The following is a 288,358-nucleotide window of genomic DNA, read 5'->3' as shown; positions in this document are numbered from 1 at the left end:
CTTTTGCCTTTTTTCCATATTTCCATTTGAAATCTTTTCCCTTGGAATGATATGCAATTCAGTAAGGAAATAATAATAAAGGAAATTGTAGATCTTGCTATGGAGAAGACTAACACTTTTGATAGAGATGAATGTGGCTGTAGGCTTAGTGAATGGGTGAAAGCATTGTTCCTGTGAAAATGAATGATTATAAAAGCAGGTCTGAGCTTGCACACATTATCAGATATATCTTTCATTAAAGTTGTTAGCCAAATGTGTATTCTGCACAAGCACTAGTAACCCTTGTTCAGTATAAGAGCAGAATTTACATACATTTTTGTGCAGCACTTTGGGACATAATTTGAAGAAAGCAGAGTTAGAGTTATGCCACCTTTTTTACCACATTTAATTTTATTTTTCAAAATTCTTCTGGAATGTTCTAAGAGATGACAAGGTACTACAGGGAAGTTTAACTTTTAACCTAAAAAAAAAATATATCCAGTTAGTCATCCTGATATATGCCACTTAAGAATATATAAGGTACACTGTCTGTCCTCCAAGTGCTTTTCCAGAAGGTTCTAAGTCTCCAATATATCTTCTCAGATGGTGCCTGTTATGTAGTCTGGGCTACTAAATCAAGAATTTGAAGGTGTAATTCATTTCAAGATTAAGACACTTTCTCTTGCTTAATACAATTAATGAAGTCAAGAGAATAAGTCATCTAATTCATAAGGGTGAGATTCACAAATGTGTCTACTGCCAGCTGAGTATGGAAGAATGTATCTTCCTTAGGTCACATGTCATTTCATCAGCCCATTCAGGATGTCTCAGATAACCCTAGTGCATCCCAGAAGAACTAAGTGTCTATGTTTGGACAAGCAAGTCCTATTCTAGGTCCTCACCTACCAGAATGATGGCATAGACACCTAGTTCAGACATCTACATGTACACTTAAAAGTATCTGTCTTAATTAGTCAGAATTCACACACGAATTTTCAACAGAAAATACTATAGTTCACGTAGGATGGAGAGGAAGGAATGAGTCATGTGAGGAGATTAAGTTACTGTTAATGGTAGACTAAGCAAGGCATGCAGAACCTGCATTCAGGCAGAAAAATATCAGAGGAACAAAATGTTTCTCCCTTAAACATGAAAAAACCTACCGTTCTCAGGTTTTTGGAACTCAGGTATGTATAACCATTCTTTCTTCTTCTCACACTCTGTACCTCAAAAAAACCTTAAAACATTAGTTTTTATTTGGCAAATTAAATAAATGTATTTTATTTTGTATAACTTCAAGAATAATGCAAAGAAAACACAGACTAGAGTTATGTCTTTAAAAGACTAGAAGTCTTTAAATTAAGCCAGATGTTGATCACTGAAAGGACCCAAATCTTTTTGAAGAATACTAGATCAAGACAGCCCAAGCAGTCAATGAAGTCTGACTGGAAGCACCCCAGTACTGAAGACAGAACATAGGAAAACCATTTCATCCATGTCTATCTCTCCTTAGCTAAACCTGGAAAACCTGTCATGTGGACTGAAGCTATCTTCCTGGTCTCATTGAGCAGTCTAGAGATTGACCTCAATGTTGTCCCAGCTGGAAAGCAAGAGGAATATTTTAGACACTTAAAGAGAAAGAGGTAAAAACCCTCCCCTTTTCTCCCATCCATCATTTCCCAATAGATGAAGGCAAACTGATCACCAGCACTTTTTTACAAATGGTAACCTCCCTCACCTCACAAGTCCTGCTTTTTGAGACACAAGTATTCCAATTTATGTAACAGTGTGCCTCAGAAAACACACGTGATACCCAAGAGACATATGAGACGAGGAGGATGCTACAAATTCTTTGCACTGTTTGAGCCTACTCAGCAGCTAAACGCCCCACAGCCTCTCACCCACCCTCCCCCCACTTGGGAATGGGGAGGGAATTGGAGGGACAAAGGGAGACTCGAGGGTTGAGATAAAAACAGTTTAATAACAGTAACAGAACAATACGCTGACAGCAGTATCAGCAGGTAATGTACAATACAGCTGCTCACCACCCACCCACTGACACCCACCTGCTCCCGGCCGGCGATCCCCAACACAAAGGCACCACAGCAACACTCCCAGAATGGAGAGCCCCTCCCAGCCCACTCCTGCCTTTATATAGTGAGCACAATGTCACGTGACATGGACTATCGGCCAATCCTGGCCCAGCCCTCCAGCTGTGCTCCCCCCGCCCCCGCACACAGGTGAGGGCACTGGGACCTGGGGAGCCCCTGGGGTCTCAGTGTGCTGCAGCACTCCTCCTGCTGCCAAACCAACAGGAACTCTAGTCCAGCCTGAACTAGGACAATCAGTTTGCATGGAAGAGCAGAAAGAGGGATCTATTTCTCAAGATAGACAGGCTCTGAAATCCCAAAACACAGGGGGTGATGAAGCTCACAGATGCCTTCCCCACCAGCATTTTATCTGCCTTGCTACTTAGTCTTCCAGTCACTTTCACAGAATCCCAGCTTGCCTTTTTCTAGTCTCATACTCTCAGCTCCAGTTCACCTGTACTTCTCTTTCTAAATCTTCTCGATAAAGAAAATTCTCATGTTCTGGTCAACCACTCTAAACATTTTAACTGTATATACTGCTGACTTACAGTATACATTAGTTAAATAATTGTTGTGCTATGTGAGCAGGTTGCACAACTATTGCAAAGCCAAGGACACTCATAAGAATAAATTTTTAGCTGGTCACAAATCAAGTGTTGTGTCTACAAAATTAAGTAAAGATAGAGCTATTTAGGACCGGAAGATCAGAAGCATTTCTTAGAAATTTTACAACAAGATGGTGTAATGGTGCATGAGTCCCACAGTCACCAGTACATAGAAGGACACACTTGTCATATGAGTGAGGACTGATCACTTTTACTTGTGGTCTTTCCTGTAATTCAATATAAGGACATATTAATGTGCATCTAAATGTTACAGGGAATTATCTATTACAAGGAAGTCTGTCTCTACTTCTAGCTAATAAAAAGAAATACTAGCAAAGACAATCTTCTGTTCCATTCACTCTGCAACAGGTGGGATCTGTTTTATTTATAGTGACATTTTCTCCCCACCAAACAAGACTTTATATGTATGAAAGTATTTTGAAACTATTTCATGTGTATCTCAAATTAGATTTCCACTCAATAAGACGTTGAAGTATAACATCACAAAACAGCATTCCTCACTCCATTCTTTCTTTCCTCCTGTTTCTATGAAAGGACAGATTCAAATTAACACAGGTGAAGGTCATGAGTCACCTATTTAATGTAGTAATATCTGTTAGGAGAGAAACCTTTCAGATTATTCAGTCTATGTGTGTGCAATACAATCTGTGTAGTTTGTGACCATTCAGGTTGCACTTATGTTGAGAGCTGATTTTTTTTTTTTCTTTTTCTATTTTTTAAAATATAGATGTTGATATAATTTCCTATTAATTCTGTTAAGTGATATGGTAAGGAATTGATAACTGAGATCCTCCAAACGTTTCCTTTAAATCTCTATGTGATCGGCACAAAAATGTTAGCAGACTATTTCAGCTTTGTATATTATAAATCTATTGTTCAAATGTCACATAACTGCAAGCGCTAAGGCCAAGTCTAAGTTTACCTATTGGAATATGCCAGTGTGTGATCTGGATGGTCTCTTTATTGTTCTCCATAAATCCAAACTGTCCATCCTCACAGTTCCAGCTGACCAAAACCTGCAGATACTTTTTTTTTTTTTTTTTTTTTTCCCAACAAATGACATCAAGTGTGACTTAATCTATAAAAATTTGTATTTGAAGGATATCAAAAGTCTGATCCTCCAGACTTTTGTTAGTTGCCACTTTATCTAAATAAAGAGAGGATACAAATGTTTGTAGAGAGGGAATAACAGCTTTATTCTGTGTTATTCCCACTGAAAACATCCCATTTGTTCCTGAGCCAACGGCTTTTTCTAATTACTATTAATAAAATAGAAGGAAGAAGGAAAGTTTTTATCTACATTCTTAAGCAGATTTTTTTGTCAGTAGGCAAACAAACACCAAAATCAAAATCAAATGTAAGTTTTGCACCCCACTGCAACAGTGGCTGGTTCACATTCTGTAATGAATCAGGTATAATGGAATTTTTCTGTATGTAATAGAATTTTTCCTAATGATTGAATTATCATTTGTATTTCATGGTTTAAGAAATAATTTTTGTTCTTTGTTGAGTGCTCAATGTCATCTTTCCTTTTGTCAGAAAGTAAATTAAATAGCTCAAAGGAGCTTTGTGCAGAAGTGTTTGCTCCTTTATTCTGTCCCAGAATGTTGGGAATACAGATAGCCTCCTTTCTTTGCAACAGCAAGTGTAATAGCTTTGACAAGAACATAAGAAGGATAGTTGTGAGCAAAGACAAAATGCAAATAATATGGCTAAGGGCCCGGTTGGGGAATAACTAGTACAAGTGTGAGCCATTATTACCATGTCAGGCTTTGTTGAAGTCATTTCAAGCTGCAAAATATTTATTTTGGGATTGATTTAGAAAAGTCTGAAAAATAAAATAAACCTGGGCTTTTTGCTACTACTTTGCTGATAATATGATACACAAACCAGCTCTTTCCTCCATTCATCAGAGATGGGTACAAGCTGCTTATCATTAGAAATTACAAGAAGAGTGCTTTTCCTATTTGGGCAAGACACTAATATTTCATAACATACAAATAGCGAAACTTTATGAAACTATTGTTGTTTCTATTTGTTCTCCTTTGAAATTATATGACAAGAGTTAAACACAAAAATCTATGGCAGTCAGGCACATAAGCTGACAGATCCACAAACTGTAGGACTTTAAGGACCTTAGTTTAGATTATTCATAATTTATTAATATTTTATCAGTAACCACCTAATTTTGGAGGTGCCAAAACTGTCTAGATAATATTTTGTCAGTATGAACTTCTATTGCCAGGCTTCTAATGTAATGAAAAACATTGATTGCTTAGACCACAGTGGAACTGACACAGTCCAGAGAAACTTGCTGAGCTGAGTGAGTGGATATGGTCTGAAAATTTATGTTGGACCAAGAACAGCACTAGTTCCACATCCAGCAACCCATCATTTAGAGATCCTTAGAACATTCCTCAACTGCATCATTTAAGGTTACGATTTCAACACAGCTTCCCTGAAACCCTCAGTCAGTGTGGGTATCAGGCTCTTAAGTAAATTTTATCTCTTTTTAGACAAATGAGAAATTTAATCATGGGGCACTTATATTACAAATGAATGCTCAACATCCCTCCTTCTTGAGAGCTTTTGTGTGAAGCCTAATAGGTCAAGCACTCTTTCTTTCAGTGTATCAACCATAGCAGGCTCTGTTGGAAGCAAAATAATTAGCATGAAACTGGCCTCAGAGCTGCAGTATGAACTTCAGCTCAGAATGACTCAATAATGTCAGGGCTTGGCTAGTTGATTCCTCGCAGCTTTAGCACAAACTTGAGTCTGCAGTGAGTGTTATCACTAGAAAACCAGGCAATAAAATATTTCAGCTTGCCTACAGTTGTAGGTGAACAGGAATTTTGTGGAAAGAGATTTGAAAGTATTCAAGTGACAGTGAAATAAAATGTTATATACGAGTTTTAGAAAGTTTTGTATTATTATTCTTTATGTTCTACTTAAAGAATTCTATTGATATGACACTACTGTAAAGATCTGCTATACCTATAGGGCCCCTCTCCATACTAAGCCTTGAGCCTTTGTCCAGCCAGGCAAGTTTAGAACTTCATCCTTAAGCATGTATGTGAAACATTATTAAGTTGCAGTGACAAATTTCCACTGACTGCACTGAGCAATGGAAAAGGGTTAAGTCATTAAGGTCCAGACCCTTACATTTTTTTGTGCATCTCAGTGTCATTGGTCTCAGTGACAGTCATGTATCAGATGTGCTGAAGGATCTGCAATGTGGCAGAAGCACCTTTGAACAATGACAATGATGCCTGAAACCTTCACCCAGGGGATCTGAGTACCAGGGTTACCTAAATGTGACTACCATCCTTATCTTTTCTTAAGCTGTTCAGAGGTCAGGCAGGAAGGTCAAAAGAAATCAAATTTCACACAGTGTTTCCATTTCAAGCATTGAGTCCTATTCAGGTAAAAAAAAAAAAAAAAAAAAAAAAACATAAAAAACCAAGATCTGTTTACCGTTCCTCTTGTATTATCTTGATGTAGAGGCCTGGAACATATCACAACAAATAAGAGCAATGGTCAAGACTATTTTTCACCTGAACCTAACTCACAGTTCAGTTGCCGGTCCCTCTAGCCAGTCCCAGAGCTTAATGGACCTGCAAAATTTGCATAGACAGCAGTTTCACTAAGGAAGAAAGCAAAAAAAAAAAAAAAAAAAAATATGCAGCGAAGTGTTTTGTTTAAAATAGGAGCACAGATTATATTCAAGCAGCACCAAAACCCCTATATTGCTGATAACATTGTCAGCACAGAAACAAGTAATCATTTTGGGAGATATGATTTAATTTTCCTTTCCTAACCAGCTCCAAAGTTATAAGCAGGAAGAATAGTTTAGGTGCCTTCTCCCTCCTTATCTTTTGTGATAGAAAGCTTTATGGGCATCTATGCTGTTCCTACTGTCCTCCAGACTCTGTCAGTTTTGGTGAGACAGCAGAGGTGGAAGGTACACAGCAGAATGTTGACAGCTCTGCTTGGCTATGCTATTTTTCCCCATGTGTAATATCTGAGATGTCGCATTGATAAAACTTTCTTTTCATGGCACTCCTCTATTTCCTGAGTTATACTGACTACCTTTCAAAATCATAGCCTGGAGGTAAATTATCAGTGTCTACTGGGCCTACTTTAAACAAAACTACCAGAAAGATGCTTCATGAAAGCATCCTGTATGGTATTGCACTGCCAAAATATAGTCCATCCTGCTCAAGATACAAGCTCAGTCAAGCCTGGCTACATTTCAGGACTATAGAATTATGATATTGCCCTCCTTCATGGTAAATCCTACTTATTGCAATCATTGCTTAGTGAGGTGTTCCACATTCTGTGATCCAAATGTTCACAACTAATGCTGTTGTATATTAAACTGTAATCTAAATTATAACTGCTTCAGGGATTGCTTCAGACTCTGATTACAGGTTGCACTACCAAAAATCAGTGATACAGGTGTTAAATTATCATGATAATGGTCTCCTGGTGCAGAGAAACAGCCCAGAATATATTTCAGTTACTGCTATAGTTTCATAACACTCCAGAAGATCCTTTAGCATTGAAGTGAGTGAATTCTTCCTGTTTTCAGAAGCATAGACAGCTGGTGAACTCCTCTCTCTCTGAATTATTATACAGCATTCTAGCTTTAGTGTAGATTGCAAATAATTATCATAATAATGATATTTATCACAGCAATGCAGATCTGTTTTGGAACTCATCAGGTAATGTGAGTCACATTTAAGTCAACAGAAAAAAAAAAAAAAAAAAAAAAAAGTGAAGTCCATCTAACCAAAGTTTAGATAACTGCATTATACATCTACTTCTGAACTAGTCACACTCGGGTCTTTTATATATATTAAGAGGGAAACAAGAGAATTTACAGAGCACTATTCTCCTGACCTATTTTAGACAATTACTTTACTGTGAGATGAATTGCATCCAGGAGTCTATATTTCCTTCTAGTGACTACAAATGAAGTTGGAGTGACTGCTCTGGATGCAGACGTATTCATCAGTCCAGACGAATTTCATCCACACTGTCAACTTATCAGTACTTTTAAATGGTAGACTCCACTGAAGGATCAATCCAGTCCAACTGTGGGGAGAGGAGTGCTGTCGTGAGACCATTAAAACACTACAAAATCATAAGTATTTATTCTACACTGGATGGCTTTAGTGGGAAGGGAAGGAGAGAGATAAAGGCCTTTAGCCTGATAAAACCATGTTAAGAGTTAGCTGGCTCCACAGTGTTTCAGCTGAACTGCTTTCAACAGCTGAATAAGCACCACTGCCTGTACAGAGCACTGCTATCACCAGTTCAGACTTGTCCTAACACATCTGTGCTTTATCTACACTGATAAATTAAATGTCTCTGAGTCTGTTCTCTGGCACTGACGCGACTGGCATGAGACAACTCTAGTTTTTACACTATTATCCATATAACTACAGTGTTGTTTTCTAAACACGCTGACCACATGCAACCAACCTGCAACTCTTGGCCCACTCTAATTCCCCAGATTGATGAAAATACAGGGGACAGTGTCAACTGACCAAAATAATTCCTGAGACTTTATGTCAATTTGGTAACAGAGAGAGTGTCAGGGCCTTGAGGTCACTCACAGGTATTACTGTTCATGCCCAGACCCCATCATGGTTTTGCCCCACCCTGCCCATGGTCCAGGACTCCCATTTCAACACCACCTGCCCCAGCAGAGCAGGAATCTTCTTACAGTTGCCACTAAAGCTGCTGCAGAACAAGAACCTGAAAACAGATTTTCTGCACCAAAAACCCTTATGAGAATGGAGGAAGACACAGTTCAACTGGAAGTTGGGATGTAGCTGATTAGAGGTTATGAGGATGTCAGATGTTCCTGTGAGTTGGATTTTGCCTTGTAAAAGAACAAATAAGCCCCTAAACCCTTTAGTTTAATTAACACTTTAATGTGAATATTTGCATCTACCAATTGGTGAAGAAATAATGGAACTTAATTCAGTGTCCTATTTTCTTTCAAGAATTCTTTCAAGAATTTTTAAATATGTTAACAGCACAAGGAGGATCAGAGATAAGTTGGTCTGTTACTTGATGAGTTTGGTCACCTCACAAATAAGGATGTAGACAAAGCGGAGATGTTTAATCCCTTCTTTGCCTGTCTTTAATACTGGTGATGGACCCTGGGACTCCTGGAGCCCTGTGTTGGAAGACTGATTGGGGAGATGATAAACTCCCAGCTGACTCTGAACTTGTTCAAGACTTGCTGCTCCAGCTGGATGAACATAAGTCTATAGGGCCTGATGGGATTAATCCCAGGGTACTGAAAGAGCTGGCTGATGTTATTGTGGGATGTCTCTCTGTTATTTTTCAAGTCTTCAGAGTCTGGAAAGGTCCCAATCAACTGGAAACTGGCAAATGTTCCAATTTTCAAGAAGGGTAAGAACAAAGGCCCTGATAATTACAGGTAATGTCAGTCCCTCTTCAGTGCTTAGTAAAATTATGGAGAAGATTTTTGTGGAAGTCAATGAAAAATGCTTGAGGGACAATGCAGTCATTGGATATAGACAACACTGTTCATGAGAGGAAAGTCCTGCTTAACCAACTTGTCCTGGGTTGAGTGAGTGGTGGAGTTTTTTGGTGGCAGGGGAGGGGGCTATCGGGGCGGCCCCCTGTGAGAAGCTTCTCGAAGTTCCCCCAGCTCCACGTCAGCTCCACTTCTGTTTGGGAAATTGAGCCAATCAGCTGCCCCTCTGCGATAACGTATTTAAGAAGGGACGTGGTGACGTGCAGTCGGACTTGTGAGGAGGAGTTGCTGCAGCTGTGTGAACACCAAGGTCAGTGGAGGAACGGAGGAAGAAAGGAGGGGGGAGGTGTGCCAGAGCAGAGACCCCCCTGTATCCTGTGGTGAGACGGCAGGGCGGCCCCCCCCGCCACCCATGGAGATCTACGGTGGAGCAGACATTGATTTACGGCCTGTTGTTCCTGCTCGGATGATCAAGGTTCTGTGCCCGAAGAAGGCCGGGGTCTCATGGGAAAAGGTAGCCTTGCTGCTGTAATTCAGTGCTGGGAGGATTGCAGCATGCGGGGGAGTCCCACGCCGGAGCAGCTCGGGAAGGGCTGCAGCCGTGGGAGAGAATCCAGTCGGAGGAAGTTAGTGACCCATGACGGAGCAGTGTGGGGAACGCTGCGGCCCATGGGAGGAATTCAAGTCAGAGAAAGTTTGTGGAGGATTGTCTCCTGTGAGAAGGGGACCACGATGGATCAAGGGGGAACAAGTTTTGGGCACTCCCCTCACCGAAGATGAAGGAAGTGGCAGCACTGACTGCACCCCCCATTCCCTACCCCTGCACCACTGGGGGAGGAGGTAGAGATATCGGGAGCAGAGCTGAGCCCGGGAAGAAGGGAGGGGTGGGGGGAAGGTGTTCTCAAGATGTGGCAATGCTTCTCACTGTCCTACTCTGTTATGTGTTGTTAGTGTCTGTAATAAATGTATGTCTTTTTTTTCCTTCCCCTAACAAGTCTGTCTTTTGCTCGTGATCATAAAAGGGGGATTTTTCCCCCATCCCAGTCCTATCTTGAACCCCAAGCCTGGCTCTCTGTCCCTTCCCATTGCCGGAGGGGAAGGGAGAGAGAGGTGCTGCATTGCGGTTCGCTGTCAATCAGGCCGAAACCACAACACAACTTAATTTCCTTTTATGACAAGGTCACCTGTCTAGTTGACCAAGGGAAACTAGTAGATGTGGGTTTTTTGGACTTTAGCAAAGCTTTTGATACTGTCTCTCACAGTATCTTTCTGGACAAAATGTCCAGCATACAACTAGACAAGTACATAATAAGTTGGGTGAGCAATTAGCTAATGGGTTGAACTCAAAGAGTTCCAGTAAATGGAGTTAGATCACACTGGTGGTCAGTCATTAGTGGGATTCCCTAGGGTTTGATTTTAGGGTGAGTGCTCTTTAGTGTTTTTATAAATTATCTGGACACAAGATTGAATGTAAATTAAATTTGCTGGTGATACTAAATTAGCCGGAGCTGTGGAGTCCTTCCAGGGAAGAGAGGCCTGACAGAGACATCTGGATAGACTAGAGAGCTATGCAATCATCTACCCTATGAAATTTAACAAAAACAAGTGCAGGATTCTGCACCTGAGATGAAGCAATCCTGCTTATACATACAAACTGGGGGACAAGAAGCTGGAGAGCAACCCCATGGAAAGAGATCTGGGGGTTTGGGTTGATGGCAAATTGAATATGAGTCAACAATGTGCACTGGCAGCCAAAAGGGCCAACCGTGTCCTGTGGTGCATCAAGCACAGCATAGCTAGCTGGTCAAGGGAGGTGATTGTCCCACTCTGCACTGGTGTGGCCCCATGTCCAGTACTGCATGCAGATTTGGTTGGACACCTCAATATAAGAAGGATATAAAATTATTAGAGTGTATCCAGAGGAGGGTGACCGAGATGGGGAAAGACCTTGAGGACAAGACTTATGAGGAGTGTCTGAGGTCCCTTTGTTTGTTCAGCTTAGAGAAGAGAAGGCTGAGGGTTGACCTCATCACAGTCAACAACTTCCTCAAGAGAGGAAGATGTTCCTCAAGACAGCAGAGGAGGTGCTGATCTCCCTCTGGTGACCAGCAACATGGACATGAGTAAATGGAATGAAGCTGTGCCAGAGGAAGTTCAGCTTGGACATCAGGAAAAGGTTCTTCACTGAGAGGGTGGTTGGTCACTGGAACAAGCTCCCGAGAGAAGTGGTCATGACCCCAAGCCTGTCAGAGTTTAAAGAATGTCTGGATGACATTCTTAGCCATATAATTTATTTTTAGGTAATCCTGAAAGTAGCAGGGGGTTGGACTTGATGATCCTTATGAATCCCTTCCAACTTGAGATATTCTATGATTCTATAATTCTATGAATTAGAAACCAATATGGAAACTACACTGGTGTACCAAGACTTAGGTGTTAATAAGCCCCAAGTGTAAAAACGGTTTTCATGCTAACCATGAATTATTATAAGACATCTACTCCTAGGTTTTTTTGCAAATATGAATTTCCAGCAATATAATACCTTTCTGTAATACTAATACATTTACATGCTGTGAAGATGTTCTCCTTGCTTATTTTTGACATTGTAATTTTAAGTTCCTGTATAATCCATGAACAAGGTGGTGTAACAATACCAATTTAATTCTTCAGAAGATGGACAAAAAATTGAGTGTGTTACTGTCTGTGGAAGTATTTATCCAGATTAAGCTTATTCTCACTGAGGTCATTTTAGTCTATGGAAATAGTTCATAATGTGCAAAGTAAAACAGACTCGACAAGGGAAAGAAAGAAGATTAAGCAGAAAGAGGAGAAAAGGATTACTTAAAGAATATGTTCTGTGGTGAGGAGGAAGCTTTGAGCATTTTAAACTGTGAGGTTTGACTTACAACACAGCACACATCACTCATATCATATGTGTTTGTGTACAGATATTGGTAGCACTGACCTAGTGGCCATCAATCCTTTCTGACTTCAAGGAGACTCAGTAGCAGAATTTCTAATTCAGTTATTTTCAGAATAATAACTAAAGAAATTGAAACTTTATTTAAAGAACATTAAAGTACATCCTTTCTTCTAATAGACAGCACCTGCAACACATGAAAATGATTTGTTAGGATTGCTAGATTTTTCTAATGTTACAGAGGCAACTGACTGCACCCATGTGCCCATTTAATGTGTCTCCCAACAAACAAATCCATAGGATTTGCAAGATGATTCATTGATGAAAAATAAGGGAAAATGAGTCATCCCTTGAAAAAGAAAACTGTTTATAATGTTCAATAGTGCATTATAAACATTAGTTAATGATCTTAGAAAAGATCTACACCAGTGCTGGACAAGATAATTAAGATTGCAGATTTAATGGCTTTGGCCTTCAGAATATTTAACATAAAACCATTTTGTAAAAATTACCTCAATGACATATCTAGATGATACTTTATCTTGATCTGAATACCATAAATTACATTCTTCCATTTCTATGAGTATATGGTTATGCCACAGAATGCTAAATTATTACAGCCAGTTTCTCACACCTGCAGAAATAAAATACAGTATTCACCATTCTTATTCTGTTATGAAGAAAACTTTTGGGTTTATTCCAAGTTTCTAGATCTAAATCTATCTAGTGACATAAAATATAGACTTTGGAAACAACTGTTACAGTATATTTCCTTTGACTGCATCCAATGTAAGGGCCTGGTTACTGTTAAGAATAATTCACATTTGTAAGACTTTGAAAGCAGAGAAACTCCCATGACAGAGAAGACAAATGGGAACAATAGTGTGTTGCAACTTACACAGCATCTACCATGCAGTGCACCTAAGGGTCATTAAAACTCATAATTAAACCTTCCAAAAAGTTCTTATGTAGTAAATAGTTTTATTATTCCTTTTTTACAAATGAGCAAACTGAGGCACAAAAATACCAATTAATTTGCTAAATACCACAGACAAATTAGTGCAGCAAATCAATACAGACCTATAGTTTGAGTGCATGAGTTTGAATCCTATTTCAATACTTTGAGCAATAAATCTCACATGCTTACTTTCATTAAATTACACTTTATATTATTATTGTTGTTGTTGTTATTAAAGGGAGAGGAAAGTTTTCTCAATTATAAATGAAAAATTCTCCAGAGAACCAGTAATGATAATACTGAAGTTTGGACACAGGACTGAAAACCCTGAAGCTATTTCCACAGAGAAATTCCAGCATACTGCCTGTTCCATCCTGTAATAAATTACCAGCATGACACACTGTGATAAGAGCCAGAGTTTATAACCTAATTTCCATTTTTCAAAATATTTTTGTAGGTCATCCAGCAAGTGGTTGAAAGCTAAGTTAACAATTCCTGTAGGTCAGTACAGTTTAGCAAGGAGAGAAAAAGATAGTAGTGGAACAAGAAAACCATTCACAGCCACTGATTTCTCACCTTCGGGGAAGGATGCTGGTGGCCAGAAGAACTGCTCAGAGAAGAGGTGATCTACACAGTTGTCCTGGTTTGGGCTGAAATAGAGTTAATATTTCTTTTTGGTGTTTTGGATTCAGCATGGGGTTTAGTATGAGAAGAATGCTGATAGCACACTGATGTTTTCAGCTGCTACTGAGATTTCAAGGACTCTCCAACTCCCCATGTCCTGTCCATGTGCAAGTGTACAAGAAGCAGGGAGGGAGCATGGCCAGAGCACCAGACACAAATTGGCAAATGAAATACTCCATATCATGTAACGTTATGCTCACTATATAGAGGAGGGGTGGTTGGGAAGGGGTTCTCTCTCTCTTCTGGGATTGCAATTGCAGGATCTTGGTATTTCAGGATCACTAGCCGGGAGCAGGCTGGGTTTTGGTCAGTGAGTGGTGAGCAATTGCACTGTGCATTGCCCGTTTCTATTTTCTATTGCTGTAATTGTTTTCATTTTATTACCATTATTAAACTTTTTTTATCTCAACCTGTGAGTCTCCCTTTACCCCTCCATTCCCAGGTGGGGTGGGAAGGTGGGTGAGCGACTGCCTGGTGTTTGACTACTAGCCAGGCTCAAACCACGACAACAATATTTTGTGAACCCTGTTTGACTCTTTGATCACAGTGAGTAGAAAAGATTAGAAACTGATCCTATAGATCAACAAGTGTGACTCAGAAGCTGAAATAACCCTGCGGTCTGCTGCTTTCTAGAATAATTTAGCTCACTCTGCCAAGGACAGATATTGGACTTTGGATGAAATGTCAGATGAAGTCCTGGTTTAGAATTCCATAGAAAGAACAACACAGGCTAAAGATTAATGCAAATAGGCGCTGTACAAGCTCCCAGTGCAAGCCTTCCAATATGGCTTATTCCTGTTTTGTAAAAGCCTTTGTATTCCATCTTAGTGTGGGAATTGCCAGACATCCTCTATTACACAAAAGAAAAATAACATTTAAAATCAGAATCTGTATCTGTTTTGTTTTGTTTTGTTTTGTTTTGTTTTGTTTTGTTTTGTTTTGCTTTGTTTTGTTTTTCTGGTGACCTTCAAATGATCCCTCAAAGTCTTAGTGCTGGTACTAATCAAATCCTCACGTGGAATCACATGGAATTCTATTGTTTATAACAAATGTTCTAAGTTGGGTTGTATTTGAAAGGCAAATAATGGTGCAACTTTTCTTTGGAAGGGCTTCTGCTATCTCTGAATGCAACAGCACATAGCAAAGAAAATGTTCTTCACTTAATAAATTAAAATAAATATTTGATTTTGCAATGTATTTGAGATTAAGAGAATACCAATCATCTAAAGTGTCTGAACAAGAACATTTAACTTTACAAGAAGGGAATATTCTGGCTTTCCTCTTTTCTTGGTGAAAAAATCTGCTGAGGTTATTGAGCCATTTCTGATATGACCTGTCATACAAATTCCAGATAAATTTAATAGGTTTATCTGTGTGTAAGTGAAAGCAAAGTTTATCAACCTGTAAGTATTTCAATCATTCAACACCAGTTAGTGTGACTTTTTTTTGTCTAATGAATTAGTCAGAGTTCTGTCTGCTCTTATAAAACAAAGTTACATCTTATGCATTTTTTTCACTGATTCATACTTGCTGAATGCTCTACTTTGAACCTTCTCTTTACAGATGTCTATGTGCAGTTACTAATCGTTTCTTATGACTTCACTAGTGTATTTCAGCTGAGAAGGCAATTAGGTATTTGTTGTGATTGACACATTTTCCTCTGATACTAATGTAGGTTTATTTACCCCATCTTTTCTGTTATTTTCCTAATAAATATTTTTAGAACAGCCACTGTTGACCTAAATGCTTATTGCTTTTGTTCTGCCCCATTTCTTTTATTAATGTGTCCCCTCCATCCATTTAAGATGCTTTATAAAGGTGGGGGTTTATAATTGTTTTTTATAATTTATTATATTTTTTTGAAACGTTCTTTTACATTTCCTTTATGAGGACGTACCAGGGGTAAGATTATGCTTTATAAAAACTATTGGTACTGCTAATGATTATTGACATTATCATCACTAGTATATATATAGCTTGTCACAGATGTTTATTCAAAAGGTACTGATACTTTCTGCCATATACAGGAAGATTTTTTTTTATATATATATACATATGTTAAAAAAGTTCCGGCTTATGTGCTTCTGTGTTTGGTATTTCTCAACCAGTTTGCATAGTTTTCTTGTATGTGAAAATATTAATATTGCATGATATCTGGATCACCATCTCCAAGAAAAATATGTTACACATCAAATAGTCTGCAACCATAATATAGTAGTCTACAATCCTTGTCAACAAATAGTGCCTAAATCCAGCACTAATGTATTCCTAGGGGCATGAATGTCAGAGCTAGAACACAGGCAGTCTTCTATTTTGTAAAGCAAATGCTTTTAAGCATAACTTGCATTCTTTTTTACATAATTAAGAGTAACAAAGCGACATGAAATCCTGAACATTCTGTAATGCTAATTAATAGACACAAGATAACAAATCAGCAATTCAAGACCATTGTTGTGCTTTTGACTAGTTGGTGTTGTCCCTCTAATTAATACCATGTCATGTTTTCATGCTTCATGTATTCAATTGCTGTGCCAAGTAGTCTTCAACCATTCAACTACTTCCCTCAGGGGTTAACGATTTTAGTTTCAGTGTGTTTTGAATGATAGTGTTCATATTCTGAATTCAAAGGACATTTTTTCTTGCTTTGAGTATTATATGAGTTTTTTTTTTTCTTTTTTTTTTTTTTTAAGTCAAAAGGATACCTGTGTTTACACTGAAATTATATCAATTTGGGAAAACTTTTTTTTGCTAAATCATTGGGCTAATTTTATTTGGATGCTAAGAAGTGTTATGTTTAGAGGCACAAATATTTGCAGCCATACATGGAGAATTGTTCTAAAAACAGTGTTTCATCAGCTAATAAAGTATTACCTTTCTTACACATAAAACATTCTAGTTTCACATAAAATAGTGGAATCTTTGTCCATGAAGCTGCATGAGAAGGTAAGCGTTTAAGGACATAAACACTCAATGTGATAAAAATGCAACAGTATATAGATATCTCAGAAGCATCACAAGATGGAAGAAATAGGAATTCAAGCAGAGAGGTTGCAGAGGGCAACATGGAAATAAGATCATATCATTATACTAACAAATTGAATGTAATTTCAATACGAAAGCTTCTGAATATAATTCCCAGCAGAAGAGAAAATTCTGACCCTCATACTTGCATAGAAGGAAGAGTACGTTCAGTATAATGCTTTCAGTGGGACAATGAAAAATACTACCCATTCTGAACTGAGAAACCTCTGGTTAACAATAATTTCAAACAGCATATACTATTTTAGTTGAACTTCTAAGACTGACTTCAACCTATGAATAGCACTATAAGCATATTTGTATATCTACTTACCACAGACTGCAGTATTAACCACAAGACATTCTCAGGCTATTACAGACCGACAGAAAAAAATATCATTTGTGTCAGTGCAACACATATGCAAGCACTCATACATACTCATTACACTGCTTTCTGCAGCATTGCCAAGTCTTGACATTTTTTGGAAATACTTCAGTGTTTTTGCTTCTGGAAGATTTCATGGTATGATGAGGCTGATTCATGAACTGTGGGAGCTGTTAACACCAGGCTGATACAGTTCCAGTCTATATCAGTAGAGCTGAGCAGCCCTCACTAAGTTACACAGCCTGGGAAAGCACTGTCCTGCCCAACTTGAGTTGGGTGAAGGATGGATTTTCATGGGGGAGGAAACATTTTTAGACATGTTAATTAGCTCTGCAAAAGGGTAATATGTTGACAGTTTCTCGTAACTTCAGGGCTCTAGTTCTATCACCCAAAAAGTTTTATACTGTGTTGTTGTTTAAACAGTGGAAAGGGAGTGCATGGTATAGTGAACAATATCCAACTGAGTAACAGCACAGTTTGCCTTGTGCTTTAGAAAGTTCAAGATAAAAGAAAAAGAAACTTGGAGGAAGGGGACAGGTAAATGTACAAGAGGAGGAAAGACAGCTGAAGGGAAAGAAACAGTAGAACAAGGACACCCAGAGGGAGAGTCTGGTCTGCACAATTCTAAGCATCACATCGATGTGAAATATCAAAGTAGACTTCCTTTTATGCACTACTGCAGCAAGTCTCCCAGTATTCCTGGCTTTTAAGGTGACAATATCAGATTGGAAACAATGTTAGGATGTATATGTCAGTTTATAGTCTACATTGTGAGTGCATGTGAACATGTATGTATAAAAATATTTCTCTCTCCATATCTGTCTAAAAATATACATGTATATATTTGTGCATGCATAATCCATTTTCTCACAGCTTCTTCAGTGAACAATATGAGAGGCATCTAAGATATTAGAAAGGCACCTCTCTTTTCATTGACTGTGTCAAGGCTAGATGACTAGTTTTAATTAAATACCTAATCATTTCATAGTCCATATTAGTTGTGAGCACATAAACTGAGATCAGACTCCTAACGAGACAAAGTTGTACATCTGAATATCTATTTAAACTGCTGTGAAAGAAAAGTTCTGACTTTCTGTTCAATAGCTAGGAATAATTGTTATAGATCAATGAATTTGCACTGCTTTAAAAAATAAACTAGAATTCAGAAGCAGAAGTTAGTTTTTCCATTCTTACACTGTTCACAAATAAATTTCTTTGTACTGCATTAAAGTTACTTTTGTATTAACAATGTAAAATACTGGTCATAGTGTTTTTTAGAATTAGTTACTGGAAATGAAATTAATTTCTGGTATAGCTATTTTTTCCACTTATATGTCTTTGTAATAAATTTTTTTCTTTTTTTCCTATTTCTGAATATAATACAGATGTCTAAGTGCATCACTTCTATAATACACATGAAGAAATTAACCTACAAAGAAATCATTGTGTCATAGGAAAAAGTACAGGTTATAGTTGAAACTGGACTGTGATAATATTGCTATCAATTCTTCCATATAATATATCTGATTTTGTGATGATGGTCATACTAGAAATCAATTGTCTACAATTATGGATTTTCTAATTTTCTAATATTTTCTAATTTTTCTAATATGTATAAATTATAGTCAAAAAGAAAAACTAAAAAATGGAAACTAAACAGAAAGAACAACGTAAAACTTCCTGCCTGAAAGAGCCATTGCTACTAGCATCTTAAAAAAAAAAAAAAAAAATTATGTCTAATAGCAGGGATTCTGCCTCCTGTTCTTTTTATCAACTCTTTTTTAGACACCTTTATATGGGAGCTTTACAGAGAGCTGTGCCCTCTTCTAACCACTGAGAGGGATGAAAGGAAATGATTGGGTTTTACTGACTCAACACAGAAAACCTCAAAGAACACAGAAGAAAAAAACAAAAACAAAACCAAAATCAAACAACAAAAAAAAATAATGCACATGCTGAACATAAAGACCCCTCCCAAAGGCATTGGAAAGATTGAAAATTCACAGAGGTTTTAACTTGATGCTTACAAGACAATGTTGTCCAAATGTTGACATCATAATGCAATAGGAAGACAGTGTATTTCTGTCTAAGATTCATGCATCTGCCTTAAAGGTAAAGTTTTGTAATACTTCAGTATCAAAATCTTTTATAAGATAACACAGCTTGGATACAAAATGCAATTGAGTGCAATGCAGATAATTCCAAACCAGCTTCCAGGGTGTCCAAAAGTCCACATAGTTCAGAGCTGCAGCAGACAGCAATGTCAAATCGGGTCCCCAAAGAAGAATAGTGCTATATCTGCAGTAACTAACCTGGCCTCTTACAGCTCAGATAGAATACCAGAAATATGCTAGATTGACTCTGGAGCTGAAAACTTTAAATTTTTATAATTAAAAGAGACAAATATTTTATTGGAAAAAAATAAATGCTTGGATGATTGAAGTATTTCATTCGAAGATGTTTTTACACTGAACCAGAGTTTTGAGTCACTGAAATAATTCAGATATCACAAAGCTGCATTTTTCCATCTTGGCTCTACTGCCCCATTGCATTCCCATGACTACTTTATTGTATAAAATTACAACAGCAAAAGGCAAAGATGAGATGAAGCAAAACTGAAGACGCAGTAAAAATAGGAGTGAAGAATGGCTTGAGACACTTGTACTTCAACTGGTAGTATCTGGTCAAAAAAGTGAATGCCAGACCCTCACAGAGACAATGTTTTATCGTTAGATTTTAGCGTTATGCTTTTCTGTTAGTTCATTTTTTTAATAGCTCAGCATAAAAACATAAGCTAAAATAAATGTGTTACGCAAAGCCACAGAGAGATCAAAACAAAATGGAAGTTGTTTATATAACAACTGCAGCAAAATTGAGAATGCATGTTGAGTCAAATGTACCAGAGCAGGAAACAATTCTTTTATGTGTGCAGAGAAGCTTGAAAAATTTTTTGAGGTAAATGTTCAAGCATTTACGAAACAACAAATTATTCTAGATTTTTAAAATGTCTGAAGCTATTATTCTCAGTTCTGCCCCTCAAATTACCCCAAATCTTCTCTGTTCCATATGTGCACATCAGTGCCCTGCACATTGATAGGGACAAAAATAGTTTCATTTCTTACTTTTTTTTTTTAGTCTTTCTTCTTTCCATCCTCATTGCAACCAGATGGAGGAAACTAAAACCCAAAGGAAACTGAGAAATGAATTTCTGCAGAAAATTTAATTGTGACCCTTCATGCTTATTAACTGGGTTTTCTCTCACCTGGTTAAAAACTCTTAGACAACTAGAAATCAATTTTGTGGATTTGGGTGTATCTTTACAGATTATCAGACTTATCACTAACTTCTGTGAAACATTTGTCAATATCTTAGCTTTTTACAGGTTGAGATACAGTCTGGAAGAAATGCTGCATTCAGAGTTACAGCTACTTAGGTAGAGGATCACTACTAGAACTTGCAAATAATTATTTCACAAATCAGGATTGACTATATAGTACAGAAATGTTTCCTGTAGCAAGTATATATACTTACCTGTATATACTTACCTTAAATAGGTAAATTGTTAGGAGAGCTTCCCAGAAAGCTATAAAGAAAGATATAGAACTGAAAATGCTTTTCTTAAAGATTAAAAAACCACTGCTCATTTAAAACTACTTTTTCATGGAATTTTATGTGTATACTACAGTTAAAAAATTCCTTGGAAGAGATTTTATCCCATCAGAGTTGCTTTTATATTAAAGATTTAAACATTATAGTAATCTGACTAGTAATAAAATCCATTGATCTTGCCACACCAGTAAACAACAGAAAAGTAAAGAATAAATGTGACAAAGAAAAATCATAGATCGACATGGAAATAAATAAAAAAAAAAAATACAGAAAATCAACATGTGGAATCAGATTGTCTTTGTCCTCTACTAGACTATTCCACAGTAAAATACAATTGGTTAGTTTTACCTTTGTTTTGATGGCAGACTTTTGAACAATTCATGTTTAAAGGTCCCAAAGGACTGCTGTTCTCTCTGGCCCTATCTATTTCCTGGCAAACCATGGACTTGATGTGAACTCTTTCTCAATGTTGTGCAGTTTAAAGAGATACAGGACCTGATGTGTGATATCAAAAGGACCACCCTACTCAAAAGGACTCCCCAGTTATCCCCCCAACTGATTCTGACAGTTTCTTTTTTCTTCATGTAACAAGAGCCACAGGGACCTAGAGAATCTGTATTTCTAATAAGAATTCAAGCATTGCAAAAACTACTATTTCCTTTAATCTTAATTTACCTTTTAAACAGTTTGGAAATTCTTATGTTCAGTCAATGTATTTTGGTTTAACACTTAAGTTTCAGAAGTTTTGCATATACACACTCTTCCTGATAATGTTTCTTCTCACCACTCCAAGAAAAGATTCTGGCAAAAGTACATCCTAACTGTCTAACTCCAACAATTTCTTTACCATTGAGATAAGGGCATTCACAATGAACCAGCTGAGTAAAAAATGTATATGACTGCTGACAGACATGCTAAAGCTGTATGTCTATTGATCAAAAGCTTGGTCATTTATTTCTGTGAAAGGATGGAGATATTGAGAAAATTGTGATAGAGAAAAAACACAACTTGCCCATCCTTGTGACAGACTGATTGAGAGAAAACCCTGTGAGGGAAATCTTGCAGAGATCCCCATCTCCAGCACCGACATCTGTGCTTCTTTTTATTTACAGCTATTTTTGTTTTGCTCACTGTTGCATAGTTTCTGAGCACATTATTTTATCAATAGCAAGGGTCTTCAAATTTTCCCAACATGTGGATCATATTTTCAGAAGGTGATTTTCTAATGGACACTTTCCTTAGCTGTGATCAATAACAACCCTAGGGCAACTGTAGAAATTGCTTACAGGCATAAAGAATGTTAACCATGATCATATGCAACTGAGATATAAGTGTTTTGTCCTTATGGAACAAGTTAGTCATACTGTCTGATTCTGTTCATTGTTTAATCTCTCACTCCCATCTGCTCAATTTCCTTCTCTTTCCTGGCTCCCCATATCCTGAATCTTCACCATCTAATGTCTATTTTCCCCTTCACGTTCTCAACATCTTTTGTTTTTTCTTTTCAGTTGCAACAGTGGAATAAAAATACCTTTTTTTTCTCCTATTAATTATTCTGTGTTATCTCACATATTCTGAGAAATAAACTATTTGAATACATGGAGATAAAAAAGACTTAAAGGTGGCCTTCTGACCATGCAGCTCTCTGGATAAATATGTTTAGAACACATTTTTTCTGAGTGTTTATTCAAAGATATTTTAGCATGTTATTAGGGAAACAAAGACATCAAACATGCAGTTTCATTACTCTCTCAGTGATTTTACAACTTCAGGGATTCAGTATGTTTAGATTACAGGTAAGTACTATGGAAACTCTAAGTATATAACTAAGGAACTCAGTAAATACAGTAATGATTCTCTTGCAGTAGAAAATTAGCTTCTCCTGGGGAAAAAACAGAGCAGTGTAGCTCAGTTGCTCTGGAGGAACTAATCTCTCTTCACTGGTCCTGTAGGGAGCCTTGTCAGATTAGCTCTCTAAACTAGACACTAGGTTCATGAAACTGGTTCTGCCCAAAGCATGAATGAGCTCATGGGATCAGGCCCTGAAGCCATAGGTTGTGCACTGTATGAAATCAGAAGTATGAAAGCAGGGGGACACATGACATGCCCTTCCATCCTAAGGAAGGGGTTACCATTTAAACTCACAGACTATTAAAATGAGGCAAGCACAAAGGGTTTCATGAAGCAGTTCAGAGGTGTTTCAGGAAAACTCCCTAATGATTTTGCTATGGATTTGTCAGAGGTTGATCATGGTAAGAGAAATTTAAACTAAGCAGAAAAGATGTCATGCAAGACCATTGCAGGGGATTACTAGGCAACAGACAGAGCACAGAAACAACTGCAGTGAGAATGATGAAGAATTTCTTGATGCACACTCAACCCAGCTGTGTGGTGAATGTAGAGCAGGCTTGATGTGTTTTCAACATTGCACCTTCTTCACGCTAGCTCTGCAAACTCTAGCCTCAGGGTCTGTCCCTGTGAGGCCAAGCCTTAAGCAGCACACCTTCTGTGAATGTGAAGATTTTAAAAAGGTAAAGAAAGTATCAAATTTATCCTATGGATGATTAAAGAAAGATATTAAAAATATGTTAAAACAGTTATTATATATAGATCAATACTTACAGAATCCTTATATTGAACAGTTAGAAAGGTTGCATATATGACTGTAGATGTGTTAAAAACAACAAACCTCTACTTGAATATTATATTTCAATTTAAAATATGGCTCTTTTCTGTCTAATTTAATTATGTGTTAGTAGCCAGGCAAAAATAAACTGTTCATCATTTTAATTCAAAGAAAAGTACTTTTCCACAGCCACTGTGTACAAGGTCATTTGTAACCATTCCTACTCATTTGTAACATAGTATGTTACCCTGTTCTGGGAATTATTTATACATGAATATATCATATGGCAGTATGTATTCTATAGAAGTTACTGGACAAAAAAATTGCCCTCAGTTACATCTATGCCACTTCATTCAAAGAATCTTTGCCTACGTAAACAAGAGAAGAATCTCATTTGGTGTATTTGTCATTGTGGTCAATGTCATTATTAAGCAAATCTAGAGCATCATATTTAATTTTACTTCTACACTAAAGGGTTTTCTGAGAGACTTTTTCCTTCCCTTTTTCCTTGGGGTAGTTCTGTGGTTGCTAGTCACAAAGTATTCCTAATTTTCTTACCATCTTGTCTTGAGGTCTGGTTGATTTGCTTTGCAAGAGACTATACCTATAGCAACATCAGTAAAAACAAGGATATGATTAGAGGATAGATACTTTGTGTGGAATCAGACATATGTACATATGTATGAGGTAGCTCTGAGAACTACTGTACACATTGCTATAGTGTCTAACAGAGGTGTGAATCCACAAACTTGTCCATCAAGCTTTTATCTAGGAAGGCATACTTATTTAAAACCCATTATAGATACAGCTCTTGATGTACAGGTACATGCAAAACATCATATCTGCAGTTTCCTGATGAAAAAATATTTTGTGTAACACTACAAACATTTTAAATTTCCCATAGAAAGAGAAAATAAAGTGTGGAAAATGTTATTTAGAACCATAGGATCACAGAAACATTTTATGTGGAAAAGATCCTTAAGATCTTTGAGTCCAACCATTAACCTAATATTACCAAGTCCTAAGCATCATGTCTACACATCTTTTAAAAATCTCCAGGGATAGTGACTCAACCACTTCCCTGGACAGCCTGTTCCAATATTTGACACCCCTTTCAGTGAAGAAATTTTTCCTAATATTCAATCCAAACCTCTCCTCATGCAACTTGAGGACATTTTGTCTTGTTTTATCACTTGTTACTTGGGAGAAAAGATTGACACCCACCTTGTTACAACCTCCTTTCAGGTAGTTGTAGACAGTGATAAGGTCTCCACTCAGCCTCCTTTTTTCCAGACTAATTTGTATATTTTTTCATAAATTAGGAGAATTTTGTCCAGAAAAACATTTAACCTCTCATACCTATGCAACACACAAAATTTAATATACTTACTCATGTACACATATCAAAAATTACTTTTGTTTACTCTGTCTTTTTCAGAAAGGAATGGGTTGGTTTGATCTAGGACTAAAAAAAGTTGGAGATTTCACCTTTGGAGTTTATTCTGATGTGAGTGCCTTCAAAAACTGTCACTTAAAAGTATTGGGAGAATTATCTACAGGGATGAGAGCAGCTCAGAGCTCTCTGTAAGCTTCTGGCAGACAGAGGTGTTCCAAGGAAAGGGGACAGTCTGTCAGCATCTTTTATCAAGTGAGGGAAGGTAAGATGTGCTAGGTCATATTTACATAAGTGTTGTATGACATTTTGTAGTTTGGGACATTTTGGTCTAAACATGAAATGTTGGAGGGGTGTTCCTTCTCAGAATGTGGCAACTCGTGTCACTTCAGCAATCCATGACATTGAGATGAGAAAAGGCAAAGAAAAGAACAAATATCTCCATTCAGGAATGGAGTGATAAGACCTCGGTGGTAAGGACTCATTTCTGGTCCCATATATCATGATTCCTCTCCCACATGCACTTCAGAAATTTCTTTCAGATAAATACAGGATTGGAAGCACTGTATCATGCAGTGCAGTAGTTACAAGAAATAGTGTTGAAAAACATGAATCGGTTATCTGAGCAAGAGTGAATGCAGCATTGAGGCAGTTATGACAATGAAAACTTGAGAGAAAACAACAAAACCTAGAAGCCTAGACCAGGCCCTACATCAACAGTATCCATATAGAACATCAATTCTCTTCATATGTCCATAGACATTTATTTTCCCAGGAGAGGGATCCAAGCCTCTGGGAGGTGCTCTCAAAGAGAACAGATGAGCCCACCCAGTAGATATGTCTTCATATCCTGAATACTCATCAGAGAGAGATCTCACTAGCAGTAAAGATCAGCATCTGAGCACCTTGGTCTCACCAGACATCTTGCTACCGAGATAAAGCACAGGTGATACCCTTGCCTACAGTCAATTTCTATTATTTTTCTCCTAATCTGCTTTTAATTTACTATATGCCTTTTCTAACCAGAAAAGTTGTGGGTTTTTTGAATGCACGACTGTCATTTCTTGTTGATAAATAAATAGTTTCTCTCTTGAAAAAAAAAAAAATACAAAAAATGCTACTCTATCTTCCTACTTTTCTTGGTGAGGACTGGGGCTGCTATTACTGAAGTTTTTCTAGTATAGATTCTGAGAAACAGGCTTTTTAGTATTGAACAACATCTGGCAGAATTGTTGAAATGCTTAAAGTTTATTTTTTTTCCATTAATTTGTCTAGTGTTATCTTCAGGCTTTGGTTCTTGTTAAGAATTTCTCCACTTTTTTAAAGAATCTCTTGACACTTTATATTGTCTGCTAGTGTAGGAATTTATAAAGAAGGATGCTATTGCTCTTCAACTGGTAATACATATATTTCACACTCAGGATGGTCTTCCAGATTGAAGGTGTGAGGGCATATTTCATGGTCATTCGCAATTTAAATTGCACGGAATGTTACAGAGAGTCAACCAACAATAATTAGGTGAGAGAGCTCGAGGTTGCCTTAGAGATCCAGGTTCTATTCCACGTACATTTGCTGCTGTGGTAAAAGTGGGTTTAAGATTTCCCCACTTCCATCAGCTTGTTCCTGCTTTCTCACTGCTATTTACCATGCTTGCAGTCATGTCAGTGACACTTTTTGTGGTAGTAAAGTATAATTGGAATAGATTTAATAATCTTAGTTAAAAAAAAAATATATTAACACAGATATAAAATGAGTAACTGGGAAGAGACAGATCTTTTAAACTAAGTTAAATTCCCAAAGCAATATTAAGTTGGATGACACCCCAAGATGTAGATTTGTGTTCCAGTGGCACTGAAGATTCCAGGGTCACATTATCACATGGACACTTCAGATATTCCTGTGAGACATATTTAACAATGAAGGTTCAAAAAGAACAAAGTATATTATTACAGATTATATAATATGCCATTGTGGTGGATTGACCTGGGCTGGCTGCCAGATGCCCAACAATCTGCTCTCTCACTTCCCGTCTTCAAGAGGAGAAAATAAGATTTAAAAGCTATTAGGTCGAGATGGTGACAGGGAAACCACTCACCAATTACCGTCACAGGCAAAACAGACTTGACTTGGGGAAAATGAACTTAATTTATTCCTAATTAAAAACAGAGTTTTATGGTGAGAAACAAAGAAATTAAAACACTACTCTGCCCCCTCTGCCCCCTTGTCCCAGACTGAGCCTTAGTCCTTCCCTCCTGACTCCTCTACCTTCTTCCCCTATGAGCAGTGTAGGAGGGTAAAAAATGAGTCAGTTCATAACAGTTCCTCTCTGCTGCTCCTCACACTTTTCCCCTGCTCTTACATGGGCTTTCCATGAGCTACAGTTCCTTCAGGGAATATCCATCTGCACTGATGTGGGGTCATCCACAGGCTTCAGTGTGGATATTTGCTCCAACATGGTCCTCTCCTTGGGCTTCAGGGGGACAACCTGGGTCCCAATGGTCTCTTCCAGGAGCTGCAGGGGAATCTCTGTTGCAGTGCTTGGAACACCTCTTCCCCCTCCTTCTTCCCTCACCTTAGTGTCTGCAGGGATGTTTCTCACACTTTTTTATTCACTTCTCACCATGCTGTGCAGCATTTTGCTCCTTCTTAAACATGCTTTCCCCCAGATACCACCATCTTTTCTGACAGGTTCAGCTGTGTCGTCTGTTGGAGCCAGCTGGAACTGGCTATGTCTCGCACAGGGCAGCCTTGACCTCTCCTCACAGAGGCCGTCCCAGCAGCCCATCCACTGCCAACACTTTGCCACCAACATACATTGCAGCTATCCATAAGCTAGTGGGGAAAAAAAAAAAAAAAAAAAAAAAGGAAAAATAGATGAAAATTTGTTTTGGGGGGATTTTTGTTGCTATTGCAAATTAATACTTAGCACTATACTGTCAAAAATACTTAAAATGGTAAACTGAGAGTAAAGAACTGACAAGTTCAGAGGTCTGGACTTGATTCACTTGTTTTTTCACTCTATCTTACGGTAATACCATCTATTTTGTCTCTTGTGCAGTGTTAATACACCATTGATTCCTCATAAAAAGTATTCTTTTCTTAAATACAAATTTTAATTGGCTTTATGTACGATTGTAGTCCCTGTCCTATGTAAGTCTGTCTTGTGTTAGCTGGTGGGTATGGGTCCCAGAGGCACACTATATGATCTGATCTCTAACAGTCATCAATAACTCATCAGGAAGATTAATAAATTTGAATTTTGCAAATAAATTCTAACTCTTGATTGCAATAGGAACTGCTATTTTCATGCAATCACAAAGCCAGAGGAATAAGGATTATAGTAGTTCCTCTGGACTTTGTAAGACAAGTTGTATATTAATTATTTACAGTCATATATGTTTAACCTCTTTCCATTTTCAAGTTCCAGACATTGAATGTCTTCAAATCACTTCTTTTAAGTTGAAGACTTTGTCTAAGGGACAGTAGAAAAGTGGCTGCCACCTATTACTTTGATTTTCATAATTTTCTAGACTTTAAATATCAGCCTTGGTTTTGCAAAAACTTATTCTTCCTTCTTCTGACTTTTAATGTGTTTTACATTTCCAGTTCCTTTTACCATAACAATATATTTTGCATTACACAGCTCTTATTTTCACCTTTATGAATCAATTAGGTTGTGTCTCTTCTGTATTTCCAGACAAGTGCCAGTGAAGTAATTTTCAAGTGAACACAAGTAGTTAAGAGTGCTTGGCATTTTCCCCAAGTGTAGCTAAAAAGAAAAAGGCACAGAGGACCTTAACAGAGATGAAGCTGGGTTAAATCTGATCTGCCCACAATGAAGAATTTTGAAGACAATGATGGGAGAAACCTGGTTTTAGAATTTTGGTATTGATTATTCCAGTGATGAATTAATCAAACAGTATAAAAATAGAAGACTTCCTGTACTGTAAAATAAATCAAATAATCAGGAGAATCCCAAGGCTGAAACAAAGATGATAACACATAAGAAATTGATTCCAATCTACTCCAGTATTCATCAGGTCCAACACGAAAGAGGCTCCAGAGAGGCCCATATTTACACTTGAGCTGTGAGAGTTGCCCAATTTAATTCACTGGGATTATTTATTAGACCTGGGTGGAATTTGTCAGTGAATTTTCAGAAAGCTCTGTAGTGGCAAAACTCTAGTTCCATTCCAATGATCATTTAATTATTCATACAGAAAGGAACAAGCTAGTATAAATGAACAGAGGATAGTGGCCCCAAAATAGCTAATAAGAATTTGACTAAGGTGTTCACTGGCCTGTGGAAAAAAATGGAGAAAAAAATGGCTTTAACTTGAATTTCTCACATTGTAGATAAATGCCCAGATACTCTTATTATTAGACATTTTAAGGTGAATCTTTATTTCACCATAAAATCCAACCTGCACTGGAAGAGTGTCATAAATTGACATTTCCTAATGAAAGCTTTTTTCACTATGAAACTCCTAGTGCATTTTTCTTCAGAGCATTAAGGAAGAACATGTGACTTTCAGCATCAAGGGCTATTCATAAAGAACACATCAGTTGTTTGTGAAATACCTCAGCATTTACAGCACTAGCTTAGGTTCAGATTCCTATTTTACTTCATATGTTATCAGCAGTGAGTTTCTCAGGAAAGCTCTTAAGATGTATTTACATGCCTGACTCCTAAATCCAACTTTTCTAGATCCATTTACCATGCTTTTCAGAGCTTCTCAGTGAAGATTCAAGATCAAAATAACCTTATGTTTCTACTGTCAGTGACAGAATACCCTCCAGGCTGGTTTGAGTTAATTCCCTGTGCAAGGTCCCACTTAGTTGCTACCCCTGAGAGTATGTCCCCTATAATCAAATCCCTCCATATCTAACAGGGATTGACAATATTTGCCAGACCTTCAGAAATTATGTAGTAATAAATGTTTTCAAATTGTTGACTCCTTAGTGGGTACTGGTGATCTATACCTTCCATACTCATCATATGGGTTTACCTCCAACATAGCAAAAAGAAGAACTGGTGTAACGGCCTTGTTTCACAGGAGCTTCTAAGGGTCAAGGGGGTACAAACAGCCTGAGAGGAATCAGGGGGAGGGCAGGGAAGCAGTCTGGGTTTGTCAAGAGTTCTAGCAGCTGTTGCAAGTCAGGGTCTTGGAAGGATTGTGGCAGGTGGATTGTCCTCAATTTGGGAGTATTGTAAGACTACTCTGGGGAAAGTGTGGCCTGGAACAATTATGCCTAATGCTAAGACAGAGAAATCCTCTCTTCACACCACTGCACTGGAGTGTCCTTAGGGGCTGCATTAAGAACTGACTGTGCCTGGGTAATTTATAGATGTAGTTTGGTGTGACCTTAATACCAACAGAGAACTAGAATATGCAATCTAATTTCATTTTGAATCTTGTACAGACTTCACTGTAGACAAAGAAATGTAGTATTTAGCTGGCAAATGAAGCTTAAACCTGTGGAAAATCAAGTCAGTGGATTTCTTAATGACATTTTCCACTTCCCCAGTGACCTTTATCTGATGGTCTAAAAGCACTTTACAAAAACATACATTTGTTACAACCAAAACTAGTTGGAAGATTATGTTATTTTCTTTCTCTGTGGAAAATATTGGCTTCTCTCTGAAAAATTACAAACTGAAAATGACTCCTCACTAAAAACTTTTGACTTGAAACAAAACCTCTGTGTTCAAAAATACTGCTTTAAATTTTGGTGGGAGTCATATCTGTAATCCCTCATTCTCCATTTCTCTTGTGTGAACACTGTTTGGTTTTGAATCTGTATCTTTTGTCATGCTCCAAGTTCCCCCCTTCCTCAGAATAAAGCTCAAAGAGGCTCTTGGTCATCTCTGACTATGCTGCATAAGGACAGTAGTGATAAACCAGGTGTGGAGCCACTATTTCATACTTAGAACCATTATTCACTTTCTCATAAGAATAGCTTCCTAATAGTTAAGTTATTAGAAAAATTCCTTATAGTTTTATAGTTGGAGACCAGTGGTGGTGGTCAACAGGATTACAGTGACTCACCCTAAATATCTCCAGAGCATGTGGGAAGCATCCTTCAGAAAAGTAAGACAATTTTATAAAGCATCCTATGTATGTTTCTCTGTTGAGGATTATAGCACTTCATCCCATGGTTCTGAGAGATGAGGTGAAATGACTGCCATGAACTACCGTTTTACATGACCAAGATCTGCCAACCCACTCTCTCACTTTTACCACTTTGCCACTCACAGATATATAGGCTGGTGTCCTGGGTTGAGTGAGTGGTGGAGTTTTTTGGTGGCAGGGGAGGGGGGCTATAGGGGAAGCCCCCTGTGAGAAGCTTCTCGAAGCTCCCCCAGCTTCAAGTCAGCTCCACTTCTGTTTGTAAACTGAGCCCATCAGCTGCAACTCTGCGATAACGTATTTAAGAAGGGATGTGGTGACGTGCAGTTAGACTTGTGAGGAGGAGTTGCTGCAGCTGTGTGAACACCAAGGTCAGTGGAGGAACAGAGGAAGAAAGGAGGGGGGAGGTGTGCCAGAGCAGAGACCCCCCTGTATCCTGTGGTGAGACGGCAGGGCAGCTTCTCCCTACCACCCATAAAGATCTACGGTGGAGCAGACATTGATTTATGGCCTGTGTTTTTCACCTGGATGATCAAGGTTCTGTGCCCAAAGAATGCTGGGGTCTTGTGGGAAAAGGTAGCCCCGCTGCTGTAATTCAGTGCTGGGAGGATTGCAGCATGCAGGGGAGTCCCACACCGGAGCAACTCGGGAAGGGCTGCAGCCATGGGAGAGAATCCAGTTGGAGGAAGTTAGTGACCCATGACGGAGCAGTGTGGGGAACGCTGCGGCCCATGGGAGGAACTCATGTTGGAGAAAGTTTGTGGAGGACTGTTTCCTGTGAGAGGGGGACCACGATGGAGCAGGAGGAACAAGTTCCAGAAAATCCCCCCACCGAAGACAAAGGAAGTGGCAGCACTGACTGCACCCCCTATTCCCTGTCCCTGTGCTGTTGGGGGGAGGAGGTAGAGATATCGGGAGCAGAGCTGAGCCCAGGAAGAAGGGAGGGGTGGGGGGAAGGTGTTCTCAAGATGTGACAATGTTTCTCACTGTCCTACTCTGTTATGTGTTGTTAGTGTCTGTAATAAGTGTATGTTCTTTTTTTCTTCCCCTAACGAGTCTGCCTTTTGCTCGTGATCATAAAAGGGGGATTTTTCTCCATCCCAGTCCTATCTCGAACCCCAAGCCTGGCTCTCTGTCCCTTCTTATTGCTGGAAGAGAAGGGAGAGAGAGCTGCTGCGTGGTGGTTGGCTGCCAACCAGGCCCAAACCATGACAGCTGGCTTGCGTCTTGCCCTCAGGAATTTTTTCTGAGAATCCAGCAACTCAGTGGTAAAGCTAGAAAAAACCTCCTGTATGTTTATATATCAGATACACACATCTTGCTATTTCCACCATGCACATTTTAAGATTACTAGTGTGTTTTGTGTAATCAAATGAAATAATAAAAAAACAATAAAAAACAATGCACAAGTGGAAAGCAATGATGAATAAATTTAGAATAGAATAGAATAGAATAGAATAGAATAGAATAGAATAGAATAGAATAGAATAGAATAGAATAGAATAGAATAGAATAGAATAGAATAGAATAGAATAGAATAGAATAGAATAGAATAGAATAGAATAGAATAGAATAGAATAGAATAGAATAGAATAGAATAGAATAGAATAGAATAATTTCAGTTGGAAGGGACAAACAACAATCATCTAGTCCAACTGACTGACAAATTCAGGGCTGACCAAGTTAAAGCATGTTATTAAAGGCATTGTCAAAATGTCTCTTGAATGCTGACAAGCTTGAGGGACATTGACCACCTCTCTAGGAACCCTGTTGCAGTGTTTGATCACTCTCTTGGTAAAGAAATGCTTCATAATATCCAATCTAAACCTTCCCTGACACAGCTGTGAACCATTCCTGGACATCATATCCTTGGATCCCAGGGAGAAGAGCTCAACACCTCCCTCTGCACATCGCCTCCTCAGGAAGCTGTAGAGAGCATCAAGTTTCCCCTTCAGCCTCCTTCTCCAAACTAGACAAACCCAAAGTCCTTAGCTGCTTCTCACAGGACATGCCTTCCAGCCCTTTCACCAGCTTCATTGCCTTCCTCTGAATGCATTCAAGGACCTTCCCATCCTTCTTAAATGGTGGGGCCTGGGACTGCACACAGTACTCAAACTGTGTGCTCTATCATTGCCAGAATTATCCAACCAATAAGTCAGCCTCTGAAAGGAAAACTTGAAGGACTTAGCACAAAAGTTATTCAAAGACCACAAAGAGGCCCATGCAAGGTATTAAAAGAATGAGGATAACTGAAGAGATGACATAATGCAGTAGAAAACACAGCAATCTTCTAGGAATAACAACGATGTGAAATGAAAGGAAAATTGCAGAAGAGGCTAAGATAAATAACAAAGTTTTGGTTTTTTTTTTAAGAACATATTGAACAAGAGGTCACTGGAAGAGACAGTGGAAATTCTAAGAGCTGACCTGGGTAATTTACTGACTGAAAAGATAGACATAACTAAAGCACAATGAAATGAATTCTTTGCCTCTGTGTTCACACAGAAGGTTTGAGGACAGATGTCAGAAACAGACATAAATTTCCCAGGAGAACAAGAAAAAATATTGAAGGAGGTAAGATTCAGCCAGAACAGGTGATCAAGGAATTAGAACATCTGAAGCTTAACAGAACTCCAAGACCTGGAAGTATCCCCTTGAGGTTTCTAAAAAGAGTTGCAAAAAGGGATGAGAGAAAAATTTCCAGATGGAGGTGAAACCTTTTTGAAAACAAGGACAACATGACTAGACTTTATGAACAAATACAGTTTGGCCTAAATAAGGACAAAACCTGCTTCATTCTGCTCCAGTGAGTGTGGAAAGTGAAATCACAGCTGAATCAGCATGGCAATCCCACAGCATAAAGTCTGTGAAACCACTGTGTAAGGGAATTTACCTACTCAGAATACAAAAAACACTTTTTTTTTTTTTTTTTTTTTTTTTAGGATTTATTTCCTCTTTGTTTTAAGGAGGAATCATACATTCTAAGTCAGTAAGTCTTGCTGAGTGTAGTACTTATCTGACCAAAGGTAGATTTCTCCACCTGCACTAGTTTCTTACTTCTCAGTAAGCCTTTTTTTCAAACATGAAGGCAGAGAGAGTTGATCAGACTGTGCTTTAGCTGTATCTGTCTCTTCAATCAGTAAATTGCACCTTATCTTGCTGCTCTGTCTGAAATAGTCTATCCTTACAGTCAGTGGAAAAAAAAGCAGACACTTTTAGGGCTTGAGTCCAGTCAGCCTGAAGCAGACAGCTAAAATTGGCCACTTAAAGCACACCTAAAGAGTGTGCCTATTTCTCTCTTTTATTGCTGAAGAAATTTGCAGATAGTATCTCACATGTACATATTCACATTGTAGCTATCTGAAGGTGGGTAAGGTGATTCCTACTGCAAATGATTTGAAGCCATAAAGTACTTCAAGACCAAAAGTTAATTCAGCCAAAGGCTATTTCTTTAATCTTAGATGTTGCTGGTATGGTGACTCTCCCTGTTTTATGTGGGCTGGGAAAAAGATCACAAATTTCATAGTTAGAAATAATACTAAGATGTAGGAAAAAATTTTTCTAGGGTAGTAATTTCTCATCACAGATCAGAACTGTTAGAAGGGGAACCAGTCACTACGTCTATCCCAGTCATTTTGTGTCTATCTGGTAATATGTCTGGGTGCTGGTCATTATCCTCTACAGTATTAAATTTTAGAACATTCTCTGGTATGAGTTTGGTCTTCTCTGTCTAGCACTTTTCCTGAACAGTTCACAACTGATTTGCCTGCAATGTTTACAAATGCATCTGGATTCAGTTTATGAGTATAGACAGCCAGAAAAATCAGAGATGAGGCTACATTATGGAAAATTACACTTAAACAAACAATGACAATATTATTTAATTTGGATGGAGGCATAGGTGTAAACTATGTTTAGTTCTCATTTTATCTGAATGAGAAAGAGCAGTCTCTTTGGAATGCGACAAGAATGCACCCTTCTATTATGCAGCACAAGCTGGCGTGTGCTGTGCTTGCAAACTCCAAAAGGATCACTGTGACTGGGTCACTCCAAAAGGCATATTCAATGACAAGAATAAAGACAAAATCCAGATTATAGTGGACGAAGTTGGGAGAGTAAAGAAAAAGCAATAGGAGTTGGCAGCCAGTGTCTCTTTCCACCCCACCCCCTGCAGTTTTCTTTTTTATATTCTCAGTGTTATGTATTCACCCTGCTGGCTCTTCACTTCAGCCACTCTATAAAAGCCACTCTATAGTGGCTTTGCATTGTCCATCTTCTGTATAAAAGTGAGTGGAAGAGGATTTCTATGTTCCATAGCTGACACTGCAGACTGGTGCACTCCAAACAAAGATCAGTGCACCACAGAATCTGCATAATGATGTCCTCTTTGATGGTAAGTTAGGGAAACAAGACAAGTTTTCCTTGTCTCAGAGGAGCAGCCTGGGTGCAGTGCGTCACAGGTATGGAAACAACTACAGGTTCTGTATGTATTTTCTATGTATACACACAATAAACTATGCAAATTAGATTTTACCCAATGTGTCACCATAGGACAAACAAAAAAAGTCACAATCATACTTTCTATAAAAACCATGCAGTCCCATTCTCAGTTGCTTCAAAATTTTAAGAAAACAAAACTATAGTTTTTACTTTTGTGAAATACGTTCCCTTTCTTTTCCGTATTTTAATCTTTTTCTCTGGTAGATGCACAATTAGAAGAGAAAGGAAATGGATATATAGAGAAAACTATTGTTCTTCTTCAATACCTTTTTTCAAAAATACAGATAAAGGAAAGATTTCACTCTATGTTGTCACAATAAAATACTATAAAAGCTTAGAAACAGGATCTTCATATTGATAGGAAGGGTACTAGGGTGAAGAAGTGCATCTCCATACAGTCTTGAAAGCACCATTTTCCTGTAGTTTCTAGCATTTACCTAAAAAAAAGTAGGTTTGTTGAATTGCCTTCAAATAGAAGCTGAAAGGTAAATACTTATTCTAAGTATAGTCAGACTTGTAAGGCAGAAAAATGATGCAATAAATGAGAGTTTGAAATACTCAGATTCCTTCCAGATCAATGTTCAAGTGCTTGAAGTGTCAATTCATTCATCATCCCTCTCAAATACAGCTGAGTTTCATGTAACATGGGGCTACAGGACTATTCCATGAAACCCTAAAACCTCCTGGCTTCTCTGCATGAACACTGGGGCCACAAATGGATTTTTCATAAGTGAAATTTTTTTATTTAGCTAAAATCTGCCACCCTACCCATCTTCTCTGATAGATTTGATGTCTTTTTCTGTTCAGTAAGGAACCAGCCTTGATCCTTTGCATGAGTAGGTAAGTTTTATAGATTCTACAACTGCAGAGAGTTCTAATAAAATATAATTTAAAGCCTTCCTCCTCATTCTTTTCCCTCCATCCCTCCTTATGAAACAAAAGTATTTTGAGTGAAATCCTGTATTTACCAAGGTCAATAATAAAAGTCCTTGTTGACATCAAAGGGGGATGTTTTTGTCCTTTGACAATACAAAACTGAAAATGACTCAACATTTCTACCATTCATCTCTCTTCTTTAGATAAAAATAGATACTAATCAACATTTCTTAACATTGACTTAGAGAATGATTTCATACCACCGATTGCAAGCTTTAACTGGTAGCACTAGAGTGTTGATCTTTTTCCAGCTGTTGTATCTATTCAGAATTTTGGGTACTGGACATCAAAGAGGAAACATTTCTGGTAAATGTAATAAATAAAGGTAATGGTGAAAAGCTGTGAGAGGCTCCTAACATTAGTCTTGAGGAATGTACACCAGCAAAAAACACTTGAAAAAAATCAATAGAAAGGTCTTGGCTTTCTTCAGACATCTAAGTGAGCAATATTTTGGAGAGAAAGTATATAATTTGGAAAAGTCACTGTGACAGTCCTGTGGCTCTTTCAAGTGGAGGAATAAAATAATACACCTTATTTTACAGCAGATTTTTCAAAATCCAAAGGCCTTTTCCTGTTTTATTCTGCTTGCAGGGTAATGTTTAAGCACTTACAGAAAATGTTTGATGGATTTTTTAGTCAGAATCAGCCATCAGTTCATATATTTTTACTAAAGTACACTGGTGATACAAAACTGTGCGTAAACTGTTATAAATGAGCTTGTTGCTCTCTGCTAGTAACTTTGCTTTCTTTTGCCTAACAGTATTAATTATGGGGTTTTGCTCTGTTTTTACTTTTTACAATAATGCAAGAAGTTTATACAGCAATTTTTTCATAAAAATTTTAGTATAAAAAAATTTATTTCATAAAAATATTTTTATCACTGTAGTTGTAATTGTTTTTTCTTTATCAAAAAACCCAACACATTTGTTAAAACGTTCATGTTTATAAAGATACTGGGACTGATGCTCAGAACCTCTCAATTTTGTATCTTTAGCCACATAAAGGAGAAAAAAGGTATTTTAAAAATTTAGGCATCTACTTTCCTAAGACATCAAGTGGAATGGAAAGATGATTAGTGCTGAACTACTTTTAAGTCTTTGTGCAGAAGCTTTTAAGAAAATCTGTGAACAAGAGGACTGTAAAAAGCTAGAAAAAAATATTTTCATGATGCCTTATCTACCAGTTCATTTATCTTGTTAGTTCCATCTTATTGTTTTGTTCCCTTTTCTTTCATAATAGATCTTAAAATCTTAAACATTATCTTATCTCAAACTTGAACTATATATCAGAGATCCTACCAGCTAGGTCCCTATAGGTGATAAGGGTATACAATCCTTAAGGCATTTTGTTTCACAGCCCTCTGTTATGGAAGAAATATATATTTTACATTTCACCCATGGAAAACTAAAGGATTGAGAAACTAATCAATAGAACAAAAATATAATTCAAGCATCTAACTTCGAATACACATGAAATTTATAAATCAAAATCCCCAAATTGATATCTGTAAGACTCCCATTCAGTGTATCTTAAAAAATCCCAAATTCCAATCATCTTTACTTTGTGACCTTAAAATAATCTCCCTAGGTAACTGCAGCTGAATTGCAACACATCTACTTTAGGTACTTAAATTCTAACAGGTTTGAGCAACACAGCACCTAGCCATTAAATAAAGCTATTTAGAGGCACTAGCCATTCCTTTGCTTAAATTCCCTGGGGCATTTGATCTTGCAGACACTCTCAGAGCATGCCAAATGTGCATGTTAAAATTTTAGCATAGAGGACAGAACTTGAAAACAAACATAGCTGAAAGACCAAAAGATTAATTTAAACACTGTGAATTTGGATGCCTTAAATTTTTGATGCTTAATTCACGAAGAGCTATCGAAACCCTACCAAAGCAACTGCAGTCAGATGGAGTGCAATCTTTCTAGCATCTTGTTTGTCTAATGATGCCACATGAAAATAGCCAACAGATAAACAAGAGGATTTGCCATCCCATCTGTTACAAGGACCTGATCACTTGAATGGCTCTGAGGAGGTGTCTGTCTGTACTGGGGATGTTCAATCCAGGTTGCTCTTCTGCAGACAGATACCTACAACTGCCTTTCAAAAAGGGTTCTGAATCTTTAATCCTAGTGACACACATCTCAGAACAAAAGAGAGGTAGTATTTCAGACATTCCCTTCTTCCAGTGCTTCTCAGGGTGTACCTCATTCACCCCGCTCCCTAGCATGCTGAGTGTTATGCCTTTCATTCCTACAAACAATTTAAATTCTACAGCAAATTTATGGGTGAAAATTCATTCATCCTATATTTAGCATTTGGAGCTCTGTAGATGAGCATCAAAGATATGGTTGGTTTTGGTGTGGGGTTTGGTTTTGGTTTTGTTTTTTTTTTTTTTTTTTTTCAGAGCTGGCTCTCATATCTTGTTTTCTGACTTAATTAGTTTATCTAGTTAGGGAGTCATTAAAAACAAATTATCGAGTGTTCAGTTAGGCTCATGAGGTTTAAGCACTTACATTTGCCAAACCTTTTGTTAGTAAGAGGAAGGTGCATCTCAGTATATTTCCAGTCAAATTTTTAAACTAGTTTTAATTAGCTCACAATAACTTTTATTACTTTAAGGAATATGCTGTAAGGTAGGAGTGTAGGAGGGGATACTTAATAGTGGAAAATCAGTGATATAAATGGGATTTCAGGGTGATTTTTCCTGAATGAGGTAGCAACTATGTGTTAGTTTCCTACCCTTTTTTTGTTTCATGTCTCTCTAACATGATCCTAAAATCTTATGTGTTATAATACAGTAATTCCCACTTTGGCAATTATCCCTTCAGAAAGTGAACATGTTGTTCTGAAAATTTCATTGTTTTTTCTAGTACTATTAATTTACAATTACAAAGGCAATAACAATGTTTCTTAATTTTTTCTTCCATACTTTGCGTATTTCAAAAGTCTTTCTGAGTTAATAAGGTTGCACAGTTATACCTCATAAAATCTGAACCAATGTTAGAGTATACACCCACTTTGCTGAATTTTGCAGTTTTGCTGATGATTTCCACAAGAAAACAGTTTGAGGACTAGCTGCAGATAAAAGATATCATTCTTTAGCCAGTACATTTCAACCAGTCCATAATAACCTGTTGGGGTTGGAAAAGTTCAAGCCAAAAGCTGTTGATTTCCCTAGAGCCAATCAAAATGATAGATGCAGTGGTGGAAGATCACAGCTGACTGGGTTTAGTCCTCTCATCACTAGCTGCAGATGGCATGCAATTTAGGGATGCCCATTTGCTAAAATTTACCAGTTTCTCTTGAGATCACACATATGGGTTTGCATTTAAAAAACAATTGTACCAGGAATAGCATTTTAAGCAACAGATGTAAGTATTGACAGTGAAAGGATGCCCAAAAAACAGAATATATCCACACCAGAGAATGGAAAGAACCTGTGTTATGCTTTACAGCACCCCATGTGACATTTTAACTTTAAAGAAAAGGACAGAAAATAACCATTAAAATCAATGAATACAACATTTGCCAAACCTTCTAAATTAGATATGAAATTCTGTCTTTACAATTTATGGCTTTCAAGCATTTAACATCTTTTTTTTTTTTTTTTTTTCTTTCTTTCCAGCTTCATATTTCAAAGCCACAATTTCAAATCCCCACATAGCAAAGAACTATCTTTAAAAAAATTATGAGTTGGGCTAATCTCTTTGCTTGCTTTGAAATCTACATTTAGCTAAAAGGAATCACACAACCAGGTTAGTTGCTGTAATCTGTCCTTAATTCAGAGCAGATATTTTTTGTAGTCTTTAGACTTTGACCAAATGATTGGCATAGATTTTCAGCCAGTTGCATGACTAATATAAAATAAAATAAAATAAATGAATAATTAATTCTGCAAAGTTATCATATCAGTAAAAGAGTTGTCAGGGTAAATCATAATACTGAACTAAGACAGTTGAAAGAACAATTATGTCCAGAGTAAAAATCCACAAAAAAAAATTCTCAATTTATATAGCACAGCACCAAAATTGTTCTCACAAGTCACATAAAGTGATTTCCATTTTTCTGTTTAAGTGTAGTTATGGACATTTCTTGATAGGAGGAAGCCATCTCTTCAACAATATAGGCTGTTAAGTCTCTCCACTCTAACATTACATATGAGAAGATGCTAACGTAGCTAAGAGGTTAGGTTTGAACATATACCTTTCACAGTGATCAGTTATTCAATGGATACAACTGTATGTTATCTGTTTCTTAGTCTCCTGATTCAAATAACCTAGGCTACAAGGCATGTAAATTATGACATTAGTAAGAAATATTCTGTGGTTTATGTTTAAAAATCGCATAGCTTAAAAAAATTGTTAGGATTTGGTCTGATTCAATTTGTGAGGTGGAAAGATGGGGAATGGGCGCTCTGCTACAGGTTCAGTGAATATGAAATTGGTTCTACAAAGAAGACAAATTGATCTCAGTGCTGAAATATTTATAGCACCATTATGAAAAGGAAAACCAAAAATGGGACATCCAGTATTCTATAATATGGAGGCAAATCAGTTGGTTTCATCCACTTCTGATATGTTCTTATATATATTTTTTTTTTACCTAGAGCATTTTTACCCTAAACTATTACATTGACAAACTATTAACAAACATATTTTGAGTGTGCTACTATAAAAATTCAGAAGAGTCCTATAAGTAGTCATCACAAACCCAGGCAGAGCAAGAAGGTCTTATATGGTAAAAAATAAGTGTGTATAAACCTAGGGACATAAAGAATTTTTATGACTTTTATTTTTTGTATTTTTGTTGGATCAAAGCAAAAAGAAGCGTTAGAAGAGGTTATGACTTAACTCTCAAAAACATATAGGCATCTTAATCTCATACAAAACTGATGCTGAGGACCATTACAAATACTACAATATAATCTGTACAATCAGTGTAAAAAACCCAAATGTTCTGAGAAAACAATAAAATTCATTTCATCTTTGTTTGTAGTTAGCTTCTTCTGTTGACGTTAATTCACTAAAAATATAAATAAGATTGTATCATGCTATGTTACTCATTTTCTATTAACTTTTTTTTTTTCTTTTTCTTTCCTAGACAAATTTGGCCAGATCTGCAACTGGCAAGAACTAGAGGAGACAACCCAACTAATCTTCAAGGCCTGAGACTGGGTCACTTAACATTAAGCAATTCTTAGACTGAAATAAACCCAAGTGTTTAAGTCTGTGCTTAAGTCAGGGATGAGAAAGACAAATAATGACACATATTACAGTCAGTCAAAACTGTTCATAAATATAGACTGCAGGTTTGAATTTAGACATATAATAACATATAATGAATTCTATAACTTTGTGATATTGATACCCTCATAACTGTTTATCTATACTATTAGTGGTTTTAATAAGATGCTTCAGAACCTTTGCAAAATATCAAAAGAATTGATGCTCCAATGAACTTCTGAACCTATGTTAATGAAGAATGATATAATCAAAGAAAACAAATTTATGGTATTGAAGGCACCAAGCAGTCTGGGAATCCCTTGTAAGTCACATCAAAAGGGGTGTACAACAGACAAGGAGGAAGGATGCCTAGGCTTTTGAATCATGCCTAAAAATGACTTTAAAACCCTGTTAAAAATTTATTCAATTATGTCTTGAAATTTAAAATTTCTGTGTCAGAAAGAGAGGTAGTTTGTAAAGTAATATTGGAGGGAGACCTTGCAGGATAATTGAAGAAGATGAAGGGAAAGGAAGCAGAACAGTGATAGGCTCTGTACACCTCCCTCACATCATTGAGGTCAACATGAAAACTAGATTTGCCTATCTATATTCAGGATTCCTTTGGTGCTCTGCTGCTTGTGAATGGAATAGACTGAGTTTTTAGTTTCTAGAAGAACTGGGACTACCTCCATTATATGGTACAGTTGTACCAGTTGAATTCTGCTTAGTTTTTCTCCTATACTCTCAACTGGACATATCCAAATGAGAATCTAAGTGCCTAAAGTGGAATGTTTATAAAAGTTTAGATACTAAAAATGAAATCACAGTTCAGCTTGCATCTGATTTCAGAGTTGACATGACATCCATAGATGCTCCACTGTTATAACTTAAACTCTCCTGTTTATCTAGGGACATGTTCATCCTGCCTACCTCAACACCAATGTTAGGCACCTGCTCACCTTAAATATCCTCTTTATAAGTTGAGGACATATAGATACCCACAGAAAACAAATCAGAATCCTAAGTTTTAGAGTCTCTGTGTTAAAACAGACCAGTTTTAATTTGTCTGAAAAAAATCATCACACCTTGGAGCTGGAATTCACATGTTAGATGTCTTTCCTATTATGTTCCAGAAAAGGTTCAATTCAGAAGCTTTCTACAGAGAACGGGTAACACATCCCATCAGGACCAGTTTCATCCCAAAAGGTACCATCAGACCTCTGTCTTTTTAATGGGCTAAATAGTACTACACCTCATTTCCCTAAGAAGCAAGACATGTGGGCTCAAATTCTTTCAAGTCTGACAGCTTTCTAACACAATTCTGTCATAATCCAACCCAAAGTCCTTAACTAATGGGATATAGACTATCTGAAATATTGGTACAGACATTCTTACTGTTGACACTGATCAGGAAGAAACTCAAGATTCATTGGCACAGACAGTATTTATTATATGTCACTTACACTTACACCACCTCTTTTCATACAATTTTCTCTAACATGAGGCATCAGTAATATGAGGCCGCTTAGCATCTTCTCATTGATTCGATCAATATCAGCATCTAGGCTATTGTAGCTGCTTCTGTTAAACTAGTTAAAAGAGGTTTTAAAAATAAAAAAAAAAAATCTTGGAAAATTATAAGTGATAGGTATAGCACAATTTATTTTTAATATTAAAGATAAGGGAGATAAAACTAACAGAATTGACTAAGAAAATGAAAACAGGGGGATTTAAAAAAAAAAACAAAAAACACCTGGACATTAACAGAGTTCTTAAAATTACCTAAAGTCCAATTTAGTGCATTATGCTAAGTTAAAAAAACAGACACAAATATTCATTGTGTTCAACATAAGACAGAATATGTCTGATTTTTATATAGATGTATGCAGTATAAAAGTACATATATATATTTATTTAAATAAAACCAGCTTCTCCGTCATGGTTTGAGCCTGGTCAACAGCCAACCACCCCTCAGCTGCTCACTCACCTTCCCACCCCAACATGGGAATGGGGCAGGAAATTGGAGGGGTAAAGGGAGACTCGCAGGTTGAGATAAAAACAGTTTAATAATGGTAATAAAATTAAAACAATAACAGCAATAGAAAATAGAAATGGGTAATGCACAATGCAACTGCTCACCACTCGCTGACCAATATCCAGCCCATTCCCAGCTAGCAATCCTAAAATACCAAGATCCTGGGATCGCGCTCCCAGAAGAGAGAGAGGACCCCCCCTTCTCAACCACCCCTCCTTTACATAGTGAGCATGATGTTCCATGATATGGAATATTTCATTGGCCAGTTTGGGTCTGGTGCTCTGTCTGTGCTCCCTCCCTGCTTCTTGTGCACTTGTGCACGGGCAGGACATGGGGAGTCAGAGAGTCCTTGAAGTCTCGGTAGCAGCTGAAAACATCAGTGTGCTATCAGCATTCTTCTCACACCAAACCCCATGCTGAATCTAAAACACAACACTATTCTAGTTACCAAAAAGGAACATTAACTCTATTCCAGCCCAAACCAGGACAATCTCACACAAAACATCACAAAATTTGAGGTAGTTTTACATGGACACAGTGTGAGAGTACATGGTTTATTAGATTATATTTCTTTACAGAAATTCAAGGGTTCAAAATAAATCTAGCTCAAGTGGGAGATGATTAAGTTCAGTACTGACTTCAGTCTATAAGGTGGTATTTATGAAAATGTTACAGGTCTCTGAAAAACATTAGAGTGTCCATAGCAGAAAGCAACAGAGGACTCATTTAGCCCAACATCCTGGAGTCTTCAACAAATGATTATGGGAAGATGACAAGTATGACAAGGATGAAGTAACACTTTCTCTGGTCTTGCTTTCCTGTTCCAGACATCAACACATCAACAGCCTGGGGCTTACTGGACTGGAAGTTCCATCCAGGTCACTGTCTTCAGTAACTACAGAAGAACCTTTGCTTTCTGAACACTTTTTTTTTTTTTTTTTTTTTTTTACTTTTTGAGATTTCTCAACTTCCTATGAAAATAAAATTAAAATTTTAATTACACACTGTATGAAAAAGTTACTTCTTTTTGATCATTATAAATCTACTGCCTGTTCATCTCCTGAGGTGCTCTTTAGATCTTGAGTTATGACAAATAATGAATAAAAATTCCCTATTAATTTACTCTATTTTTTTTATGGTTTTACTATAATCTTTCTTTTTTTCTTTTCTTTTTCTTTTATGGGGTGGTGGTGGTGATGGTGGTGTTAACTTGTCTTCATTTCCTAAATTGGCTTTTCTGGATATCCATCAGTTTACAATTACTCTGGATGATATTTTTCCCATAGTCTTTTAGAAGGGCATTTATAAAATCTAACTTTGAAAATCTGAAAAAAATATCCTATGACAGGTATCTCCAGAGGCTGAACTTTTTTCTGATCTGAACTACCTCTCTCAAGACAGCTGCTTTTTTATCTTGACATAGCATAACATAGCAATGCATAACAATCAGAGAAACTCAGAGGATCAGTTTCCCATCACTTTTCTGACCCTGAAGAGTTTGGGCACTAGGTCTCTTTTCAGATCCCCATACACACTCTCAGGGTTGCAATTCTCTTTTTAAGACTTTCTTCTGGGACTCAATAATGCAGCTGTGATGGAGCTTGCAGATCCCACAAATATTGCAGTTTCAGAGTTTTTCCCAGAGTCTTATGGGTATCCTGGAATATAGTTTACCTCTTACAGGACTTGTGGCTGTTAAAGAAAAGGATAATTGTTTCACAGAAATGAACTTTTTAAAAGAAAAATAGTCATCTACACTTCCTACATCATGAAAGGAAAGAAATGATGGTCAGGTTTCTTCTGAACCTGTGTCCATCATCACTAACGAGCACTTCTAGCAAACAGATCAAAGACTTCCATGAAGTAAGGATGGATAATGCCATTCCCTCCAATCTCCGGAATAGAATGCCTTTTATAAGTTTTATCATGGCTGGTCAAGGCAAGGAGAAACACATGCTGTCAATATTGCTTAAGAGTAACCTGACTGACAGCATGACTACTGCAGGTGGCACTAGGCATAAGACTAATTATTCACAAATAGAGCACAGTAACTTGAAAGAATATAATACAATCCTTAATAAAGATACTTTTCAAATATAAAAGCTGTTTGTTCTGCAAATCATGTGTCTTCTGGTTTCCGGGCAGCATCTTGTCCTCACAGTCCTCTGACTTCTTATCCACCTGGATTCAAAAATATTATGTTCTTGAACTTCCAGTGTAGAGTATCCTCTAATATGTTACTTCAAGCGTTTTGAATTAACATCCTTCCCCATTCACAGAGACACATTAATTAATTATGTTGTGGGCATCACACAGATTCTAGAGAACTGGGGGTTGAATGGTTTGTGTCCATGAAACCAGTCTGCTCTGGAAGGAGATAGTTAGCTCTGAAAAATGTGAATGTAAGCCAATCAGGGTGCAGGACTGGCTTCAAACTTATTTTAATTAGCAGTGTATATATAGTCTGCATGATCTGGGTTAGTGACATACACACAATTGCATTTAAAGAGGAATAAATTTTTCAATGCATTAGCTGGCAATGGCCTCAAATGGCATCTTTTAACCACTGTATGATGATATATCCTAACACATCATGAGAGAATATTACATTTTAAAGGCGATTTTTTAAAGTATTAGGATGAGGAAAAAAATATATAATAAAAAAAAAAAAAAAAAGCCACCACAAAATGCCTAAACATTCTCTTTGACATCTGTGTACAGCCTTAAACTATTGGTGATAACAGACAGTCAAAAACAAAATTTTACAAAGAGCATGGTATTATAAAACCCATAACAACTGCAAAAATGATCCCTAAGGATTAGTTTAAATAATGATGCATTTGTGTTGAATAAGCAAATATAGTTGCCAAATAGTTATGAACAGAGTAAATGAGCCCATCCAGAATCTTTGTTAAAACAAAACAGCATCAAGAAGCCTTCATGTAGCACTCTGATTATATGAATCTGTAAACCTACTGACATTCTGGATCAGAGCAGGAGTCTGTTCAACATGACATTCTTTTCTGACATGTCCAGAGCCAAATATTTCAGTGGAAGCTACAATAATTCCCTATAGTGAAAAGTTATGGAGTAAGCTGCTCATTAAAGAGGTTTCCTCTTGACATTATTTGGAAATCGTAGCATGTTCTGAGGTATAAAGTTTTCATGGATTCATTGATTCTGAGGCTGGAAAGCATTACTGTAAATCATCTGGTTTGACCTTCTGCATATTGCAAATAAAATTGCAAATTTTTCTCTCTAATTTCTCTATCAGGTCAATAAATAGCATAACCAAATTAGAAGGTTTTGTATTTTTGATCCTATTTAGTAAAAAGGGAATATTTTCTTTATCTACATAAATAAGGTGAACTGTTTTATTGGAGTTGACTACAGTTTAGGTTTTTTAATTTTAAAGAACAATGATTGGTAGAGTTGAATAATCTTGTCATCAATATTATTTGAAATTATAATTTTAATATTGTCTGCTTAATGTTCACAGAATGCTTTCACTAAATGCACATTATGAACACAGATTTTCAAAAATGATTGATTGTTTTGCAAGCCTATAAGGTATTTATTTAGGGAAATCTGTGTCGTTTGCATTTCTGTGCAGAAAAATTCCAGAAGCTAATCCATCTCCCAAAAATTATTTTTAAAATGTCATATTCCTGCAGTCTGCAGTACCATCTGTCAAAATGGAAGATTCCTTCCTGAAAGAAGGTAACAACATTCCGTATGGATCTAAGGCTTAGGTCAGAAGTCTGAAAGGAAGGGCCAAAAGGTAGTCTGTTTCTGATAAAGACTATTCTGATAAATTGTTTTCTGACAGGATATACTCCGAAAGCATTAGACAAAATGAAAACGCACATTGTGTTGTTGGATATTAAATTTGTTTTGTTCACAGTCTATTTCTATCTGCAGTAAAATGTTAAAGGACATAAGGATTCGGTTCATCCCACATGGCATATTAGGCTCCATATATTGCCATACAAAGGAGTGAACATGATTTTTTTGTGCGGATTTGCATCAGAACCAAATATAACCCTGTAGGAACCTATGAAGTACATATTTAGCCACTTTCTAGATCTAGTACTAGCCTGGAAACTACAGAAAGGAAGATGTGAACACTTCATTGTAGGTGTTTCCCTTTATGACCAAAGACCAAAACACAAAAGGAGGATGGAGGAAAAAGGGAAAAAAAAAAAAAAATAGATAAAAAGTTGCTGAAGGTTTTTCACAGCTTTTGCCTACAGAAGGAATAAATTTGATGCTAATGAGTAAGGCAGACACCAGTTGTCAAATTTCTAAACACTTGAACCCCTTCCTTGAGTGCTAGATGAGAATGTAATTGCACAACTAAGAGGACCTTCTGCATAATTAATACAAATAACACATTTGCAAAATATGCCACTTTTTCCTTCTCTTTTTTTTTTTTTAAAGAAATAACTTATTCCCTGGAAAAAAAGTCTGTCATTCTGGAGCATCTTTTTCACCATAATGTTAGCACATCTTTTTGACAGTTTATTAAAGTTTCAAGAAGTAGTCATGCAATTAGCCTAAATATCTTATTTTGCCTTACCACCAGATTTCTGTTAAAACAGAACAAATCATTACATTCATTCATCATCATTTGGCTGTGAGGTTCCAGGATGCCAAAAATAGTAAACACTTGTGGAATCTACAATAATTGAGAGCAACAGTAAATTACATTTTAAGTGCTCATCAAGGTGAGAACAAGGCACTTCATGACTCTTCGTACATCCTTGTTCGGAATTTTGCCAAGTTAGAAGAATACACAGGTTCATATAGAATTTGCTAGCTCTAAACTTCCCATGACTGTGTTCTGTACAAACCCAGTGAATTTTTTAGAGATACCTAACCTATTTTTTTTTTTTTTTTAAAAAAAAAAAAAAAAAAGAAAAGAACATTTGGATGGAGAATTGTGCTAAAACCTCTCATACATGCTGCTCTTGTACTGCAATTTGATAATTTAAAATGCAGTGTGGATACCTGTTTTGTTTCCTTTAGGGTTCAGGCAGGATGAGATGTTGCATTTAACTGTAGTTTGCTACAAGAAAAGTTCCTTTTATAAGGCATAGCATCAATGTCTTAACATTGAATATTGCCAATAAAGCAGCTGTTGCTTAGTTTGTCAACATATGCATATGCTATATAGCTGGTAGAAACAACATCATAGAACAACTGTCTGCTTTAGAAGTTCCACTTTCTTCCCAGTTCTGCCTTTATGCAGTGCAATTCAAGGAGCCGAAAAAGTTTGCTTTTGGCACCAGCAAGACACATTAGCAAGGTACAATTTTTGGATTATCCTTTAGCTGGAACACCATCCCTTGGTTTTGCAAAATTGAGTTATCATTCTAGTTATAAAACCTCCTTGATCTCTTCTTGCCATAGTAAAGATACCAACTTATCTACACAGTAAATGAATTGTGTGTTGCTCCTTTATGTATTCCACTGTAAGTTTTGAAACTATTCCACTATGCCCGGAACCAGATAATTTTAACCAGTGAAGTCCCAAGGGGTCAAAGGTGCATTTTACCTGTCCATTTATATAGTAACCAGGATGGGAAAAGATTGGTCACTCACGCCTACTCTCCTGTTCCTTCTAGTGTATATTGAATGTAAAGAATGAAAGGAAGATATCCTGTTTCTAAAAACTCTTGTTCTTATAGAAGGAAGTATTTTTTTTATTTTTATTTTTTTTATTTTTATTTTTATTTTTTGTCTCTGATTGCTTGTCTCTATGTATTCTGCTGCAGGTGGTTCTAAATCAGTACAGCTGAGTGGAGCTAAAAAGCAGATGGTAATAATTACTGAAAGACTTTATATAGAAGTCATCCAGGAAAAGCATATACATTAAAATACAAAGATTTGTGAAAATGTGTATGGAATTCTGTGTTACACTGAATGCAAATTTCATTTCTAAGTTGCATAGGTCCTTGTTGAGTGTGGTCATATATTATCAGGTGACTTAGATAAATCTTGGGAAAGCATAATAGACACAGAGATCCACTTTGAGATACTCTGAGTGGAAATTGCTTCCTCTTTCATTCTCTCAGCAAAGGAGACAAATGGCTTTAGAAAAAATTTTGAAAGGTTTTGTCCTATACAGATAAAAATCCAAGGCCTCCCACATATCTTGTTTCTTCTCTTTGCAGTTGGCATGGTTTGGTAAATTATTAAGTTGGCTGAGTTCCGAAGCTGTTGAAACTGGAAATATCAGACAGAAATGTTACCACAATATATTTTTGGGAAAAAAAATCCAGTATTCTCTCTCTCTGGAACCTCCCATCATTCTTCCTATTTTCTTAAAAAAACTGTTGGACATCATGTTAGGAGGAAAAACTGACAGAGAAAAAGGTAAATATAGGACAATGCTAAAGGACATCTGAGACATTGCTGGATACTTATGTATTTAATTAAATCCACAAGTTTCTAAACATCAGCTGTATTCAGTGAGATCTATTTGTAGAAACCAGAGTGCATGCTCATAGCTCTGACTTAGCAAAGGTACCTTTGGTGTCCTGGAAAACACAGCTAAGTGAGAAAAAATTAGATTCAGACATGTTAACCATCTAACCATCTGCTTGATCTAATGAATAAAGTGTTGAGAGTGATGACTGAATATAAACCAGAAATAAGCATGTTTAGTCATTTTGGGTTCAGAATAAATCTTTATGTCTAATTTTTGTCTGAGTTTTATTTTGGAGAGGAATTGGAAGGGACAGAAAGTTTCTGCTGTCAGTTGTTTTCTTTCTTTGAGAATGAGATTCTAATGCTGTTGTGCCCAGTTCACATGTATTGGTTTTTGAAAATTAAATCTGTGACAAAGAGAAAAGGTTGTTATAAAGATGCAGAAGAGCAGAAATAAACCCAGTAGTTGTTTACTTGTTGTGATGGTAGGCAAACTGTTATAAACTTGTACATTTCCCACAGAGGTATAGGAGAGGCAAGACAGATCCAAAGGCTGTAAACAGTCCTGTCAAACAGGATACTACCAGATAGTGATTTTGGTGATAAGTTAGCAGAAAGCATATTTCCCCTTCAAGCCTTTTGATGTGTCTGAGATGGATCCTAAGAGCACTGTGTACCATCAGGATCCACAGGGGCTGACAGGGCAGGACATCACCAAACATGGCCCAACTCAGTGCCCCCACAAAATGTAAAACTTAGGGTGATGCCTAGGCCATAACTATTACCTGCCCATATAATACATCTTTAGCCTCAAGTCCCAGGTCTAGCTCAGAAATTTTGCTGGACTCACTTTACCAACACTCACATTTCAGCAAGCTCCTCTTTGAATTGTGCAGAGAATTTCATAGAACCATGGAAATGTTAGTTGGAGGGGACCTCAGGGGGCCCTCTAGTCTAACCCACTCCTTGGTGCAGGGCTATCACCAATATTAGGTCACTCAGCCTTCATTTTGTTGAGCTAAGTCTTGGACACCTCCATGGACACAAATTCCACAACCTCCTTGGACAACCTGGCCAAGTGCATCACTACACTCCTTGAGAATTTTTTCTTCATGTACAATTTGCTTCTCCCAAGCTACAGCTTGTGGTCATTGCCCATTGTCATATCATCTGTCACTACCAAGGAGACATTGGCTGCATCACCCTTCAAATAGATTTAAGCAGAAGCCCATAGTTTCTTCACCGAGCTGTATAGCCTTAGATTCTTCAGGTGTCATTCATGGTAAATATTCTGTGGTCCTGATCATCCTTGTAGCCCTCCATTGGATCCTCTCCAATTTCTTTTTATCCCTCTTAAACTGTGAAGTCCCAAACTGGATGCAGTATTTTACATACAACCTCACTGGTGCTAAGAAGAAAGGAAGGATAATTTCCTTTGATCTTGTGGCCAGAGTCTCTTAACGTAACTCAGTGTATAGTTTGTCTTATTCAGGAATAGAGAGCACCGTTGGCTTGTCTCCAACCTGGTGTACATGGTTAACCTCATCCCTTTTCAACACGGCTTTAACTCATCTAGTCCCCTCCTAACCTTTTTGGTGCATGGAATATTTTCTCCCTAGGTCCAGCATTTTTCACTTTTTCTTATGGAACCTCATGAGATTTCCTTTTGTCTATTGTTAAAGTTTACTGCAGTTTCCTTAGGTAAGGTCATGACATTTGTCATTGCCACAGTTACCCCTTCCAGTTTGTTTCATCTGCAAATGTTCTAAGTGCAGTTTGTGCTACTATCCAGGTCGTTGAAGACGCTAAACATTATGAGCCCCAGCATGGAATTCTAAGTACTGAACTCACTGCTCTCCAGAGGGACATTTAAGCATTGATCATTGTTGTGGTTGAATCCAGTTAATTTTCAACCCATATAACTAACCCACCTAACTGTTTTCCCAGCACATACTTCCTCAGCTGTGGGACAATGCCAAAAAACCTCACTAAAGGCAAGGCAAGCTCCATACACCTCTTCTTCTTTTCATATACCCAGTCATTAAATTGCACAAAGATAACAGAATTTTTATGCACCCTTTACTGCTGGAAAGTCTACATTGAGTATTTCTAATTATTTTTCCTGTCTTTTGTTTGCCTGGAAGTGGATTCCAAGAGCATGTGCTTCTTGATCTTCCCAGTTACTAAGGAGATACTGAGAACCAACAGTTTCTTTGACGCTCCTTTTTGCCTCTCTTAAAGATTAATATTACCTTTTGTTTGATTTTATTTTGTTTTGTTTTGTTTCTTCCAGACAATATTATAGACAACAGTCTCACAAGCACAACAATCAACTTGTTCAGCATCTGTTAATAAAATTTATCAGCCCCACGATATTGGGTACACCTAACTTCTACAACTTTTGGTTTTAAAAATGAGAATCCCTCCTCCTTCCCAGACTTTATTGGTACAGAGGTTAGTCAAGTCCTTCAGCATTTTCAGCATTGTCCATGACTAGTCTGTCTTCCCCCTCCATCACTTTCCTTTCATTATCCTTGACATTTTATTTGCAACTGACATAACTATACAATCCCGACATGTTTACCTTTATGTCTTTCTACTACTTCTGCTTCCCTGATCTTGTCCCTAGATGCCTAAGAAATTCCTCTTCTTTGTTGCCTTGTTTTCTTGTTGCCCATTTTGTTTGTTCCAGTTCTTGTGTACTCCATTTAAGTTTATTAGAGTTACACGCTTAGCCAATTAATTTGAAAAAATTACCACTATTTCTGCACAGCAGACTGGGGACAGACTTTTTAGTAAGGCTTGTAGCAATAGGACAAACAGTCATAGTTATAAACTAGAGGAGGGTAAATTCAGAATAGATATAAGGAAGAAATTTTTTATGATGAGGGTGATGAAACACTGGAACAGGTTGCCCAGAGAGGTGGTAGATGTCCCATCCCTGGCAACATTCAAGGTCAGGTTGGACTGGACTCTGATCAACCTGATCAATTTGAAGATGTCACTGCTTATTGCAGCAGGGCTGGACTAGATGACCTTTAAAGGTCCCTTCCAAATCAAACCACTGTTTGATTCTATGATTAATTCCTGAGCAGTCTTTAAGCTCTTTAAAAAACAGCTAGCTCTCCTTGATTTCTTCTCCTTCATGGCAGCTTCCCAAAGAGTTCTCAGGCAACATCCTGACTAAGATGAAACATGCAGTTGTAAAGTCCAGAATCCCAAATTTGCTTGCCTTTCCATTTCACCTCCAGGTCCTTTGCTTAATTATCTCAGAGACACTGCAACCCAAGCCACCCTCTGAGACGGCCACCAGGTCTTCCCTGTTTATGAGTAGAGCACTATCCCTGGTCATTCCAAACAGTACTTGCATTAGGAGATTATTACCAGATTTTTTTTTTTATTATTATTATTTTTTTTTTTTTAACAATAGTAACAGTACAGTTACACCATTCCTGGAGAGCCTCAGCTTTTCCCTGAGGATATGAAATCTTTCCTTGGTTAATATAATAATCCAAACTAGATCTACTCCAAAAATCCCCATGAGTAAATATTGTTTATCTGCAAGAACTGTCATTAATGAATTAATAAACAATGCCATGATTTTTACCTCCAATTCAAAAAGAAGTTCAAGGCAAAACAAGCTCTCCATTCTTCCCAAAACCAGGATGGCTGTAGAAATGTGGCTTTGGGTGAGCCCACTTGGACCATCAGTTACAGTTTCTACTACGTTTGGCAGCCATGTAATAGATGTTCAGGGCCATTGAATACCACGGGTGACAGAACATTGGAAACTGTCCATATAAGCTTAGTACACAATTTTCAGTTTATTATTGGATAAGAAGGGGATGAATGAGAGAAGAGCTCCTGCCATAAGCTCTGAAAAAGCAGGGAACTTATCAGGTGAAATAATTTAGATTAATATTGATTAGTTTCATGCTGGTTTAGAAGAAAAGGACAGTATCACCTGGTAAACAGTCAAGTTTACTTAGTAGGTCTCACTGTGTTTTCCTTGGAGATGTCCCAGGAATTGACCAGGGTGAGCTCCAGTTAGTTGACTGGATCTGGCACAACTACATACGGTAGTAAAATAGTTTTTATGTACACTGAAAATTCAGGTTATAGCTAAGCTGTGAAGCTCTCATGGTCATATATAGTTTGCAAATTTTCAGTGTCTATCCAAAGAAATTAGAGTAAATAAAGTAATCTTGTATTTTATCTGCCTTGGGAATGGCAGGAAAACTATAATAATATAGTGTGTGAGAGTAATTTGCAAATTAAATTGAATCAGTAATGTGGAAAAAGACAGAAAGTGTTCTGTTATGTGGAAGTGCTGATTATAACCCAGACTTTCTATTTGGTTAAGATAAGGGCATTCTAAATACTTATATAGATTTTACAAATATTTCTTCAATCTGCAAATATAAGCAGAAAACAATCATAGGGAAATAAATAATGTCTAGATGCCACTTCAATATTTGTAATTTAATGGACTGTCCAAAATGAGATTACAGATGCACGTAAAAAAAAAAAAACAAACTTTAATTAGCTAACTATATAGTAATATAGAATTACTCCTTTGTTATAAGTGAATATGTCTAGGAAAAAGTTTGGCTCAGAATGTAGTTTAGCTGAATCTATGTGGCTCAGTTTTAAATCTTTTACTTTCCTGTAATTCTCCTTGTGTTTGTGTTGCTAGACTTTTAAATTTTAATTTCTGCATTCCATTAAAAGATAGGCACCTTTTTCATGATGCCATTATCCTTACTTGCTTAGAAACCCAGAAGAGAGCATATTCCCTATTATTATTTAAAACAACTTAAAATCCTTGGCTTCTGTAGGGACTTCACTGTCACATTCATTCATGTTCTACTGTGAATGTCAGGTGTTAGTTTTGGAATGCAGCATGAAATAGAAATCAAGCATAATCAAATGGTTTTTATACAGCTTTTTTTGGTGTAACACAATTATAAATGATCTTGAATATTATACACTGAAAGGTCAATTCATTATCTTAAATCAAAACTAGTAGTTACAATGATACACTACCTATTTATCTAAAATTCTATTTAAACAATATTCTCTTTGCAGAAAATTTGACTTTGAAAAATCCATAGTTTAAGAAATTATCTGAATCATATAAAAACACTCAATTACACCAGGTGGTATTGACTGATATATTTTGTAATGTAATAAAGATGCCAACCCTGACAAAATTTGTTAGTTTGAAAATAGGGCAAAATGCCATTTTATTGCAAAGCTAATGAAAAATATTGCTTACGGAATGATGAGACCCATCAAGTAGATTTATAGTATATGACATTTGTAAGATTTCAAATATTTCAAAAAGATTGGAAGGCTTATGCAATGGGTGATAGGACTATTGTCTCTGCAGTATAATGAACACAAGAAAAAGAAGAGGGGTGAGCTCTGACATTCAGACTGACATAGTAGAGGACTAGAAGCTTTCTGCGTAGTAAAACTCTTAAACAGAATATACTGCTTCTTGAGCTTATGAGACACTGTCATGGCTGGACCACCACCTGGATGTTTTGCAAGCTCCACAATTCAAAGAGATACTGCTTTGAGGGATTAAAGACTGTGAGTTGGATTCAGTGAATCCAAATCCCAGCAGAAGTTTGGCAGAGGACTGAGTCAGTTCCTGGGATGCCAGCATTAATGGCTGAGGGCCAGACACTAATCTCAGATGCATGGCACGTGTCGCCTCCTATCTTGATTAAGCCACGCCTGTGGTTTGCACACACAATGCATAACAGCAGATTTTCTAAGGCATATGCTGCTTCCAGTGCCATGTGTCTTAGTTTAAAATCTGGTCCGTAAGGTATGACTATTTCTTTTATTTTTTTTCTTCAGTTATCTGATGAAGAAATAAAAACAAAAGAAAAAGAAAGTAAAAATTTGTTAACATCACTCACCCCGTTTTACCCCTCTGGCTTCTTCTTCGTCTCCTATTCCCCTCCTTCCAAAGGATTCAATTTGTACCACACCAAAGACGCAAAGACATTAAAGCAATAATAGGAGCAGCACAGGAAGATTATTTTCCTTCATTCGTTCTTCAGTATATGTGAGACATGACAGGATTCTTTAAACTCACAAGTATTTACTCTTTAAGCTAATTCTGTAGTGTTGTAAAACAACATGCAAACTGCGGGCTAGAAAGAAATAAGAGAGTCAGCATAGCAAAACTCAATTAGAAAGTTTGATTTGATTATCTGTTCCTTATTTGCATCACACTGCTGTTTCACCCAGAGCTACCTGACTGGAATATTTTCACTGCAATCTGAGCATGGAAACTAAAGCTATCGGCAGAATACCAGGCTGCAGGAAGCAGTTATATGCTGGAACATTCCACAATACTAATTGCTGCTTTGAAAATCATACTCCAAACATTTTGTGCTTCATTTTGTCTCTTGGTTTCAATGGAAAATGTTCAGAAATTATGTGGTTGAGCTTGAAGATGAAAAATGGGAGGTTGAGGGGCTGAAAGGTAGCATACAAGTGGATTGATGCAGTGTCTTAATGTACTGGCCTTGAACTATACAAACTTGATGGTGAATTCAGCCAGATTAAGGAGAGTGAATATCAATCAGTTTCTGATGGCTCTAAAAGTTGCAATAAAAGGAAAGATGATTGTGTATTTATTGTCTAAGAGCTACACAGGAGACCCTCTTGTGAAATAATAATTAAAAAGGCTCAACTAGAGAGGTTAGCTTGAAAGACAAGGAACAAAAACACCTCACCCTTCTGTTCCTAGAAGAAAGCCTATTAGCTGAATGATTGATTTGGTGCTTTTTTTTTTTTTTTTCCTCAGCATGTATTTTTCCTCTTTGTCTCATTCTCTACATTATATGAAACACCCCAAAGTATTTTTAACCACTGGATACTTTGCCCAAATTGGGGAGGGGTAACTGTGAGGCTAATTAAAAAGTCCTGTCATATTGAATATCACTTTCAATAAGCTACTTTTAGCCTTTGTCATTCTAGCAGGACAGGTACTGGAAAATATAGTGGTTTTGATTATTTTTTAAATAAAAGGAAGAATCTGCATAGATTATCTATCAATTTTTACAACCGTATCCTTATTTCACTGATCTATAACCACCAAAAAGAAATAAAAAATTGCAAGAAAATCACACCTCTCTGCTTCTGAAGTATTGTGACAAAGAATGATCTTTGCTATCAGTGCCTTGATTTTGCATAAGCCTCTCTCTTGTACACTGGAATCATATATAATGTAGATGAGATTGGGATGCTCAGAAATCTTAATTTATTTATTGTGCAAGTGTAATGCCAGCCACCTCCTGTTTTCATTATACCAGTCTAATGCCAGCCATTTCCTGTTTTCATTAGACCATTGTAATGCTAGACTCCCACTGTTCTCATTGGTGCAGGACTGTGTAATGGCAACCACCTCATGTTTTCATTATAACAAAACTGTATGGTGCCAGATGCCACTTATTTTACTTTACAGAATAGCATTTGAATGTAGTCCATACTCTTTCTAAGAGAATATATACAGAAATGACAATGACTTTAAAAGTTTAAGGCCCCTAAGAAAATGCTGGGAAACACCCTTCCTGACTATTTTGTCACTGGAAGAATGACAGAGGAATTAGATAGAATATACAGAGAAAAGGTTAAAGGCTGGGTTTAAACTCTTGTGGAACATGGTTAAATTCTAGCAACTGCCTTTCTGATCCATGACCTATCTGGTCAGAAAAAGATAAAAAGGTTACTGCAGTAGTTCAGGGTCTGGATTAGACTTCTAGGGAAATCCAAGTTAAATTCATGGTTCCAGCACATGTTGCCTCTGCAGAGTGTAACCTATAAATTCTCATTCTTATTACTCCAGCTGTGACTGGTCTGGAGATAATATTTTATCTGTCCAAAACAATGGATTGTTTTGTTTTATTCTGTTTTGTTTTGCTTCCATAATGCTTTTGCAATATGAAATATTTCACTACTTATCAGCAGTGCTTAAAGAGAAATTGTGACTCCTTTAGGATCTTCAAAATCTATTGTAATGATATTAAATAGTACTAAGAACCACCTGATGACACAAAAATCTGGTGTTCAGAGATCTTAAAAATGTAGCTTCTTTGAGAGCTGGAAATGTTCTGTTAATAAGGTGCCATTAAGTTGTGGTTACATTGCAAACACTATGGCTGTTTTAATTTTTGTAGTAGGTACAGGAAGAAAAAAGCCCTCTAATTCTAAAAGAAATAAAAGTATAAGATGCTGTGAAAATATTTTTACTTTAAAGTTTTCTAGTTTTTGCTAGAAAGTTTTAATTTAGGTGTTCAAGTTTCTGCTGATATTGAGCATTACAAATCTCAAAAAAAAACCCATCCCAGTGTCGTTGTTCTGTAAAGACTATGTAACTGCTATGTTGATGTCTTGTAATACAATTGCAAAAAAGTACCTGGTTTACATAAGGGGACTGTGGCCTCAAGCCTATAATGAATGAATTAGCTGTGTTTTAGCCATGAGGCAGAGCCACCACACCTACTGGTACACATACATCTGCTATCTCTATTCTGAAGACTTGTGAGCTATCAGGACCAGTAAAAGCACTGTGGTGAAGGCCCTTACTCTGTTCCTGACCAAAATTATCAGTTCTTCACAGTGACTTTGTTTTTAATTATTCATGTGATTCCAGCTTGTCATGTTTTATCTGTTGTATATTTTAATGATTTATAGCTTCACTGTATCTCAGGAGGAAAAAAGCTGTGTGAACAGGTACCATGAAAATAAAATCTTACTGTTATTATAAATACTGGTTGTGGTGGGTTGACCTTGGTTGAATGCCGGGTGCCCACCAAGCTGCTCTATCACTTCCCTCCTCAGCAGAATGACAGGGAGTGGAGAAAATAAGATGGAAAAGAACCCTCGGGGGTCAAGATAAAGGCAGCTTAATAAAGCAAAATCAAAGGCAGTGTGCGGAAGCAAAGGAAAACAAAAGATTTATTATCTACTTCCCATCAGCAGGTGATGTCCATCCACTTCCTGGGAAGCAAGGCTCCTCTAGAAGACAAATACTGTAATAACTAATGCCCCAAACACACACACACTGCTCCTTTCTCTTAGTTTTTATTGCTGAGGAAATGTCACATGGCATGGAATATCCTTTTGGTCACTTTAAGTCAGCTGTTCTGGCTATGTCCGCTCCCAAGATCTCGCCCACCCCCAGGCTACTGATGAGGGGGAGAATGTTGGAGCAACAGCCTTGATGCTGTGCCAGTGCTGCTCAGCAGTAGCCAAAACACTTGTGTGTTACCAACACACCGTTCTAGCTACCAACACAAAGCACAGCACTATGAGGGCTGCTATGGGGAAAATTAACTCCATCTCAGCCAGACCAAATACACTGGTACTGATATTAATTTTTCTGGAAGAAAACAGCTCTTCAGAAGTATTTTTGTTCCACTCTTCCAGTCTTGATGGAAAAGTTGTGGTTTCAAGAAAAGGAAAGTGTTCTTTGTCATTCTCAGATTGCTGTATTATTAACAACACTGAATAGAGTAATTGACAGATGTGTATAAGTTTTGTTAAAATGATTAAAAGCTCTGCAAATCATAACCTGTCAGTGTTCCCTGGGAAACAAAGACCTTTCCATCTGTTAGGGGACTCTGTAAACGAATGTAATGAGTCACCTTTTAAATGACAGCTGTCACCCGTAGGATTTGAGCCTTGAAGGAAGTGCAAAAATATAATGAAATACATATAAACTGTCAATCAAAAAATATCCTTAGTTTGTTATTATTTTGATCATCTCGCTGTGGGCAGGGTGTAATATCTTGTAATTTGTCTGTGATCTCTAGTGTCTGGATTAGGTCCAAGTCAAAAGGAAGATAGTTATGTTTAGCGATGTTACAGTTTGATAAGGCACTATATGCCTACATATATCTTTGCACATTCTCTGTCAGTCTTCACAAGGAATAAAATTTTACGAGAATAGTGGCATGCGATAGCATCACATTTGAAAATTATTTCTTCTGTGATGTGGAAACCCGATAAAATGAGAACTGAAGGAAGTGGGGGCATTGATGCACTTTTGGATCACCTGAAAAGATGGTACACCTGTACTCCCTTCCCCTTCAATATTGAAGTTGTTTTAGTACAGGTAAGTGATTTGCCACTCCTTTGCTTGTACCATTGTTTCCCTTTTCTGATATATTATCTGAACTCAGGCAGGTGGAGTCATAACATTTTCTGTGAAATAAAATGCAAATTCTGCTATGCAGATGCACCATTAAGAACTGAATTAGATTAAGCAGTGATGGTAAATCAGCAATTACACTGCTTTTTTTTTTTTTTCTTTTCTTTTTAAATAGCAAGATTCCAGCACAAATAAAATCCAACAAGTCTGCAACATATGTAGGTAGTAATGATAGTCACCACTAGAAGAGAAATCATAGGCTGCTGATGTGCTTTACTGAATCTAGTACATATTTTAACACTGCTCTGACGCAGTCTTTAAAGCTAAAGATGCTTAGCAAAGTGCTTTGAGTCAGCTAGTAACACAGTATATTAATTACAGCTCATAATAACTTCCATTTTTACATAATTGTTGCATAGTTGTGCATGCTATGCCAAATAAAATTTACAGTCTGGACTGGTGATTGTGATTAATATTTATGCTGCTGTTGAAAATGACCATGCTTATAGCTTCATTGATATTGATGATTTTCTGGATTATTTATAAAATGAAACAAAAATAATAATTAAAGAAATTCCCAAACTCTGCAAACAAGTGGTTCTTCAAATACAGTTCTAACTGAATTTCTTCTAGCTGCAAAAATGCATTCTGTGCTAACCAACACATGCATTGAACAAGGATTGTTTTTTCTCCAGACCACCCTTCAAGGTTTGGGAATGTGGAATAGCATTTGCTAGTATGCCTTACAAACATTCAGGATGAAGGAAATAAAGTGAATGAGGAGAGCTGGCATCCACTTACAAGGAGGTATGGGATTCAAATTTGGCAGCAGTACCTGGTGGCTCCTTGCAGCTGAGTGTTGTCATTGCCCATAGAAGCTTGAATTTATTCCAGGCAGGTGATGTGAACAGTACCTTAGACTACAGGAGTTACTGGTTATCGGCAGAGTTGTCTCAGGTTTAGATTCTTGATCCCAGAGTAAGCTTGGCAAATCTCCGTGAAAGCTTTTTGAACAAGAGTGCTTGATTCAGATGTCCTCCAATTGTTCCTGCTTCTCCTATTGTTGGAGTAATATGATGGGTCCCTGATATTTCACCTCTGCTAAAGGGATAGATGTAATGAAATTCTGACCAAAGCATTATATTCCTTCTCCTCCTCTATCTTGATTTCTGACTCCTGACTCCAGCCACAATAACTTTTGCAGTTGCAGTGGTTTTGGGATTTATCTGTCCAGGGAAGATTATTAGTAAGTGCTGGAGAATGAATCTTTTTAAAAAGGTGATTTTTTGGAAATTAAAGCACTGAATGTACTTACTAGCATTATACTGGCTTTATCTGGATTTCTAGATTTTCCATTCCTCTCTCCTATTTTAGTCCACTGGAACAGGTGCATTTAGAAAAGAATGGTGGTGGGTTTATAGTCATCAACAGCTTTATTCAATTGAGTTGTAGAGGAAAAAGTGTCCATGGACAAGGATATATTTGCTATTTTTCCTGGGTTTTCTGTTGTTTTTTAGGGGGAGGGGCGGTTCTAGAGACTATTTTTCAAAGACTGTTACTTTTTCAAAAGGTAAGTGTTCTTTTCCTTTTAAAAGGATTGCTATGCCTTACTTTGACATGTACAAAAAGGTTGTCAGCTAAACAAATCCACTCTCTATCCATATTGCATCCCTAAGCAAGTCAACTAAAAAGACTCTGCCAAGGTAGCATTAGAGTGCTGAGTGGCAGTGACCTGATATATACACAGGAGCTTGGTTCACTTACACTGGTGCATGGAGGTGCAAAAGTTATTGTGGAAACATAATTACCGACCTCTGGAGTCTTTTCCAGAAGAAGACAGCACAAAAGAAGTCCAGAGTCTGGACAACACCCTTACTCTGGAGCTTTCCACTACTCTAGACTTTGAAGGGAGGCAAAACCTCAATGTTTTTAAGAAGTTTATATTGTGGACAAAGATAAAGGCTTATTAACAGTTGCTAATCTCTATTCTAAATCTCTTATAACACAGTGGTACCATGGTGTTATTACATAGTTTCACATGTATTCTTTTCTGCTGTATTTACTATATTCACCTGGTGATATACCAGTCCTTATTAAATGATATAGCAGTGGCTTATATTCATTTTGTTCTCAATTTAGAACAGGACACAAGTGAATAGAAAACCATTCCTATAGACAATACGACTTTAAGCATAGAAACTCAAAGTATATTCAGAGTAAATACAGTTTCTTATCTGGTCTAAACCAGTCTCTAAATATGTACTTATAATGAAATACACTGTTATGAACCATATTATAGTTAGAAGATATTAAATGTATTAGTTATTCAGAATATATACATCAGATGATATTTTCTCATAATTTAAGTAAAAAAATCTAAAAATAAATAATTGTCACTAAAGATGAAATAGCTGTATGTTTAGTTATGAAGGAAACATCCTGATTTAGAACTGATTAGTTTACTAAGTGTGATAATCCTCTTAACAGGATTTCCTACTGAACTCCCAATAGCGAAAGAATTGGTTCATAAAAAGATAGTGTTTTAATTGGAAAATAAAAAAATTGTTTTAATATATTTTAGCAACTTTAATATGATCAAATTTTAAACCAAAGAATTTTAATAAATAAATGGAGGCCTTATCTACAAATATTATGATTAGTATTTTTTTAATTATATGGTATGAAGCGTGAAACATCTTTGAAGACAGATGAGGAATCTGTTTTAATTTCTCTATATGAAATAGATTGGCAATGTAAAGCATTTCAAATGGATATCTGAAAAGGAGGGAATGGTGACTAATAAAAGGGGCACTTGAAGAATTCTTTATAGCACGTAGCATCATAGAAGCTACCTGCTGTAGAAGGGTTAAAAAAAAACCCACAAAAACAGATGTATGGAACATTTTCATAAATACAGTAACAACAGAAACAGATGTCATTTTCTGATGGTCAGAAAGATAGAGTGTTTCCATTTTAATGCTGATGCCAGCACAATGATCCATTTTTTATCACTCTCAAATCAAACCACTGAAAAAAGTTCTGTATGTAATTTTCCCTAAAATGATGGAAAATTTACATCTATTACAAAATGTAATTGCAAATTCATTAAGGAGTATTTCTTCTTGCAAACGTATAAATATGTTTCCTGTACTGCACTAACAATCAACTGATTTGCAGATACAACTTCAATGTTGGAAAAAGTTGAGGGCAACTGACTGATCCCATAGTTCTCTGGCAGGTGTTCAATACATGTACTTTAGTAATATTTCCACAGAATCAATGTTCAAGATACTAAATACAATGTTTTCAGAAACGGAATTTTACTTATTCCATTTCTCAGTAGGTCAAGATCTAAATTTGTTGTCCAATAATCTATGTTTCAAGACATGTCTATAATCTTGCTTCTTACCAAAATAAATCACAGAATGTTTATGGATATTTTGGAGTCTTGTCCAAATAAAAAATATTATCTCTAGCACAAAGACCCTAAAGGAGCCAGCCATGTCAGAATACTATTTTCATTTTGAAAACTAACAAAAGGCACACAGTTTGATCAGCATAAGTTTAGGAAAAAATAAAAACTTTTAAAAATATATTAAAAACAGATTGTTCTCTTAATCGGAGAAAAATATTTCCCCAAAACTTGTACTAAATGTTTCTGTGAGCCAGGCATTATCGGGAACCATCAGCAATAAATAAGGCAAGATAGTGTGCTCTCTTCCCTGAATCATAACATATGCATTATGGAATATACATCTCAGAAAATTCTTAGATGGCTCATTAATTCCCTGATCCATTTCTGCATGCACTACTGATACTAAGGTGACCTTTTACAAATCAAGCTACACATACATCAGAGAGCCATCCCTTCTTTCTACTGGAGAAATTTCATTTTTAGGGAAACATTACCAGCTGAAGAAATAAGCTTTCAGCTGCTTTCATGTCTTAGACTCAATAAAGGATAAGGATAGGGTATTTATCCCATGAGTGAACACCCTGAAGCAGTTATCTGTGGTTGGCTTAAAGGAGATCTAAGAATCTGTTTGACAGACTGGACACTTTCCAAATGAGAAATCAATGTCTATATATTCTGGGTAAAGAAAATCCAGCATGGTTTATGACTTGTTCTACATATACTGTGGATCCAGCCAAGCTCTGAATTACAAGCAGTTGAAGACGGTAAGAACAACATCCCATGGCCAGTGAGGCCTTCAGCAGCATAAGGTACATTCTGGCAGGACTGCACAGACAGTGGCTTGCTAGAGTTTGGAAGTCAGCCTGTAGAAAGACAAATATATGTACCAGGAAGAAGGGAAGAAAACAATGGGGGTCTTCTGTGCCTAAGATAGCCATATAACTAGATGTAGGCTGGTTTTGTTTCTGGCAAAGGCACTTGCAGAAAGCATGCAATGGGTAAAAGGTAATTCTGCCTGCAGGACTAGCACATATCTTCTTAATACCTGCAGTATTCTCAACAAACTAAAATTCTATTTGGCTGTCAAAAAGAAAGCCTATTTGATTAGTTATTAAGACAAACAAGCAAACAAACAAAACCCCCCCACAAAACAACAACCTCCAGTCTAACCCCCCCCAAACCCATGAAAAATCCGGTGTGGAGGCTTTACACTATTTGGTATGTCATTCCTACAGTCACACAGGAGCAGACAGAAATGGCCACATATTCTGAGGAATTGATCATGATGTTCAAACAGAACAAAAAACAAACAAAAAAAAAGATTAACCAAGGTGATAAATTATAGCAACAAACTCAAACAACCAGACATAGAACTTGGTCATATTTTTCCCAGCATTTTGTCATGTTATTTACAGCAACATGAATAAAATTATTTACTTCTATTACTTAGGCTCTTAAGAAAGATATAAAAAAACTAAAAACAAAAATAAAAAAACACCAAGCCATTTACATGCTTCAGATTTCTTTCTCCACTTTTATACTCAAGTAGTGTTTTGATCTTTCATGTTGGGCTGACTGTCTCTGAGAACTTATATCCTCATTTATAATGCTTTTGGTGAACTCACACCTGTGTACTAAACCAAACTATCCTTTAATCCAGCTCCATGTTTCCATGAGAAAATAACAGCCTGTAGGGATTCAGCACATCAGCTTCTTAAAAGATAAACCTACGCAGCTTGATGAAAACTCCTCAACACCTTCCTGTTGAGAGAAAACGGTTACACATTTCTAATAAATGAAGCAGGAACTGTCATTTTTTTGGCAAACTGATAACTAGCTGTAACAGCCACATTGCCCCAAGTTGCTTTTCCAAAGTAATTACCATCAGGCTCCCTGTGGTATGCAGTGTTTAACACATTTCTTCTGTGTTAATGAATGCAAAAGCAGGCAACACCACTATTAGTAATTGCTTTTTATTCGTAGTCCTCATTTTCCAGATAGGTCACATTAAACACAGCCATTAAACAATAGCGGTTGAGATAATCCATACAATGTATGCTGCTTTTGTTCGGTTTTTGTGTCATTCACCAGTCATTGGTGCAACTTAGAGCCATATGGGGAGACAGGGGCTGATAAATGTGTATGCCAACCTGTATCACAATTGAGCCAGAGAAGTCAAAACCTTAATCAGGTTTCATTCAATTACACTTCAAATCAACAAATCTTGATAGTCAAAACTCCCATTTGAATTAATGCAATAATAATCACTGCCTGATGGCAAAAGAAAGTGATAAAACAATAATGAGTGGGCGTATATTATGCTAGGCTTTAGACTCCTCCTTGACCTCAGCAATTTCCCTTCCATTGGACAGAAAGTGTCTTGAAAGTTTGTTTGAATGATGTATCTTGCTCCACTATGAGCAATGTTTGACTTCTAGGCGTAACTTGGACTGGGAAACCTATAGTCTCAAGTAGCAAGTCACAGTTCAGGAGAATCTCTTGAGAAATATACCAAGAAAAAAAGACAGACAAAAAGATCTGATTTTGAGTCTTGATTTGATTGGCCAATTGTTTAAAGAACTCCCAGTTACTGGCTTTCATAAAAAAAAAAAAAAAAAAATATATAGAATGCCTTATTTGTTATTCACAGTGCACAGTACAATTTTATTAGTTAACTTGCCTACCTTGACTCCATCATTTCTTTATAATTATCGTGGCAGATACTTTCTTTCAGTGTTATAAAACACATATATAAGGAATGAGAGAAATAATAACTCATAAACTTTATCTTTCATTGTTTCCTCTTTCTCCAGTGGTGATAGTAGAGATACCATGGAGAAAAAAATACTTTTAAAATTCATTTGAGTGTAATAATTCCTTCACACACAGTCATGTTAATTTTGACTGAACCAACAAAACTCACTTTGTATAAGCTCTGCTGGTTTATTGGTTCATTAGGTATCCATTCTAAATTGTGAAACAGATTTTTAACCTGGGATATCCTTATTGGAAGCAGTATGCCGGAGATCTACAACACAAGTTGTCAGCCAAATTAAATAAAAGCAAGATTTCCTAAGTTCTTCTATAAAGCTGTGAGTCATGAATTCTGAATTACCTCAGAGTGGTAAATAAATAATCACTACTAAATACAGATAATGTGTTAAACAGCTAAAGCTAGTAAATCACTAGTGACAGAGAGCCTTAAGGTAAATTCCTCTTACATTGGCACAGCCCTTTCTCAGAATGTTGTGGTTTCATGTCTTCAGAAACATACAATGAATTGTACAATTGGTTACTCAGTGTTAAAATCATTTATAAAATACACAAATCTCCATCACTTGACTGCATTTACATACTGGCTTAGATTTTGCTGAATAATGGATCTCACTGGCAGAGCTAAAGACTTGGTGCGCAGACACTTTGGTGATGGGCACCACAGAAATACATATAAGAGACTGATCAAACAATAAGAAATCCTCTCCACTATGGAATTTCAAGCTATCAAGCTATCAAGCAAAACCAATCTCGGGTCTCCTGGCCAAAAAAAAATAAAATCATATAACACAGACAACATCACATTTTAGATACATAAATTGTCCAAAACATGGAGAGTAGCTTGATAAACATGTACAAGATCCTTTTTTACATGTAATTGTAGACTTTTTAAACAGAAGGAGCTGAAAGCAAACTGTCAGAATGGTTGTCTCCCAAAGACAATTCATTGTAGGACTGACTAGCTAAAATCACCATTTAAATGTAACCTCAACATCAAAACAGGATGTTAGGTCAACTTTCTTTCTTGAACTGTTGAAAACTATGGCTTTTTGGGATTTGAGATTGCCAACCTCTTTTACATATGTTTGTATAGTGCAGATTAAATTTAATAAACCCAATACAACATTTTAAACAATGCTCCCTAGTGGTCTTTCCCACAGAGTGACTGAAGTATATATGGGACAAATCCTGAGCTATACATTTTATTCTTCCACTTCTTCTTGTTCTGTGCAAGTTCATTTTGAATTCGGGTTGATTTTAACTTTCATCTGAAGGCAATTTTTAATAATTCAAATGCAATAAAAACACCCTTAGAAAAAATAATAAAAAGTAGAAACTATATTCCAAGTTATTCTGCAAATTCTTTTCAGAACAAATGAAAACCAAACCAAAACCACCCCCCAAAAAAAGCAGTGTGTATTTAGAACTGTAATAAACAATTACACATTCTAAAGAATCAGATAAAATACTGTCCGTGCCACATTGGCACTGATGTTTTTCCAGTCTATTAACTTAATAGCAAAACCTTGAAGATGGTGGCATCTCTTAAGAAGTCAATCAAATATCCTACATTAAACAAGCTGGCTGCATGTGTTTGGAAAAGAAAAAAAAAAACAAACAAAAAAAAAAAAAACCAAAAAAAAACAACCAACCAACCAAACAAAAAAAAAAAAAAAAAAAAACAAGGAGGTTCCAGTTGTTGGTTCAAGTGTAATTTTTGTTATTAAACATGGGTTTGCAATAGAAGCTTCTACAAGGACTTGCACATAACCATGACTGATGGATGTATTTGTAGGCCGTTCAGTTAGCTCCATCAGCTCACTCAAACACATTTTGAACAGATTATGTACTGCAGTACTTCGTAGACCATACATTAAACAAGAGACTTTGCTCTGAGGCGCTGCTTCCCACAATCCATGGGGAAAAGGAAGCAGGAAAAAACAAAACTCATAGAGTTCGACAGCTACCGAGGCAACACTTGCCATTTACAATATAAGCCCAAATATTTTTGCAACACAACTATATATTAATTTAATAAAATACACAATATAGCTCTTATACACTCAACAATTTGGCTCATATGCACTGAATCTGCAATAAATCAATAAAAATATGTCATTTGATGTAAACACACTGAATCTTCTTACATTTGCACATTTAAATGATCATGTGATTTTTGTGGATGTCTAAGACATTTTCACTTTCCTGAGCTATTTTAGTGTCCACAAATGAATAAAAAAGTGTTAATAATGTTAATTTCTTTTGTGTATTACCCTTAAAGGTAACTATTTTATTCAAACTTTATTTTACCTTAGTTTTTTTAAAACTTACCACTAACTATTTATAGTTTTGTTGGACACTAAAATGCTAAATAGATATTAAAATGTTTTTTTTTTTTCTTGTTTATCAAGTGAATTAGCTTATGTGTGTGCAGGACAAGATGGACTATATCATTTTACATTTAACCTTAATATGATATGAAGTGTTTTACTAATGATCAGGATATGTTTTCTTGAATAATGGTCTGGAATGGGTTTTTTTTGTTTTCTTGTTCTTTTTTTTTTTTTTTTCATATTTGTGGCAGATAACTTTGTACATAAATGTTTACCACAAATGAATGTTAATGTTTGGTGTCACTTGGACTACTACAAGAACTCTTTTTAGGACTTTCAGTAGAAGCCTATGGTGATTGCTGGAAATCCACCACAGATCAGAAATATTCAACCCTGTTTTTCTTGGGGTTTATACGTAAACAGTAAAGTCAGCATCAGCTATTGAGGACAGTCTTAAAGTATCAGATGTATTTCCATTCCACCTTTCTCACACCTTCCTATCAGATTGTCAAAATGGCACCATCTTTCCTTCTTTCATTTTGTTCCTAGTGTACTTGACTCTGTCCTAATGAAAGTTTGGTCAAAATGAAACCAGTGTTATCTGTCAAAAAGAAAGAGCAGTGAAAAGAACATACTTGTGGGCACTTCAGATGTTCACTAAAAGCCTTTAAGCAGCATTGGTCTTCCTTCATTCCTGTAAATCTGTTACAACCAGGGGATTGATTTATTTATTTACTTTTAATCAGCAGAAGAGGAACATAACTGCCAGCCTGTCCTTATTTTCCCCCTCACTTTCTTACGGCCACAGGGTCACTTCCCCGACAGTCTTGCAAGAGTTTGTCTATTTCTCTCACAACTTCCTCTGCATCCACCGACTCCCTGCCTAGATCCCGGGCTGAACGGTCTAACTGCTCCAGAACAGAGTCCATCTCACTCGAGTCTCGGCTCACTCGGGAATGCACATCTGCAAAGGCCCTAGCCATCTGATCTGATGCAATGAAGGGAGCGTCTTTTGACTGTTTACTAGGCGATAGATACTGACTGTCAGTTGACAAGTACTGGCTGCTTGGTTCAGCCAAGGCTCCTGATTTCACTTCACAACCATCCAGTGGTCCTTTTGTTGAGGTGCAAGGCTCAATGCATGTCTTGGTTGGGCTGCTCGATGCTGAGGGAACCTCCTGAAGCAGAGGACTCAGGGCACGTTTGGCTTTTAAGTAAGGTTTAACATTGGCAATGAGAATAGTGTGCTCTCTCTTGTCTTTCCCAAATGTACAAAAAGTCTTTTTCCCAGTGGGATTCACAGTTTCATATGTCTCAGTCTCAACATTAGCTTCAACTGTGGGTACAAAGAGATTTGTGCGATAATCTGCATTCTCAGCCTGACTGGCTGCAGGGAACTGTGGCATCCAACACCTGTCAGAATGACCAAGCACTCTGCATTCATCTGTGCAGTTAACACATTCTTCTTGCTCTGTAAAACAAAGGAGAAAGAGAAAAAACTCTAATTATAAGTGGATTTCTTTAAACTAATGGATAGGCTATGATCAACACATGATGGGATTACTTGACATCTGGTTTCTTAATTATAGAGAAAAAGAAGCAGCTATAATTAAAATATTTCAGAAGGATTGCATAAACCTGTTAGTTGAGACAATAGATTTATTTAACTCTGTTCTCTACATATTAAAGCATTCACACAGCCCAATGGAAGTATAAAGGGGTCATTAGAGAATCATTCTCAGTGGAATTGAGCTCCATCTGTAAACTAATCTGCTGTAGAAATCTGTTAGGCTTTGTTCTGTAAAACTCATCCTAGAAAAGAGTGAACAGTACTTAAGGAACTCAAAAGGCATTATCAGGATTAATTTTTCAAATCAAATAACTGAGCAGTGACTGCCTTTCTGGAAATACAAACACTTCATAAAAATCAGCAAGCTGGCTTTTCATTTTTGTCACCTCCATTTCATTTATAATTGTTATGTTGTGTGACAGTCACAAAATAAAAAGGTTTTCTTAAAAAGCCTACTTTTCCTGCTGAGAACAGAGAACTAGAATTTTCCATCAGTATGCATTAAATATAAGCCTGTCAAAAAGTGCATATTGCAATTTTATTAGACATGAGTATGGATCATGTAATCAGTTTTCCTCTTTTTTGTTTTGGTGCAAGTAAGTGAAAATGGATTTGCTCAATACATAACATTTGGAAGAATGACAAACTGTGACACACTATTTGAACTGATAGTGTTTTCAGATAGGATTTCTATATTTTTATTTCTTTCAAGTAATATAGTTAAATAAGATTTTTTTATTCACTACATTTTTGGAACATAAATTTTGATACTTCCTGTTCTACAATTCAAATAAAAATTTCCACTTTAAAAACCTTACCTTGTCTGTCATTTTACAGTATTAGAATATATTTGGGCCACCATTTACCATTTTCTAATTGTACACATGACTCTAACCCAATGTCATGGATAAGGAAATACCCCTTAAATCTCTTTTTTAGAAAAAAAAAAAAAAAAAAAAAAACAACTCTGATCCAAGTTGCTCTCTTTTATTTCTTTCTTCTCATAGGTACTCTCTAGTCAATACTGATAGAATAAATCCTTTTATTGTCTCTAGGTTTCAATCAGCTATACACAGGTTTTTAGCTATTAAGCATTTTCTTCCACAAAATATGCAGATAGGTTCAAATATTCATTTTATTTAAGGAATTTAGTATTTACAAAATGCCTGCAATTCCAGTTAGACAAAAAACTATGAGTATACCTTTAAATGTAAGAATGAAACACACACACACACAGACATAGACAGCAGGTATTCAGAAAAGCAGAACAAACTTGTTGACCCAAAGATAAGGAAAATATAAGTGATCATCATATTTCGAAATTAGAAAATAAATGCCTAGTAATCTTATATCACCACCAGATTCATGGACTGTTGCACTGCAGAAGCCTGAGTCAGAAGAAACACCAAAGGTGATCTATGGGAATCCAATAGTTTAAAGAGCTTTGACTGTCCACCTTTCTAAAAAGACATGAATAAATGTGACTTAAATTTAAATAAAGCTGTATTATGTCACAATGATCAGTTAAATCAGAGTGAGATAATTTACTCAGAACTGATACTTGTTAATGATAGAATTCTGTGAAAAAGTGTCATGCTGTATAGATACTCCCTTCCTTAAAGAATTTAAGATCTAAGACTGGTGTGTGAGGGTCTGATGAAATCACAGTTAATGACTCAAACATCTGATAGAAAACTTTGGTAAAGGAAACAGTCCCTATGGAAACAGCAGGTCTCTGATGGGAAGATGTGGTAAGAAGAGAGGGTCTCACGGGTGTGGGACCAAACTCTTCTGAGGCTGGACTTCCCTGTCTTGATTTACTCTATAAAGAGCCAACAGAGAAGCCGTTTCCACAACAAATACACAAAGAAGAAAGATCAGACACCGGTCATACCTGCAGGGAGCAGCGAGCAGCTCCCCAGTGACCCCCAAGCCCACCGACCCGTTTCCAGAAGACTCTGAAGATACAAACCACGCATGCACCAAAGCCAAGAGAACTCTAGAATTATAGACTGCACATGACACTTGATTAGCCTAATGAGTCCAAGTACCTACTCAGAAGAGGGGCAAGGGATTATAAAAGGACATGAATTGAAGCCCTGAGCTGTGATGCCCCTCTGGAACTGGATATCTAGGCTGGCTGGAACAATGTTGGAACCAGGACTGGCAAAATCTTTCCTTTCTGTGTCTCTCCTTTCTTCTGTCTCCTTCTTTCTCCTTTTCTCTCCCATTCTTTATCCCTATATCCCTGCATATAGGGCACGGCTTGTCAGGGCATGTTTAAGGCTTGCTGGGGCACATTTACTTTGTGGCTTGTTGTTTTGTGTTGTAAGATCTGCTGTATGTCGGTGTAAGTTGTGGGGTTTTACCTCTTGTTGCAGAGGTAGTAAGGCTTACTGACAAAGTTTCATGCCAATATCTGTTGTGAACAAATAAAAGCTAGGTTTTTGAGTTGAAGAGTACCTAGTGTTGTTTCACCTTAATTCTGACCTGAGAATCAGTGAATCTGGGTTGCTGTCCTGAGAAACTGGGACATGACACTGGTGTAAGCCCTAAAAAAAATATCAAAAGCAAAAGAGAATGAGATACAGGGAGAGAAAAACACAGTGATTTTTGAGGAAAAAGAATGTAACAGAAAAGCTTTAAATATAAAATTCATAGAGATGAGTCAGCCTCTCCTTTGTGCCTGGTAAGATTATGGAACAGATCTTCCTGGAAGATATACCAAAACATATGGAAGACAGGGAAGTGATTAGAGACATCTGCTATGGCCTCACCAAGGGCAGATTGTCTGACTAATCTAGTGGCCTTCCACAATGGAGTGACTGCATCAGTGGACAAGGGAAGAGCTATAGATGTCATCTACCTGGACTTTTATAAGGCCTTTGATACAGTCCGCCACAATATTCTTGTTGCTAAATTGGAGAGATATGGTTTTGATGGATGCACTGTTAGACAGATAAGGAATTGACTGGATAGCTGCATGCAGAGAGTTGCAGTCAACGGCTCAACGTCCAAGTGGAAACCAATAATGAGTAGTGTCCCTCAAGGGACACAGGGACAAACATTATTTAATATCTGCATCAATGACATAGACAGAAATTGAGTGTATCCTCATCAAGTTTACAGATCAAATCCAGCTGAGTGGTGCAGTTGATTTGCTGGAGGAAAGGGATGATAACTGAAGTTGCAAGGGGAGATGAACCTCAATCCTTCCCACTCCTACCAGTTCAACGCCAGCACCAGGAATAGATGCCCACAGCCTGGAGAGGGATCATGGGACAGCAGGAGAGCATCTGAAGAGCAGCACAAAAGAATTCCAGCCAGTAAGTCAGCTTCATCGGAGCCCAACTTAAATGCATCAATGCAAATGCACGTAGCATGGGGAATATACAAGAGGAGCTGGAGACATATGCACACCTGAAGGGCTACTATCTTATTGTCATCACAGAGACACAGGTGAGATGGCTCATATGACTGGAGTGCTGGCATGGAAGGATACAGGCTCTTCAGGAAGGACTGACAGGGGACATGAAGAGGGTGTGTCACCCTCCATGACAGTGACCAGCTGGAATGCATGGAGCTCTGCCTGGGGATGGATGAGAAGCCACCCAAGAGTTTATGAGTCAGGATTAAAGGAAGGGCAGCAACAGGGGGCATTATAGTGGGCGTCTGCTACAAGCCACCCGACCAGGAACACCAAGCAGATGAGGCCCTCTATAGAGAGATAGTAGGAACCTCACATTCACAAACCCTGGTCCTCATGGGGGACTTCAGTCACCCCAATATCTGTTGGAAGGACAACACAGAAGGGCATAATAAATCCAGGAGGTTCCTGGAATGTATTGATAACTTCCTTCTCCAAGTGATAGAGGAGCCAAAAAGTAGAAGTGTTATGCTGGACTTTTCTCTCACCAGGAAGGACGGGCTGGTGGGGAGTGTGAAGCTCAAGGGCAGACATTGGTTGCAATGACCATGAAATGGTGGAGTTCAAGATCCTTAAAGCAGCGAGGAGGGTGCACAGCAAGCTCACTGCCCTGGGATTCAGAAGAGCAGATTTTGGCTGCTTCAAGGATCTGCTTGGTCGCATGCAATAAAGCCCTGGAGGCAAGAGGGGCCCAAGAAATTTATTTAATATACAAGGATCACCTGCTCCAAGCTCAGGAGCAATGTATCCCAGCAAGGAGGAAGTCAGGAAAGAATGACAGGAAGCCTGAACAGATGAACAATGAGCTCCTGGACAAACTCAAACACAAAAAGGAAGCCTACAGAGGGTGGAAGGAAGGAGAAGTAGCCTGGGAGGAATATAGAGAAACTGTCCAAGCAGACAGGGATCAGGTTAGGAAGGTCAAAGACCTGATAGAAATAAATATGTCCAGGGACATCAAGGGCAACAAAAAATGCTTCTACAGGTACCCTGGTGATAAGAAGAAGACAGGGGAAAATGCGGGCCCTCTTCAGAAGGAAATGGGAGATCTGATTACCCAGGACATGGAGAGGGCTGAGGTACTCGACAACTTTTTTTCCTCAGTTTTTACTGGCATGTGCTCCAGCCACACCACCCAAGTCACAGAAGGCAAAGGTGGGGACTGGGGTAAGGGACAACTGCCAAATGTAAGACATCAGGTTCAAGAAACCTCGATCAGGTTCTAAGGAACCCGAAGGTACACAAGCCCCTGCGAGCTGCTAACATGCATTGTGGGTCCTGAAGGAACAGGTGGATGAAGTGGCTAAGCCTCTAACCATCATCTTTGAGAAGTCATGGGAGTCCAGTGAAATTCCTGATGACTGTAAAAGGGGAAACATAACCCCCATTTTTAAAAAGAGATAAAAGGAAGACCTGGACAACTACAGGTGAATCAGTCTCACCTCTGTGCCTAGCAAGATCATGGAGAGGATTCTCCTGGCAACTATGCTAGAGCACATGGAAAATAAGGAGGCAATTGGTGATAGCCAACATTGCTTCACTACGGACAAATCATGCCTCACAAATTTGGTGGCCTTCTATGATGGGGTTACAGCAGTGGTGGATAAAAGAAGAGCAACTGACATCATCTATCTGGACTTGTGAATAACATTTGACACCGTCCTGAACAACAACCTTTTCTCTAAATTGGTGAGATATGGATTTGATGGATGGACCACTTATTGGGTAAGGAATTGGCTGGATGGTCACACTCGAAGAGCTGTCATTAATGGCTCGATGTTCAAGTGGAGAGCAGTGATGAGTGGTGTTCCTCATGGATTAGTACTGGGACCAGTGTTGTTTAACATCTCTGTTGGAAACATGGACAGTGGGATTGAGTGCATCCTCAGCAAGTTTGCTAATGACACCAAGATGTGTGGTGTGGTCAACACACTGGAGGAAAGGGATGACATCCAGAGGGACCTTGGCAGGCTTGAGAGGTGGGCCTGTGTGAACCTCATTAAGTTCAACATGGCCAAGTGCAAGGTCCTGCACATGAGTCAAGGGAATCACATATACAAATACAGGCTAGGCAATGAGTGGATTGAAAGCAGCTTTAAGGAGAAGGACTTGGAAGTATTAGTGAATGTGAATATGAATGTGAATGTGAATATGTATACAAATATGAATATGAATGTGAATATGAATGTGAATATGAGCCAGCAGGGTGCACTCGCAGACCTTAAAGCCAGCTGTATCCCAGGTTGCATCAGGAGAGATGTGGCCAGCAGGTTCAGGGAGGTGACCTCCTCTACACTGTTCTCGTGAGACCCCATCGGGAGTATTGTGTTCAGCTCTGGGTCCCCCAACATAAGAAGGACATAGACCTGTTGCAGCAAGTCCATAAGAGGGTCAAGAAAATGATCAGAGTACTGGAGCACCTCCCCTATGAGGACAGGCTGAGAGTGTTGGGGTTGTTCAGCCTGGAGAAGAGAAGGCTCTGGAGAGATCTTATAATAGCCTTCAAGTACTTACAAGAAGTTAACAGGAAAGCTGGGGGGGAAATCTTTATCAGTGAGTGTAGTAATAGGATGAAGGATAATGGTCTTAAACTGAAAGAGGGTAGATTTAGATAGCCCATGAGGGAGAAACTTTAATATGAGGCTGGTGAGACACTGGAACAAGTTTCCCAAAGAAATTGTGCATGCCCCATGTTTGGAAGATTGCAGTCAGGTTGGAAGTGACATTGAGCAGCCTGATCTAGTGAAAGATGTCCTGGACATGGCATGGGGTTGGACTAGATGATCTTTTAAGTCCCTTGCAACCCAAATCATTCTACAATTCTATGACCTCCAATGAAATGTAAGCTGCATGCTTAGTGTACAATAAAAATTAGCATTATCATAATGAAAAGCAAGAGTGAAAGACCATCCCAACACTGGGACTGTAACATAGTGACAGAACTGAGAAGACTTTAAGGAAGCGATTTAGGTTTGTGGTGTTTGATTTTACTTCACTTGAATGAGATGGCATTGGTATACAAAACCATAGAGACAACATATGTGGTAACAATTGCTTAATGAAAAGTGAGCTATACAAGTGAAGGACATTTCTATACACATCACTCCACTCATTAGATCACTACCACTAAAGATATCTATATCTAGTTTTTCAGAACTTCTACAGCATCAAGCAGCTGCTGCTTAATACATTGAAGCAAAACTGTTAACCTCTATCTCTCTCCAAGAAAGGAACACATAAAACTCCACAAAACAAATCAAATCAACATATTTTAAAAGGCACATGGAGTAACAGCACCAGAGAGGAAAGTTCCAAGTGTTAGCATGGGATCGGCAATAGTTAATACTAGCCAGGTTTGATTATGTTTTGTCACAGAAATCCAACAGAAATAAATAAACAAAAAAATTCCCCAAGTCCAACCTTTTCAATGTTAATTCTAGAACTTTAGATTTTGAAAATGCTTGCTATTAATTAATTTTCTTCTTTTTCTCTTTCTCCTAATCCTACAGAGCAGATTTGTGACATGCTCAGCCTCTAGCTTCAGAAGTTGACCTATACAGTAAGGAGAAATAACATGTTTTTTTTTAAGATATTCTCTAACCATATTTAAACCTATTTCTCTCTTATATAGAACTCATGACAATGCCAAGTAAAAGTTTTATGGCACTTTTAAAGGTTTCCCTAAGGAATTAATCAGCTTTCCAACTAACTGTTTTATTTTGTAAACTTAACTATCCTTTGTATGATGTTTTGTAAATAATTTAACAAAAGATGAAAATAAAAACATGCTGCATGTTAACTACCAGAAAATGCTCAGAGCTGTACAGTCAATAGGCCAATACTTCTCACTGCTGCTGTCTCTTTTTTCAATTATTCCATTAAAACAGGATTCCTCTTTACTATTTCCTTTTCGCAGAAAAAAAAAAAAAAAAAAAAAAAAAAAAAGTAGTGGCATTTTCTGTAAAACTTTCTAACCATATTTAATGTGGCAAGAGCTCATAGTGTACTGGGAGACCATCTGTGAACACAACTGGGAAGATTTCAATACATGACAGCCTATTAAAGAACAAAATGACCATGTGTAGAAGGGAAACTTTTCCTGACTTTCAGGTAGTTGTCCTGTGTCATATTATCTTAAAATATGCTAAATAAATGTTCATATATTTATATACAATTCTCTGATATTTGCATTGACAACGTATATATATATGCATATGAAATACACAAATGAGAAATTCTATTTCAACACTGTTTCTTATTTTAAAACTTAACTGAACTGTATTTGTTTTAAAAATAATAATAAAATTATTCCCTGAACTGAGATTAAAATGAACAAACATTAGATGAAAGGTAAGGATCAGAGAAGTTCTCAGCCACTGGAAATAAGTTAACTACACTAAGTATTCAATACTATGCCATAAACTATGATACGATATTTTCAAGACTGATTAGGTTAATTTTGTTATAGCCAAGTTATGTTCCAAGCTTTTAAATTATCTTTTATGCATGTGTGTACACATACACTGGGTATGAGGATAACTCTTGTACAGAATTTACATTATTCATTACTGGCAATAAAAATACAAAGTCCGATAGCATTTATAAGTAAAAGAGATTTATATCATATAGCATATGTATGTTATATATAGTGCATGTCTTATCTTCCTTTCCCTTCTCATTTCCTGCATTTGCTAAAGAAGTTTTTATACTTGCATTCATACTCACAGTATTGACTAACTTTCCATTTCTGCTCCCTGGGCATCCTAGCAGTGACTGAATTAAATATGAAGCCAAAAAAGAAGAAGAAACAAATACTGAGTGACCTTGAAGTGAAAACCACTTGCATTGCATGAGCTTTGGTGCTCTAGTCTTGAAAATCTGTGTCTTTTCACTTCATTCTTTTATGTCACATCATAGGAAATGGATTTTGAGTATTGATTATCATACATTATAAGCTGCTCATCTCACCATTAGCCTGTAATTTTGACTGCTACAGCTAGAAGACAGTGAAGAAATCGAACAGGCTCTTTTGTACCAGCAGCAGAAATTATAAACACAAAGTGAACTATCACCACCAAGGGCCAAATTAGTATATATGAGAAAATAGAATCAATTTAAGGGTAAATATATAAATATATGTATGTAAAATAGGTCATACTCTTGCTGTACAGCAAGATGTGCTGGTAGATGTGCTGGTAGAGTGATATGCACCATTGGTCTTTATCTCTATACTTGTCTCCCTCCTGTTGAAAATAAACCCTTAATGGTGCAAGTATGTACAATAAACAGAAGCAGCCTAGAGGTTTTCCTAATTCTCTGGAGCTTTAAGGGTAAACAGTCAGAAGTGCTTTATGCACTTAGGGGAAAGCATACACTAAAAAAAATCTGCTAAATTATCAGTCATAGAAAGAAAAGGAAACAAGCTATCTGGAAACAAGTCACCTAGGTAGAAATGTCTGACAAATAGAAATGTAAGATGGTGTAGGATGAAATTTGTGTTGGCAACATATAAAATGCAATGTAAGGTATGTATTTTGGTAAAACAGAAGATATATCTTACATATTTTATTCTAAATTACCAAAGGATCAATATTTAACATCTGCCTTCTATAGCAGGCTTAAAGCAAAAGATACTTCTATTGCGCTAACTTTAATTTCTTATGCTTTCCTCATAAATATTGTGAACAGAATTAAATATGGGTACTAATTTCACCTTAAATATATTGCACTGTGAAGTTAATTAATTAATGCTTTAGATATCTGGTTCTTTCCATGGCTAAAACTGAGATATCTTAGTTTGACTCACTAATTATATTAAATTTGCATAATAATAACAAATAAGAAACTCAAGAATTTTTTTTTTTAAACAGTGACTCAGTGTAGCCAAATCCAGTTAATAGATGAAAGTTTTTCTAATTTAATTAGACCCTAATTATTTAAATTACACATACACACACAAAGCAGATAAGCAAGTGAAAAGTAAAAAATCCATGTATATGGAAAATCAGCATACAAATATTTTCAAGAAATATATCATAAACTATGTTTCTAAGATGAATAACACTATACTCTGTATCAAAGTACTCGATATAATTTAATAGTAAATGTCCAGGCTTCTGTGTAGGGGAAATCAGACTTTAAATATATGTATATATACATATATTTACATATATATATAAAAAAGCATATATATGTATATGTGCATAAACATATGTTTAAAGTCTGATTTCCCTTGTACACAAGCCTGGACATGTATCTAGACCAAGGCCTATATAATCGTGTTCCTCTCAAAACCTGTAAATGATGTTCTCAAATTGTGTTTTAAGTTAAATGATGCAGACAGAGTTTGGATAATTATAATTTACAAAATTTGACCTGGTAAATGGTAATTCAATTGCATTCTTTTCCAATAACTTTTTATTTATGAAATATAAAAAAATGTAGCTTTGTGCTACCATATATTCATCAGTGAAAGCTAAACAAGAATATTGCCAGAGATGTACATGAATAACATTGAATATTTAAAATGTCAGTATCTTTTGTTTTTATTATGTTAGGAAATGCTAGCCTATCTATCATAATTATTTACTCTTTTTTTCTCTTTCAACAGATGATGCCTAGTCTTTACTATGGCATAAACACTTCATTCTAATTGACTTTTTTCCCCCTACTTTTCTATAAATATTGAAAATAAAAATTAATGATTAATTGTCACTGGCTGATTCAGTTGACTGGAATGACTATCAACTAACAGCTCCAAATGAAAAATACACTGGAGGACCCATTCCAAAATGTATGTCGTCTTCTTTTTGAAGCATGAAGTTTCACACTGCTGATACAATCTACCTTCACTCTTGAAATGTTCTACTCTTTATTGCATTACAGGACGAACAATAATGCACGTCTTCTGACCCTTGTTTCACATTACAAAGAAAAAGATCTGCCTTCAATGCATTCATGGAGTTGACACTGACTTCCCTGAGAGATAGATTCATTCAACCCTTGTTTTTGTGAATTTGTGTTCATTATTGAAAATATTTCCATCTAGAATTCACTCAATAAAGAAACAAGGTGTAAAATCCTCTGTAGCTTATATTTCTCTGGTCCAACCACAAACACACTACGTAACAAACCCCACTAGTACTTGCTCTGTATTAATAAAATAAGGTATGTTTTATATATTTTAATAATTTGAATAGATGTGAAAGATCTATGTTTTCTGTACATATGTGTAAACAAATGAATAATAAGTAGCATCTAATGACTAGTAGAGAACATAAATAACTGCCTTTCATAACTTCAGTAATTCCTGTAATATGACCAGAAAACTTCCCAGAATTTATATGAAATGTTGTCTCACTTTTTTATTTGAGAGAGGCAATTGCCTTTACTAAGGAACTGAAAAGACTATAAGTAGGTATTTATTACAGGAGAAAAATAATGGCCTGCTTTGACATGTCCTAAACACTGGGGCTATATGACACTTCTGATGAGAACAATCAGCTAAAGTACTACTTCTGTGGTTGGATTTCTGTTTAATTACAATTGATTTTGACATAAATGAGCAGAGGTAAACAAATACTTCTATACACATGCTTGCCGTTATTAAACAGAGCTGTCTCCAATCTGAATATTTATATTGGCTTGTCTGTTTAAAGGCTCCTTTCAGTTAGGCAAAGCAATTATGTAGCTCAGATTAGCAAAATGACTGGCAGTAAAATGAGAATGGACTGCCACTTTTTTAAACCTCTTGGATCTTGTGGTCTTTTCCTAATATTATAACTACAAGCTTCTGAGGTCTATAATCTTTAGACAGTTGCCCTGTTGTTCCTTATTGGGTTTTTGTTTGGGTTTTTTTGTTTGTTTGCTTGATTTCTGGACACAGGATAAAAAGAATATAATTTTTATATTGACATAGCATAAAACACCTCAAAAACAATAAAAAGATGGTGGGCCTATGGATTTAATTGTAGCTCACATTTGTTCCAAACCATAAATATTGGAGGAATATTTCAGGATTCCATGGAGTACTACAGAACATTTAACATTTTTCTTACAGAAGCATGCTTTAAATTCATGCTTATGATTTAATGGCAATCACATATATTTATTTAAAGATGGTGTAAGAGCAAGAAAACATTTCTGTTACCTGAAAATTTTCCATCCTCACAGCGGGCTGGTCCACAGATCCCAACAATGGGTCTTTGGCCTCTGCCTTGCTGTTCTGGAGGCAAATCAGACCTGTGAGTCACAGACAGGGATAGGCTCTGCTTCCAAAATTCACAACAGTGTCAAAACTTCCACAGCAGAAAAACAATTTCTATCTGTGGCCCAGGCACAGCTCATGGCCCTTGAAATTTTTCACTATGACTCAAAGATACAAACACAGAAGTTTATAACTGGTAGTGAACTGAAAATATCTGACTAATTAGAAGGGTGTCTTATTTCTTCCTATTAGAGGAGAAAAAGATAAGGCTGAGAATGGACACCCAGTTTTTTGGTTTCCAACATTTGCCTGTAAATCAGACTGGCACCTACTCTAATTTGCAGTAAAAAGACAATATGACAGACATGAAAATATATTTTGTCCTGTTCCCCAATCCCACCATAAAAATCTCTTCCTAGTCCAGGGCTGCAGGGAGGAAACATGCAAGGGCTAGGTATGCCAGCCCTATGCTTAGATGAGAAACTACAGGGAAACTTTAGTAATCTGGACAAATTCATAGTTTTAAACAGTAAATCTTTGTTGTAGAGCCCTAAAGCTGTTTCCTAGAAAAGAGAAACAAAACTGCAGTAATTAACAGAAGAGAACAGGCTTGTGGATCTGTTAGAAAGAACATTTTTAATAGAACACATTTTCCTACTCTTGATCAAGACAGTGCCACAGATTTTACAGTGGGATTGTTTCAGTACTGGCACCTAAAAATGCAATGACTCTTAAATCTGAAACCTAACTGAATCTGTATAATCATTTGCAGAATTTGTATGATATTCACATTCTTTTTTACTAACTGTATTGTGAGATAGTCATAATTATAATATCAATAATTTCCATATATAATTTGTAATATTTTGTAAATACTAACAATGTATGTTGTACTGTGGCAATGTTTAGTAATCCAGTCATTAACCAGGTCTATTGTGTGGCATCCTATACAAATATTAATAGATTGTACAGTTAGAGACAAGAGGTAACAAGTGATTAGTACTAACAAAAGTAACAAATGGGAAGGAAAGACAACATTAATGAAAATATAATCATGCTGTTGACATTTCCTGAAAATACCAATATAAAAGCTCCATAATTTAAAGAAGCTATCCCCATCTGTCACACCGTCAAGCCACCAACAATTAGCTATATATTATACCACTGAGCCTTCCTCACCGGTTGCCAATTATCTCAGTATTCAAATCTTTAATTAGAAGGCACCAAGCTTTTTGTTTTGTAAGCTTGTCTCAAATTTGGATATGAAAACTTGTTTAGAGACATTGACTGATGAGGGTGCCACTTAGGAGAAAGACATTACAGGCTTTTGAAGAAATCTGTTTCTATGTCCTTTTGATGGCTCTGCTTACATACTGTCTACAGGTAGACGCTCTTGAATGGAAGTCTGTCAGATTCTATGTAGGTGCATGATTTTGTCCAAACCATAATCAATTCAGTAAAGCTTTTCAAATGCTATCTGTTTTCCTTTACAAAGTCTCACAAAAAATTACTGCAGGCTATATGGATGCTAAACCATTCAAAATTTGGCCACTTTGGTGAAAGAGAGTAGTTTCCTCCACATTCCTGCCAGTATGCCTAGATTTACATTCAAAATCTCCTTTACCAGACATAATGAGACCATGTCTGTTTTATGCTGATAGATGGAAAAGGTCACTGGGTATCATTCTCTGCTTCAAAAGGTTGATGTTGTATATGGGTCATATACTTTGGACTTCATGGGACATATAATGCATCTGCTGGAACAAGAGGAAGAACATTTTTCACAATGCTGCTCTCAGAAAAACCCTGAAGTTGTCCAGGCATCTTAAGGAACTCTCACTTGGACATACAGATACAGAAATATCTTCTTAGGAAAAGAGAAAATATTTAAGAGCTTCATATAGAGTCTACCCTATGTTATGATAAGTAACATATTCATTACTATTCAATTAGATGATGCCCTAGACTATTGTTTAGCAGATTGCTGGTGTTGTGTTTTATTACCACCTTCAAAAGAGATTTACAGAATGGCATTACCCTTATGCCAATTTATGAAGCACCCTCATTCTCTTAGGAATTTGAGTTTTATAATGCTATCCTACTTAACTTTCTGACTGCATAGTGCTCCAATTAGATCAAGCAGAAAGAATAATTAAGGATTATTTTTTCAAATCTGACTCTATAAATATAACTAGTTTGGCAAAATGAATTGTACATGTAAACAGATTCAATACCGTATTTTCAGGTTCTCCATAAACTTTAAGTTAATTTCTGAAAGACACTTACTGAAGATGATTTCAGAATATTTACATCTTCCTTTCCCCAGATTCTTCATCAAGAACCTTAAGTTCTGGATCATTTCCTTGTATTTCAAGGATCAAGCAGATTATAGATATTAACAACACCAATTCACAAAACCTCTCCTGCTAGTTACTTTTATCTGAAGCAGATGAGCTGCTCAACTGGGAGTCACCTTTTTGCTTGTTATCTTTGCATTTGTTATAGCTTCAACTTTTGTACTGATGTTGGAGTACTGTGATGTGACAGAGCATTATATTTAAGAAAAAAATGTAATTTGGGAACTATTTCCAAGGATGATGTCATTTGCTCATTGTTTTCACTAATATCTTCACTTTTAAGCCTGCTAACTGTTAGAATCTATTTTTCTGGTCTCTAGCAACTCTTCATCTCAGCCACGTTCTTATAAAAAGTGTATTTCAGTACTAGAGTGTCCTGGGTTGAGTGAGTGGTGGAGTTTTTTGGTGGCAGGGGAGGGGGCTATCAGGGCGGCCCCCTGTGAGAAGCTTCTCGAAGCTCCCCCAGCTCCAAGTCAGCTCCACTTCTGTTTGGGAAATTGAGCCAATCGGCTGCGCCTCTGCGATAATGTATTTAAGAAGGGACGTGGTGACGGGCAGTCGGACTTGTGAGGAGTCGCTGCAGCTGCATGAACACCAAGGTCAGTGGAGGAACGGAGGAAGAAAGGAGGGGGGAGGTGTGCCAGAGCAGAGACCCCCCTGTATCCTGTGGTGAGACGGCAGGGCGGCCCCCCCCGCCACCCATGAAGATCTACGGTGGAGCAGACATTGATTTATGGCCTGTTGCTCCTTCTCAGATGATCAAGGTTCTGTGCCCAAAGAATGCTGGGGTTTTGTGGGAAAAGGTAGCCCCGCTGCTCTAATTCAGTGCTGGGAGGATTGCAGCATGCGGGGGAGTCCCACGCCGGAGCAGCTCGGGAAGGGCTGCAGCCCTGGGAGAGAATCCAGTCAGAGGAAGTTAGTGACCCATGACGGAGCAGTGTGGGGAACGCTGCGGCCCATGGGAGGAATTCAAGTCAGAGAAAGTTTGTGGAGGACTGTCTCCTGTGAGAGGGGGACCACGATGGAGCAGGGGGGAATAAGTTTTGGACACTCCCCTCAATGAACATGAAGGAAGTGGCAGCACTGACTGCACCCCCCATTCCCTGCCCCTGCGCCACTGGGGGAGGAGGTAGAGATATTGGGAGCAGAGCTGTGCCCGGGAAGAAGGGAGGGGTGGGGGAAAGGTGTTCTCAAGATGTGGCAATGCTTCTCATTGTCCTACTCTGTTATGTGTTGTTAGTGTCTGTAATAAATGTATGTTCTTTTTTTCTTCCCCTAACGAGTCTGCCTTTTGCTCGTGATCATAAGAGGGGGATTTTCCCCCATCCCAGTCCTATCTTGAACCCCAAGCCTGGCTCTCTGTCCCTTCTCATTGCCGGAGGGGAAGAGAGAGAGCTGCTGCATTGTGGTTGGCTGCCAATCAGGCCTAAACCACAACATAGAGATAGACTTAAACGGTGGTTACAAGCATCACCACCAAGTAAGATGCAGTCAGGGTAATTTCTCTTAGCTGTGCCCTCATCTTATTTAGCTGAGCATCCTACAAAGGAAATCCAACAGTGAGACATTAGATGAGTTAAACACTCTTCTGGCAAAGCAAGTAAAGGATGCAGCTGCTACCTTTAAAGATGCCAAAGGATTTAGAATATGTCTGTCGGTGTCAATCTGCTGACTTTCTTTAACAAAGTCTTTACTCTGTAATGAAGAAACTACATCCCTAGAAGTGGGGCAGACATACTATAAAATGTAGTAAAACCTATTCTAGACATGGATCATAAATAACTTTCTAAGGGTATTTAAAGAGAACTTTTCATTTACTGGAACTTATCGCTACAGTATTTACCTGATTTAGAGTTTCATGTATGCTTTTCACCATGACCTGATTTTAATGTGTCCCCCTCCTCCCAGCCTTTTTATTATATTGGAATGAAAAGGCAGGAAATCTGTATGAACATTAATGACTTGAGTTCTTAGTATCACAGATAATGTAAAGCAGAGAAAACTGAGCCCCAATATCTACACTGTGGTTTTTAAAAAACAGTCTCCGGGTTTCCTAATAAAAATGTAGCTTTGTTTTGTTTTTCTTTAAGAAAAAAGAATTGTTTTAGCATCCAATTAAATAAAAATTGTGTGTGATGCACCATATCTGAAAGCAAGGTTTAGTTTGACCTTGAACAAATTCTGTATGCAATTAAGGTAAGAAAAAGATGTCTTACAGAAAAAAAAAAATCAAACTTTTTTTTTAAAGTCCACCTGTTTCAGCACATGCCTGGTATGCATCCCACTTCTCAGGTATCTAAGAAACAGTTTAGCAGAGCTCTAAACTTATTTGTAAGCTCTCAAGTGACTCTCTGCAGTTCCAGTTGAAGATGGATACAAGGCAGCTAATTTGCTACCACCAAGGGAAAATGTTATAACAGAAAAACATTCACTCCCTTAGCTTCAAAACTGTCGAGTGCCTAGGGAGCCTCACTATTTGTAGAGTTGATACTATGCATATGCTTCCTCTGTAACTGTTACATGCATACATCTGGCATCTGTCTCTGTGTTAAACAGACTTAATTGTCCCTAGTACTACTATGTAAAAACCCTCTAACCTAGATGGTTGAAACAAGTTAAATAAATTAAAGGATATATGTGATTTCTGTAGAATTATTTTTGCATTATTGGCAAGATATGCAAAGAACTCTGCACTATGATTATCAGAAAAATATTTAAGATCTGCCTTCCAAATACCTTTAAAGAGAGATCATGCTCTTTCATAGCATGACATTTTGCACTTTGTACAGCTTCTTAATCAAATGGGGTTCTTTTAGCTGGATTTCCCTTTTTTCATTTATTTTCCTTTTTTGTTTCTTTCTTGATTGTTGATCCTCCTTCTTTTATCCACATCAGACTTCACAGCATTTAATCATTTGACTGACATAGATGGACCAACTGTGAAGATAGGCAATTTCTTTTTCTTAGGTGGTATTAGGGGGACTCTACATGTTAGTACATTATTCAGCTTAGTGTTGCCAGCAAAGTCAAGATTGAGGCAAAGCAGTTGATTTCAGATTTCAATACATTTTTAAAAGATCAAAGAGCATGGCAAATCTTGTTCTTTGGTTAGGCCAACCATGCAAAACAGTAATACTCTAAAAGATGGAGGTAGCTGCATAGAATTAATACTAAATTGAAGGCCTTTTGAAGTTCTTTTAACCTTTGTGTCAATATTCATCTCAACCTCCCCCCCCTCCAAGCAAAGTAAAAAAAAAAATAAAGGCTTCTAATTGGGAAATCACACAGAAATTAGTTCTTCCTGTAAAGTAAGATAAAAAAAATGCTGGTGATGTGACATCTAACATCATTCATGAGAGCAAAGATGAAATATGCTTAAGGTGCTTCTTTTACTAAGATTTATTTCTTTGAGAAGGACCATAAAGCATAGTCTTTCCTAAGGCAACTGTGTCTGCCTATGTCTGTCTAGAATTCAGGGGGAAAGGTATTCCTACAGCTGAGGTCTTCTGAGGAGCTTGATTTCCTCCTACCATGTGTACTAAATCCTAGTGAGCAGGAAAACAGGCCACAGTTTTTTCACTCCTCCTGTTCGAGTTTTATTATCATGCAACAAGGAAGCAAACGAGAGGAAGCTTCTATCTAATCTACTATTTAAGGGAGAGTTCTTGTCAATCAAGGGATTGGAAGAAAACCCACAAGAAGTAGACTCAGATGATGAATATTAGCTTCATCGGAGGCCTAACAGCAGCTATAAGATAGAGAATAATTTCATTCAAGAAACAGAGATAGCCACATAATCCGATTTCTGACAATTGATATTAGGCTAGAATTCTTACGCTCTCTCTAGAGGCAATGGAGAAGGATAGATTCAAAGAGCCATTCAGAATGTCAGTGATAGGCTCCAGATCTAAATGACTCCCCAGATAGGCCTACCTATCTTCACTGAATGTGCATAGAGTTGGTGTCTTAAAATTATCTAACTCTGTGTTACAAATACATAGCCATCACTCTTGCTTTCCCCCTTAGCTGTCTTAAGCTTTTCAGCACTCAGAAAACTGTCTGTTTTGAGCCTAAGAGCCCAATATTCCCTAAATAAATGTAGATGGGATTTAGGTGTGTAGCAGCATCATGAATCCCCTTTTCCAAGATGTGCTCCTAATGCATGTTGTCCTCCCACTGGTGGGAAAATTGTCTCCTTGCAAACTAATAACATAGTGATTACATGCACATATAACTTTGGGATTTCCACAGAATATTAATTCAGTATCTAGGCAGACTGGGATTCCTGGTATTTTTCCACTGAGATATTTTATTGAAAAAGTAAGATAACTTTCATTCTCCCCTAATACTGTGCTACCATGCTTATATCATGCTACTACTACCATTTTACACAATTAAAAATTGTGTCAAAGTGTATGCTGCATTTGGAATGACTGATGGAACACATTGAGATCTGCTGCTCCTCACTGAGGTAAATTGTAACTGGTCCACTCATTTCTTGAAGCTGCAGCTCTGTCTCTAACCAAATTGTTGTCAGAAGAGAAGCAGGTAGTGGCTTTGATGACCTATAGGTGTTTTCACATTTACATGAGCAAAATGTTTGACATGTTGAAAATGTTTGACATGATGTGAAGTGGCTTTTTAAAAAAAAAAAAAAAAAAATTTATTTTATTTTATTTTATTTTATTTTATTTTATTTTATTTTATTTTATTTTATTTTATTTTATTTTATTTTATTTTATTATTTCCAGAAATTCAACAAGAGAAATCCAGATCAGCTGATCGACTATACTTTGTCTACAGAGCAATCTGGTACCTTAGGTATGATTGGAACATCATCACAGCTCCTGATGGAATTTAGAGTAAAAGTCAGATGAGAGCCAATATTCTTCTTGTCAACTCTTCTGTCCAGCCATACCTTGCTTTTGCAGCCCAGGCACTGTTGGCTTACAGATCTATCTGAATCCTAAACACAGAAGATTACTGGATACCATACAAAGATGCTAAATTCCAATTTTCCCTTTCATCTACAGTTCAAATCTACAGATATTTTGCAAATATTACCAAAGCATACATTTAGTTTTGCTTAACTAGGAAAATAAAAGGAAGGGACCTTCATGAATCATAATGCATATTTATGTACCAGATTTTTCATGCTTATCTGCCTGTCCTGAGTACAGAATTGCTAGCCTTGGATTTTGGAGTTGGAATTTAAGTTACCTGAGATGCCCAAAAGTAAATTATAGCATGTTACTTCTCTCTTTTTCAAGGACAAATTAAAATTTATTGATATAGAGCAGCACACCTGGAATTCCCACCACTCTCTGATTTTATTCTCAGAAATAATTCTGATCTCAAAATTCTTATTTTAAAGGTTGAATAGGACTGAGTTCTTCCATTCATTAAGTCTGTGGCTTTCCAAATACACCTTCTTTAAATAAATTCTCAGTTTAAATTTCTCATGTGCTTTTTGATTTATTAATGTTGAATTGGTATTTCTCAGAGAGTCAGACTGGAATGATAAACAACTGTCAACAACTTTGTTCATAAAACATCAGTCACAGTCCTCTGAAAAGCTGACACACTTATTTAGCATTTAATTTTTCTTTAAACATAGCCAAGTGGAAAACCAATGATGGTAATCCTGTAGAGTGCATCTGCATTATCAAATGCTCTTGTGATATATTACTTCAGCCACATTTAACCACTAAAGCCTACTGGTTTACATAATATAGGAATAAATTCAATTTCAGCTTGATGTTACAAACTGCCTTCAACATTTTCATCCACAGTTCACTGCACCTATATAACTTCAAGAAGTATTTCAGAGTCATACTGGACAGAGCAATAAGCCTAATATCCACAACATATATTGGGGTAGATATTTTCAGGTTTAGAGCATGCTTTTTTTTTGGTTGAAAAAAGCTAAGGGCTATTAAAAATAAAATAATCATTAAAAAGTTTATATGAAAAATATAAAACTAGCACAGGGAAAAAAAGTCAATTCTTTAATAGGTTAACCACTCTGAATAAAAAGTAGTTATTATGAAAGTCTGACTTTCAAGTCAAAAAACAAAAGAGAAGAAATCATATATTAAATCAAAATGTTTATGTAAAATGTCTTCCTTAAAGTTTCCTAGGATTAATTAATTAAAAATTAATTTGTTTGCAATCTTTCTTTGAAAAATACATATCTAAAGTAATATATCTGTGAGATTCTGTTTTATAAAACAATCAGTAAATATTATCCTTTAATATAATCGCCTATTTAATTTCAAAAAGGAAATCAAAGTGAAGTAAAAATACAGAATAAAGCATTTCACATAGAGATGGATATATGTATTTCTGTCACATTTATTTTCTACCTTTGGAGAGGAAAATACATCATTTTCTATAAGCTTTCAATGTCACAGTTAGTCTGCTCTAACTATGATGACAACATGCATCTTTGATGACATGGATGAATATATCTAAAATTCAAGTCTTCCTTCTAGCAAAACTGTAATCCTATACAGAAGGTCAATGACAATCTGCCTATTAAGGCCAACTGTTTGTAAGAACCATTTTCTTGTTAGGATTTTTCTCTCCGTTTTGCTATATGATTTCTGCAGGGACATGCATCTATTTACCACACTAAATCCTGTTCATCTTTTACGTCTAACATATCCTTTGTTCATTTCCTAGAGGTAGACAAGCAGAACTGGTGTTATTGTTAGCATTCTCCAAAGACACAGTCAATGCAGATTTAGCTAATCCCCTCCTACTTATTATTCAGCAATCAGTGTCTGCCAATAGGATTTGGGAATCCCAAAAGACAATGTTTAAAGGGAAGGGTTAAAATCAGCTTGTTTAATGACATTCTCTGTTCCTGGAACCATTCATCATATTCATGAAATCTGTTCCATGGAGGGACCTAAGGCTGCCAATTAAAATAAATTAAACTAGATGGACAGCCATCCGAGTAAATGAGATCACTGTCAGGATCTTAAGTAACTTTATTAATGGTGAGAAGCTATGTTGGTACAGACAGTTCTTTTAATCTGCTCCAAAGGCCCACATATTTCTTACAGAAAGTTGTGTTTGGGAGGTATCACCTCTAGAGCTAAGCTCCCTGAGAAGCGATCATATTAAGAGAAACCTGCTGGGGTACTTGATTTAACATTAAAGTGAATTTAACAGCTACTCCCAACTTTTTGAGAGACTAATTGAATTATCAAAGGCTGCAAAGGGGAACGTAAAGCCTTCTGAGAATAGATCTGTAATATAGATAAAATCCTTAACTCATGCCATGTGATTATCTTAAAATGTAGTAATAGCCCGGGTGCTAAAACACACCCAAATTTAATAATCCTTTTGCCTGTCTAAAGCCGCTCTCTACCCACCAAAATTATGGGAAATGTCAAGTGTTTGGAACAGGAAAAAGACAACATTAATTTAAATCATGTCCTCTTTCAGTGTCTTCAGATGTGCTGCATGTTCACTAGGGTAAGTTCTATCAAATTTATTTTTCAACTGTTTACGGTATATATTTTAATTTTCACCTTTTATAGGCTTTCAGAAAGAATATACAATTTCCCTAATTTTCAGTGGGATCACACATGATTAAGGGCATATAGTAGTGACAGAAAAGCTGTTATTAGTGCAGACATTAATTTCATCTATGAAAATTCAACCTTGCTCTAAATATTACAAGATAAATATCTGACAATTTATTTTTGTTTTTTAATTGTGTCTGATGTACATATAGGTTTGGAATTGTAGAACAGATCCTGGCAAAAGAGACTGGTGGATCAGGGGCAGGTGAGTATGGCAGTTACAGGACAAAGGCTATTTATTGTATCCCACTGACACTTTGTCAGAGATCACCTTCATATGCATACATAAACATAAGTGTTCACAAGGATATTGTTGAATCTATAGTATAGAGACAAAGCTGTGTCTACAATACATACATTTGCATACATTTATCGCACAAGTGTATGAAAAGTACTTAATTACCCTATTAACAATTATGAAAATAATTATAAAAGTACAAAAAATCCATGTTAAAATTGAAAGTATGAGAGTAAAGCTCAGAAGACTTGCATGACAGAACAAAAGATACAAGACTAACTTTGACCCTGCAAACCTCCTATGCTGCAATCAAGTGTAGTGACAACAAGCTGGAAGTGTTCACTGCATGAAGAGGTGAAAAGAGGTGATTGTAAGAGGTGTGAAGACAATTCTATATCCATAATGCTTTCATCCTAGAGCACCAGGACATCTGTTAAAATGCTTTCTCTTAAAAGGCAGCTTTAGAGACCCTTGGGTAAAAGCAAGAAAAGAATCACCAAAAGAGGATAATTTAACAAGATTCTATAAGGCATTAGAAAGGACATATATATTAATTTTATTCTATCATGTAAGCATATCCTGTCCCATGAACACAACTGGTGAAAATTGTGAGTAATTAATAATTATATCAAGAACCACCTGCTTATCTTTCATGGATAGAGAAAAGTCTGTAGCATTCTCAAAACATGCTGGTGGTGTCTGCATTTTCCCTTTCTGCTATGGAGACCTCCCAGAGGCATGCAGAACCCATCACTCAACATAGTGGACCTGGGAGCAGATCAGGAGAAGCTGAGGAGCTACTTGTTGTCTTTAATTTATGATTCTAAATAGAAATTGTCTGCTTAAAAAATATGAGAAGGGAAAGAAAAAGACAGCTCCCCCCTGCCTTAAATGCATGTATATTCTTTCAGTATTTGCAAGTCTTGCCAGCCTTTCAAGATCCTCAAAAGTCAGATTGATTGTTTCTGATTTTTGGAGTGTCATTTCACTGAGAATCCCATCTGCTGCCTTTCCACCTGCCACCAAAGGAAATTGAAACTTTTTCAAAACTGCATAGGTTTGCACATCCACTGGCCTTCTGTCATCTTTGTTCCACTAATATTTCTGATCATGATATCTTTGTCCTCCTTGAATTTCTCCACAGGGCTGTTAGTCTCCCTGTGCTTAATTCTGTTCACTAGACCTGTTTCTGTTGCACCATCTACAAAGATAACATGTTAACAATAACACATAGTTCCATGAGGAATGGAACTAATTAAAGCTTATTTTCTGCAAATCTTTGTATTATTATTGATTAATGTGTCTTGGAAAGCATGGTCTGCTTGAAGTTTTCTTGGTAACTGAGGCATTATTAATTACTTTCTTCAGTCAAGAGTCTTCAGTGTCTAATAATCTCTGACATCAGTTTTTCACTTATATTGGGCACTTACATAGTCTATTACAGCTGTCTATATCCACAAAATGTGTGAAAACTTATTTTTGAGACCACTGTCCCTGGATAAATACTGGTTCAGAAGTTATGGGTAATCAGGGAAACAGGCAGACACAGATTGCAATTTCATGGAGTTATACCTAAAAAAACCCTGAAAAAGTATCTAAAAATCAAATTATTTTCTCTGTAACTGTTGTTGAAAGTTGTACTAATGTACTTACATAGGGTGTTTGTTGTTTTTTTTTTTTTTTTTTTTTTTTTGTTTGTTTGTTTGTTTTTTGTTTTTTTTTTTTTTTTTTTAAATTGAGTATCTGGAAGACACCTAGGAGATCATGAATGCTACCATAAACTACTTATTGGCTAGGTTTTTCAAATATCACTTTCTGGCCAAATCAATGTAAAATATGATTAAGTAAATTCTCCTTGAGAGGCAGATTAGCCTGATTAAAAAGATTCACTAATGTGTCCAGATTGATTCTGACACTGAACTAACTTGGACACTTCCACTCAATATTCAGTACTACTTTGCACTCTTCACACACTCAGGTACATACATTTACACATAACTAAGGAATGTATGTAGGATATAGTCCCAGGTTCTGGGGACTTGCGTGCCTCCAAGGAAAGAGTCCATGTACCAGATAGGTGTCTAATTTCCCATTACAGTACATGGAGACCTACTCAAGAGAGTCAATACAATGTGTACCCTAATGTAGATATTTACAATTAATCTGAATCCCACTGATAATTAACCATATGAACTTGGACCAAAATTGAACTCCAAATGTCTAAATATAGATGTAGGTTATCATCTTTAAGCCAAAATACTTGAAAATACTTGGTTCCCTATTCTAAATAGAGCAATATTAGTCTTCTATAATGAGACACTTTGCACAGAATCTTGGCAGTGATTATGAGGAGAGATGCAGAACTGACATCTAATTGGATTCTTTTGTTTCTGTGTTAAGAAAGGCCTATTTTGATTAATCGGTCTTGCTACAAAAATGTGCTATTTCTTTCACAGCAGTTTTCAAGAAAGCTGTTCCAAAACTTCTTTGAAGACATGCTCCAGCTGGTTGTGCCCAGCTGTGTTACATCACACAACAACACACACACACATGATTAATGAAAACCATACCATCTTACACCAGTACAGAAAGAACTAATTTAAATTAACTTGCTTGTATTCCTACCTATTCCACAAGGATAAAGATCTCCTAGTGCTACTTTAAAAAAATTGAGCAGATTAGCTTCTTACACCTTGAGCAAAGGACAAGAAAGAAGAAGTTTCAAGAGATTACAGGACAAAATTAATCATAGGACACCAACATATTTCTATCTGATCAAAATATAAAGATTAGGAGGAAAAAAAGCAAGAACCTGAGTCAAATAGAGAACTGTTTCTCTATATCAGAATTGCAAGTTTAGCCTTACCATTCTCCAGCACGCACTATATTATAAACCTTCAGCCCACAATAAATATCACTTATTTGGATACAGTTTTAAGTAGCATCCAAGAACAGTTCCCACAAGGAAGGGAAAAGTATGAGTATAAACTTTCAGGTCAACAAACTTTAAACCTAGAAAGCTTAAGCATGTCATTTTCCACGAGTAGAAAAAAAAATCTTTTTAAATGGAACATTTATCAATAAGTCATTCTGAAGAATTTTAAGCAGAAACAAAAATTTACAAGTCTGCACATAATACGTGTTGGCAAACATGCAGGGAATGTCTGGTATATACCAGTTTTGCTTAAATGCAAAACCCTATTAAAACCAAAATAAAATAAAATCAAATCAGTGATAAAGAACTTCCAGTCCACCTTTTAAAACAGTTTATTTTTCTCACTAAGTCACAATTCTCTTCAAGCTTAATTTAAAGATTATTTCAATGGTTGTGCTTAAGCTCATCTGTATTAGGTGTGGCTTTGTTTATCTGCTTTTTTTTTTTTTTTTTTTCCTTTTAACTGGTATTAAGCTAAATTGGAAAAAAAAAGGTGATGTAACACAAAAGAAGTTTTATCTCCAGTAAGCTCTAAGCCAAAATGCGTTTCAGCACATTTTTATTTGAAGGTTGTTTTACCAGCATTGATTATGTTATAAATATGTAGCAAAAACATATAAATGCAACCAGTTCCATAATTTAAAATTAAGAATTAATTTTGTTTATGGGAAAAATAAATGTGATTAATTTTAAAATATTTACAAAACTAGACCCTAGCTAAGCCCTAACTTAATTTCTTCCGCAACTCCAGGGTTTTACCCAAAAGGAGGTGAGTTGAAAAGAAGACAATAGGACTTTTTATCCTACACATATCCAGAGGATCTCCTTTTAGAGATGTATATGCATTTCTGTAGAGATCAACAGGAGAAATATCTTCTGAAAAGCATGTTTGCTTTAATGAAATATAAACTATTGCCAAATATGTCAAAACCAACATATTACTTAATTATTTTTATTTTATTTTTTTTAATTATTTTTTAGTCTTTTTTTTCTCATGTTGTTTTTTTTTTTTTGTCTGTTCATGTTTCTCTTTGGCTGTTCCTCCTTCATAATATGTAATAGAATGCTCTTTTGATAGTGACATATAGTTTTCTGAAGTGTCCACAAGTCTACTTTTTCTTTGAATAAAAAGAACTAGAAATAAAATAAGCCATAGAATTAATGTCTGAAGCTGAACAAAACCTAAATGGTTATCAACTTTTTCTATTTTACTTTACGTATTATAATCAGTTCTGGGTTTTGCCTCATGAAGTACAGATTTAATAAACTCAAAATTGTATACTGACTGCAGTTACATGACACCAAGTGAGACATTGAGTCAGTCACATGTATTCTCACAGGCAAAAAACAAAAATAATCTTTCCAGCTTTTTTACTTTTGGTCAGGTATAGAAATTCTCACAATATGGACAGGTAAACTGTAGATGAAAACCTTTTTAATTCTCAGCTGAAATCTGTGTCTTGCAGTAAAGCAGGTAGTAATAAGACAAAGTATTTAATGTTTTAGCAAAATCTGCCTTTTCAATAAATTTACACTTGCCAGTAATAAGCTATATTGTGTGGTGTTTAATCTGCTCTAAAAAAAAGTGGGAAAAAATTCTTTGCCCAGCTCTCAGGTATTAAGTCCGTACATCTTTTATGTTGACAGTTCAGCTTCAGGCTATAAAATAGAAGAACCTGTTCTACATCTACTGTTTAAAACAAGAGCAGAAAAACTAAACCTCCATCAATCTGCTGTCTTCATTTTATGGCTTATCTGTGGCAAAAATGAATCATAAGAAAGATTTGTTCTGATTCCACAGACAGATCCATCAACCTGCTGGTACCCATGAACCATACTTTCCTATAGAGATTGGTGGTAATGGCACAGTTGCAGTATTAAACATACTATAACACTGAGCTACTGCTCTTCACTTACAATTACAGTAAGGATCTGTAATAAGAATGTGTCTAGAAAATGTGCATGCACACATCATACACCCAAAGTAATACAAGTTCACATGGTTGTTTTTTTCACATCTGTAACTCCTCCAACTGGCATACTATCTTTTAGAAGCTCTATGAGAACAAAAGCAAATAGAATAAGAGAGTAATATAATTTTAAATATTTTTTTTTTTCAGAGAAAATTTCAGTCCAAACCCCCTAAATACAAAATACATATAAATGTGTGGTTTCTTCATCAAATTACTTGTAAGCTCTTCAGGAAATAACAGAGTTTATCCAGTTCTGAGATGTGACTTTTTTAGCTATGACTTTTCAAAAAACAAACCCTACACAGCTTTATAATCTCACATGTAAATTTTGTATCACATGAGAGGACAGCTAACAGATGAATTATTTGCTCACCTGAAAGAAGCAGTTCAACAGACTGAAGTCTAGTTGTGATGGTATGTAGGGTGAGGATAGCAAAGGAAAGCAAAGTCGGGAATGCTTGAAAAATAAAATATTTTCAGTTAACAAGAAGAAAATTAAAATGCTGGGGAAAGGATTCATTTCACATCTGAATCCCTTTCCCGAAATGGTCCCTGATTTTATATTAACCTTGTGAATAGCCATCTCTGAAAAAGTGCAGTAACAGTTTCATTAAAGCTCATGACTCTTCCAGTTAAGGACCACTGCAGATCATATTCATGAATAACTCCCATTGAGGTAAATATTCTACTCAGGGTAAAAGGGAGTATGCAGTAGAGTGGTGATGCACATGGTTTAGTAACTCTGCATGTAGTTTCAGCCCCTTTTTTTCAGATAGTTCTATTCTGACAGCAATTTCGTAATGCTTTCCTGATCAGTGCCAGAAAATATCAACTAAGTGGAGAAAAAATTTGAGACATTCTTAAAAAATGATAGTTCTGTTTGCTTTAAAGCATGATGCAAGTGTGAGAAAAGGGGACAGAAAAACATGTAATTATACTTCAGTGGCATTTATTCCATAAAGATTGTGAAAAATATATCTTCTATGGATTTTGGGGATATTTGCAAAGCATGAAGAAAAGAGCTAATTACATAAGCTATCAACAACTTCCCATGGAAAGAGCTTATAGGGTTTCTGACCTGATATCATATTCATTTAATCTAATTTATGAAACTGCTTGAGGAAACATTCAGCTGCTTTCTGAAAGACTGACTTGGGGATTACTGGAGCTGTATAATTGTTCAACTGATCAGACTTAAAAAGAAACATTTTGTTTTACATTAATCTTGCAGAAATGGGCAATGAATTTGAGAAATAGATTGCTGTCTAAAAGTCTTGCCAAAAAACATCTAGCTGAGAGCAACCACAACTACTTTTTTTTTTTTTTAAGAGTCTCATTTTCTTATTTTCAATCTTTATTCAACATCTGTTCTTTCCCCCCTCCACTGTAACATAATTATTCAGAAATCCAGCATAAAACAGGTTGAGCAGTTAATAACAGGCAGCTTAAACATTTTTTCACACTGATGCCCTGCAGGTGTTTCTTTCTTTTTCTTTTTTTTTCTTTTGTTTTCTCATATAATTTGTATACGTTTCTTTCCTCATCTTGAAGTATGTTCTCACAACATATGGAAGCACCTGAAAATAAGTCTGGGAAATGCACATGTTCATAAGACCTTTATTGTGATAGGTAGTGCATTTAAAGGGAAAGAGTGAAATTCACAGTTTGTCCAGTTAAAACAGAAGGAATTTGACTGAGATGATAGTGTCGCACCACACTCACCCCAGAAAGACTTCCAGACCTTTGAAAGACATTTTGTATAAAGGTTGACAGTCTTTCAGTATACGTCTATGTATATGTTTTCTTTTCTCCAAAATAAGTTCACTTTCATTTTCTGTATTTGACATAAACTCAATACACATCTCAAAAGTGATCATGACTCCATGATAAATAGTCCACATTTTGCAATACTTCATTTCAGTAATTATCACTTGACATTTAGCCTAAAAGAGATGGAAAAATGTTGTACTGACAGATGTTCAAAAAGTCCACTAAAATGTAAGAGTTCTTCCATGCGGAAACAGATACAAGATGCTGTTTTCCCCCGAATTTCCAAAGAATTCACTGATTGAGATAAATAAAGGATCTTAATTCAACTGGAAAAAAATGTTTAAAGAAATTGGGGTTAGCTGAGAGAAAAGTACCAAAAGTCTAGCAAATCTTCACTTTACACCAGAAAAAAGGGGAGATGTAAATCGCAAAAAACAAAAGAATGTGTTTCTTTTCATGTGATACATGTAAACAAAGCACAGTAAGTGTAATTGAATGTACAACCTATTGTAATTAGACAATTCTATCTTCAGGTTTGCATAAATACCTTAACTGGAATTATTCCATGAATGTTGAATTGGTTTATAAAAGATGAATCCAAATAAGCCTGATAAGGGTCAACATTTTCCCCAGAGGTTTAGCAATGTCTAACTCCTCACTCTTGCATTCTGAAGACTGAATAACCTTTTTTTTTTTTTTTTTTTTTTTTTTTTTTTTCACATTGTCACTTGTTTATTTTTATGTTCTTGGTATTTGAGGCAATTATTGTATATTTTCCATATTTTCTGTCAGACTTGTGTAAAAAATGTTGATTATAATATTTTTCCAGCCTGCCTGCTGCATTAACTTTTTATTTTTATGTGGAGTTTCACTCACATACTTATTATATTATAATTGGACAGGATATTACCCTTTATTAACGAGACACCACGTAACCTGATGGCTCCTGCTGGAGGAAAAATATTATCTCCTTTCATTTGTCTCACAAGAGGTGATAAATAGTTAAAAATTAGAGCAGAAGACACATGTAAATTCCTAGTTTATATATGAAAGATTTGTTCTTTAAGAGGGCCACAAAACTGCAGCTTCTAACCTGCAGGGTTTAAAGTAAAAAAGAAATTATGCCATTGCAGTAGTAAAGTAGGTTTGATACAGATGAATAACAGAATTTTCCTTAACTAAATGTATTTTTTAAAAAAACTTTGAAAGATTAATATATTTTCTTATGGCAAAATTACATGTAGGATAGTTACAGATTATGAGACTATTTCATTTTCCTTTGTTCTTCTGAAAGATGTCTGGTTTCCCTCCCAATCAAAATCAAACTCAAATTTCAAATCCTGTTCTGTGATAAGGTGAGAATAAACATTTGATTTTTTTAAACAGTATCTAATACTAGAAGCTGCTTTAATAACGAAAGATTACATGGATATTTTTTGTAATGTGCCCAGTCAGGTTAGCCAAAAACATGTGCATATGTAAAAGAAAAATCCTTTTGTAATACAAAATTTTACTCTGCAAAAAAATATTTCCATGAAGGAGTTCTTCAGCATATGTTTGAAATGACTGTCTTTATAGTTTCACTTTTAAATTGTTGAAGTTGTAGAAAACTTTTTGTTCCACACTGTACTCACTGGCACCCATCAAAGGAATCAAAGCAGAAGAGGCAGTTTGGAAGCAGGTAGGAAATGCTAAAGAATGTGAGAAAAAAATGAAATACATCCTACATCTGGTATATCCTGAAATTACCTTGGAAGTATTTTTAGAACTACCTGCCATGTAGTGTGTTGCTACTTACTGTGCACTCATGTGTGCCTAGAAAATTGGGATTCTTGGAACTGATCCAGGCAGACTGCAATTTGAAGTGAAGTTTATTAGATTATCAGTGTGGGAGGAAAAAAAAAAAAAAAGAAAAAAGTAAAAAAAAAAAAGGAAAATATAAAAGACAAAGAAAAAAGAAAAAAACAAGAAAAAAACCCAACAGAATACAACAGCATCTTCAATGCATGAACAAAAAACTCTTTTATATGAGATTGATATAACTGTGCTATGGTTTATGGTAGAGTTTTTCTGCACATCATCATAGTCTGTATGAACAAAAAAGTAATCCAATACTGTAGTGTTGCATTGCAAATTACACCCTCCTCAGTTAGCTTCATGTAACCCCTTCCAAGCATCATACAAATTTCTTCTAGTTTCAGCATTTACTTATAGACATTCTACTCAATAGAGCACTATAGTAAGTTACTACAGTAGTTTAATTTACAGTTTTATGATATTGGACTCACTGCTTGCTATGCTGATCTGAAAAAGATGTACAATTATATCTTCTTAAAATTACTAGTATCACCAGAATCATGACTTCAAGACATCACAAGGACATGACTTCATGACATCGGGAGGAGAGATGCACAATACTGCTACTGACATTGAATGTTTACTTGTTAAACTTTGCATACTCTTTACATGTAAGATAGGGTAATTCTGATGAACAAATTTTATGTAAAACCAATTCTTCTTAGATTTAAAGTACAAGAGTAGATAACAGTTATATCTTGTTAGAAGAAAAAAATATTCTCTATACTTGAAATTCAAGTTATTTCATACATAATTTCTACACATGAAATTCAGGTTTTTTCATGTTCACCAACAACAAATTTTGTAATTGCCTTTAAGTAATGTTTCACGTACAGTAATAAAGATGTGATTACTGTATATACACAACAACACTTCAAGTTCTACCAAGACATGATAGTTCTCAGAAGAAAACAATGTCCTCATATCTTTGAAGAGAAAATTTTTCCTGACTTTGAAATATGTTATTTACAGAGTTGACAAGCCTCAATTAGCACATCAATTTTTTTTAGTTTCTTCTTCCACCTGTCAGTCTGCTCTATACTGAGCTTGCAGTTCACTAGAGGCTCTAAAAGAAAGATTTCCATCTTGTACTCTTGGATACCCGTATGATGTGCACTGGCAGACTAATATTTCACACAGTGAAATTGCTCCCGAATGATCTTCAACTCTTTTTATTTATTATTTATTTTCTGATATTTCATTCAATTATTTTTTGTTGTCAATATATGTGCTGTTTTACATATTGTGATAATTGTCTTTCTCACCAGGAGGTCTGATTTGTATTGTTATCTACAGATTTTATCGTCAAAGTTCTCAGGAAATATCTGAGAACTTTTTATCTGGTATCTGCTGCTTGAATCTGTAGTCTTGTAAATGTCCAGTTTTGTGCAACTCTGCATCTATGTTGTTAATGTTCTAAAATATATATTTATACACAGAGCAAACTCTTCAGGTATGATAATTTAAAATAATAGTACCTAAAGGAGTTCACTGATAACTTGATACAAACTGATACCTTGTTTATAATGGAATGGAAAAATCATGTGTTTGGGACATTTTGACATAAACAGAGTCCAGAATTGCCCTTGGCTTCTTGCATGAGACATTTCATTACAGATTATCTTGCCTGGACCTTTGTCCTTCTGTGTCAAGGTAGAGGATACTAAACATGAAAATGCCTTGGATTGACCCTACTTAGTATAGAAGTGATCAAATGCTTCTTAACTCCTAGAAAGAAAGAAATAAATAATGACCTTCATTAAAAACCTTTTACTTTTCATCAGCTATAGAGATTTCCTTGTTTGTTTGTTTGTTTGTTTGTTTTTTTTATTTTGTTTTGTTTTGGGTTTTTTTGCTGACTAAGAAATCCTTTTGATTTACTTCAGTCATCAAGTCACCAATCAAAGTGATGAACTCCATAATCAATCTAATGCCTACCATGCATAGCTGAATTATAGTCAGTGATCTAAATAACCATAAAGAACTTGTGTTAAAAACATAGCTCATATTCAGACGGCTTCCTAGACTGCTGGATATACTTCAGCAATTAGTGCAAGTTATGTGTCTACCAAAAGTCACCAAATTCAATATAGCTATTCACCAAAGAAGAGGATCACACCTTAAGAAAACAGTGATCCAAAAAATCTGAATTATGCCCCTTGCAGTTTAGTAAGACAGTGACAAATGAAATGTGTCTGGTACTGATACTAACGGGAACAGACAGTCAAACAAGTCATCTTTTCTTTCTTTGCAAAAATAGTATTCTAAGAAATGCTAAGAGATTCACCAACTATAACAAACTGACGTTCACTATCCAATCATCTAAACCCTGAGTAAGCTCAGGAAGATATTAAAAAAAAAAAAAAAATCTAAGCAAGTTTAATATTCTTAAAAATTTAGTCTGGACTTGGGTCACAGCACAGACTTGACAGTACACTGGTGATTGATCTAAAGAGAAAGATAAGACATTAATTATTCTTATATTCCTGTATCTCTGCATTATTTAATACTGTCAACCATGAGATCTGTCTAGCTTATTTGATCTAGGGAGAATGTGCTATAACTTTTTTTCAGAATTGAGCAATAATGGAACCTATCCTACACAGCTAAGACCTGCACTTGTGATGAACAGCATAATTATCAGTGTACTTTCAGGTCCTATCCATGTATCATGATTAGATGACATATCATATATATTAGGTGATGTAAGTCACATGATATGGACTGAAAAGCCAAAAACTTGCATGTAGCAGACGGCTTTACCTCTCTATCTCAGGAAAACAATGTTACCTTCACCAGGAAGATACTTGGACTAAAACAGCTCATGAAGGAATATTTACTAGTTCAGCAGGATAAATGGTTCTAAAAGACTCATGCAAGCTTTGTGAAGCTCTCACAACTATACTGTAGTCTTTGGAGGATGAAATTGTACTACCAGAAAAAATAAAATAATCTGTGTTCTTGGAAGGCTACATTGCTTAGATATGTAAATTAAGAAGTTAGTCTTTTTATGCTCCCTATCTACTCAATGGATGAAGAGAAGATATTTCAGAGTGAAATTCATGTTAAATTCTTAATACAGAGACTAAAATATTTTTAGAGTAAGCTCTCTCTCTTGTTTGGCTACCAAAAATGAGGAAGAGTTATTAACCTCATGAAGTTCAATAAGTCCAAGTGCAAGGTCCTGCAGCTGGGTTGGGAAACCCCCAATATCAATACAGACTGGGAAATTAATGTATTAAGAGCAACCTTGAAGAAAAGGACTTGGAGATACTGGTGGATGAAAAATCAGTCGTGAGATGACAGTGTGCACTTGTAAAGCCAACTGTATCCTGGGCTGCATCAAAAGAAACCAGCAGGCTGAGGTTGGTGATTCTCACCCTCTGCTCTACTCTGGTAAGACCCCACCTGGAGTACTGCATCCAGCTCTAGAATCCTCAGCACAAGCAAGGCATGGACCTGTTAGACAGGGTCTATAGGAGGGCTATAAAAATAGTCAGAGGACTGGAACACATCTCCTATGAAGAAAGGCTGAGAGAATTGGGGTCGTTCAACCTGGAGAAGAGAAAGACCTGGGGAAACCATATTGCAGCCTATCAATATGTAAAAGGGGCTTATAAGAAAGATGGAGAGAGACTTTTTACCAGAGCCTGTAGTGAAAGAACAAGGGGTAATGGTTTTAAACTGAAAGATGGTATGTTCAGACTAGATATAAGGAAGAGGTTTTTTGTGATGAGGGTTGTGAGTCCCTGCCTGTGGTACTGGGGTTGGAAGTAGATGATCTTTAAAGGTCTTTTCCAACCCAAACAACTCTATGATTCTATGATTGTATAAATCAGGTATCTTAACTTTTGCATTCTTTGTTAATATGAAGTTGTCACAAAAGACAGCCTATAAATAATATGTTCCCTTTTTGCTGGTTGGCTACAAAATTGTCTCAGCCAAGCAGAAAGTGATCCGCCCTTGATCATACCTTCACTTCTCATATGAAATGTCATATATCTTGATATGTTATTTCATAGTTCAACCAGAATTACAGATTTTAAATAGAGTTGGAGTCCTTTGGGACATAGGCTACAAAAAATGTATTATTTTAAAGTTGAGGCACTCAGCTGTTTTCTCCTTTTGGAGAGAAAATGAGAGATCTTAAGTCAAGAGCTTAATACACCACTGGGAGGTACTCAGATACTGCTGTGATGAGTATCAACAGAATGAATAAGAATATCTAATACATAATAAAAACAAAGGGTTGATTTTCAGAGAACTACTTGCTCTTTTCATGATAACTTGGCAGCATATGCGCAAGGCGTGCATATATATTTATAATCCTTTTTTTTCCCCTACTATACAGAGACGATAGCAATCTCCTCTTTTGCACTATGCCCGTTTGACGAGCCTGATTTCTTCGGAGATACGTGTCTTTTACTTCCAAATTTAAAATATGGCTGAAAGGCCTGGGTGCTTTTAAGTTACGACATTTTGCTTGAACAAACAAGAATACTAATAAGCATGAAATAACTAACATGAACAAAACTAGTAACAAACCATCCTGCTTGATGGTAGCACACTGGAATGAATGCAGCATAAAGATTAATATATAAAGGATAAACAGTGTGGGTATCAGAGTGCAGTTACTATTGCACATTTTTTACTGTTGGACTCTTGTTTCAAAGAACAAATTTAAAAAAAAAAAAAAAAAACAACATTAAAAGATGTTTAGGGTAGGAAGGATTTGGGGCCATTAACCTTGACAGAGCTCTCTTTGCTCTAAGCAATCTTTGTGCTTTCATAACATGAGGCACTAATGTTCTTTTGGAGACTGAGATGAAAATACAACTGTATTTCACTCATGGACTAGTATTCATGTTTTGTTAAATGTACCCACTTAGTCACTGACATAGACTCTCTTTCCCGATGCACTTTAAGAGAAAGTGCAATTATTCAAAAGTGAAAACTCCATATAATTTTTTTTTTTCTTGCCCATGTGTTCCAGTAATTTAGTCTGGATGTCCAGAATGATCATGTAATCACCTTCAAATGTATTGCTCTAATCTACAGAGAGCGGCCAAGAAGTTGTAAACAGACTTCTAAAGAAGGAAAGTTACATAGCTGTAAACAAGGACAAAACAGTATACAAAATTCTTACTAAAAAATAAAAAATAAGATTAGAAGCAATGTTTCTGATCAGAGGGAGTCAAACTAATAGAATAAGGTTAGCCAGAAAGAAAGAGTAAGAAAAGGAAATCTGTGTAGAGAAAAGTGGTGAAAAGATTAAAAAGACATGCCTTACGCAGAATAAGAAAAAATGTGATCAAAAGGTAAAAAGCTAATTATAAGATCAGAGATAGAAGCAAAATACCATAATTAAGAGGGAATAAGAGGAAAAATCAAATAACAAGGTGAAAACCAGTATGTGACGATCAGGAATGATCTAAAATACTGAATAAGGAAGATAGAAAATGTGATGGTCAAGAAAAAATATGCAGGAACACCAAAATACATGAAACAGAGGGAATGTTAAAAGTAAAATGCTGGGGGAGAAATGTAATGTAATGATTGGATCAAAGAAGTGTGGTAGAAGTCACACAAGTGTTACTATGAATGATTAAGATTAATAATAACGACAAAGAAAACAACTGAACTGATTTGTTTTTAAAAGAAAAGTCAGGAACTAAGAATTGCTGTGATGGAAATGAAATAAAAATCACAAAAAGAACAATCTGAGCCACTTGAAAAATGCCACTAATATCTGTGGAATCTGACTAAATGTATACTTCCTAATGCATATTTTAGTGCCCATCAACAGTACATAAAGTATTACACAGAAATGCATGCATAATAATAATACAAGCCTAAACCACTCAGCTGTATCACAAATAATAATTATCTGGGACACTAAAAGATCATGGCAAAAGCTAATCTAATAAGTCTTCCATTATCCTTTAATACTTTAAAACTGTGCCGTAAGCTAAACAGTTGTCAAAATTGAGTTCTGTTTACACCGAGCTGAATATCACTGAAATAAACAGAGATCACTGCTGAGCTCTAATTACAAAACCAAATTGTTCTCTTTGTAATCGAGACGAAAAGGTTAGTCTCCTTCTCCTCCTAACCCCACCCCCTGAGAGACTTGATGGTTATTGGAGGCACAAAGGAGGATGAAAGATCATATGTCATTTGTTGAGCAGATAGGAATTGTAAGAGAGGGGACATAATAGAAAGACCCCACCAGATAACACTGATTAGCTGCTGCCTTGCAGCGATGAGGTCACAGAGAGCACAGTGACTACTTTATACCAGATATTCTATTACATTTTAACTCAGTTAATGGCATACTCCCTTCTCTCCAAAGTGCAGTGGCTAAAGTGTGGTCTACCAGATAAGTGCAATCCATTGATATTCTCCTTCTGAAGGGAGATACAGATTGCAGAGGTTATGTGGACAAGCACAGCGGATGTGTTCTCTGCTCAAGACTGAAGCTTATATAGACTACCATTTCCCATATCACATATGTATAATTTCCAGTTGTATACACTTCACTTTATGAAAATATGATCTAGCATAAATATTTGCAGAAAGGTGATTGCATATGGATTCAGGGACTATACTATTAAAAAGCCTGCATGAGAAGACTGAGTTCAGATTTCATATGGTGAAGTACTGACCATACAAATGTCCAACGTGATTGGAAGCAGAATAGCTTACTACTTATGATGTCTTCTAAGCATTTTTTTTTTTTTTCATTTCTACCAGGGAAAGATCATGTGCTATTCATTTTGAAGCAATAAAGTCTTAAGCTGATAGTCACTTTGATGTCCAGCTTCCCACTTCCCAGTCCTCTTGCCAATATTTTTCTTCTATCACAATCACAGATTAGCTAGTGTCTGGCACCAATACAGATGTTCATGTCTGAATATAAAATGTCGACTTCACACTAACAGTCATAGTTACCTATACCATCACTTCTCTACAGATATGAAATTCATTTCTTGAAAGAAATACTATTACAGTGCAACCAAATGTAACACAGATTCTCAGCAGGCATCACTGTGGTGAGAATAGCCCATCACAGTGAGACTGTAAAAATTTGTTTTACACAATCCAGTCTCTGCTTGCTCACTGTCAGAGACAATACATTTTGCATCATCACTTGTGTTGTTTTCCTTATCTGGCATGATAGTTACAATCTCTATTTCTCAGCTCTGTGCCCCAGAGAATAGAACTATCAAAGTACAAGGAAGGCAAATAAACTAATAAAAATGCAGTACCAACCCATCTCATGAACAGAACCAGAGTCACCTTTGATTTCCAACATGTTCACAGCCCTATCCAAGACAGCTGCTAAATTACTACTTTAAAATACTGAAAGCCAGCATGAGAAAAGCTCTTATTTTATGAATAACTGGTATCTAAAACACACAGCCTAGCTTGAGTAAGAATACCAATTCTTTATAAGTAGTACACAGTTTTGCATCTAGAACTCAAATCAAAGACTACCAAGAAACTTTATTACAATGGCAAAGCATACCGTTCCTTTGAATGATGAAACACAAAACCAAAAACAATAACTGAAAAAAGGCAATTAAATCTACTTAATTCCCACTTCCTACAAAACTACACCAGATCTAAAAATTTAAGGCTCATTTAAAGCAAATGGAGTGGATCATTAACAGCTTATTGAAGATGTCAATCAACCAGAGATGTGGGAAGAATTTAAACACATGTAAGTACTGGCAGTCCTCATGCTTGATTTTTTCTTCTTGTTCTACTAAGGGGAAAATTTCAGTCTTGCACCCCTCTTGGAACTAGAAATTCTTTCCAATGTAGATTTCCATTTATAATTCTTTCACAAAATATCTCCTCTCATACTAGAGATCTTAAGAAACCTCATGCTCTAAAAGTCTACTGTCTAGCTTCTTTATCTAGATTAAATAAAAATAATTTTAAAGTTTGCTATTAGAACCTAGGGATTTTTAACACATTTAACTAAGTGCATTGTATCTGCACTTGTATTGCTTTAGCAAAATCTGACTGTTATAAATATTGGAATCTTTAAAATTCTGTTAAACTTGTTTATCTGTAGTATAAGTAAATTTTCTGTTGGGAAAATAATTATTTCACAGTAGCCATTCATGATTTGCAAGAAAAAGACATTATTCTTTGATACCCTTCTTATAATTCTCCAATTTAAGTTGGGAGAGCACGAAGTCCTTACTCTAAACAGAAGTAAAAACTGAACAGAAATCTGCACCATTTGCTCAGTCCAGAATGATGAAAGTACACATATGCTTGGGTAGTTACTAGCAAAATGGGACTAGTAATCTGATTAGGCCTGTAATAGAAATATAAAACAATAAAAAATGAATAATAGTGAAACTTTTAAGCTCTTACCTGTAAATGATTCAGAATTAAAATGTCTCTTTTAAAATACAGTACAATATGAACGCATTCAGTTTAAGAGTTTTATGTCTCATACTTTACACAGTGATAGTTTCCATTTTACTGTAATTCTGGTTTGGTGAGTTGAAGATCTAACCTACTGTTTAAACTTTAAGACATATATTTTTTGCATATTCAGAATGGGCATTCATCCATGTCACATGAAAAACAAGTAGCTTACATTAAAAAGATAAAATAAAATAGGACAAAATTGCAGGAACAGATATTGTAAATAGTTTGAGACTATCATGCAACATCTTGCCTACATCTATCAGGAACACTTATTCAAAGGATGTGATTTTTTTAGAAGACAAATAAAGACCTTTCTTATTTTTTTTTTCTTTTTTTTTTTTTTCCCTGTTGCAGCATCTGTGAAAAAGTACATTAAAAATTCCGTGCTAGGATGTGTCTATTTCCAGAAAACTGTGTAAAACACAACAGGTTAAAATAACTGTCCACTTCTTCATTTGGTCAAAAATAACATTTTTACCCAGAGGTGTAAAAAACCCACAGCAGTTACCATATTTTTGTTTTTCTTTAAGCAACTTTGCAGTGTGAATTCCTGACCTTTTGGGCTAGCAAACATCATTAAACAAGACCCAGTTCTGACAGAAGTAAAATTCTCCTTTCTTTAGACTGTGGTCCCACAACATGTAAAGCTAAATCAGATTATTTCTGCCTGGCACCCACTCTGAATGTCTTTCTAGCCTGTTTTAATGTTATGGTGAATAGGTTCAGGTGGCTAAAAGAACAGAACAAAAAAAAAAAAAGCAAATAGTTTTCTGCCAGTTCACCCTCATGAACTGGTTTGCTGCAGGACCACATGAGCCCTTGGTTCTTGAAAATCCCCAGTTGGAGAAAAGGGAGCATACCATGTTGAAGTAACCAGGACTACTTAACTTATTTAGACCAGTTAAAACTGTGAAACTCTGCCTTCACAAAAAGTAGCTTTCTAACATTGGAGAAATCATGATGGACCATGTACTTATCAGGAGCTAACACTTGTCGTGGACAGTCACTTATATTTTTATCCCTCCCTTTAATGTTAAAGGTCTCCTTCTCATTTTAAACACATTAATGAATTCCTAGGAATTGTCTTTCCTAGGTACCAGTTGCTTCTACTGCCAAAGAAAGCTGGTCAAAGAAGGCATTTCTAGGATGTGAATTCTTCACAGAGGGGACACGAGTCTCCCCCTGAAACCTGGCACCTCAAGTTACATGCCTGCCACATGCATTACAAAGACAGTAGCAGTATAGCTGTTATGAGTCACAAACTGATAGACCCTAGCTTTACATCTGCTTCTGAAGTAATGTCATCACAAGGGTGCCACAAAATCTAAAGGGTAAAAAATAGCTGATTCAAGGTCAGCCAGCTGAAGAAGGATGTGATGATGTAAGAAAATAGAACATTCTGAATATTTATATACTAGGAATATCTCTGTTTCCTTAAATTATATACTGTATGCTTACTCAGGTAGTACAAATTCTCAAGATCTCATTAGACATACACAGAAAATAACTGGAATTCCTTGTTTCTACCTTAGTAAATATTGCCTTTTTCTTATTTTAAGTTGGATTTGATAGCAACAATTAATGTGATACGCTCTTCCTGTTCATTCTGTTCTAATTAGCATTATGTAGAAATCAGAGTTGAGGACACATGCATAATATGCACATAACAAGAAAATTAGTTGTTTAAAAGGACAAACTATCACAACATCATATCAACTATTTATATTTTCTACTGGTTCTCAACTCACTTCCAATGACAGTTCAAGAACCTGGCCATAATATTTAAGGCTTTGCTGTGCAGGATGCATCTGAGAATAATTCTCTGTTCACTGCATGATGAGAGAGTTGTGTCCCTCTAGGCCACTCTTGCGAGTGTGAAGCTCTTGAGAGTAGAAATAAAATGTTTTCAGTTGATGGCTGTCATTTGATGAAAAAGACACATCACAAAAACTAAACAGGGGCTCCAGTCAGATTCTCCTACACCAAGAAAGTAATCAAAGCCAATAATAATATTGAAAGTAAGCAAAACCAGAAGCTAAACAGCAGTAAATAAATACTGCCACATGACAGGTTGCAAAGCCAAGCCTGTCATTAACACCTCCATGGCTACATCAAACTTGTGTGTTGTGGATCAACTGGGATGTACATATTGCCTCCGGCTCCCCATCCATGTACCTAATTCCCATTCTTCTAATGAAAAACATTAATAAAAATTAATTCAAGAGAGGTGTTGGGGTCTCATCCTGTATATTGTCCCAGTGAGCAGCTGACCACAAACAGGACTCACAGTTTGGTCACGTCATTTTCTAAATAATTGAGGTTGTTGGTTCTCACTAGCTGTGATAAGAGGCACCTGGAAGTGCACTTAAGGGGTAGGTAAGATCTGAATCCTATGGATTTTAGCATACTGTACTTAACAAAATGAATGTGCTGTATCTTTCTTTGTCTTCACTAGAAACATGACTTGTAACATTTTTTACATCCTCCCATGTTTTACAAGGAAACAGGAGTCATTTTGTTTCCCTTCATATAACATTACTGTCAATTTTTATTTATTATTTGCTCAAACTCACTCTCCTTGCACACTCTTCCTACAAAATATCTGGAAGAGCTACTTTAGAATCAAAACCATTTCTGCTGGATAGAACAAATGGTAGGATATGCCTGAAGAGTTACACGGCTGGCAGTCACCACTGAGAATAAAGCATATAATGATAATTCTCAGCATGCATCAGGGTGGAATTCAAGCTCAGCTGAACAGAATTGCAGGTATCCTTGTCTACCTTTGAGCTGTTCAACCTGACAGTGCAGTGTACCATACCTTTACATTCAGACCTGTTTTGTTCTTTTCAGTAAGGAAATCCTGAATACAGGATTAATGGCATTGCTCATTTGAATCAGCAAGCAAGCTATTAACAGGACATGACTGGGTCAAATATTCCTCAAGTTTCAGGTTTTATTGTAACATCTTTTTAAAACAAAATGGGAAGAAGTTTGTTTTTCCTGAGGTTCTAGATGAAGGAATTTAAAATAAATATATATTGTAACTGAATCAGTATCTAATGAAAAAATGTAAAAAAAGTCAGATAAACAGAGAGACTCCTATACTTGACTAAGAAGATGTGAGCAACATTCTGTGGAGCTCAAAATGTTGATTCCTTCTCTATGGATTCTTTGGCTGTGTCTGGGTTAGTAATGTGAAAGTGCCACAGCAGGAAACTGTCTATACCGTGTAACTACTCCAACTATTACGTCCATGTAGCTGGAACGCTACAGGGCACACCTTTGGCCTGGACCAGCTATCATTCTGCCATGCTATTTCAGACATGATTCAGAAGTCAGCATAGTCAGGAATCGTGGCTGTGTGATCCTTCTGCTTAGCGTAATACTCCTCCTGGATTTTACCTTGGACCTTCACAAAAATTCTGTGTGAAAAAGAGCCTTGGTAATTACAAAAGCAGGTGACTTTTCTGTGCTGCAGGGTAAAAGAGATTAGAAGTACATCGGTAGCCAAGCCACAGAGCTCAGTTTCAGGGTCAGAAGACCCTTTCAGTCAGAGTCCCTATGGTTTATTTGCACAAGTAAAAATATGAGGGTGTTACCTGACAGGATCTCAACAACGGTGAATAAAGATGGATTATTAGTGTGCTTCTTTCATGTCTTATGACTCTCCCTTTAACAGACCTAGCCATGAAGCTGCAGCAAACACCATGAAGTTATGGTATCCCAGTTAGGAGCCACAACAGCCCAAACAGATCCCACAACAGTCCATAAAGCTGGAGTGGGCACTGGGTGGACAAGCAGCCTAAGGTATTGCTTTGAGGAAGGACCTATACAGCACACTGGTGAATACCAGAGCATATAAGATCACATGTAATTCTGTCTGAGGCTACACTGAAACAGTCTGGAAAATTAATCCTTATCAGCTAAACAGGCAAAGTTAAAGAAGATTTGTTCAATCGCATTAAACCACTATGTGGATATTCTTATATTCATATTGTTATATATTTATTCTTTGCCTTATTTTTATTCTTATTCAGAGTATTTATTTTATTCAGAACTAAAATGCTCCTGACTCACTTCACTCTCATTTACTTTGGAACTGATTTAAGCTCAGCCAAAGTAACTGTATTTTAATCCCAAATAAAGATATCTATACAGAAATTTAAAGTAATTAGACTAATCCACCTGTAATGGTATTTTGGACAAATTTTCACAGCTGCTTCAGAGTAGGAAAAGATAAAAATATTAAGACTTGTGCTAGAATGAGAAAAATACTACTAATAATGGATATTTGAATTCCTGAGTGGAATTCTGTAAGAGTAACTTGTGAAAGTTCTCTACAAGTATTTTTCCAAGGGTAAGGAAAGTCAAAATGGCAACAGGGTAAGGAATGAGGCTAACATACGCATTTGGCACATTATGTAACAAAGGAATAATAAATAAATCATTAAAATATTATCTTTTATATGCATTATTACTAATATGCCACACAAAAATTGACATTGCCACTACAAGTACTAAAAAAATATTATATCTATTTGACAAAACTCCCAGAAAGTGTGAGAATAAAAATCAGAAGGTGAAAATAGGAAATTGGTGACAGTCATTGGAGACTACTAATATAATGTGAGTTTTTTTCCAGACAAATGAAGCAAAATATTGCATTTTTATTTGAACGTTAGTAACAGGTTTAACCATCAGGTTTCTCTTTCATAAAAATTCATTATGAAGAGGCAGACTTGAGTCAATTGAATCACAAGTGAAAGATAAAATTCAAGATGAAAATGAGACACCTATGGATCTCTCTATAATTGATTTGGGAAAAAAAAAGTGTCTTTTTTTTTTTTTTTTTTTTTCCCCCTGTCCTTCTGTTATGGCCTAAAAAAGAATTGAAAATGACATCACATTTATGCAACATTTCCACATTTCTGAAGAGATTCTGTTTCCACTTTCTGATTTTAGATGCTAAAGTTCATATACTTTTCTGGGGTTGAAAATTGACTTAGATAAAAGAAGGGTATATTTTAATTAGTAACCAAGGAAATGTTTGTAATGACTGGAACAAATTCAAGAAGGTTAGGCATCATGCAAGCCAGCACTGAAAAAAGACTGGTGACATTTGAATTGGTTGCATAGAAAAGCACATAGTCTCGAATAACTTGTCAGCTAGAGTGAAGTCACAAACTGTACACTCAAAAAGGAAAAAAAAAAAAAAAGGTTAGAGTAAAAGCTAATCATATTTGAAGAGGCAATAGTAAAGAAAAATTTCAGCAAATAAAATCCCAGTTGAACAGGGCACATAAAAATTGGTAACTAGACCAAAATCAAATATTTACTTGGTTCTATACATTTTTAAATGTAAAAAATAAGAACGGCAGCAGCTGCTTCTAAGTGAGGAATGTGATGTAACAGATACTTCAAAGAGGCAGTAGAAAGAAAATACCCAGTGGAACTCAGTGTAATTATAATGCCAAGATACAAATTATATAGGAATGATGAAGTATATTGCACTTAAAACTAGTCGAAGAGTTCACAAGAGGATAAACATTGCTTACTTGATTTACTTTTTAGCATTCAACTGGCCACATTGAAAATGTAATTATCTATATGCTACACTGTAATGCTGGCCATAAAAACACTCAAATTCAATGTCTCTGTAGAAAAGAAAAAGGAAAAAAAAAAAAAAAAAAGACTACAGTAACATTCAACTTAAAAAATGGGAACTACCTGAACATGACAAAACTTTTTAAAAGGAAATTGAAAAGGACAACTAAAAGACTAAATGCTTGCATATAGCATGACAGACTGCTTAAAGATAATATATTAGGAGTTCCGAGTAACTGTATACCACTTACAAAAACACTTTCAAAGGACAGAAAAATAGTCAACATGCTGAAACAGCAGAGTAAAGGAGGCCATTAGAAGTAAATAGATATTCTTAAAAATGTAGGAACTGTGTGAAAATTAGGAACAGAAAAATACATAAAGTCAATCAAATAAAATGTTATAATATTGTAGGTAAAGATGTAAAAGATTTTTAAGAAAATTTGTTCATGACCTAGAAAGTATTGAGGAGATTTTTTACCAAAAAATCAGAAAAAATAAAAGCCTGACAGAGGATGACTGGATTACTGAGGATGACAGAGAGTTAGCATATAATACAACACTAAAGGAAGGTAAGGTCAGAATTACCCACCCCTCAAAAAAAGAAAAAAAGCTTTGAAAAGGAGGAGTTTAGGGAGATTCCCACAATGCAGGTGTTTCAGGGTTAGAAATGAGCCATAAAAACTGCCTGCAACCAAAAGATTAATGGACTAAATTTTAGAGAAAATGTGTAAAATGACTCCTAACAAATCAACAGACCATATGGAACCCAAATTTGAAATTGGACTGTTGTAACACTATGACTTAAATTATCTTTGGTACCAAACAAATGTGAGTAGTAAAATCTGAGAGTGATTGTGAAGAGCTGCAGATAGATGTCATGCTATTGAATGACTACATAAAATGACACATGAGATTCAATGTCAACAAATGCAGGTAAAGTATGTGATGAAAAACAATGACAATCTCAATACACGAACTATAGACGCTAAAACAGATCTTCATATTACTCTGGATGTTTAAATGGAGATGTTGGCTCATAGCTCATCAAGAGATCAGTTAGGATAAGAAGAAATCTTGGAAAAGGAATAGAGATTAAAACAGAAAACATTACTCTGTTTAAAACCACAGCTGCTATGTCTAGACTTCTGTGTGTAGTTCTGTTCATACCATGTTCAAAAGAATATAATAGAACTGAAAAGATAAAAAAGAGCAGCAAAGATGATCAAAGTTATGAAAAGGCTTTCATAAGAGAAGAGATTAAATAGACTAAGGTTTTTTTAGCTTGGAGAAAGCACAACAAAGAGAAAATATGAAAAGTTTTGAATTGTAATTGTCACAGAGAAGACTAATAGGAAATAATTATTTACTGTTTCTCCCAAAGTAAGAACTAGACAGTGCCAAGAAAACTATCAGGTAGCAGGTTTTAATCCACAGCAGTATGTTTGTACCCACACCTAAGTAAGTGGTGGAGATCATTGCGCAAGACATTGTGGATGCCAAGGGTCCATAACACAATTAGACAAATCCATGAAACAAAAAGCCACCCATATTTGATGTCTTATTTATTTTCTTGCATTCTCTTTTTTAGATCTGTAATTGCACAGGGCTTTGACTGTCCTAAATTCTTTGCCCAATTGCTGGAGTGACAGGAAATTCCACAAGGTGACTCCGATGTTACATCTAGGTGAGTGATTGAATTACCTTCAGCTGGTATAAATTAAGGGCATGCATATAGTAGAGTTGCCCTAGACTGAATGATGAGTTGTAGTTTGTTATAACTTCTGTGTGTCAACCCTTACTAGACAGGGTTGTTTTCATATGGTTTTTAATTCCTACAGATTAATATTTTACATACTAAAGAAAAAGTTTAAATCAGTGTGGTGGTTGCTGAATCAGTGCTTGCACTGCACCTTCCCAAGCAATTTTTATTACTCTTGCTTTCATATCCATTATTCTGAATGTCAGGCAGCTATTTTTAAGTACTAGCTTAGTTCAGTTTAATAAAAAAATATTAAAATATCTGCACCAGAAAAATTAAAAGAATGCCTTAGTAAGAATTTAGTTTCATAAAAGCAAATGCATATGTAGCTAACTGCATGACTGCTCTAGACAAGATACACTTTGAAGGAGTAACATTTTATAGTTTACACTAGAATAGTGATATAGAAAAAGACAGATGGGACAAAAATTATGAAAAGTCACAGAAAAAAAATAAGTTGTCCAATAGAAAATTTGGCTACCCTTTCATTAGTTTTTTAATATGATCACTATTACTATCAAATTATTGGTTTAGGCTGAAGTTTCTTCCTTTTCAAAATCTGATCTGTTTTACTGTTTCCAGCAATAATCATAATATTTAATTTTTAAATTTATTAGGATGAAATTTTCTCCTTATTTTCTATGAAAGGTAATAAAATACTCAGTCAATTTTCAAAAAAACTTGAGGGTTCTAAAGCCCAAATCAGAAAGAGTTTTAAGGGACTAAATTGGTCTTTATTGACTCTATTGATGAATAATGGTACAAGACAACATATAGAGATATGAAAAGCTGTGTAAAGTTGTTCATTAAAGAAAGTTTGATACTACTTCCAGTAATGCACACTTTTGCCTTCCCCTTATGTAAAGTAGGTAAACTTGCAATATTTTGTGAACTGCAATTTAATTGTGACTAGTAAAACATAAATTATTATATTAAGAATCTATATGTGAATTACATTTGCCATCATTTCTGAAATATAAATTTATAGTCATTAAAAACTAACTACTTAAGGGCTTCACAAAAATCTTGGGGTTTTCAGTTATAAAATGGGTGGGTTGTATTTGTTCATTTGTTTGTTTTATAAATGTTTTTTCCATCTTCTCTTCCTCTGTAAAAGTAGGTTGTGGTTTTTTTTTTTTTTAAAGGAAATGTGTTTTATATAAGAAAAAATTAAATTAAACCAATTAAACCATCAGAATAAAGTAGTTAAATTTCCCAAAGTAAACTGACTAACTGGGGCAGGGTGGGGAATCCAGATGAGATGTTTACTCCACAACTTGTTTATCAGTTAAGAAGTTGAAAGAACAAATAGAAAAGCAAAAAACACTCAGAGGTATTTGACTGATGTACAACACATAAGATTTACTTTTTGAGATAGTTATGAGGGACACTTACAGAGTTAAATAGTTGTTATTAGGGTTACTCTGAACATGATAAGGTATATAACACATTCTTGACAATCCCATTCAATTTGCCAAAAATGTGGTTCAATCTTTATCTGTGCGAGCCTTGTAAGAAAGCAGATTATGTTCACTGTTAATAATACTGATACTGAACAGCAACTCATGAGACCAGATCTATATTGTAAAGTATTGCTGGCAAAAGTATATCATCTAGAAGCCTGAAAAAAATTGACAATTCCAGTTCACACAGCTATTTAGCAGAAAACTCTGACATTCACGTAGTTATATGAATATATATTTAGTTTAGTTTATCTCTTTCAGGGACACAGTGCAGGAAGTTTAGGAGACCTCTTTGTGCCACCATGTGCAATGTCTCCAGCAGCTGGCTCTGGTGATGCGTTTGAGATGAGAGTGGCAGGTGTGTTTCTGCAGATAAACCTCACCATACCACCAATAATGGCACATAATACAGTGGGTGTGATACAACTGGATAGACCTGGAGTATCTAAAATAAATATTTACTTAGATTTAACAGGATTGTTACTGTATGTTTATGAAATGCCAGTTGATTCTTAAATCTATTTGCCAGGGATTAACAGCTATTCCATAATCCATTGTTATTTAATGAACATACAAGAACTGGCTTAGATGTAATAAGGTTAGGTTTAATAAGATCATGAATTACTTCAACTCACTAAATGATAAAAATTTACTGAAGATTAACACTATGTAAGGTACAGATACCTTGTACAGAGGTTAATCCTTAAATTAATATGTTTTTATTCATCCCTTAGTATTTAATTAAATTATAATAGTTCCAGCAGTCAGATAAATATGTTAATTTATTTTGATTTTAAGTAGAGGTCCATGTAATCTAAGACAATTCCTTTCCTTTTCTGTGAGTCATTTCAGTAAAACATTTCAGCGCATAGGACTTTTTAGAAGCCAAAGTACAGGTTGATCTCAGATTCTAATTTTAAACTTCCAACACACTATACTTTATAGCTTCTGGCACCAGCAATTTGTCCATAAGAATTCAAAAGAAAAGCCAAATAGATTAATGTTTAATCAAAGCATCAAAAATTATGAACCTTATGCAGGCACCCAATTTTGTGAGGGAAGTAGCAGTTCCCAACTGCAAATACATGGAAGAGGAAACAATGGCTGTGCAATCAGAAATCATATTTCTCACATGGAAAAGAGATTCACCACCTCCACATCATGAATATGATGAAATGGGAAACATTTGCTGAATAAAATAATGATAATGCCTCTGGAATAAACTTGGGCTGGAACCATTAACACCTATAATATGAATAAGAGGACCAGAAGCCAAAATGTTGGAATAAACAATGGCCAGTGTGCAAAAAGCTGCAAAAACACTGCACTGCAATTAATCTTTCATAACTTCAGATATCTACAATTATTGAACTACATCTGAGTTAGTCATCTTTTACTGGCAGTAGAGAGGAATGAGCTTTTGAGGGCGTGATTCATCTAAAATAGGTCAAATGAATCATGCTCCAGGAGTACCTATTGCTTTCCTCATTAATTCTAAAGTACTTGTCAACTAATTAACTATAAAGAATCAGGTAACTGGTTCAAACGTAGGTAAGATGATAGGGACAAAGTTCCTTGTGACTGTTCTTTCCTTCAACAGGGATGAAAATGTAGAGGTGTGGGATGTTAGGAGAAAATCTGAGCGTTAGTTTTGAATCTATTTTGGAAAGGTAAAATTCACTCTCAATGAACATGTCATAAACTCATATTTCCTGGATTTCTATCTTGAACTTAACAAATCTTTTATTATATTTTCCAGAGTACTGTGTTCACACATCTTGCCAGTAAACTGAACAAAGGCACTAAATACCTAAGTAAAATTATCATCATCTATATTTTGAGTATTTTGAGGAAATATTTTATTTTTGTTCTTCTACAAGAACTTATGTAAAAGAATGATGTTACTTAACATTGGATTAAAAATGTTAAATTTTGTTGATTTATAATAATAAATCAATATTATACTATGTTGGTTCAAAAAGGTCGAGGTGGTACAACTCTGCTGATTCTGATAAACCTCCACTGCAAAACCACAAGCACCTGTCTGATATGGAATATATTACATTTTAGAATTATTGAATTGCAGCTAGTTTCTAGGAAAAATGCAAATTTTGATCACTTTTGGCAGAGAATTAAATTCAGCGAAAACACACTATCTTTAACAGTTTCTTGTTTCTTAAGAAATCTGGGTGTGTATTAGTTACTTGTTGTTTTGTATTTTTTTTTTTCTCTCTTCTGTGTTAGACCTTAAACTTCTAAGCTTTTATTTTTTTTCTCTTTCTTCCTCCTATAATTCTTTCTCTTCCTGCCTTTCCATGCTTCTCCACAGAAGAAAAAAAATCAAGTTTACAATAATGAAAGCATTTGTATGGTAGTTAGCTTTCAAACGTACTTGTAACATTTTAAATATGAGGCCTATTTTTAATAAACAATGCACCAGCTACTGTTGTCATGTATACCTGTGAAAAGCTGCAAAAATGTAATAAATCTACAATGATTCAGATGGCATCTGAATCTATGTCTTTAAAAATCTTTAAAATGTTTTTAAAAATCTTTAGGTTTTAAATAGTAAAGACATTTTCAGGCTTTAAATAGTAGCTTATTTTGTCTTACTTAAAAACGTTACACATCTCCTGAGATCACTGTAAAATAACAGTGAATTAGAAATGGGGAAAGATTTCTTAAAAACAAGAGTAAGGTGAGTTCCCGATTTTTACTGATCATCTAACCAGTCTTTGAGAAACATTTTTCTTGTGTCAAAATTCTAGCAACATAAATATTTCTGATATTCTCCATATACCGGGAAAAAATGTGAATGTACACAAAATAAAACATATAAAATTAAAAATAAAGGAATCAAATTAAACTTTAATTATAAAGAATGAATAAGCAGCCTCTGAATGTAACAAAAATATGAAAATTATGAATAGTTCCATATAAAGAAAAGGTATCCATAGGTAAAATTAACAACTTTTATAACCATGTATCAATAATTAGGCTTAAAAATCTCATGGGGTTTATTTTTCAGAATAGGTATCTGAAGCCAGAAAATCATTTAATTTGGAAGTCCGAACTATTTAAATTCTGTTATCTTGAAATAACCGTAAAATGATAACTATGATAGCTTTTACTACATACTTCAAAGTTCTGATACTTCTGTTCAAAATTTACATTTTTATTACTGTTTTTTGTTTTTTGAAAATTGTAATAAATGTTAAATATAAGTGTCCTGAGTTAATGTAATAGTGCTTGCTCTGGGGACAGTTGCAAGCTGTAATATATTTTACCCTATGTTACTATATGAACTTTCTGGTGTAATATCCTTCCAAATACATGTTTTGAGAATGTCCTTGTTTATTATAAGCCTGAATGCCAAAGAAAAAAATATTTTATGCTATTATATGGCATTTCCAGTGATTTAAGGATATGAAATATCAACTTTACATGATGTTTTCTATTTTCATTTTTATCGTCCAATTCAGAAGTGTGCTCTGGCTACTCTACAGTACTCTCAAGAAGTTGCACACTGGCAAGTTAAGCTGGGTTTAAAGCTTTTCTCATACCAGTGGCTGTAGTGTTCACTGTAGTTTTGTTTTTCCATCCCTCTCTACTCCATGCACTCCCGCACAAAAATGCCTGCCTTTCCTATGCACCCAGGTAATTCCTACATGGGTATCAACCACATATTGTTGGTCATAAAACTTCTAATTCAGAAAAGAGAAAAAAAAAAGTGGTACCTGACAGGATTCAGGGTCACACTCAACTTTCTGTGTTTTATAACATAGACAGAAATCTTACAAATATTTTAGTGTTTTAATTTGCTTTTTTTGAAATTATTTGCTTGTGGGAAAATACTAAGTTTATAAAATAAATCAGGCTGTGAATTTGACAGAAATTGATTTCATAGACTATTTTGCAGATTTTCACAGAGAAAAATATTGGTCCCTTTAAGGAGTAGCCACACATAAACAACACATTGTTAGGGCCACATGTGCAAAATTTCTAATGTGAGTAAAGTATTCCTATGAGAGATATGAAGCTGGTACTTTCTGAAATTATTAAAAGGTGCAGTATGAATTTTATATATCTCAGGAAAAAAAGAAAAAATAAAGAAAAAATATTTATTTTTTAAATTAGAAGTAATTTTGTATAAACATATAAACTTACATCGTCTTTATGTGAACTTTGCTTACAACAAAATACCATAAGGATAAGCAACAAAATTATCACTTTAAATCAAACTAGTAAAGTAGAAAGGAAACACCACATGCTAAAACTAATCACACACATGAAGTGTAGGACTATTTGTATTCAGCAGTGCACACAGATCCAATATATGTTTCCCTGGGCCATGCAGATTACAGATGTGCTGCAAATGTCTCTTCACTGGGTCAAAACAGAGACAGTTCCACTTCTGTGTTTCTGTTGTTCTTACCCTGTATGTTTGACTCAGAGCTTGGAAGGTTGGTTGGGTTGTGTAACTGCCTAGAGATCTTGTCAATGTGCAACGTAAATTGAAGTTTTTATGTAGGAACTGCATTCATATGTTTATGCAAAAATTGGGTCAGATATATAGTAGAATTTTGTATGAAGAATTTAATTCAAAACTTTGAGAAACAGTTAAATTTATAGGCTACCCTCTAAAAATCTGAGGTGCACACCCCCATAATATTTAATCAGACAGTGCAATTATATTTTTATAAATATCATGTTAAATATATATGTATATGTATATTTACATTATATGTACAGTACTATAAATTATTAACTATATATTAAAAATTTAATTTTTTAAAAAACTGGGTTTTAACTGTATGCTATATTTGACTGATAGCTTTTGCCTCAGAATTATACTTTCCTAGAACAAGATTTATGCTGAAAATACAGTGGTTCATGTAAACAGATTTGTGAATTCCTCTCATATTTGCAGTTTTAAAACAAGCATAAAATATTTTAAAGCTTTACATTTTCCATACTGTTACAGACACAGATTTGTATAGATTACAAAATCGAATTTTCAGGGACATCAGTTAATAATGTCTAATTTCCATGTTTATGCATATTCACATGTACATATATAACCACACACATACTACCCATACAGTGTTAATAAGATTAAAAGAAATAATGAAATATGAAGGATTTTTGACGTGTAGTCACCTGAACATCCCCACTGATTTATATGAGACAGTTTATGTACAAAAAGATGGAATAATATGGTCCTTAATTTGAAAAATACATTTACTTGTCTTAAATAAAAGGGTTTTTTTTCTGTGCCACAGTATGACTTGGTTATACTGGGCATATGTTCCTCTCCATTTCATGCTGCAGAAGGGAGCAGATGGAATTCAATATAGCTTGGCATGCAGCACAGGGGCAGCCATGGAGCAGTATATTTTAGTACCACACAGGCATTACCAGCTCCATATACATTAGAGATGAAACACAAAAAAGGGCATGTCACCTTCAGGAAAGGGTAGTAGTCAGGGAACATCTGTTATACACGCAGTGTTCCCTGTAGAAAGAACTGAAACATGATGAAATATGCATCAAAAGTTCCCTATGCACTGAGGTACATTAAGTCCCTTTCAAACCATATGAAGTCCACTTGGGGAAGGGAGGTTATCTGAGTGCAGCAGCTGGAATAGGAGAAAACAGCAGCAGGGAATGGAAACCAGCTGTTCTGACATTCTGGAAATTGGGGTGGGCAGTAGGTGCACAGAGGCTGATACACCACATGCGTATATCACTGATGTACAGAGAGTAAAGTTTCAGCGAGCAGTAATTAGTTAATCATGCTGCAGCTCTGCCTCTGAGCAAAGTCCCTGTTAAATGCTAAGGATTACTATATTGTATCAGGGATTTTTGTGGTGAAGCACTACATAATCTGTGTTCCCTCTGACTCTCTAACATGGTGAGCTCTTCCCATAAAAGATGTTCAGAGAGAAAAGGCTGCAGAACACGCCAGTGCAAATTTTCCCTTTCAGTACGTTTTACTCAGGACTAGATAGCACATCACATCTTCACATTTAATTATGGCATCATAAAAAGCAGGGCTAGAGTGGATCCACTGGCCCTGGGTAGGTTAAAATAAATCTAGATTATCACTGACAAATGTGTTTTAACCTGTTTTAAAAACCACCAAGAAGGGGTTTTCAACTCACTTGGGTAGCGTGCTTCAGTGCCTAGCTATCTTTATAGCAAAGCTCTCCCTCATATGTAACCTAAATAGCTCTCCCAGCAAATTAAACAGAAAGAAAATAAAAAGCCATCACCATCCTATTTATAACAACTTTATATACACAAAGACTTTTATTATATTTCACCCAAGCCTTTGTTCATTTAAACAAACAAAAAATCTAAACAAACACTTCTTTCAAACTTTACCCACAGGCCATGTTTCATAAACCTCTATTTTTGGTGTTATTCTACCTCTTTGTTGATTTTGAATTTGTCCAGATCTTCCTTAAAAACGTCTACAAACTGGGTACGGTGGCTGTGTCACTAATGAGAGTGTGCTGCAACTCTGGCCCAAATTAAATTACACCACTTTTTTCCCTCTGGAAAACAGAACATAGGAGAAAAGTAGTATGTACACAGAAAAAGGGCCAGGAAAAGGGCAGACTGGGTTACTGTATATGGAAATTAGGAGACAGTCTTTGTTTCAGAAAAATAAAATACAATTAGTATTATTCCAACTGAAGCACTGCTAGATGTATCCCATCTCTTATTTAAGACAATACTGTTTCATCTTTCCCAGCTGGACATAAAACTATTGATAAAGACAGTCCAAGTTCCAGTTCCCAACTAATATGCATCAGATTTACAGTTACTCTGCACAACATTCCTTCTATTTTTGTACAAGAATGTGGCTGGAATATAGAATGGGGTTGTGTTAAACTTGACTACTACTGCTGTTTATCAAATCTGTATTTTCTGCTGACTCAGGAAGAGAAGATACAATCATACAATGATGATTTAAAATGAGAAAGAGAGAAGATGCATTTATTTTGTCTCCTTTATATAACTAGACAAATGCACACATTCATAGATATATGGTTTTTAAACTATAATTCTGTGCAAGATTAATTACAAAAAAACTGTAAGTACATCATACAAGGATGCTTTCAGACACAGACTAAGAGGCAGGAATAGACTCTCTAGTCCCGTTACAATAGTTTACATGATATTAAGTATCCATCCAATATATGAATATATGCCCTAAAATTTTCATTAACAAAAGTAAGCACAGGCAAAGAACATCCATTTACCACCCAGGAAAATGTACAAAGTCTGAAACAATGAAAACTATCTATTTTCTGATTTCCTTGTTTCAAAAGTTGTTGATCTTTCTATGCCCTCACTTTTCTTTCAATTTATAAAAAGAATGTGAAAAAAAAGAAATGTTAGCTGAAGATAATGATTTTGACATAGAAGGGCCTCATCTTACTGAGAACTGCAAATCCTTCTCTTGGTCTTTTAGTGGGAATAAAACGAAAAGATAACTTATGGATTCTAAGACTTCCAAGAACAAGCTGCAGTACAGTAACTGTGCTCAGCCCCAGGAAAGGCAGCGTCAAAACAGAGAGTACAGAGAAGTAATGAGATTTACAGTAGTGACAGGGGAGGAATACTCTGCTTTGTTATCTCTAAAGTAAAGCACAAAGAAATGAGCACCAACAGCTACAGCACCCAAATATTAGAATTTGCAGTCACATCTGATACAAGACTTATAGTAACAGACTTGTGATCCTGAAGTGCATGTTATGCATTAATTTGAAAATAACCTCATCAAAGAAAGATCCTTGGAAATGTATTAGTACTCTTACTGGTACAGTCTCAAACTTTTAAGGTGTTAGTAATGATATATCTAAATTAATTCACTGGTGAAGCTTCTGATGAAAACAAAATACAGGGAAAAATATAGATAATCTTCAACCACTGAATTAATTTGTAATTATAAAATAAGTAGAAATAATGGGGGGGGGGAGAAATTAAATTACCTAAAAAATGTAGCATAACACACCAAATGGTGCACAGATGAAGCTGTGCTGAATGGCTTTAATCTCTTCTTTGTGTCCCAGTGGCACGTTTTGTGTGTGTACAGATGCAGAAAGTTCTTTCTGCATGTTTTGAGAGTTACAGAAATTCCCCCCCTAATTTATAGCTAAATACATTAATTAAATGTGGGATATGCTATTCAAAAAACTTCACTGCTACCAGATACGTGATGATAATAATCTGCCAGATGCTGAAACATGCACCTGATTAAAAACCTGGTTTGGCAGAACTCAACTCCAGTTGAAAAGCAGGATAATAGGCAATAACAGGCAGCAATAATAGGCTAAGATACTCTGATGCAAAGTGTATTCACTGTCACTTCAGCTGCCAGAATGTTTGCACTGCTTTTCTATTCTGTATCAATGAAAGCAGATAAGTAAGCAGTCGAGGCATTAAGCTAATCCATCCCTTCTCCATTAGGATGCCACTACGCTTCCTTTTCTGACTTCTTCTAGGACAAACACCTGCTTCCTCAAACTTCTCCTTCCTCACCTAAATAGCCTGGCTTGAAATCCAAAGCTGCTCATGTACTTATGAGAAGAGCACACTACAGAGGGAAACTGTGCCTAGGAACACTCCCATCTCTAATGAGGAAGCACCGAACAAACTGCTCAGAAGCACACCTGATTATTGTTCAACCTGATGTCACACAGTGTCACTCACAAATATAGACTCAGTATTGAAATAACTGATATGTAAAGAGTGAATCTAAATTAACTGGTAGACTAGTAGATGGTCTGAAAATAAAACTTAAAACGATAAAGATATTCAACATAACTACAACAGAGGGAAAAAGAAATCTTTAATACTCAGAGTAAATACAAGTTGGTAAATTTGTCTTTATTTTGCCCAAATCCACCATATAATTTGTTCAATACATAATACAGCAACAGATATGTCACAGATTATTGGGTATTAACGTGAGAAAGGTTATGATAATCATCTGTACAGCAAAGGTAACTGACCTGCATTCCTCTCTCTAGTTCATTAGTTTAGGTTCAAAGGAAAAATATTATTCTGATCTCTCAAAAGAAGGGCATTACAGAACATCTGCATAGCCTAGCTTGGCCTCAGTAAGGAAGCCTTGAAAAAGTGTTACCCAGATCATCTTTAAATTAGTGTTTGAGATCAATACACATAGAACATTTGAAACTTTTATGAGTACCTCACTGACTAAAAGTGAAATATGCTAATTTAAAAGCTTAATTCCAATAGAAGTTTCAATATTACCATTCAACAAGGACTTTATAAAAAAAGATGAGAATAATAATAATGCTGCTAATTCTCTTAAATTTAAAAGTAGTGATTTACTGAACAAGGTACTCACAGTAGAAAAGTAGGAAGGCAGTACTGGCAGTCAATATGTTAAATATGCTGGAGTGGACATCAAACAAATATAAATTGGCCTTATTCTTCATGAAAGTCTTTAATTCTACATACATTTTTATTCTTAAATTAAAAATCCTACTATTAGAATGAGGCCAAAATCAACATGTCCAGGGTGTTGATAATGAATTTGGTAAATCAGAAACAGCTACAGAATACATAAGTTAGTCTTTGACCTATGCTAGTCATTATCTAGGATCATACATGTGCTTGCAAAAAGCACAGAAAACAAAACAAAACAAAACAAAAAAAAAAAAAAGAGAGAGAAAAATATGTGGATAAGAAAAAATGAAAGGGGGAAAAAAAGTAATTTTGTGGGGACTTCGCCTAACCATTTCCAGAATTTAGGGTTCTAGAAACAAGTAGAATAGAACCATAGAATTGTTTAGGTTGGAAAAGACCTTTAAGATAGTAAAGTCCAACCATTAACCTAACACTGCCAAGTCCACAACTAAACCATGTCCCTTAGCACCATATCTACACATTTTTTAAATACCTCCAGGGATGTTGACTCTACCACTTCCCTGGGCAGTCAGTTCCAGTGCTTGATAACCCTTTCAGTGAAGAAATTTTTCCTAGTATCCAATCTAAACCTCCCCTGGTGCAACCTGAGACCATTTCATCTTGTTCTATCACTTGTTACTTGGGGGAAGAGACTGACACCCACCTTGTTACAACCTCTTTTCAATTAGTTTTAGAGTTTACTACTAAGTCATACTAAGAAAATAAAAGAGACTCTTAATACAATTAAGTCGCTCTTGTAGCTTGCCTGATTAACAGTCAAATGAAAGTGAAGAATGGGTATTGTGTGCAACTCCTGACATAAAACAGCACAGTAGCATCTTACCTGACCATGTTAGAAGTAAGCCAGTTGGAAGGGACAATGGTCCTGGACATAAATACTCTTAGGTGACATCAGAACAAGTAGTGCAATCTGACAGATATTTACATTCTGGACATAGAATGTGATAGTAGAGGTCCTGTCCAGGGGAAAAAAACTATGGGAGGAAGCAATGTTGAACAAATATTCCATAGGTTGCATCAGTTCTGGGGATGGACTCCCAGCCTTCATCAGTTTCCCAGTGAAGGCCATCACCAGCTCTGAGAACTTTGAAAAGAATTATTTTCCCACAATCTTCTTTTTCCATTATCTCATTAAGCTGATGTACCCATAAAAGAAGCCATCATCCCCAATGGCATGGAAAGCATTGGTGATGATGTCAGACAGCAGATATTTGCTTGATGAACTTTCTGCATTTATCAGTCTAGACTGATTCTCACTCAGTGAAACAGAATGGATTTTAATTATCCTACAGACTCAAGCAAGATTATGGCAAGAAAATCAATGGATAGTTCAGAAAAAATCTTGGTAAAAAATTCTGATAATTTCTGCTCTGCTGAAGATGGATAATGCAGTATACTTGATTTCAGGCATCATTCTTGTTTAGAAATTGAGAATATAAATGTACAAATAACTACAGACTTGTTCTGTGAATGTGTTCAGGGGACAAACTCAAGGATTAACAGTATTCACAGAGATTCTATAGCACTGATACAGTTTTTATTCCTAAAACTGTTGCATGCAGAACTGCATCAGTTGTGATGCAAATGTATTTTTGATGTGAAGTTGTAGAAGGAAGTATTATATTTTTAAGTAATATTTAATATCTCTTTTTTTATTCCTGGTGATACATTACAGTCATTTTATACAAGTCACCTATATCCTAGATTAAAATGGTGCTGTTCTACAGAGAAGACTAGTGAGCAATACATGTCCTACAGGAGTCTCTGACACCAACACTAAAGAGTTTCCTTTTATCTTTCCTCCAAGGAGGTGCCTCCATTTTTCATTTATTCTTAGGATCCATGCTACTGTTAACGAGGCAACAGCAGACGCAGAAACGCCCCCTCTATGGCATGCAGATGTGAATGGCAAGTAAACGTGTTAAAAGAATAATGTAATGCACAGTGATAAAACAAAAACTCAATAAAGCTACCAAATCTGGAGATAATTAGTCCCTTGGATTTTCTTGACAATAACATAAAAATGTAGATTTATGTTAAAGCAAGAAAACACAGAGCAAAACACAAAAAAAAAAGGAAGGAAAAATTCCTGGGAAAATCTATCAAAGACAGTGATTTATAAGTAACTACAAAAAAGTCTGTAACTCTATATTGTTTTACTGATTATAAGGTAAATGTATCCAAGATTCACTAAGAAAAGTATAAAATGTACATGTTGATATTGTACTTCATCCTTGTAGATATAATTTATGGTTTACAATATAATTTTCACCTTTGGATATCTTTTCAAGAAATATAGATTACTGTTATGCTTAAACCATACAAAAACAAATCAATTGTTCTGTTATTTAAATATAAAATATGAATAATATATGGTACTTCAGGTAGAACAAACAGATAAATTCAAAAGTATTAATTCTTGTAAAATTTCAAAGTAGAATGATCTCAAACTGTCCAAACTAGTGATGGGGTTTAAAGTCTCAGCAACAGAACTGATAAAAGAGTTAAACAAAACAAATTTATCTAAAACCATTCTATTGAAAGAGTAGCAGGCATATGGAGCAAGCTGTTTAGTGAGACAGCTGATTCAGATCGCGTAAGTAAGCTTAAGAGACAGCTAGACATTTTTATGCAGAAAGTGGCTTGGAACTCACAACAAGAGGATATATGGTTGAGATAACTAAAAAGGGACATGCTTATTGTAACATAAGACTTACTGTTCTGGTAACTTTAAATTTATTGGGTTTTTTCCCCCTTTCTTTCCATTAAGGCCAAGTGATGAACTTTCCTACGTGTTTCATAATGATATCTAATTTGCATTATCTTTCTCACTTGAGTGAATGTTTTCAATCACGACCAGACAAAACCTGCTATCTGGAGGTATATTCCTTGAAATCAAATATATTAATAGTAATCTTACTGAAGCTATAACATCCACTGTTTTCACTATTTTAATGTAAATCATAAAATAAACTTGATTGACTCCCATCCCATGCTGAAATCAGATGATGTCTTGTCTACAAAAAAATTTTTTAATAAACTTTCCTACTTCTCTCTTACTGATAGAAGCACAATTGCTGTAGTGCTACTGACATTATTTTGTTCCAATACGACCATTTAATTTTCAAGATGTCTAGGCTAGAGTTGTTCAAAACTGTAGTTAAACTACTGGTACTGGTAGCATTCTTATTACTCACATGGGTAGAATTGGACCCATGACAATAGTGTTTGGAATTACATACAGAAGATGTCAAACTCAAACTTAACTAATTTTTAAATTAGGAATCTCAAGCCAAGATCTTGAATTCACAGTTATTCCTGATCATTTTTCAAAAATGACAGAAGATCAGTAATTAACACTGTTGTAAAAGCAGAAGTTAAACTATTTTCAATATCTTTAAACAACAATAAGCAAGCCTGAAACTTTGCTACAGAATAGTGAATTCCCATCCCTGTGCACAATCCAAAATGATGACAGAACCACAATTTCTGATACTGCTTCAGGCTCTGCCGTAGACAACTGTTTCTAGTAAGCTGTCCATTTCCTTTTCCTGGAAAACAATTTTTCTCTTAAGAAAATTCAATCCTTTTTCTATCCTGATCACATATACCGTATTTCTCACCCTCCTTCAACTTGGCTTGTGACTAGAGATAGCAATTTTGTTTATCTTCTTTCAAAAGAGAAAAGTTACTTTGGGCTAAGAGCCCTAATCGTACTAAGCTCAGTGACAAGCAATCGTTGATTTCATTGGGAACACCACATTTGTTACTGCAATGATCTGTAACCCCATAAGGTGCTTGCTGCAGGTTCAGTTTTCATAATATGCCAATGATTTCACTACAACACACTTGAGACAGAAAAGTTTGTACAAGTAAACAAGTGGATATTATTACCATTTGAAATTATATTTTTGGGGGGAAAAAAAGGAAAAAAAAAAAAAAAAAAGAAAACATGTAGTTTATCTCTCTAGCCTTATTTTTTTTTTTTCTCAGTAGGAAAATTCACATAAACATCTGCTGCTGCACTTTAGTTCCTGACAGTACTTAATATTCACAGTTCAATATGTTTAATAAGAATGTGAAGAATTCATATGAGCCACTGGAATAGGTTGTTTCTTGATGAATACACCCCTCATTTAGACATAATGACAAGTGCAAACTTCTATATAACTCTTTGTATTACAATGAAAATAAGCAACAGGAATGGTTGGCTTAATCTATTTACTGGAATTTTTCTATTTTGACTAGTATTGGGCTTGATGATGCTGGACAAACTGTAATATTATAAATTCTGGCCATACTGTCCTTTTCTAAGAAACCACATATTTTTAATGTGAATAGTAAATAGTTTTCCTAATTAAACTTTTAAAATTTTAGAACTCTTCTATGGTTATACTTGGCAGATAGAATTCCAGAGATTTTTGTCTTTTTCTTACACACAATTGAGAAAATTAGACACACACTCAAGAAGCTTTTTTAAAAAAAAAAAAAATGTCCAGTACTGCATCTTTATACAGATCAATGTCCAATTATAAGCACAGAGTTGCTGTGGCAAAAGGTCAGGAAAAAATAATCTTTCTGGCATTTATTACTTGGAAAATAAGGTCATATATGAGGTCTACCTTCAAATATATACAGAATAAATTATACTGCAGCATTCTAAATATTCTACACAGCAAAAATTGTATTGCAATCTCAACTTAATCAGAAAAATGAAGTTGAAGATGTATTTCCTGATGACTGTACTACAGATCAGTCTAGGCTGAGAGGCAAAAAACCTAGGTCCAATTAATCATCATTATTAAAATCCTTATAATATATTTCTGCTTAATATTAAAAATAGCTTATTAATAAGGATGATTTATTTAATAATCTTTTAATAGTCTTTAACACTGAATCATATTCCCCACAACAAACTAAAATAATAGTAAACATGCAAAACATTGAAAAAAAAAATCAGTGATACATTTCCTTATTTCTTACAACTTCGAAGCAAAACACAAACACACACAATGCTGGACTGGAGTACTCTGATGCTTTTAAAGAAAGAAAGTGTCTTTTTTGAAAGAAAAGATGTAATAATTAGATAAAACATAACTGGAAAAAAATTAATTGGACACAGAACTTAAGGAAATAAACATACTTGTTTGTCAGAATGAATGCTTGCAGAAAACACTGTCATTGTCCTGATATAAGTCATTTTAGCCATTTCACAGACACTCATCTTTGGTACCTTCACAGGATGTGAATGAAATTATACTGAAAATCAGATTATATTATTATTTGACACTTTGCACACTACTATTAATTGTGAAATCAATATTACAAATAGGAAAACATATCTATGAAATGAAACATCTTCTGATCCATTTTTATTCTTGCTTGATAGCCTGAACCTCTTTATTTTCTTTTCCTTTTCTCCAAACTACATGAGGAATGTGAATGACTAACATTCTTTTATCTGCTGCCGTCATGTCTAGTTTGAATTTCCAGATCATGCTTTGGTGAAAGGACTGTATATGATATATCACAGGCAATGCCAGTGGAGATAGAGTATATTCTAATCATTATAGAAAAGTACTAATTTTTTTTTTTTTAAATCTACTTTGGATACTTGTGGTTTCATTTCATGTTCACTCTGAAAGATACTAAACGTTCTTTGCTCTGGGCTAGCTACAAGATTTACTGTTTTCTCTGATAGTATTATCAGTGGGCTATTCTACCCTGATAAACCGTAACTGCAATACTAATAGGTTTATAATAACGACTTAAACTCTGCGCTTTTGTAAGCATAGGAGGCTTCACTCACCTTGTTCAAGTGGCTGGCTTTTAGTTGAAGTAGTTTTCATCTTGAGTGCCTCCCTAACAGACATGTCACAGCAGGAGCCTTTGTTAGTGTCTTGGTCACTGTCAGCCTGATCACTGTCCCCATGCCCGCTGTCCCTCAAGCTGGCTCTTTCTGGATCCTTGAACGTGGAGCTACTGAAATACATATTTAAAAAAAAAAAAAAAAAAAAAAAAAAAGAGAGAGAGAGAGAGTTGTATTTACTTGTTCTAAGTTGAATTGTACTCTCTGGCAAAGCAATTTTGACAAGAATACAAATGGGGAAGCTGAGAAAGTTATTTAATAGGCCTTACCTTTGAACAAACTGCTGCCTGCTGCCCATGTAATTGGGCTCTGCGGGAAAATTGTCTGTCTGTGAAAGAGAAGGAAAAAAATACGTATAGTTGTACACTGGACAAATCTCCTGCAGAGCAACAAGATTTCCTAGAGGAGAAATGATTAATAATTCAAAAATTCCCTTAATCTTCAGATTTGTACATTTTAATTAAATTGGAAAATGCGGGCATGTAATTATGTGCTCAGAACAATTAAATGATTCCGGTCCACAAATTACCTGCTAAAGTAAACAATGAGACTCCAATAAGTGACATTCTCTGTTAGTAACCTCCCAGATGACACTGTTTATGTTTTTTCATTAGTTAGATATTAAGACTGATGGTTATTGAAAATGAGAGAAAAAATTACTTTTGCATATTACAAAAGTGACTTATTCAATAATACTAATTTTTAATCATAATTACACCATCTACTGGGATTCTGAAGCTCTTACTACTGTAATAAAATTTCATATATTCCTATATTACTGTTGAATTGAAAAAAATAAACAAAAAAATCAAGAAAATAAATGGCTGATTAACTCTGGTGTTTCTTAAATGCTACTAGAAAAGTGAAAGTATGAAAATATTTGGGTTTTCTCTCTTTAATTTTCATCAGTATTAATAGCTATGTCAGAATAATGAGAACCACACATACAAACAAGAACATTAAATGATTGTTGAAGACAAGTAGTTTTTAAAAGAAGATACTTTCATTAAGTCTGTCATGAGTGTATTTTTAGCAGCATGAGCTAAGTAACTGTAGAAGCAGAAGTATTTACAGCATCCAGACCAACATGGAGTCCTGCCAAAGGGAACTGAATTCCCCTTGTATCATCAGTTGAAGTTCTTTGGGAGAAAGAGAGACTGCATCTTTCACAAAACTCCATATACTGTACATTCACACACGTCACCTCTTCTTGCAGCTGACCTACTGACAGAGCTTCTACTGTTTTCTGCATCACTTCATATCACACCATTATGCTTCGCAGCAGCTATGAGTTTTGCAACAACATCTAGAGTATCGGTATTAGTAACACAGGCAGTGCTCAATTAAGGAAGTAGAAGGCCCAAGGTAAGGTTTGATGTTGCACAACAAGTGTTTACACAAGTGACTGGCCTCTTAGATATTTGGTTTTCCCTGTCAGTCCCCACTCCATTTTTTTAGCTTTGCTTTGGTTTTATAGGTAGGTGATAATTAGAAATATTTGCTACTGCTTCTATAGTTGGACTATTGGAGCTTGGAAATTATGCATGAAGTCACACCTGAAATTTAAGTCGCTGCTGATTACAACACAAAATAGGTAGCCACATGCCACTCTCAAGGTACCTATGAAGTAGATGTTCTTATACAACATTGATATCTTGTGCAATTTATGGAAGGGATAGAAGATAAAGAATTATCTTCTGTTTGGCATGTATGAAGTCAATTTACACTGTACTTTCTTCTTGTTTCTAGTTAAATCCTTTGGTTCAAAAATTATGATTATGACACACATTGTGTTCACATTTGAAGCTATTTTGAATTTAAGCTGTGGAGTACATAGCATTGTACATGTAATTACAAAAATAATCTGACATTTTATCAGTGAATTTGATAAACTGCATGACAGAATCAGTTTTTATTCATCTGTTTTCAAAATATAGCATAAAGCACCTATACTTATAATTCTAAATTATTTGTTATCATATCAAAGTTGAAGATAATTCGGAAATCTGGGTGTTTATATCCTACTAGAGACCTGTTCTTCAGCAGTATTATTAAAAGATGGGCTTATGAAAGTTCCTAAATGCTGCCTAAGAAATGCAAATGATACGCTTTATTATAGAAGGAGAATTATGAATATCTGGGACATCAAACTCCGTGTTGTGTCACTGCTTTTGCAAGTCAGAATTTCAGAAGCTGATGATTTCAGCTACATGTATCCAAACTTTTTAAAATCTGGCCATTTCAATTAGGGTGCAGTTTAATGCTTTGAGCTTAAATCCAGACAAGATCTTATTTTTAATGTATTCAATTAGAATAAAAGATTGTCTTAACTTTTAACGTGTTTCAAGTTATAAAAAAAAAACAATGAAAAGTGAAAAAAAAAAGGAAGAAAAGGAGGTGTAAAGATAAATATTTCAGCATTCTTATATGTAATCTCTTAAATGTAGCACATCATATTTTGGAAGCAGCCTTAATTCTGAGGTTTATTCTTTTCTCGTCTCAAATTGTAAGCCAGTATCTCTCTTGCATGCAGCAAATCTACCTCATATATATACACATATAATCACTGTGACACTCACAGAGCCCAATACTTCTCAACCCAAATAAATCTTTACAATTGCAGAACTCATGTGGATTTTCTAGTTCTAGTATCTCAACTATAGATGTCCAGGACAACTGACCATATGCTTTTACTTACGTAAGACATCTGCTTCCTCCTAAACACAGCTGCTACTAGAATCAACATTTCCATTTTTCATGTCACTGTCAGGCAAAATGCCTTCTATAAACTGCCTTTTCATAAATTCTCTGCCATTAGAAAAGTCAGACTTTTGCCCTGAAATTAATTATAGCACCTCCTTAAAGATGCTGATAAGAATTTATCTATAGGCTGGACCACAGTAAGAACCGGTCATACTTTTTGCTTTTGCTTTTGCATAGCAAAAAGCCCCCCAAAACATATTGCATATCCTGAGCTAGCCAAGATATAAATTCTAATATAGAAGTTATGACCACACTTTAGCTGCCATCTTAAAAATGAGAGCTGCTTCTGAGAAATTCTGTATTTATGGTAATCATTAATGACCTTTAACTCAATAATAATTTGACCAATTTTCTTCATATTGTATTTTGCAGCAATACAAACAGTTGGGTGCCATGTTACAGTGAGTTCATTGCTGAAAAAGAACAAATGTAAATACTTGATAATCATTTACAGCCACAGAGCTCAGACTTAAAATCTTTTCCTTCTGCTCTAAAAGAATTCGACCTTCTATCAACTATGGAAGTCTGATGCTTGTGTTGAGATGTAACAGAGCACTCCAAGATACAGGCAGCAAAGAGAGAATTGTTTCATGTATGATAATATCTATGGAAAAATTGTGATAATAAACAAGCATTTAATTTTAAGGTTGGGTGGTTTAGAGGAATCTTAGAAAGGTAGGCATCCACTTCACAACAGATTAAAGAGAGGTATAAATGTCTAACTCCCTTAAACACTTTTTTTTTTTTTCCTTTTTTAATCTCAGTTGAAGTGAGAGGTCATATACTTAAAATTTTTACACTTTAACATCTATGGAATTGATATTACATATTTGAGCTCATGTATTAATCAAACCTCTTTACACCACATAGCTGCAGCTCTAAGAAACAAGTCCTATTTTAAAAATCTATCAACAGCAAATAAACTCTTTGTTTTTCTCTGGGTACACAGTCCTTCCTAGGAATCAGAATCACTGTGTCTCTCTGCCTCCAGTTTTAAGGCAGGTTTCAGTTCACCTGCAGATAACCATCTAAAAGCTAGGCAACTGCTCTGAGTTAATCATCTAAGATTGCTCTATAAGCATATAGAGACATACAAGATAATTCATCCCATTTTGGGCATCTAGCTTTAGGTACGTACTGCTCCTAGAAATTACTTTCACCAATAACTATAGGGAAATCTAGATGACCAGCAAGATATTCAGTGTAATAGCTAAAGCTAAGTAAGATGCATTGTATCAGAAGTGTATTGCATGGAATCAATAACCAAAAATTACTCAAATATTAGTCCTGTTAACCTCCTGAAGAAGAACAAAATAAAACAAGTTCCACCTTCACCATCTCCAAGAAAACTCCCAGAAACAATCCATCTGTGAAAGTCACCGGATTTAAGTAACTTGAAGAATTATTTACTGGCCAGTGTTTTCATTAACAACATGTAAACCATCCTTCAAGTGCTATCATCAACTGTCTATAAAACCATTCATTCTATTAGGTGTATTAGGGCTTGTGTATTAAGACCATGCAGGCACCAAGATAAACCAAAATTGGTGCTAAGTAGTGCTCTCATATGGTGAAGTTGGAATAATTAATTTTATAACATCAAAATAAAACCATTCAGAAGTTTGAAAGTCAACTGCTAAGGTTCTACTGATTAATTCTAGAATGGTTAAGATTTCCAAAAACTTAATTTAGACAAAGGAAAATTAAAAATTATGGCCAAGAACAGAATATCAGAAACAAATTCCTCAGAGGATCTATTAACCTTATATAGTCTCATAAGGAAAAAAAAAAAAAAAAAAAAAAGTGAAATCTTCATCACTGGAAACAGTTTGAATCAATCTGGACAAAGCATTACACAATGAATTATGGGGAATATTTTTAGCAATGGGCTACATTAATCTCTTTTAATTTTTTTTTTTTTAAGAAGTTCATGCTCACAAGGTATTTGTGTTTACTTCTATTAAAATGTTTTGATAGTTTTATAAATAAAAAAGAAGTTTCACTGTGGCTCTGCACACATATATGTTTTTTCAGAAAAAGTCAGGACTAAAATTACAGTCCCATATTAATCAATCAGATTTCATGTATGCCACTATTGCTCAGCAAGACAATGGTAGAGGACTTCAGACAGCTTCTGCTTTCAAGAATTCCTATAAAAAACAGGCTATTAAAAATCAGAGGTTCTAGCTATTTTCTTTTTTTTTTTTTTTAATCAAAATCTTTTTTACACCACAATTCTTAAGATTTCTATAAATCTTTAGTGTATTCTATACTGTTTGAATAAAATTAGAGAAAAGGGAAAGAAAAGGTTTTCAATTTGACAGGTGTCTCTTGTAAAAAAATATATATGTTAAAATCAACACAACTACAAAGAAAAAGACAGAGAAAGTAAGAGAGAGAAGGGGGAGGATGAGAGAGAGAAATGTAATATTTAAGTATTCTTGACAAATTGTGCCCAGAAATAATTGTCATATTAGGGAAAGATGTATTCTAAAATGTGAAAAAAAAAAAAAAAAAAAAAAAAAAGGACTTAGGCATTAATCAGATTTATTAATATTAGTCTACTAGAATATTCATACTTTTTTTTCTCAGAATTACAAGTATCACATTTTCAGAAATGATTCAATGCAACTTTATTTTATGTAGGTGTTCACACCTGAAACTATAATAAAGCAAAATGTCTTTGCTGACTCTAACTTCTTTTTAATTAAATATTAAATGCAAAAATGAAATTAAACATCTTTCCCCTTTATCAGATTGCCACTTAATATCTAACTCAAGCATCTTCTGTGTCTTTTCTTTAAAAGCTTAATTCCAAGTATTCACCCTTCCCCCATGAAACAAAGATCTTATATAATGGCAATCACTTTTGAAGACAAAAGAATTGTATTCTGCCAAATCTAGTTTTGAAAGAGCAGACAATTGTCTTCATTTTGTTAGGAACAGTTTGAGTTCAACATAGTACAATTTCTCACAAAGGCTCCTCAGTGTAAGACTGCCAGTGAGTGTACATACTTAGCCTGAAGTAGTAGCTTTAATAGCTTCTGTTTTCACATAACTTACTTCATTAAGAAAATATATTAGCCCAATAGAAAACAACAGCAACATCAACAACAACAAACTGATATAAACTTCTAATAAATTATTCCACCATTTTGAAGGACAAAATTATACAGGCTGTTTAAACAAACCTTGTCCTAATATGTGCTCTACACTCTTATTCTTTTGAAAATGTTTTTGAGACATAATTTATATGACATGTACATATTTGAATAGTTTTACACTTGCTGTAAAATGTGTACTTTTGTGTTAAAAGACCTACAGTGTGTTTATGTGAATTTCTGACATCTGTAACATTCTCCAAAAACACATTAAAAACCCAGGGCAAGAAAAACAGTCAGGTGCACAAGGCAATGTCATTCACCAGACTGCTGTACTTTTTATTGAAGAGTGTTAGTGGCTCATGTTTTCTCTTTTTCTTGATTGAGAAAAGCAAAACTGTGAGGAAAAGAAGTCCTGAGCTATTATGTCAAATACACAGAATGACTTCTGAAAAATGAAACTCAGGGGACAGAGACTATTATCCTTTCCTGTAAGTGAAGGAATGCAGAGTCTTCACATATAAATGCCTAGTCTACATACTATTTTCTCTAAGTACCATATTTGCTACCAAAAAAAGTTATTGTTGATTTATTGATTAAGCCTTTATATTAAGGTATTTCAGATATTTCTGTTGTGTTTGTACTACTGACTTAATGAAAACAATTTTTTCTCAAATTTTTACAAGAGTTTACTCTGTAATGCACAAGACACACAAAAAAAGACAGAAGCCTAGGCAGTACGGTCTTAACACAGTGCAAGGATTAGAAGTCACAAGACCAAGTCAAGCTTCCCCTCACCTCATTGATGGTTGTATCAATCCTGAAGACTGGAGAAGCTAAAAAGGTCACGATAGCGAGACATATTTTTTAGTGACCCTGGTGATAAAGCAGACTTGAAAGACACTCTGAAGGTGGAGTGAGACCAGGCCCTGATCAGATATTTTATATGAAATAAAAGATTGAAGCCTTTCAGGAACAAGTTTGCCTCTTCATCAGTGGGAAAGTCATCTTAACAAATGCCTTCATCTCCTCAGCCAGAGCAGATGCAGGATATGTGTTTAAGAGAAGACTTCTCTCTGAGGAATATAGGACTAGAAAAAAAAACTGAACCCAAAAATTCCTTCCACTGAAAAGTGAATCAAGAAGATTTTCTGGATCAAATTCAAATTGCTGTTTGTTTCACAATGGTTTCAGGTTTCTGAGTCTCATTTTATTTTGCACTGGAGAAACATGAAATGTAAGCATCTAAAAAAAAATAGCATGGTCTGGGAAGAGAATGTTGAAAGTTGTCAAATGGGACTAGGAAAATGGAATTATAATAAGAGCTCTTAAGATGAACTACTTTTGGGAGAAGGTGCAAGATCAGAATGTAGGAAGAGGTGCCAAACATCACACTACATAAAGAGCTTGAGCTGAAAGTACAATAGCTCTGCTTCTGCTATCACGGTGTCAATAAATAAACATAATGAAATTCATGACACATTATTGCATTGCTCTGTATTGCCTCTATTCATTTAAAAATGATGAACACATTTAAAATAATTCACAACTTGTCAAATGCCTGTGAGCAGTGCAGTTAGACTGGTGCTTTAAGAGGCATTTGTGAAGATCCTCTGAGAGAGCTTGATACAACTTATATAAAAGTAAAGATGGAAGTATGGGAAAACAGAACAATAACTACTTCACCTGAATCTGCTAGTACAGTTGTATCCAATATATTTACACTGTACACCAATGATATGTACTTACTGAAGCTACTCTGTCAATAAAAACCACATTAAGAGCCTTTTGAAAGAGCTTCCCTGTCAATTAGGCTGCAGATACATTCTATCGCTCCAGTTTTCCTGTCAGTTTAATATACTGGATCATATTAACAGTACTGGCTTGTCAATAAGGCAAATCCGAATCCTATTAATGGAGTTATACTGCCAATATAATCGGCTTCCTATTTATCGAGCTCCTCAGTATTTGGGAAAGCTGTGAAATGGGATTATAAGGTTAGGTTACATACATCTGTCTCTATATTACATAAGCATTTCAGGAATTCTATCCTGTTGTGTAAAGAAACACATGTAATCACTTTTTTCCATTACAGATGACAGAATAGTATAATTGTTTACCATTGCCGAGGAAACATTAAATCATCCTCACTTATCACCTTATGTTTCTTGCTTGTTCTAAGTAATGATGTTATTTTATAAGACAGTCTACTTGTGTGCTACACATATAGAACTGCTAAGACATGTATGTACTCCACCCTACCTGAACAAGATAATATCTGCTCCAGAAAATAAAAGGAAAGAGATAAAACATGTCTTAGGAACAAAATATGAAACACTCCACAATTTCAGTGCTTATTTAGCCCTTGTACTGTGCTGTATAATCTTGGTTGAACTCAAACTTGTACATATAATTTTAGTGTAACAGAAACCCCTGGAAATAATTAATAAGAGGTAGTAATTTGTGCATAAAAAAAAAAAAAAAAAAACAAAAAAAAACAAAAAAACAAACAAAAAAAAAACAGTAGAAGTTCAGCAAGCCTTCTATTTAATAGAAGCCTTAATGAAGTTGAACATTAGTTGCTTTTAACTACATTCAATATTAAATAACTACTTTGACTGGATTAGCAGAATATACAACAGACCATTAAACCCGATTATATTCAAAAAATCTTTTGCTTAAAAAGAAAGAAAAAATAAAAAAGTAATTGCATTAAAATGTACTGGACATTCTCTTATCAAATTAACCCTCCAAGTCTAACTTGAAAATATGGATTTAAAAAATGGTCCAAAAAGACAGTTAAAGGTCAATGAATCAAGTTGCCAATTATATTTTCTGGTAGCAGATGGGTGCAATGAAACCTAATGATTGAATTTGAAACGCTTTAATGCACCTTTTATCTAGGGCTTTCACCATGTTGAGTCTACCTTAGTATTCCTAAAATATTATGTTTACTGCATAACAGACTCAACTACAATTAGCTGACTAGAATGTAAGTTGCACATATCACAATATCCAGCTTATTCTAAGAATATCATACCATGAACTCAACAATACATTTGGGAGTGTGTCTTTAATAATATTTGTGGGATTTTTATTTTTCATTCCAATCTACATGTTAAATGTGAAGTCTAGAAATTAAGATATTGGAGCGAAACTTAAAAACAAAGTGCCTTGAAATTTAAGAAGATGCTCAAAGTATTTGCTACAATTTCAAAAATGTTTTTCTCTCCTTGTGTTTAGAACCCTTTTTTTCTGTATGACAACAAACTTATATTTTCTTTCTTTCTTTCTTTCACAGAGATTCTGCAGTGCAATTGTGAGCTCCTGGAATTTTATTTTGAATTTTAAAACATATCTGAAAGCTCTTACTCAGCAGGAATTCCCAGTGAAGCCAGTAAGTGGTGTAGAATTTTTCCGATTCTTACCACTGCTGTTCTCCTATTTCTACGAGCAACATATCACAAATGTTTTCTGAACAGATAAAAGCTTATAAACACTGCAGTACTATTTGGTAGAGAAGGATATAAAATTATGACCATTTAACACTGACAAACTGTTTCATACTCATAGTATTTAATAACGGGAAACAGATACACTAGATATTTTAAATCTGTTAAGTTTGTGTTAACATCTATCCACTATGTTTACCTTCTTCTGTCCAGCCCATACTCTCACTAAAGGCAACAATAAAACTCCCACTAGCCATGACCTGAGGTCCACTGAAATCAATGGATGTTTTCAAATTGGTTTCAATAGCCCTTGGATCAGTCTCCTTACTTCAATTACGGGATAAGTGAGTCTTTACATAGCGTGCTACATTCCCACAGATACATATGTTGTATGCTGAAGAAAGATTCAAAGGAGCAGGAAGAAGATTATAATAGCAATAGCAAATGAGAAGAAACTCTTAAACATAATATTCCTTTATCCCAGCATATGGTCTTCTCTATGGATGGCATTTAAACAGATTTGTAATGGCAGTGACAGGGAAAGGTGATTAGCTAGGCAGCAAACACTGTTCATGGCACAGGACTCCAATTCTATGTTTCTTCCCTACAGAGTCAAAAGAATTATCAATAAAGATAAAGCAGGACTTGGTTCTGAAGCCACACTGCCTTCACAGAAAACATACATTAAGACGAACACTTAAGCTTTCTTCCTATGTGACAGTCAGAAGAACAGAGGTAAATCTAGATCACCTTCTTTACTTTAAAGCTACAAACTTGTCCCCTTTCTGTTCTTAAAATCCTTCCCCAGAAAAGCAATGATTCCCTTAAACTCCTTAGGATTTAGGAAGAAAATCACAGATGTTAAAACTTAGAGTATTACCTTCTGTCTAATTTCTTATTTGGGTCATGAAACTCTTTATTTCAACATTTTGTTAAAAATCCCCAACCAGGTATTTTATAAACATTTTGTGACAGGATACAAAGCACTACTTTCACAAAAATATCTTGGCATAATTATTTCCTCTTAGCACTAGAAAAAGACTTACCACTAAATATTCTGCCAAAATAACGGCTGAATTTATGACAGAATAGTAGATCATCAAACTTTACAGACTCGCATGCCTGTGCAAGGAGATTTTCAACTGTAAAATGGTGATGAGTTGACTTATTATTTGTGATATAAGATAAAATATTTAGGCTTGAACAAATTTAGCAAGAGGTTCTGTCCCTAAATATATTTTAGAGCCGTAACAGTCATATGCTTATGATGAGGTACCTTATAAAATGGAAAGTTTGACTGAATGCACTATGAATATAGTAGCAGTGGTCAAGTAGGCTTGGACAGAAAAAAAAAAGGTCTTTCAGCTGTAGAGCTCTGTATAACCATCCACAGCTTTTTCACTTCAGTGTTAACCTACTGCAATGTCTTCATACAGGACTCTATATTAATCTGATTCAGAACAAGCAAAAAAAAAATAGTTATCTTTCTCAATAGGATCACCTCACCTATACCACAACACTCATTTATGCAGGTATCACCAGAGGCAAACTATAAAGTCACAGGTATTTAAGGGCTGACTTTGACCTGTAAATTCTTAATAACTTTGGGAAAAAAAGTTCTGGACTACCTCCCTCATTACAGCTTTCTGTATTGAGACTCTGAAATCAGATTTTGCTGTTAAAATAAAGAAGGTCCATGTAAGAAATGTTCTCTGCAAAAATTCCAGGATTAAGAAAAGTCTTCTTTCTGTTCCAAATCTGTGTTTGTCAGCATCTAGGACATTGCTGCAAGTTTCACCAGGGATAGAGAGACTGAACATGAACGTTAATATTTGACTGAGGGTCTAGTTAGAACACAGTGATTAAATTATGGATTTGCCTCTGTATCTAATTAGCAGGATGGTCACCCAGCATGTGAACACTTTTTTCAAAAGAGAATGCATGCAACAGCAACTGAGGGTTGCGTATATATTTTTTTTATATTTATTTTTTTTAGTCATGAACTTTCAAAGAAAATAGTTAATGCAACCTTCTCTAAACGTCCACATCACAGAAGTATCCAAACCAACATTCAAATGAAATGTGTGTATGTGGGGAAGTCTCTTTCAAAATGGGAAAAGAAATGAAAATGTGACAGTTACAGCACAAGATATTCAAAACAGAAACTCATACAAAGGGAAAAGAAATAACTTGTTAAGACTGTTCATACTACTCTTCCTGAATATTCAAACTGGATAATGTGTAACACAGACTAATGCTGCTCCCTGCAGGTGGATCATGAGCCCACATGAAGCCACACCAACTTCCAACTTCACTGGAATTCAACATGGAGTTAGGTACTTAGCTGAAGAGAGTCATCTCTAGGAACAAAGCATGTGTAAGTAATTCTTCTACACATGTGCCTTCAAAACTTCTTTTCAGGAAGAAAAGCTCATTAGGAGATGAATTAGATGTCACCCACGGAAAGTTATTAATTTACATAATTTCAGTGCCATCTTAATTTACTGGTGCTTCTTTCTAAATAAATATGACAGTGTGCCATTGGGAATAAAACAAAAGCCATACAATACTAAGAGACTACTATGTGGTCTTCGGTTCACATACAACTTTATTAACTTCATTGTAGATTCTTAAGAATGAGTAAACTCGGGTTTGTTGGTTGGTTTAGTTTAAATCTTCTCAGGCATAAAGTAATAAAATACAAAATTCCCTTCTAAAATATGCTAAAATGAAGAGCAAATGCATTCACTTTCCATGAAAATAGAATTAGGATCTTAATCCCAGGACCTTGTGTATCAAACTTCAGCACAGAGATTTTCCAAGGGAATGGTATAGAGCCCTATTCCTAAAGATTTATAATAGGATTGATGCTTTAACCTTAACCACAGCATAACAAACAGCACCAATATAATGATAATCCAAGCTACCAGCAACCTTAAGAATGTGCAAGGGATAGACAGATACTGGCAGGAATTAATCTGCTATTTTCACACATCTGCCCAAGGGAGGTATTGTAATTGCAAAAATTTACTCTTAGACTGCTGAGACTCATAGTAATTATGTTTCTTTTTTAATAGAAATAGCCACAGGTAGTAACAAATTGGGTTTTGAGATGGGGAACTGGGCATGCATTCTAACCCAAATTACTATGTAATTGTCTTTATTATAAAATACTATGGAAAAATCTATCACTCAAAATTTAAATCAGAACAAAACTTTTCCTTTAAATAAATTCTGCTCCTCCCACAGCTATTCAACATGTATGCCTATTTCTTCATTTACTGGTATCAGCAAGATCAGTATGACTGCAAGTAATCTATCTTTATCCAAAGATCTTTCCCAATACTAACCAAAATTCCTGAAGCTTACACTTGCTTAATAGAAACTGCTTTGTCTAGCTTTACTTTCATGCAAGTAAAGTAGACTAACAAGTAGGTCAAAATCTGGAAATCTAGCAACTCATTCCTAAGGTTCATTTGCCAGCATCAAGGGATGAAGAAAAGAATGTGTGTTGTCTACACACATTTTAAATTAACTGAAAATAAAGTTTTCTTCAAAATTATGGAAGCCTGTTTGAAATAAATAAGCACAGGAAAGTACTTAAAGTGAGTTATTTCATGCTTGAAGGAATTATTATTTCATTATCATCACATTATTGCGATAATGAGACGTATATTGTTAGGAAAGATCATGTATATGGTGGCCAGTGAATGAATAATAAAATAAATTAATCAGTTACTTTTGCTCTTTGCAATACTGTATCTTCTTAGGCCTGAAAAGAAGCTACAGGTGGTTTAAACAGACAAAACAGTTCTACAGATTTAGACAAAATGAAGACTATGCACTGTTGGAAATAACATAAAATGTTTTGTTTTCCCCTCTTTTTCATACAATGGCTACAAAGCTGACTGGTATGTTCTTTGCCTCGGAGCTACAAGGTGCAAATTATCCTGTGCATTTTAACACAGTTGATAGAAACAATTTTTTATTATTCTCATATGTCACATGACTTATATCTCCTTTTAATGATTATTCTCAATCCTGAAATCCTGAAATCTGATAGTGGGATACACAGTTTTAAGCAAGATGTATAACTTCTACCATGAAGTGGAAAATGAGGTCCTTCCTTACCTATACTCTTGCCTCAGGAAAAAAATGACAATAGCATTTGTCTCTAAACTTGATGCTTTCTAGGTTACAGCAAAAGGTGTGGATTTACATCTTTCAAAACACTGTTACACAGCTATGTACAGATCATACACAATGTATTAAAAAAAAAAATGCACATTGGTTGTAAATGGTGTCTTTTATCCAGCTAAATAGTTCTTTTGAGTCTATGTTGCTCTCATATCTAAGTATCTCCACATATGTATTCATACACACAGTTATATTATCTGACATACAGTCTAGAAATTTAAATACTTCCTAAGGTTTCATGGTTGCCATTTTTAAAAGGTTTTTAAATTCATTATTTCCCAAGCACTCTAAATTCTGCTATATTTTTATTGTCATTTGATCCACTGAAATGGTGAAGAGATCAGAAAAGAACACACTTGGCACTGTACAGCTGTGGCTGGATAATCTTGCTCATGATCATCAAAGCAAGATTGTTTTCATGATCTTCAAATCTGCATATCAAATTATGCAAGTCTATGTGAAAAATCAAAAATATCAAATATTCAGACATCAGGACTATCTCAGTAGAGTACTAGAGAATGCAGTTGGAGGCTAAGTTAAACGAACAGCTTTTGCAGCTTTGCAGTGTTTTTAAAGAAAAGGAGAGAAGCAACAGGGAGCAGTTCAGCTAACACAAACAGATTCTGGGTTGAATTCTGCACATGCTTATGCGCATCAGCAACTCCACTCCTGTAAGCGATCTATTTCATTCATTGGTTCTATTGACCTAAATCAAAATATTCACTAAATAAGTGTCTTAATGATGATGCCTTGAAAGATATAATACTAATGTAATTATGCATATATAAGTTAGTTTCTGTAGGCCTCGAAATTACTTATGCACTAATTAAGGACATGATCCTATTCTTTCTAAATTTCTGGAAAAACAGCCTTTTCCTTGATACCGGTAGAAACAAAGCCCATGTGTTGAATCTGATGTGTGTTATTAAAACAATATTATTTTTTTCTTTTGTCATCTCTAAAATTTTATAGAATTTAAATATTTTCATTAAGATTAATGAAAATTTGCTTAGCCCACTTCAGCTCACCTTTTTTTTAAACTGAATTGTAGCTAAACAGTCTTAACGATAAGTGGTTGCTTAGCAATCAGCAAAGAACGAGACAGAAATATAGTAGTAAAGCAACTGACTGACATGTTCTGTGTTTGAATGATGGCATTCATTAAAAACAACAGACTAACACCAACAGAAGTTTAAAACAAAATTCTATTAATAATAGAATACATATAACTGTCTTTAGGAACAAATTATGTATTTAAAAGCTACAAATTGTGATTTACATGTCTACTCTCTCTAAAAAATCCTTTAGCTATTCTTAAAAATACATTAAAATCCTTCAAATTTTGATGAATCCATTATTTACCTTTTGTTTTTAATTCAATTGTCAAGTGTGCTTCCAATGATTTTAAAAACAGTATATATCCACAAAGCAAGCAAGAGTTTATAGCTTTGAAGACTTGAAATTGATTTTTAATGCACCAGCTTTCAAACACTACAAAGGCTGCTCTCTGCTGATAAAGACAGTAAACAAGAAATTGTCCTTTAAATGTTCCCTTTAATGTTTTTCTTTAATTAAAAATCAATCAAAAAACATTGCAACATTAAAAATTTTAAAATTAAGACATTAAAAATGTTTAAGGTTTTTGACACACGATGCATTCAAACTAGAATGAAAACTTATGATGTTACTTTTGTTTACTTGTGTAAGTTTAGACTTTCTTTGCACTGTAAACATTGTTAATCAAGAAATAAAACCACATAAAAGCAGTTTATCATTAAACACAGCTATTTTTATCGAGTAGAAATGTTAAAAATACTATTAAATAAAATGAGATGTTATAAAAGTACTGAAGTAAAATGCTTTTTTAAAACCTTTAGATTATTTTAATATATTCCTTTTCTCTAATCAGACCACAGCCTATTTATGTAGATTAGTTACATCTAGAGTCTCATTTATCCAACCTGTATTTATCCTTTGATCACAAAGCTTGTTAACTTAAATGGTCTTTTATTGTTATGATTCGTTTTCCCATAATTATGCAGTTTAACGGCCTGATTTTTTTTGAATAAATATATGCAAACGCGCCAATCATATTCAGCAGTGTTATGCTGGATGCTCAATGAACTGTAAGAGCCATTTCAATACAATAAAACTGCCTGGAAGTGTTCCAGGGCAAGGACTGCAAATACCAGTAATCATAGTGTCACTAGAACTAGTACAGGCAAATACAAACGTGTCACACACATATCAATAGATGGCCTGAAACACTGCCTGAAACTAATTTCACATGTCTATCACTGCAAGAACTTACAATGCATCGCTCAGAGGTCCCACCCACACAGCTGAAATTATGCATTTGTATCTGGTAACAAGACTTTTCCTTTCTCCTTCAGAGTCCTCCTTTGGCGTGCCATGGAGACTGCAGCACACAACCACCCAGCAGGAGCGGGATGTGATTCGAAACTTTTCTATTATGGGTAAAAGTATTTTATGAACCAGAGGAACTCTGATCTGATACATACATCACAAAGCCAGTAGAAGGGTCCATGGTTTAAAATAAAATACTCTCCGTTTGGAGGATTTTACTTGCCTAGATCACTTATAGCATACCAAACTGAAAGTAGATCATGATGATACTGATTGTCTTGAGGGCTGAGAGAAAGGATATCCCCTCACTGCACACAAGTGAGATGCAATTTGATCATTATGCAGTCCGTCTGTACAAGTAACACTAATAATTGGCTGAAGCTATGCAGTTATATTTTATTAAGTAGAGGGACTTGTCAATTTTGAGAACACATCACCAGATGAAAAAATGAGCTATCTTCTCCTCTCAAACAAGTGAGATGAATTGATCTTCTGCTATACTTTCTGTACAGGTAACATGACTAACTAGTGGAAGCAATTCAGTAGAAGAAAGAGGTGGCTCTCACGTGACCTTAATAAGCAGGAATTGTACCAGCAGCCTTTGGGATTTAGCTAGAAAATATATGACTGCTCAAGGAGGTTATTTAAAGCACTGCTTAATATCCTAATTAACAGGGACATTCATATGAATTTGCTTGTTCTCGGATCTAGTACTTAATACTGAGTATTTTATCTAAAAACCTTAATAATTTATCTATTTTTTTTTCTTTCTCGTAGGAGTTACTGTAATTAATTCAGAATCTACTTCTGTTAAAAAAATGTAAAATGTCTACAGCGGACTAAAAAACTGCAGCTAAGGTGGCACTAAAAATACCATGACAAATATATTACTAGGACTTAGAACACACCCTGGCTAAGATTTATGGCAGGCTGTATGCTACTCTATTTCATCTCATTACACCAGGAAAAGCAGCAAGTAGTTAATCTCCCTTTTGCCCCTTAAAAACGTAACAAATGAAACTCTTAAACTCAAAAAAACTTTTCCCAAAATCATTTTGCCACTCTTTTCCTAGAACACTTTTTTTTTTTTTTTTTTTCCTATTTAGGTAAGAGCCTGCAGACCCCTGAGAGTTTCATTTGTTTCCAGTATTTTTGAATACTTTAGCATTAATTTCACCACTTCTCTTCTTACAGCTAAAATAGAGATACAATTGAAAATATAAATCTCTCAGGCTATCTGCTGCAAAAATTTGTCCCAACTGCTCTACTCTGACCTTTCAACATCAAAGGATTGCTTCTATACTTTTAAAGATAAAAACAGACCTGTGTTTCTGCTCCAGTCAACAAATCATTGTTTAAGTTCTTTTCACAGAAGAATCTTACCTGTTGGAAAATACTAATACTAGTACTACTGTAAAATCTCTTTTCTTTATACATGCAGGCTTTCCTCAGTCTTGAAGTATCTCAAGACATCTGCCTATACGTTCTCTTCAGAAAGAAAACAACAACACATATACATACACTTTTTATATGTAGAATGAGCATCTTGTATAGTAAAGCCTAAAACCAATTTGACAAGGCATTTTATTTTTTGTGGAAACAATGAAAGAAAGAGAAATCAAGCAGGATCTTTTGAAACGTATAAAGATTATCTAGTATATTAATGTTTCCTGGGGAAGAAGGTAGTGAAAAGGAAGAAAAAAATATTGGCAAAAAAAAGAAAAAAAAAAATGTTTTGAAAACCAAATCCCAACTGTTTTACAGCCAAATGTTGTGACTTGGGAAGAAATTCTTTTTTTAATGACATTTTTGTCTCATTAGAGAAGCCAGGTTGTATCTATGCTTTCTTAATATCAAGGGATATTTGCAAATATTTTACACATACCTAATGATAATTTTCCATGTAACGATATTTGCTGAATTTCAAGAATAATGCTAGATTAGGCACACTTTCAAAAATACACAAAAACATGTGAAAATATATGTTTAGCAGTATGTTCAGTGGAATCTTTGATTTCTTCTTTCAGCTGCTTGGACTTGATGATTTTAAGGGTCTTTTCCAACCTAAACAATTCTATGAGTCTATGTTACAGTTCATATCATAGTTACAACATCTTCTAAATTCCAGTCTCCTTAGTTGTTTATAAAGAAGCTGTAAGGAAATATCATAAAAAGCTGAAATCTAAAAATAAAGGGCTCAATCATACTATTCTTAGCTGCACCCTGTAAGGCTCTTAGTCACAATTTACTCTTGAACCATTGAAATCATTGATGAAGTCAAAATTATGCTATTGACTGAAATCTGAGTATGATCAGGCCTTTTCATCAATGTGGGTAAGGATAACAGAAACCTGACCAAATCTACTGTTAAAAAATAATTCTTCAAAGGATCAGTCACTGAAATTGCCCTAGTAATCACAAATCTGTGTGGATTTTCCCCTTTAAGATTAAGTAGTGACAGTGAGCACCAACATGAGGAAAGCTCAGACAGCTTTAAGAGCCACTGAGATCTGGGATCCAGTAAATCCTGCTTCATGTCTTATTTTAACTGCAATAACTTCTTTCAGCTCTTTTACTTTATAAAACAGCAAGTTCTTTGGAGACATTATTATTCTTAATTTATTGGTTAATGAGAATTTCTGTTCTGGCAATATAATTATGTTTCTCATAATACCAATATTCCACTTCAGACTCTTCAACTGTCTTTTTCTCTATTGTGTTTATTGTTCTATATTACATCATTTAATCTGGGAAAGTTCTTTAGATCTCATATGGACCTATATATCAAGAATGATCCTTTTGAAATAATATTGGTATAAACAATACCAGCAAGGAGCTCAAGATCAAGACCAGAGCAGATGTAACACAAAACAGAAGCCCATTTCTGCTTCCTCTGCCTATTTCAGTAGTCAGGGTGAATGCCACAGTGTATGTTGCTAGATCTGGTCCTAAAATATATGTACTTTGTGTGACAGCACTATGCAGTGTATCTTGATAAAAAAAATAAATAATGCTTAATGAAAATACAGAAAAGAACCTTTCCCGAAATTCTTACACAGCCGACCCTGCTATTGACTTCAATGAATAAGTAAAACTAAAGCTACAGAATGACATAACACAAAACCTACTAACTGCAGACTGTATTTACACAATGCAAACATTCACGGGAGTTATTTTGCAAACCATCTAACCCTGTAAAACACTGTAAAAACTACTATAATGCATCTTAGTCAGGTAGTTCTGAAGTTTCATCTGATGATGACCTCGTGACCTTAGATACAGCCCTAGAGTATGCAGCTGCAAAATTTTTGAAATTATGGAGTACAAACCTTCAAACTTGCAAATGTGTAGAACTGCCCCAGTATCCTATTGGTGCAAAATGTTAACTTCTACTAGCTCTAGTGAGAGAGAGTAATATTCTTCATTTGCAGCAGAAGATATAAACATAAAAAATGAATACCTCTGTTTTCAGATAGGAATTTAAATTACTGAGAATGAATGCAGCTTCTGTGAGGAAAGATGCTTCTCCTTATACTGCGGCAGCTGCAGACTTCTTTTTACAATCTTGAAATTTTGGAGCTGAAGTTTCTCAAAGCAAAGCATGGAATAGTATAGCTAAAGACACAGCAGCGCTAATATAGCTTATGTTTTTTATTTCCCCTGAAGACTCTATCTTCTTAGGTACTACTAGACACCTGGCGATGAAGCTGCACTGGGACTTGACAGTAATCTGTTGACACATCATAAACATCAGGTGCCTGAAGTATTAATAATGAACTGTACTTTATCTTAAAATGCTACAGGACTGCCTAGTACAGCAGCTATGGTGATTCCCAGTGTGAGAGCTTCTTGCAACACAGTCATTCTTTTTTAGCTGTTGTTTAACAAAAGCTGTGACCACTGTTTTCTTTATTCACACCAGTCTCATTCCTGATTTATTTACAAACCTCTCCAAGCTGCACCAGAAGTATAATAATAAATAATCTCTAGGATGATCAACACTACTTGCATATGTATATAGCTTTCTACAGTACTGTCATGTCACTTTGAGGAACCTATTTCCAGAACCTATTTGTTTAAAGAAAATATCTATTTCCCTTTTTCCGTCCACTCTTTTATGTATTGGAAACCTGCAAGAAGAAACTGCAATTTGTTCAACCAGGGAATGGTGAACTGATTAAGTCAGAACTTTTTGGTAGAAGAGTTATGAACATCGATGTGTATGTTTGTACAAGATAATTCTATAATTCTTTTTCTAATGTCTGCTCTGCAAAATAAAGAAAAATTTTGTTTCTCTTAGTCAGATGAGTAGGTCAGCCTGATTTACTCACCAGGATGAGTCGAACAGAATTCGCTCAGTAGTTTTTAAGTCTAGAGTGAACGGAAATCTTCTTTCAGACATGTAGGCTTTCCATTTTCTCCTACTTTCCTCTTTTTTCTCCCCAGTAAAAATTAATAGTTTGGACATTAAGTGACTAATGCAAAGCTCACATGAAATTTTGAATCTGGCAATGACAATTGTATAGTACTGACCTATATTTAAATATTTTTAACTGACTTGCATTTGAAAGCATGTTTCTAAAGTATGTTTAGAATACGGGTGCTGAAGTTAAAAGCAATGAAATATGCTGAAGTGTAGCTGTTCTAACTTTCCAGTATGCTACTAAACACTCTTCTTCATACATGTCAACCTCATGTGCCCATCAAATCAGAAATTGTCTATTTTCAGAGGCCCTAGGCATTTGCAAGTCTCTTGCACAAATAAAAACTGAAGGTACATAGCATTCTTGTCTGTCCATCCAAAATTTTATATATACATTTATGTATGCATGTTTAAATTATTTAATTTTTATGGTACTGAACAAGTTAATTGATTCATGTAAGTAACACATGCAAACATGGCACATAGCTGGATGCTACAAAGTAGTGGATAAACACACAAGATGTTAAACCCTGTGACTAATGTATAACAAAAGTCACTTAAAGGGGCAAGATTAGACCACTTTTACATATATCAGGCATTATTTTATTCAACTGCTGATGATTTGGGGTCAGTATGAAACCCATAGTCACTAAGTAACACTTTACTCCACATGCATTCATTGATATAAATTGGGCTATCTGTAGAATAAAATATTATTCATGAGAAATAAGGGAATCATAAAGCCTATTAACTTTACTAGCTCTTACTAGTAAGCAAAGCAAATAAATTGTTATGCACTCCTAATAAGAATGAGAAAACTTGAATCTTACTGAGAAATAAATTATTTATTTGATTTTAAATATCTATAGACTCAATTGGATGTACTAGGTAATAATATAATATTTAGTATGTGTATATATCTCCATAGATATATAAGTATGTACACATATATAATATATATATAAAGTTTTAACAACCGGCTCCTGCTAGAGAATTCTGCCATTAAACACTTGCTGAGAAAATTAGAGTAAAGAAAAGCAGTTCCATTTTATGCATTATATAGTGTGAGATTATAGTGGTTCAGGAATACGTCTTGAAAAACTAAAGTGAATATTCACTAGAGAACACTTATACAATCATTTACCTTTCCCTAACTGAGGTAAAGAAGAAAACTGCTTTACTGAGTTGACTAATGAAAGGAGATGATAAAGAAGCTGTTTGGATTCTGTATTTTTTTTCCACTGGCTATACCTTTGATTCCTAATTGTGCAATTTACTTTTTTAGACACAGGTTTCCTGGAGTGATTAAGGATCTAGCAGATCCAGAGAGAGGGCTGATCCTTTACTATTTCTCCATAAGTCTGCAGTTTGAATTTTACATGAGGCAGAACTACAGGACCAGATACAAAGTAGCGTCTACATTCCAAATGCAAATTTTATATAAAACTTACTCCTGGGATGTGGAGAAGGAGAATACAAAATGTATTTTAGTAATGCAAAATTATAGTGAAAAGGATCAGATTTTCCCATCTAGGTATTTTAAGTATGGGACTTTCCTAAATAGAAATAAACTACTCTCTTTCATACTGTGTATTTGTTTTGTCAATACAACTACAAAATATAGTATCAATAAGTATGTTTGAATAGGTTGTTCACTAGGAAAAACTGAATGTTTCCTAATCTACTGGCTGGACCATCTAAACATCCAAGACACTCTGTGTAGATATTCAAAGAAAGTAAACCCAATATTAGGTATACCAGTATGTGCTATGAGGAGTTACGCTTAGCATTTCCCACAGCTGTCATAATGAAAACTCTTACAGAAACCACAACACACCTTTTTAAGGGAGGAAATTCCTCTTTCAGCTTTATATAGATCTCAGAAAAAAAAAAAAAAAAAAGTCATGATTGATATTATACAGTGAACACTGTAATAAAAATGAATCATATTTTCCATAGGGATTTTACACTACAGTTGAATCTTTACTACTCAGTAGCATCAATACATGAATTAATTGCTTTATAAAGACATTACATGGTTGTAGGAAAGTATAATTTTCTGTCTTTTAGTAACTATTACACTTGTTAGTAGGAAAAAGAGTCTGGGTTTTTCTTAGCATTCTGACAACTCCATTTTACAGTAAAAAAGTTGACATTACTTAAACAAGTGTCATTTAAAGTTGTTTGCTTTTTAAAGCATGAATTATAAATCAAATTATCTCCAGTTGTGCCCTAACCTAAACTCTTTCCTGAAGTGTCACTTTTTGTTAAAATCAATTTCAGGTTTTAAGTATTGCTCCACTCACCTAATTGATAGCAACACAAATTCATGATAGGCATACAATGAAATTGTTTCTGTGACAGAACTCGGTAGTAGGTTGAGGATTAGTTCACAGTGACCTTGTACAGACAGGCTTTTTCCTTTTTTTTTCCTTTTTTTTTTTTTTTTTTATTTTTTTCCCCCAGTTAAAAAAAACCTCAAATTACAGGCCATCAGTTACTGGAATTTTGGATACTTAACTGACCAATTTCCAGTGGCCACTTCTATTCATTTTAAAACATTATATGCAGCTGGCAACTAGAACATTCGGTGTTCACAGACCGCAGGGTATGATAACTCCAAGGTATTGTGAATTTTCTTTTGGTACATCAAGTGTCTACAGTGCAACTTCTTTCCCACTTGCTGCATACACAAAATGAGTCTCTGTCACTTCTGATACACTCAGCTTATTCCCCTATGACTCAGAACAGCATATTAGGAGAACGACAGGATAAAACAGATATGACATTTCAAATATATTTAATAGTCATTATCCAGAGCCTGCTTTCAATCCAAATGTTAAAAATCACTTTGGAACAGACCTGTAGTATCTGAACATTAAGATGCATTAATCATGAAGTAATACTTTAAATTAAATCGACTGGAGCCAAATTCTGCCCTCACCTTCACTCTGTGAGTTCACTACTCTGAAATACATCTTCTGCATTTGGACTTTATACTACCTGCTAAAAATTAAGCCATTCTTTGATTAGCACCCTATTTCCAATGGTCCAAATTCTGCCATTTCTCACATTCACAAAAGTCAGTAGAGGACAGTGTGGATATAACTGGCAGCAGAATGCAGCCCAGCTGTAATTTCTAAATAAGCTTTGGTAGAAGACAGAGTATGTAAGTCTTTCGCTATAAAGCAATCATCAATATTGACTCAGGCTGCTGGAAATCTGACTAGTTATTTTGCTGTTTCATGACAGGATGTGAGTTTTGTTAACATTTGGGGGTAGGAGGGAATCACCACATACATTTTCTTTCTATTTGACTAAGCAGAATTTTCAATGCTTCAGGTTTGGTTGTTTATGGGGAGAGGAGGAGGCAATGGGGCCCCAGTGATGCTGTCCACGTCAAAAAAAAATAAATATTTATGTGTGTCTATTCTAAAGAAGGAAATTAAAAAAAATAAAAACATACATCTTGGAAAGAGAGCTCATATTTACATACAGGATTGGAGGGCTATAATACACTGTTGCAATAGATGTCCTCAGTGTGTAGAGTTTCTCCCACGTCCTGTTAGTTACTGCAGATGATATGACTGCTTCAGAAATGCCCTCCCCCTCCTCCACCCCAAACCAAACAGAAGTGAAACCTGTGGAAGCACCCACCTCTGCCTGACAATTTGTGAAAATATCCCAGCATGCCCCAAACATACTAAATGCCTGCCTGCACCCTCACATGAACCTCTTTTGCACTGCCGTAACTGTTTTTGTCAGTGAGCGTTTACTTTTGAATCTCCTGGGAAACACCAGTGTGACAGCAGAACCAGACCCACCAGATGTGGTCTGGTTCCACTTTCATTAAGTCCACCTCTCTTTAGTGGCTTGTGTTGGTCCCTTCAGTGGTGCCTTACAGCAGATTTCTCTGCAGACAAAAGGTAAAGTTAAACCAGCGTCTAAAGTGAGGTCCAGGGTATTCTAAAAGTCTCCTACCTGAATTATGGACATCCGGCTCGGGGGAGCCTCGCTGGCGTTAGTCCCTTGCCCTGTGAAGCTGGTGTGGCAGCCCACATGTCCCTGGGGTACAGTCAGGTTGTTGGAGGCGGGCTTCAGGTACATCACCTCAGACCTGGGAGAGCTGAGGGGCAGGCGGGTCTGGTAGTCAAAGTACATGGGTGAGGTGGCCAGGGATGGGCTGCTCACCACGTTCATGACATTGAGGGGGCCCCGGCTGTCCTCGCCCTCACTGGGCACCAGCATAATGTCATTCTTGCTGATCTTCTTCTTCTTGCCCTTGCCCCCTCCACTGCCACTGCCTCCTCCTCCCCCGCCACTGCCTCCCCCTCCTCCCAGCTGAGGGTGGCTATACTCGGCAATGCGACAATTATAGGTGCGGATCTCCTTGTTCTCCCGCTTGCACTTCACAGCAATAGTGATCATGGCAGCCAGCAAGATGATGGAGACAGTGCTCAGCGTCACGATCAGGGGAAGCGACAAGTCCCAGTGTGGTCGCCGATGCTGCTCGCCATTCACCTGTGGCTCGCCAGCCTCGGGCAGCGGCCCTGCCAAGGCCCTGACAATGAGCTTGGCCACTGCGGAGAGGCTGGGCTTGCCATGGTCACTGACTTTTACCACCAGTTCAGCCACAGGGCTGAGCTCCTCCCAGTAGGGGTGCAAGGTACGTATCTCACCACTAGTGGGGTCCATCTCAAAGAGGTGCTCCTCATTGCCTTCCACAATCTCGTAAGTGAGGCGCCCGCTCTCCCCAAAGTCACTGTCCAGGGCGCGGACGGTGCCCACAGGGTAGCCCACCCCAGCATTGCGTGGCACCTGCAGCTCTGCGGTGTCATTGATGAGGGCAGGCAGGACGATGAGGGGCGCGTTGTCGTTGACATCGAGCACGGTGACGCGCACTGTGGCGTTGCTTTCGCGGTGGGGCGAGCCTGAGTCTTTGGCCAGCACGCGAAACTCGAAGTGCTTTGTCTGCTCGTAGTTGAAGCTCCTCAGGGCATAGATAGCACCATTGGTAGGGTTGACAGAGACATAGGTGTAGATGGAGACATCGCCCACGTGCCCGGGCAGAATGGAATAAGAGACTGTCCCATTTTGGCCCAGGTCGGGGTCCTGGGCCAAGACAGAGCCCAGGTACTCTCCAGGGATGTTGTTCTCAGGCACCTGTAACACATAAAGGTTCTTGCTGAAGCGGGGTGGGTTGTCATTCTCGTCGAGGATCCGGACGGAAAATGACTTGGTGGAGTTGAGAGGGGGGTTGCCCCCATCACGTGCCACGATGGTCACATTATACTCATCCTGTGCCTCACGGTCCAAGGGCCGGTCAGTGACCACAGTATAGAAGTTGTCATAGTTCTCCTCCAGGGTGAAAGGGACGGCTCCAGGCCCGCTGCCGCTGCCCAGCACCCGGCACTGGAGCTGCCCGTTCTTGCCTGAGTCACGGTCGGTGACCCGCACCAAGGCAATGACAGTGCCCGGTGGGGCAGCTTCACTCAGTGCTCCCTGGCGAACGGAGACAAAGCCAATGGTGGGCGCATTGTCATTGCGGTCGATGAGGCGGACAGTGACCTTGCAGTGAGCAGGGATGGGATTGGGGCCCAGGTCCCTAGCCTGGACATCGATCTCAATGAGGCCGCTCTCCTCATAGTCCAGGTTGCCCTTGACACGGATGAGGCCACTCTGCGGGTCGATGCTGAACAAGTCGCGGACACGCTCGGGTGCGTAGCCACTGAAGGAGTAGAGCACCTCTCCGTTGGTACCCTCGTCAGCATCGGTGGCATTCAGGTCGATGACGGCAGTGCCCAGTGGTGCGTTCTCTGGCAGCTCTACCACGTAGGAGGCTGCCTCAAAGATGGGGCTGTTGTCATTGGAGTCAATGAGGCGCACGTTGATCTGCACTGTGCCCGAGCGTGGTGGGTCACCGCCATCCAGTGCTGTCAGTACCAGGGTGTGGTGACTCTGCTCCTCACGGTCTAACGGCTTCTGGATGACCAGCTCCGGAAACTTTGTGCCATCACCGCGGGACTTCACATCAAGGGAGAAGAGGCCGTAGTCATCACGGGTGAGCAGGTAGGTACGCAGCCCATTGTCCCCAGCGTCTGGGTCGTGGGCGCTGGTGAGCGGGAAACGGGTGCCCGGCGCAGCATTTTCCGAGATGTCCATGTCCACTTGGTCAGAGGGGAAGGCCGGCGCGTTGTCGTTCAGGTCCTGGATCTCCACCTTGATCATGCATATCTCCTGGTCGTTGGCGAACACCTCGAGGGACAGCTGGCACTTGGCGCTGCGCCTGCACAGCGCCTCACGGTCGATGCGCTGCTTGGTGTAGAGCAGCCCGCTCTCCCCGTCCACGTCCAGGAGGTGCGGGGCTGAGTTCTCCAGTACTCGGAAGGTGGATTTGGGGCTGCGGCCCCCGCCGCCGGCAGCTCCGCGCTCCGCGGGCAGCACCCCGCCTCCCGCCGCACCCGCTGCCAGCCGCGCATCGCGGCCGATGTTCCCGATGACCGTGCCCGCTCCCTGCTCCTCCGGCACCGAGTAATTCAGGTTCTTCAGCGACAGGGCGGGAGCCCAGCAGAGGAAGAAGCAACAAATGGAAAGGTACATCCCCGAGGAGGGGTGTGGGGGGGCAGCAGCTGCAGCGGCGACCAGGGTTATCCCCGTCTTCTCTGCCTCCTGCGTTGGGTTTGTTTTTCCTCCTCCTCCGTCGGCTCTGTTTTCTTTTTTTTTTTTTTTTTTTTTTTTTTTTTTTTTTTTTTTTCCTTCTCTCTCCCCACCCCTAGATTTTAAGTTCCTGAACCTGTTGCTCTAAAACATCTGCAGAGACACAGGATGAGAGGCAGCAAATAGACCATGTAGCTCAGAGGGAGGGAGCAATCGGGGGGGCCGGAGGGAGGAAGGGGGCGGGGGGGAGAGCAGCTTCGGCAGCGTTTCAGCAAGTGCTTGCCGTGCTTGCAGTCCCCTCGCAGTTACTTCGGCTGTCCAACTTCGGCAGTGGGAGGCTTTCAAAAATCAGAAAATTTGCAAAAGATCTTCTCCTCCGGGCAGGTGAAGCGTTCCCGATCCTTCAATCCCCGCAGATGTACAAAGGATAATAAAAATAATAACAATAATAAAAAATCGGCGGCAGTGGTTGTTTTTCTAAAAACGATCAAAAAGCTTTTTTTTTTTTTTTTTTTAAATATGTGTATTTATATATACATAGGAAAGGCGGGTGGCCACAGGTCTGTAAGCATGGGTAGAAAAGCTTATTTGCTACTCATCGCTTGTGATGCGATTGATGGAGTGAAGGGGTAGGAGAGAGACAGAAGGGGAAAAAAAAGTCTCAGCCTGTTGTTGAAGCCCTCTTCGTGTGCAGTGAGAGTCAGTGAAATGTCTGATTGCACCGCGGGGTTGTTGGTTTTCAGGGAGTGTTTTGCTGCATTTAGAGATCTAATCTTGCATTGCTTGTGGCGGAGAGCTACATCTCGCTGCCATCGGTATTTCCCCCCTCTCTGTCTCGTACACCCTCACTATTTCCTTCCCGAATGAGAAGGCGAGGGACTGAGGACTGCAGGGCAAGAGGGGAAAACAAAACACGGGAAGAAAAAAAAAAAAAAAAAAAAAAAAAAAAAGGCAAAAACTAGTGTCCGGATTTGTAGTTCCCTTTCTCTCCCTCTACTACTAGCCTCCCACTCGTCCTTTTGTAGGGAAAAAAATTAAGAAACCCACCGGCTGACGGTCATCATTAGCAATAAATAAACGTTTTGAGGGAAATCACAGGCTGTGCTCAATCAGATGCGCACTTGGGTTTCTTTAAGACAGGCCAGTAGCCGCCGCCACCACCACATCCTTTCCTTCCCTGTGTCTATGCGTGTGTGCGTATGCGTGTCTGAGGAGCTGCACTTTTCTCGATGCAGTTTAATTCCAGTTTGCTTTTCTCTCCAGCCGAGAGGAAATCAACAGGCAACCCATGGCTGGACGCATAGATTAAAAAAAGAGAGAGCAAGAGAGAGAGAGAAGGGGGAGGGGGGGGTGCAGGGGAGAAAAGGAAAGAAAGAAAGAAAAGCCACCACACACTCTCTCTCTCTCTCAGTCTCTCGCTAAAAGGGAAACAGTCTCTGTATTCACAGGGCTGCGCTATCAAGTGCCTCTCTTTTCTTTCTATTCAGCATCTCCTTCCAATGACACTGCCGCCTAGTCCTCTTCATTTAGGGGAGGGGAGAAGAGGAGGAAAAACAATCCTGGCGATGAATAAAGTGGGAGATCTTCTAGTCGACTAATTCGCTTATATTAAACCCTATGCAGTTCCGCGATTGGTGTGTTGCATTCTTTTGCAGCCCTTTCAAGCTTTAACCGTCTCTCTGAGCATCTTAGTACAGGGGAGTGGAGCGGCGGCAGCGTCAGATGCGTTCCGTCTCTGATGTACCTTTCCCAGCGATACGGTGTATAAGCAAATATTGGGGAAGGGTAGCTAAATTTTATTTCAGGTTCTTTTAATAACCAGAAATAAATGAACGGCACATCCAGAAATGCAAGTGTTTCAATCTGCTGGATGAGTCAGATCCAGCAGAAAAAAATCACATTCACTATCGACTCATGTTCCTCCCTTCACAGACATTAGTTGCAGCTTCTTCCTAACGCTTCTGACTCACTCTACAGACAGGAGAGAGAAAAAAAAAAAAAAAAAAATTGGAAGGGGGGAGGCAGGGAAAGAAAAGAAAAAAAAGAGAAGGGGGGGGGGTGGTGGGGTGTCGGATCCAGCTACACTTTTACTATACCTCTTTCTCCGGGAGACTGAGGATCAGGAAAACAAGGCTGTTATCCACTCACTGGCATAGAGGCGCGTCTGTCTCCTGCTTTGCTGAGTGTTTTTAACCACCTTTCCTCAGTGTTATGTGTGAAATAAGTCAGAGATCTTTCATATTAAAAGAAAAAACACCAACAAAAACATAGATTCCCAGTACATAGCTCACAGATCTAGTTCCGAGTCTCAGTTCTGCACTGTTTTTTTCTCCTTTATTTGAGTCCGGACCCAAAGTACACAGTTAATTCTGCAACCTGTGGTGGAGAGGCTTTCGAAAGGGGAAAAAAAAATAAAAAAAAATTAAAAAAAAAGGAAAAAACAAATATTCTTCTCTGCCTCATTGATGGGTGGCCCCTTTCAAACAGACGGTCGCCAGTCTTAGCCAGGCAGCACGCGAAACGAACGCCGATCCCCGGTAAACCAGATCCATTTCGCCAGCCGCCCGCAGGTAAGTGGAGAATTCAGCGAAAAATTCAACAGTTGGAGCTGCTCTCTGCCTCCCTCTCCTCCCTCTCTACCCCCCCTCCTCCTCCTTCTCCTCCTCCTCCTCCTCCTCCTCCTTTTTCCTCCTCCTCCTCCTCGCCTCCCTCACTGCAGCACTGGCGGGGCCAGCCGCGCCGCGCCGCGCTCGCCCAGCGCCGCTCGCCGTCTGCCTCTATTCACCTCACGCCGCGGCTTAAACATTGATACGGATTCCCCGCCAGCCAATCGGCGGCGGCGGCGGCGCCCGGCCCCGGCGCCTACCGGCCAATGGGAAGATGGAGGGGCGGGGCGGGGGCGGGGCGGGGGCGGGGCCGCGGCGGGCGCTGGGTGTCATTGATGAGATCGGTTCGGTGGGAGAGGCGCGCGACGTGCGAAGGGCTTGAGCGGGCGCGATGCGGTGTCTCGTCGCCGCGCGCCGCAGCGCCGCGCCCGCCCCCCCCCCCCCCCCCCCCCCCCCCCTTCCCGGCATCCTGTTATTTATTTATTTCTCTATTTTCCCCCCTCCCCTTATTTATTTATTTTTAAGCCGTAACAAGTCTTCCGTGATGACGGGTGGGGAAGGGGGGGGGGGGGGACGGGGACACGCGGCACTCGCCTCCCCCCGCGCTGCTCCGAAGCACTGCGAGGGCGAGGACTTGGCTCCGACTCCCCCCAGGGGTCCGCCGCACCCCCTTCTCCCACCCACCCTGGGGATGCACAGCGGGGGGGGGGGGGGGGGGGGGGCGTGTGGCCGCCACTCCCCCCCCCCAACTCCCCCGCCAAGTCCTGCGGGAGCCCCCTCGAATGCGTCTCACCCTCCCCGAGGGGCAAAATCCGAAGGGCGGGGCGGGACCACCCCCCCCCGCAACCCGCGTTGCGGGGGGAGCTGGCGCGGCGGCAGCCCGGCGGTGGAGGGCTGGGGGCCACAGCAGCAGCTCCCTGCCCCCCCCCCCCCCCCCCCCCCCCTTCCCGTCCCTCCCCTCCCCGCCCTTCCCCGCCCGGCGCGGTGCCCGCCCCCGCCGCGGCGGGAGGCTGGCGGCCGGAGGCGGCGGGAGCGGGGCGGGGGGGGTTATGGAAGGGGGGGGGGGGAAAACCGAGGCTGGCAAGGTGAGTGTGCTCGGATTGCCGGAGCGTCCGTCTCGACCCGGGCGTACCGAAGTGAAGCTGCCATTTGTGAGCTGTGAGTGACGAGCGTGTAAGTAGCATGGATCATTTAGGGGAAAAAAAAAAAAAAAAGAAAAAAAAAAAAAGGGTTAAACAACAAAAAAAGAAAATCAACCGGAGCAATTATAAGACGCGCCTGACAATTATTTTAGGAGTGGCTCTTAAAAGATTCAGTTAAGGAAGCGGCTCTTTCGCCTTGCTTGGTAGGATTACCTTCAGCCCTTTCCGAGTTACTACGTCCATAAATACCATTTGACTTGGAGAAAGTCTTACAAATTTACAGATTCAAATAGGTGTTCTTTCTAAACCTATCTTCGTGTCCTGCAGACGTTTTTGTAGCTTTGAAACGGATAGTTTGCCATGCAGAACGAGTCTGCTAGTAATCATTATAAAAGTAACGCTGTGTTAAAATACTGTGTATAAATAAACTATACATACATTAGTGGCAGCGTAAAATCACTACTCTCAGACGTGCCAACTTTCTGTGTGAGAGCGACAGACGAAATCAAAAATATGTTTACAAAATGGGCTTTGCTTTCTGAAAGAGCGCTTCAGATTGGCTGATGAAAATTGGCGTATTCGGCTATGTCACTTATTTGGAGAAGTTAGGAGCAGCACAATTTTAAAAATGGAACAAACACCAGAGAAAGCCTCTGAGCTATATCAGGAGACCTCGTTTCAATGTAACTTGAGTCCTGCGCTTTCCTCTCCTCATTCTGTAGCCCATGCCAAACCTTCAGGATGTCTCAGGACGTCCAGAGATTTTTGTGTGCAAATTCTGCTAATTGGGGGAGAAAAAGGGTCGTTGCAATTATGTAATGGCTCCCTCTAGCGCGCTAGCGATACTGCTGCATCTGGGGCATATACCGGGTGTGCGCCTGCACTTACGGTAACTCTGGTTTCCTTTCTGAGGCAGCAGGAGAGCACCAGCAGGATAAAACAATAATTTCACTATTACAGTGGCATGTGCTATGTAATGTATTTCTGACGATGTTTCTCATGGTGTACTTTTGTTTAAAAAAAAGCCACAACACCCAAGATGAATTAGACCTTTTTGTTTGAGGAGGCTAGTGTCCCCACCACTTTTTTCTCCAGCCTAGCGAATGCTTTTATTTTTTTTTTTTTATATGACTCAGCGTTACACAATAAATACTCTGAGTCCACAATGAAGTCAATACATTTGAGGGCACTCTGCAGTTTGTAAAACAAGTACTCGGGACTCAGAATTAAGGGGAAAACTATATAACCCTTTATCCAAGTAACTGGAGTCTTTGCTTGTTAAATCTACCTTTTTTTTATCAAACATCTTGCAGCTTACGACATCCCATTGATACCAACGGCATGCATGGCATACTTAGAGGAAAAATAAAATCTGAATCACTATCACTAGATCCTCAAACCTGTGACTGACTACCAGGTAATGACCGTAAATGAAACGCTTACCCTACAAGTCACTGTGGTTTTTAGTGCTAACTTCGACAGAGCTACTTTTTAATGCTCGTTTTCAGGTATGGCTGATTATTATCAGTTTCTAATGATTTATTGGAAATCATATATTGACATCTTTAAAAACTGTGGCTCTTAAACCCGGTAGAGACTCAGGTGCCTAACTGGAAAAAGCCAGATAAAAAATTATGCCTGCATATGAGTATATACCTCTGCCAGACTGATGTTTGTTACATCAGACAGTTTATAACAACAAAATGGCATTTATTGATTTTAATCCACCTGTGCAAGTAATGAATATTTTATTTGTTTGATGATTTTACAGTATATCTAAAATGCTTTTTCTGTCAAATTTGTAGCACACACTACATATTTGATAGCTTAGACTGGCTTCATAATTTTCTATGCATTCATTGGGAAATTGCTGTATTTTTCACATAGAAAAGTCAGGAATAAATTGTATGAAGGTAATGCGAATGAGTGCCAATAATACCTATATGCTGTTCCACATCACTGTGTATTTAATACGTAGTGTGTATTTATTGGAAAAAAACTGAAACAAAAACAAAATTAAAAAAATGCTTATTACCAGGTTGGTGAGAAAGCAGTACTGCAGAGAGGCTAATACATAGACAAAATATAAATCCTTGATGATAGGAATACACATATATAAGGCTTACACTACCTGACAGATCAAGAAAACACATTAAATACAATGTATAGGAGAAGCTTAGCAAAGGACCAAAGTCCAATATAACAGACCTAACAATAACCCGTATACAGAGGGGTTAAATTTTGCTTCGGAAAACTACTTTTTGTTTCTTGAAATGTTTGTTCATTGGAAACTGTGGACTGACATCAGTCAGAATAACAGATAGTAACAGGACACATCTCAAAACCAACTTCTTAAAAAATGCTGATTAATCATGAACATAATACAACAGTATTCAGACTTTTTCAGGGAACTGTTCAGAACAAAATCTAATAGTTTATTTTTCTATCCCCAGCAAAGACAGGTAAACCACTCCACTTTCAAAAAAAAAAAAAAGGAAATAAATAAGAAATATCCCCAATCAGAAGTGTTGAAATGAAGATCTTTAGTCTCAGCATGGAGGGTACTTAAGCATAGCACAAAAGTCTCAGAACAAATATCCCTAAACAAATAAAAGAAAACAGGAAGGCAAGGGAAAGATCAATATAGTTAAATGTCAAGGTTCAGTATTTAAGTTATCTGAGCCTAAAATGTGTCATTGGGAAAGCCCAAATCCAATCATCTTGAAAACAACAGAAAGAAGTAAAATTAGAAAAGCCAAGGAAGGAATTGGAAGAACAAAGAATCCGTATATAAAAGAATTAATTACCTGTTAAAAACTAAACATATACTTTACCAATATGAGGAAGCCATGACAGAACTGGCAGGCCTATTAGTTTTGTCCAGCTATAAAAGAAAAACTATTGCAGAGAAATTAAATTTCTGTACTCTAGTACTCATAGCAAATGAAGACATTTCCTCCGGTCACCTTTTTTTCAGTAGCAAGGATGAGATGTGGGTGTGTACTGAGTTGTCAACAGAGAGATTCTTAAAGCATGTAACTAAATGGTAGTCATCAAGAGTTTTTACAGAATCTGAAAATGAAGTAAATGGACTGTTAAAAACATGCAGTCATTAAGATCAGTTACTATGTGTGAAGATTAAGAGGTACAAAATCTGTTTGTCTTTTAAAAGGACTGAAAGGGTGATCAAAGAATTATGGCGTGGCAAGCTCTACTTTTAGTGCTAGGAAAATTAGTTAAAATTACTATTAAAAATAGAAATTATATGGCACCTGGAGAAATGCAAGAGAAGTATACTGTCCAGCAGCACAGTTAAATCAACAGAAAACTTTCCACTGATTTGATTCATCCCATAATAGCGAGGTAGCACAAGTTATTCAGATTCAAAGGACATTTCTTCTGTTTATTAGTATTGTTTCAAAGTAGCAAGAGAACAATAGATAAGATTACTTTTGGCACTGTAGTTAAGCAGTTTTATGTCAATTTAAATGTGAGTGCACACCAGCAAGACACGCAGAAGAGAGGATAGCTGCTGAGAAAGGGAACAAGAAGTAGCAGTGCAGCAGGTAAAGGCAAGAAAAGGTAAGTGCCTGCCAATGATGTTAGTGGACTAATGGCAGGACAGGAGCCAAAGAGAGAGAGAAATAGGAAAAGTGTGCTGACGTGTGGCATAGGGCTATTTAAAAAGACTTCAGGCAAAGGGAGTTAGTAGAAGATAAGCCTGAGATTGTTACTGAAACAGTTGAGACCTACTTCTTCTGTCTAGCTGGGAAGTATTACATTTACAGTTGTACCTGTGTCATTTTGGAAACAAACAAACACAAAGATTCATTAGGCTTACGGAAAGGGTGACTTGTTAGGCCACAGATAAGTGGCTTAGGACTTGAATTCTCATGCCTCTTTTCGGGCATGTTATCTAATGACTGTTTAGTACAGAATACAGAAACATTTTTTTTTTTTTTTTTTTTTATCACAGTGAAAGCAGGACACACTGAGATCAAGCCCAGCGTGTTTCAAACAGATTATGATTTCTTAATGATTTAAAAAAATAAAGCAATTTATTTAAGAGCAGTCGAGCTAATGAAAACTGGTTTCCTACAGGTGTGTCTTTAATTTTCTCACTGCCACTACTACCAGCTTCCTCTTGTTTCTTCAGCGATGGTTACCCTGCAGATGTGAGTGGCTGGCTGAGAGGGACGTGCTGCTGGGACAGGCAGCAACTGCCTGGGAAGGTACAATGGCTACTTTTCCTTCTTTCAGTTAGGGTATCAGTTTGTCTCCCATACATATTCACCAACTGGAATGCAATTTAAACTATGATCACCTTCGAAAGATCTACCCCACTTGCAAATTTGATTGAAATTGTCCGGTAGGTCACAAAATTACTGGGCAGAATGACGGAGAGACAGAGAGATGCTCGGGTAAGGGTCAAGTGGGCTGTTTGTTTACTTGCATAGTCTCCTTTAAAGAAACCTAGAACATGAAAAATTAAAACATCTGAGCCATTTTATTATAACATGACCCTAATCCTGGGGGTATGATATGGCACAGTAACATGATCATATGATATGACTTGGCATGTTGTCATAATGCATGCACCAATATTAACAGTAAGATAGGAATATACTGTGTACATATAGACATCAGATTTCATAACATAGAATAGAAAATATTTACATTTTCAAATAAATAAAGAAAAGAATGTTCTGAAGGATTTAGAAACTTCTCTGAAGCAAATATTTTATGGATTTTTCTTAAACCCAGAATTTTTTTTTATGGTAAATTTCATTAAACCCTATAGAGATGAGCAGTATGTTTTGTTTCACTGAATAATGAAGTACTTTGCTGATGAAAATCTGTTTTGTGAATTGTGACAAATTTATTAGAGATTAGAGCACATGAACGCTTTATTATTATAATGATTTAAATATTTGTTTAGAAATTTATAAACATCATTGAAATTTATTAAATACTTGGTTTAGTAGATGGTGTTTAGTTTGTCTGTAGTTACTGTAGGTTAATGTCTCCTATGTCCTTTAAAGGTTATGTGGCAGGACAGGACTGGTGCTTGTCTTCTTGTTCCCCTCAGGGTTTAGGCTGCGCTCTGGAAATGGGCAAGATTCTGCCTTCCCTGAGAATGCGCAAGTGAAGAAATTTACAGAGGTGCAGGATAAAGAGGGAGAAGGAGGAAGGGGAAAAAATAATAATACTAAAAAAGGACAAGAGTGAGCAGAAACTCTGGAAAGTGCTGAGAAAAGCAGGGAGAAGAACTGCTATTCAAGTCACAGAGGGGAAGGAAGGAAAATGTTCTCTTGGGCCGGTGGAGGGGACCGTACATAATCCTCTGCAACCCTGCAGAGCTGCCGGACTGGGGCCGTGCATGGAGAGGCAGAGCCGCCGTCTCACAGCAGCATGAGCCAGGGGATGTTCATCTACCCTTTTCTATTCTGTCCCACTTCGTATGTTTTATGAAACTTTGTTTTGGAGTTAAATCTGATTTCTGGGGTTTAAAACATTTCTGGGGGCGCTGGTAGTGCTTGCTTTAAGGAAAAGGTAGAAGCAGATCCAACTCAGAGATCTGGCTAAGTGACATACATTGTGCAGATAGATGTACTGGTAGAGTACTGATAGAGGACAAAACTGGAGAAGCCAAAATGAAAGTAACATTTCAAGAAGAACATATCTGATGATATGAAAAGTCAAGAAAGTCAAAGAAAATGAGAGCCCTGACAAAAGTCTTGACAAATGCATTTCATGAGTGTAGTCTAGGGGCAAAAGCATGTGCTGCATGGAGCTGTAAGAAAGATGCTCTACCAAGTAGACTTTAAGATTATGCTCAGAGGGGTTATGTATAGAATGAATCTTTTTCCTCCTCTTCATTAAAAACATCAAACAAAAAGACTAAATAAATAAGAGCTGACAGAGTCTGAGGAAGCAACTGAGTATTTCTCATGGTTTTTATGTAGGGATGTCCCTAAAAAATTAAGATATTATATTAAGTAATAATACTATTAATAATTAAATGGGAAATAATGAATCATTAACAGTATATTATGAATCAATAATAAAAATGAAATTAAAAGTAAAAATTTTAAGTTAAAATAAAAAATTATAAATTATTTAGTTTTCACTTTAAAATGTATAAAATTATCAATTTCTAAAAAAGAAATGAAAATAAAAATAATAATTTAATATTATTAATTAAAATTAATTATTTGCAGTTCACTGAATTCTCAGTATGATGTGTCAATGCCCCTCCTTTAAGAAGAAACTAACTTCACCTTCTAAGTTTCAATATTATTGAGAGTAGGCAGGTATTCTTGTTGAATCAAGTTGAATCTCTAGCTAACACAGCAGAGTCAATAATTTTTTTAACTGGAACATCGCAGGCTTCCCACATTTCACACCTTCAAGCTGCAGGAGGTTTGAGTCACTTGTTCAAAACATTTTCCTAAATTTTAAGCATCATGGTATTGCTTCTTATGAAATGGTAGGTTTTTGTTGTTCGCTCTCTTCTAGTATTTCAGTGTTACAGTTGCTTCAGAGCTAATGTTTACTGGCAATAGCCAAGGAATTGTGGTAGAGTTCAACACATCCCTTTTTCCTCTCAAAGCACTACTTACTTAGAGGTTGAAGGCTGCAACATCTATCAGACGGGTCAGCAATTTGCTTGAGAAGGCAAGACCAATGGCTGTGGAAATTCAGAGCTGGTGCTGCCACCTCCAAGTAGTGGCAGGAAGCAGAGGATTGAGGAAGACTCCAAAATATTTTTTTATGTAAAATACTGCATATTCCTGAGCCACAGAAATTCACCTCTGCCAGTATTCTTACAGTTAACACCCCAGGTGTGATGAAGATATCATGATCTTTGAAACTTTTTTTTTCCAAGTGCATTGGTTAGTTTCCTGGAGAAAATAAGCCTGAAATGCAAAGTAATCTGTATGTATAAATTTGCAGGAGATAAATTCCTACTGGAAACAAAACCAAAAATAACAACAACAAAAAGAAAGGAATTAAGCCAGCTTTCTGATTGTCAGTTATTTCCATATTTTCATCATTTTAGTTTTTCTAAGTTAGCATTTTGCACCCACTGACAAAATTGAAGACTCTCCCTAGGGTTTATGAAATTTCTTATACATTGCATACTAAAGATTCTACAAGCTAAATTTGCCTGTTACGCAACCCTTTTGTTTCCAAAGTATTCCCTTATTCAGTTATGCAGTTAGTAGCTCTACTTTAAACATGAATGATTGCAACACTGTAAACAATTCTGTTGCTAAATCTGGCAGAGAAATGGAAACCCATTTACTCTCTCCTCACTGCAATTTCATAAGATTAGAAAGAAAGAAAAAAAAAAAAAAAAAGCAAACAAAAAAACAGGTAATGAAACTGTCTCTATTCTCCACCCCAAAAGACCAGGGACACAACTAGGAATAAATAATGGTGATAAAAAAATCTGTTGAGTCAAAGTGTCAGATTTGTATGGTTACCTTTTAAAAGGGAGCAACATCTTTAGACTTTCTGTAGGTGAAACCTTTCTTCGCTAGCTTACACATCTATTTGAAACCAACCATTCAGTTTTGTTCCTGCTAACCCTTTTCATTTGTATACTCCTGTGTGAGCTCCAACATAAACAAGACTCGTAAACAGCAGAGTATAGATAAGCTTTCAAAATGTTATGTGGCATTTTACCCACATATCTGTCAAGTAAAAGGTTAGAATCTTCACTTTTTAAAGAAAAACATACCAATTAGCAGCAAGGCAAGGCTGTCTAAAGCATGAGGTTTTCAAAGTTTGACACATCTGTAGATGCAACACAAACCCTTTATTCATATGAAGGTCCCTCGTATTTTCTGGTGGCGAGTGAGGATCCAGGGAGGGCCCTACCTCTGATGAATTTGCAAGCGCTCACAGGAATTACAAAATCAGGCTCTTTGCCTGATGTGTCTAGTGTAGCTACAGCCGGATAAAGGGGTAGCAGATGGTTGCTTTGCCTTGTTTGCCTACCAAATTGAGGCCTCAATACTGGTTGCAGTGGCATAATCACCAAATAGGGTTGTCAGACGCTCTTATCCCCAGCATGCGGGAAAACGAGGGAGACTTGAGGGCTTGCTTGCTGGCATGGGCTGGTGGGACTGCAGGTCACAGCAGAAGCTGGAGAGCGATGACAGCAGCCTGTGTAGGGCCACCGGCCCCTGTCCTGATGGGGCATCGGCAGCCAGTGCTCAGGGACATGCGGGGCTTTGGCTCCATCCCCTCAACACATTGGCTGTCTGAGATAAGCTGACCCGACAGTTGCCTGCCAGCACAGGGCAGTAGGAGTTTGTACCCCCCTTAGAGCCAGGGGCGAGCAAGAGAGGAAATTATGTTTCTAAAAGTCCTAATTCCCTTCTCCATGTGCTCCTGGGATGGTGCTGCTCTGCATCCCCTCTATCTGTAGGCAAACTGCTGTCTTACAGTCTTGTCATAAGTGATTAGTCAGAATCCAGTGCTATAAAAAACCCAGCACCAAATGTAAAGTGCAAAATTAATGTTTGGAAAATCCTATAACCTGCTACAAAAACAAAAACAGATCCTAAAATTAAAATATGAGATACTGTATCCTTGAGACCACTAAAAAAGCTTAGTGAATGTATCTGTCTTTATGAAAGACATTTTAAGGAGGCTTGATTTTTTAAAATTGAGAAGTGTCCATGTCCTGGAAATTAGGCCCTTTAAGTCATCTTATCAATGAGTACATAAAATCACTTGTTACTATGAAAATCTTTACAAAAAAGAGTACATATTGTTGGATTACCTATGTAAAAAATAGAGAAAGAAAGAGAAACAGAAAAAAATCTCACGCAAATATAAATCCCAGTTAACATTTCTATTGTTAAGTTTTATCTGTTAGGCACCAAAATAGTTTTTTTTTATTTTTATACAGGAAAGTGTATTAATGGCTGCTGCCCTGAGGAATTTATAGTGTCAATAAATTAGCATAAATGAATTGCTACAATTTTCTGTTTTATTGTAATATCTTAAATTGTTAGCAGACTTAACAGCTTTACATACAGCTAGAGATAACATCTGAATTGCAAATAAATCACTACAAAATATATGTTGCAGACAGTTTTTCTTTAATGTGCGCAGTCATTAAGTATTTAAATGGCTAACTTCTGCCATTTGCCTCTTCCACTAAATGTGTCCACTGTAGTGTGTAAAGGGGAGTGTACTATATTAAGATAGGTAATATCTTAAATTAAGATTTGGTTTATAGTACAGGTGTTTAATTTTTATCTAATGAGTAAGTTACATTACTAAAATAGGATAGTTATTTTAAATAGATGTATTCAGATGTAAGGAATATTTAATTGATTTTTATCCTTTTTTTTGTTACTTCTGTATCTCTTAATAACTAGTTCCTGTCTAACGTGTAGTAACTCCTATTAAACCTAAATTAAATGCTTTTTGGAGGACTGCTATTTAAAGTTTTACCGAAGAAGTAAAATTTACTTTTTAATTAACTACTTCATTTACAAGCCAAATTAAGGGTATGTAAACATCTCTGGGGCACAAGAACATGCCATTTCATTAGGGTGAGTGATGACTTGGCATCAGGTATATCCTAATTTCTATAATGGCGAGGCCATACACCCTCCTTGCATGGGAAGCTCCGGCTGACAGGCTGCTGCAGTGCAACTGCTCTGTAACCCTGGCTGCCACCTGACGCGTGAGAGCATGAAGCCTGTTTTAGGGTGTATCAGTCAAGTTCAGTATCTCACTGTTATCTGAAGGTGCTTAATGATTCAGCATCTCAAAAAGACTGAGTCCTTTGTGAAGACTGTCGTTGTCAATTTTGCTTTTTTGTCCCAGTAGAACAGTCTGCCATAAATAAAGTTTACCTGAGAGAAGGACAGACGCGGTACAGTGGAATGGAATCCTACGAGAAGCAGTGGTCATTTTACACCTCCGAGAGTTTCTGCTTTAGGTGCGAGGCTCTTCTCTTTACTTAAATTGCTTTAATGGAGATACATAGCAAAATTTATATGTAGGTAACTTTAATAGACAAATCAGCTCGTACTTTTCTCTTTGAATCAGGGATGGCAGAACAAAATTAAAATAGATTAATATGTACTACTTGGTACACTAATATTAGATGTTCTCATGCTACAGTTATGAATGTCTGTCAAAAACCTGTATATTGGAGAAGACCACATAAGACCAAAAGAAAGATAAAATCACTGCTAATATGTAGTATCAGGGACCGAAGCTGTGTGAAATATATTAGGTCACCAAAACGTCTGAATTCAGTCATTATTGAGCTCTTATTACAAGACATAATCATACAGAAAACTGCTGAAGAAGTGCATTTTAAATTGCTTTGCTATTTTCTTCTCTAAGAGAAAGTGGCGTTCCTGATCATTGTCTCTGATCTTTAAAGTCTGTAGTCAGGTTAGTATAGCATTCACTTCCTCAGCAGACCTAAACTGTCTCTACCATATTAGGGCTATAATTCTGATTCTGCTGTCTTGCAGAACATTACCGGGTAGCTGTCTGTTGAGTTTTCCTACTAAAGGCTCATCAAGGCACAGCCAAATTTTAGCCTTCACCTACATGATCTGGTTGTCATTTGCCCTATGTGATGCAAAAGTCCCCAAGCAACTGAAGTTACAGAGAAACACGTTTAATTATTTAATGAACTTTGAATCACAACTTCAGGCTTTTTTTTTTTTTGGTTGGGGTTTTTTAACCAATTAATGAGGAAAATTCAAAATTTTAGCTTGTGACTATTCTTAAGCATTTCATATAGGCAGCTCTTTCATTTACAGACTTTATGGAAAAGCGTTCACAACCAAAGGCCATTGTTTATTGTCTTGTAGTAAACAGCAACTGCCTCAAACAACTGGCTACAGTACCCTGGGAATGGGGCCCAAACCTCTGAAAAGCTACTTATCATACAGTAAGTGCATAAAAGAAAAATTGTAAAAAATACAGAGTAGATTCACAGGAGGATTTTGAAAGACCTCAAAGAGACCAAATTGTCGTCTATGCAGTCTATCTTAAAGAGTTTAAAATAAGAAATAATACAGAGTTACAGCTGGGAGACCTAAGCAATAAAATGTCCACATACACAAAGGGTATAGCCTCTACTAAGAAACTTAAGTTCATTTGGAGATTAATATCTAATCTCTTTATTCTGTTTGCTGAAAGTATTCTTTTTCAGTATGCACATTTAGAGTTGAAGCTGTGGATGCTTTCTGGCAGATTCTAATACAAACGTTCTCCTTCCAGGACCAAAAAGAAAAATTACAATAGTGTTAGCACCTGATCACATAAAGGGAACAAAGATGGTTAATAAGCAGGGAAAGATTAATACTTCAGGGTTCTTTCTGTTCTGTATGACTGGCATGAATTTAAAATTACTAAATCACTTTATAGTCAGCTATAGTATAACCAAGGCCTAACTCTTACCCTACTGAACAGAACAAATTCTGATTGGGTTTATGAGGCCTTTTCTGGTTTTAAGCATATCTATGTAATTAAATAGGAAGAAAAAGATGATAAAAACATATGCTTTTTACTTTTTGTGGGGTGAATAGCAGGTGTCAAGACTAACAGTATTGCAGCTAACATGCAACAGGGCAATTATTTGGAATACTGACCTGCAGAATAAACAGTATTGAGGTTTTGTCACCCTTTCTAAATGCCACAGAGCTGAAAATCACACAGGGACAATTTTGGAATGTTAAATGGAAAGATGTTTCCACAACAACAAGGAAACTGAGACCCATGAGCTAGAAAACAGTGATGACTATTGGCAGATCCTAAACAAAGGCATATAACTTTTTATTTGCTTGTTTGTTTTTTGTTTTTTTTTTGTTTGTTTGTTTGTTTGTTTGTTTGTTTTGTTTTTGGTTTTTTTTTAAGTAAAAATATCAGCATCACTTTACATTATTGCTTCTGTCCATACAACACTTTTTGCAAAAGCATAAATGAGAATTCACTTCCAATTATACATTGTTTATTTGCAGTCAAATAAACAACTCTAAGTAATTTGCATTGAATAGATGTGTTCTATTCATTAGAAAGGAAAGTCTAGGAGACAGATAGCCAGATTTAAACATGGGGAATTATCTTCATCCTTCTGAAATCAGATAGAATTTTGCCGTTGATTACCATGGCAGCAAAAGTACACACTGTGATACTGCAGATAGGGTTTTTTATCTTAATATAGGTGAGCACAATAATTATTTAGTTTGTAGTAAATATTTTATAACTTTTCTACTGTACCATCCAGAGTAAAACTATCACAGTAAAAGGTAATGTAAATTATTTAAAATTAAATATGTAAATATACTTGGCTGCCACACTGAAATATTGCTCTAATTTGTTTCAGAGATATGCTGAAAAAAAAAAAAGTAGTCTGTTCCAGTGGATTTTGATTTTATATTTATTTTCAAATAAGATACTTTAAATCAAAATATTTAGACATTGATTATCAACACTGACTCACTAGCACCACAAAGTGGAGAGTAGAGAGTCCCTGTTTCATTTTTACTAGGACCAGTGCAATCACACCTGACATTAACAGGTGTGATTGAATTTAACAAGATGTGTTTTAATTGTAGATGTAAATGTTTCTAGCATTGTTGCTGTATTTCAAAGACAGAATTATAAGCAAATTTCTATCACCATTCTTAGAGTGGATAGATGAAGAATTGGCATGCATAATAGTCTACATCTCCAGATGTGTGGAGTATATGTCACAAATAATGTGAAAGCATGTTTGAATTTAGGCAGCTAGTGAACAGTGTAACATGTTAAGCTCTCAAGCAGATTAATTTCTATATCACTTTGTGATGACACATTTTTATCTCTTTTGCTGTTTCAATTACTTTGATAAATTGGGGAGGGGGATTGTTTTCCCACAGTAGCATCAGATACAAAAAATTTTAGTGGATTTTTTTTTTTCTCACCTAACTCATCTACATGTTGCAGTTTAAGAAGCATACTGCTAATCAATCAAGTTAATTACATATCAAGATGCAAACCTTGTGTGGCCGGGCTTTGTTTTTGTTATTATTTGTTTTAGATCTTCTGTTATTTATTTTCGTAGATAAACTAAAAGAAATGTATCTCATACACCCCATTTTCTTTAGAAAGAGTTACTAATTTGCTGCTGCAAGTTTTTTGCTTCCATTTCCCACTGCTTCTGTTCATAAAACTGAAATCAGCTACCCTCAGATGCTTCTGATATTATATCATCAGTGGTAAAGATTTACAGACATTAATTTAACTGACAATATATTACAGAATCTTGTTGCCTAATAGCTGAATTACGGGAAAGATTTGTATAATCAACAAGCTGAAGTTCCCCTTGACTGAGGGAACTCCTGGGAATAAAAGGTTCTGTTGTGTCTATGGCTTTTTTTCCTTTCTCAAATTTTCTTTTTTTCTGAGAGAAGAGAGATCAAACTGCTACCATAAATTTTTTCCCAACATTTTTAATTGATGTAAGCCTTGCCTATGATTTCTTCCCATGATCTACTTTCCTCTGTTGTTTTACAGGTGTACCAACCTTTCTGCAGTAGGAGCTGATTGGTTGAAAGGCAACATATTTCAGAATTAACTGTGGCTCAAGACTCTTGAGAAAGTCACAGAGCTCATAGCATGCTGTCAGGGGTCTTGTCTTAATGAGAATCAAAAGTATGCTTTAGTCCATGATAAAGTCCAAGCTGTGGTTTAAATATGTATCAGCTGGTTGAGGTCAGCCTTCAAAGAAAAGGCAATCTGGTGAGGGAATCAAATTTGTCAAGTGTATCTGACTCACACATAGTAACTACTATTCCTTTTCATTTGCTGTAGTATAAATCTGGAGGAAAAGAGAATTGGAGACATTTCTGTTGTTTAGTTAGTCCAAATATATTGAAATGCTACTTTGTGTGTTTATTTATGGTGTGTTGCAAAATAACAGAGAAAATTTCATAATTATTATTTCTTCAACATTGTTATTCCTGCAACTTCATAAATGCCTTCTGTTTTCAAAAACAAGACTCTTGCCCCAAAGCACTCATAACCAAGTTTGCACAGAATGTGTAAAGAGACCTAAAAGAGGAAAGTGAGGTTCGTTGGCACGATAGATCTGAGAGGATATTTTAGGCACTGAAAATAGCTTTGGGAATAGAAATAGGAAGTCATGCATGAGATATGGATACACACAGTAGGCAGGACTGTATCTGAGCCAGGAAAGAGTAAGGACTCAGTCCAGTGGTAGGCTAAGGCAGACTCTTGCAAAACCTTAAAATTGCAGAGGAGAAATTTGACCTTGTAGTGTAATGAGACAAAAAACCACCTGAGGGACTGAGACATGACTTGACATGGTCAGAGTGGTGAACAAGAAAGATAACCTTGGCTGCAGTGTTTGTAGTGCACTGAAGGAGGGAGATTAGAGGGAGAAGGTCTAAGAGGTCACAGCAGGTGAGAGATAATGAAAGCATGGAGCAGGGAGAAAAAAAAAAAAAGTGAATAAGTGAAGATACTGTAGATGGAGAAGAGATATGATTTGGCCAAGCAGCCAAAATTTGGACATTTAAAAGTTGATGATTATGTTAAAAAAATGTATTCAAGGCTTCTGCTGTGTTTATTTACTGTTATAGTGGCATGCTGCAGCCAACTTGCTGTGGTAAAAGTCACAAAGCTATCTAGATCATCTATATCTTTATCTGTCTCTACACATTCACAAAATAGATAGCTATATGAATATTTTGACCATAGAGAATCGGTATGGAAATCAGGTGACACGGGTTTATTTTGCTGACTCTACCACTGATTGTCCTTTTGATCTTGGACAGTTTATTACAGTTTGCTGTGCTACAGTTTCTCCATCTGTAAAACAATGAAAGCAGTTATTTCCTTTCTTTGTATATCTATAGTCAAAAAATGTGTAATTACTGTTCAGTGGACTTAGAATTCTTTGTAGAGCTCAGTTAGAAGATCCCCCTGGTCCATCAGGCCATCCCACATGGACACCTTCACAACCACCACTGGGATGCCATCGTCCCTTTGTAGTGGCAGCATGCCAGTTCCAGGTACTGGTGTGGGTCCAGATGTGTTTGCAGTTGCAAGAAAGTTGAAAATGTGCCCAAGTAGGTAGTTTTGACTGGAGGTGTGAGAGCTCAGTTGCGTCTGAAGCCATCATAACCAAAATATATTTAAAGACACAGTTCACTTTGGGGTTTATGCATGTCTTTGAAACATGTGCTATCGAAAGACAGTGGTTGTATTCTTCCCTGAGAATGCTTCATTCAACTTGCCAAAGGGCTTTTTAAAATATTGGTAAAATAAGACATAAAGCAGACAAAATACTTGTTTGGAATTTCAGCTAGGAGTACCAGTATATTAGCAGTGTCCCAATTCTAGTTCAGAAAACCACAAACAACAAAATATCATGCCATAGAAGACAGAAAAAAAATTGTAGCTGATAGATTAGCCATAGGCCTCAGAAGAAAGAGCACCTCAGCAGTAAACACAGACATAATAATGACTATAATTTTTGCTAAATCACTGAGTTAGACTTTTCACTGATAAGAAAACAAAACAAAAGAAGGATGGAAGCTGGTAAAGGATATTCTTTCCTCCGAGACACTCTTGCCTAAACAGTCATCTTTGTACTGCTGGTGCTGAAACTAAGATCCCACGATCATGAGGAAGAGGGAGGAGGTCCTTCACGGTAGTGCTGAAGGTGGTTATAGCTGCCAGTTTTTCCCCAGCTGAAATTCTGAATTAGTCAGAATTACTGTGGAGGTAATTTCTGTGGCTCATTCCTCCTGGGTTTCTTCCTGTAAGCTACGGGTATAGAAACCTGTTTGCAGTGGCTGCTGTGCAGATTAGTCAATATTTAGAAAAAAAAAAAATATATAATTAGAGATTAATAGCATTTAAAATATTAACTGCACATTAAAAGAATGGACCAGTATATTATATGTTTTGTGTTTACTGTAGGAAAGCATGTTGTTGAAAAACAATGGAATAATTTTCTTAGAGAGCAGAAAATCCTTAGAGGGATAAATTCAGGAACACATCTTCCCAGTGTAGTAAAGGAATACGTAATACAGAAAAAAAAAAAAAATCTGTTGAATATTTAGGATACACTTTTTAACTTTCTAAATTAAATTGTTGCCATTTGCTGCTGAGACAATTAGCAGGTGTCAGTTAGAAGACACAATAGATTATGTACCCAATTACTTTCTCTTTTCAGACAACAGTTTGCAGTCACAAGAACGTGTGGGGAGATTTAATCAAAGATTAGAACTTTTTAATTAAATAGGGCCGTATGTGACTAGTCATTTGACATTAATTACTATTTTAGTTGGATTCCTTTTGATTTGTAAAAGGCCCTGAGCACTACAAAAATTATGTCACATCATAGAAACTGCTGATTATTAAAACAAAAAGTTTTCTTCATCAGCCCACCACTCTCCTGAAAAAGAAACATAATTTCAAAAGTGAAACGGCTGCCTTAGAGAAGGAGACCAGTGAGTTTTAAAAGCAAAATAGCAGATGGTACTGCAACTGACTCCCCTTAGAAGGGACAGTCTGAAAGCACTTAATTGTAATGATTGATAATGTCTTCTGTCAATGCTCAGCAAAACTTTCAAGGGGCTAAACAGCTGGCATGAGGTTCATTTGGAGTTTTAACTAGTTGACTACCCTTTGGGGTGTCTTAAAGCTAACTAGCATCACTGATATTAATAGAGGACATCAATCAAAATGAAACGCTGTAGCAGAAACTGATCCGAGACTTCAAGTAATATTTTAATTTGTTGGCCTACCGAGAGGAGGATAAATGTTAACCGTGTCCTTGTGTGATAGCTTTAAATTCAAGTCCAATGGTGGCATCAGTGTTTGCGAGTGATTCTTTTTTGAGTTTTGCTTTTTCATACACTTCACTTATTCAGAGTAAAGTGGAAGCAGTGACAATGAAAATCCTTATCTGAATAGCCTGCAGAAAGAAAAGGGAAAAAAAGAGAAGGATATAAAGGGAGCAGGAATAATTCTTAGCTCATGTAAAGATTAGAGGTGAACTTCACACAAACACACACTTGGAGTCATTGTGCTTTTTGTGGTGAACTTTTAGAGACATTTGAGCGGCAGGGGGATATGTCTGTCTGAAGGTGAATTAAGAAAGCAAAATCCTCCCCTAACCTGCAGTGCTACAGTGCAGTTTCTGCATGTGGGTCTTAGGTACATGTACGTGCAGCTCCTTTCTTAGCCTACTGAAATGGTGCTCCATACCACGCTACTGGATCTGTCTGCCAGCTCCTGGGGATCACAGGATGCCTGGCGCTCGGGGTGGGCAATGAATGGGGAAAGTTTGGAAATGTTTGAACTAGTGGTGGTTGGATTGCCAGCAATGCTAATTACAAATCTGGATCCTGTACGCCCCTGTTTTACTACAGCCTAATCATACTAGTAAGTTTTAGATCAGTCAGTAAAGCAATTAAAAACCTATTTCGCACCCCAGATTAACAAAGCACATTGTACAGAGAGTCTTTTGTGGGCAAAAGTATTGATAAGGTAGGAAGAACTAATATTACTTGGAATTAGCTAATCTCCACAAATTGATACCTGATTTACATCTGGGCCATCAGCACAGGAGGTTAATCTGTGGTTTGAATAATAGTTAAACAGAGTAAAGTTACTTGATGGAAAACTGAAGTCCAGTTTATAACCTGGACTGATACTCAACAGACTTGAGTTCATTTCTGTAACAGTCTTCCTATATGACTGTGAAAAAAATGTCATTCAGTTTTAATGTAATTCAATTTCATGACTGTAGAAAGATGGCAGTACCTTTTTACCTAGTAGACAGTAAGACATTTAAAAGAAAGGATATCTGTTACTGGCTTTGGTGCAGTGCCTGGGACAAATAGGTGTTCCTAAATGCTGCTGTTATTTCTAGCATAAATTGTATTTATGCCTATTTTTCTAGTTTAGCCTCCAGCCTGCTACAGTCTGAAAATCACTATGGAAACTGTGGTAGTAAATGTAGTACTTAGCAACCAGTCTTCATACCATGTCTAGGATAAATCTTTTCCTAAAAAGATCTAAGTCGCAGTGTATTTCCTGTAGGATTGCAGCCTCTCCTGAAATGGACAGAAGTGTTCACTCCATTCAGGTAAAAAGTTTCCATTTAAAGTGAAAAAACCTATCAATTGTGTATGAAGACAAGCATTGTAGGAAACTTTAGTTCTAGAATGAATGGAAAAAGGTATGATTTATTATTGAAGAGATACTGTTTTTCAAGGAAAAAAAAAAAAAAAAACTGAGGAGAAACACAAAATTATCATAGCATTTTGTATTCACTGCATCAGTTATTTCCCAAAGAAAGCCTATCAGTTAAAATGATGTATTTTAACCTTTACCGATTCTTCTAGAGAACATTCAATTTATATTCTTCAGGCACTTCGCTACTTGTTCACCATACTGATGCAAAATTATTGTTTTTGTAATATTTATAAAGATCTAGTTACAAGTTTTCAAGGACATATTGCACATTTTTTTTTTTTTCAAATATAAACCCTCTAGTATAAGATAGAAATGGAACAAAAAAGTAACATATGGTACAGTTATATGCTTTAATACATAAATATTTAAATACAGAATTATATTGAATGCAAGTCTGGTGGTCAATAGAAAATACAAAGGTCATGTTATCACAGAGTACAGAAAGCCTTAAGAGATGAATACCAATGGATAAACGTTTCTGCACAGAATCTTTTCTTTTTTTTTCATTGCTCCTATGAGGTCTAATAATGACCATATGAAATCAATGGCTTCAAACTCCCTTTATGAACCCAAGCCTGTAAATGTTGTTGGCAGTACTAAAGTTGAAAAAGCAAACAAACAAGTAAACAAAACCAGTTTGAATATAGGTTCAAATTTGAGCTTTGTTTAATGTGTCTCAAACAGTTTCTGTAGCCATGATGACAATTTTTCTTTGGGCACTGTAGGCTTCTGGGCATCATTCTTAAGAGAGCAGCAGTGCTACAAATTAATATATTGCAGCCTTTGACCACTGCTGCAGTGTTTCAGAGTTAGATGCCGTCCTTATTCTGCAGTGTAAGGGTGTGTTGGACTGATAGGCCTCGGATACAAAACTGCCAGCACGCTGAACACGAAAATGGTGAATAAGAGTGCTGTGAAGAAATGGGATAACCTAGATGTTTATTTGCCTGTTGTAAAGATCACTTTCTTATGGTAAGGTTCACAACAGCAAATCATTCAGAGAATTTTCTTTTTTTTTTTTTTTTTTTTTCTAATTTCTTTTAATTCATTGCTCAAAATTATGTTTATATTCCTTCAAAATGAATGGGCCATGTGGATTCCCTCTATAGGGAATTTTGGACCTTTTCTGTAGAGTGAGCAAGCACAGAGATAAGTTCTGGGGATTACAAAGGGTGAGAGAAGAGGAGTAGGAGGCAGTGACAAGCACAGCAGTGAATTGGGATCCTGCAGGTCCTGGGCAAATTGGAAGCCTCATTAGAGTCTTAAGGGATGACAGAAGCAAGGTCCTTACTAACTACAGAGGACTCTGCCATTTGTTCCAGCTGGGAAGCTTCCACGTTGACTGAAATGAAGTGTAGAAGCAAGGACCTACCTTTAAGATCATGGAGGAACTGGGGTAGGGGAAATCGGTTTATAAATTAATTTATTAGCCACTTTGAGTTTTTCTGTATTAAAAAAAAAAAAAAAATCAGCTATCCTAGTTGAAATACTGTTAAAGCCTTGATTTTCTGTGTTTTCAGTCTCCTTTAGAGAGGTCAATCTACAGAAAAGATCTGGACTGGATCACCTCAAAGATTTGGCTGATTTGGGGTCTTGCCAAAACTCTTGTAGATACTCCAGTATAGCTGAAATACTCAGAATGTGTTTCAGGCTTTACAGTGGAGTACACTGAGTAGTGTCTATTTTATGAATTTTTAATCTAATGATCTAGACACCTACCAATTTAATGCTGTCAGAAGTTCGGTGTTAATATGCATGGCCTCTGGCAATAGCTTAGCTATAATGGGGATATTACCAGTGGAAATGTTAGTCACCTCTTAAGTGATATCAGAGATTTGCAAATGTCAGTGGTACAAAGCCTTCAGATGTAGATAACTAAAGCAGTAGTTGTAGCCTTAAGGATGAGCTGCAAAAAAAGAGCTTGTGTGCTAGTGTAGGTTATTTGCTGTATCCCAGGAACTGATTTTTGCTGAATTAGGCACCTAAGAACAGAATATATAAGTTCTGGAGTACTGAGCAGGGAGATTTCAAGATTAGTCAACTAGAACTGACAAAAATAGGTGTCTAAACACCCTTTCCCTTCCAATTTGAGAACTTAACTCTGAGACACAATTAGCTGCCTGGATGAGACCGGATCTCATTTAGGAGTCTGCCTTTCACACAGTAGCTTGGTGGTTAGTGAAATTGCCACAGAAGCTGGAGATTTGGAATAAAACCTATTTCTCCTATTTCATAAGGTACTGCACTGAGTAGAGAGCCAAGTTTACATTCTGGTCCATACTCTTGCCATCACCATAAATTTTTTATTAAATGACAGTTTAATATAAACTGGGTAGGGAAGCTAGGGCCCAGTTCCCCCTGCTATTGACTACTTGAAGCACTGTGCTGTACTGTTCCGCAGCTGTTGTATGTGAATGTAGAATTCCTGCTTGGCACCCACCTTCTGAATTCACTCCAAGCTTTTCTGAAGCAGAAGTTTGATTTAAGTATGTGCTCAGTTCTTTCCTAAAGTTAGTCTGTGTTAAGTTTGAGAATTTGACTTAAACAGCAGTTGGTTTGACTATCAATTGGGTTTTTTTTTTGTTTTTGTTTTTGTTTTTTTTTTTTAAAGTTAATGTGTATTTTTCTACTATTCATTACTGTATAGTGGGGAAAAAACCCTACCTGTGACAATGACAAAAGTGTGCAGATCCATTTTAAGCTTGTCTAACTGACACAGGAAATATTCTGTATCTGTAAGTAGATAGCCAGCAACTTATTCATACACATTAGGAATTAACAAGCAAATTAAATAAAAATTCCCCTGCAGAATTAAAAAAAGTTCTCAGTTTGACAGAAGGGTTGAAACTGTAAGACAGTAACATTGAACATAGTGATTTTCTACTGCATTTACCTCAGGCAATAGCACAGTGGTATTTAAACAAGATAGTAATTACATGAAAGATGTCAAATAAAAAACATTCAAAATTCAAATTTATATAAGACTCTGTGAAAAGAAAGAGATACGTTAGTTCTCCTAACTTACATAAGTAGCTAACACAAATCCAAAGATAATTATTTTTCAGGATGTCTTAAGAGTTGTGGGTGTAACTGGTGTATCTTTGGTAAAAATGGAGGGTTCTTAGGTGTAGATTTACTTTGATTTCTCCACTTACATGTCAAAGTCAGTACACAGTAAATCACTTTATATCTAGGGAGATTTTTCACCCTATGTTTTTGCCAGTCTTTGCAGTTATTGCAGGGATGGCTGAAGAATAACTTTTAATTCCTTACATCGTTTACCTAGAAGACAGGCATAGAACTGTGCCATAGGAGCACACCTCCTGCACTTCAGCATAAGACAAGACTGCAGCTGATCTAAAGCACCCCATCTAAAATGCTTATACTGCAGAGGGTAGATCGCTGGAATTGTTTCACTCCACAGATTCATCCATATTGCACTATACTTCTTCCTAATGTAGACATACCTTGTAATCTCTAAGTCTTCCATGAAACTGTTCTGAAGTCATTAGATTTTCAAGTATTGTTCATGGGCTGCTACTGCTTTTGGGTCTCTTTTTTTAAAAAAAAAAAAAAAAAAAGTTATATTTTCTTCCTTAAGCTGCTAAACTGATGTCAGGTACAATTGAATAAACATGTTATCTCAGTGACATCCAGGCAGTGACATATCAAGGCTTCCACCTGTTTGCATGTCTGAAGAGTTTTTTTTTCCTCAGGACAATCTCTCCTGCAATTTGGATCATTGTATGATAACATCTGAAAATACTTCCATGAATAAAAACAAGGGTTCATTCCTTAGAGAAGAGGTTTTGTCCTAGAAGGAAAAATATTAAGATCCAGGAACATCATTGATGAGAATTTATTGATAATCCATTGGGTACCTTGGGATAAATGCCATGAACTACAGAGAATTGGGAGGGATCACCAGTTCAGTGGAAGATCATGATATGAGAAAAAATGGATGACATAGATGACTGTGCTCTAGAAGGAGAATGAAACATACTTATGTCAAGTGCAGTATCATTATCTTAGAGAGTAATAAGCTGGGAGCTAAAGCAGATGGGAGTGAAAAAAAGAAGTAAGAACTAGTTGTAATAGTCTATCAGGGAACAATACTCCCTCATGAAGCGTCTCCCTCAGAAGGCAATTACAACTCTAGTATGTATCAGGTAAAATTACTTCAGTAGAAACAATGAAATAATAACGTCCTCAAACAAGGGACTGTTTGAAATTTTAGTCTGCACTGAAATCTTCCAAACTGCTGAAAATATTCCTCTATTCTAACACATGCACATTTTGTAGTGTTCTTGGGAGACTTTTCTGACAAAACTTTTTGGGTCTGGGTCATTTCTATCCCTTTACTTCTAAGGTTTTTACCAGTATTAGATAGCATCTCCTCCAAATCTCCTGCGGATATGAAAAGGCAGGAATTCTTGCTGAGTACGTGAGACTAGATATGAAGGAGGTAATGCCTTACAATAGATTAAGTCATAAACAGTAAAATTAAAGGGACACATGTAAACCTTCTACAGTGTTGAAATAGAAATATCAACATTCAAATTTAACTTAGTGTAAAGACAGCAGCACAGAGTTTAATTTGGTGACATTATTCCTTTATACCATCTGAGAGAAAAGGCATTTGGAGAGATTGTAGGGGAGAAGGTGTTAACAAATAAGAGGATTGTGCATCCCTTTGTTGGGATAGTGAAAACTTCTGTCTTCTATTCCTTTTGAAGAAGTAGAATTTCCCATGGAAATACCAAAGGAATTCCTCCATATGGGTAAGAGAACTAAGAGGATAAATATTTGAACAATAGATTGTTGACAAATAAAAAACTGGAGTCAAAGGGGTGACAAAACAACCACTGATAGAAATTATAACTATCCTCCTTGGTTTTCCAGCTGCTGTCCCAAATGATTTAAAACTGTAATAAAAAAGAAACATATAAATATGGTGGTTACATGTAGGAGACAGCCACCAAAAATGAATAGTGTGGTTAGGTGTTGTGTCATTGTTTGCTTATCTCTTGTCTTTTGACCCCTAGACCAGAAACCCCTCATATGACAACCATGAGTAAAAAAAAGACAGAGTAAAAAATACCTGGTGTGAGAATTAATTACCAAATCAGAGATCCCATTTTTCATTTAAAAACAAAAGACTTGGAGTCAAAAAGAGCTAATGTAGGAATTTCAGTAATGAAGATTCATATAGTAGGAGTGACATCTTCCACCCACACAGCCTTGTCAGGCTTTGTGCATTTAGAATATGGTGTAATTCAGAGCTCTGTAATAACATTTTTCTCCAGTAGGTCTCTAGTCTGCCTAGCTAGCCGGTATCAAGAGGTTAGGAGGTACTGTGATGTATGAGGTGAGACATTTGCTGATGAGATCTTGGAAGTAAGACTAGTCATTAACACATGTATCGTTACCTATCTAGACTGTTACTGTATCACAACCCAGAACTCTAGAACGTGGGAACTCTCACCTTGACTAGCAGAAACTTCACTGCTCCCTGAATATTCACCATGGCATTCCACACAAGAGAGAATAAATTGTGCTTGCTTGGCAGAGCAAAGCCTTCAGGTCAGCACAAATTTTCAGTGTCTCAAAGAAACCTTTGGAGTCATCTTGCCAAGAACATTTTTTTTTTTTTTTTTTTTCAGAGGTAGGGGACTTTTACTCTTGTGAGCAGATCTTATTGTTCCTTGATTTTGGCCAACAAGGTTCATGAAGGGAACGTGTTGCAAAAAGCTGCAGCCTGTAGGCAAGTGGACAAGCAATAAAACTCTGCTTATTCCCACCCCAACAACTGTTAACACTAGTAGAGGTTAGGCAGACACCTGCCTTAAGTGGTTTTTTAGACTGAGCTTTGTATTTTATGCAAATGATAGACCATTGCTGCAAAAGTTGAAAATAATTTTCACTGCTAACGCTATGAATAGATGATGTATTGCTCCTATTCTATTTCTAAAAACATTTGTCCTTTTATGTCTCTTTCTGGTTGCATTTCTTTCATCTCTTTATAACAATTTTTTGTGGATCTTGTTTTGTCCTTCTTCCCAGAATTAAAACTTCACAAAGTAGTACTGAGGAGGCCAGGTTAAGTGAGCATTAGAAGTACTGTAGATATATTTTTCAGTCCAAAGAAGCGAACATTTTCCAGACTTGATATGATATGAACATACATATACTAACAATATGGTCAAACATGGAATGGAGTAAAAAAAATGAATAAAAGAAGCATTTTGTTTGGTCTCAAATGGTGTGATCTTTAAGACATTCCTCAATTTATTTTATTTTGTTCTAAAATTATCTAATAAAGTATTTCACAAGCATTAACATAAAATTGTTATTGGAAGTTACTAATTATTCTGATAACCACATGAAGCCTTAATTAAAAATTCTAATCCATTGCAAAATGTACATATGTATAATGAAAACACAATTCAAATATGTTGTCAGATAACTGGATTTTATTAAGCTAAAGGAAATAGATACACTTTCTAAAAACATGCTCAGAAAGCATGATATTTCTCAATGTTGCAGTTGTTCACTGCTATCCAGCAGTGAAAACAATAATTATTATCAGATCTTCATGTTCTTAGGGTTGGCATAGATACTTGTTTGCATGAAGAATGCAACCATGCAAAAGCACAGTAGCACTTTAGAGGAAGAGAGGCTGCCAAAGTCTTTGGTGAGGCTTGCCAAAAAAACACTCACAGTAGGGTGTCTCTACGAGCTCTCTATCAGAGTGCATACAGGTCCTGCTCTTAAGGATAATCACCTTCTACTGAATAGAACTATTCATTGAGGCTGAGGGAGTGACTAAAACACAGTCTCAAGCCTTTCAAAATTGCAAAGTTGCCAATGCTCTAATTTTCTCAGGAGACTCCTGATGCTTGGTTAACTTGGGCTTAGTGCCGTGTTAACACTACCACTCAGCCTAGGAAGCAGAGTCAGCTTATAGCTGGCCAGCTGAAATTTGGGATGGGTTGCCATATGAATCTTTACATCTCTCTATGGAGCATTGTCCTCAGTCCTTAAAAAAAAAAAAAAAAAAAGAAAAAAATACAGAAGGAAATTTAGTCCTGCTCATGCTGTAATCCTTCTTTTTCATTTTACATGAGACAAGGTTAATTAGGCCCAAGAATGAAAATGGCATGGTGAACTCAAATATATGTCACTCAACTGAGAGTAAGTAGCTAGTTCCCATGAATAAATTCTTGCTCTGATGTGAAAGAATTCAGATTAAAAGAGTGAGATGCTGATTTTGAGAGCCTACACACCTTGGGGGAATAAGCACCAAAGGGAATGAGTTTGAAAAGTGGTGATAAATTGCACTCCCTGTCTTTTGAACTGAAGGCTGGCAGTTAAACCATTTGTCCAGTAAGCAGATTTTCAAATCTTGTAGTAATTGATGCCTCTTGTTCTCCCATACAGCAGTGGCCTTAATCACCAAGCTCTGTGACCTCCTAAGCAGCAAGTCGGTGAGGAGAGCTGCTGATAAATGTTTGTTTTTACTCTTGCAATTAAGCCATTGTATCCAGAAAAGTCAAGTGATTGTAGAAGGGGTTCTCTGACTGTCCTTCAAGTGGGACAGAAATTATATTCTTGCTCTACCTCAGAATAGATACGTACTTCCTATGCCATTTGGTTACAAGGACAATAGTCCTGAGAGCAAAGACCTGAAAAGTATATCAGATTTACCTCTTTCCTACTGAATGCCATAACAACTAGGAGACAGTCACTCATGAACTTGCTATCTCTTCTAATAACATGACTCCTGCTTCACAGAGGTCCCACCTAAGCAGGTGGGTAGAACATACCCTTTCCTCTGGGTGCTGTTAAGGTTATGGCCAATGCTGGCTCAGGGCTGGTAACAGGCCTCCAGCTTCCATGAAGAAGAGTTCTGAGCATTAAGTAGATGTGAAAAAAGACATAGCAATATTTTCAGACTTCTCTGGAGAATTAGATAGCTCACTGACTTACTATCCTCTGATTAAGCCTGAAACTTATCTGGGAAGTGGACATCTTCACTAGCCAGGTCTGAACAAGTGTGGCCACTTTCAGCAGTAGCAAACTTTAAGCCACACAGGAAGGCATTTATAGATTTAGGTATTGTAAGGATTAGGCAGTGCTGGAAAGAGATGACCTAGATAATGGTCTGGGTTGTAGACAAGTTTGGGCTTCTAAATCCCAATTTAGACTGACCTTAAGTGATCCCTAAATTATCTTAGTTTCATTTTAGGCCTAAATCTTATATTGGATCTGGCCTATAACGTCTTTCTTGGATTTGGTTTGTGATGTCAGGCCCTCAAAAAGACTTTTTTCCATTGAGTTTTGAACAGATTTTTTTTTTTTTTTTTTTTTTTTATTTCAAAGGAAGTGTTTCTGCATGGAAAACATCTGTGATGATTTATATATTTTTGTAGTAATCCCTTAATTCATTATAAGCAGTATTTCCATTCAGAGGATTACTATGTAAATATATGTGCATAAATCTAGGAAAGTTAACTTTTAAAAGAGACAGATACTTTGGTTTTTAGAAGCATTTTTATTTGTAATGTTGTTTCCAGCTGTGATAAATAAAGGTCTGAATTGCAGCAGAAAACGTGGAAATTGAGACCCTGATCCTGCACTGAATTCCAAGTGGGCAGGAGGTTTACCAACACATAGTTCAGTGCAGGATCAGGGCCCTAAAATCTGAACTTACAAGGGCTGTCTTTTTTATTCCGCAGTGATCAAATGGACTGCTTAAAAAACCTATAAATGCTTCATCTAGACAGCAGGGCACCATTTCAGGAACTGATTGCCCATTATAGTACTGACAATAAAATAGGAAAATACCCTGAGGGAGAAGGAGCAGGGCCTTATGACTTTCCCATTGAACTCAATGTGAAACTTATAATTTCCTGCTCCCACTTTGCAGGATGCATGAGTTTTCAGTGGCCGTTGTATTATGCTCTGAAGACTCTTCCAAGGAAATCTAAAATGAGGGGACTTATTACAGTGGAAAACCAGAGAAAATCATGGCAGAAATCGGAGTTCCACTACAATAAACATTTCTTTCATATTTACAAAAGAATATGTATTTTTTCCTTTATATTGTCTTCCCTCTTCCCCAGAATTAATCAGCTAGAAGTAATACTTTGATTTACTTTTTCTGTACTAGATTGTGAAAATGTACTTTTAAGATCTTTTTTAAAACATCTTTTTAAAGAATCTCTGAAACAATTCTCAAGGAGAACAAATCAGGCTCATATACAGACACACATTCTCCTTTCCTGCATCAGAGCCAAGAAATCAATATACATCCCTCTCCTCCCCACACTGAATCTCCTCCGTGAAACTTCCAGCAGCCTGTGGTAGCAGAGAGCACCTGTCTGGATAATGCAAAGGGATAAGGGAGTATGTTAAACAAGGGCAGAGGGAATTGGGGAGGGATGCAGGAGACACAGAGCTAATTGAAGCAAAGCATTTTATTAATCTAGAGTGCTGTCTCCAGGCATGCCTGAAATCTAAATAATGATACTGAACTTCAAAGGCCTTATTCTCCATTCCTTGTGCACTCACTACTCTTGTTTAAGTCAATGGAACTTCTAAGTATATAAAAATGCAGAATCATACTGTGAATGAGCTGTAAGAATCAATTAGCAATAAAATCTTATACTGTTCACAAGGAAAAATAAAAACAAAACCAACAGACCTTTATCTGGTCAATTCTTTCCTGACTATTAGTAGCATGAGTAGCTTGAACATCAAGGTATGTGATTCTGAACCTCTGGAGAACCATCTAAAAGCCTTGATCTCCTTTGAGACTTTATTGTTTTCCAAATGATTTATTCCACTAATCTGTTCTGCCGCCATTATACACTGTGCATACATGGCACATCAAGGACTGTGTAGAACCTGACTACAAAGTTGTGCAGCTTCTCAGGTAGGCTCAGAGATTTGGCTTCTGTGTTTTAAAACACTTCTGTTTCAGCGTCTTTGCATATTGAATTATGTTAATTTCACTAAGTAAACATTAATTACTTGATGGATTCATAGTGCTTTGAAGGTGAAAAGTATTCTGAAAGTGATCATTATTAATCATAATATACACTATTTTTATTTCATCTTTATTTTTTAAAAAGCAAAGAACCACTTATCCTCTTCTTTAACGGAGTCCACTTACACAGAGTCACAGGACCCACTTCTCCATCTGCCTCTTCAAGGTGTGTGGATGAGGATGTCATTTACTGAGACAGGGGACACGGTGGGAAATACTGCTGCACAAAAAGCCCAGCTATTTTTACCTTCAGAACCCCAAATCCAGTGCATTTCTCACTTTTGCCTTCGTTTAGCAATACCACTAAAATGGACACTCTAGCACTCAGCTCTCTCTGAACAATGGAGAAAATGGTCTTACCTACTTTCATGTGTAATTGCATGTGATAGGTAGGATATAATCACTGAATATGCTTTGGGAGAGACTAAAGTTGCTAAATGTCTGTCATGGTTTAAATGTAGCCAGCAGCTAAGCACTATGCGGCTGCTCGCTGACTCCTCCATCCTCCCAATGGGATGGGGAGGAGAATTGGAAAAAAAAAGTAGAACTTGTGGGTTGAGATAAGAATGGTTTAATAACTAAACTAAAATAATAACAGTAACAATAATATAAAAATAATTGTAATGAAAAGGAATATAATAGGAAAAAAAAATTAAGCCCAAGAAAAGACAAGAGATGCACAATGCAATTGCTCACCACTCACTGACTGATGTCTGAGCAGTGATGGTTCCCTCCCGGCCAACTGCCCTCCAGTTTATATATTGAACATGATGTTCTGTGGTCTGGAATATCCCTGTGGCTAGTTTGGATCAGCTGTCCTGGCCATGTGCCCTCCCAGCTTCTTCTGCACCTCCTTGCTGGCAGAGCATAGGAAACTGAAAAAACCTTTACTTATGATAAGCACTACTTAGCGACAATTAAAACATCAGTATGTTATCAACATTATTGTCACACTAAATCCAGAACACATCACTGCACCAGCTACTAGAAAGAAAATTGACTCTATCCCAGCTGAAACCAGGACAGAAATTTTGCAATTTCATTTAAATATTAAAATTCAGATTAAATTTTTGGGGTTGATTTGAATTTAAAAATTTCCATGGCAGATTGTTTCCTAACTTTTTTTGTTATTAAAGAAGCTTAGCCTGCTGATGTTGGCTTAAAACATTATTAATAATTAGCTGGTTGATATTTGTTAATAGGAAAAGTATTTCATGGAGAAATGGGAGTTCATCCAAATCAATAGAATTTGTGAGAAAATGTCTATTTTAATTAAATTGATCAGATCTCATGATCACAGCATACAGCAGGAGAAAGCTAGTATCAAGATTTATTTTTTTTATAGCTAAACCAAATAAAACCAAGATTGTTTTCTATATGAATTAATGTATTGGGTATGCATGACGTGTTGGCAGTGAGGGGCTGCGGGGCGACCCCTGTGTGGGGAGGCCAGGGCTGCCCCGGGCCGGACACAGCCGGTTCCAGCTCCAACCCACCCACCGCAGGGCACGGCCTGGGCCCCTCGGCTGGGGTGGTGGGCACCTGGGGGAAAACAAGTTTAAGAAAGGGTCAAAAACATTATACAGCATCTGTGTGAGAGAGGTGTGGGAAAAATGTGAGAGAAACAGCTCTGCAGACACCCGGGTCAGTGAAGAAGGAGGGGGCGGAGGTGCTTCAGGCACCAGAGCAGAGATTCCCCTGCAGCCCCTGGAGAAGGTGGCGGTGCAGCTGTGGAGGACCCTGTGCTGGAGCAGATGGATGTGCCCTGGAGGAAGCTGCGGCCGGCAGAGAGCCTACGATGGAGCTGGGGAAAAGTGTGAAGAGGAAGGAGTGGCAGGGAGGAGCTGTTATGGGCTGATCACAGCCCCCCATTCCCTGTCCTGCACTGCTCAGCATGGGGAAGAGGTAGAGGAGTCAGGAATGAAGCAGTGAAGTTGAGCCTAGGAAAAAAGGGGTGTGGAGGGAAGGGGTTTTAGTTTTGTTATTGTAACTATCCTACTCTATTTTAAATTCAGTATAACTTAAATTAATCTTCCCCAAGTTTATTTTGTCTGTGATGGTAACTGGTGAACGATCTCCTGGTTTTCATCTCAACCCACGAGCTTTTTCATCTTATTTTCTTTCCCATTCTGCTGAGGATGAAAGTGGGAGAGCAGCTGGGTGGGCACCTGGCAGCCAGGCGAGGTCAACCCACTACAATGAAGCTTAACATTTTTGTCTAAAAAAAATATTTGGGTATTTGTGCCATGAAATTTTCTGGAGAAATTTTCATGAGTGCTAATCAAACAAGAGTTTTGTTCTTTTATTTAAACGTCATAGAAGGTAAAAGCTAAATCAGCCACTTGAACACCTTTTCTTCAGTGTTTGATAAATATGTTGTTACACAATTACGCATGTGCCTGCACTTGGGGGGCTTAACTCTGGTTTCAGATCTCTGTTGACTCCTTCAAGTTAGAGGGCAGAGAATCACATCTCCAGTCTTCTAATTTCAGTGGTCTTTCTATATGCCATTTCAAAGGCTGGAAATTAAAAAAAAAAATCTTTTCCTTTGCTCTCTCTTTTCAGAGAGAAAAGAGCAGCTATTATTTTACCAACCTGACTATCCCTAGTGTAAAACACACTGGAAAGATACTGGAAGCTACTTCTTTACCAAATGCTCTTCTCTTTACACTTTTTTCTTAAGGGAGATGAGAGAAGTAAAGGATAAGAAGCTGCTAATAATAAGTTCCTGAAATATTTCTGTAAGCAAAACATCTAGGAGTAGTACAGCAGTATTTTTTAGTCAGAAAGGGAATGTGGAAGGGATAGACTACAACAACCTCCCCAAACTGGTTATATTTTACTAGTGCAGCTCACATTGGTATGGTTGATGCTTTTTAGGTACAACCTGACCAACCATTCTTAAATAGTAATGAATATAATTTGCACTTATAAATAATTTCATGAAACTCATGAGTCCTTTTCAATGGATGAAGTTAGATACATTCTCAAGTCTCTGCTCCAACTGAAGCTTATTCAGTAAAAAAGACACCTCTTCTTTATCTGAAGGTAATTTCAGCACCACTAATGGACACTTATTGTTATCAGGTGGAGAAAAAATGGGAAGGAGGACGGGAACAAATAATCATTACAGGATAACCTACACAGGTGTACCAGCAGGGGTGAGATGGAGCTATTGTCACACATGGAAACAGCCAGTGCACCCAAAACATTTTGGCAACACTGATGAATTTGCAGGCTATGGGGAGATTACAGTATGGGGAGAAGTTCCTATGAAAGTAAACCGGAGAAGATTGTGTGCTGGGAAAGAAGCTCCATCAGAGGAAAGTTGCCTGTGGTAGGCGAAATGCATGAGCAGAAACTGGTGTACCAAAGAGATGTAGTTAAAAGTCAGCAGTAGGATTTTTTTGAAAAGGTTGTTTGGAGGTTTTTTTGTGCAGCAATGGGTCACCAAAATTGAGGGCAAGGCTGCTGAGGTATGGTGCTGGGGGATAAAGTTGTGTGAGATTTTCACCAGGCTGGAAAATTCTTGTGACATCTTTCAGGGCCAGTGAGAATTTGAAACATATTCAATGCTGTTATTGGGCTGAAAGATACACTGCAGAAAAAAATAATAATCATCATATAATACCGTTCCATTCCATTGAAATTTCTCTGGTTTTGCTAATGTTTGCTTAATGTGTACTAGCACAGCAGATGCATTGTAGAGTAACCATTACTTCAATTATGAGACATAATAGAAAGTCACTAAAAGATTTTTTAATGATATTTTTATGTTAGTATTTAGATATATAAAGGAGTAATGCTTTTACAGTTACTTTTTGCACATCAGACTAAATTACAATAGGAAGATAACTAATTAAAGCAGTCTGATGGTCTGTTGATTTTGCTGTGCATTTTTCTATTAGTCTTCCCCATTGAGTTCTGGCCCAGATCTTTTCTTTCACAAATTACCAGTCAGAAACAATGGTCTGCTTGGGGAGAGCAGGAAGAAGCAGCTGGATAGCAAAAAGGGGAAGGGGATTTAAATTCAGTCAGTGATATGTAGGTGCCTTAGTACATATTTGCAATTCTTTAAATCCCCACAAAGCTGCTTCTCAGGTTCTCTGAGTAGCTGGAGATGTATGTACACTGACTGTCCAGCACTGGACATACTGACACTGAGGTTGGGGCTGAACTTGCTTGCGATTGCAGTTTTGATCCAGAAGCAAGAAGTTTTTCATGAAAAATCCTTTTAGAGTCTCAGTCAAGAGGAGAGGAAATGACAGTATACTCTAGTACCAGCCTGGATAAATTGACACATATACTGGTATTCTCCAGTTATTCTCCAATTAGTGCTGAATATGAGATACAGACACTGTGTCTGGAACTGTCTGGAACTTCTCAACCCACAGCCTAGACACTTGGATACAGAACCATACTCTGACCCAAAATATTTTGTACTCTGCATTATATGGAAAAATGAAGAATACTTCTTTTCAGACAGTGTATTAAGCAATCCATATTCTATTTTCTGAACTTGTAAAATATTTAATCTAATACTCAGTTTCTGTGGCATGTCTTTTTATAATTACTTCCAAGTTATGCAAGTTTCCTGAGATGGAGAGTAATACAGAAAACATTTATTTATGCATTTTCCCAACTCAGGCCCTAAAACAGAGAAGCTCTGCATTTTTCTAGAACATGTTGAGGCAATATATAACCAAAAGAGAATTTGAAAGCCTGGAGCTTCTATGAACCATTTTAATGGTTCACTCACTCAGCTGTTTGACCGAACAGCCAGTTTCCCCAGATTTGTTAGATTTCTTTGCTGTAGAATCTATATACTGTTACAGATGGAGTAACAAGTTCCTTAATCTTTTCACAGCAAGTAAGTAGCATCTTTTCACAGCAAATAAGTAGCTCTTTTTAGAGACATAAAATTGTAATAGCTTGATCTTTTCAGAGGCAGAACAAATTTACTAGGCTAACTAGAAGCAAACACTTGAGTACAAATTATTGGGATTTCTACAACTGGAGGCAATGGCAAGATCAATCATGATAGTTGAACATGAGAATTTATGAGCTATGTTTGAAGTCCTACACATAAACATTGTACATGAACAAATACAATTGTTAAACAGAAACTACACACATGATACAAAGTACTTTTTAAAGAATAGTGTTTCAGTTATTTTCTTTTGTGATACAAAATATAAAAAATTACCATTAACTTACTAATATTTCAGCTTGCTTAAATGTCTTTCCTATTTATTTTTAGAGCTGCTATTAAAAAGAGTTCTAGATGATAAAAACATTTTTCCTGTTTTTATAAGGAATTCCTAATTTAAAACAGTTTTTAATTGTATTGTTGTACTAATATAAGTCCACAAAAATAATCTGTCTGGTATTTAATGTCTTTGTTAGGTTTTATCACATCAGTGGTAGATATTTGACTTTTTTTCTTGTACCTTTTAAGATTTTTTCCTTTATAAGCCCCAAGAGTTATTGATGATTGTCTGTAGTTGAAAAAGATGAGCAGAAGCTTTTCCTTTCCTTTGGCCATGCATATCCTCTCACTGTGTAGGAACTTATCCCCAGATGATTTTCTAAGGGAAGTTGTATGACTCCATAGATGATTCCATATGAGTATTTGTCATACATAGCTGTTAGGTGTTCAACTACTTAATTTAGTTAGTTTTCTCAATGATTAGCAATATTTTTTATACAATGAAGTCTTCCCCACATCTACCAATACCTTGTTTGAATTAGTTTATTCTATTCCTTTACCATATTTGTTTTGTATCATATTTATTGATATTTTTTTCTGCTTTTACTCTTTCACCTGTTTCACCTTACTCTTCCCACTGCTTATCAGAAAAGACAACACTACATTTTTTAGTAATGTAACATTTTTATCTGTGTTTAAGTGTTACCATTTACTGTGTCTGTCATAATTACAGTTGGAAGATAGTCTTCATTAAACTTCCCATTCTAAACTGACTAAACTCTCTGATACACTGAGGAATGAAATTTTTCACAAATAATTGTTAAATGACCATAGCTGGATATGACATGTTGTGTATCAAATTCTGTATGTTACCTATCACAATCAAGCTTTTATTGCAAATGTAGAGAGAAGTAACTTTCCAAAAGTACTTGGCATTACCAGCAAGTCATAATATAATCTAGATATTCTTATGTGAATTTTCCCATAAAGCATAGGTTTAACCTGACATTGAAAATGACTGTATATTGAGACACCACCTGCTGTGATTGTATATTTCTTAGTAATTAACTGTTGTATGACAAAGATTTTCTCTGTAGCCAAAATCTGTATAGGACAATTTGATTTCTGTTGTCACAAAAAATGGAATAGGTACTTTCAATTATAATCCCTTTAAATTAACCACCATCTGAATTTATTGTAGCGGATAACTAGTCAACTGAGCCATATAAGGTAAAGAAAATAGTACTCAGGGATGTTTCTTTTAATTTATCTTTACCTCTGTGTTAAGCAGATGCTCAGTCTGTAATTCATATAATCATAAGTACATAAGTAGATGTTTATAGTTGGTCACATAAATTCCATCCTCTACTGCCTATTGATCTCCATTGGATATAAAAAAATCTGAAAGTGACTAGTAAATATGCAGATACTTTGTAGACCTCTACAGTTAGGTGAGATGTTTCCTGACCACTTACTTAAATGCTGTGGTATAAATATATTATGTTACTGAATTTTTTATTGCTAGTTATTTTCAGCTATTGCAATACTTTTATTCTGTGCAAAATGTATATCTATTATACTCTGTACTTTATAAGGCTACATGGCAGAACTATTTGGTCTTTCCACTAACATGGTTATTTTTATAGCTCAGTCATATTAATTGTTAAAATATATTAGTTTAAACTTTTTGCAGTTTGCATTATTTCATGTAACAAACACAAACTATAAAAATAAAAGGTTTTTTAACTTCAAAATAGTTTTGGCAATTCAGTGAATACTAAGAAAACACTAATTTCATCTAAAAGTAAATTGCTCCTTAAAATCTGGATGAAGGGCAAATATAGATTTAAGAAACTGTTCATCAATAGAAATTTAGTAGGAAAATTATATTTTGGATATCACTAATTTTCAGTAGAGATTACAACATTATGAGATCTGTTTATCAATGGTGATCTAGAAAAAATCAAACTAATTTTCAAAACATTGAAACAAAATGAAAAATACCGGTTTTCTGGTTTTCTGGCATATCACAGTGTATTTTTTTTAAAATAGCCTGCTGTCATCACTTTCTTTTTAAGACTTCATTTTCTTTAGAGTCGCATTTACTTTTTTTTTGTTCTATAGCTCTCTTTTTCCTTGTTTCCCAACTTCTCTAAGTTTCACTGAATCGCAAAATCAGAGTGAACAAAAAGAATTACCCTGTTCTGTCTCAGCTGGGACAATATCTGCAGCTTGCATTATAAATTTGAGAGTGAAGCTTGTAAAGATAAATTGTTTCTGTTTTCTTTATAAATAACAAGTAAGCTTACCAGTAGAACTAAAACCTTTAAGAGGAAAGTACAATTTTTATCCAACCTCATTCAATTGTAATAGACTTTTCAGTACCTGTCTATTATATTTGTGCCAATATCTTAAGCCATAAATCTTGACAGCTGCTGTTATTTAAATGCAGATCCTTCAACAGGAAATTAATATAAAATCTTGTAAAAGAAGGAAGTGACAATAACTGTACAAAATTAATGGAATTCTAACTAAAGACTATTTTCTCTAAAAACCTTTTCTTTAACAGACTTTCAGATTTCCAAGTGGAAAAAAAAATTAGACCTTAAGGTGTTTGTTTGACATCAGTGGAATTTATTGTGTTTAATTAACTAGAGAAACCTCTCTATTACCAAGAAAGATTCTAATAATCATATTTGTTGTTTGCAAAAAAAAAAAAAAAAAAAAAAAAGAAGATATGTGTTTTAAGCACATATTTCAGTGCTGTTTGCTAGTTATTAACCAAGTACAGTCAGAAAATATCTGGTAAATGAGATCTTAGAGTAGATTAAATAGGATATGAAATAGACATATTAGTGAGGTAGAAGGGTTTTTAACTATCTTTGTTGCAGTGCTTTCTGATAACAGGCTACCCTGTCTTCCAATTCTGATAAACAAGCAAGGTAAAGAAAGTAGCAAAGGCTTCAATATAAAACACTAGCTTCAACTGCAGTTATAAAACAATATCAGTGTTTTCTATTATTTTGGCTGCAATACATCCATGTTTTCTTGTTACAATTTTAGAATGACTGATGAGAGAAGAATTTACCAAAAGTATTAGGCCATTTCTAATCTCAATTAATTTAACAATGAACAAGGCACTAATTTTATTGTAACTCTGCTGGCACCAAAACCAATATGATCTCAGAATATAGGATTGTATGTATTGAATTATATTGACATGTACTCCAAAATTATGAACAAATTATGGTGATTTATTTAATTAAAAGTTTAGTTGCATTTTGATTTTGTCCTTTCCATTACATTTTAATGTATCTTTTGCTATTTTCACATCTACCCAGTCTTTAATTTCTAAAATGTCAAACCCAAAATGTCTTGTCTGAGCAGAGAAATAGCACTGGTTGTGAATCTATATTTACTGTTGCACGCTGAATATAATTTTATTAAAAAAACCCAGTTCTAATTCAGAAAAGTGGTTTTTAATAATTTGTTCTTGAAGAATTTGTTAGTTGTTTTATTTACAGATATTCTCATTGGTGCATAAATAAAACTAGTTTTCTAATGGAGATCTAAAACTCAAACTGAGATTTGAAAATCTCTTTTTTTTTTGACCAGTGGCACTTCCTGCTCAACAGGTTTTTCTATAGTTACTTTTCCATTGTCTTCTTCCCAGTGTTTCTATGTATGTTAGGAGCCTAGCTGAATTAAATGGATCGTTCATGTAGATATGCAGAAGAGTTTGACCTTGAAGTGGAATCCTAGATCACAACTTTGATGATGACCTACAGATAGAAAAAAGACATGGCATTTTGAGGTGAAAAGAGGAAAGAGGAAAGAGGAAGGGTGAGGTGAAGCAAAGTGAAATGAAGCAAAGAGAGATGAGAGCATCCTTCGTAGTTGTATGAACCTTGCAGGAACATAGAAACCCACTTTTTCCTTAAATGTGTATTTACACTTACATGTTACAATATTATTTAACTTCTTTTCTTCCTTTTTTTAATTTTTATTTTTTTTTTAGCAATACATTCCATATTGCATATTTTTCTAACACTCTTTGAGAATGGATCAATGGGGCTACGCTGACCTGCACTTGGGTCGCAACAACCCCATGCAATGCTACAGGCTTGGGCAAGAGTAGCTGAGAAGCTGCCTGGTGGAAAAGGACCTGGGGATGTTGGTCGACAGCCAGCTGAATATGTGCCCAGGTGGCCAAGAAGACCAACAGCATCCTGGCTTGTATCAGAAATGGTGTGGCAAGCAGGACTAGGGAAATGATTGTCCCTCTGTACAATCTCACACTGGTGAGGCAGCACCTTGAATACCATGTTCAGTTTTGGGCCCCTCACTGCAAGAAAGACATTGAGGTGCTGGAGCGTGTCCAGAGAAGGGCAACGAAGCTGGTGAAGGATCTAGAGCACAAGTCTTATGAGGGACAGCTGAGGGAGCTGGGGTTGCTTAGTCGGGAGAAAAGGAGGCTGAGCAAAGACCTTATCTCTCTCTACAGCTACCTGAAAGGAGGTTGTAACGAGGTAGGTGTCGGTCGCTTCTGCCAAGTAACAACTGATAGGACAGGAAGAAATGGCCTCAAGTTGAACTGGGGTGTGGGGTGGGGTTTGGATTGGATATTTGGAAAAATTCTTCACTGAGTGGGTAGTCAAGCACTGGAACAGACTGCCCAGGGAAGTGGTTGAGTCACCATTCCTGGAAGTATTTAAAATATGTGTAGGTGTGGAGTTTAGGGACATGCTTTAGTGGTGGACTTGGCAGTGCTAGATTAACAGCTGGACTTGATCTTAAAGTTCGAAGGCCTTTTCCAACCTAAAGGATTATATGATTCTATTCTATGATTTAAACCAGTTGTTACTCCACTTAAGATAGAAAATAACCTCCACATTAATTCAGTTTTGGAAAATTTTCATTCATGACAAATGAGCAGAAGCACAGAAAAAATAAATTTTCTCCCATACTAGTGGAAACTCCTGCCCCCCCAACTTGTATTTCTTACTTTTACCCTGGAGAGGCCCTTTACTTTTCAGGGCCTGACCCTTACACTATCATTTGCACATCACATTTTACCAAGAGTGCAAATATTATCACCCTATAAGGTTACTTGCATTTGCATGCCCATGTTGTATTGTAAAGTGACATTTAGCAGCATTTACTTTTTTGGCTGCCATTTCCTCTCTTGCATAATATATTTTTCTTACATTAGAAGCTGAGGCACAGGAAAATTTTAAAGTTTGACTGCACCTGTGGGACGACAGTGTGATAGACATCTGTGAAATAAATGCAGGCTTATGGTGAGCAGGTTCAGCTGCAACCCCCTAAAATGACATTTTATAATATGGCAGGCTTAAATGGTAGAATGTTGAACAATCACAGAAAAACATTGCATCATGTAAAACTGTAGTACAAGGGGAAAAATTACAACAGTGTACAAAAGCTGCAGCTGATCTTGCTTGCCATATGGTATGTCACTCACTGTAATAACACTTACATTCCCTCAGTAAGTGCCCTTAAATATCAGGGAGTGAATAAGGCAGTACACAGATTGTAAAAGGAGTTTGTAATCATATACATTATGAACTTTGTACTTCCAGGAATCATTCTACCCTTACATTAACAGAATACCCTTTAAAAATTCATATATCTTAGAACATTCCCAGGGCTAGATAATTTAAAATCCACTTGTGAAATGGTTAAAAGCAAGGCTTCCTTAGTCAATATTAAAACAAACAAACAAACAAACAAACTTTGAACAAATAACTGCTATAATTTCTCTCCCTCTCTCCTTTCAGGATACTGTGATTTTCACACAAATAGAGTTTTTGTATATTTATGCATTTTTTTCAGTGTATTCTGTTCTAAGTGATCCTAATGAGAAACCATCTAGCTCAAGTTGTTTGAAGGATGATAATTTTCTCCTTATCACGTATGTATGGTAAACTGTTTAACTGTTCATTATTTCTCGCAATGCAAAATCTAGAGAGCACTCGACACAAGTTTCAGGCAGCAGTTTTGAAATAAACAAAGGAAGTACTTTGTCATATCACGCCTGTAATTAAATTGTGAAACACATTGCCACAAGATGTTGCAGAAGCCAAAAGTGTAATTATATTCTTAAAAGGACTGAGGACAGGACCATCTTCTCTATTGAACACAGAAGTCTGGAGCCTTTGTCTCAGGAAGTCCCTCAGACTCTTACTGCTGCAAGAGCATGCCAGGAGAAAGGGTCACTATAGGCATGCCTGTACCCCATACTCATGTCTGTCGAAGGAAGGATGCTGGGACAGAAGAATCCTGGTCTTTATTCGATCTGCTATTTTATGTAAGTGTTTACATTGGACTGTATTCAGATCCAGAACCAATTTAGTAATTTCTCGTTTCTTTCACTGGTTACCAAAACATGGAAAAACAAGAAAACAAAACCCATTTACTAAGTTTGGGGTTGGGTTTTGGGTTGGTTTTCTTTTTTTCTTTTTTTTTTTTTTTTTTTTTTCCTGGAAAAATACAAAAGCAAGCTGAATGTGAAGCAAACATGAATCATTACATTATTTGTTCTTTTTAGAATGGGTGAGTTTTTAGAGATAAGCAAGTCACTTCCTTTTCTGACATGCTATAAGGGACAAATTCAGTCCTTTATTCATTATGTGAATAAAGGATTGTTTTGACATTGTTTTCTGATTTTAATATCATCTTCATATATCCTGCAGTTCATTTGTGTGCTGGAATCATCCCTGTCCTATGGAATCGTGAACAGAAGACTGGAAGTTAAATGTATTTTGTTACCTTTTGCAGTTTCTAAGATCTTCTTCCCTGACAGGAAAGTAAGTATTTTTTCCATCAGTTACTTTGTGAGAAATCAGCACTTCTCCTAATTTTATTAGTAGTGTTTCTGGCTGTATGCTGTTACTTAAACAAAAATCTTACTGGTTTATCTGTAAAACTCTTTAGCACCTTTGTGATATAGCTAGTGTGGCAAATCAGTTAAAATGTACCACTAAGAAGAGTCCTGCAGTGACAGAGAAAAAAGCAACTTGTCTTCTATTTCTAAATTCTACAGAACAGTCATTCTCTAGGTGTCACTTAAGGAAGCAAAAGTGGGTTGAGATTAGGATCTGATATCTTACGAGGTTTTACAGGGCAAGATGTGTTCAGCACATATGCCATCACTTCTGAGGTGGTTCCTATCGCATGATGTCTACTATATTTTCTTTTATGTTTTTTAACGTTCCAAGCTAGTGGAGTATACAACAATACAAAATAAATCTCAGTGTGGGAGATTTGGTAAGACTTCCTTGTTATTTTTCCAACAACTTTGACCTTATGAACATGAGTCAGGACATTGTTTTTTCTACTGACTGACAGTTCCAGTTCTTTATGAGACTTCTCTTAGTTGGTAAATGTCCTAATATTTCTGCTCACACTTTTCATGTCCCTACTCACCGTGTCACTTATGGGAACTTCACTCATTTCAACTTTCTCCCACAGCTTTTGTGACCCTGAGAATTTTCTCTGATCAGTTGGTAGGATTATATTTCTCTACAGGCTATTTTCTCTGAAATGACAGGTCTCTTCTGCCAACATTTCTGTCATCACTAGTAATACACAATGTTGGAGAATGCCCTTCTGATTTTTCCTGTTACCCTTTTACACAGTTTACTACAGTATTATTTGTTACTTCTCTCTGTCCTTCCTCAGTAATACAATGACTGAGCCAGAGCAACTGACCTGATAGTTTCATCATCTGGGATTGCAGACATGTCTTTTCAGTCACAGTACTTGGTATCTGGGGATCAGGGTCACTATCAGTCCTTGGCAGAGTGTTTTACATTTCAGGGTACTATCTTGTCTGCGTGATTTACTGACAGTTTCTCAGGAGCTGACAAGAGTGAGCTTCAAGTACATTTTCTTCAGTTATAACATTGGAAGAAAATGTTAGTCGGAGCAAGCAGATTATCTAAACAGAGCCTGATGAGACCGTGTCCCTGTTCATTGATCTTTCTTAATCCATGTTTGCTTAATTCATTCTAATCCATGGCCTTTGCTCCCACTTTAGCTTTGTGATGCCCCACATTCAGCAGCACATCATGCCTCAGCAGTGTCAGTGCATTAGGACTCCTGGATATTATCATCCTTGGCCATTGTCAAAGAGAGAGGACCTGGACAGCAGTCAATTTAACTGGAATTTCTTTACAGAAGATTAAAACAATAACAGCTGTAAAGGGATTATATCTCATTAAGGTTAGAGTTATGTCCCTATGTGGGGGTGCCAATGCCTTCTTATTTTTTGAACATGAGCTTTTAAATGGTAAAATAAATAGCAGTTGAGTGGTAGAAAACTGCTAATGTGTCAGCAATTGTATTTTAGTGTCATACAGTGTTTTTGTGATAGCAATGTCATCATATGTGAGAAATTCAGCTTGTGGGATGTAACGGAGAAATTTGTGAAAAGTATGGTGAAAGCTGGATGCTTTTATGTCATGAAAATATTATTTTCCTGAAAAAGTAGAAGACAGGGATATAAAACTATGCGATTTTTTTCTAGCTTCCACCAATTAACACAAAGTAGCTTTTCCATTACAAGGTTTCTCCCATATTAGGACATAAGAGTAAAATATTGAGTGATAGCATATAAAAGCTTTTCAGCTGTCCTTTAAACTTGTAAATGCAGATGATTTTCACTCCAGAGTATCACTGTGTGTCAGTATATACAGACTACTTGAAAACAGAAAATTTTCGTCTTTATTTTATTTGATAGATATGTTTTGTATCCTTTAACATACATTTTTGATACACCCTTTGGAATCTTAATTATAAAAGATATACTCTTCTGTCTGTCTTTGTTTGTAGAGTGTATCCTATACAAAACACGTGTGGCTTTGAGTCTCTCCAGTGTATTTTAAACTGGTGTTAACATATGTACCTTTAAGCACAATGAACTTACTTGGAATGAGACTTGGCCAACAGAAATTGAAATGAAGAATTAGAAGAAACACAGGTAGGGCTGGAACAAAGAAGCAACAAAAGTATATAAAATGTAGACAAAATGGTTTGAAAAGTTACATGCAATGACCCAGCAAGCCCTGGGGTAGTTCCACAGCAACTTGAACACAGTACATTGTGTATCAAATGGAAACCGTCACTTGCCAGAATCTGACCTTGAAAGAATTATTTGAGTAATATTTCTAGTATGATCAAACAACCTCCTCGTTATTTTAGTCAGTAAGAGGTTTTTGAGAAAGCTCTGTCTGCTAGTTCTTATTATACTCTCTGCTTTCATAAATGGAGGGAGAGGAGTATAGGAAATATAATTTAATTTAGTTTTTAACCTTTTTATCAAGGTTCTTGTTTGGGCTACACTACATGGGTGTCTGAACAGTTTACAAATGTGAATTATTTTACTTTTCCAGGGAAAGAAAATTATTCTTGAGAGAGAGAAAACATAGCAAAGTGAGGCACAAAGAAACTGAAAGTAAAATCTAAAAGTATTGAGGAATCTAGAAGAAAAACTAGGCAGAACTGAGATGTATCAGTCTCAAAAAATGGCAGGATGACACACACTGAAGTTTTCTCCATTTAAGATAATGATTTTATTTATTTATTTATTTAATATCCTGTTACTACTTATGCCAAGGAAATTCACCATCTTGGTTGTGCTGAATAGCTGGCATATACTTTTGACCAAGATTTATGACTAACATTTAGTCTGGCACAGATCACAGCAGTCACAGATGTAGATACTTTTGTACTGTATCCTAATGGTTAAGTCACTCTTCCAAGAAGTAATTCCTCTGTCATGCTAGTCTAGAGGACCCTTAACCCTACATCTCAGAACAGGAGGAGCTGGGTGATGAGGGTCCTTTGCCATTAAACCTCTACTCAAGAGTAGAAACATCATGAGACCAGAAGTAAGGGAGAAGAAAGCTAGGCATTCATTCTTATTTCTATCATCCCAGACACTGTGAGGACAAGCCTAGCTTTTAGCTTCTTTACCCTGGACTGCTACAGCATTCAATCCATTGAGATCTAATGTAAAATGAATAAAACCTCCATGATCAGGTTTTATAATTACCGTCTCTCACATCTCTGCTCTGGCCTTTAAAGTGCAATATCAGATTGCCTCATTTCCTTCCCCCATGATTCTTGTAATCTTGGCTAAATATTGGCCATATCTCAGCAGCTGATGTGGTGGGTTCACTTTCTTGTTTTGCATCTCCACATGCCTTGTAATCTGGAAGGTACATACCTAACAGGTAGGATCTGTATTGCCTGGACAAAAGCGATATGAACCCTCTCCCCTATTTCCTTCTGTGACTGCTGCCTTACCTCTTGATTTTGTTTTTATTTGGGGGGTGGAAGGTTTGGGGGGAGGGGTTGTTTGTTTGTTTGTTTTTTTTTTTTTTCATTTTGTTTTATTTCGTTTTTCTGAAACAACTGCCATTGTTATGAACTGCAATTTTCATGATGTAAGGAGAATGTACATCTGAGGTGTAAAGAGAAGCAAAAGTGAGAGTTGTAGCCCATAATCATCTCACTTATGTACCCAAACATCTATAAATACATAAAATGAACTACTTAATAATGATGACTAGCGTTGCCTTAGGTTTCTCTATAGTTAGTATAGCAAAGCAGACTTCTCCAGAGACAATTTTTCTCTCTGGAGAAAGTGAAAGAATCTCGAGAGAAACTCTGTAGTCAAGATAGATTGTTAACTCAGGTTTTAAAATTATAAAAACACAAAAAATAGATTAGATTATTAGACATTTGAATCTGGGTGAGGTGAATTCTACACATATTTTAAAAAGGAACTTGATTTTTTTATATATTTACAGTATTGGTATTTATAGTATTGGTAGATCCTTATAGAAATACCTAATTTCTGTGAGTTTCTTGGAGCTCATTAGTGTTATTTGAGTATCAAGTAATTTATCTCTCTGGCTTAGTTTTGGTCTTAGTGTACCGACTGCCCATGCTTTATAGATGTTAGTTCTCTTCTGACCCGAGAACGTCCCTCCTAAATTAAATGCAAACATGGTTCAGTGGATTGCACACTACAACAAATGCTCTCAATAGGCATTACAGGTGAGAGGGATTTTTCTTCCCCCGCCCTGAGCAGTCCTTCATGATTATCTACCAGGTTGGGGACCTTCCTACACTCCCCTATGTCCTTGATCACCCCCTCAAGATATGTGACATATGACCACATTTTCATACTATAAAAAACCTTTCAGATGGGCTACAACACAATTGTCTCATTATTTCAGGCACACTAATTTAAATTCCTTTGCTCAACCCTCCCATCAATAATACATATGCACACATACTTACACACAGACACACACACACATACAGATTGACAAAAATATATAAAAATATATATTATATATATATACACATATACCTATTTGCAAATGGAACCTTATATAAGCTATACAAGGCCCAGAAATGATCTAAAGCCAAGAAGTGCTCATGCAAATACAGCTAATCTACCCTAGAGGAGACTACTGAGGCTGGCTGCCAAGCATCCCTCCCTGGGGTGGATGCAGTTAGAAGAGTAGATATAGTCTGGTTTGCTATAAATCATACCCACAACTTTTCTGTACTAGAAAATGTAGCATGCCATCAGGCTGTTCTCTAATCCTTCTTTTTCTACTTTTTATTTAATGCAGATTTCATATCTTGTAATTTTATTGTAAACTCTTTGGGGTAGGGCTTATTTTTACAATAGGGTTGTAGAGCCCCTTCCAATTAAGCAAGACCATAAAATGAATGCATTACAATGTCCCATCTTCCCACCTAAATAAGCCATAAACTTATTTAGTTAGCCAAAAGAAATATATCTATAATGTATTATGCATAATTTGTTTAGGAAGAAAAGTGTTTTGAAAGATACAGGTAATAGAAAGTTCTTGTTTTTTTTTTTTTTTAATCCCGGATGAAAATGTATGTAATAATTAATTGTACATAATCTCATTCACAATTATTTCCTTTAGAAGATCTTTATGGATATATACATACACAGAACATGAATACCCTTAAAGACAAGGAAACCCACCTTCTTTATAATGGATTTATTTTGAGCATTCTGGAGACATAATTTCAACTTTTGCATTCTGAGAGAGAGAACAATGAAGGCAGATAATGAAATTTGCAACAAAGCTAAAAATATGAGGTACCTCTTCTGCCTGCATATCCTTTGGAAAGTATTAGTTAATTATATTTAACATGGAATGAGAATGTAATTCCCACTATTTTGACAAGTAACAAATTGCACATTAGCACCTTGTAAATAATATTATTAAAAAGAGTTGTCCTTGTCTTTAGTCTCTTCTTTGTATAAATAAAATTAATTTGAGGCCCATCATTAGCAATATGTGTATTATAATATCAAACTGTCAGTTTTAAGACACTGGAAACTGAAAATCCTGTATACCCCCTTCACAGAGGGAGAAATTCAGTGCTGTAATAAGAAGATAAAAGGAAAGGTATGTGAAGTATATGATAGCAGCATGATCCCTTATGGTAATCATATTTTCAGTCATGATTAATTTGAGTCAGTCATTCTACTAATAGTATTATTCTGACTATAATCTAAACATAGTATTGGTTTCCACTGAGAAATGTAAATTGTAGATTGTTAAGCATTTTTAATTTTTTTATTAGTTGACTAATTAAACTGAATTTCTCACCTTTTTTTTTCCTTAAAAAAAATCATGCAGATATTAATTTTAATATTTTGTGTTTAAATACATAATCTTTCATTCAAAGATCCTAAGATGCTTCATAGTACAAATATTAATTTGCACTGTACAAATGATCTCACAGCAGTCCAATGAGATATATTACTAGCCATTATTTTTTTAAGACTGTTTTTAAAGTCAAATGTTCACATCCTTCATCAGGATATAATAACATGAACATCTACATGATTGCAGAGTCCTTTTCAAGTCAAGGGACGGTGCTTGCTGGTAGCACAAAGATTCGATCCATGCAGTAACCTTACTGAAAGATAGTAACCCATATTAAAAGTTGTAAGGCTTTTTTCCATTAACTTCAAAGGGGTCAGGTTTTCACTTAATAATGCATAATGGTAGCAGTGTCAGAGAGATATAGAAAGGGAACAGACAAAATCGTCAGGTATTCTATACACCAGTGAGATGCAGAATGTACCTGCACAGGAGTTTGATATGTAGGTTTAGTTGTTTCCAAATAGCATTCTTAACTTCTGTTTTCTCTTAAAAATTTTGAGGTGTGTACGAGTATTGCTTCCTTCAAACATGAGGCCAGACCAAATGCTGAATCAGTTTTGATCCTTAAAGCTAAGATGCAACGGAGCAGTAAGAACTTAATTCCATAGGGATGCTGCCATGGAGATTTCTGTTGATTACATATGGTCATCATAACCACACTCCAGAGCTGATGAGCAAAATCAAGTAAGTCATGACGGCAAGTGTGACTACAGGAAGTGAACAAACTACTAACATACATGATATTTAGTTTTCCTCTTATATTCAGGCTCTTTAAAAAAATCAGGGCTAAATTTTACTTTTCTTTAAACAGAAACAAATTGCAGAGTAATTTATTTTTCACTTTAATCCAGATTTAAACTCAGATAACTGAAACCAGAATGTGGCCTTCATAGTTAAGGGTAAAACTTTAAAAAAGTGTGCTATAATTGTTAACAATAGATACAGTAAAAGCAAACACATCATGATCTTAGAAATGCTATACTGAGAACTTTGTATTAATCATCCATGCATAGGGACAGAGCACTTCAAACGCATGACAAAAAAAGAAGCCTGCCTACCTGAAACAAGGCCCTTGGATACAGTGCTTACCTTAGGGTAATGCTTAGGGCTGTTTTACTGAAATCAGAGATAAGGTGCTTGGCAACTCAAAGGACTGAGTCAATTATGTTAAAAAAACAGTGGAACACTCATAAAGTGCATCTAACAGCTGCATGAAATGGCAATATGCTATTATTACAATGAAAATAAAATGGATTATTATAAATGAAACACACAGAGGATTATCATCAGCAGAACAATTATTATGTATAGAGCAATCAGAAACAGTCACTTGGAAATCCTTAACGAAATGTTTAACATTTTGTAAATAGAATTTCCAGGGAATTTAGGGATCAATACAACTGTCTAGCCACCTTCCACCTGTCTGGAACTGCCTTCCAATAAGAGTAACAGAGGGAAACAACTTAAGTAGCTTTAAAGTAGAGCTTAATACATTTTTGAATGGTATTATAGGATGCAGGAAATGCATGTTAGAGCAGAGGATAGGAATCAATGACACTGGAGGCCTCTCAGTGTAATATCTTGTGCTCCAGAAACTTTTGTTGTTTTGTCTTCAGTAAACAGGTTCAGCAGAGAAGACAAGTTTCAACAAAACACCCTGTTCATTCTAGCTAATAGTGGTACTTCAGGAACATTTAATCCTCAGGTAATTCTAATAATAACCCTGCATTAGTGAAGTAGGAATCCAGGTTTCATGAGTCACTATTTGTAATCAACAGAAGTGTCTAAAATCTATAGCTCACGTGCAGCAGGGCCTTATGGTGAATTAGGGGCAGAGTGAATTAGAGGCAGAGTGACAGCAGTTGCTATTAAATGTGCCTGTGCCAACTGAGATCAGATGAAATTTCAACATTTCTTTCTCTGGTAGTCACAACTAGAATTTATACGTAAATGCAGTTGGAAGGCCTATTAGGAGACTAGGCATTTCTGGGTTTAAATTCCTGTTTATTCATCCACCTTACATGCACCTGCAAGGAATATCTTCACAGAGGAGAAGAAGCCCTCAAGGTCAAGTGCAGAGTCCTGGGAATTCTTCCTATTCTAGCTGGAGAACGGGGAAAAAACAATCAATGCAAATTCTTCTTGGCTGATGTGCCGCAAGTTTCTCATTATGGTAATTAGTGACGCATGAACACTGTGAGACTTTGCAGCATGTTATATCCCTTAATGCTCACTATTTACTGTAGTGCCCAGAGGCCTTAATAGGAATACTGAGCCGACGCAGCGCAGTTGGGAAGCTGATGGGGCTGCAGTAGGAGGAAATGCCACTGCTGGCCTTACCAAGAGACCCAAGAATGTCTCACTGACCTCCACCTCCCACAGAGGCTGCAGCTGCTGAGGTGGAGTAAGGGAGCAAAGTTTTCACCCTTGGTGGGCTCAAGGGCTCTGTGTTCATGGTGCTGCACCTGGGAACTTTGAGCTCTCTGAGGCATGGGAGACCTTTCCTTTCACTGTCTATAACAAAGAAGCACTCATTACTGAAATGGACCTTATAAAAGATGAGTACTATATTGTGTGGAGTACTGTGAAAAAAAAACAAAACAAAACAAAACAAAACAAACCCAACATATTTATATGTATATATTTTCTTGTCTAAATTCTACGCATTTCAGTTGTCATTCAGAAGCAGGTCACCTACATGTAAATGTGTCCCTTGTAAAATTGCCAAGGTTAGAAGGACTTAGGACAGTCTGCTATGTAAAGGCTGACTGCACAAGTTTAAGCTGCCCGAGGGCTGCTTTAACATATCTCACCGATTTTCCTAAAACTCACAGGGGAGAGAATACTGTATGCTAAAAATGATTCATTCTACTTCCCTTATTTTTCTCTTTGCCCCCCCTGAACAGTCACCAGACTCTTCGTCCATTGTTGTTTGGTAAATATTAAAAGTTTTTTACTGTATTCACCAAAACATTTTTCTGAAATAATTGATGTATACATGACATAAGTTAGAGAAACAGCTATGGATCAAATGCTTGGCTGTGCTTGTTGAAGATTAGAAAACAGCCTAGCCCTCAGTCTTAGTTAACTGAGACCTCTCATCTAAGATCTTGCTTGGTACTCCAGTGTAAGTGTTAGAAGTTAATCCTTTAAGTCTAACTGTTCACCTAGTCTCTTCTTATGTCAAGGAGACAAGGCATTGTCAAAGATTTATTTCATTCTGTGATAGACATTTAAGATGTTTCAGATAAACTACCCGCATGAGGTTCCTTTTTCTTCTCATAGATCTAGGCTCAGTAGATTACTATGTCTAACGTTAAAATGTGTAGGTTAGATGAAGTTAATTGCACAGTATAAAGAGATGGAATGTGGTTTACAGGCTTCACCCAATAAGGCATTACAAATAAAATTCTGGGCTTTAAAGGAAAGAGTTGCCTAGATGCTGTCATCTACAAGCAGATGGTTGACATTATAATGTAAAGAAATAGTAGCCAAAAATATTGGTGTGTAGCCTTTGCAAATCATGTTTCAGCTCATAGACATAATGAGTCAGGAACAAGAAATGATGTATCTGATAAAATGGTAAATTTAATATATAAAATAAGGCAGAGTGAGAATTCCTGTATGCGTAAAAATTCCTATTTCTAGAATTATATGCAGCTAAAATGATGGAATAAATGTTATTAGGATGTTGGTTACACAGATACAGCTGCTCTAATTGTGAACAAAAAAAAAACAAAACAAAAAAAAAAAAAAAAACAAAAAAAAACCCAAACCAAACCAAAGCAAAAAAAAAAAAAAAAACAAAAAACAAACAAAACAAAAACAAATAAATATCTGCTAGTAGGTAGTTTTTATTAACATTTTGTGTAACTTATAGTTTTGTTTAAAATGTACCAACTTTATCATCACATGCCTGTATGCTGTGTAAATTCAGAACTGATCATTCAAACCCAGAAAATTCTCCTGGAAATGTGCATTCCACCTGGTAAACTTATCTGAACATATTTAATGAAGAAAAATGGTCAGTTTTAAATGTACGCTATGAAATCATCTATTTCATCTATGTTGTATAATACCTTAAAAATGCACCTTAACACTTTTATCTGATTAGTATGAATGATTCAATAAAAACACCCTAAAAGCATAGAAACTGGAGATTATATAGCCTAACCCAGCTGTCATGCAATTTATAAATACAGAAGCAACTACCCACATCTGTTCTCTTATTTTCTTTTTTCGATTTAAGAGGGAAATTGACCTTACAATCTTCAACGTGACTTCAGGTCATTGTTATTAGTGATGAGAAAATGCTGTGTTCTTCTTTTGACTGAGTCTGGCAAGCCTCCCAGATATTTTACAATCACAGTATAAAAGCTCTCAAATGCAGTACAATATTTTATTTTTTTCAGGTTTAGACACTTGTTGTAGTAGCCTGTACAGCTGGCAAATAGAAATCTTTTTGTAGGAAATCTGTGTGCTTTTTTTCAGTTAAAATGTTTCTCCTTTGAAACCCTGATTTCTAAAATAACTTGGCTGAAATAAATAAGTTACTAGGTCTTTCTTTTAGGCAAAGAACCTAGTAATTTTCATTTAGGGAGGATGGGTAAGGGAACAGTACCATCATTTTTCAAGTTTCAGGAAGAACAATTATTTGTGTGGAAATTTAGAGTTGCATTGAAGCTCATTTTCAAGAAAACATGGATCCCCAAACACAGAAGTGTGGAACTTTCCACTCTCCCTACATGAAGGAAAGAGAAAATCCAGTTTTTTGCAACATAATTCCCATTAACTACAGTATTATTCACGCATAATCCTATTTAAAATTTTTTGATGTCTTATGTTAAAAAAATCAAGAGCTTAAGTACCCCAATAAAACAATTTTATCACAATTTAGCAGCATCCAAATGATCTCCACAGGAATATGTTTGACTTCTTATCTTCTATCTGCAGGAATTTGGGACCCATGCAGTAAATCTTCATGTTTAATATAATAACTAGCAGCCTATAAGAACTGAAATAAAAATTGATGCAGGTGTTTATATTCAGTTGGGATACAAGGATGCTGATCCTGAGGGTTATGTTCTTATCTCCACCTTTTGAAAATTCTGTTTTGCATGGTACTAAGAATGATATTCCTCCTCTAATAGCTGGTTAGTATAGCACACACACATGATTTTGGATCTGGACTGGAACTGAGGTTTCTGCTTTTTCACAACTATTAGTGAAGAGAATCATGCTTAGAAACTTCCTTGGATAAAATGAGTATTTTAACAGTGCTGAAAGAAGGCAAGCAACTTTTGTAAGAAGAAAGGTACTCTTTCTGTTTCCATTGAAATGGATCGTTGTTCAGTGGGGAATTTTGATAATTTTTAGCAGAAATACTGAAATAAATATTGATTCAGTGATAAAGATCAGAAATTTAACAATACAAAAGCTAAACTTGCCTTTTTTTTTTTTTTTTTTTTGTTAAGAAAATAAGCAATCTGAACTGATTTTACAACGCTTTGCAAATTTATTTAGAAAACAACGTAAGCTACCCCAGATATCACAGCATCCCTGCATTTGTCCCTTGAGGAAAAAGGGAGAAGAATAAGAGGTACTTCAGATATTGAGGAAAGCACATTCATTTGACACAGTCAAGTTCTTATGGGTCTTCTTTTATACAACCTCATTGGAGAAAGGCTGGATAAACAGATGGGCTTTGTAGCATGATTTTAAGACCAACAACTGTGCTGTAGGGGTAGCAAGATCGAGGACTCTTTGTTGAAAAAAAATCTGCAAAGAGTCATCACAACTAGTCATCTCCCATTATAAAATGGGATTACCTCCCATCTGAAATATGGAGTTAATACAAGGAAGCATAAGAGTTCATGGTGTCATCCAGGAACTTAATCATATGTGCTTAGTGGGGGGTGGGAGAAAGAATATTTATTACTTATTTATTTACCAGGAAATGTTTATTATAATTATGAAATGTAGTAGTAATGTAGTAGTATAGACAGCCCCTTAAAATTTAAAGCATCTTAAAACTCAAGAATAAAGGTTTATTTTGCAAAACTAATAGATTACTGAATATGCACTGCACAGTACCTTTATTACTTTTCCCACCATTAGCTGTTACTTAATAAACCCTGATATTAATAGGCAGAGATAAGGTCTGAATCAAGTTTGCAAAAGTCACGAAATTCAGAGTTCAGACTTTTCATTCCATCTTTAACTTGGACCTTTGTGTTTTGATATTTCAGGGGCCTGGGAGCCTTGAGCAAGCATCTTTTAACTTATACCACAGTATATGTTCAGCAAAATACACAAGTGTGCAGCCCTGTAATAAGGCATTGTCATTGCTAGTGATGGGCCATAAGCTTTACGCAGTGTTTGCACAGCCTCAGGACTGAGGTTTGTCACACTTGCTCTGCATGAATTTGTCTTGTCCTGTCTGCAGCTTTATGCAGTTGGTTTAGCTGTCATAGCAGTTTTTCTAACTGACTAGGTGTCTGCAGCTAATTTGTTTTATTTTTTGTTGTCTGTGTGCGGTGGAACCATTGTTTTATACAGAGAGCAGAAAAAAAAGCAGTCGTTCTATCCAGAATGAAATATTTATGGTACAAAGGTATGGTAGGGAAGTACAGACCTGGTACAACAGCAGAGGGCTTGAGAAGTGGGGGCACAGGATGTGGTGTAGGGATGGGTATGAGGTGGTAAGAGACGGGTCACAGGATGGTGCTTCAGACCCCACAGTTACAAACAACTCACCCATGGTCAGTTACAGAAATGCAGATCTGGGAAAAACTGGTTTTAGGGATTAAAAATGAGAAGTAGTACTGTCTATCCGTACGTAAAGAGTACCACATATAGTAAATTTGGATGTAATGTGGAGTTGTAGACCAGAAAAAAACAGCAGATGTGTAAAAGCAAGTTAGTGAACATAAAAATTACCCTAACTGAACCCTGGAGTGAAGAAGAAATCATCAACATAAACATCATATTCCTCCCAGTGAAGGACTCCAGATGCTGAAAACTGACCATAACAACATCCCCACACATCCTCCAAGAAATAAAACACTGACCCTAAGATCCCAAGGAGCAGGGTAAGAGTGAGCATAACACCAGAAAAAGGGATAGAAACAAAGTGTGTGTACAGCAATTTTAATTACATTATTATTCTTTCTTTTTCTATTACAATTAAATCGAGACTAATAAAGATTAGACTGTTAAGATTTCAATTATACTAAAAATAAGTTCTTGGTTTTATATGTATATAAATTGTGCCTATTCTTTACCCATAAAGATTTTGACTATAACAGACACTGACTGTAGTGAAGTAAGGGAAGGTAAAGGAAGAAGTTACAGGAGTCAGAACCAGAGCTGTTCTGTCTGGTCTTCATTGTGCTACTACTGTTTGACGTAGCCACTTTTAATATTCAGATTCAGAAGTAATGGCCCTAAAATGTCTTATTTATATACTATTTTTTTCTTCTATCATTCTTGCAGTAAGAAGCAACGGGAAAAAAAAAACTAACATAAAAAGTGTGATGATATCACTTAACATTATTTTTCATAGTCATAGATTCATAGGTTTCAATTGTTAGCCACAGAGAGCTGGTTGCTTGGGCAACACACTGGATTTGAAATTCAGATTTTGTGATTTTGCAACAAATCTTTTATGTAATCTGCAAATAGTCATAAGTATTCCACTGCCCATCTGTTAACTTTATTTCATCCCACCTTTGTCCCTGGTATTTTTAAAATTTTTTTCTTCAGCCCTTTTGAATGGTAATGTTTTTGAGTTTTTTTTGTTTGTTTGTGGTTTTGATGGCTTTTTTGGCTTTTTTTCTTTTTTGTAGAGGACTGATCAGGAGGAAGACCTGATGTCAATTAGTTTTAGAAAGTGCATGGCAGAAGAGTAGATGTCTGGTTGATTATCAGGTGTTCCAGCGATACTGCTGAACACTCTATTCAGCAATCTTTCTTAAATATTCTTGCTAGTGAACAAAGATTTAAAAGTCAATATTCGAAGGCAACATCTCTGTTTTTCTTACATCTCCTTTGACAAGGGCCTGTTTGGCCTTGAATCCAGGACATGAGATTGTTAATTCATTAATGATGATGGTGAACTGAATTGTGATATAGATTACAACTAAATATTTAATACTGAAGTATAGCAGGGCAAAGAAATATTTTTTTCTCTTAAAAAAAAAAAAAAAAGGAAAAAAGAAAAATAATGTTCTCTAATGTTCTCTATTTTATTAAAATCTTCTAAAACAATCAAAATTAAATAAAAAGAATATTTACTTTATAATGCAGGTGTTCAATGAGATTTTTATAGTATTTGAAACATAATTAATGCCCACTCTTTATTACCAAAAAGAAAAGCAAATGTAATAAGTTCAAAGGAACCAGAATGAAGAATCCATCATTAAGTGAATGAGACATTTTGATTATCCATGGGTCATTAGTTCAATATGCTCTAATGGCTCCTAAAGAGCTGTTGCACACTCTGAGAGTACTTACTAACTTAACTTAAAATGCATCAATACAGAAGAAAAAATATCAATATCAGAGAATCATCTTGGTAGGTCTATAGCTGACTGAGAGCATTTATGTCCACTTTTCAGTTATTATGTGTATGAAATGGCTATGTTTTATTCATGGCACCAGCTAGTGCTCATGGTGACATGACACAATCATTGTTTGAATTTGTTGCTCCTTTCCAAGTTTTTTGAAATTTATACCACATAAAATCCAGGTTGTCAACTTGCAAAATTCATATTGGCTCTTTTAATGTTCAGGTTAGGTGGATTTTAGATGGTCATGTGCAGGAAAGTAGTCCAGAGAATTCCTGATCACTAACCTAGGGCCTTTTAGGGGTCTCTGATTTTCAGCATCTTAGAGGTTTGCATTTTTGGTGAGAGATTACATTGGTATTGCTATTACTGCAGTACATGCCATTTAATTCTGCAGTCTTGTGTGTTCTTCACATGAATGTGGAACATTTTATAAATCTGGAGCTTCATTGTACTATATTATTAACTTTTTAATCCATTCTGACCTTTCTTTACTTCTGCAGTTACTGCACTACAGAACATACAGGCTCACTTTACTTCCCTCTTCCTTTTATGTCCTTTCATGTCCTAAAAATTATTAAATAGGGTATCTCATGAAATCACACACTTAAGTAGGGATAAAGATAAATAGCCACGTACTTCTGGGATATCAAAAAGATAACATTACATTTTTCCCAGGTAAAAAGAAGCAGCAATTGCTGAAGTGGTGAAACTCTTCTCATGGGACCATAATATCATATGATAATTTAATTTGGAAGGGACCTCAGGAAGCCATTTATTCCAAACTCCTGCTCAAAGCAGGGTCAGCTCTGAGATCAGACCAAGTTACTCAGGACTTTGCCTAGTTGAGTCTTGAAGGACAACCTGTTTTCCCACTTGACTGTCTCCATCATGAAAAAGCTTTTCCTGACAATATAGGCTGAACCTCTCATGTTTCAACTTCTTCCCACTCTCTCTTGTCCTCCCACCATGCACAGCTGTGAAGAGCTGGCTCCATCCTCTTCGCTAACTTCCTCACAGGTAAGGGAGGGTTGCTGTTAGCTCTCCCCAAAGCCCTCACTTCTCCAGGCTGAATATGCACAGTTCCCTCAGCCTATATATCTTTGATACTATTAACTAAATTTTGAAAATTTATATATATGTTCAATAAGCCTTACTTTTAAAATCATTGGATTAACATGTAACAGCCTTAGGCTTAGACTGAACAAATGATTTATGATCTTACCTGCTGTGAAAGCTTTTACCATTTAATGTTAGCAGTCTAAAGTTAAAAGCATAAATATTTTGTTGGATCTGGGCCTTGGCAGTTTCCTTGCTTGTTCTCACTTTGCCCTTAGTCATGCAGCTACCCCAATTACAGTTACTTTTATATTATATGCTAGTCATGCAACCTTTTTCCCAGAATATGTCCTTTTTATTCAAACCAAATTATGCATTGGCTCCTTAAAATGTGTGTAACCTCAACCAGGAATACTTGATTTGCCCTCAGCATAATACACACCCAGAGGATATCTATAAAATCATATGTCTCTTCATTCCCAAGGTCTGTCAACTTTTTCCTGTCCTTCTTCAGCAATTTATCAGTTCCTTGTTCCTGTCTCAAAGGGACTATAATTTCTCTACTCTTTTATCATTAGCACATCTCCAATTCCATTGTCTCTTACCCCTATGACTATTTTCCTCAAATCTATCAATCACAGGGCTATTAGTCCTTCTACTGTCCATGTGTCCAGCCATCACAGCAAGATCTGGTTGGTTTCTCAACCCTGGATCTTCTTATACAGCTTTATCTGGGACCTTATCAGAAATCAGCAAGGATAAATGGTCTATATCAAGCCGTCTGCTACGGTTGTCCACGATCACAGTCATGGCATTTCAAGAAGTATGCTTCATGTCTGTCTTGTTTCCTGCTGGAGAAAGGGAACTTAACACCTCCACTAACTAGCCAGACAAGAAAAAGGGATTGTCTGCAATAGCAGTGCAGAATTGTCAGCAGTATGACCCTATCTTCTCTTCCCCCACAACTGAGTAGGATGTAATAGAAGAAGGATAGAAACCTGACTGATATGGGCAGACAGCTTGAAGTTCCTGGATTATTAAGGAAGGAAAAGATTAGATGTGGGGGTTTGGTGGTGTTTTTTGTTTGCTTGTTTTAAACACAGGCAATTGGACAATGTATTTTGCATGTCTGAGCTCAACAGTCTGTGAGGATATGTTATAGTATCTACAACACATCTTCCCTTTTTGCTATTACGGCTGTCTTCCTTTTTCTCCCTGCTTGCCTGCACAGTCCAAAATCTGAGCCTTCTCCTTCAGTTTTCACTTCGTTTTAACTTTGTTCTGACATAGAAGAGGAAATTGTCCACATTTCCAGAGTTCCTTTTATTTTCCTAGGTATCAGCTGGATTGATGTTGTAGTCAGTCACCCTCCTACTATTCTGTACTGGTTGCTGGTTACCAGGCTGAAATTAGGCAACTGTGTGCCTTGGAATAATTAGCCTTTTCCTCTCTCCCAACCAAATATATAACAGGTGCCTTCTATGCGATGAAGCATTGTGCATTTCTCACTTCCTTAACTTTCTGACGGGGTTCCCCTGCACATGGAAAATGACCAAGTCTGTGAAGTCATGTCATACTCCCTTGCATAGGTATTCAGGAGCAACTGAGAAGGGACTGAAGATAGGAAGAATCCCCGCTATCCCAAACTGGAAGACATTGTACTTGTAAATATCTAATGTCATTTAAATGCTCCTCAGAGCAATGTAGAGACTGGATTTTACACCAAGACAGTGTAATAAGGTGTTACCCATAACAAAGAACACAGGTTAAACTCACAGGCAAGCCTTCCAGCTTTTTCATTCATAATTTCTAGTATATTTTTCATTTAATTTCAAACTGCTTAATTAAAAGTGCATACTTTTGCCACTCTGACCTGTGTTTTTGTCTAGGCTTAGTATGGTACAATTGATACTAGCCCAGTGTGAACTGCTGTTGGGTCTACTAAAGAGACACAACATAGTGCAATGATGTTTGTTTCTGCTGAGATTTAATGGCTATTTGACTTGGCAGCTGCTTTCTGAGACATGGTTCTCACAGGGGATCTCTCCATTTCAACAGCCACAGTATAGGTTTCCTCTCTGGTACTGAGTGTTAAACATCTGCTCTCCTCTTATCTTTTCCTTCCAGTTTTCCCTATCTCTGGCATAGCTTGCTGCAAGCCAGGAGCCTTTTCCCCCCTTCAGGATTGTGACTAAAGCTCTTTCTTGCTTAGGCCCCCTATGACCAGGATTTTGTAGATATTTCAGGAAACATGGGGAACTACTGTGACCTGATCTTTCCATCTTTGCCACTACTGAACTCCTCTCCACAATGTTACTTTGAGTGCCAGGAGTGATCCTAAAAGTGTCACGGGCACCATCATCTGGTGAAGGGACAAGTCAGCTGCAGCGTTTGTGTAGTACTTATCTTTGTACCCACATCTTCCTGTGGCTGCATTTTCAGTTTGGTCCACTTCCCTATTTCCTAACATACTGTATTGCCCTGCTCCAATTCTGCCTTCCTCCCCTACACATCTTATTAAAATGGTGCCTGGAACAATTAGTTGTGTGTTTTGTTTTTCTTCTTTGCTAGTTCAACACTGAAATTAATATAAAGGGATTGCCAACTTAAGCTTCTATTTCTTTTCTTTAAGGTCCTGTCTGTAGGGTCAAATTAAAATTTTGCATTACTTGGTCCTTACCTTTTTATTGATATTTTTCTCTCAACTTCTCTACCCTATTTTTGAAAAGGAATTTCATTCAATATACGTTAACCTCTGGAGCAAGCCTCTAATAGGAAATGTGCCTGTGTATTTTATGAGGAGAAAAATGGATTCAGCTGTACGTACAGATTTTAGTTTCAAGTTTCTTCAGGAATGATTACAATTGCTTTCATAGCCCATACTTAGTCTCCTTTTCACCCCATTAAGTCATCAAAAGTACCTGTAAGGAAATAAAATACCGTATTTTCTTGTAATTTATGAGCTTATTTGAGGACTTGTATAAATATATGAGACTCCATTACCTCCTATTATCAGAATGAACTCTGCCCTCTACTAGTTACGTTTAGGAGTGGAATTTGGATGGATGACAATTGTCCAGCAAACCAATATCTCATATTTGATAGGCTTAGGCATCTAAGATTTCATCAAAACATAACAAACAGACTTTCAGATCTTGACTTTTTGCAAATAAATAACTGTATTTAAAAAAAAAAAAAAATATTGAGTAGGAGGTTAAGATACTTAAATTCTGCTATGCATGGAAAATCCAATCATACAGTTAGACACACAGACATTGGAGATGGGGTGAAATGCTGAGCAGATGGGGGAAGAAGGCATATGTGCATAAGTGGGCTGTGCAGAAGGGGTTTCAGAAGTATGCTATGGGCCAAGACTTGATTTGAGAATAGTGGGGCATCATGCTGGTTTATTGCTTCTTAATGTCAAATTATTATCTTGACTGATGGATACAACAATATCTTCCAGTATTTGGCGATTATTTTGCTGACATTTTAGTGTATAGATTCAGACAACTTTCCTTAGATATAATGTATTGTCTAAACTTTTGATGAGAAATATCATAAATCTCCAGAAGTACTCTGGAAAGGACCCCATATATTCTTATGGATTACACTTCAGCTGAATCACTCTGAGGTACAAATTACTGGCTCTGTAGGGGAAAAAAATAAAAAATAAAAAAAAATTTCCCACATTCTTTTCTAGTTTTCTTCCTTTTTTTGTATTGGATCTTCCTCCTGAATAAAGAAAGAGATTCCAGACCTCTCCTATAACTGCTCACATTTACTCTCTGGATTTTGTGGGAAAGAGATGGTGTCAACTACTTAATCCAACTCAAATGTTTCATGTAGAGAAATTATAGCCTAGGAAAGGAGTGCAACAGATACTTTCCTCTGCTAACTAACCAGACTTAGGGTAGAAACAATAGTCAAGTAATTATTGCTTTATTTTTACATCAGAGATTTTATTGAATATTTTATATGTTAAACTCATATGCTTTTTTCTTGGATCAGCTGAAAGAAAACTTTCCAGAGACTATCATATGTTAGAGAACTATTTAAATGAAGACATAAAGAATGGTCACCATGATTACAGAAGTGAAGTATTTCCCAGATATTTTGGCTTGTGGAAAGTTAGAATTTGATTGTGGATGAAGATCAAAATTAGAATAAAGTCCTGTTAGATCTTAAACCTAAGAAAAAGGATGCCGTCAGTGGCTTAACTCAGCCACAGAATTTGAATGTACTTTTAAAACTCAAGTTTTCTATCATTTACCATATTCTGAAAGCAGCATAGCAAAAGAGAGAATTCACTAACACTGTAAACTTGCTGGAAATGCTTTACAGTGTCTTGCAGTATGCTTATCTGAAGATGACTACCTTTGGATTTAACCAGAGTGCTCTACAGTGTCTTTAGAGGCCAGAACACTGAAGTTTTTCCTTTTATCTGCACAGGAAGACACAGGCATGGTACTTACAACAAAATCTGTGGGAAGATCTGCCAGGATCTGTTGGAGAAAGAATCTCAGCAGAGTCAGACAATACAGAAAAGCCTCTCTCCACTTTTGATGGCCAGATTGCATGTAAAATTCACGTAGAGAGACACAGCATATATATAAGGCTAGGGCTGCACATTTACCGCATAAGTTGATTTGTCTATTGATGTTGCCTCTGTAGCAGTCTCATCCTGATCATATGCCAAATAGCTTCTGGCACATGCTCAGCTCAGTAAGCCTACATTCCTTAGCAGCTACAGTTTAGCAAATACTTGTAAGAGACAGAGACAGATTGTGTACCTATTGGTTCAGAAAGGATCTTGCTTCAGAGGTAGATGATGATTCCATAAAGAAAACAAGTGACAGCTACAGGTTCAAACAAGCAAAGGCAGTCTTTTTCAGACTGTGCTGATCTTTGACATCTAATTAGTCCCAAACAGTGATACTGCTCTGAAAAATAGTCAAGTCTAAAGGTTGTCTTTCAGAAGGAGGAGCACGTTCTCTAAAAATATGCAGATGCTCCTAAATCTTAGCTAAACTATAGGAATACTGCATGTTGTAAATAGGATTTTGAAAAGTGATACAGTCATATAAAGTGGATCTCTGGTTCCAGTTGTCTGTAATACACGTTATAATAAACTGTTAGTATACAGCACATGATACTCTTACAACCAGTCCAGGATTTTTTTACAGTAGCCATCTGATTCTTGGCAATAATGCCAAGATGCTCTCCAGGATATCAGCTAGTGTTTCAGGTTTTTTTCCAGAACAGACAACTTTTCTGACTCAATCTAGAAAAGAAAGTTGAATATTTTATTTGAGGAATAGGAAATATTAACTTGAGCCACTCAGAAGTGATTTGTGGTCCTGTCTGAGGCAGCCCAGAGAGAGGACATAGAAAAGAAGACACTTAGCAGAGAAGAAACTAAAGAAGTGTAACTATCTCAGGAAAACAGTGATAAAGTCTTGCAGCCAAGGGTTAATGTGAAAAACAACAACCAAGGATAAATGTGGAAAATGAGAAGAATCAATCAGGATTACAGAACTTGGCCCAAAGTGAAGCTGTTATTTGTTAGGTGAAATTTATGAATGTGGAATGTGGGAACAGAGTACCTAGTGCCCTAAATATACTCCTCAAGATGAAAGAATAGACTTATGTGTCCTCCAAATCAGACTTCTTCCGACACAGTGACCAGATGTTTGCTTCACAATATTATGGCAGACAGGGGAAAAAAATCCCCGCATTGATCTGATATTAGCAGCTGAGTGCAGAACTGTAATGTCCTATCAGTTCTCCATGTACAAACATGTGCCCTTGATACACCATGGAAGATGGTGCTACAAACTTCCAAAAATCCTTGTGAACCCAGTGAAAAACAGAAATAAAAGTGGACCATAAAATCATCAGACAGGAACTGAGGTAGTAAAAGCTAATAATTTTCCCAACTTGGGCACTATTTAATATAAATGCTTGTAAACAAAATTTAAAGTGGAAAATGCTCTCCTGTGCTTTCTTTTTGTTTCTATCTGTACTGATTATTGAGGTATCTTAACTTTAATGTTTTCACAATAACATTATAGTCACATGTTCCAGTTGTCCTCCTGTGAATTTATCCAGCTGGGTCTTTTAACATGTATTTTTGCAGTTATTCACACTGACATTTATCTTCAAGAAAGCTTAAATTAGGTCTGTCCTGACAAAATCTATTTTTTATAGATTTCATTTTTGTTATTTCCTCTTTTGCATGGTTTGAAAATTTCTGTGCAGGTGTAATTACTCCTGTAAAATGTGGAAGACCTGCCCCATACATCCACACCAAAAATGTTTAAATTCTTCCTCTGTCAAACTGATAAAAGTAGAGTTGTAGAGTGCTATTTGTTTGACTACGGCCATCCCATAAGTATAGCTGTAAGAGGTATGATCTGTCATACTTTACTTAGACTGGTAACACAAAACCTAAATGGTGATAATTTAAATGTCAACAATATCAAGACCAAAGCATAAAAGAAGGAAGAGAAATGATCCTAATTATACTTTAAGAATATAGACTCACAGAAACAGATTGAAAAGCATTTTAAGAGGTCTAATAGTTTGTCCTGAAGAGAGGATAAGGTAGAGTTAAATCATTCATGGTAACTATTTCTCTAATTTATTTTTGGAAAATTCCACTGATAGAAATTCCACAATATTCCATGATAATCTTCACTCTCTGTACAGACCAAAAAATTTTACTCATGCCTAAACTAAATCTAACTTTCTACAATTTAAGAGCAGTACTTCTTGTCTTGTCCTTGTTACATGGACAAGGACATCAGCCTTCATTAGCAACATTTCATATATTTTGGGATTGAAAAATATTTGTATAACATATTTTCTTAATTTCCTCTTTTCTTATACATTAGCTTAGTCCTGATGATGTAGCCAAATGGAGGCTTTTCATCCAATCAGAATGGAATTCATCTCAGACTGTGTAAGCCTAGATGTCTAAATGTGTCTGTCAGGTCTTTGACACTCACAGCCAAAATGCTGTATCTAGATGTATACAGGGTCACATGAAGCTACAATAGCTACTGGACATGTAACGTCTGATTTAGCTGCCCTCATACAGGTGCCTAATGTCATCTGAGATATCCAATATGTCTGAAACATCCAGGTGGGACTGCCAGGTAGGACATAACACCAGTGAGAAACCTGCACCTTCCTGAAATGGCATCTGGAGGTCACTGAATCAAGCCCCGTGTAGCCTGGAGAGCTATTCATTTGACAATGCATATATTCCTATTTTCAGGTGAGCAAAATAGCCCTCTGGGCTCCATTGTCTGTATTTATTTAAGACTTAGTTCATTTACCCCCACACACAGATGCCAAGGGCCGTTTGAGATGTCCTAACATACCTGAGACATGCAGATGTGACTCCAAGGTATGACACAAGGCCAATGGTTGCATGCTTTTCTGGAGGTGCTGCTGGAGGGCAGGCACAATACCATAGTGTATATCAAACTGGGATAGGTGTGCACTGTGTGTAACTAAGCCAGACAGTACTTCAGTATTTTTCAGCAGTGCTGCTGTCTAACTCATTGATTTCAATGTTGTGGTTATTTATACCTACTTTAAAGTGATATTTTGCTCTTGTCCCATTTTGAATTGCACTCTATTTACTTTATACTATTTTCTCCTTTTGTAAATCATTTTGAATTCTAACCCTGTGCTTCAACACACTTGCATCTGCTCTGAGTTTGGTATCATTTGTAAATATAATAAACATCACCTCTATTCCACTGTCCAGATAATTAATGAAAATATTAAATCCTGCCAGTTTCAGAACCGACTTCTGTGGAACACCGCTTGACACAGCTTTCTATTTTGACACTGTACCACGATACCTACTTTTTTCAGTATGGATCTTCAGCTAGTTGTATATGCAACTCACAGTATTTTGATCTAGATTAATTTTCACTCATTTTGTAGTAAGAACATGATGTGTGGCAGTGCCACATACATTACTTACAATGTGGTCTGTGATAACAAATCTTTTTCCCCCTTACTACAGAAAGAAGTGTCTTTGGAATGACATAGTTCATTCTTGACAAATCTGTGTTACTTAGCCTCTTGCTGTCTTCTGTATCCCTACCAACAGACAGTCTGTCCCAGCAGTTTTCTGAGTTTGAAAGTATGATGACAGCCCTATAATATTCCAGCTATTTCTTCTTATAGGTAAACTTTGTATTTGTCCTCTTAATAATTTGGAAAGTTAACTGTCCTGCACTAATATTTTTTACTGCATCACCCGGTTGAAGTCTAAGTATCTCAGGGTGAATGTCACCATGTTTAGATGAGTAATTTATAGACTAGTAAGATATTAATTTATTTTTTCAAATATGTGAAATTCATTTGACACTTTTTCAGATAAAGGGTTTCTTTGAGCTTTTTTGTTTGTTTTTCCCACTGTAAATACACAAAACGTAAGGAAAGATTGAATCTGAAATAAACCAAAAAGAAGGATTGTTTATTGCTTTACCCTTTTTTTTTTTTTTTTTTTTTTGTGGTAAGTCAGATGTTTATAAACTTGATTAATAGTATTTATTTCTAACAGTTGAACAACATTTGTTTTTAAACATAAAACAAACCTCCTTATATATTACAAATGAAGTATTGGAGGAAATATCTAAGCTGCTAAAAATAATCTCTGTAGCAATGTTCTAAAATAACAAGCTTGTAAATAATAAGAAACATTGTATACATAACACTAAAGCAATGTTAAGTCTGGGCCAGTCTTACTTCAGTTTTCTGTGGAACAAAGAAAATGAAAGCACAGGGAGAAACTCAGACAGGAATGCCAAGCTCTAATAAGATGGTTTTATCAGGATAAAGCTGTCTGGTGCATACCAGATTCTCCTAAAGATGAAATACAAATAAACAAACAACTGCAGATACCACTACATCATCTAAACAGACTGGAAAACAAACTGTTGTACGGCCTGGACAGTCTGTTATACAGACTCAAGACAGATCATAAACAAAAACAAGCTTCTGCAATTTCAAAGGAAAGATGAGCCATGATTATATATGCTGTAGAATTTCAGTATGCAGAAACCAAGAAATTGCTTATTAACTCTTGCTGCATAAATACCTTGGGTTGCATCTTGATAAAAAAGAATCTTCTGCCACATTTGGATATGAATGCAGAGAAAAGAAATTCAAATAAACTTTGTGTTACATATGAATACTAGATAATTTGAAAATGCTGCCTCTCTGAGTGAATCTTGTGATACTGATGTCATGGAAATATTTCCTTCTTAAGGAAGGAATCACCCATGTTGCATGTTGCATTGTCAGAAGTATACTGCTGAAGTTAGTCCAAAACTCTGGGTAAACAGCAAGAAACAGACTGTGTGAAATTTGCCATAAGGTGTTAGAATGAAGTGGAAGAGTGCATTTCCCATTCTGTATCAGTCCTACCTGCTATAATATTTAAGTATTTAAGCAGATAAACTACTCAGTATATCTCAAGTTTTTAATCCCTAGGGAAAAAGAGACGAACAAGATGTGTAATATTGTCCTGAATGAAATCTGAAATTTTATTTAGACTGAATGATCAGGTACTGTGAACTTGAATTGAAAAATAAATTGAAAAATAAACCAAATCAGTTGTTTCAGTGGATAGGTAATGAAGAATTTCTCTTCTTGTATCCATGTGAACATTTGGCTGTTTTACATTAAGTACTTTTGAGAAAGCATTTTTTGGAACTTGAAACACTATAAATGACTTAAAAGTTTCATTCAAAAAAATTCTACTCTTTGCATGGTTTATTTGGTTTTAAAAGATAGAGACCATAAATGCTAATCAGAGCGCTTTCATGTTGGTGTATTTCTTTATAATGCATTCTTTTATTTGAGATGTAACATTTGCAAGGAAAAAATAGTTGAGGAAAGTTTTTATAATGAGATTTTTAGTTCCCAAGCTTTTCAGTCATTTATAACAGAATGATGAGAAAGAGATAGAAACCAGCCCATGGAAGAGAGAGAAAGAAATGGAAGGAGGCAAAGCTGAACTGATCCCTTCTCTCATCTCTTCTCCTTTAAAAACATGCATTTTGGCACATTTTTGTTTTGTAAAAAAAAAAAAAAAATGCAACCAAAAAAACCCCCACACCAAAATATCTAGTTTTCAGTCCAGTGTAGAAGTGTAAACATGTTAAATATTACAAGTTTTTTGCAAAACAGAATTGTCATTATCCAGCTTGCCCTATTACTGAGATCAGAAAATTCATTCAACTACATTAAGAGAGCTTTTGTCATAACAGGAGCTGTGCTCTAAGAAAGCATACAAGTATGCCAAGAAAAAAGTTCTTCCAGACAATGCATTTATTTTGGAGACCACAAGTTAAAGACTTTTGCAGAGAAAAAATCTTAAAATAATAGTACATGTTATAGGGTACAATGATTATTGCCTTATCATTTTGCGAGGATAATATAAAAATTTGTTGTGAATCAAGAGAGGTTATACATTATTTGTATTTATACCATCAAGGGATTTCAATATAAATTAGGAGTTTACTTTTAAGGATATGCTTTTTCTTTTTTTTTTTTTTAAAAAAAAAAAAAATTGCTTTCCTGTGATATTTTATGTCTGCATTTGGAACAAATGATAAAAGTTGAACAGTATAATATTAACATACAGGAAAGAAACTTTTAATGTAATTGACATTTAAGTAATACAATAGTTGTTTATATACCTATCTTACTGATAGTTGCACTCTGCTGGACTTCTGATTGATGTTCTTTGCTTTGATCATCATAAATCTGGATTTACTGATTAACAAAGACATGCAAAGGAAGCACAATTTTCTGTTGGGATTCAGAATTAACCACACTAGAAATGTGGAATAAATGTAGCATCTTATAATATAAATTGGATTCATTAGTATTTGATTTAGTATTTCTTGATATATTTTAGCATTATATGATAAATGAATCAATTAACCTTTGCTAGCAATACATAATAGCTTTCATTTAATTTTTGTAATTTATTATTTGTTTTTAAATTGCATGCTGATAAATATGTTGAAGTTTGTGGTTTATCTAAACAACTTGAAATTAATGACTGTGTAAGACGCATGCTACAGTTAACCAATGAATTACCTTTATTTAGATTATGTATTTTATACTTTATTCAGTCTAATGTTCACATACCTTGCAATGTTTCCACACTACCTAGGTTTATGTGCTTTATTTGACTTCTGACACAGTGTGGAATTTTAATCTGTTATTGTAACAGTCTGTAATGAAGAGAAATTTGTGTTATACTTTCATTGCTGCTTAAATTGCTGCCAGAAAATCTGATTGAAAATACAGAGAGAGCAGCCATGAAGAGGAAAGCGCAAGCAATCTTCCATTCTCTATATTATGACCTGACACATATTAGATCAGTGTCTTTTTGTGCAACAGACAGTCTGGGATAATGAATACCAATTTCATGCATGTTACACACAGGCAAGTCTTATTGCTCACCTTTTTCCTACAGTTTTCTTAAGAATCAGACAAGATTATGAAGTCTACTTCAGTTGCCACATTCTTAGTATGAAGTAAAAAGACATTTTGCCCAAACCTTCCCTGGCAAGAGCTTAAATTTAGTAATATATTCCTTTGAAAAAAATGAATACTTTCTTTTATGGAAAGGGAACTCAGGTGTGCAGGCTGGAAAGCCGCCACTCTGTGCTGCTAGCAGGTCTCTGACTTGAATGATAAGGGGAGCAGGACTTGCGAGCCTGCCACAGAGACACTTACCAAGCAATTTAGATGCAGCCTTACTTACTGAACTCCACATTAAATGTAGATAGATTTTTTTTGCTCCATATATTTTGACTGCATGTTCTCCAGGGCACTGCACAGAAATCTGAGAGGCAATTCAGATGCCTAACATGGGTGACTGGTGTCTTCTTAGATGCCATACAGTGTATGAAACATTCACATAGGAGTGGCGGGTATGATACAGGACATAACTGTGACTCCCATCTTTTGGAGGGGTATCAGGAGGCCAGACAAAATACTTTAGGGTGTCTGAAGTAGCATCAAGAACCTCTGTTCAGACTCCTGTATCCCCTCATCCATTCAGAATTTCAGATGACATTTTCCCCTTAATGCAAATACTATTCTCATATAAGTAGTGAATTTAGATTTAGATAGATTTGACTTTCTGCTTTTCCTTGTTCTGGCTACACATGCTTGTGATGTTATATTTGTTTGTGTTATATCATAATGTCACATTAAGTCCCACTGTGATCAGTAGTCACACAAAGTGTTAGTGGTGTTGTGTTAACTCCAGTCCACCTATTTTAATGTAAATTTTTCTATCACCAAATAATTTGAGTGTGCGTATGGAAGAAACAGAACTTCCCCCACCTATCTGCTCCCAAGAAGAAAATAGAAAATGTTTTGTAGCTAAGAGACTTATTTCTGAGCTAGAGCAGCTTCTTCCACAGAAATATTTTCATCCCAAGATGCTCAGTACATGGCATATAAGTCTGAGTTGAAGGTGGTCTGGGCTAAGCTTTCTCTCCATGTTTTTAAATAGATCCATATTTATGGAGCTATTCAGAAAAAGCAATATGTTTTGCACATATATTCTGTTTCTCATGTTTCTCCTTGCAAATGAGAAGTCCCAGTTTGACTCACTATGTTTTCCACATATTTTGCCTAAGTGACATGGAATATTTACAAGCATAGTAACTACTGACTTACTTTGTAAAGCAAAGACTTTATATAGTTACCTAAACATCTGTTTCACCTTCATCTTCTTCATAGGCCATGAAACTGCCTCCAGGGACCTAACTTTAACTTCTCTGATAATTATACCCATTCCAGTGCAACCTTATTGTTACTGAAGTGCAATGAAATAAAGATAACATGTTTCTTTACAAATGTTTACTTAGAACACATGGTTGAAATTACATGCTCGATAGGACCAATTGCCTGATGAATTTATCTTCTCAGCAGAGAAGACTCTTTGAGTGCATATCCCAGAGAAACTAGACTCAGGAGGTGTGACCCCTAGGGATGTGCCTGCTGTCAGTCTGTCCTGTTACCTTGGTAAATCATTTCACTACCCTGTGCTTCATTTTCTCCATTTGTAAAAAGAGAAACACTCTCACATTTTTGTTGAAAGATTTGACAAAGTTCAAGCTTTTGTTATTCTCCAGACCAATAACATGACAAGACCAATCTTATATGTACAGAGAAAGGTACTAAGCATATTCTGAATGATTATGTGTGTACAGCTTGTGATACTAAATTTTTCAAAATTGCTAAAAATAGGTATCACTGTTTTCTACTCGGAAAGAGGTAAAAATAACTTTTTAAAATTTCTCAACCATGAGAGAAAAAGCAAAACTAATTAATAAGAATGTTTATAAATTTGATAAATTGAAGGAGTACCTCAATTAAAAGGATAAAATAACTGGATTTCTGGAGTCTGGCTAGCAACATAATTTAATCAAAGAAAAAGTCTGTAGATATCCTACCTTTCAGCATCAGTTCAGTTCTAGATTTTTACACATCTTATCAACATGGCATTTTTTGTGCTGCTATGTTGTTGCCATATATATAAGAAATCCCAAGAAACGATGGTTTTACAATGGGTGTAAAGTAAAAAATGTGTATAGGCCTGAAATCTTTCCTGTTTTATGCAGCTTCTTCATAGCTACTTTGCATTTTACTGATTTTTTACAAATTTTACGTAAAAGTCTAAATTTAAGACATAAAAGTCAAGCAAACTAAAATTAAAACAATTTCTCTTTTAACAATTTTTTAAGTAAAATAGTTAATTTTTCAAGGAAAAATAATCTATGCTGTTATTCTAACTAATGTGTTTAACAGTCTCAACCATAACTAAAATTAGATGTCACTGCTAAGACTGGTTGTTCACAGTGGAAAGGAGTGATTCTAGTATTGTGGCGGGTTGATCCTGGCTAGATGTCAGGTGCTCACCAAAGCCGCTCTATCACTCCCCACCTCAGCAGCACAGGGGAGAGAAAGTACAATGACTCACGGGTCGAGATAAGAACAGGGAGAGATCACTCACCAATTACCATCACAGGCAAAACAGACTCAACTTGGGAAAAGGAACTTAATTTATTGTCAGTCAAGTCAGAGTAGGGTAATGAGAAATAAATCTTAAAACACCTTCCCCCCACCCCTCCCTTCTTCTTGGGCTCAACTTCACTCCCAATTTTCTCTACTTTCTCTCCCTGAGTAGTTCAGGGAGATGGGGAATGGGGGTTAAAGACAGTTCATCACCCGTTGTCTCTGCCACTCCTTCCTCCTCAGGGGGAAGACTCCTCACACTCTTCCCCTGCTCCAGTGTGGGGTCCCTCCCACCGGAGACAGTCCTCCATGGACTTCTCCAATGTGAGCCTTTCCCACAGGAGACAGTCCTCCATGAACTGCTCCAGTGTGGGTCCCTTCCATGGGGTGCAGTCCTTCTGACTGCTCCAGCATGGGCTTCCCACAGGGTCACAGCCTCCTTTGGGCACTGCCTTCACATAATATTTTAGCAGAAGTTTCCTCTATAGGATATGTAACCAGCTGCATTAAATTATAATTTGCACAAGACACAAATAATTCCTTCCTGACTGCAGCATGGTATCACAGTATACCCTACAACAAGAGATCTGATTAGCGTTATCGTTATCTTAGATACCATAGTTACAAATGCTATTAGTGGGTATAAAATTATCCATCTTTTTTTTTTTTTTTTAAGACCTAGTTGAAATACATTCTTTCATGATTTTCTGCAGTACTAACTCTGTTTGCTGAGACTATTTGGTGTAGAAGAATTTTTTATAAAACACTGGGTATTTATCTTCTTTTTACTTTATTCTATAACATTGTGTTTTTTACTGTGGGAGAGGCAGGATGACAGTAACTATTTTTTCTTTTTTTTTTCTTTAATCATACGTTTTATATCGTATCAATAACCTGATTCAGTTCCTTTTCAATATTTCTCTTTTACTGACTAAATAATTCAACCTTTTGCTTGTTTTTATTACATGTAAATTCTGCCATATATCTCAGCCATCTTTGCTGGCCCTAGCTGGCCCTATTCCACATCGAAATGTGTTTTAATGTCTTTATGTGTAAACTAGTTTAACATAAAAGAGCATAATGATTTCTGAGTGGCTGTTGCAGGCCATTCGGTCAATGGTCTGTGAACTCAAGTATCTCTAAGTAAACCAGAAACAGCTAGGTCATAATAGCTATGAAATAAAAAATTGGAACATCTGAATGTTAATATCACTCTAATTATATATTTATTCCTTTCAGTAAAATCACTTAGAACTTTTATAATTTTGCATGATTTCCTGTAATGTCTCTGACAAAGTTGTCAACATCTGCTGGTTCCACGATCTGCAAATAATAAATTTAAAAGTGAGTACTGACTTGGTAACTCCTAAAGCCTCCTTTCTTCAGTGCTGTTTAGAGAGGAAGGCAATTCAGATCATCTTGCAAATGAACAGCAATACACCTTTAATCAAATATACAAGAGAGCCTCCACAAAAATATGTTGCTTTGAGGTAGATGAAATCAATTGTGCGTTGTCTAGTACTAAATACCAGCTTTATGGATTCTGTAATCAGGTTTTGTGGGAGCATATACAGGGTATGTACAGTGAAAGACTTATGTAGCTATTACAAGAGTTAGGTAACCTGAGGTCCCCTAACTCAGAAATCATGAACTGTCAGAAACCATCTGGGTCAGTTGCTGCCTGACTTGTGCGTGTTCCTCTAGGCTTGACTCTATCAATTACTAGAGCTCTTCTACACACATCCAAGCCTTGGCATGTATCATCCTCATGAAGAACCAGCTCCAGAAGCCAGGGCTGGACTTTGTCTCACTTACAGATGTAGGCATGCACATAGTAGAGATGCATAAGGAAGCCTGTGATATGTCTTCTTAAACATAAATTGCGTGGACAAAAAAAAATAACAACCCAAACCCACTCAGGATGTGTTTAAAATGATCTATTAAGCTGATCTAGATGTCTACCTTAGAATTAGGCTTCAAAAGTAACAGTTTTTTCCAAGAGGCTATATAAGGGAGATTTTGAAGGTCAATTCAGATGTAGACATCTTCCTTTGACCAAATAAATCCTATGTGCTAGAGACAGATGTGGCTTACTGGAATTCTTTGACATACATGCTGGCAGTATGCATCTTAGGTAGCATAAGAAGCCTGTATTTAGTCAAATTAATTCCACCTTGTGTGATCTTTTGACAGAGGGAACAAATCCAGAAGGAACTCCCAGACATACCTACCATGGACCAACAGATATGGGCTTCCCACAGAAATTTAACAGGGGCCATTTCTTTAAAAGCAAGGAAAACATAACTGTGGTGGTTGCTCCTGTTTCTCATGTAATGGATTAATATTTTCTTGAGCCAGAATGGTTATAAAACTGTATACTCCAACCACCTGAGGAGATTCCTCAGTACCAAACATAGGACAGCATGCAACAGAAATTGCTGGAAAAAGGAATAGGTAAAAGTGATAAAATAATGCCACTCTGGAAAATACAAAGACATTTTAAAAGATTCATTGCACTAGATAGCAAAATTAAAAAACTTGCAAGAATCATGAGAAAGCAAAGACTTAAAGCCTTATAACCCAGCCTTAAAGTCATGGGGTTTGCTCTCAGCTACCAAGAATGTTAAGACATTTTATAAATTTAACTTTGAATATAAAAGTAATAAAAAAATACCTGGGACAAGATATAGAAGTTAAAGAGAATGCCATTTCCTAAACAAGCACTCTTAGCAGGCCATGAGGTTATTCTTTTGCTCTGGGCACTGTGTGGCAACTTCTGAAGAGGCTTCTGGGATTCAGATCCTGAAAGACATTTCCAGAAAGAAGTGGAATCTCAGATCCTACCCTTGTCCAGGCCTCCAATATTTCCTTTAGGTCAGCAGCTAGCTCAGGAGGTGAATTTTTGGATTGCCTCTCTAATATTTCTCATGCTGCTGTTTGACTCTATAAGGAGGGCAGGTGGATTCCAAATACCTTGAAAGTACATATTGCAATTGAAAAATCTGTCCCTAAAATGGCACCTCACCATGACAAAAAGTATCAGATTCTTGCCTTCCAAAAATAGTTGCACAATTGGTATCTCTTGATACTTTTCTGTATGGGATTATAAAAGGAATGGTTTTGCTTTCCTGTTTAATATTGAAGCTGGGAAAGTCTCATGCAGATATTCGGCAATTTCAACTAATTTCCTTAAGGCTTTTTTAGTAAAAAAAAGTCAGTTTTGGGAAAAGATCTTAGAAGAATTTGCTGGCACGATTTGTTTCTGCCTTCTGTTCTGTTTCTGCCTTCTGCTTGTATGTTTGCATAGCAGTCTGTGATAAATGAGAAATATTAAGGTAATAAAGGTCTTAATTTAAGTTATATCACTGAAATGACAGTTATGAGAATGAGAGAGTCACCTAATGCTGTAATTAATATTACTAGTTAGACTGCCTTACATTCTGAGAGATTAAAAAGAAACAAACAAATAAATTATGTCTATAGAAAGAATTACTACTAATTCATAAAAGGTGGAACTCCCAAGGTGAAGACAGTTATAAAGCTGATCTTCTTCCACCTTTTCCTTAAAAACAACATCTGAAGAAGCCCCATTCTGCCATTTCCAAGACTTTGCCAAATGCTTTTTCTCTGCTCTTCTTGGGAACTGTACTCATACTTGATGGGCCATATTTGGCTGTTACGGTTTATTTTGGGTTCTCCATGTACTCCATAATATTTTCCAAACTCAGTGTTCTACATTTCTCCTTGGGAAGATGAACGCTCTCTTTTCAGAGAGTTTCCTCTGACTAAGAGTGTCACAGCCCAAGATGAGCTATATATCTGCTAGAAAATTAAAGCTGTGTTTGACTATTCTTTGGAAAAAAAGATAACTGCCTTGGAAATGCCTGAGCCTGAGCTGCTAAGCTCTTACTTTCTAAAACTGGATGACTATGGTCAAACTGCTTATTGAGAATAACCCCAGGTCTCTGTTAACTTCCAAATATGGACCTAACATAAATGTCCCAAGCTACACTGTTCAAGGGACTACGTTCTCAATTTCAGTGGAAGAGATGATTGAATTCCGGAACAGGTTAAAGTTCTGTGGATTCTTTTAATTCATTGGGTATAGACACAATTGCTGCTGTTTCTCCCTACTGATCAGCTCAATACTTTCTGAAAAACCAACAGACACAGTTAGCTCTAAAGAACTGTATAAAAGAAATAGTGATCTTTCATAAGGCACCAAAACTTTTCATGGTGCCATAGAGGCTGGGAGACTGCAAAAGGGAAACCTCCTTAGGGAGTTATACATTAAAGACTGTTGTCCAGTTTGAAATGTGAGTGAACTGCTTTATTTGTGCAAATTTTTATTGAACTAAGAGTTCTGGGAGTCTTTGTTGAACTCAGGGACATTAGGGCTGTAGCTACTACTTTTGAACTCAATTCTAATACATGTTCTCTTCTCATTGTAAAGATGAGAGCAGAAAGGAGGAATTAGATGTACTTTACATCTTTTTGGAGTATCTGGTGTCACTGAAGCTAACTTCTCAATCAAATTTCTGGTGTATGAAGGCAGAAAATTAACATAACAATATCCCACACAATGCAGTGACTCACCCCTTTTGCACTTCTCTGTTTCATCTTGAACATCCACTCTAGATAGGCTAGAAAAGTGGTGCCAGTTTTCATCTATATGAAACCATCAGGCAGGTTTTTTCACTGTTTTTCTGTTTGTTTTCTGCTTGTTTGTTTGTTGTTTTTTGTTTGTTTGTTTGTTTGTTTGTTTTTCCCAGTAAGTGGAGACAAATAGTCAGGATTATGACCCTTGATTTCATCAGAATTATGGGTTGGTGAATCAAAAGGGGGCATCTAGATTTAAATAAATCAGACTGACACAAAAGGTGAGTAAAATTAAAAAAAAATACATCCTTAAAAACTCTTCAAATATGCTTAAAAACTCAGCGCAGCTGAAATCCAAAGAAACAGGGAAAACATGAACACAAATATGCTGCTGATTTACAGGTGATTTATGCTTAAACTCTGGGGTTTTTTTGTAGATGGCTTCGAGAATCCTGGGACTTCCAGATCATAAATCTAGTACTGGTAGACATTTGGAGTAGGATAAAAATACTCTTAAATATGGTATAGTGACAAAAAAGCTATTTTAACAAGTATATGTAGTTCTGAATTTCAGTGACCTTCACATGTTCTAAATGAACCTCCAGCATTCATAATAGCAAGCTGTTAATAATAATCACCCTATTAACCATTCAGGTTCTTATGCCTTGGGAGATCTTAAGTTTGGACATTTAAATTATGTCTAAATTATTGTCTCACAATCATTAAGCAGTATTTCCTGCATTTACTGTTGAAGGAGTATACAGTACCACCTTAACTACCCTCCGTTCCTGCACATTTAATGAATATTTCTAATCCATTGTTAACATTTGAACCTGAGTGTGATTTAGTTTTCCTGGCATAATGTGTGCCATGCTATTGTAAATAAATAGCTGCTTTAACTTCAGTGGTGCACAAAGTTAAATGTCAGAAAATCATATTTGCATTTATACACAGTATAATTACATGCTGATCAGAACAGTGTAATTAGGGATACTAATGTAAAATGTTAACTAAGAGCCGGTGTGTTTGCAGAAAAAAAAAGAAAATCAATAGGAGCAAAGAAAAAAATCTGACTGTTTTTTGTATGTTATGTAAAGTGAAGAACTGCAAAAACTTACGAAATAGCTGTAATACATTTCAATTAGCTATTCAAATTTGTTCTTAACTGGCAAAAATGTCATATGTTCTCTCTAATAATTTTTTTTTTTTTTTTCAGATCTCTTAACAACACATGAAGAGCTGCAGATCTTGACTGACTTAATGTATTTAAATTTCCCTTATAGAGAACTGGATTTGAAGTGCTTGGGATTACATTCAAAATGAATTTGATGGTTCAACTCAGCCTCTAATGGATTACAATATGAATGTCATCAACTTCATATTACAGTAAAAAGTGTGATCTCCTTCCAAACTTAGAAGTCTGGAACTGAACAGAGTGGCTGAAGTCCATCTTTTGATCCCAGAAAGAATGTAGAGAGGGAATTAATACCAATCTTCATTCAGAAGTGTCTATTTGCTGAGTACCTGCTTTCTTGACATGGGAAGACATGAACCAAAATCTGAAGAAACATTTAAAAATATCAAATTAGCCACAAGATGCGAATCATAGTTTTATAATGCTGAAATGAAATGTTGATATGCGAGGTATTAAAAAAAAAAAAAATGTTTCTGCTGCTGGTTGTCCCTTTTTCTCTTTTTATTTTCAGATGCTTTTGGAATCATGCATCTGTAACTAGAATTGTGTGAAGCATTGGTTAAACAGCAGCTGAAAAAATAAAACTTTGAGATAATAACATATACTTGTTTTAAGAAATGCATTGTCTTCAGCAATGTCTGTGTTTTCCCTTTGTAACATGTCTTCACTATCTGTAGATATGACATTTTCTGAAAGGATTTTTTGTGGAAATAGATAATACTAAGCTAATAGAGAGAATAGTCATGTAAAGTGAGTTCACTAACATAATTCACATTTCCAATCAAGCAAAAACAGCAGTGTTAACATAACTTCAATTCAATATGATTCCGGTTTTGAATTTCAAGTACACAACAAATGGCTCACAAGTAATTATTCTTAGAAACTGAATCACAAAAGCATCACTACTTAAATATATATGGAGAAAAATAGTTATAGCTCTTAATTAACTCATAAACAGAAAACAGAAGCAAAACGCTTCTAGTAGAATTATTAGATGGGAATTTTGACCTCAGCTTTACCTTTGGTAAACTGGACTTTTCTGTTTTGCCATGATAGATATAATATACCAGTTTCTGTGTTTAGAAGAGCATCGCGGTGACCAAACTGTGAGTTTAGCCTACATATTCAGTGACTCAGCTAAAAGTGATTTTTAGCTGTTTGATTTTGCATCAAAATTGACATCTTGGTATCAGGAATCCTGGGTAACTCAGTTCTGTGTATTTTTATTTTAAACACTTGTTTTGGTTTTAATCTGGGACTCAACAGTAAAAAACTGTAGATGAAATCTGTGTGCACTGAAGGTGAAGAAAATGTTTGCATCAACCCTCGCACTGTGAAACTGCAGAACGATGTACAGCTCGAGATATGACTCAGGCTCACTTAAGCAAATCCACCATGAAAGGTCAAAATCACTTATGGGGGTTAAACACGAATAACATGTCATTTTACTAGGTTTTTTTTAATCCTCAAAAGATTCAGAGGATATTTTAAGTTGTTTTCTGAAGGCATTTGTTTATTGCACTGATATAGCAAGGGTCTGATTCAAATATGTATTGTATAAGTGGAATAAGGTAAGAGTAGAAATTGCAGAATCACAGGGGAGGGTATTCCTGGTATCTGCTGATGAAGTAGGGAGTAAGCATGCCAAAGATCAGCCTCATTAGACAAGTTTATAAACCCAAGTGAGGGCACTTGTTTAATAACTACATATATATCAAAAAGAAGAAAGTAATAAAATGTTGTTATCTTTGCTCTCAGAAAAGAGTCAATGAACTCATGCAGGGGCTTTAAAATTTTTCTGTAATGAAAACTCTTGAATGGGTGCATGGCTGCCTTTGTAGCAGAAGAAAAGAGGAAATGGTTTCCTACCTTGCAGGGGCAGTGTTCATACCTGAGATTCCATTAAAGGATCTTACATTTTGCTTCTTTAATGAAGAGTACATTGAACTCCAGGAAATTGTTGGAAAAAGTGCCCCTAAGGCTATTGTAGACCTACCTACAGCTGTAGCTGGGTTCAAACCTTGAACATATGAAGCTACTATTTATCAAGAGACATAGCTTACTAGGACAGGTGGTATAGATAGAGGCATGCCTTCCAGATGGAACGTCACAAAGATGATGGTCTGTGTTTCTGTAGACTGAGCAGGAACTTCCTGCAGAGGTCTGAGATCTTTTCAGTTACACCATTTCCAAACACTAGGACTTCAGAGGGTCATAGACTGATGACAAATTGTAAGTGAGTTGTTCCAGAAGAGAGAGGAGGGCTGTGATGAGCCACAGGTACATTTGTTCTTTATACACCCATCCTGACAGAGATAGAAAATGAGATAAGAATCTACAGGCCAAGAAAATGGCCAGGGAAATTATTATCATACTACTTGAATGCATGACCTGCTTTCTTTTACTCCTAGGAATTTCTTGTTTTGAACATGAACTTAGTATGTTCAGAAGGATAAAGTGATAAAGGTATGTGAAAGGAAGTATTTAATTTTGCCAGGTTTCTGAATGAACATTTTTAGGTGGTAGAATTACCTCTGTATTAAAGACCTTGTATTTGAAGTCAGTTCCAGGCATCACCAACTGTATCATCAGCTCTTCAGTACAGCCAGATACTGTTGGTCTTAATATCAACCTCTTATTCAGAATCCCTTCCAAAGTAAACTTTCATGTTTTCAGATCCTGATTTTAGAACAAACATCAGAATTACCATTTTCCATTACATTGAAGCCACAAGTAAACCTATTCAAATAGGCTGCATGTTGTTATTAAATGTTCCTTAGTACATCAAAAACTCCCTAGCGAGAAAGTCTGAGCTATATCAGTTAATACATGAACCTAGAGCATGTCTTCACTAAAAATATACAAAGAAAACACACTGTCAGCTAAACCTTGGGTTTATGGGAAAGAGATAGAAAGAGATTATTTGTCTAGACCCTCTGAGGATGGTATTCTGTAGAAGGCCTTAGACTCAGATGATGGACTGGTGGTTGCCATAGACTTTTATATGCTAGAATGAGAAAACCACTGTAGCCTTTCAGACTGGAAACATAAATACTTTGACATGAATTCCAACATGTTTGGATGATATGAAAACCTTTTAGTGTTTCTGTAACCCTAAGAGCTAGATTCAGATCCCTCCTTCCTTGCTCCTTCCTCATGTTCATTTCCAAAACCATAGACCATTTTCCTATTGTATAGCATATCCAGGTTTGTGCCTGCTCTCACAACACATTAGCTTCTAACTCAAGGACTGTTTTTTACCATCAAAGATGAACTACCTGACCATGCTGCAGTCAATATTCTTGTGGAAAGTAGGTAAGATAAGGAAAAAGCACTCTTGTTCTGAACTGGTTTCCACTAAAACATTTTCTGACAAGCATGTTATTTTTAAATTTGTGTGTTTTTTCCTTTATGTAGCTCCAGTATCATGGACCATATTATACATTTCTGCTTCCAACCTGTGCTTTTATGTGCCATCTCCACATCATTCACAGATTTTTGGTGGAAGCAGCCAAATCTTTCTAAGATCTGTAATTCAGATCTTCCATGTGGGGAAAAGGTACACCTTTACACACACATCAATGAAAAATACAAGCAAAAAACAACAGAATAAGACTGCCTAAGAAATTCACTGGTATGCAGTACTGATTCCTGAAGCCACAAATGTAATAGATTTAAAATATATTTATTTATAGCAGTGATGATCACATAAGTATTGTATTTGGTCTGGCTGAGATGGAGATAATTTTCCCCATAGCAGCCCTCATAGTGCTTTGTGCTGGTTGCTAGAAAGGTGTTGATAACACACCAGTGTTTTGGCTACTGCTGAGCAGTGCTGACACTCCAACATTCCCTCACATGACTCATTAGGCTGGGAGTGAGCAAGATCTTCAGAGAGCACATAGCCAGGACAGCTGACCTAAACTGACCAAAGGATATTCCATGCCATATAACATTTGTTCAGCAAAAAAATCTAAGAGAAGGGAGGAGGTGGGGCTGGCATTTGTTACTACAGTGTTTTTCTTCTGGAGCAACCACTGTGCATGCTGAAGCCCTGCTTTCTGGGAAGTGGTGGAACATTACCTGCTGATTGGAAGTAGGGAATAAATCCTTTGTTTTTCTTTGTTTATGTGTGTGGCCTTTGCTTTTGCTTTATTAAACTGCTTTTATCTTGACACACTAGGGGTTTTTTTAATCTTATTTTCTCCCCCCTGCCTGTCCTGCTGAGCAAAGGAATGATAGAGTGGCTTGGTGGGCACCTGTCATCCAGACAAGGTCAACTCACTACAAGTATGGACAACGTTAATTCAGGTTTTCATCTCATTTGTTACTGTCATATGACATTTTGTACTAATTTTGTACATGAAGATATTCCAAATAGATAGTCTCTCTTAGGATCATTGAACACTGGCATTGCAGTAGAGAGCTGTTGACTTCTTGTAAAATTAACCTTTGCCTAACTTTGCTAGTAAAAGGAACAAAAATATTTTTTTATTGAAGCTTGAGGTTTTGTAAAAGACCTTCATATGATAGTTGGATTCAGAGCATTTTCAGAAGCAAAATTCTAAACTACGAAGAAGATATATTTAAAGAAAAAAAAAAAAAAAGAAAAAAGCATTAGTTTTGATGAGCCTTCAAGGGAATTCACTTTAGAATAAACCCATGCACAGCTATACCTATTACTTGCCTAAAGTTCTTCTGTTTCTCAAAAGTCTGATGCATGATAATTTTTCTGTGTTATATGCCACATAGTAAAATGTGCATTCTTCTTAACACATAATTAGTTCTCTTGGGGATTACACAGATTGAAGTTCTTATACACTTGTGGCTAACACAAAGTAAATTTGAGAACTGAAAGCCTTAGGATCATGTCAATCTCTACAAACTGCCCACCTGTGATAAGCATAGACTTGCCCTTTGAATGTTTTATTGATCTACTAAATAAGTAAATTAATAAATCATCCTGCTCTGGAACTCAAGGTCCAAAGATGTATTAACCAAACATTTGTAGATAAAACATGCAAGCCATTGCAAAACATTTTATACAAATATGTTAATGTTTTGGACATTAGTGCTGACTTTGGAGATACAAACTGAGGAATTGAGAACTCTGATCTCTTGGGAGGTTTACACAAAGATAAATGAGGACAATATTCTTATATATGCTCACCTATTCACACTTGAAGAAGAAGGCTTCTATATGTTTCCCTAGTTTAATAGGTAAGAGATATTAAACTAATTACAGAGCCCATACTAGAAGACTGGTGAAGGTTGTTTATCTGAATAGAACTGTAATTATAGAAAAAAAAATACGAATAATGTTTCATTGGATAAACTAAACCTACTGTATGTACTGCATTTAATAACTTCATGAGGACCTTGTAATCATTACTCAGTCAAGCCAGAAAATGTGAAATGGCGTCAAGACCATCCAAACAAAATAAGAGTAATTAATGAAAAGGTGCTGCCAGTTTTAAGGCTTATTTCCCATTTTGGATGACTTTTTTGTTCTATCTCGGTGAGTAACTGTTCTTGGCTAGATCTAACAATGCAATGAAAAATTTCTTGACTGAATATTGGTGGTTTCAGCGGTATCTAAATGGGCTAAAGAATTCTTCTTTTCTAGATGACTGTTTTAAAACAGACCTCAGAGAGCAGTGAATTGCTTTCGTCTATGTGAAATGAGCTTGATGATATATGACTGTTGACTCATGAAAAGGAACATTACAGTTATTGCCATGTGACATATTTTTGGGGAAATCTCAGTCAAGTAATCTATCATAGCTACACTCAAATGTTGAACTATTATCTTTATGGTAAGCTTAATTTCATGTGATTTTTAGTACTGTGGTTTTATGAGAATAAAGAGAGGACATCACAGGACAGTAAAATGTAACTTTATTAAGAACTATTTTTGCTTTTTAAAATCTACATTTCTTATACACATTTTTAAAATCTATCTATTAACTGATAATTTGAAATACACCTCTGTGCATATATCTTGCCTATCTTATGTTATTGCTAGGTAAAGTTGGCATACTGGGGGGATCTGCCTTTTGTTTACCCTGCTATAGTACTGGGACCAATCCATTAGATATAAGAAGATCAGATATGCTAGAACATGTGTGTAGGAAGGATCATTATTGTTCACTCTGTTATCACAAAATTAATTCAGTCGTTTGAAAAAATAACAGGAAATACCTGTTTGTCAGTTGTTAGCAACTTTAAGAAATTGTGGAGAAAAAGTGGTGGGAGAGAAGGTGGAAAGCAGAATTTTATTTGAAATTGACTGCTTTGTGTTTCCTGGAATTCCTATAGAAATTTATAAAGCAGTAGTAGGTATTTGTAAAGCTCCCATGCTGTACTGCAGTGAGCAGCTGATTTGTTGCAGTGCAGCTAATAAACTTATGTTTGTCTATCTTTTGGACTCTCATGTAGAAATAAATTACATTCCATGATTTCTTTGCCCATGTTGTCCCCTTACACTGCAGGTTTGTTTTCTGGAGGGAGGAAAAGGTGCACATCTGTGTGATTGTGTTTGTGGGAGGGTATTCAGTCCTTCTCTAATTGAACTGGAAAGGGTCTTTGGATGAAGCTGTGTTAGCTTTGGAGTACTAAAATAAGTCCTGAAAGTAGTTTGTCTTTAAAGACGTGCTTGAAATTGCTGTTGGTTTCATATATAAAGTGAAAAACCTAGTGACTACATAAGTGATGGAATTTAAAAACTATCTGTGCCTGCATGGTGTGTGCATCTATGTGAAGGCTGTTTACTGCATAGATAAAAAAGTGAGTTAAAGGCTTTAGTGGAATTACATGATTAAGAGATGATGGAACTATTGGAGTAAATCCAAGCTAAAATTATTTGGCTTCCCCAAACTGATTTGGAAATTAGTAAATGAAATGAAAAATATAATAATTAGGAACAGAAGCAAAATAGCATATTTAAATAAAAAATTAAGAAAGGAAGGGTCAAGAAAACAGGATATGATGTGGTTGATTGCAAACAGTCAAAATGTATAATCAGGGGACTGAAAGAGTGAATATAAAACAATCCATCTCTGAGTAGGGAGGAGTAGGGAAGAAAAGGGTAGAAATACAAGTCCGTAGACAAGTCTAGTAGGACTCAGAACTAATTTCTACTAGGACGTGAAAGGATGTTTCTAAATGTCTTTTGAAATAGATAAGACTTACTTGTCATTTACCTGAAGCCAGTGTTGTTTCAGATATTTTCACAGATTACAGTGGATTTTTAATCAGATTCTCACAGTCAAAGTGTTTTAGTCTAGATATCTGCCCAGTATATTCCATGATTCTCTAAAACATGTTCTGAAAATGTCTCCTACTAAATTTTCCACTTTATTTTGTCATTAACATATAATTGAATGGCTTGGACACAATTTATCTGTCCTAATGTAGGCACTTAAAAATTAGACACCTAAATCTGAGCTAGCCCCACCTTTTCCTCTTTTAGAATTAAGAAAAATGTGCATGCAAAGATGACAATTCATTTTATCTTGAGATATGCATTTAAAATACGCAGATGCATTGCCCTCCAGATTTACCTGTTTCCTCCCATTAACTGTAAAAGACTAGAGTTACTAGCTGAAACTTTTGTATGAAGCTCAGTAGATAAATCTTTCTCCTTTTGTTTTATTCTAAGTTGTTAATTTCTTTAACCAAACTTATTGCTTATCAGGAATAAGGCTGATTTGGAGTTTCATACATTTTGCATTTAATTTTGCCTATTTTCTTCCCACTTGTTATCTTTTAGATATTTTCTACTAAATATTTTTCATTTTGAATTTCTACTCATTTCTTACTGTGCCATAAAATCATTTACATTGGGAGAGAAGCTTCAAATAACAGTCACAGCATCTGAGCCTCAGAGGTGCTGTGAAGGCAAAGTAAACCAAGAGCCTAATAAAAAATAAAAAAATATAGAGGATATAAGATCTTAAATTAAAAATCCCTGAGGAATAATGTTAATTTAATGTACAAAATTCCAATACAAGTTTCATGAGAAACAAGTATTCTTTTCTAATCTCTGCTTCAAGGCCAAAAGATCTTTAAAACTGACAGCTATTACCTGTGGGTCTGTTGTGGGTATATTGAGCTGGTATCTCAAGTTAAGTATCCCCCTTTATGGAATATCAGGATGCGGCTAAAATCACATGTGTGGGATGAAGCAACCACTATTTTATACAAGTTTCTAAGCCTTTACACTCCCATGAGAAAGTCCCAAGCTTTGCATTTTCACTAGAGACCTTTTATTTCATTTTTAATACACTCCCACTACCATCCCTCCTTGCTCTTTTTAATAAAATATGTTCAACAGATTCTTCCATTTAACTGAAAATGTAGTTTTGTGTTATGTTCACTGCAATAGTTAGTGTATCATCTTTCCTGGCTCCATACATTTTATAATCCACCTATTTCTCAAGCAGTTCTCACCAATGTCCACCTCTGGTGTTTTTTTCAAATGGGAGTGATAAAGAAAGGAGGAAACAACCATTCAATTCTTATGCTTTCTATGACTGTGTTCTACTTTCCTATTTTTCAATAATCTCAGTGAGGAATTGAAAAAACATATTACAATGACTGCACACAGCTGACTTCTTTCCTTACTTTTTTGCAATGCCTTGCTCATTTTAAGTTTCTATTTAATGAGATGATGAGTACTCAGTACAAGAGTATGTTATATGTCATTGCTGTGCTTGTTGAATAGAGATTTTTCTGAACTCCCAACTGCGAAGGCCAGCTCTCTAATTTAAGTTTGAGACACTCATGTTTTCCATTCTATTAGTCTCTAAACTTTTGGCCATAAATTTAAGTGGAAGCACAACTGGAGTTTATAGCTCTTGAGATAAAACTCTCATGCTGTTAAATTTCTTAGGTAGAGAACCATTTTCTGCTGCTGGGGGTGTGAAACTCAAGCAAGGCTGTTGCAAGGTGTTTGTCATTTTACAGAGATGAGAAATTACTGATCTGCCCTTCATATGACAATGGAAATGGTACACACTGGTTCCTATTCCTTTGAATCTGCACTCCCAAGCTTTAGCCTGTGTTGCTGGTGCTAGTCTTGCATTTCATATCTGAATGACTGCAGAAATCACCAGCTCTGCAGTAAGTCACCGTCTGTACACATGGAGAGATGTATCATGTGAAACTTCCTTGTACAATACAAATTGGGAGAAGATGTATTCATGTCTCCTGAATTTAGCCCCATAACATCTGAAAGGACCATCCTGTTTCCATTCCCTAAAAGGGAATCTCAAAAATCAGCTCTAAAAGAGACTAAGACAGATAGTGTGACCGTTCTTACTTTTTCCCCTGCTTGTGTTCAACCTGGTAGACATCTCTGGACTTTTCTCTGTTTTCTTTCAGTAACTCCTACTTTCTCATTCCTAATCATACTTCCAGAAGCTGTGTGCTACACTCTGTGATCATTATAGTGTCCGCAACTGCATCAACTACAGTCAATTAATCTGTTATGTGCTGTACATGAAAGGAAGGGGAGGAACATAGATAACAGTACAGCATTAACTAACTAGCAAGGCAGCATAGTCCTGTTTAAGGGTTAAAATCAGTTCATCAGCCTATTTTTTTTTCAAAAATATCTATTCTGATCATCTCCTACTTGATAAAACAATCATCTACTATGTTTTCTTTTAAGTTCAGGCATAAAGGTGAAACTAACTATAGGGGCAAATGAGACAAGGAGTTGATTTAACTTTCAATCTGCTTTCCCCTTTTGAAAAAAATACCTCAAACTCATTTGACTTATGTAGTTAAAGGTATTTTTGGCACATATATAAATCTCCTTTGCACAGAAAGGAAATGTGACAAAAGGGCAAAAAGTAAAAGGCAATGCTGAGCACAGTTCTGCTGAAGCCTAGTTTGGGATACAGGGATGAGGGCTGTGTTCACAATTTCAAAGGGAGAAGTGTACACCTGTTTTAGGGAAATACTAACTTGCAGCTGCATTGTAGTTCATTTCAATGGAATCCCACTGATCTGATTAAAAGGTGCTCTTCCACAGCCACATTATCTCATTCGCTTTGAAAGGGAAAGCAGCAGACTTGATCAAAACATGCCTCCCCACGGCTGCATTCTCAGAGCCACTCTCACAGCAGAAGCAGATGACGTGAATGAGAATTGCTCTTTGCTAGAATTGTTAAATGAGTATCTGATAGCGAAAATGCTTCTCGCCTCTTCTTTGTTCTCCAGTCTTGTGGAAGAACCAGTAGTCCTGACAACTATCAGTGTTGTCCTAATACTCTCCCTTCTCTCTGTTGGGTTGCTATGAAAGTTCTGTCTGTGTGGGGTATAATATTTTGTTAGACTTTCTTCCTGCCTGACAGAAGTGAGTAGTATGGTTGATTATAATGAGTTTGTTGAATAGACCAGAAAGCAATTTGCAGTTTTTCTTCATTTTCATGAAGAGAGATGGCAAATTCATTTTGTTGCTATTAACAGATCATATTTTAATTTGACTTTTCATTATTTAATCCCTGGTTTATGTCTAAAAGGGGTTATGAATTATGCCAAAATTCTTAATTTAAGGAAGAACAATGAGTTCATTTAAATTAAACTATTGTCTCTTAGAAATTTTGAGCCACCTCAGGAGAGATGCCCATCATCTTGCTGCACTGGAGTTCAGATTTAGAATACCTAAATGCCACACGTACAATAAGTGCCAAATATCACAAGAACAGAAATCTTTGTCTTTAATCTTCTTATGGCAAACAAACTATTCCAATATAGGTGTATGGCAATATATGTGTAGTCCTGATACAAAGATATTGTCTGCTATAAGTAGGCATGTCTGAAAAAGTCACAGCACTTTTCATAGCCATTGAGATTTCTGCTGTTGTATCTCTAAAAACTATTTCTTCAGGAAGGAATAACATCTTGTATGTCAGCTGCCTGCCTGTTCAGGATCTTCTGGTTCTTTTCTTCCTTCAGGCTGAGACTTACAACCTAAATATTAATCATGACAAATGTGTGAAAAATGAGTAGTAGATATTAGCAGCTCCTCAAAACCTGTGGTAACACTGTTAATACCAATCTACATCATGATTTATGTCTTAAAATGCAAATTGATTCTGTCATTTTATAACTTCATTGCTAGACTTCCAGTACTTTTTAATATAACCTTTTATACTTAAATTAAAGTAGGAAGCACAGTGACTCAGAGAATAAAGAATAATTTAGTGGAAATCTGAACCTTTTACCTTTTACTATTCTTTAATGAAAACAAACATTATAATGTCAGATTTGGTTTACAACGCATACCAGCTGAGTGGAAGTGGCCAATGCAGAGCTATGATCTGGGTATTTGTCCTCGAAATGTAAGGCAATGGAATAATGGTGGGGAAAATAAGTCTCAAAGACATGTAAATAAGATGGAGGTTGGCTGGCTGTCAAGGTCAAAATCCAAAGAAATTCTTGATTTGGAGCTTCCAGGTTCAGTCACCTGTTGAGAAAGCAATAAACAGTGGTCTGTTCACATGAATACAGCTGAGCTGTGGCAGGAGATGTGTTGAGTGCCTTGGCAATCAAGAGGAGAGAGCTGGACACCAACTGTGAGTACTCTAACAAAATCCAGTGGACATTTGTTTCATGGGAGTTGGAATGCATTGGTGTAGAAAATGTCATCACAGATCTAATTAACACCAGCCAATATCTTACTTAATAGTAGTACTAACCTATATCATTATTTTCATATTCATCAGTGTTCCTAATGCATCACTCTTTAGTATCAAAAAGTTTAGGTCAAAAGCTGGAATCAAAGTCTTCTAAGGGTTACAGTGGATAATATAACCTTTTCTGTATTTTCCGAAGTCAGAGAAAATTCTCTGTTGAATGTAATTTGCTCCAGTCAACCTCATTGTGTGGTCAAAAGGTAGAAATATAAGGCAGGGACAAGGATGGAAATTTCTGACAGTGAACAGAGGCTGGAGTGTTCATGTTTACACTGTTCTGTCCAAATGCTGTTAAGTCAGAAGCTCATCTTCACTGCAGTCTGGCTTTGTTATATTTTTTTTTTATTATTATTATTATTATGCTCTTACTTATACTGCCAACAAAGCAGATTGTTTATGAACTGACTGCCTGAGTACACAGCTCATACACTTGCACTACTGTTGGGATTTTCATTCTGTGCATATTTGGAAATAACTGCTGGCCAGTTTTCACAGGCATGTCTTTCCAGTTATTGCATCTGATGCATGACTCAGACTTTTCCATTTGCATGCAGGTTTATTTTGATACGTTGCTGAAATTCCAATCTTTTGGGAGACAAATATTAGAATTAAAGGACTTCTTTCCACAAAAGCCCAATGATCCCAGCATTGAACTTGAGTTTAAATAAGTTCACAGTAAATCTTAAGCAAGCTTCAAGATGATGTTACGGTTTTAAGTAAATTTGTGTTAGGTTTCTAAGGGCTTCTAGCTATTTCTCTACAATGAGCAGAGAACTCTTACTGACTTCTGGGTTCTTGATTTATGATGTATATTAATATTTGGTTTAATTTTAAGAGATACTGAATAAAAGGTGTAAATGACATGTAGGCTTGGGGGCATATTATTTAAACAATCAATCTCTATTGAAATTGATTACATAATCAATGAACTGTTAGGGAGTTCTCAGTAATGTGTAGCTCGCAGACACATTTTGTACTCTGACTTCCTAGGCCAAATAGGTACCTCACAGGTAATCAATTTTGCTTCTGTTTACTCTATTGTCTGAGACATCCTATGTGCTAAAATATTTGATTGGCTTGAGCAGGCAAAAAAAAAAAAAAATAGGATAATCTTCTGTACTCTTAGAACAGATAACAAACGTAATGTCCTTAGAAATCCTGATAATCCTCATAATTAATTTCATATAATACCACTTTTTAGTGATATTTTCTATTTTTTTGTTTATTGTTTATGTTCTTAATGATTTGAAGTAACATAAAATTAAACTTAAATTCAATCAAGTACAGCTAAATCCATTTAGCTCTTCCTCCAAACTGCTAAATGGATGTAACACGTTGTGGGTAGATTGGCATACTGACAGCTGTACTGCTTCCCAAGGAGAGAGAGTGAGTGCTGAATTCACTTGTTTCAGAAGCAATGGAAAATCTTTCAGAAGATAATGATGAACTATAATGATAGGTAAGAGAGCAAGATACAAATTATCAAGCTGACTTTCAATTCAGGCTGCTTTGTAGACCTCATCAACACAACTGGCACGAAGAGGGCAGATAAAAGGTGAACACAGATTCTCAGTGCTACCCTTTATCTCAGAAAAATCTATTGCCACCATCTCAGAAAGATTATTTTTGTGTATGAGGAGCACCGGCTCATTTAAAGAGCTGATACGTAGAGGGAATGACAGACTTTGTATACATGGTGAGGCATTTGGGGTGATTTCATTTATACTCCTAGGGGAGCTGGGTTTGTTCTGTGAAGAACTGAGAGTGCCCGCATGCCAAAGGCACTCAGCAATTTATAGAGCCTCAGAGTCCTTGAACTGAATCTTTAATATTATGCCCAGATACAGAAGAATAGCAGGGCTGGATTTGGGCTGGAATACATAAGTGAGGAGGCAGCAAAGCTTCTCCACAGGGTGACCCAAACAAGATTGCTGCAGGTAGACGGTGTGAGAGGAGAAGATTCATTTGGTAGAGGCAGACATTTTTAAACCCAGTCACAAAGAATCAGCTTCCAACTGTTGTATATTTACTCATCTGCAGCGTCCTGCTGCGTATAAAGTACCTCTGATAAAAATACTGGTCGTTTGCCACAAAAAAAAGAGCCTGTAACCTCCCCTTAAACCCTCCCCAGTGGTAACTTGGTGTTCAACCCCTTCTCAGACCCTGGTGAGGCTGTCACCCTAGTGAGGCTGGATCATTCGTGCTACAGGACAAAGGTGGGATTGTATTCCTTCCTGCCTTCGTCAGGCCCAGACATGTAAGATTTTTCTATCTGTTCACATGAACTCTGAACTAGATGACATTTCTATTAATCGAAAAAAAAGTATTGTTGGTTTTCCTTAGGCTTTGCCTGACCTCAGTCTTCAGCAGTAGGAGGTTATGTCATAGATTTTGGAAAGAAGGAGCATCATTACAGGGTGTCCTCTTACCACCTACCTCCCACAACTCACTGATATTTTCTCTGCATGGGTATTACTTTCATAGTGCTGTCTTTTATTTGGCTTTTGCTTAACTAATATCTGACTGATTCAGTGATCTTTAAAGTTAACCTATCAAAGCAGTTAAGATAGTTAAATCAAAATTTATCATCCTACTCAAATTTACTTGGTACATTAGCTAGCTAAAGATATCATATTGCATATGCTGTCTTAGCTTCTAATTCAGGAAGGTCATTTGAACATCAAAGAAGTGCTGAATTGTTTATTGATTTCTTAATTATTCAGTGCTTGTGGTTACTTCTTTATGTTCCACTATGTTGTTGTGGAAGGTTTTTTCCACTTGAAAGTTTAATAAACCAAAATATTAAAAACAAAACAAGACAATCTTTAGCTACACAAAGGGCAAGACTGTGATCTTGAAATCTTGCTTTTCAAATATTTGATATGTTAAATCCTCATTCAGGGAATATTTCCTCATTCAAGTAATTAGCTTGAATCTTACATATTTGTATAATGTGTGTATGTAAAAACATACATGTATGTATGCATATGTACCAGGACTCATCTCTATGCTAAAGGAGCAGAGCAAAAGGAGTTATGAGGCAAACATTACAGTTTCATTTATGTATGAATCTGAAGGGTCTGACCTTGTTCACTACTTTTTATGGAGCAACATGCACAAGTAATGACAGGTATTAAAGAAGATAGGATGCCTCTTCCAAAGCAGTTTCCAGCCCAAGTATGACTTCACATTCCTGTGCTGTCTTATATGTCTTACACTATTAATGAACTAATTTTACCAAAGCATCTTTTGTGGAACTGATGAACAACTAGACGATTATCCTAAAAATGCTCAGTTCAATTAACAGTGTCCATTTGTTCATGTAAGCAGTAATACTACTTTTATTTTTTCTCTTGATTACATTTAAGTTAGTGAAATCTCAGTAATTCATAGTCTCAAAAATGTAAGAAACACAATATTGGACATTTACTACCTTCTTTGTATTATTAGCAGAACTAATGGAATAATTTATAGGAATTAATTTATTTGACAATTTTTCTACTTTTTTTTTTTTTTCCTTTTCCTTTTTTCATTATTTTGCTAGATAAAGATGGTCACATAAAAGTCAGCAAATTATTTAATTGAATTTAACTATGTATAGTTGAATTATGTTGATGATATTGTTTTCATTTGAACCTCTAATTACGGCTTGCCTGGTTGTTTTATGTTCTAATTATCATCATACTTCAAAACAAACAAACCAAAAAAAAAAGTGTTGGTTTCCCATACAATCATAATTTACAGCAATTTTTGCCTATTGGCATAAATAAGATGAATCAAAGTGCATCTTGGACTGTCAGTATCCAAAATGGCATGATACTGTAGAACAATATTTTCCTGTAATTTGATCTATTGAGAAGTGACACGCCCTTTATTTAGACAACTTCATTGTATTACTAATTTGCTGAATAATGATTCTCATGAAACTAAGAAATCATTTGCATTGTCTTGATCCAAATATCATTGCCAAAAGCAAGCTTGCTCTACAATGTCCTTTCCATTCTATTTCTTGGTTCCTTGGAGAATAGTACTCTACAGTTGCACTCTGCTGCCAAATTATGTACAATAGCAGTTTTGTGACATGGACAAATGTCTACTAAGGACTAATTTGAGACCATTAAGCTAATTTCACTTATGACCCAGACCAGATTTAAACCCAGCCCTATGAAGGTGACAGGCAAGTATATTAACTTACAGTACTATGAAACTTGCTCTAGGGCAGGAAGATTTCAATAAAATTAAAAAAAAATCTCTTAAAATTGAAATATGAATAATTTACAAAACAAGAAACCTCAACTAATAGTCTCTGTTCATATTCAATACTGCTGTGACCTATAGGCTATATTACAGAAATGTGTTTTATCTGGTGTTACTTTTGCAGAAACTTGTGTGGTAGATTACAGCTTTTAAAGAAGGCATCTGTATAATTTTATCAGGGTCACTATGCATGGAAAAGCCTGTACTTTTAAAGTGATTGTGCCCTACTATTAGTCATCAGAGATCTAGTCCTGCAAAGCTCTCTGGCTGAAATTTCAGTAGGAGACTAGTCCAGAGGTCTGACCTTGTGTGTCTTTCATACACATAAGATGGTGTGTTAAAGCAGCTATTTAACTAAGATATTATGATGTCCAGTTCTTCAATACTCAAAATCAGACATCTACTTGAAGGCCTGGAACTCCAGGCTAGTTAAGTACCTAAGTTTCACAAGCCCTGTACAGCATAGCTTATACAGTGCTTATACAGTTAGTAACCTGTTAAGTAAAGGAGCATTCTTGTCTACATGGATGCATGTGTTTATTTTAGGGCAACAGGTGAGTATCTCCATGAAACAGTTTTACAGTCTGAAGCAGCTTTCTGTATTAGGTTTTGGAAAACCATCATTTTTTATTCATTAACTTTCTATTATGAAAATATAAATTATCTTCTGCATTAGTGTTTTAATCTAGATCAGGAGTGGTTTTTAATTTTCCCACTTGCCACACATAGGGGTGTATTTTGTAGTGTTATAAAGTTCATGAACTGGATTAATTTTGGGGTTAAACTAAACTGGAAGATGGACTACTGGTAACTAGCTCATGAATATCCAGACCAAAGAACTAGAACACTAGAACACTGATGTAAGATCTACTGAAATGTTTATAGTTTTTGCAACTCTTGCACTACAAGCCCACTTCTGTTGGCCTACGCTGCTCAAAAACATAGACACTGCCAAATACAGGGGAAATATCAGGTCTCTGCTCTCAGCTAAATGCATAAAAATTAGGATACAGAGTCAGGATTCCTTTTGCTGGCTGGACTTGTGGTTCGATGATCGTACTTTCTTGATTGAATAGTGTTTCAGTTTCAGGAAGGAATGGGGAATTTAAGAAGTGTTAGACACACTTTTACTTAAAGTGTTTTGTAATCTGTCATTTAAATGCTATGTCATAAAATCATAAATTCAAATCTGATGTGTCAGAATTTGACCTAAAGTGTTAAGGTTTTCCTCCTAAGGAAGGACTCTAACTACATATGATACAGTGAAAAAAATGAGTGAGATGATATGGTCTAAGAACTTTCTGATGAAAGTGGATCTTTGTACAATACCCACTATTTTTTAGCCTGTGTTTATTCCCTGCATGAAGACACCATGGCTAACATTAAGCACCCAAAATATTTGTGTAAGAAAGGAATGTTCTCATCCTATGCTGAATATGGTTAATGGAGAAAGAAAATCTGTCCCTTGCAGAGGTTATTCAGCCCACCATGATCTCCTTCTTCTCTCCACTGGCTGTAGAAGGAATGTACACTGCTAAATTCATTGCTTTAATTAGCTTCCTAAAACTAAACTAAGCTATTGAGTATTGGGGATTGTTCTGGGAAGAATCTGCCAGGATAATCCTTGGAGGCTGCAATATTTCACTAATATAATACTAAGTTTAGTTAAGAAACAGTATTTAAATGTAAGAGATGCCAGAAAAAAAGTTTCCTTGGTTCAGTAGGAAACAAGTTTTCTTGGTAATAGAAGTACTTTTATTTTTATATCTTGCATATATACATTCATAAAAACTTTGACTTCTAGTCATACTCATTTTGCATGTGTTCAATCTTTCTTTGATGCTACTACTCAGATTTTTTTTTTTAGTGTGTTTATTGTTTATAATTAGTTAAAAAAGCCCAAATGTTCAGAAATAAAAAACTACTTGCAATCAGTGTACTGTAATCAGTGCAAAATATTTTTACAAAACTGTGGGATCAATATGACATACTACACATGAATAACTTGTAGTAATCCTTAGAGTTTAATTTGAAGGAAACAAAAGATGTTGAATTTATCTTCTTGACTTACAAGGCCAGTTCTCCAGTTACGTTTGAATTACAAAGATTGGCAAGAGCCAGTAATGACAGTTAGTGCTTAATTCAGGATTGTAATGGTCAAAGTGCATCTCCAGAACACCAAACACAGTTCCTGAATTGCTAAAATGTGGCTCAGCTATATTCCAATCTTTACTCAATTTGTACTTTGGACAGGTCACTGAGATGGAGAGAAATAATCGCTATATGCTACATGAACAGTACTCATATTCTGGATCCAATGAGAGATGAGCCTGGCAACTGGGAATATCCAGAGCTTCTGTTCAGTTATATTACATGTCCACATAAAATAATGAATAATAGTCATTTCAGCTAGTATAGAACAACATTGGTGGCTTTAGTGTACTGGTACAGAAGTAATTTCTAAGAGCTATGATGTATTTGTAAGCTATGATGGCTTATAGCTCTTTATAACAAAGCTGCTATAGGTAAAACCAGAACCTGGGACTTTGTTTTCAATATGTAAACTTTCTTAAGAAGATGAAAGTAGCATACAGCATTTTGCTTATCATAGTGAGAGTCTACGTGGAGCAAATGCACATCTTTGAGACAAGTGGTGTCCACATCTTTGTAGCTTCTCCATGTTTCTGTTATTCTGTGGCTTATGTGGCATGAAAACACCCCACAGGGCCCATTATAGTTTTCACATAAATGTTGGAAAATAGCATGCAGCAGAATCAAGCTCCACCCACATTTCTAGGGCTGGAAGTCTTGAGCAAGGTAAAATATGGATTTTACCTTTTTAATTGCTCAAATAATGAGGTCTGCTATCTTCTGTAAAAAGTGTTCTGTGCTTTTCATATTTGTCAGCTTTTTTTTTTTTTTTTTTTTTTTTTTTTTTTTTAATCTAACGGTAAAATAAGTAACTTTTTCACCTAATGAAAATATTGGGCTTCTAACAGTTCCATGAAGAATTTATTCTTTCTAAAAAGATGATATGATTTGAAATTGTGGAAAAAGTAAACTTAGCTGTGTTTGAAGACATGCCAGCATCATTGAGGAGGAGTGATGATACTGTTAATGAGACAGAAGGAAAAAAAAAGGCTAAATAAAAGATGTTTGCATAATGTTTTAATAGGCACATTCCTTAGTAAGAGTGTGGATTTTCTTTAACCTCCTGTATTGTATAAATGAAAGAGGAATTCAATACTAGATAGCTTTGAAAACTGATTAACATTTGACTATTTATTTCCAGTTCATACAGTTAAGTATGTTTGCATTAAGCAGACAATGTACATAATTACTACTAGCAAGTATGAATAATTTGATTCCTCCTAGGGTGTTTGTACAGTGTGAATTAAACAAACTATGTTTTCATATGAATCTGTGTAACTTTTACTATTTCCATTATAAAAAATGCATGTATACATAAGAGAATAATATCTTAGTTTAAGAATTACTCCAAAATTAAAACCACTTAGGATTAACAGTATGAGTCCAAATATATACCAAATGCCTTTTCACTGGCTCTTTGGAGATATTTTAGTTCTTATCCATCAAGAGGTTTAAGGATGTATTAATGATTTGTCTAAACTGGACAGGTTCTGCAAGTATGTGATCCAAGATTGAAATGGAAATCACAGCAATTTAATGTGACTTTCAATTATATGAATTGCTGTAGCAATAACATTAAGAAGTATGATATTTTAAGGAGAGAACTGGGAGAAAAAAACCTATTAACTATTCATGTTTCTCCTCCTCTATGTCATAGAATAGAAGGCAATATACAGGACTAGAAAAAAGCAGATCCAGCTGTGACACCAATACACTATGTCATCATAAATATATTACAGTAATTCCTATAAGCTAAATTCAGAATAGGATTTTGGAATGTATGCAGAAGCAATGGGTATTAAAAGACATTCAAAACTTATGTTGTAACACTGAAAATCTTTATTACCCTACCCTTATATTCACTGGTATCTTGAAAACATGCATTTCTCTGCCTAAATCCTCATTTGGATCTAATCTGCTAGGCTTTCTGAGAATATATCCATCATGAATTAAGATGACCCTGATTCCCTCAAAATGCTGTTGTTGCTGCTCTTTTTCTCTCTTTTTTTTTTTTTTTTTTTTTTTTGGATACAACTAGAAAAAGAGTGGGTAATGGTAAAATAGTCTTTCATGTTTGTTTTTTACTATGTAATGGTTAAGACTCCACATGTTCTCATGTCCATTTATTTATCTGATACAATAACAATGAGAATATTTATTGTTTCATCTAGGGGAATTCTCTGTCCTATTTACTGCAAAAAACTGGGGGAAAAATAAAAAAGATTAATTTGCTAAATATTGATCAGATAATTAATAATATTCAGACCCAAAATTTCTATTATTATAGTCAGATATAACTTTCCAAATGCAATAAATAATATGACCGAGTTTGTTTTCCATCCAGTTTAAACACTCTAATTCTTTATTTCATGTTTTCAAAGGGATATTATGACTATGAGGGACTACATTCTGAAGCAGAATTTTGTATAGGAAATGGATTGCAAAAGAAATTCTGCAAACAAACAATCCTGAAGAATTTCAGATTATATTAAACCTATTTTATTGTAAAATAATGGTACTGAGTCTATATACCTTTTTCCACAATCACCTGATTATCATCAGACTTTGGCTAGCTCTTGGTCCCAAAATAGCATCCTCCTACTGTTATCTATTTAATTTTTCAATCTCAGGTTCATATTTTAGGAAGTGGCTTGGCTTGAGTATTAAAAATGCAGAATTTGTCAGAAATTAAGGCTGATAAGTGATCAGCATTTTCAAACTTATCCTTTTCATTAGAAAGTGTTGTTTTCCTCCAAACTACAAATATTTTTGTAAATTTAATGTAAACTAAAATAAGTTTTTGATTTAGAAAGAAAAGAAAAATGTCTAAATGAATGACCAAAATCTCAGGATACAGAAACCTGTATGTAAACTGTTATGAAGAATTCAGTTTCCACATCTCAAATGAGAGCCCAAACACTAGCATCTTTAAAGGAATATTAATTTACAGAGTGAAAGAGTTACAGAACCTTATGTGGTTAAACTATTCACTTTAAACACTTTATGTTTAATCATGTAAAATTTGGAAAGTCTCAGTTTTATTTAAATGTGAAATTAAACTAAACTCTGAAACCTTGAAATTATTATGCAAATGGAAGGCTTGTTTTCCAGTTAATCTTATCAGGAAGGAGGAATAATAAGCCTAAAGTTCATGTGGATTTATGAGGAAAATTCTAGTGAAAAGCTATTTAAAGAGTTGCTTGTGTACCTGTTTTCTTTTTCTATTGGAGAGTTTAATTTTGTGGAATTTTGTGGGTTGTTTTTTAACAAAATGATTGTCTCAAAGAGTATTTTTTACCATGTTTTAATTCTGTGTCTGTGCCAAAAATCAAGTGACATGCCAGATATTGACAATAGCTGAAGGTTCTCCATTTGTAACTGATGTTTTCTGCTGTGAGAAGAACCAGCCTTTCAGACCCCTGAATCTGGGTAACCCATCCCAGTACAGCCATGTTGAAACTCAAGCCCTCCCAATGTAAACCATTCTGCATGTGGATCAATGATATGCTGCTGACTAGAAAGGCTGTATCTCGTAGTCAGTTTATAAGAGATTTCAAAGATCCTTTGACTTATTGTTGTAGTCACCAAGGCAAATATTTAGATATCCTATTTTAATTTGTTGTCTAACTTTTCCTAAAGTTAGAGATTATACATTATGAAACAATAAGATTATTTTTTTTGACATCATCAAAATGTCTCTATGAAAGGAAGAAAGAAAACTTTAATGGAAAAAACATTATTTTGGAAAAATTAGAAGAAAATGTATTACTTCTAATTATTCAGTGATCTAATACATATTTTAAACTAGAGTGTCTTAAAAATATGAAGGGACATTTAATATAAATTTCAAATACATGAACTGTCCAGAAAATAAGTCCCCTCGTACACAAAGCTGCATTAAATGACTATGTTGCACATAATGACAGTTTGAAAGAATTAGATCCTGAAATATTCTAAATGCACTACCAATTACAAGACAGATGCATCCTGACTTACAATATTTCAGAGCTAATTGAAATACTGACATGATGTTTAGGGTGACAACTTCAATTTCCCTTCTTACTCTTGATTCCTACCATTTGGTGATGACAACATATAATACTGCTTGAAAAGATATCAGGATACTCAAAGCTACAGTTTCCATTGTCTAAAAATCAAAGCAGAGGAAAGAGAAGTATTTTGGAAGGCCCTATATTATATTGTAATTATTAGCACTACAAATATTTCTATTTGATACTCACTTTTATTTAGTCATAGAGAATTAACTTTGATTATACTACTGCCCATGAAAATCAAGTACTGTGCCCATCTTTCATTAATAAATGTTGACCTATAACATTCAAATATGTGAAAAATTTATATTTAAAAAAAAAAAAAAAAAAACAAAACTGAACCAAAAAGTCCCAAACCAAAAATCCCACACAAAGTTCTGACTAGATTTTAATCCAATATATACTTCAAAAGAATTATATATCCTCCCTATACTGCATATCTATTAACAAATAGTCAACAAATTAAATGGCAAAAAAACCCACAGCTTTTCAGAATTTCCATGATTCTCAAAAGTCTTTATCTTGCTTTAACATGGCTTTATTTTCACAGGTGTTGGAAACATAGAGCTTTCGGACTTCACTGGATTCCTGGTTTTCTGGAGGGTGCAAATGCATGATAAATAATGAAAATAACTAAGAAATACATCAGGTAACAAGGTTTATAAATTCAACAACTATGAACCAAAATGTGATTTATAAAATATTTGTTATTACTCACAAACATTCTTCTTGAAATCAAAGGTGTTTTATTATGTCACAGTAGTACAAATAGGCTCAGGCATTTAGATACTAATGCTGAAGAATTTGAAACACCGAAGAAAGAACAAAGTCATACAATTCATCAGCAGAAAGAAAAAGAAACAATTTATTTTAGAACGAAGCAGTCTGTTATTTTGTCTTGTCCACTGGTTTTAGCTCCACTTTTTACACAAATATTTAATAATAACAACAACAACGATAAATATCCTTAAGAAGAAGGAAAATCATAAAATGACATTAAACTTTCTAAAAATTTCATGTAATTGTTATTTCAAGTTCAGTTTTTGGAGGGGAAATTATTCCTGAGAGAAAATTTACATACAAACATGATAATTTCCATTCACTGCCACTCAGCCATCAGTAGGTATGTTTTAAAACTTAGTATGCCCACTGCACAATATATATTTATAAATTCAGTTTCCTTCCAAGCAAAAGGTACCTGCAATTCAGTGGGGAGAAATGGTGATTCAGTAAGCCTACTTTTGTGGAAAGAATACATAAATCTTAATCTGAGTCATAATTCATAAATATTAATCTCTTTTCTTTGCACAGGAAGAATACTGAATCTCAGTTTTTCTTAACTACATAAAAACAGATGGGATATAAAACTTAGGAAACTGTTGATTTAAAGAGATGATTTCTCTTCACGTCAGCTGGTTTCTGATATTTTTTTTATGAGAGTCTTCTTTCATGACCACAGTGATTATGAAATAACCTTTCAGAAGTTGTATTCAGTGCTTTGAAAAAATTAAATTCCCTTTATTGAATTACTACACTACTTCCTACACATATATTGTAAGTTTCTCTTTAAAATATTATAATTATCAATTATTCTACTTCTGCTCTAAAAATAAACTTTGTTCATTTAGAAATAATATCTTATTAAATTTATGAGTTGTCCATGATCTAGTTTACATCTTTTACAAACATAGGTGGTGAAGCTCTGAACAAAACACTTTTAAAAGCCTAAAGACAAAAGTAAGGAAACAAACCAACTTTCTTCTGTGTAACTGGATTTCTCATTTCTTGAGTAAGAAGTTCAACAGCTTTTAAAATCCCAGATGTTACTATCCAATCCCCACCTACTTATTCCACAGAAATCTTCTTTTACTTTAGAAAAAAAAAAAAAAAAAACAAACAAAACCCTGACTCCTCCCTAGTGATTCTGAAGGAAAGCTGAGATGTTATTACTTTTGCTTATTTTCTCTCTTTCAGTAGTGGGAAAACTGAATACAAAAGACTAGGTAGTGTTTCATATTAATTTTATAGTTCTTCCTAAATTTAAATGCTGTTGTGTTTATCTCTAATTCCAGAAAACTGGGTTTGAACATAATCCAGATTAAGACATGTTTGTTTCATCTGTTCAGCCCATTATCTTGAAATATTCAGGAAATAATGAGTTTAAAGATGTATCAGGGTATTTCACTCAGCACCTTTTGATCACTAGCAGATTTTAAGTACTGAAAAGTTTTTAATTTGGATGTTCTAGGTAAAAAAAAAAAAAAAAAGCGTTAGGATAGCTAGAACGAATGAGGTTTATGACAAATGTTCATGAATTCTCTTGAATGAATATCAACTATTATCCATCTTACTTGGAATGAATCAAAACTACACCAACAGCCTATAACTGGTTTATTGACAGATATATTTATCTATGACCTATTGCAGGACAGTTCTTAATAGCCTTGCAAGGGATTATTTTTTGATCTGGAGTTGTTAATACCTTTTACCAATGATCAAATGCAGTAATTTTCTCCATTCTCTCTCCCTTTTTTTTTTTTTTTTTTTTTTTTAACTACAGACAGGTTCTACTAGTATTTCTTGTGATATATATTGTGCTCTTCACAATCAACTTTAAACAATCAATATTGAAAAGAGGTACAGTTCTACAGAGCACTGTGGCTCATGAGTAATCTTCAGATAACAGATTGGGATCTATTAATATACAATATAGAGGCTTAGAATGATGCAGAAGTACAAAACCTGGTTAAAGACTAAATAGAAAAGAGTATAGTGTACTATTACTGTGGGATCAAAACTGCTTTAATGACCTAATTCAACAAAACACATCTCAATGCAGCCACATGCAAGGAGGATATGAGTCCATCAAGACTTCAGACTAATTGTTTTCCTCAGTCAAAGCTTATAATACAATTCTATGACAAGAATACTCAGTTACATACAAGAAAGAGTAATTTGGATCTCGATTCTACATTAACAAGATAACTCTAAGAATATTATTTCCACTACTCATGTCCACACTTGGACTACTCAAGAGATTGGAAATCAAACAGATTTACAGATCTTGATTTATTCACCTTAGTGAAGAAATGAGACAACAGTGAGTGCAAAAAAAAAAAAAAGAAAACTTGCATTACTCATGCAATGGTGTTTAAAATAGCCAGCTTATGGGGTGTTTAATCAAGCCAATAGGAAATGCTCAATAGTGGGCTACATCGGACTCTGTTGCATGAAAGTAAACAATTGCCTCAGAGATGCAGCAAGTACCTCTGTGAAGCTAGAATTCAGAGCCTGATGCCCTTTTCTCTGCCACAGCACCTTTTACATGATTGCTTACTGGTAGAACAATTATCCAGAAGTACTGTGTTTTAGGCCATCATCAGACTGTGGAGGTTTAAAATTTACAGGTTTCACATCTCAGCATTATGCCTTAGATAACACATCTGCAGTACAAGCAGCGGTCCTTCTGCATTTTACTTTAGACAATCACTGGATAGTAAGGATAGAAATAACCAAGGAAATACTAACTCCCTGCTCTGCTCTCAGCTGGATACTCTAGCCATCATTTGAAGACCAGGCTACTTCTTCCTTGAAAAACTTCTTGATTGTATCTATATCCCCTTTTCCCTTTGAAAAAGATGAGAGCTACAATATTCCAACGCTGTTAGTCTTGATTTGAGCACACCTACTTATTTTGTCTAATCAAAGATGATAAGCATAAGAGTGCCAGTGTTTTGTGTCCCAAACTGATTATTGTTATTTCAGTATAAGCACTTAGCCTGCTACATGCACGCAGTTAACTGGATTAAGAACGTTTGTCCAGAAACTCTTAGACCCCTACAGAATATTGCGTGCTTTAGTGTGTTGGGCAGGATTTTCCTAGATTGCTCTTTTCAGTTTAAGGCTCCTAATTCCACTTCAAAGATACTTTATTCTCCTTCAAGTCTTTGTGAAAATGGGGCCTTATTAACTATTGTCTGTTTTTCAGGAGAAATCCTACAATCATGTGTGTAAGAAACAGCTCTGCAAGGCTATAATTGTCCCTCTGATATCTGAATTTGTGCATTGTGAATCCTCCCATTTGTCCCATGCCTTCATAGAGTTTAGAGATAACATGATTTCTTGCATTGCCTTTAAAATTCTCATTAAATTAGAGCTTTGCATTCAGAAGGCTATTATCTCCTCTAATCAGTATACCACCATTGCATAAGTACGGGGTCAATGTGGCCTCTTTCCTGTTCTATGTTAGTAGCTCACAACAACATAACCTCCTGAGCTCTGACATGTTTCTGCTGGTTAAAACCCTGGAGTCCAAATATATAGGTATCTGACTGAAAGGCAATAGTGAGACTAGATGATAGTCTTCTCATATTTAAACACAGAATAACACTACTAGCTGTGCTTTTTTCCATCTGTTTTACAAGAAAGAATTAAAAAGGAAAGTATGCCTTGTAGCTCCAGGTGCTTGCAATGCACCCACTTAACACAGATGGCAGAAGGCCTGCCTGTCAAGGAGTAGAACTTCCTTTGCCAAGCAAACTAGAATTGTAGCTAAAAATGTACTGGTTTTGTTTTGTCTTTTTATTTTCTCCCATTCTGCCCACAAAAGTTAGGACACTTGCTTTACTGTATCTGATTTATAAAATGCAGACCTTTCTTGAAGCATGATATAGATAAAAGACAGTCTTGAAGGAGATGTGCTTCTCTTCCACCTTAAAAATCCTCAAAGGTAAAGTGCCTAAGAATTGTCACCAAATTCTTAAAGGAATTTCACTTGTGTCACTAATGACCTCAGAATTTAAAAGAAATTTAGGTGAACATAGAATTCTAGAAATGGAAATAACCATCTAAGTCACTAAATCTAGTTTTTACTATTACAAAAAACCAAGTCCTATAATGCCTTCATAAATTCCCACACTAATCAACCAAGCTAGATTGCTCCAGCACTTTTTTGATATGATTTCTCTGAAGTAGCTCTGCTCACTTATCTGCCAAGTTGTTAATATCCCTGGAACATTAATTTAGTGTCACATAAAAACTCAGAGTCTTACTCTGATTTCTATGAATTCTGCTTAATCACTCTGCATTTGTATTGCCCCATGGTTCCAAAGACTTACATGTTTCCTCTAACATTTTGTCAAGAAGAAAGCAGACCAGGTTTGTTTTAGCTTCTTACTGATGATGGTATTCTCTTTATTTTAAACAGGATTACTGTGTCCTTATCTTCTCTCTTACCAAAGATCAGAATAGTGAAATAAATTAGAGCAGAAATTACATGCTCTGAAAATCCACACAACCTTTTGGTATGCACATTTGCTTTGGTAGACTACAGAAACTTTGAATGTCTCTTCATACGTATTCATGTGTGTACAGCAAGTTATAACTTGCCTTAGTGACTATATATAAGGCATTTTCAGAATAGGTCTGGCCTGTTGTCCTGCTGATATAGCCTAAGCTACTGAAGATGTATTTGTTTCACAAACAAATTTTCAGCACATATGTTACAGGTCTCTGTCAATGTGGCTGCCGGCTACGAGAGGGCAGCTTTCCTGTCAGTTCTCAGGCTCTTTCTTGTCCAGTATTCTTTTGATATATTGCCCAGGGAACGCTAATCAGAAACATACAGTCTGCATAGTGGCAGCCAGATTACAAGAAGCAAATGTGTCTGTTGTTTGGGTGATTATATATATACTTTTTTTTTTTTTCCCCATGATTGGCTAGATGAATGCACAGACATTTAAGGGCAGAAGGTAACTGTGAAACTGGATAGAGTAGGATAAATTATTCTGCTAGGTTAAAATATGCCTATGGGCAGACTCTTTCCTTGGAAGCTGAAGAAGATATCAACTGATCTGATGAAGAAGTACTACCACTGGGCAATAGAGTTTGCCAGGATAGTTGGAAAAGAAAGGGGAATGCTGTCATCTGCATAAATAACAAAAGAAGCTAAATAATCTGTTCCAAAAGAGATAATAGAAAAGAATTAGAAATACAAATTAAGGGAGAGACTAAATGCTGGATTAAAAACTTGTTTCAACTATGCCATCTTAAAAAATGTGTAATTTAAAAGCGTTGGGGTTTTTTCCCCCCCCAGCTAAGTATCCACAGACCCCTCTACTGCAGGGTGTCATGTGGAAACCTTTTCCACACAGATTTTCTGGTGCATACAAAAATGTTTAGTATATCATAAAACATAGCTTTGTAAATTCATTCCCTGTGGTGTGTATCCTCTGCAAGGATAATGTTTGGACTATAAGTTAAAAACGATCAGTGATCAGTAGCTTGGCACACTGTCCTGATATTCACAACGTACTGCTTACTTGGCAGTACATCTGATACTGAAGGGAGACAGTTTTACTTTCAGCTTGAGGTCATGTTTGCTGGAGTAACTTTTACTAAAAACTACTACCCTACCTGCCTTTATTTCTGTCTGTATTATCAGTAGTTTTGTTGTGTTCAGCCAACCCCATAGTTGAGGTCAGCTGTCTTCATTTCAACTAGGATCAGTGAAACTATCCTAATTCATCCTAGACAGGACAGTCCAGATCTTCTGGTCTGTAAAGTCTTAGATGCTTAGCAGTTTTTTCTAATCTTTGCTAAAAACTGAAGAAAGGATATATCCTGTAATTAATCTGTACATAGGTTCATTTGTCCTCTCTTTGACAAGGCTATTTACAGTCATGATCATTATGCACATTGGTAAATTATATAGACAGTGTAGGATCAATTGCTCTAAATATAACAGGAGAATAGAAGGAAATTTATGGCCTAAAAAGAGAAAACTGCTCAATTTTGAGAGTTTATCAACAGAGCTACAATTTTCCAATTTAATATTAGAAACAATGAAATCTATAATTGTTTTTGAAAGCCACAATTTATAGGTGGATTTGCCTAGAGATTTTTTAAAGATTTAGAAATATTGAGTGATTGAAACATATTTCCCCTTGCCCTTCCCCAGTTAAATAGAAATATTCAAATGGAATTACAGGGAAGTCATACTGCAAATTTTATTCCAATTTAAAATACACACAGGATTAGTATTCTGAAAGCATACTGAATCATAATTGTCTGAGAGTGCCTTACCACTGATAGGTATCTTTCCTTGACACAAAAATGTGATGCTTTTTATTCATTTTACACAGACATTCCATATAACCTCTGCTTAAATTAAAACCCCATGTTGTCTTTCTCATAGGCACCATTTTCATCCTTTGCTCTGTATTCATCCCTACTCTCTTGAAGCTAAGATATTGAAAAGGATAAATTTGGCTTGATAGCACTACGTATAACGATGCTACTGTATGTTGCTAGGATACCATTTGGTGGTCAACTGTCTCTAGTGCAGCTGCTATTACTTGCCAGGCTGACAGACATATTAGCTTTTATCCCCCTTAATTCTTGGGCTACAGAAAGTTTCCATTCATTTTATTCCATTTTGATTTTTGGGGGGAGGTAAGCTTAGAGAGAAAAACATGGAAGAGGGAGAGTGATTAAATTGTTACATTTTATTTTATTTTCAGTCAATCTAAGTAACAAATATGTTATCACAATGAATTTAAAAGAAAATGTACCAGTATATCTAAGTTTTATTGCTTTTGGTACATGAGCTAAAACAGGGTCTTATCCAATGTCCTTTAGAGCCAGTGAGAATCTTTCACTGATTTCTTATGACTTTGATAGCACCCCTTGGCTTTTTCCCTGAGGATATTAAGGGCTAAAAGCAAGAGATGCAGTAAGTTGAGCTACATTGCCATGTGGTATAGCTGGTGGGGTCTAAAAGTTCATATCCTTTGAGGATGCATGCAGAGAGGAGGTGTAAGAAGTTCACACTTGATTTACTCAAGAAAAAATGCTTTTTCCACAGGAACAAATAATGATTGCTTTTCTTTTGATAGAATTGCTTGTCAAACATTGACTTTTGGTGACAATTCCTGAGTGCTGACCACTTCTGTAAATTAATCAGCTTGACTGAGTGACAAAATACGAGTTTTCTACTTTAAAGTTAGATGTCATTTCTTGAAAGGAACAAATAAGCAAAGAAAGTACCCTTCCCCACTTGTAGCATGCTTTCCCTTCCTGGTCTGATTACTGCTCCTGCTTCTGTTCACAAGCTCAAGGTAATGGTGCACTATTATGGAAACACAAAGAAGCAACAATCCAGCAGGAGATTTGAACTTTGGTCTTCATATATTTAAGACATGAAGAACCCCATTAGCAGTATGTGTTTCTTCTGCTGGAAAAGGAAAAACAAGCACACATAACACTGTCTAATAACTTACATTGCTTTCCTAACTTGATTTAAATCAATGAGAATTGTCTGTGAATTTCAGGCTGAGTAGTACCTGAATGTCCAGTCTTGAATGCAATAGCAAGAATTTAAGCAATAAATATTTGCATGTGAAGAGTACTTCTTCATGCAAGATCTGTCCAGCACAAGGAAAAGTATATTCATAGCACACAAGTCTGATAAGTGATCTTTGTATAAAGATGTCATTATGAAACATTCTGTAAAAGATGTTACTTGTGGTGAGATACATCTCAACAACATCTGTGTTGGTGAATTTATATACCTGACCATAGTCAATACAGAAGGAGACATAGATCTAGTATGTGATTAATCCCGCTTGTTTTAGACATATAACTGTAGAATGAGATGCATTGCACATGCTTCTCTTGCAAAATTATAAATAGAGCCTGAGGTTGTATACAACTACATAGTCAGATTAATATTAATCTTTCTTCTATGTTAGTATCATCTAGCTTCAGCACCTTAACCAGTGACATTTGGTCATCTCTGTGTTTAGAGGAAATGAGAAAATTGCCTTCAGAGAATAGTTCAGTGTCACTGTACTAGATCTGTCTCAGAAAGGGATGAAACTCCCTTTAGAGAATACTAACTTTCATTTGATTATAGTGGAAAGTGATATTGCAGTCTAGACTAAGCATCAAATTTTCAGAAACCTAAGGTTAGGTGGTGTGAATACCACCTTTAATGGATGTCTATTACTTTACAAAACAGCATATCCTCCATACAGTAAAAGTAATGAGTCGCAAGCAAATATTAGTAAATTTTACAGAGGACACATGGTATTTGGGATAGCAGATGGACATCAGGTAACAGCTATTAGGAAGTTACTCCCTGGTGTGTTCAAATATATCTGGACAGAAGGTGCACAAACAGTATCGCAGCACACATATGAACTCAGTGAAAAATTCTGGCCATATGCAATGTTGCTGGCCAGTCTCTGGCATTCCTCTCTCCACATTCCTGTATGCCCAACACTGAATTCATGATTACTAACATCTGCACATTATATTGGCAGTGTATCATCATTTTCTGGCAGCTGTGGATGCCAGTGAAAGACTGTAACACTTTGCTTAAGCCATGGGCAATTGGGCGTAGTGAGGTCCATGCAGTTTATTCTGAGAATTTGCTGGGTTCTTGGCTACTGCAAATACAAATAACTCTGAAGCCAACAACAACAGCAACAAAAAATCAAGTTCTAGCCAGGTACCTAAAAATTATACTGTGTTTCACAGATTTTCCTTACAACAATTCAGATACTAGTCTGCAGCACTGAAAATTTTAAAAGCCAAGCCAAATACTACCAGTAATAAAGAAACCAAACAGTAAAATTTGTGCAAACTATAATTCCTAGCCATTCTGTGCAGCTGCTTTTCCTGTAACATTTTCTGCCTAGTTTCCAGGGGAAAGAACAAAAACAAGTTTTGGTGATATAATCCAGCTGCCTTCAACCTCACCAGTACAAAGGCAGCAATAAATCTACCCTATTTGGCTACAAACCCATGGTAATTCTTTATCATTAAGAGGACACAAAGAAGGCATTGTGTGTCAGTAGACTTAAACCTTGGTATTCATACATTTAAGGTGCAATGAACTCCAGTACTTACAGGTAAAGCAAGGAAGTTTAAGGAGTCACTGACTGAGGAACGCTCAAATAACCCCTTGAATTAAATATTAATATAATGAACACAGCCTCCTGTCTTGTTGGGGAGTCTAAAAGTTCTGAGTTATAAGGATTCTCTGAAATTTTTCTTGGTACTTTCTATTGATTCAAAATGGAATATAGATTGATGAATACTTCCATAACAACAACAGCAACAAACATGCATCTTATCAGACTGGATCACCAGTGGTTTTGGCATCTTGTGCATTTTTAAGTAAAACTGGTGGGGTTTTTTTCCATGAAAAATAAAAATTCAACATCAAAAATTTTTAAAAAGAGAAGAAAAACCATATTTTCTATGAAAAGGAGGAAAAAAAAATTCTGAACAGAACCTGGTTGTCTGGTTTTAACTCTTCACTTGCAGTGGAGTATAGCATTTTCACTCAACAGCACTGAGGTGGATGCTTTGCTGCAGTGTGAATTTCTGGGGCTGCTAACTGTTGAGATCATCTTCACTTTTGAGTGGAGACTACGGGAAGGGAACAAGGAAATGAGGAAGTTCTTAAGAAATTCTCTGACCTGAATTTTCTGTGAATATGTCTTTGTCCTGGGTTGAGTGAGTGGTGGAGTTTTTTGGTGGCAGGGGAGGGGGCTATCGGGGCGGCCCCCTGTGAGAAGCTTCTCGAAGCTCCCCCAGCTCCACGTCAGCTCCACTTCTGTTTGGAAAATTGAGCCAATCGGCTGCGCCTCTGCGATAATGTATTTAAGAAGGGACGTGGTGACGGGCAGTCGGACTTGTGAGGAAGAGTTGCTGCAGCTGCATGAACACCAAGGTCAGTGGAGGAACGGAGGAAGAAAGGAGGGGGGAGGTGTGCCGGAGCAGAGACCCCCCTGTATCTTGTGGTGAGACGGCAGGGCGGCCCCCCCCTGCCACCCATGAAGACCTATGGTGGAGCAGACATTGATTTGTGGCCTGTTGCTCCTGCTCAGATGATCAAGGTTCTGTGCCCGAAGAAGGCTGGGGTCTCGTGGGAAAAGGTAGCCCCGCTGCTGTAATTCAGTGCTGGGAGGATTGCAGCATGCGGGGGAGTCCCACACCGGAGCAGCTCGGGAAGGGCTGCAGCCGTGGGAGGGAATCCAGTCAGAGGAAGTTAATGACCCATGATGGAGCAGTGTGGGGAACGCTGCAGCCCATGGGAGGAATTCAAGTCAGAGAAAGTTTGTGGGGAACTTTGCGGCCCATGGGAGGAATTCAAGTCAGAGAAAGTTTGTGGGGAACTTTGCGGCCCATGGGAGGAATTCAAGTCAGAGAAAGTTTGTGGAGGACTGTCTCCTGTGAGAGGGGGACCACAATGGAGCAGGAGGAACAAGTTTCGGACACTCCCCTCACCGAAGATGAAGAAAATGGCAGCGCTGACTGCACCCCCCATTCCCTGCCCCTGCACCACTGGGGGAGGAGGTAGAGATATCAGGAGCAGAACTGAGCCCGGGAAGAAGGGAGGGGTGGGGGGAAGGTGTTCTCAAGATGTGGCAATGCTTCTCACTGTCCTACTCTGTTATGTGTTGTTAGTGTCTGTAATAAATGTATGTTCTTTTTTTCTTCCCCTAACGAGTCTGCCTTTTGCTCGTGATCATAAGAGGGGGATTTTTCCCCATCCCAGTCCTATCTTGAACCCCAAGCCTGGCTCTCTGTCCCTTCTCATTGCTGGAGGGGAAGGGAGAGAGAGCTACTGCATTGTGGTTGGCTGCCAATCAGGCCTAAACCACGACAGTCTTTTGCTACCTTTATTTGGTGAAACAAGACTTGTATTACCAACACTTCAAAAACAGCTATATCATTGATTTCTGTTTTCAGTTGGACACTGATTGTTTCAGCACAATAAGAGCTGTTGTTGTATTTTTTAAATGGCCAATAGTGTATGTTATGTAGTTCGGACATGGCTGATCTTTTCTTACAGGGATCTCAATACTGAAAAATCTTTCCATAGCCTGAAGTCACACATATCCTATGGCAGAATAGTCAAGAGCAGCCCACGGACAGAAGATATCTGTGATCCTTACACAGTTATTTATGCAACACTTTATTGTGGACTGAGAGTGGGATGAGCAGACAGATGAGTCCTGAGAGACCTGCTGATGTTGGCTTAAACAGCCAGTGCTGGCTCATTTACTCACTTTTGGTGCAGATCCAGAAGGCTTTCCACCAGGAGAGCTTGCCCGCAGCCATCCACATCACAGTTTCTGCAACAGATCCACACTTGAACTGTTCAGATGCCACAGGTTTGCCCATCTGGTACAGTTAAACCTATGGCTGTCACGCCCACACTAAAACACAGCAATGACTTTCTGCACCCTTGACATCTTGCTGAGCTGGCTGTATCTGATAATGCAATATCTGCTCATAGCAAGGGAATATGGATTCTGGCGAAAATGCTGGAACTCCTCATGAATCTGCCTCTGCTTGAGTCTCATTATTCATCTGTATATCAGTACTAATCTCTGGATTGCTTTGGTACTGATGTTTATTTCCTAACCTGTCACAACTATTACCACTTTCCCATTTCTGGTGTTGCATACTTGCCATTGGTACCTCTATCTTGTGAATAAACAATGTCTTTGTGATTCAGCTGTATTAACAGAAAAGGTTATCATTGCCAGTTTAGCCCTGCTGTTCCTTCTGCCTAAGATTATTCTCCCCATTAGATCTCCTTACAGAAGTGCTGTTACGAGTACTCTGTAATTTGCATCACTCAAAATGACCAGGAATAAAGACTTGCTATTTGCACATTTTAAAGTAACCCAATTTGTTTTGATTAAAGTGTCTTCAGAATCAAGGACTAGGAGTAGGCAGGGTCTAACAACTGAATGATGGTGGTCAGCCATAAGTGAACTGTGGGTGGTAGCCTAGACACAAATTTTACACAGACTTCCTGCTTGTTGTTAGCTTTAAAGCAAGCCCTATGTGTGATTTCATGTACTCCAACACTTTTCCTTGCATAATTCCCACAGATATGTCTCCACTGCTACATTTTTTTTTTAGGGCATATTTAACAAAGAAGTCCTGATTCAGACAGTGGCTTGCTGTTTATGGGAGAGCAATGCTACATCTGCATGAAACCACATTGTCCACCTTGGAATCCATTTCTCATTGGCTTTTGACACATTTTGTGTCTGTGCTGTATAAAGCCTGGAATATGTTGATGCATAGGATGCAACAATGTCTCCAGATAGATTTGAACACAGCTGCCACAAACACGGGTATAATCCTACATGAACATTATCCGATTATTTGATTTAATCACAGAAAAAAATATCCATGTTAGCTCTACAACATGTTTGCATCACATGTGGGATTAGTTATTCACAATAAATTTTTTTAATTGCTGCTTAAAAAACTTAGGGCTGCAGAACTCAGTTGCCAATACCAAGGGTGCTCTGTATCCTTCCTGTCAGGAATAACGAGAATGACACAACTGACTCAGATGAAAGAAAATATAATTTCCTATCTGTATAATACAACAAAAAGATATTTTTTCCTTTTTTAGCTAGTTCTTTGTATAATACTAAGTAATAAAATGTTTCTGGAACATGAATTTGTGGTACAGTTTGTATTGCCTTACTTGTGGTTTCTCTCATCTTCACCAAACCAAGATTTTAGCTGTCAGTCTCATACTGTTATTGTCACTGTGATAAACCGTTCTGTATTTACCCAGATTAAGGAATACTACATTAAAAAAAAAAAAACCCTAACATATAGTTGTAGTTATTACAGAAATTTCCATATAATACTATTAGGTTGTTGAGATTTCTATAATGTCAGATACTCTTCAGCAACACTTTTCACTTTCTGAGAGTACCAGTCAGTTTTAGAAACCATTAATGGAAACATTAATTGAGATCTTATTAATAACTGTTCAAGACAAATTTAGAGGTGCAAACAGCAATACAAAGGCCACTGACAGCAAGCAGTATTTGCACAGTAAAATGAGTATGTCTTGCTTAGTCTAAAAATAATTGGTTCATTAACCTTAAATGTATTGTTAACCTGATCATATTCCTAAGGTCGAATGTAAAAACAACTAAGTTTTCTGGGTTTATTTTAGTTGATGCATAGGTAAGTGCATGATCACGTTTAGCACTCTTGAATACTCAATGTGATTACACATTCTATAGAAACCAGAAGATTTTAGAGGATGAACAGTGACAACAAAGCCTAGGGACAGGAAAACTGAAAGAATTTTTTTTTTGTATTGGTGAATCTTAATATTCATTAAAAGTCAAATACCAATATAAAGCTTAATAAATCCTGTGAGAAAGCTTTTGTGACCGTGTGATTTGGGTAATTAGATGCTTTGTGAACTAGAGGTAAAACTACAGAGTTAAAATCTTAGAGAAAACAATATTTATGTTAATAGGTATTTAAACAGTATTTTTCTAGCCCACTTCCATAACTCTCAAATACCACCAAATATTTGCTCTTGTTGAGGAGACACCAAGATGATAGCTGGAAAGAGCTTGCTGTAGGGATTCTAATTACTCTGACATGGAGTAGACCATATGGGAGAAATAAAGGAAATCCTTGTCTTTAAAGGAGGGACTTAAACTAGGTGATTATTTTGTCTATCCTGTTCCCTAGCATTTGAGGGAGTAGAAGTTCAATTACCTTTAGAAAGAAATTATTGCCCCTATGTGGGTGAGTAGCACCCTCATATATTTTGAAGATAAACTTCATAGGAATGAAATAGAGATGACTTTGCTAAGGGCAGGCTGAATTAGGACTCATAGACCCTTGAGATTTCTCCTCTCGGTCTGTTTGCTGCTGTTCTCACTTCCAGGTCCTGCCAGTAGCAAGGTGTCCCAAAGATACAAGCACAACTGACACATGGCTGGCTGCACATGCCAAAACAGACAGCAAGGCCTTTTCCATCACCCACGTAAACACAAGCAGTGCTCACATACACCTGAATTCAGAAGAACCATGCTTCTTCCTCCTCTGTGTTGCAGAGGGATTCTCAAAACGACCTCAAATACTGGCTTGGGCTTTAAGTCTGACAACCATACCCAGACCCTGAGGCCCTTACCCAGATTCCCTTAAAACCTTCCATATATTTTACACAATCCCATAAATCCCATAAAATACCCCACTGTAGGTTTGTTCTTTCCCATGAGACCTATGATATGATAATCCCATTACCTTCCCTCATATCAGTTACAAAGTTCTAGTTGAGTCTCTCAGTAGCCGGTCAATCAGTGGCCTGAGAATCCTAGTCTCTGTTATTTCTCCATTATCTGCTGTTCATGTATCTGGGTTTAGGTATCTATATGGTTAATTTATTACTTTTCCTGTCTTTTGGATTTGTGTGAGCTTTTTTATGTTGATTAGCTGTTGGTCATATATGCTCACAATCCAGATATCCTTACGTTTCATGTGTCCACACAACCTTATGTTCCACATATACTTACAGACATCAAACGAGTTTATTCCTACGTTTCTAAAAGCATTTCTGCAATCATTAATAGAAAAACTTGAAGAGACATTAGGGAATGCATGAGAATACCACCACAAATAGAAATTATTCTCTCGTTGCATAACTGTAAGCTAACATCAGTTGGTCTACACTTGGAGAGGAAAGGGCTGCACAACTGAGTAGCTGGTATGTCCTTTCAACAGTTTTTTTCACTTTGATGTTCACAAAAAAAAAAAAAAGAAAGTGTATATGCAATAATTCACGTCTTCCAAGGAGACAGAAATGCAACTGAGTCAAAACAGAGTAAGGAAACCCTTGCCATGGACAAAGGCCAAAAAATCTAAAAAACCCTGTCAAACTACAGTAGGCTCAGGGAAATAGGAAGAAGCATAACCACTTTCTTAATGATTTCTCTGTAGGGAGGCCATCTAGGGTTTTATCCAAGCATCAAGAGGTTCAATTTGAGTAGCACTTGGTGAAGCACATCTTCTGGAGTGATATCAGGAAAGAAGGTGATCTCAAGATAGAGAATCACCTTCTGTTAATTTGTTAGAAACCCAAGTGGAAAGCAATTCTACCTGAAGTTTTCAGTTCTAGGCAATCTGCAGGCTAGATAAGTTGAAATCTGAAAGCTGCAACCAGCCAGTTCTTCTCATAACAACTCATTTGAAAATTTCTGCACAAGATTTTTCATTTAATTTAAGACTTCAGGACTGGCCCTCCTTTGTAGAGACTTTATGATAGGACAAAGTGTCATTGGCTTCTCTGAAACAAACTTTATATCAGATTACTAGAGTAGCAGGTCACAGTCACTCTGAAATTCTGGTCAGTCACAAATGTGTGAAGTTGGATGGTGATTGGTGAATCAGTCTCCTTCAAACAGTGACTGCTAAAATAACTGACCAGACATAACAAAATGCAAATAAATAATTAATTCATTAATTTCATTAAAAATAATTGAGTGTCTCATTTTTATATGAGATTTTTTTTTTTTTTTGTGGACAGCTAACTATTGTGCATGCAGCTTTCCTCTTCATCTTTGTTTTAATCAGTAAGTTACATAGAATAATTGTCACACCTTGGAGTGGCCAAGAGACAAAAACTGTGCTTTGTAAAAAAATTCCTATATCAAAACTTGATCTCTCCCCTCTTCAAAGGGTGAAATCTAGATCTTTTAATTACTAATGTATTTTAGTTTAAAAAAAAAAAAAAAAAAGCATCACCCAAGAATACTCCATTACATGGTCATAAATAACTAATTTAGAATTCAGATTCATAAATAGAAGTCCCAGATCAGAAAAAGACAAAGGGAATAGAAAAGATTAATTTGTATCTTCAGTTATTTACAGTGATTCCCTAAACATTGGATAATTCTATGTGAGCCTTTCCTTCTCATTTCTATTATGTCTTTATAAAACAAATGTATGTGTACTTTTGATTGCTTTATTACCTCAATTTTGGAAAGTTTTTAAAGGAAAGCTAAGTTTATAACATCATCTTTGCTTGGATCTGTGTATAAGGAGGCCAGAAATCATTATGAAGAAGTACATAGCAGAAATAAAGAAGAGTGGTCTTTCTTATTCTTTCACAGACTGACACAAGAAAAATCCATATATAAAATAAACTGCAAAAAATTTTGGGATCAGCATGGAAATCTTTTGTCAAGTATTTAATTGTTGTGCTTTTTTAATATTCAATGGTAACTTGTCTAAAACACTGACAAAATACCGTACTTTGTCCCAGCATAAGATAGTGGAACTTTTGTGTAGTATCTGGTGCTGGTATTCTTTCCCTGTCAGCTTACTATCTGTGTATCTGTATGCTATCAATACTGGGGTAAGTTTCCTGACAGATTCTACATTTTCCTTTTTCCTTGTTACAGTCAATATATTTTTAATTATTTCCTGTATCTTTTCTGAGACACTGAATCACTGTATCTTATTCCAAACATGCCTTTCCTAAAATATCTGTGTCTTCCCTGTTTTACACCCCTTTTGGGGAGGTGTGTTGGTGGAGCATACAAAGGTGAGGAAATGTTCTGTGAAGGTAAAAAAGAAGTAATCACAACACCATGACTAGTCAAAAGCTTGAACAGGCTTGAAGGAGGGAAGTGAGATGTGTGAGATATGCAACATCTGTGGATCTTTATATACCTATGCTTTGTATAAACTTCCTGACAAGCTATCAGTCACTATGGACTGAATGAAAAAACTTGAATGCAAAGCAGATGGGACACGAACATTAAAACTCATGTTTCTAGCTTTCCAATCTCTTCTGATTATAATCTGCTTGGAAAGGGTAAGATTTATTCCACATTAGTTATTAAAAAAAAAAAAAGGAAAACTGTAGAGTATACAACCCCCTATTATAGATGATGAAATTGTGAAATTAACTTTCATTATTGAGTATCAGTATTGAATCTTATGAACATTCAAAGACACATGGTGCAGAATAGAAGGTAAATTTACATTAATTGTCTTATGAAAAACTGATAAAGAAGCACTCTCTTTGAACCACTTAAATTAACCTAAATATAAAACGTGCATGGATCTGTGTATGTAGTTCTGTTAGAGGATACTGATGGCTGCCATCAGTCACAATCCTGGTTACAGTTGATATCTGAACTACCTTCACTGAGTCTAAATAAAAGAACCATATAATGTTTCTTTTGTGTAGGAATAGTTAAAACAAAAGAAGCGAGAGATAAAAATTAAAGGATAACATCATTGCAACATCTAGCAGCTAAGCATCTTGTCTAAACTAGTCGCTCATCTTTTTCTATAAATAAGAATATAAAGTAGATAGCTCATCCCAGTTATCTCAGATGAGATGATAGATTAAGAGAGCTTCATTCTGGAAGTATCCATCTATCTCTATTGTCTACAAAACTGGGATTCCCAGCCACTGGTGGGATTCAGCTGCCCTAACTTAAATAGATATCTAGAATCTGTCTAAATGTAAGACACTTGTGAATAGTCAGATTAGTTAAGTCACTGTGAACAGGGAGATTTCAGCAGAGATAACAATGATATAATGAATTATCTTTTTAATGCAAATAATCTGACAATGACATACTACTACTACTTTTGTACCTGTTACTAGGATAATCCAGGAACTGTTAGTCTTTGTCTATTGCATGAGTCAATATATGTAAAATATTTTTAAACTGGATTTCCTCCCCAATACTCCTGATTTATCTACGTCTTCCCACTAAAAACTGAGGAAGGCACAATCAGAAGGAAATATGGTGAAGCAGGGGCTACCTAGTCACCTTGCACTAAATTCTACCTCTTCCCTTTCCTTCAGACCTGCAGTACAAAGCTAATGGCTTAAGTTTAGATGGTATCAGGAAATGTTTGGCCAGATCCCAGTTCTTGGTTACCTGCTCTAACAATAGCTATTACAGAGAAGTCTCTACTCTGTGTGTATGTGTGTGTGTGTGTGTGTGTGTGTGTACACTTCTGTCATAATACACATACACATGTGTATGAACACATATATTTCTGCTAAAACAATCTTTTATTTTCTTTATAGAAAAGCACAAGCAGTATGGTAAAATAAGTGATCTAGGTACCAAAGCAGGACACTAAATTCCTGTTTTCAGAGACTTCTGTCATACTCCAGACTCCAGAGATTTCTGTCATACTCCTGACTCCAAGACTAAGTTGTTTACACTGTTTCCCCCCTCATAGTGCTGTTTATTCTGTTTATTCATAATATAATTCTCTGAGTAACCTGACTCTTACTCTAAGTTTAGAACCCCAAGTACCTATACCTGCACCTGTTTTAGATATTCTGACAGGGAAAACTAAGCAGCTCAGAGGTAGGTGTTCACTTAGCAAACAGGTACATTGGGTCACATGACCTTGATTTCAGTTGATAAATCTTTAGCTTCAATTATTTATCAAAATAGACAAACATGAGTTAGTTGCCATGCTAGCAAACTGCCCTTCACAGATGGGAGTAAACAGTGTAATTTAATGTACAGAATAATGTAATGTACATTACTCCTCAAATGTGCACCAGAGCTGAGAGGCAACAGCATAAGGTCAGCAAAAAGTGCCCAGTGGCTTATCAATAAACAGGGGTGTACTTTGTTACATGAAAGACCATTTGCTGGAATTTCAGAGAGAGTTTGTTAATGCTATATGAATAATATCCTGGACATTCATAACCAAATATCAGAGACACAGCTATTCCTAAATCAGTATCTTGAAGTAACCAAATGGGGAGCAATACTGCAATAACTTTGTTTCATGTATTCTTTCCATCTAATTGACCATTTTCTAGAAAGTGCAACAAAATACTGCTCTATTAGTCACACTGCCGTAGAGTCAGTCCCATAATGTGTCATTAGATGTCTTTCTATGTTATTCTTCTCTCTTGCATTCAATTAGAGGAATTTCAGATGGACAGTGAAATGAACTATAAATTAATGCAGATTTACAGTGGGAGTTATCTGCCTTATTTTCCCTGTATCAGATAAGTTGGTATGCTTCTACAAAATCTTATACAATCATCTCCTGGTAAAAAACTATTTTTTTACTTTATCTATACAGATTTAAGAATTAAATTCTGATTGAATTGATAGAGCTCCTGTATAACTGCCACCATTTACTCTTTATTCTAGGTAAATTAATATTTTCTTGGAGTTTCCTGCATGTTTGTAGATGTCTTCTTTTTCAGAGGGCAATTATTCTATGTAAAATGCATGAGATGTATCAGTAGTTGTGACCTCTCTGTCATTGGCCCTTGCTGATAAATTTCTCAAAGGAACTCTGTCAACGGGTTGGGACTGAGGGAGGCTAAACTTCGTGGAAGGAAATCTATCACACAGTGAACTGTGCTTAGAGCTTGCTTATTACAAGACATGAAAAATAAATGGTTTGAGTGTGAAGCAATTTTCCACCCAGAGGATAACTTGGGGCATAATGGACTGCATTTAGGAATATTCCGTTATTTTAGTCAATGTTTTATGTATTTGCTTTCTTTTTCTACCAAAATATAGTCCTAACTTTTCATGCACTTACTTTTAGTCAGAAAATAATATTTAGAAATGCAGTGTATTTCACACCTTCTACCTTAAGCCCTAGAACTTGTATAATGTCTTTGTCCACAACAGAAAGTAAGTTTTCAGCTACAGAGAAACCCACCTGAAGTATTGGCAAAGCTTCCCGTCGTAGCTCAGTAGGGGTCAGCCTCAGAGGATTCAGTGATTGTCTGGTTGGGGCTGGACTAGAGTTCCCGTTGGTTTGGCAGCGGGAGGAGCTGCAGCCCCCTGAGACCCCAGGGGCTCCCCAGGTCCCAGTGCCCTCACCTGTGTGCGGGGGCGGGGGGAGCACAGCTGGAGGGCTGGGCCCCGATTGGCTGATATCCCATGTCACGTGACATTGTGCTCACTATATAAAGGCAGGAGTGGGCTGGGAGGGGCTCTCCCTTCTGGGAGTGTTGCTGTGGGGCCTTTGTGTTGGGGATTGCCAGCCGGGAGCAGGTGGGTGTTGTTTGGTGGGAGGTGAGCAGCTGTATTGTACATTACCCCCTGATACTGCTGTCAGTGTATTGTTCTGTCACTGTTACTAAACTGTTGTTATCTCAACCCCTGAGTCTCCCTTTGCCCCTCTGATTCCCTCCCCATTCCCAAGTGGGGGGAGGGTGGGTGAGAGGCTGTGGGGAGTTTAGCTGCTGAATAGGCTCAAACAACGACAGTGATTGAAGCAGTAACAGAATAGAATTATTACTTACAAGAAGTAAAAGTAATGGATAAGTACAGGAAGCACTGGAATTAAACTTCTTTGTGTAGTCCAAAATGTATCACAGAGGAGAATAAAGCAGACACCATAGTCTTTTTAGCACTCATAAATTCCCCCAAAATAAATTAAATAGTAGCCATGGGAAAACACAGTAGAGTGGTATATCACCTCTATCTAATCACATACTGATGTGAGTTCATTCTGGCACTGAAGACAGAAAATGAAGATTAAAATGTATGATAGGTTTTCTATACATCAATTAAGAAAACCAACAATTAGTGTGTATTTGGAAACTGAAATACCAGTCATTTCAGATCAGAATCTTTAGCAGGGGAACCGGAACAAAAATAAAATGTGGTAAAACATTCTACAGTTATTCAGAAGAGTAATTTTAGTCGTTCAGTTTCAAACAGCTTTTGCCATTTATTAGAAATTCATTAATCATTCAATACAATTTTTACCAGAGCCTGTAGCAATAGGACAAGGAGTTACTGTTTTAAACTAAAAGAGTAGATTTAGATTAGATGTAAGGATGAAATTCTTTGCTATGAGGGTGGTGAAACACTGGAACAGATTGCCCAGAGAAGCTGTGGATGCCCTCTCCCTGGAAATGTTCAAGGCCAGGTTGGACGGGGCTTTGAGCAACATGATCAAGTGGAAGGTGTCACTGCCCATGGCAGGGGGATTGGAACTAGATGATCTTTAAGGTCACTTCCAACCCAAACCATTCTGTGATTCTATGATTTTACGTACCTGACTGCAATAAAATTTTATATTAATCCTGCAGTATCACTAAATTACATTTACATTAGTGTACATATGTGTGAATGCCTGTGTGCGTGTATACTTACAAAATCCCTCAAAAGAGGTTAATGTAGATCTGCAATTTAATATTTTGAGTTAAACTGCATCTGATGTCTTTAAGAGTCTTATCATTTAACCACTTCTCAAATGAGTCCTTCTTTCAATTCTAAAGATGCTGCCAAAATGATAATGTTCTGTTTAAATTGATCTGAGTGACTACTAGGGATAAGTATATGTGATGGGTTTATATTTAAAATTACCATGTCTTTCTGATTGAAAAGTATAGTAAAAATATTAACAAAGTTTGACATTAAAATGAATAAATATTTGCTGGAACCAATTTTTAGTCTGTATCTCATACCTGATGCAAAGTGCAGAGTACAAAAATTAATTACAGAAATAGTCAACAAGTAAATAAAAATTTTACTGTGTGATACTAATGAACATGATTTCCAAGTTAAAATACGAAATGTTTAATACATTTTTTATAAGATTATATTGTTAGAAAATGCATTTATTGAAGGTCATTTATGGGGAAGATCAGTTTGTGTAAATGGTTGATAATGAATTGGTTGCTCAGCTTTAGTATTTAGGAATGGACAGAAGCAGCCTTGGGACAATGGGGTCCATCCCCACCAGAACTTGATAAAACTCAGTGAAATCTTTCTGAGTCATATTTACCTCTTGTGCTAATGGCTGATGATGTGCATCAAGCCTGATGGCAGAACATGCAGGAACAGTGGGTTTGCTTCTCAATAGAATGTATACTGTGCCTGCACAGTAGTCCTTGGTAGGGATTTCCCTGGCTACCAGGCAGAAGTGGGCATCATGGGTTCATGATGAACAAGCCCAGAGGAGCTGGGACCTTGAGCAGCATCAGTGTGAAATGTGCATGTGTATGTGTATGCAGGTCTCAGAATACAAGATTGCTATCCACTCACTATAACCATCCTGCTGAGCAAATACATTTTTGATTACATGTCACTGAGTGGTGTAGTTTTGTTCTTGCTGCCACCCCACTGAAATTTCCGTGTGGCAATCAATGTACAAGACTAATGGCCCTTTTTTCTGTCTTCCAATCTCCAGCAGTTAAATATTCTTATCTTGTTAGCATTCTATTAATAATGAATAACCGATGCATTTTTTACTTTGTATAATATTGTTCTCCTAGACCTCCTCTGTGTTATATGCATACATATCCACATGTATATTACACAGATACAGAAAAATGTACTTCAAAATTTTGTCTTGAAATCCCCACCAGCTAAAAAACATTAGAATTGCCATAGGTAATAGGATTCAATATTTCACTGGCTCCGTTAAGTGCTTTACTCTTAATAACATGAAATTGAAGACATATCTCTTCTACACTCCTTTCTCTCACCTCTTTAACGTCTTTGCTTTGTGCCTCTGGTGATACTTTTAAAACTTTTGCTTTTATTATTGTTCTACACATCAATTAAGATACATCATGTAATTCAGAAATTCTACAATGGTTTTTCTCTACTAAAAATTTTACAAAAAGTTACAGAAACAAGATATCAGTCTCTTGAGTTTTGTGTCACAGTAGCCTAATACTGGAAGTACCAAATGGCATGCTAATGTTAACAATCCAGCAAATTTCTGGATTTCTTTGTGTTGTTTTTTTTAAGGAAGTTATTAATCTGAGTATATATAAGTCTTTATTTGTGTTCCAGTATATTCGGTTGCCTTTTTATGAAGCTTGACCAAATTTTTGTGCAAAGGTATGAGCTTTTTAAATCTGTTTGTTTTTTGCTAGCTTCTATAATCACTTGATTTTGTTTAAAATTCTGCACTGAAATTTTGAACACTACTTGGCCTTTACTATAGCTTTGGATGTTCACCACCACCTCCTTAGTAACCATTGCAGGTCAGTTATGTAGTATCAGGATGCCCCATATAATGAAGAGGGTGGTTGTCAACTTAAAATGCATGGCTACTGTAAGAAAATAAAATGTGTCATTGGATCAGAGGTTCATCTGTGTATGACAGATATTAGTATCCTGTTTCTGGCATTGGCCAAGAATTGATTTGCAGGTAAGAATATAATTAAATGGGAAACAGCCATGTGACTGAAGTAATGTAAATAAGCAGCTTACTTGTGTTTTGTAGTTTTTCTAATTCTTTGACACACACAAAAAAAAAAACAAAACCAAAAACAACCCAAAAACCAAAAAATAGCAAAAAGAAAAACAAAAGGAAGGTACACTTAAAGATTCAGGTCAGAAAATCTAAAAAAGTTCTTATATTTTTTTCTCAGCATACATTTACACCATCAAATAACCATCACATATATGGAGGTTGTATTATTTTCTAAAAGCTTTGTTAAAAAATTGCCCCTAGATAAGCCTCAGGTCCTCAATTTTTTTTTAACCAAGCTATTTCTTTAATGCAAAAATACCCAATTTGAAGGACTAAGAGATATTTTTATTTTTATTGTCCCATATTTTCTCTCTTTTTCAGAAAGGAATACTAAAATGTTACATTTTCGGATAGGTTAAAAACTCCTTAATTTTTGCCTACTCTAAACTGTAATTCATCACAGAAACTATGCATGACTGTAAAGTGCTTGGGAATAGCCTGACATCCTATGAAAATATTAATTCTACATCAAAACGAAATCTTGTTGAAACTCTCTTCTTCCTTCCCGTTGTACAACATCTAGAATGCACATATGCAGTTTGATATTGAAATACCACAGCACTCCCTTGTTTAGCAAAATTGGTAACAGAGAAAATGTTATGCCAGCTCTTTAAATCCAAAAGTGCTTCCCTCTCCACTTACACATGCAGTTCAAGTTGCAGTCACATAATTGGGTCTCAGATACCTGAGAAATTGCCTCTCTCTCTCTTTCTCGAATCCCCATGCCCAAGTTAAGAACTACTATTAAAGGTCTCACTTTCATTCCCCAATTGCTTTTTTCTCAGAAAGCTTCACAGTGGCACCCTAGCAATTTGCTTCCTTTTATCTGTTGATTTTCAAGTGTGTTAAGTCAAAGTTAGAGAGTAGAGAGCTAACCTCTTTCTCAGGTTTTTCTTATGGATGATTTTGGGATATCTTATGAAATTTTAAAAATGCAGTTCAGTATATTATATTTAGCTCAGTGTTATATAATCACCAATTCTAAAGTCTTATACAATTACTATTATTTTTTATTGTATGTGCATACAAGAGGATTCTTTCACTTGATATCTTTATTGCTCACAACACTGAAAAAACAGAGAAACTGAAGACATTTGGGGTCATAGTCTTGTTGGGTTCTTCTCTGGATTTCATCTCAGCTGCAGCTTTGCTCTTTTCAACAGGGTAAATGTGACTGACAGAACAGTTACAAAACAGATATATAGACAGACAGATTAACTTCTTGCCTCATAAAGACCAAGACTCCATGTAGTTGTGAAGGAAATCTTTCTCTTTCGTAGCTGTTGGCATCAATACCTATATTCATTGCACATGTCTACATGTCTGTGTTTGTATGTACTCTGTGGTGAAAAGACTATTATTTTTCAATATCAGTTCACATTTCATATGCAAACATGATAGTCTTTTTTTTTTTTTTTTTTCTTTTTTTTTTTTTTTTCAGAAATAAGCAAACTTTTATATCATTCAACCTAAATGAGTTTTTAGGGAAGCTGGACATTAAGCATTCTGAAAATGAGGTGCTGGAGAAAAATGAAAAATCATCTGAAAGTATCAGTGGGTTTCATGTCTAAAAACAAACATCTGAAAGTTAGGCATAATTTCTGAGCTGCCTCTGTAGTCAGTGGAGAAAAACGAGTGCCCCTACATCTGAGTTGTTGCTTCAGCTGCTCACCATGTCTCAGTTATCTCAACAATGTTGTAACTTTGTGAATACACGAACACCTTCATTTTCTAATAGTTGTTACCTGGGCTGCATACGCCTGAGATGAATTTCCTTTTGCCGTTTTATAATTTCTGAGGTCTCTCTTGTTCCCATTATCCTACACCTTTGCTTTCCAGCACTGTTGACTTCTACTGCGCTTTATCATGACTTGTATTGTTTCTAGTTTAAAGTTCTCATCAGCTTGTCCAGCCTTTTTTCAAATATTGTCTTGGCTCCACTTTGTCAGGAGCATCTCCTCTCCCCTGACCAGTCCTCCATCCTCAAAGTGGGTCCCATGGTTGTAAAAGGCAAATTCCTGTCAACATCACCAGATGCACAACCATATTGCTGATGTGCATGTGCTGAAATTAATATAATTGTATGACTTCAGTGTGACAGGACTCAAAATCATCCAGTGTTTTGAGTCAGATCTGCTTATATTTTCCCAAGTCCAAAGACAGAAAGATATTTAAACCTAGATTCAATTTTAGTTTTAGTAAACTAAAAACTAGAATATATAACTATCTGTATAAAGAAAACCTACAGTTTTCTTGCAGTAGTAAAATAAACACTCTCCTGGACACTGGAACT

General features: G+C 36.3%; 1 protein-coding gene and 1 long non-coding RNA gene across 13 annotated transcripts; one reads left to right on the top strand and one right to left on the bottom strand.

Annotated features, from left to right (window-relative positions):
- Positions 1-65,619: 65,619 nt before the first annotated feature.
- PCDH17 (protocadherin 17) lies at positions 65,620-162,920 on the bottom strand. Of its 8 annotated transcripts, none has more exons than XM_032993897.2 (7): positions 162,378-162,920; positions 157,606-162,252; positions 133,591-133,649; positions 133,262-133,434; positions 97,445-97,528; positions 81,917-81,991; positions 65,620-70,241 (listed from the first exon to the last, which is right to left on the bottom strand). In XM_032993897.2, the coding sequence occupies exons 2-7, from the start codon at positions 160,222-160,224 to the stop codon at positions 69,559-69,561; spliced, it is 3,693 nt and encodes a 1,230-aa protein (XP_032849788.1). In that variant the 5' UTR covers positions 160,225-162,252; positions 162,378-162,920; the 3' UTR covers positions 65,620-69,558. The 8 variants fall into 8 exon arrangements, with proteins under 8 accessions (XP_032849788.1, XP_032849787.1, XP_032849789.1 ...); XM_032993896.2 differs by having other exon boundaries at positions 157,606-160,682; XM_032993898.2 differs by having other exon boundaries at positions 133,262-133,431; positions 157,606-162,920.
- A 771-nt stretch (positions 162,921-163,691) lies between these two features.
- On the top strand, positions 163,692-240,407 carry LOC116961820. Of its 5 annotated transcripts, none has more exons than XR_004407169.2 (6): positions 163,692-164,060; positions 165,343-165,446; positions 168,131-168,261; positions 203,687-203,887; positions 204,273-204,386; positions 239,896-240,407. It is a non-coding gene; the product is annotated as an uncharacterized LOC116961820 (long non-coding RNA). The 5 variants fall into 5 exon arrangements; XR_004407167.2 differs by lacking the exon at positions 239,896-240,407 and adding an exon at positions 227,085-227,188; XR_004407166.2 differs by lacking the exon at positions 239,896-240,407 and adding an exon at positions 227,040-227,121.
- The last annotated feature ends 47,951 nt before the right edge of the window (positions 240,408-288,358 follow it).

This window comes from Tyto alba, unplaced genomic scaffold, assembly GCF_018691265.1.
Source record: "Tyto alba isolate M040663 unplaced genomic scaffold, T.alba_DEE_v4.0 Super-Scaffold_45, whole genome shotgun sequence".
NCBI lineage: Eukaryota > Metazoa > Chordata > Aves > Strigiformes > Tytonidae > Tyto > Tyto alba.
The sequence above is the reverse complement of the archived record's forward strand: the minus strand, read 5'-3'. Positions and strand labels throughout refer to the sequence as shown.

Coding starts and splice junctions, on each gene's coding strand:
- PCDH17 (XM_032993897.2), bottom strand. CDS start 160,224: ATGTACCTTTCCATTTGTTGCTTCTTCCTCTGCTGGGCTCCCGCCCTG. Junction 133,435..133,590: donor AGGCAGCAGTTTGTTCAAAG/GTAAGGCCTATT, acceptor TATGTATTTCAG/TAGCTCCACGTTCAAGGATC. Junction 70,242..81,916: donor TGAGGATGGAAAATTTTCAG/GTAACAGAAATG, acceptor TTTGTTTTACAG/AGCAAGAAGAATGTGTTAAC.